The sequence below is a fragment of the Pipistrellus hanaki genome (genome assembly GCF_964339955.1).
Source record: "Pipistrellus hanaki genome assembly, chromosome: 1".
Taxonomy (NCBI): Eukaryota; Metazoa; Chordata; class Mammalia; order Chiroptera; family Vespertilionidae; genus Pipistrellus; species Pipistrellus hanaki.
Window position 1 is genome coordinate 50493535 of NC_140503.1, and position 227212 is coordinate 50720746.

At 42.2% G+C, this 227212-nt stretch overlaps 1 protein-coding gene across 2 annotated transcripts; it reads left to right on the forward strand.

The window, feature by feature from the left end:
• Positions 1-35726: 35726 nt before the first annotated feature.
• Positions 35727-162068, forward strand: NEDD4 (NEDD4 E3 ubiquitin protein ligase). Of its 2 annotated transcripts, XM_084875475.1 has the most exons (29): positions 35727-35843; positions 53786-53859; positions 56528-56606; positions 56710-56748; positions 82992-83045; positions 119034-119084; positions 120440-120501; positions 124110-124212; positions 130781-130947; positions 133435-133552; positions 133644-133811; positions 137896-137961; positions 142348-142467; positions 143671-143874; positions 145075-145155; positions 145379-145433; positions 145575-145633; positions 146696-146761; positions 150093-150322; positions 151237-151358; positions 151487-151557; positions 153659-153754; positions 154080-154153; positions 154443-154503; positions 156772-156831; positions 156908-157015; positions 157857-157953; positions 161009-161081; positions 161518-162068. In XM_084875475.1, the coding sequence occupies exons 1-29, from the start codon at positions 35799-35801 to the stop codon at positions 161618-161620; spliced, it is 2706 nt and encodes a 901-aa protein (XP_084731601.1). In that variant the 5' UTR covers positions 35727-35798; the 3' UTR covers positions 161621-162068. The 2 variants fall into 2 exon arrangements, with proteins under 2 accessions (XP_084731601.1, XP_084731600.1); XM_084875474.1 differs by lacking the exons at positions 35727-35843; positions 53786-53859; positions 56528-56606; positions 56710-56748; positions 82992-83045 and adding an exon at positions 91883-93739.
• The last annotated feature ends 65144 nt before the right edge of the window (positions 162069-227212 follow it).

Below are 227212 nucleotides of genomic sequence, written 5' to 3' on the forward strand. Positions count from 1 at the left end.
TTCGCTATGCTCACAGCCAATCAGAGTGAGTATATAAATTGACAAAGATGGCGGTTAATTTGCATACCTCAAGGGAGGGAGGAGTGAAGACTGAAGACAGCTTAGAAGGAAGAGGGAGGAAAAGTGGAAAGCAAGTGGCTGCCAGAGGGAAAGCGCGGACGGGGTAGGGCAGGTGGCAGTGGCCACTTGCAGGAATCTTCCTGCAACGGGCTCCTAGAGGATATAATAAATCAGTATGAAAGCGGGGTCAGGAAGGGGTTATATAACACTTGAGGCGCTTTTGGTTGCTAGTAATAAAACCTAACAGGCTAAAACCATAAGGACAGTTTATTTTTAGCTTAAGAATTTTGGAAGAAGCAAATGCTGTATTTCTGTTCCATCATCTTCAACTTTGTTTTCCTGTGTCTATAGCCTTGTGTTCAGGATGGCTGCCGCAGCTCCAAATACTACATCTCTATACATTCCAAACAAGCTCTCAAGCTTTTATCAGAAAAAAGATCCTGGAATCTCCTGTCCCACCCTCCAAGCCCCATTTAGTCTTATTGGACAAAACAAGGTCAAAAGCCAATTAGCTTAGATTCTTGATTCTGTATTGCAGAGAGCTCACTTCCTTGAGTTCCAATGGACAACAGTGTGGTGATTATGGGGTAGGGTGTGTGATGGGGGATAAATGGTGATAGAAGGAGACTTGACTTGGGGTGGTGAACACAATCCAGTGCACATATTATGTGCTGTAGAATTGTGCACCTGAACCCTGTATAATTTTATAATTTTATCTTCCATAAGCTAGGAAAATAATGGGGACTTAAAATCTTGTGCCTACCTTTAGTGATGCTCAGTTTTGTAAATAACTAATAACATATTCTTTAAGAAGTGCTGCCTGGCCAGTATGGCTCAGTGGTTGTGCATCGATCTATGAACCTGGAGGTCATGGTTCAATTCGCAGTCAGGGCACATGCTCAGGTTGTAAGGGCTTGATCTCTTATGGGGCCATGCAGGAAACAGCCAATCAATGATTCTCATCGATGTTTCTCCTCTCTGAAATCAATAAAAGTATTTTTTTTAAAAGAAAGAAGTGCCAAGTAGAGGTATATATAATATGTTATGTAGTGTAAAGGGTGAGAATTCACACCAAGGAACCAAGAACAGGACAAAAGAAGATTTTTAGGAAGGACGACATTTAGAAGGAGACTCTTGGTAAAGTGTGAACTGGTATTCGGCCTTCCCTCTCTGGGTTGAAAAATAAACCCAATTGCCTCAGCACCTGTCACCATAATAGACAAACAAAATTTTGATTTTGTTATGTCTGTAAAGTAGAGGTTGATTTTGATGTACATTGCTGTAAGTGTATTTTTAATCATTAGAATTAACAAATTTGTGGATGGGCTTATTTATCAACCTATACATATAAAAGCCTAAGCGACCATTCAACTGGCAGCTATGACATGCACTGACCACCAGGAGGCAGACGCTCAACGCACAGAATTGTGCACCAATGGGGTCCCTCAGCCTGGCCTGCAAGGATCGGGCTGAAACCGGCAGTCCAACATCTCCCGAGGGCCCCCAGATTAAGAGGGTGCAGCCAGGCCTCGAGACCCCACCATGCATGAATCTGTGCACCAGGCCTTTAGTAGTATATAATGTGAAATTTTTAAAATGTATTTGACCAGCTCTGGAACTATAATATGCTTATAAGGGTAGAACTTGGGGGATTGGAGTGGGGACTAAAAACCCTACAAGTTTTCTAAATAGGTTTTATATCTAGTACTTAATTTTAGAGAGAAGGAAAAATAATTTTATACATTAAATATATCATGAGAATGGTATTACTATATATGAATATTTAGACTTGCACTAGACATTAAATGCTTTGCTTATATTCTCAGTACCTCACTGTAACAATTCTGAAAGAATACTGCTTTTCAGATTAAAAAATTTTAGCTCAGAGATGAACTGGAGGGGTAAAAGCTAATAACAGGAAGAGCTGGGGTGAATTTGGTCCCAACGCCTAGTTCTTAACCATGATGCAATACTGAAGATACTTGTTCAGGCTACAAATTTGATTTTGGTGGCTTCTTTGAAATTTCCATTCTGGTTTAAAATTTATGATTAAATTTGATTGTATGGGGACTTTTATTTCTTTGTAACCCCTAATTCCTATATCTTTTGTGCTTCCTTTTAATTTTTGTTGCTTTGGGATTTTACCTATAGTATTTTATAGTTTTTCTCTAAATTATTCACGTTCTCCCCCCTCCACCCCCAAGGAAGTATATGATATAACATTGGAAGTCAAGGGAGAAATAAGATTTAAATACAATATTTTGTTTTATAGCTTATTAAGCACATTTCTTAGATGTATACTTAATCACATTTTATTGAATATGATTAAGTCCACATATAGGTTAATAAATTTATATAGGTTTAAGATATCCAATTCTATAATACATCATCTGTTTTGTGTGTGTTCATCTTCCCAAGTCATGTCTCTTTCCATCGCCTGCCCCATTTCCCCTCTCCTGCCTCCCCCCACCCCCATTTCCCTCTGATAAGGACCATACTGTTCTGTTGTCGATGCAGTGTGGGTTTTTTTGTTTGTTTGTTTTTCTTTGCTTAATCCCTTCACCTTTTTCACCCAGCCCCCTTCCACTCTGACAGCTATAAGTCTGATTCTATTTTATTTGTTAGTTTATTTTGTTCATTAGATTCCACATAGAAGTGAATTCATATTTCTAAACCGCTTTTAAATTTTCATTCAGAGTTAAAAAAAAAAATTGGTTTGTTTGTTGAACAAATAATAATGTGTCTAAAAATGTCAGGCTCTGTGCCAAGTGCTGGAGAAGACACCTGCCATTTTGAAATTTTGCAAGATAACAAGGAAGATGCAATGAGGTCACCGTCGCAGAGAGCATCCACTAGTAGCATTTTCCTAGCCATCTGCAAGGTAGCCTGCCTCCTCCAGCTTCCCTGGAGTTATGTGGAGCCACTTGCCAAGTAGCCCAAAGAAGGCCATCAAAAGGTGTGTTAAACGTGCTTGCCGTCCTTCCTCCCTGCAGGCTGGGATGCCCGTATGAAGCCTTAGAACTCTGATAGGCTGCCATGGACCTTGAGGTAACGCCACATGCTGAGGATGATGGAGTAACCACATAGAAAGAGCCTGGGGCCCTGAGGACTGGGGGAAGCTGCCCTACTAGTCCCAACTGTTTGCCTCGGAGTGTGTTTTACATGAGAGAAATTAATTTCTGGTTTAAGCCATAATTACTCAATGCAAATTCAAAGTCTTTTTTTTTAACATTTAAAATATTTTAATTGTAATGAGAACATTTTCTCACCATCTTTAAATAAGAACAATTCGCACTTTTTAAGCTGAAAGAGCTCTGGCATTAGGACTTCATTGCTTCCTGGTCCCCGGGCCTTGGACACCGCCTCACTGCCAGGGCCCCAGCACTCTGGAGGAAGGGTGAGCCATGTCCTCCTGTGTGGGAAGTCCTTGCAGCAACCTCGGGGGCTTGGTTCTTATCAAATGCTTACCCACTTTTTTAACCAGTTTTTGCATTCACTGAAGGATGTTCTTAGGAACGTGAGGAGTATGAACTTTTTCTAATCCAACCATCTTTATTCCATTTTTCCCCCCAATAGGGTTGTCTTTTTGTATTTTTTATTCTGCTTACAGGATATGAGAGTGCTGTGGGTCCCCACCATATTTTCATGATCTGCAGGGGAAGGCTGAAACGCTTTGTTAACGAAAAAACATTGAAACCTGTAAAGAATTTTTTTGTGAGTTTATTTGAGCCAAAACTGTCGACACATGCCGGGAAGCAGAACCTCAACGGATTGAGATAATGCTCCGGAGAATGGTGGATTACATTTCTATATTTATACACTGAAATCAAAGGAGGGACATAGGTGGGTTACATGAAATTCATTGGCGATAGATTAGGGAGGTGGGACAAAGCAAAGTGGGGAAACCTCTGGGATAGGGTAAAAGGTTAAATGATGGACATGAGCTTCTTTCACAGAGATGGATACAGGATACTCTAACGTAATTAACAGTTGACAATTAACTTGATAACAATAACAATGAGGAATGTCTCGAGGCTATTTGTTGTACCCTGAGGGGTCCGAGGTAAAAAGGAAGGTACAAGTTACCCAGACATCTCACAGATATGTTATCTTAGATGCAGGAAGGCAGAGGGGCTCAGTAAAAGATGAAAGTTGATCATTGTCAGGTGAAATCTCTGGGACATGACTACCTACTATAACCTGTTAGATATTTAATTTTTCAAACCATCTCTTGTGGTTATCTTAGGTCTCTGGGTTTGCAAGACCGCCACGCAGGCCTTCCCTGAGCTTGTCAGGTTAGCTTGTGGCTCTTTTCTTTCACAGCTTCATCTGGAATTCTCGACTTGGTACATGTATGACGAATCCAATCTGTACAAATGGAGACGCCACACCGTTTGTCACAGTGTGTAGTCTGCCTGGCAAGCTCTGAACGATTGAGAGCAAAATGCTGGCCCTGCGGGTGGTGACTGTCCTCTGCAGAGGCAGCGGTTGCTAAATGCTGTTCAGTTTGTACTTACCACTGACAGGAAGCTGAGCCTGGGAGAGACCACCGAGTGCTACACACAACATCTGCCCACAAATTTATATTCTCACCAACCCAGCCTGCAGCAGGTTTTAAACAGTCATGAGGAATGTTAGATTAGCATGAGGATCGTCGAACAACGATGGATTCCCCATCATGGGACATGGCATCTCTTTTTTATTGTGACTGATAAGCAGGAGAGCATTGTAGAATACTCTGAATTAGCACAGCATTTGAATACTGTTCCCTAGTTGTCCCCCAAAAAGATAAAGATAAAATTAGGTGGATTATAAGCTGCTTAAACAGCAAACAAAAAATTAATGAAAGAAATTGAAAGGCAATATAGGCGTGTTAGTTATTGGTGACAGAACTGGGTTTAAGTCTCAACTGCTAGTTATAACCATGACCCTGGGTAGGTGAGAGAAATTAGAGCCACCTGATCCATCTGGAGAGCGTCTTCTAGGGTGAGCCACATGGTTCCGAGCCTTATTTGTGCCAACATCTTGAATGAAGACACACAAAAATTGCTGCAGCAAATATTGTGGGTTGGTTTGCTCAATTTCATCCCAGCCTCTTCCTGGTGTGCAGATCCTGGGAAGCCAAACGACATTTTTTAGACTTGCTCACAGCAGAGTCCTGGATGTGAATATCATTCCTCTCCTTGATGCATTGTTGAAAGATTTGGAGTATGAAAATGAAGCAGAAGCGGTCCTCCTACCTACCCCCTTTTGAGGACTTTTCTTGCAAGCAAGGCCCTAGTGACGGAGCTTTTCAGCAGCAGTGTCCTGGGTCCATTCCTGAGATTCTTAGGTTCTAAGGTTCATGTTCCATTGCCAAGTCACCGGTTCTGTGAATGGCAAGATGCCGTCAAGTGGTGGCAGTGATGGGAGCAGCAACAGTATCAGAAGCTTTCTGGTCTGGCTTCCTGGTCTCCAGTGGTTCCAGGTATGGGGATGCAATCAGTAAAATCCGGAGTCTGGGGAAACTCCATTGATCAAGCAGTCAAGTTTTTTTTTTTAACAAATACATTTAAGGGGTGGGAGCAATGGAAGGGGAACCTGTAGAGTAAAAGGAACTTTTAAAAAGTTTATTAAAGTTCATATTACATTTTAAAAATATAAATAAAGAAACTAAAATATAATGTTTAGGGATGCACTAATAGGTGATAAAATATAAAGAAAAGCAAAGAAATGGTTACCATAAAAAGCACAGTAAGTGGACACACTGAGGGCTTCTTAGATGGCTGCCCAAGTTCTAACTCCTCACAGGTAGACCAGGAAGTTTGCTTACAATAATTTATTAAGGTATTTTTTATGTGGCTCTCTATATCTTATATTTTTCAGTTAAGTGGTATGTTGAAGATTGACAATTATAAGAAAATTTGCTGTCTGGCCGGTGTGGTTCAGAAGTTGAGCCTCGACCTATGAACCAGGAGGTTCAATTCCCGGTCAGGGCACATGCCCGGGTAGTGGGAGTGCAGGAGACAGCTGAGCAATGATTCTCTTTCATCGTTGATGTTTCTATCTCAGCAAACTGTGGCTCTTGAGCCACATGCAGCTCTTTGGTCCCTTGAGTGTGGCTCTTCCACAAAATACCATGGCCTGGGAGAGTCTATTTTGAAGAAGTGGCATTAGAAGAAGTTTAAGTTTAAAAAATTTGGCTCTCAAAAGAAATTTCAATTGTTGTACTGTTGATATTTGGTTCTGTTGATTAATGAGTTTGCCAACCACTGCTCTATCCCTCTCCCTTCCTCTCTGAAAGCAGTAAAACATTTTTTTTAAAAAGAAAGAAAATTTGCCTTTCCTATATCCACTATATTTAGGATAACCAAATATCCATACTTGATACAGGAAATTTTTCTTTAGTAAAAAATTCCAGGTAATCAATGAGGAAAGAGGATAAGATTACTGAATCAATACTTCACAATCCCTATTGATAAATAATCCAGGCAGTGACCATCAATAGATGAAATCGATAGGTGGGAGATGGATAAGACATTGTATAGTGGAAGAATCAGGCCATTGCCACCTTAACCCACTGATCAGTCTTAATGCTACTGCTGATAAACAGGGGACAAGCAGACACTGGGCAACTTCCATTTACAAGAAATGCAGGAGGCAGAGTTAAATAACACCACAGGGACACATCAAGACCAGTCTGGAATCAAGAACATTCTCAAGGCCCAAACCGGTTTGGCTCAGTGGTAGAGCTTCGGTCTGCGGACTGAAGGGTCCCGGGTTTGATTCCGGTCAAGGGCATGTACCTTGGTTGCAGGCACATCCCCAGTAGGGGGTGTGCAGGAGGCAGCTGGTTGATGTTTCTCTCTTATCGACGTTTCTAGCTCTCTATCTCTCTCCCTTTCTCTCTGTAAAAAATCAATAAAATATATATTTTTTAAAAAGTTAATAAAGGGATATTAAAAAAAAAAACATTCTCAAGGACAACTGACATGGTTTTCTCAAGTCAGTGGCATAAAGAAAAAAGAAGTGGGGTGAGGAGGGCTGCCATAGGTTAAAATAGACTTAAGAGCCATAAAAACCACATGCCATGTGTGGGCCTTGTTTAGAACGTGATTCAAACAAATCAGCAGAAAAATATATTTTTGAGGTAATTGGGGAAATTTGAATATGGGCTGGGTATTAGTCAATCGCAAGGAATCATTAAGCATGATAATAGCGTTTCACTTATAAGAAAATCTCAGGACTGTTTAGTGATGCACACTAAAATGTGCAGATGTGAAAATATAGGATGTCTGGGATCTACTTTAAAATAATTTGGTAAAAGACAAAGGAAAGCAATAAAATCTTGGTAATCATTTAGTCTGAGAATGAATTTATACAGATTTAAAAAAAAAAAACACAAAAAACTTCCGTATATGTTTGAACATTTTGTTATTTAAAATGGATTTGTGATTCCCTGTTCTAGTAAATAAGATGTTTAAAATATATTATTTAGCCTGAGCCCGTTTGGCTCAGTGAACACCGACCTGCAGACCAAAGGGTCCCGGGTTTGATTTGAGTCAGGGCACATACCTTGGATGCAGACTCCTCCCCAGGGCTCGTGCAGAAGGCAACCAGTCGACGTGTTTCTCTCACATCAATGTTTCTCTCTGTCTTTCTCCCACTCTCCCCCAAAAATCAATGGAAAAATATCCTCAGTGAGGATTAACAACAACAACAAAGATATATATATATATATATATATATATATATATATATATATACACACACACACACACACACACACACACACACACACATATATATATGTATGTATGTATGTATTAATTAAACCCCAAGCTCCTTTGGATGGTATTCGTGGCATTGCACACGCAGCTTCAAGTGCCATGAGCTGAAAAGAAGGCAGGGATGGTTTCCCTGGAAGAAAATGAGGGGCTGTTTCCAAAAGAAGGGGATCCACGCCAGGCAAAAAGCCCAGGACAGACGTCCGCTATTGCTCCCACACAACTCTGTGAGCTTCGTCTTACAAAATGAATTGAGGCAAATAGAACACACTCCGATGCCACTAGGTCTTGCTCAGGATGGCCTTTTTTTAAATGAATCACACTTCAAGTCTACCTCAACCACTCTCTGAGGGGGAACCCTTTGCCTCAGCCTGTAAGATAAGAAGACTCCTGTGGACGCTACGATAGTATTCTTTGTACTTTGTATGTACAAGCATGTATGTGTCCATATCCCCACGAAATTGGAAGCCCCCCCCCCCTTCCATTGTATGCCTCAAAGCACCAAGTCCAATGGCTTGTCTATGGCAGGGGCACTATCCTAGTTTGCCAAATTGAATTGCCACTAATGCTTTGAAATAGAGTTTCTCAAGAAGGCACAAAATATTAAGCTAAAAAATTGTCATCCTTCATCAGAGCAATAAATAGAACATTTTTATTATCTAATACCTCTTTCCTATTCGAAGACATTGAAGTAAATCTTAGATCCCAATTGTCTATAGCCAAGATGCCTGCTTGGAGATCTGTAGGGGGAGACTGAGATGTGTTTGCATTCTGAAATATGTTCATCTCCTTGCCAAGCACAGCAGATGGCCTCCCTTACTGCTTGTAACAAAATTTTTAACTGATTTGACAATAGCCTTATGGTCTTTCTGGTCGGATGCCAAATATTTGCATTAAACAAACCTTTGATTAAGCTACTATTTTATTGTGTGAGTCTGCAAATGGAAACATTCTCAGATCCAACTGAATTCCAATAAAAATGTAATCTTTTTCTATTTCTATTTTTAATTCGGTGAACGGAGTCAACTGTGGTCTTTGCAAAATTATGCTATATTAACCTATAGTTTTTAAATTAAAAAGTTCTTTGGTAAAGGAAGTCTTGAGTGAGGCGTGTGTTTGCATTTGCAAATCAGAGGTGCTTCTTTTTCGTGTCTGCGTGAGGTGGTCCGAAATAGGAGAAGTGGGCTTCGCCTACAGGAAGGGAGTGAGCGGAAGGCTCACATCCATTGAGCACCGTGTCCAATACCTTCATCTAACTGTTCCAGAAAGCTAAGGCCGATTTGGATCTTTGAATAGAATCACAAAGTGAGGGCGAGTTCCTCCTGCTTCTCAAAGGTCTGCTGCCCACCCCCGGGAAACTCTGGTTCTCTGGAGGCCCTTGCTGTAAACCCCTCCTGTGTCTGCCCCTCTCCAGTGGCCTACATGTTTTTCTCTCATCACTTATTCCCTGATTCCTGGATCTTTAGAGCTGATCTCTTAGAGAGGTTAGATCACCCTCCCTCCTTGTTCAGATGGAAAGACAGGGTTTGGAAGTCGAGACCAGTCCTTACTCCGCTTGGCCGAGGCCCAGTCCTTTTCCCACAACAAATCCAGGGCCTCCCTGAGAAGGCGCAGGGGAGGGGAGCGGAGATGAAGCAACCCACGCGTACAGTGGACTGTGACTTGGAGCTGTGAGCACCCTGAGCGGCGAGGCCTCTCCTCCTGCTGGCTGCTTCCCTCCACACCTGCGCTTCTGGGTGGTGGCCTTCCTCCTGGACAGCATTCCGTGAAGTGTGTGTGTGAAGTTGTGGGTGAGGACAGATCCCAGTGAAGAGACGTCCATCAAAACAAACTCATATTTGGTTCCTTTTCTCTATTCTAGAGGCAGAGATGCTCAAGCAAGATGGCCTTCCTGCACAGGGATGCCTGGTTATTCACCGGGCGTCTTCAGGAGAGGAGCTACAGTCGCCCTCTGCCTGGAAACAAGCCAGCTGGTCTCTGCCCAGGTCCACAACATCACCCGTTCATGGCTCATTGCACCAGGACGTTTTGTCACCGGATGATTTTGGCTCCCTAGTCCTGATTCCTTCAATGAATGCCCAGGATGTGGCATTCAACCTGGAAATGGTTTTCTTTTAGTTCTGGGTGGAAAAAATCAGATAATGCATTAAAACGAGGCTGTTCCTGAGCCCTTTAAGTCTTCAGGCTGCTTGGTACCAGGGACAAAGACATATATTTTTTTTCTATCCCCCAAATGAACACGCATATGAAAGATGTGTAATAATTAAAATTGAATTCTGCCAGGAGATGAGCAACTCCCCAGACTGATATCGGAGCCAGGCAAAGCGGCTGTCAGCTTAAGCTGGCATCTGTTGCAGCAAATGCCTGCTCTCCCTGGCTTCTTGATGTAGGCAGAAAATGCAAAAAGTTGTTGCAATGGATAGCTGCCTTGAGCTCCAGATCAAGACAAAATGCCGGGTCTTCCATGAGCTCCTGAACTCCCCATCTCCCACCTTGAGCTCTCATTAGCAGGCAGGAGGCAGGAGAGCACGCTTCCAAAACTGAATGGAAGTCAATGGGGGAATGATTTGCTTTACGGAAGTCTGTTCTGCATGCAAAGATCATCTAGCCAATGACATGACTATGGTCTTTAAAAACGCTTTTCTTCCATCATGTATACATAGAATTATCTTTCTCAAAGGAGTAGGAAAAATTGGAATATTAATAAATTAGTTCATAGTTGTGAAAATGGTTTGCAATCTTTCTAATGTTCAATCCCTTACTAATTTACATGTAACTTTAAAACTTTTTTTTATCATAGAAGTATCAACAAATATATGTTAAGAGAATAGTACAATGAACAGTCAAGTACCCTTAACCCAGCTTAAATAAGTATCAATTCTCAGTCAATCTCATTGCATCTGTGCTCCAACCCACTTCCCCTTGTCCTCCAAAGTATTTTGAAGCAAATCTCAACAAGCTGTAAACAAAGTTCTCAAAAAAGACTGTTTAGATCACTCCTGATTTTTAGTAGTCAACAGTTGCCCCAAATTTTTATAGTTTTCGTAAAATTAAAGCACATATTTATTATAAATCTCTTTATACTAAGATCTAGGTACTTCATTCGTCCATCCATTTGTTCACTCATTATACATTCAGAAAAACTTATTAACTACTTATTATGCATTCAGCTTATTTGGAGTATGAGATTTATCAGGATGATCACTCTGTAACTACATAATGTCTAATCCCTGGGGTGTACGTTTGAAACTAATATAATATTGTATGTCAACTATAATCGAAAAATAGAAAATGATTTAAAACTGAAAAAAATGCCACAAGAGAGATTTATGTCTTCTTGAGAAGTAGCACCATGCATGCCTTCATATAGATTAAAACTGAAACAATCTGTAGTATCAATGAGGTACATTGGGAGAGGTGATCATATAACTGAGTTCGATTAAAGCAGAAGTTGCATGCAATTTTTCAGTTTTACCACTAGGTGGAGAACTCATCTTCTCACCAATATGAGCCAGACCCATCTCCAGTGCCTGCTCTGTGGGAAGCTTCATGCTAGGGGGCTGCAGAGAGTCAAAATTGAGATGCATTCGATGCCTTAAATGCTCCGGTAGGCCAGTGGGAAAAAGACAAGACCTCAATAACCTACATTCCAAAGCAGAATGTAAATGTCAGATTACAGACAAGAAGTTCTATGGAAAATAAAAGGAAAGAATAACTCCAAAAAATTAGAAGTTTTTTGGATGAAGTAGAACAGTGTTTGAGGTTTTAAAACATATATATATATATATTATTGATTTTTTACAGAGAGGAAGGGAGAGGGAGAGAGAGTTATTGATCAGCTGCTCCCTGCACACCCCCTACTGGGAATATGCCGGCAACCAAGGTACATGCCCTTGACCAAAATCGAATAGGTGTGCGTGTGTGTTTGCGTGTGTGTGAACACTTCAGTCCATAGGCCGACGCTCTATCCACTGAGCCAAACCAGTTAGGGCCAGCGTTGAGTTTTGAAGTTCAAGGAGCATTTCTACAGGCTGGGTTGAAGAGTGCTGCATAAACCCACACAGAGGCAGGAAGGCATGGTGGTGTGTGCGTGGAACACCAAACTCTACAGTTTTCTTAGCAGAGATAAGACAGTATGTAGTTTAGAACTATATTGCTTTAAATGTGGGCAAGAAGAGATTATAATTCAATCAGTGACGTGGGAGTGAAGGGGGTGGGGGCTGGTTTCTTTGAGGCTCCAATCAATGACCCAGGTTCTTCTCCTCCAAATTCCTTCCTCGGGCAGAGTCTGGACTTCCTCTTCCCCTTCAGGGGCACGTACCTCAGTTGCAGGCTCAAACCATCCCTGCCCCCCCACCTCCCCCACCACCATGTGAGAGAAGCAACCAATGGATGTGTCTCTCACTCATCACTGTTCTTCTCTTTCTCCCCTCTCCCTCCCTCCTCTCCACTCTCTCTGTAAAAACAAACAAGACAAAACAAAAAAAAAAACACCAAACAAACAAATGAAAAAATAACCTTAGGTGAGGATTTTTAAAAATGTCTATTGAAGTAAAAATGTAATGAATGCAATATTTTATTTTTATTTTTTGGGGGAGAGAGAGAAACATCAATTGGTTGCCTCCCACATATGCCCTGTGTGCCCTTGACCAGGAATGGAACACACCACCTTTCAGTGTGTGTGATGGCACTCCAATCAACCGAGCCACACTGGCCAGTGGGTCGTGAGATATTTTGAAATATATTAATGTGTTTTTATTCTTGTACTTCTTTGACCACAACGTGCCCTCTCATTGTTAGCCTGTTTGCATTAAGATTAGGATTAGGATTTTAACAGCAGGAATGCACAGAATCGTTATTATTAACCCTGGAAGCCCATTTCAAAAACAAGAGTCTTAAAAACTAGGGGTATATTTAGGGTCTCACCAGGAAAACAGAACTCAAAAACAAGGAAGTATAATGTAGGTACAGTGGTGCCTCACACAACGAACTTAATTCGTTCCAGGAGCAAGTTTGTTATGCGAAAAGTTCGTTATGTGAAACGCGTTTTCCCATAACAATACATGTTAAAAAAAATAATTCGTTCTGTAGCATAAAATATGCTAAGATGACATAAAAAAAGATAATTTTTTTGTTATTATTTTTATTTAGATACATCTAAAAACATAATTTTTTTAAAAAAAAACACACATTTTTTTAATTTTAAGACAGACTAAGTAGAGTCTACCGAATCTTGCACATCTTCATCCATTTTCTGCTTTTTGGCCGATGGTTTCATGAAAAACCTGTCCAAAGTCGTTTGTTTTTCTCTTTTCTCCAACATCTGCCGGAAATAACGGACAAGAGTATCGGAGTAAAGATCGTTGATCCTGTTTGCTTCAGCTGAATCCGGATACAGTGTATTGAATTTAACTTAAAAGGACGTCTGCCGTAATACGTGCGTGATTTAATTCGTAATGAAGAACGATTGCCGCGATACGTGCTTAAGTTAAGCGCAGTGACTAACGACTGCCTGCAGTGCCTGCACGGAAGGATGCAATACATCGGCAGCGATCGTGGAAGCTCGGGCGAAGCAGTCGTGGAAGCTCGGGCGACTTCGTTGTGTGAAACGAAGTTCGTTGTATGAATCATGAAATGAAGTTCGTTGTGTGCAACGTTCGCTGTGCGAGGCGTTCTTTATGTGAGGCACCACTGTAATTGGATTCCCAAGAGATGAGAAAACAGAGTGGATGGTGAGGTCAGCCGGAGATGAACACCAGAAAGACTGGAGAGGCGAAGGGCGGGACTGTTAGTGCCGGAAGCTGGACCCACAGTGGCACACAGCAGCCTGTGCCAGAGACACCACTGAGACAGAGAAATGCTGACTTCTCCCATCACACAGTCACACGCAGCGGCTGAACCCGGCCAGAGCGAGCTGCTCTAGGGGCCTGCAGGCAGCAGCGGACCACAGAGTGGGCAGGGGGCAGGGCAGGAGAGGACTGGGGGCAAAGGAGCCAAATCTGCACACCACTTGCGAAGGCCAGCCTTTTGCGATAGAACAGGGTTTTGTTCTGCGTTGTTTTGTTTTTAACTTCTAAACATTCTCATCAGTGATAAGAAAGAAGCATTGATCGACTGCCTTCTGCATGCCCCCTGTCGGGGATCGAGCCAGCAACCCAGGCATGTGCTCTTGACCGGAATTGAACCTGGGACCCTTCGGTCCCCAAGCCGACTCTATCCATTGAGCCAAACCAGCTAGGGGCCGAGGATATTTTTCCATTGATTTTTAGGGAGAGTGGAAAAGACAGAGAGAAACACTAATGTGAGAGAAACACATCGACTAGTTGCCTCCTGCATGAGACCTGGGGAGGAGCCTGCAACCAAGGTATGTGCCCTTGACTGGAATTGAACCCGGGGCTCTTTGGTCCGCAGGCCAATCCTCTATCACTGAGCCAAACCAGCTAGGGCTAGAGTTTTTAATATAAACCATTGAGTATAAGATATGAGCTCATGGCAATTTCCCATCACATGGAAAGGCAATCAAGCCCTTCCTGGCTGGGAAGGAGAAGCTTGGAGCAAAGGCTGAGGGGGCCAGGATTCTCAGGCTGCATGAATGGGGATGGTGAGGATAGAACCTCAAGCCTCGGATTCCTAGAGAAGGGGGGCTTGGGCATTATTTTTTGTCCAAGAATTTGGGCGGACACTGTCTTAAAGAATGCCCCACACCAACACGGAGTGAGAATACAGTATCAGTGATGGGGTGGGGGCTGAGACACAGAAACAGCCTGTGATTATAGTTTTCCATGGGTTTTCTGGGATTGTGTGATTCCTGGACAAGATCCAGAGCAGACACCTCGAGCCAGAGGCCCAGGCAAGCACCATGTGCATCCAAGCAGGTGACGGCTGGTGGTGCACCCAGCAGAGACTAAGACACCTTAGCTGGCCAAGGTGTCACCTTAGGCCAGCAAGGTGCCGAGGTCAGCACATCTGTGGGTGGGCCAGACACTCCTCTCTACAGCACGATGCTGGCTGCTGGCCACCTGCCACCTGTGCTCAGGGCACAGCCCTGAGGTCAAAGGGTAGGTAGGGCTACAAACAGACTTTGACTTTGAAATAACTACATTGGTTAGTAGGGGAGGAAAAAAAGTTATCCTCCGCCCTTCGAAGTTCTTAGCTGAGGAACCTATAACAAGACAGATTAACAAGGAAAAAATGAACAGAAGTTCGTTAACTGTATCATGCATATGACGCATGAGAGACCCCAGAGGTGAGTATCAAAGGTTTGGATAGAACTTTAGAATATATAATGTCTTAGCAAAGGAACAATAAATTTTAGAGAAATAATAAGACAAGAAAAGGAGCTAAGTCTCCGTGGGTGGTGGGCAGCTAATGGGAGATGAGGGCTGGGGAGTAACCGTTGACGTGTCGATTCTACGGTGCCATCGCTGGGTTGATTAACTTCCGCCCTTCCTGGTCGAGAGGGGCAGCGGGACACCTTGGTAAATGTATGTCTTGCTTTTTGGCCAATAGTGGGAGTGTAGGGAACTTTTCCTTCTTTTTTTAAGGAAACTGTTTCATAGACAAATAGCATTTTAAAATACTTTAATTGAGGTATAATTGACATGATGTATTAGTTTTGGAGGTACAGCATAATGATTTGATATTTGTACACATTGCAAAGTGATCACCACAATGAGTCCAGTCAACATCCATCATCATACATGGTCATGAAATTTTTTCTTGTGGTGAGAACTTCCATGACCCACTCTCCTAGCAACTTCCAAATAAGCAATAGGGTATTATTAACGATCATCACCAGGCTGTACATTGCACCCCCCGTGACTTTTCTTCTCAATAGCCTTTAACTCAAAATAATTCTTCTCTCCAAGTGGCATATTTGGGGCTGACAAATTCTGCCACTCTTCATTTAATTTTTCCAAAAGAGATGAATTTTTAAATTAGAGATATCTGAGTTACCTTCAAGGGTTAGGATGAACTGTAGAATTTGTAGAAATGACAGGTTGTTTCTATTTTTTATTGACAAATAAAAAAACTTACATTTCACCCAGCCAGCATGGCTCAGTGGTTGAGCATTGACCTAAAACCAGGAGATCACAGTTCGATTCCAGGCCAGGGCACATGCCCAGGCCTCAGTGTGGGGTGTGCAGGAGGCAGCTGATCAATGATTCTCTCATCATCATCTCTCTCCCCGCCTCCCTCTCCCTTCCTCTCTGAAATCAATAAAAGTATATTAAAAAAAAAACCCACAAACTTACATTTCTTTCCACCTGAACCTGAACCTATTCCATATGCATGGTATCTGGCAAATGTGTGTCTGCTCTGAATTTAAAAACAAACCACACATACCACACACACACACACACACACACACACACACACACACACATCTTTCTCTCTTTCTCTCTCTTTCTCTCTCTCTCTCTCTCTCACACACACACACACACAAACACACATATTTCTCTCTTTCTCTCTCTCTCTCTCTCTCTCTCTCTCTCTCTCTCTCACACACACACATCTTTCTCTCTTTCTCTCTCTCTCTCTCTCTCTCTCTCTCTCTCTCTCTCTCACACACACACACACACACACACACATCTTTCTCTCTTTCTCTCTCTCTCTCTCTCTCTCTCTCTCTCTCTCTCTCTCACACACACACACACACACACACACACACACACACAAAACACTTCAGCCCTTCAGTGGCCTTTGTTCTAGTTACTAGGCTTTTCCCTGGAGTAATGAATGCCATTCTAATGGGTGGAGAATCATTGGGCAACAAGTGTCATTTTTGGAAAGAAAGTAAATCTTGGTTAAAAATTTCCAAGAATCACCCAAAATTCCAAATTATTTCTTCTCCAAATGAATTATCCCTAGTCCCCACAAAGACATTTCCTCTCCGTTAGATGTCCCCACTTCTAAGAAGCCTTCTGTGCAGAATCTGTTTTTCTCTCTCTCTGCAAGCCCTCTGACTTTACCTCAGGTGGCCTTGGTCTTAGGCAAAATCCTCACAGCCATCCCTGATCAGGCTTCCCTTCACTCCTACTGACCCCCACACTTGTGAAGCTTCAGCCGAGATGCTCAGAGCCTCCCCCGATGGGGGATAAGCTTCGGGTGGCACTCGACGGGCCTGGAGTGGAGGAGTGCAGGCTGTGCACTGCTCAGCCCTAGGGCACCACTTTTAGCCTAGGTGCGTGGTCGGCAAACTGCAGCTCGCGAGCCACATGCAGCTCTTTGGCCCATTGAGTGTGGCTCTTCCATAAAATCCCATGGCCTGGGCGAGTCTATTTTGAAGAAGTGGCGTTAGAAGAAGTTTAAGTTTACGAGACCAGTGCTCTAACCCCTGAGCTACGGAGCCAGAAGAAGTTTAAGTTTAAAAAATTTGGCTCTCAAAAGAAATTCTAATCGTTGTACTATTTTTTGTTTGTTTTGTTTTGTTTTTTATAAAGAAGACTTTAATTATATATTTTTCATGTTTTATACAGGTATTTGTTATTCTTTAAATCTTCTTGTTTATCTGAAATATATATTTTCTATCTCCATCCAGAGTGGTCAATTTCAGTTTCTTTTTTTTTTTTTAAATATATATTTTATTGATTTTTTTTTACAGAAAGGAAGAGAGAGGGATAGAGAGTTAGAAACATCGATGAGAGAGAATCATTGATTAGCTGCCTCTTGCACACCTCCTACTGGGGATGTGCCCACAACCAAGGTACATGCCCTTGACCGGAATCGAACCCGGGACCCTTCAATCCGCAGGCCGATGCTCTATCCACCGAGCCAAACCGGTTTTGGCCCGTTGTACTGTTGATATTTGGCTCTGTTGACGAATGCGTTTGCCGACCACTGACCTAGACATATGCATCACACCGCCACCACCTGTCAGCTCATCCTCAGTGTCCTCTGTTCCTGCCATTAAGTGTAGAGCACATGTGTCAAACACAAGGCCCGCGGGCCAAATCCAGCCCGCCAGGCCTTGCAATGTGGCCCGCACCGCGCTGTCATCACTGCACCCTGCTGTCAGTTTATGACATTGTCAGTTTATGACTGTTCAGTAAACCATTCGGCCCGCGATTTAGGCTGGATTTTAGATTTTGGCCCCTTCTCTGATTGAGTTCGACACCCCTAGTGTAGAGCCTCTCGCCCAATTCGCAGAAACATCTCCTCTGCTGCAAGCGCTGGAGGAATTGAGGTTTGGAGTGTGGGTGGCAATTTGGGAATCTGCCTGGTACTTGACTTTCAAACAATCCACCTGCTTTTGCTCATTACACACACACACACACACACACACACACACACACTCACACACTTGACCCTCTGTCTGCCCAGCTCCTTGGCACTTTTAATTCCTGAGCATTCCCAAGGTCAGATGGCTAATTCCGCTCACTTCCCACTCTTTAAATCCTGAAAAGGTGAGGGGGAAATATGAGGTGGAGGCCCACTCGAGGCAATCTTAAGATACTAAGCAAGCTGAAACAATTGTAGGAAAATGAAATTCTAATATACTTAAAAGAAGGCTCCAGTTTCAAGGTTAAAAATTGGATGAGCAGACAGCACTGAGTTTACTGAGAAGGCAGTGTCCCCTCTGTCGTGGCCTCAGTGGCCGTGGTCTTCCCAGAGGGCAGCTTCCTTGGAGATGGGCACGGTCAGAGGGATGGAAGCAGAGACCCTCGGAGGCAAGTGTGCTCTTAAGAGGAGAGTCTTTCAGGGCTCCCATCCTGACTGAAATAGGACCCACCATCTCCCAGTGTGTGGGGCAGTGCTCCAGCCACCTGAGCCACACCAGCGGCTTGCACATGCGGCTTCTGAAGTAGAAGGTGTACATCCTTTAAGAACGTATATGTTCCATTTCATTATCTCTTCCTCCAGAACATAAATTCATAGAGGATGGTGCTCAGTTAGTTAGTTAGCAAAGCCAGTCCTTTTGAATGGGGTTAGATAACTATATTTTCTCTAAATACATATTCTTTCAAGACTGGGTGGGATGGAAGCTCCTCTTCATATTCAGAAGCCATGCCAGGTGGGTTTTTCATTTCTTTCTCTGTAATTTTAACCTGTCCTGCCTTTTGCTCTTTCAAATGGAGATCATTTGATCAACTAATACTTCACAAATATTAGTGAAGTCTCATCGGGGAAAGGATCATTTCCACAATAAAGGGTTCTGGGAAGACTGGATAACCTCATGCAGAGACATGAAATTAGATACTCACAAAAAGTACCTCAAAATGGGTTAAAGATTTATGTAAGACCCCAAAGTATCAAACTCCTAGAAGGAAAACAGGAAAAGGCTCCTTGACATTGGTTTTCGCAAGTACCTTTTGGATGTGACTCCAAAATTACAAACAAAACAAAAAGTGTTGGCTAGAACAAACTGTACACTTTTTGGGTAACCTTGAGCTTTCTCAGGCAGGGATGTTCAAGGGGACCAAGGTCATCCTAAGAATGAGGCCTTGAGCTGTTAGAAACCATGTTAGCTAAGTAATGTGGGGGAGGGTGGGGGACAAAAAAATCATTTGTGCTGAGAATCTTGGTCTGTGTAGGCCACGGTTGGGAAGAGAGCTCAAAGGGTCCTGGCTGGACTTTGATCAAGAGAATCTTTATCACTGTCTACCTACCAGGATCACATCATCCTTGAATCTTTAACTAACAAAAAAATTTGCATGCTGTTTTCCCACCTTATTCCAACAAAATGATTTCTCCCTTCTGAACTAATAGCATCTATTATAGTACTTCTTATATAGAAAGTTATTGCCGTACCTCTTAGTGAATTTTATCATTTTATTTCATTATGCATCTGCTCATGCATTTGTCTTGGCTACCCAATTAGGTCACAATTTCCTGTAGGAACATCGGGCTAATGTCTCTGACATCTTTTTACAGTTAAAGGTTCTGTGCAGTGCTTGGTTTCACTGGAAGGGACTAATCGTCTTCACTCATTCCAAAACATTTTAATAGGTACTCATTATATGCTTATTTTCCCAAGTTTAGTAAGATCCAGGCTTAACTTTTATTCTTGGCTCTCTCATTTTCTCATCAGATTCCTACAACATACTAGAGAACTCAAATGCATGTTTGCTTTGCAGCTTTTAAAAATCTAACCCCATAGAACCTGGTCTGTAAAACAATATTAGGTATGCGTCAGCTATTACACAATTTAGACGTTCATTATTAAAGAACTAGAGGCCCAGTGCACAAAATTTGTGCAAGGGGATTGGCCCTTGCAGCTGCAGTGGCTTGCCTCGGCCCTCACAGCTCTGGCTTTGTCTGGAAGGTCACCTGGCTGTGTGGTCTAATTAGCATATTATGCTTTTATTATTATAGATTCCTCAAAGTTAAATAATCACAGGCTCACCCTTAGTACATATTCAGGAGTATTAAGTATAGTGAAACACCACTCACACTCATGAGGATAACTATAATCAGAAAGCCAAACAGTAACAAGTGTTGGCAAGGATATGAAAAAGCTGGAACCCTTATACACTGCTAGCAGAAATGTAAAATAGTGAAACCACTTTGGAAAACAGTTGGACAGTTTCTCAAATGTTTAAACATATAGTTACTATATGACCTGGCAATTTCACTCCTAGGCATGTGTTCAACATAAATTTCACTCCTAGGCATGAGTTCCACATAAAAGTTGGGACAATGCAGCATTATTCATAATAGCCAAAAAGTACAAACAACCAAAGTTTCTAACAAATGGTGAATGGATAAACAAAATATGGTATATCCATACAGGGGAATACTTATCCTATTTAATAAAGAGGTTATATGCAAATTGACCATCACTCCAACATACAAGATTGCCACCACCAGATGGCCAGCAGGGGAGGGCAGTTAGGGGAGACCAGGCTGGTAAAGGAGGGAAGTTAGGGGTGACTGGGCCAGCCAGGGAGGGCAGTTAGGGGCAACTGGGCAGGCAGGGGAGCAATTAGGGGCAATCAGGCAGGCAGGCAGGCAGGCAGGCAAGTGGTTGGGAGCCAGCAGTCCTGGATTGTGAGAGGAATCCCAGATTGGAGAAGGTGTAGGCTGGGCTGAGGGACAGATGAATTTTGTGCACTGGGCCTCTAGTCAACAATAAAAAGGAATGAAGTATTTATTTATTTCTAATAAATCTAGAAAATATTATGCTTAATGATAGAAGCCAGACATAAAAGGCTACATATTGTATGATTACATTTATATGCAATGCCCAGAATAGAAAAATTCATAGATAGAAGCTGATGAATGTTTGCTGAGGCTGGGGTTTGGGGGACTTGGGGTGTGTGTGTGTGTGTGATGACTGACGAGTATGAATTTTTTTTTTTTGAAGTCCTGAAAATGTCCTGAAATGATAGTGACAGTTGTACATATATGTAAATATACTAAACACTATTGAATGCTAAAAAAAATAAATAAATAAATAAAAGAAAAGGAAAGAAAGAAAGAAAGAAAGAAAGAAAGAAAAAGAAAAACAGGCAAAAAAAAAAGTGGGACTACAGCAAACTAAAAATCTTCTGCACAATAATACAACAAAAAATAATCAGCAGAATAAAGAGGCAGCCTACAGAATGAGAGAAAATATTTGCAAACCATTTATCTGATAAGAGGTTAATATCCAAAACATATAAGAAACTCATACAGCTCAATGGCAAAAACAAAACACAACAGCAACAAAAATCCAAAACCCAAATTAAAACCAAATGGGCAAAGGTTTTGAACAGACATTTTCCCAAAGAAGACATACAATTGGCCAACAGCTACATGAAAAGATGCTTGACATCACTATAATCATCAGGGAAATGCAAATCAAAATTGTAGTGAGCTATCACCTCACACCTGTTAGGATGGCTGTTATCTAAAAAACAGGAGGTGAGTGTTGGAGAGGCTGTGACAAAAGGAATCCTTGTGCACTATTTTGGGAATGTAAAGCAAAGGTTTGGTTCCTGTTCTCTTTTACTCAAATTAGTTTGAGTTGGAAGAAGAATTTCATGAGGTAACATGGGGTGGCTGGAAGGCTTTACCAAAGGAATGACTTTTAAGTTGAATTCAGACAGATGAGTAATATTTAAATGGGAAAGGGATGGAGAATAAAAGCCTAAGGTAAGGAAATAGCCTAAGCAAAGACCTTAGAATGAGAAGGAACAAAAAGCATGTTGACGATTTCAAAGAAGGCCAATGTGGGTGGATTATAAGAAGCAAGGGTTGCTCTAGCCTAGCTGGTTTGGCTTAGTGGGTAGAGCATCGGCCTGGGGACTGAAGGGTCCCAGGTTCGATTCTGGGCAAGGGCACATGCCTGGGTTGTGGGCTTGATCCCCAGTAGGGGGCATGAAGGAGGCAGCCAATTAATGATTCTCTCTCATCATTGATGTTTCTATCTCTCTCCCTCTCCTTCTCTGACATCAATAAAAATATATTTTTTAAAAATGAAAGAAAAAGAAGCAATGGTTAATAGTAGTGCAAGAATTTGAAGAAGAAGGTAGAAAATATACATAGTGAATATTCTTGGTGCCTACCCATGATCCATTTGCCAAACCTCTTTCCTTATTGACCTCTACTTCTGTTCAGGTACCAGCCCTTCTCTTACACAGACTTTGCATCCCAGAGAAAGATCCTTGGCTCACAAAGTAACGATGGATCAAGGTAAGCTAATCATGGTAATCCTGCCCCTGGCCAGCCAATGGCTTAGGAGTGGGAATGATGTGCCCCAATGTTGCAAATGATATTTGAGTTATTGAAACCGTTTAGGAAAGTTCTTCCTTCTATTGGAGTGGTGGTGAGGGAAAGTCAATCTCTTCATCCATATTGAATGAAGGCAAAGAACCCTGTTGCCTCACTTCATTTTGTTACCTTGAGAGGAGTCAGCCTGAGGATAGAACATTGGAGGAGGATGGCGCTAAGGGAACTGCAAGAAAATAGGGCAAGAGCCTTGATCATATTGTACCTGAAGCCTGAGTATGTCTAGAATTCTAGGTATGTGAGCCGAATTCACTGTTTAAGCCTTGGAGTTGGTTTTTGGTTACACAGAGCAGAAAGCCTCTTACCTGAAACAATAGATGTCCAGGGATAGGCCCCTGAGTGATAAGTCTAATATGGAATCATAAGAAGACAATCTAGTTTGGTGTAGTATGGAGCTGACGTAATAAATGTCCAAACCTGTGGGGAATTTTTACTTGTAGAGTTGATTTGAACCAAACTGATGACATAAGCTGGGGGAACAAGATCTCAGACATTCCAAATATTAACAGCTTTGCAGCTTTTGAAATTAAGGAGGGAATGTACATGGAGGTGGGAGGAAGCAAGGTGGGGATTGGTTACAGGATAGTGACAAGACAATATGCTCTCTTGAGGACTAATACCCCCTTAGAGAGGTATTGCTTCTGGTATTTCCAAGGTGTGTTAACCTAACTGTACAAGAACAACGGACAGGCTGGCTTAAAACCTTTTACCAAAGAAGTTATAGGCCTGGGCATGACTACCCACCATGACCTGCCTACTTAGGAATTTAAGATTAGACTACCCTGTGAGGTTACTTCCTATAGACACCCCTCCTTTTTTGTGCACACTGGCGTTTTTACTCCCCTTTAGTTGTTGCCTGTCTTTAGTAAGGTCTTGTATAAACCATATGGTAGTTGGATTTCCCTTGCCCATAAGACTGTGCTGAGAGTACCCTGAACCCAAGTTCCAGTTCCTCCAGATGCCTTTGGATTCTAGATGTACTCATGTCCCTATGTCCTCTGCTGGCAGTGGTTCCGTTTATAGATCATTTCACTCTCTAGTGTATGTCGAGCTGTATGCTATTTGTTAAACATCACACCAACTCTTATGTGACACACAACTCCTTTATCGAAATACACACACACACATACACACACACACACACACACACACACACACACGACATTTATGTGTGTACTAACCTTGACTGAATCCTTTTAGGGGGCAGATATGGGGCTTGCATTGGAAAAATGCAAACAGCTTTGAAGATTGTTAAACACTCTTAAAGGGTATGTGGCCATGGGATTATCCCCACTACCCATTTTCCTGCTGGTTCTTGTTATTCTTTTCCTTTCTTTCCTCAACCCCCTACATTTACCGAGTATTCCAGTCACTCCATTTTTTTCCTGTCTCTAAAATACAGAACAATTCAACTCTTCAATCCCAAATTTAGCTGGAGGCTCACTTTGCATATCCAGGTATTCAGCAGAACAAAAGGGACTTTCTTATAACATAATCCTCCCTCTGTGAAGAGACTTGTCCTTCTAAATTAGCAATTTTATTATTTATTTATTATTTATTCATTCATAATTTATCTTTATAGTTGAAAGTATTGACTACTTCTAGCCCACCCCTGCCCCCAGCCCCAGACCTTCTCCACACTATTATGTATGCCTCTGGGTTATGCATATATGCAAATAAGTTCTTTGGTAATTTTAAACATTCCTGTTGGAACATTCCAGTCTTCTCATTTGTACTAAAGGATGTTAAGGACTGGCTAATCATGTTTAGGTCCATGTGCTCATGAAGGGTAATTAGCAAGAGATCCCCCCAACTCTAGCTGCTTTTGCTCTTGTGGATGTTACTCTTTCAATTCTGGTGTTAGATCTGGATTTTATTATTGCCATTAAGTTAGATGGCATTCCCTTACAGTGCAGATGCCAGTTATATAAACTTCTTGTAGCCAAACATTCCAAGGCATTCAATGAGGCATCTATCATTCATAAGAAGATTTATTTTGGCCACAATACTTACAAGGTATTTGCCTTTAAAAAGAAATTTACTATTTACCTCAAGAATAAAACTAACATTTTCCCTGGCAACTTAAGTTGGATCTCAGTACGAAATCAAGTGTCTTGGGGGGAAGGGGAAAGGAATTTATTATAATGATCCAGAGAATTAAAAAAACAAAACAAAAAACCACACACACACACACACACACACACACACACACACCTGTTCTTGGGAAGGAGAGAAACTAGAACAGCTCTGGAGCTCCGGGGAACTCCAAGGTCATTGACCATCTTTTAGGCACCAGCCTTGGGATAACTTGGCTCTAACTGCTTTCCATCTGCTAGAGATTCTATTTTATAAACCTTTTAGATGGAAATGTAACACATAAAGTGCACAGGTCTTCAGTGTACAGCTCACCAGTGAACACACTCCTGTAACCAGCATGCAGATCAATGTCCCCATCAATGCCTCCTCCCAGTTGTTACCCTTCAACGGTATTTGTATCCTGATTTTATCACACAGATTTGTTTTGCTTATCCTTAAACTTTATTTAAATGGAACCACTTAATGTCTGGCTTCTTGTGTTCAAGACTGTGCCCGTGAGATGTGTCTTTATGGTTGCAGAGAACAGTAGCTTGCTCTGGTTGCTGTATAGTATTCTATGACTATCATTTTTCTGACAGACATTTGGATTGTTTCCAATTTGGATATTATAAACAAAGCTACAAATGAATGCTCTTGCACGTGTCTTTGGTTCACATATGTTTGTTTTCATTCTTAAGAGTGGAATTCCTGGGTCATAAATAAGCATATACGCAGATTTAGTAAATATTGCCAAACAGCTTTTCAAAGAAGCTGTGCCAATTTACATTCCCCCGAGTAGAGGATTAGAGTTCCAATCAGTCCACATCCTTGCCAATGATTGGCAGTGTCATTTAAAAAATTGTATCCTGACCTAGCTGGTTTGGCTCAGTGGATGAAGCCTCAGCCTGCAGACTCAAGGGTCCCAGGTTCGATTCCGGTCAAGGGCATGTTCCTTGGTTGCGGGCACATCCCCAGTAAGGGGTGTGCAGGAGGCAGCTAATCGATGTTTCTTTTTTTTTTTTCTTTTTTTTTTTTTTAATCAATCTTTATTGTTCATATTATTACAAAGGTTCCTCATTTCTTCCCCCCTCCACCAGGTTCCCACCCCACCCTCTGCCCCCTCCCCATCCCCCATTGTCCTCATCCATAGGTGCACAGTTTATATTCAGTCTCTTCCTCCCTCCCTTTCCCCGATAGTAAATCCCTTTTCAGATAGTAAATCTGTTACTTAGCATTTTCTCATATCAATAATACCTCCACATGCCCAATGATACATTTCACACAAAAGACATTTCCAAATAGGTCAACCAGCCTCATCCAGGCCCCACCCAAGGCACTCACAGATCAACACCCCAGCGCTATACTAACTCAACACATCCAGATCTAAGCCTTCATCACTTGATTCAGCAGACCCTCAAGTTCCCGCAAAAGTTTCCAGCCATGTCTGAGAGGCAGCCGTGGGCAGGGACAGGCGAGGAGCGAGCTGTTTCGGGCCTGGCTGCTCTGGGCCTGGCCTCTGTTGCTCTGGTTCGTTCCACAACCAGCTGCTCCGGGTCTGGTCACTGCCGCTCCCGACCTAGTTGCTCTGGACTTGGCTGTTGCTGCTACAGGCCTGGCCGCACCCAACCCGGCTGCTCTGGGCCCAGTTGCTCCGGTCCCGGCCGCTCCGGGCCTGGCCGCTCCCAGCCTGTCAGCCGCTGCTCCGGGCCTGGCCGCACCAGACCCGGCTGCTCCGGGCCTGGCTGCTCCCAGCCTGGCAGCTGCTGCTCCTGGCCTGGCCGCATCCGACCCGGTTGCTCCGGGCCTGGCCACTCCCAGCCTGGCAGCCGCTTCTCCAGGCCTGGCCACTCCCAGCCTGGCAGCCACTGCTCTGGGCCTGGCTGCACCAGACCCGGCTGCTCCGGGTCTGGCCGCTCCCAGCCTGGCAGCCGCTTCTCCAGGCCTGGCCACTCCCAGCCTGGCAGCCGCTGCTCCGGGCCTGGTCGCACCAGACCCAGCTGCTCCGGGCCTGGCCGCTCCCAGCCTGGCAGCTGCTGCTCCGGGCCTGGCCGCACAAGACCCGGCTGCTCCGGGTCTGGCCGCTCCCAGCCTGGCAGCTGTTGCTCTGGGCCTGGCCGCTCCCAGCCTGACAGCCGCTGCTCCGGGCCTGGCCGCACCAGACCTGGCTGCTCCGGGTCTGGCCGCTCCCAGCCTGGCAGCCGCTGCTCCTGGCCTGGCCGCACCCGACCCGGTTGCTCCGGGCCTGGCCGCTCCCAGCCTGGCAGCCGCTTCTCCAGGCCTGGCTGCTCCCAGCCTGACAGCCGCTGCTCCGGGCCTGGCCGCACCAGACCCGGCTGCTCCAGGTCTGGCCGCTCCCAGCCTGGCAGCCGCTGCTCCTGGCCTGGCCGCACCCGACCCGGTTGCTCCGGGCCTGGCCGCTCCCAGCCTGGCAGCCGCTTCTCCAGGCCTGGCCACTCCCAGCCTGGCAGCTGCTGCTCCGGGCCTGGCAGCACCAGACCCAGCTGCTCCGGGCCTGGCCGCTCCCAGCCTGACAGCCGCTGCTCCGGGCCTGGCCGCACCAGACCCGGCTGCTCCGGGTCTGGCCGCTCCCAGCCTGGCAGCCGCTGCTCCTAGCCTGGCCGCACCCGACCCAGTTGCTCCGGGCCTGGCCGCTCCCAGCCTGGCAGCCGCTTCTCCAGGCCTGGCCACTCCCAGCCTGGCAGCCATTGCTCCGGGCCTGGCCGCACCAGACCCAGCTGCTCCGGGCCTGGCCGCTCCCAGCCTGGCAGCTGCTGCTCCGGGCCTGGCCACACCAGACCCGGCTGCTTCGGGCCTGGCTGCTCCCAGCCTGGCAGCTGCTGCTCTGGGCCTGGCCGCTCCTAGCCTGGCAGCCACTGCTCCAGGCCTGGCCACACCAGACCCAGCTGCTCCGGGCCTGGCCGCTCCCAGCCTGGCAGCCGCTGCTCCGGGCCTGGCCACACCCGACCCGGGTGCTCCGAGCCTGGCCGCTCCCAGCCTGGATGCTCCGTGGTTGGCTACTGCTGTTCTGGGCCTGGCTGCTCCCAACCCAGCTGCTCTGGGCCCGGCTTCTCCGGGCCCAGCCACTCCGTGTCTGGGTGTTCCTGGACTGGCCACCCTGGGCTTGGCCGCCTCTGCCTCAGGCCTGGCTGCCACTGCCCCAGGTCTGGCTGCTCCAGTGCTGGCCGTTGATGCTCTTGTTCTGGCTGCTGCTGCTCTGGGGCCTGGCCACTGCTGCTCCGGGCCCAGCTGCCACTGCCTTGTGCCTGGCCACTCTAGGCCTGGTCGCCGCTGTTCCAACATTCTGTCCCTTTTTTCTCTTTTTTTTTCTTTTTAAAAAAAAAACAAAAAACAACGCATTTATGTTGCAATGTTGGCTGGTGCATTGAGTTCTGACTTAGTCTTTGATTTTCAAGATCTTCTTTGTATTCTTTCTTAAGTAATTTTACTATCATTTGCTCTCACTTGATTTCTTCACATTGAGAACTTCTTTGGTTTCTTCCTCCTTGTCCTGGGAGCTCAGCAGGTTGGCCTGTGGCACCCCTTTGTTCTCCACAGGCTCCTGCGCTGCTTCAGCCTGTTACCAGGGTCGGCGCCGCCCAGGAAGCAGCCCCCGTCCTTGGCTCCGTTGCCAGCGCTCAGCAGTCGAAGGCTCAGGGGCACACCCCCCCCGTGGGGGCCCCGTCGCCCGGCTCCTTGCTGGCGCCCGGCTGGCCGTTGTCCGGCAGGGGCTCCTGCTCCTCGTCGCGTTCCTCCAGTCTGGAGCTTTCTTTCTCCCTCCCATTAGGGGAGTCCAGGATCAGAGTCAACAGACTGTCCTCTGCGCACAGTGTGCGCGACTCCGGGGGCTTGGCCTTTCGCCGCGCTCCCAGGACTCCACCTCACAGTCCCGTCTCCCCCTGCCTGAGCCTGGGTCCCCAGGGACTGGCCCAGACCTGGAGTTCCGGGCGATCTGGACTGAGGCTCAGCGCCACCGCCTGAGGCTTTGTTTCTTCCGGCTAGGGTAATCCAGCATCAGAGTCAACATTCAGTCCTCTGCGCGCCATGTGCGCACAACTCCGGGGGCCCCGCCTTTCGCCATCCCCCGGAATTCCGCCTCACAGCCCCATCTCCCCCTGCTGGAGCCTGGGTCCCCAGGGTCTGGCCCATAACTTGGGGCTCAGCGCTGCCGGTTTGGGGGTTCAGCCCAGGCTGGGGGTTCTATTTCCTTCCTGCTAGGGAACGCCAGGCAGCACCCAGCCCTCTCCTCCTCTCCGGCTGCGACCTCTCCGCGCGCGCGTACGTGCGAGCGCGCAGCATGTCTCCGTACCTTAGGCTTTTTTTCAGCTCCTCTGATTTTCCTTCTGGTTTTCTCCCTCCTTCCTATTGTAGAGTTTTCAGTCAGTCAACTACCTGTAGCTCTGGGCAATGTCCACTCTACATTTTAGTTGTATTCCATTGAAATTGTTGTGAGCTGCTGCGGCTAGGTGTCTACCCAAGCAGCCATCTTGGATCCTCCCCTCGATGTTTCTTTCTCATCGATGTTTCTAACTCTCTATCCTTCTCCCTTCCTCTCTGTAAAAAAATCAATAAAATATATATTTTAAAAATTTGTATCCTTTCTGGTGAGTAGTATTATCTCATTGTGTGCAATTCCTTGTGGACTAATGATATTGAGCACCTTTTCATATGTTCATCGAATAATTAGATCTCCTCTGTGAAATGCCTGTTTAAGTATTTTTAAAAACTTAGTGAAGTATTTAAGTATTTTATTGGGTTGCCTGTATTTTTAAAAAATTTATTTTATTTTATTGAAGTCTTTGTTAGATTCCACACCTAACACTTAAATTCCCAGGAGACTTTGACTGGCCTGGCTTGGACTACATCCTCACTCCTTGGTCAGGGTTGTGGGAGCTTGTGATTGGCATTCTTTCAGAATTATAGGAACTGAGCATGAAGGAAGCTTTCCAAAGGAGGACCCCATGAGCAGTCAAGTGGTTTCCATTTAAATGCTCATTCTTTCCTCTGGCCGGTGTGGCTCAGCTGGTTTCCTGGGCACTGAAAGGTTGCCGATTGGATTCCCAGTCAGGGGCTACTGAGACTCCATCCTGGTAGGGGGCATGCAGGAGGCAGCCGATTGATATTTCTCACGGGAAGGTTTCTCTCTCCCTCTCCTCCTTTCTCTATAAAAATCAATTTTTAAAAATCTTTAAACACACACACACACACACACACACACACACAAAACAACCAACAACAAAAACAAATAAGCAAACAAACAAAAACTCGACCTTTGCTCTTCTTTTTAAGTGACAGTGTCTGGGAGCCATCATGAGCCAGCATTCTGATTCCTCATTTGACCAGAAATGTTAAGCTATCCTAAAAGGTCCTCTGGTTCTTAGTGATTCTAAAATCATTTCCTTGCAATCATCACCTAAGAATCAGGAGTAATTTTAAATACTTTATCTTTTCCTTCTTACACACCAAATCTTATGTAATTTTGTATTTCTTATTAAAACCTTATATTAATGTTAGCATGGTATACTTAACAATATTTTAATTCATTGTCTCACTTATGTTTTCACTAATTCTTTAAAATGTAGATTAAAATTTCTTCTTTAAAAAAATTAATACACATTATAGATAGACAAGGCTGAAGTCCCTTTTGGCCAAGTCCTCACATCCCAGTAAACCCCTCCCTGGAAGTAACCATTGTTGTAAGTTTGATATACAGTTCCACTTGGATAGGAAAACGTATACATTGTTCTGTGACTTGTTTTTATACCTTCAACACATTGTCTTATAATCTACGGTGTTGCATATTCATCTAACTTATATAGTACATTTATATTTATGGAAATATAAGGAATCAATATACCATAATTTATTTAAGCTATTTCCCTATTGATATCAATTTGCTTGTTTAAGATTTCACGTTACTTCCTATGACTTTTTCACATAATAGGGAAAATATTTTCATACATAAGACAGATCCAAAAAGCTCAATATAGAACGGGGGGAGAGGGAGAACACTACTTTTGCCATCGGATTTTTGCATTTATTCAATAAACATGTTTGTCCTTCAGCTTCAGCTAGCACATGCCACGAGGGATGTGCCCTGCTGTCCTAAGAGTCTGTGATTCTGTAAGAATTCCCAATAAGAGATGCCCAGTTGTGTTCTGTACTTTTACTGTTCACTAGACAGAAATAGTGCTTTAACCTCAAAAATACCTCCTTAGAAGTGATTTTATTTTTGGCCTCAAAAGTGAGTCAAGAGAAGAAGGAAGGCATCAAATGGAATGGATTTATTTACCAAATTACTTGCAAATTATCTAACTGCACTTGCGTCTCTTCAACCGAAAGCTGAACAAGTCCAGGCAGGTAGACTAAGACCTTTAGCTTAATTTGTAAGTGGTTACCTGCAAAACCCTGAAGCCATTTCATTACTCACCATCTTTCGATAACTAAACTGGGATGTTAATGTTCACTAGAAAACTTGGAAAACAGTGTACTCAACGGCTTAGACAGTGGAGGCCATTTGTAACTCAGGAATGAGGCCTTTGCCTCAGAAATGTGGCCTGTGGAGCAAGAAGACAAAGTTACACTCACAGGCACATGTACACAAGCCACCTTACCTGCAGGATAATTTTTACTTTAAAAAAAAATATATTTTTTTAATTGATTTTTTACAGAGAGGAAGAGAGAGTTAGAAACATTGATGTGATGTTTGCATACGCCCTACTGGGGATGTGCCCCACAACCAAGGTACATGCCCTTGACTGGAATCGAACCTGGGACCTTTCAGTCCGCAGGCCGATGCTCTATGCACTGAGCCAAACCGGTTTCGGCTAATTTTTACTTTTTAAATAAAATATCGAGCTTCTAATTGTTTACCAATTTGTCTTCTTGGCCTTATCTGAAGGTAACGTTATTTTTATCCACACATTTGAATTGTTTCAAGTAACAGTGTAGAAGTCCTCCTTTGTAAGACCTTTGCCTATTATAATAAAATAGAAGCAATTTCTTAAACATTTAAGTCAAAATCATTTTTACGGATAGATTTTATACTTCAGATTTAAGAATAGTTAAAGAACCCATAAGTACATAATGTCTTGCTCTCTCAGGAAATAATATAAAGTATTTTGCAATTCAAATACTTATTCTATCTTTCTAATGTTTCAAATACTTGAAATCCTAAATGCTACTCATTTGAGGTAGCAGTTCAACAATTCATTGTAGAAAGATTATACAATTGTAGTAATTATTAATATTTTTCTAACCCACTTGATGTTATCATTCAAAAATGGTTAATAATTACAATTGAATGTTCTTTTGAAGTTTATTTTATATTTGAGGTGAAAACAAGCAACAGTATTTTCTCCAAGTTTTGAGCTACAGAGCATTAATGGTATGGATACAGTTTATCTACTGCATAATTGAGTAGTCCTGCGCAATAAGAAAACAATATTAAACCCATAAATATCAAAATTTCATGAGGTAAAAATATGAGTGTTGCATTTCCCTCCATTGCTGGGAAATGCCATCTTTCATTCATTTAACATGTAAGTGTCGACTGGGTTCTATGGTAATTTAATACACACAATTCCTATACTCGAGGAACCCACAGACTAATTCAGGGTGTGCACCACGTCAATTTATAAAACAGTGCGTTCGGTGTAGTTAAAGAGGTGTGAATCCTTTCTTGAAAGACATCCAATTCGTCTGTTTAAAGGTAAGATGGAGGGCTGTGACACAGAATAACTAAGTCTATCTGGGGGAACCGTGAGAAACCTCAGGGAGCAGGTGGCATCTGAGGTGAGAGCGCAGAGCGGTGAGGCCACATGCCGAGGAATGCCAACAGCTGCCAGGGCTGGAAGAAGCGAGAAACAGATCCTCCCCTGGCGCCCCCAGAGGAAGTGCGGCCCTGCCAGAACTGTGAGAAGATGAATTTACGTTCAAGCCGCCCCGTTTGTGGTAAATGGTCGGAGCAGCTCCAGGAAAAGAAAACACCCGGATTACCCACCGCTCTCTGGACTGGCAGGAGCACAAATAGAGTGGCGAGTAAAAAAGGCAGGGCGCTTTGTGATTCAATTTATAGAAATCTCAAAGAAGCAAAAATGAGCAGTGTGCTTATTCAGGAATACATATACATTGGATAAAACAATAAAAAAAACACAAGGAAATGATAAACATAAAATTCAAGGGGGAAGGGTATGGAATAGGAGGGCATGAAGGAAACAAAAAAGTTGTCGGTCATATTCTTTTTCTTTTTCTTTTTTTTTAATATAGTTTATTGATTTTTTACAGAGAGGAAAGGAGAGAGATAGCTAGAAACATCGATGAGAGAGAAACATCGACCAGCTGCCTCTTGCACAACCCCTACCGGGGATGTGCCCGCAACCAACGCACATGCCCCCGACCGGAATCGAACCTGGGACCTTTCAGTCCGCAGACCTACGCTCTACCGCTGAGCCAAACCGGTTTCGGCCATATTCTTTTTCTGACAGTGGGTATTGGATACATAGTGTTCCCTTCATCGTCACAGATGTTTTATGTTGTCTAATATGATCGTCACTAACCACAGTGACTATTTACATTTAAATTAGCTGTAACGTTCCCTATTTGCACTAGCCGCGTTTCAGGTGCTCAACAGCCAGGTGAGCTCCTGGCGGCCGTCCTGACAGGGGGATAGGTGAGATTTCCCTCGTTCTGATCACAGTGACTACCCCAAGAAGAGGATCGGAGTCTCTTAGTGCACTTGAGTTTTCCCTCAGGGTTGGAGCATGGCAGAATCCCCAGAGAGATTGGTGGAATTCACAGGCAGAGGTGACCCGTGTCCTGGGCACAGTCTTACGTGGAGAGCTTTGCAGAAGTACCACTGTCCACCCCACACGGGGAGCAATGGCAGCAGGACTGCAGGGTACTGCGATGGCTGCGCACCCAGAGCCCGCTGGAGACAGGCCCTACGTCTCTGCAACCGGGGAATGAGGCAGAGGGGCCGGGCAGAGAAGAGAGGCCCCAGTATCAGGAGCTGCCTGCTTAATTCGCTATGGTTTTGGGTTCAGGCAGAAGGAATAAGAAATCGTGAGTAAGATCAGTGGCATTTGGAATTATCTTCAGTATTATAGCAGCTGATGCTTTACTTTATAAACGCCTGAGATTTGGGTTATTTTATTATGGGCTTTATATTTCCTATCCACTCATTAAAAATTTTAGTAGCACTAGTGACATGAATATTCTACTTAAAATTAATTATAAAAAGGTGTATCAGAGCCCTGGTCAGGGGGCTCAGTTGGTTGGAGTGTCATCCGGTAAACCAAAAGGCTGTGGGTTCAATTTCAGTCAAGGCGCACACCTAGGGTGTTGGTTCCATCCCGTCATGGTGAATACGGGAGGCAACCTGTCGATGTGTCTCTCTCACATCAATGTCCCTCCCTCCCTCCCTCCCTCCCTCCCTCCCTCCCTCCCTCTCTCTCTCTCTCTCTCTCTCTCTCTCTCTCTCTCTCTCTTTCTCTCTCTCAACCTGTCGATGTGTCTCTCTCACATCAATGTCTCTCTCTCTCTCTCTCTCTCTCTCTCTCTCTCTATCTCTATCTCAAGAATGAAAACAAAGTGTATCGGAGAAAGAGGTTAGCGGAAAGTTTTATTTCTAAGTAAAAGGACATATTGAATATTTTCAGATCATTTTACTACTGATCCACTAAAAAATAGTTATGTTTACAAAATAAAGGAATGCATGTTATGATGGCTTTTTAAAAATATATATTCTTATTTATTTCAGAGAGGAAGGGGGAGAGAAAAAAAAGGGGGGGAAATAGAGAGAGAGAGAGAGAGAGAGAGAGAGAGAGAGAGAGAGAGAGATTACTTATACATTCACTGGCTGATTCTTGTATATGCCCTGATCGGGAATTGAACCCACAACCTTGCAAATAGGATAAGGTGACCAGACGTCCCGCTTTTGGCGGGACAGTCCTGATTTTCTACAATTTGTCTCGCGTCCTGCAGTGTTTTTAAAAAAAGTCCTGATTTTTGGAAAGAATGCACGAGAAGCTAGGGAACGACGGGAGAACAGGAAGGGAATATACGGTTTTCGGCGACCATGTGGCTATTTAGCCGGGATATGAGTTTTATATTGTTTTTGTTAATTTTATAATGTTAAACTTTAATAACAACAAATAATTGTTGAGAACTGATTATCGAGAACTGCTTATCAAAGTTCGCATTGTTGATCAGTTGTTAGAATTTGACCACCATTGTTTGGACTTAATGAACAATGGCATTTTTTGGGATTGGCAACGATGAAAACATTTTGTAACCTTCTCTCAGACGATACACATCGTACGTGCTAGTAAACTAAACAAGTGATGTCATTACAAATCAGCTATTCAGATAATTCAGGTAAGTAATTTATTTATTTATTTCATAAATACATAAATATTCTTGAATTTAGCATACGGTACTCGTATTATTTATATTTTATAGTGGCCGCAAAAAGTTTAGCGCCGGCCTTGAAAGTGACACAACTATACATAATTTTTTTATTATATTTGTAAATTGTACTTATGTTGAAATTTTAAAAAATATATTATAATACTATTTTTGCGTTCTATGACAATTTTTGTTGCTCCATACAGACCAAATTTTTAATCAGCAATCCCCCGCCCCCCAATAGTGTCCCGCTTTACCAATATTAACATCTGGCCACCTTAACGTAGGGACCAGGACGCCCTGACAAACGGAGCTCCCGGCCAGGGCGGGGGGCCTCTGGCTTCCAGCTCGCGGGGAGGCTGAGCGGCTCTCCGACCCCCGGGCCTCGGGAGGCCGAGGACGGGAGCGGATCTCGGACTTGTTGCAGAGGAAAGCCCAGCTGTTTCCAGCGGAGCGCACGGCCTCCAGGCCTCCGACGCCGGCCGGGCGCAAAGCCCCGGGGCTCCCGGCGCCTCCGGGCGGGGACCACCCCCTCCGGCCGGGACGGAAAGGTGCCCCCGCAGCGCGCGCCCCCCGCCCGGGCCCGCCACGCGCGCCGCCGGCAGAGGCGCAGGGCCGTCCCCGCGCTTCCCGCCGCCGGCGCGCACCGGCCAGGGGGGGGCGCTGCGGGCGCCGTGGGAGCGCCGCCTCCTCTTCCTCCGCCCCCGCCCTCCCTCTCCCCTCGCCAGTCCCGCTCCCGGGGCGGGGAGAGCGCGTCCGGTCTGCCGCAACCGCTCCGAAATGGCAACTTGCGCGGTGGAGGTGTTCGGGCTCCAGGAGGACGAGGTGCGGGGCCGCGGGGTTGCGGGGCGGCTTCCCATCAGCCGGACCCCGGGAGGAGGCGGGCGGGGGCGGCTGTCAGCCCCTCCTGCCCTGCGCCAGCCCGGGGGCGCGCGAGGCGCGGGGGGTCCGCGGGAGGGGGGGGGACCCGCGCGCGGGCCGGGGCGGGGGCCGGGGCGTGCCGCGGGAGCCCGTTTCCTCCGGGAACCTGTGGACTCACACGCCGCTCCGCCCCTCGCGGCCCCGCGGCCGCCGTCCTCGTCAGTTTCCTGCGGGAAGGGAGCGGAGGGGGCTCGGCGGCGGCGGCGGGAGTGCGCGCGGGGCGCGGGGGCGCGGGGGGCGGGGGGGGGCGCGGGGGCGCGCCTCGCCCGCCCGCCGCTTCCTGCGCCCCCTTCCCGCGGCCGGGGCGGGAGCGCCGGGAGGGAGGCGGCCACATCCCGGAGCCCAGCATCCCGGCGGAGGGCGAGCGAGCCTGTTCTGGCTGCGGCCGCTGGCCGCTGGACGCCGCTTGATGCCCTTTGACCTGAAGACTTCCACGGGACTGGGACTCGCTGTTTTGTTTTTTTCTTTTTTTATCTGCAATCCTTAACCCTTCCTGGAGCCGAGGGTGGGAAAGTAGGCAAAGAGATGGGTCTTCCTCCTGTTTAGTAACAAGTGTCACGTGTGGCCAGTTCATGCCGTGTTTCACCGGCCTGGATGGCTAACTTAGAAAGTCGAGCTGGAAAAGTATCAATACGTGCAAGAACTTCCTAAAGTTGTTCCCTTTGGAGATTAAATTCTGCTCCTTGGAAAGGCTAAGCTGCCCCTGCCCCGTGGTGCCTCTCGCTTGTATTAAACATAGGCCATTTGGACAGGGTGGCTCTGTTTTAGAGGAGGTCGGTGGGAGGTGACACACTATCTGGTCTACAGTCTCCAGGGGGAAAACATCAAATGTAAGCGTTCTTGTCGGCTACACCCTCCCAAGAATCTGTCTTCAAGATCGGACCCGTTTAGCTGTAAATCCTTCAGCCTCATTGCTTAGACATCTCCGAACGGTGTTGTCCTAGTGCCTCTTCTTAGCAAGGCGGTCTCTTCAGACATCTTTTAGGAAATGTCGTTTACATTTCTCTTGCAAGTTCTTTTGTTTATAAACCATGGGCAGGTTGTTGATGCAGGCGCTGTTATCTCAGAGTGTTTTGAGGATGATTCTGGCCGAGCGATTAGACTTTAATTTATTCTTAGTGACTGTGGCCGGAAGAGTCGCAAAGGGTGGGTGGACCAATAGTGGCAGCTTGGTCGTCCCTTGGAAACAGTGGTCAATACGTTTAGCTAAAAATAATACCCAGCTAATGATCTATAGAAGAGATCAGAAAAAAACAACAACAATGCAGTGTTGACTCCGTCGTGGCCGTCAGGGTTCCTTGCTTGCTACAATCAACTGTCCAGTGCAGATAACGTCAGGCTGGCAACCAGCGCAATCTGGCTGGCCTTGGACTTTCTCTTTCCCCGTTATTGTTGCTGTGTGTGTGGTTCCCTGAAGGGTGTGGGCCCTGCAATTCCGGATTTCTCATCTCTCTCCCCGCAGAGCCCATTGATCCTAGACAGAACATTGCCAAAGGGATCCTTCCCTGTTCTCTCCCCCTTTGAGACAGGGTCTGTGTTTATAGTTATTTGCTTCTCGCACCACCCCTCCGCTGAGATGAAACTGTGTGTGGCTGTTCGTGGGTGGTCCCTAAGCAACTCTGTGTGAAGGCCAGAAGCTCCACCCTTGGAAATGAGGTTTTCCTGAACTCCCCGAAGGATTTGTACCTCCTGGGGCCCCCCCTGACTCTCAGGATGGGGGTCTGGTTGTCCGTCCCATGACTCAGGAGTTTCTTACAGCTCCTTCTGTGAACTGTGTCCACGTTGAGAAAGAGGGAAGAGGATGGGACAGGGAGATAAAAGACATGATGGTGGTGTTGCCTTCCACTTCTTCCATTGTCATTTAGGTTATTCATTCAACATTTATGAACTGTCTGTGCTGCTTCGCACAGTGTGTCAGGCACCGAGGAGGCAGAGAGAAACAGCAGTCCCCGCCCGCTCTCCGAGGAGCTCCCAGTCTGGTGGGAAAGAGACAGACATGGCTTGTGTTCTGGCAGAGGCTGCCGTCCCGTCGCTGTTATTTGCCGTTTATGTTCTGCTCCGTCACAGGCATAAAAGAGGGCGCAGAACAGCCTCCCCCTCCTTATCCTTGAAGAAGAAAAGCATGGCAGCTCTGTCCCTTTGTAAAACTCAGACTCCTCTGGGAATGAACAGCCCTCTGCTGTTTATGAAAAGGTACTTTTTTTTTTTTCCCTCTTAATAATAAAAGATGGTTCTTATTTTAAATTTGAAACTGAAACAGGGAGAAAGATGAATAGGCATGGGGTAGAAGATAGTGAGACATCTGTAATTTAGCCAGGAGACACTGCATAGCCACTTTGTCACTCTGGATGAGTGTATTAGGGTTGAAGTGAGCTTCAGCTCTCCTTCCACTTGTGTCTCTCAGGAGGAGATTGGTCCTGGCTCCACGTGCAGAATTTTGCCATTAAAGCATAACATACGAAGGAAGTAGTGTGATATAATTTCCACCAAATTTGCTCTGACAAGAAGTTAATTCCCACAAATCTTTGGTGAGAAGGAGTGTGGTTGATATGGGGACTGGACATCAGCATCCCTTCCTACCTCCGGCCAGCGGACGTCCCTGTTATGTTAAGCCAGCGGTCGGCAAACCGCGGCTCTCGAGCCACAGGCGGCTCTTTGGCCCCTTGAGTGTGGCTCTTCCACAAAATACCACGTGCGGACGCGCACGTACAAGTGCGATTGAAACTTCGAGGCCCATGCGCAGAAGTCGGTTTTCGGCTCTCAAAAGAAATTTCAATCGTTGTTCTGTTGATATTGGACTCTGTTGACTAATGAGTTTGCCGACCACTGTGTTAAGCTAAACACCCTGCATCCCAGACCTTCTTGCACTTAGCATTCTGGAGAGGGGTTGTGAAACAGGTCTCCTAGTTAGGTGCCCTTACGATTTGGAAGGGGGAAATGAAGTGCAGCATAACTTACTGTTGGTTTGGGTGTTATTTTGCTTTTTCTGCTGATGAGCATGGCCAGGGAGTCTTTTGGTAGCAGTGTTCTTGTACCTGGTGACGCTGGCATGTGGGTATTGATAGGACATGGCCAGCAGAGATTGGTGGTGGTCGGCTTCCTGATGTCTTGATTGGGTCCATTCTTTAAAGTCAGCAGGTCTTGCCAAAACCGGTTTGGCTCAGTGGTAGAGCGTCAGTCTGCGGACTGAAAGGTCCCAGGTTCGATTCCGGTCAAGGGCATGTACATTGGTTCTGGGCACATCCCTGGTAGGGGGTGTGCAAGAGGCAGCTGGTCAATGTTTCTCTCTCATCGACGTTTCTAGCTCTCTATCTCTCTCCCTTCCTCCCTGTAAAAATCAATAAAATATATATATTAAAGTCAGCAGGTCTGTGATGGCTCCTGATTGCCTCCTTCTCTGGCTGGGGCAGGAGTGGCAGCTTCCTGTGTGGGTCCAGCCTGTAGCCTGGGCTAGCACTTCCAATGATTTTTGTAAGCACCTAATTCCCTGTATTAACTATTTTTGTAAGCATCTAATCCCCTGTCTTCCTAAAATGTTGAGTGACTTATATTTTCTGTAACTGAAATCTGATTGAAACAAAGGAAGAGAAGGGGAAAAAATAAAGAGGAAAGAGCTGAGAGTCTTCACTCCCCAATTTTCACATATAGAAGAACAGTGGGTGCCTTGGATGGTGAAGTGACCACAATGTGTAAGCAACAGGATAACGAGGAAGGGTATGTTCTGACTGCTCTAGACCCGCTATTGCCCACACTGGCATTACACTGAGCCCAACCTCTGCTCACAGAAAGGAAAAGCACATTTGAGGCAGCAGCTGTGTGAGTAGTTAGCCCAATCATTCACATATTGTTCATACCATGACTGCTTCTTTGCAACTCTGTAATGCCAGCATCATCCTAAAATATTTCTCATGGGTTTCCATGGGACCAAAGAAGTGCAGAATATAGCTTAGTTGTGGTAATTCGCTCTTTATTTTAAAACAGAAAGTTTGGAGGTACAGTGTGAAGAACTCTTAAGTTTTCCTCATTCAGATTCTCCAACTACTGACATTTCACCACAATTGTTCCATAACCATTTTTGCCATTTTCATTGGGCTTTTTCTGAACCCTTTGAGGACAAGCTGCAAATACAATGCCCCATCACCTCTAAGTACTTTAGGATGTCTTTTCCTGAAAAAAGAATACTTCCCTACATAATAGCCATCCAACCCTCTAAAACTAAGAAATCAACCTTGATACACTACCATCCAATCCACAGATCCTATTCGATCTTTGGCAAGTGTTCTAATCATTTTCTTTTTCCTTTCAAGGTCCCACTTAGGGGCATATGGTGCCTGTACCTGTCATGCACTTGCAGACTCTTATCTGTGTGAGTTCCTTAGTCTTTCTTATCCTTAATAGTTTTAAGGAGTACAGACTGTACAGCCTGTAGGATGTTCCTCAACCTGACCATGTGAAGGTCATGCTTTCTTGGCAGGCATCACAGAAATGATACTGTGTTCTTTCTCAGTGCATCTATCAAGGGGTACGTGATGTTGACGCGTCCCATCACTGTCGATGATAACCTTGATCACTTGGTCATTTTGGTGTCTGCAAGGTTTCTTGTTCATAAAATGCCACCATTTCCCCCTTTATAATCGGTTAGTATTTTGTGGGGACATATTCAGAGATTATGCCAGTACCCTGCCCTTCATTCACCAGATCTCCATCCACCCGTTTTAGCATCCATTGATGACTTCCACCACTGTGTCTTTATTTCCAGTTTTATTAATTGGCATTCTATGTAAGAAGAGCTTTCCTGTCTTCTTACTTATTCATTTGTTTGTTTATATCAGCAGGGACTTGTAGAATCCCAGCTTATTCACTGGGTTGTAATTAATTGCTGTCATTAAACATTTTGTTGCTTAAACTATTCAATGGAAGTCCTGTCAGGAAGGTTTTTAGGGCAACGTGGCACGTCTCCATCTTCCTCTGAGCACTTCTCTTCTTTCCAGCAGAAGATGTCCTAGGTTCCTCTTACATTCTGCCTCGCCCATTCAGTAGAAAATGTTCTTTTTTAAAAAATATATTTTTATTGATTTTTTACAGAGAAGAAGGGAGAGAGTTAGAGAGTTAGAAACATCGATGAGAGTCATCAATCAGCTGCCTCTTGCACACCCCCTACTGGGGATGTGCCCGCAACCGAGGTACATGCCCTTGACTGGAATCGAACCCGGGACCTTTCAGTCCACAGGCCGATGCTCTATCCACTGAGCCAAACCAGTTTTGGCAGAAAATGTTTTTTAGGAGCCAAGATCTGGTGCTCTCAATGTGCTCATTGCTACTGCATGTCATTGCTCTTCAGCCACCTCAGGAAACGGAATTAAAAAGTGTGTGTGTGTGTGTGTGTGTGTGTGTGTGTGTGTGTGGCACGCGTATGTATACATAAATACACACATAAATCTATAGTTATTTCTACATCAGTCTGCATATAGATATTTAAACATCATTAATTCATACCAACTTCTATAATCCAAATATAATATCTCAGGGTTCTTTGTAGCCATAAGCGCCTTCCCTAACAGTAAACATTCTGCCTTTCATTATCTTCATTATATTTACTTATGTGCTCAACCCATTTATTTATGTTTCTGGTGTAACTAACTTTCTAACCATGCTGGCCTCTCCTCTGCCACTTGTGCACCCCACTTTCCCCTCCAGGGGGAGCACTGCTGTTACGGCTCTGTGCAACACCCTCCTCCTCTGTGCCCCATGCCAGTGGGCACCCTACTGAGCATCTCTGTATGGCTCCTTCCTCGTCCCCTCTGTGCCCCATGCTGGCAAGCATGCTGGCCATACACATCCATGAAACCACTCCCTGGCCCCCAAACTCTGCCTGAGGTAGGCCTCCTGACTCCCCTGCAGAAGGAAGAAAAGATGAGGAAAGTTCACACACACACACACACACACACACACACACAGTTAGCTATTAGCAGTTCATAGATTGCATAGGGATATAGTCTTGAAGGCTCCTTACAAATAAATTATTTAGGATAAGCAGAGGTACAGAACATGGAATTTGGCTAGGTTAGAATTCTGGCCTTATCATTTAATGAGCCATTGGCTTAGGTGTTTGACATCCTTCAGAGAAGAATGTTTAAATCAGTCGATTGTACCCATCCGCTAGCTGTATCTGGTATTAGGAATATTCTGCAATGCCTGAAGATGAGTGAGATTGCTGATTTGAACTGCAAACCCCACTGTTTTACTGAATTCTATGGCTTCTCTCTCCTTGAAGCTCTATTTAGTCCAGCTCCCTTGCCAATTCTATCTCAGTTTTAAGAGGATAAAGGAATGGAGAAGGTTGGAGAAATGCAGGGAGGAAGACTGCATAAACGAATGGAAAAAAAGTTCTGATAATTTTCTGAAAGTCTTGAGGAGTATGTATGTCTGTAGTCAGTGTTATAACTTCATGGCCTGACCAAATGTCTGGTTTCCACTGATGTGAGACATGTTAGGGCAATAAAGAAAGTAATGTGAACAAACATTATATCAGTGCATAAAGATGCTTTTAGAAAAAGTGGTTTTTATTGGAGAGAGAGAGACAGAGAGAGAGAGAGAGAGAATATGATCTGTTCCCTGCCTCCTGTAAGCACCCTGGCCCACAACCTGGGCAAGTACTATGACCAGGAATAGAACCGGCAACCTCTTGGAGCATGGGACAAAGCCCAACCAATTGTGCCACACCAGCCAGAGCTAAAGATGCTTTAATGTAAATATTCTTCAGGGTAGAACACAGCCTAAATATAATCTTAGCTGCCTTTAATTTAACACCTGCTACGTGGCTGGTACCAGATTATGTATTCTTATACTTCCAGCTGTAAGTCTTACAAAGATCAATATTGTTACCCCCACCTTACTGACAGGGAATCGGAGATTGTGATTTGCTCAGGGACTCACTTGTGGGAGGGAGCAGATCTGGGATGAAACCTGGTCTCTTTAGTGCCAAAGACCTGGTCTTCCCACTCTGCTGCTTAAATAGTTGCCCAAATAAAAGAATTTAACAGAAGAGACTCTTTCTCAGGAAGATGATGAATGGAACAGGAGCAAAATCAACTTGTGATTGATTTTATGTCTTTACTCCCATATTTTCTGTCTTTTTTTTTTTGGTCATTATAGCTTTTAGATAGACCTCTGAAATAATTGAATTTTGTATTTGCTTAAATATTTGTTGAGCATTTATTATGTACTAGAGGCCCGGTGCATGAAAATTCATGCACAGGAGGGGGAGGTCCCTTAGCCCAGCCTGCCCCCTCTCACAGTCCGGGAGCCCGCAGGGGCAGGAGGTGACCTGGCGATCAGGGGAAAGTGACGCCCCATCACACCTCTGCTGCTGCCACTGCCGGCAGCACAAGCCTCGGCCGGCCCTGGTTACCTGAGCCTCAGATGACCCTGGGCAGCTGCCATCAGAGGCTTGCCTGCACCTCAGGCCTGCCTTGGGCGGCTGGGGGGCTGAGGCAGGGTCTGGTCACACTGTGCACCTGCTGAGCCCACTCCCCCCATGAATAGATTGTGGGACTCTGGCAGGGCTGAGGGGACTGGGCGCTGCCATCTTGTGGCTATGGGCACCTCCAGTTTTGTGATGGTGTGACAATCAATTTCCATATGCCATCTTTATTAGGATAAGGCATTTGGGTTGAGTCATAAGATTATAATGATGAAAGACAGGATTTGCTAAATGTATAACTTAGAAGGAAAGAGAGACATTAAATATCATATATATATATATATATATATATATATATATATATATATATATGGCTAAGCGACCATTGTATCTGAAACAACTGAACAGTGACTGAACAGGCTGTGTGGGGCAACCAGGCCAGCAGGGGGGGGGGGCAGTTGAGGGCAACCAGACTGGCAGGGGGTACAGTAAGGGGTGACCAGGCTGGTGGGGGAGAGGGCAGTTGGGGGTGACTTTGCCTCAGGGGGGGGGGGGCAGTTTGGTGCAATCAGGCAGGCATGTGAGTAGTTAGAAGCCAGTCGTCCTGGATTGTGAGAGGGATGTCTGACTGCTGGTGTAGGCCTGATCTGAAGGACATCTCCCAAGGGGTCCTAGATTGGAGAGGTTGCAGGCTGGGCTGAGGGGACACCCCTCGCCCCCTCCCCCCATGCACAAATTTCATGCACCAGGCCTCTAGTATTAATATAATCAGACATACACGTTTTATAAATATTATGAAGGAAAGGAGAGGGAGATGTAATATGAAAGTATATACCAGAAAAGATGAACTAATCTTGTATGATATAGAATGGAGAATGTAAAAAATGTGATGAATAGGAGCATATAGGAGACTAGAGTGGTAGAGCAAGAGGGACGGTGGTAGATGATTCTGGAGAGGCGAGGAGAGCAGGGTGTAAAGGCCATTTATCAAGGATTTTAAATTGGATCTCAAGTGGAATGGAAACTCACTGGATGTTTCTGTGCTTGTCATCATACGTGCATGACATCATCATCATCAACGTTGTTTTTTAAAATACTGTTTGTATTTAACATTGTCTTTGCTTCTTCATTTCTTCTTGCATCTCTAGCATTCCTTTTCTCTGCCTGAAGTATGTCCTCTAGAATTTTTTTCAGTTGAGTGTTGCTGGTAATGGACTTCCTTAGTTTTGTTTTTGTCTGTTCGAAATGCTTTGCTTCTTTTTTCAGGGAGAGGTGGGGAAAGGAGTAAAATTTACAAACAGATCTTTAATGAACAATAATTTTCAACTAACAACCCAGTTAATACACAGAGTATTGACATCACTGCAAAATACTTCCTTGAGCTCTTCTCGTCAACTCCCTCTTTACTTTTCCTGGGAGCTTTTTAATCACCATGGATTAATTTTGCCTGTTCTGGAACTCACATAAATGGAATCATACAGTGTGTACTCTTTGCATCTAACTTATTTTTTTTTTAAAAATTAATAAATCTTTATTGCTCAGATTATTACAATTGTTTCTCTTTTTCCCCCCCATTGCTCCCTTCCACCCGGTTCCAATCCCACCCTCTGCTCTTACCTCCCTGCCCATTGTCCTCATCCATAGGTGTACGATTTTGATCTAGTCTCTTCCTGCACCCCCCAAATCCTTTTCTCCCTGATAATTATCAATACAGTCCTTTTCTTTGCCCCTGATTCTATTATATTCACCAGTTTATTCTGTTCCTCAGGTTTTTAATTCACTTGACTTTTAGATTCACTTGTTGATAGATATGTATTTGTTGATCATAATTTTTATCTTTTTTTTCTTTTTCCTCTACTTAAAGAATACCTTTCAGCATTTCATATAATACTGGTTTGGTGGTGATGAACTCCTTTAGCTTTTTCTTATCTGTGAAGCTCTTTATCTGCCCTTCAATTCTGAATGATAGCTTTGCTGGGTAGAGTAATCTTGGTTGTAGGTTCTCGCTATTCATCACTTTGAATATTTCTTGCCACTCCAGTCTGGCCTGCATAGTTTCTGTTGAGAAATCAGCTGATAATCGTATGGGTGCTTCCTTATAGGTAACTAACTGTTTTCTCTTGCTGCTTGTATGATTCTCTCTTTGTCTTTTGCTCTTGGCATTTTAATTATGATGTGTCTTGGTGTGTTCCTCTTTGGATTCCTTTTGTTTGGGGTTCTGTGTGCTTCCTGTACTTGTAAGTCTACTTCTTTCACCTGGTTGGGGAAGTTTTTTGACATTATTTCTTCAAATAGGTTTTCAGTATCTTGTACTCTCTCTTCTTCTGGCACCCCCGTAATTCTGATGTTGGTATGCTTGAAGTTGTCCCAGAGGCTCCTTACACTATCATCAACTTTCTGGATTCTCTTCTCTTCTTGCTTCTCCAGAGGCATGTCCTTTGCCTCTTTGTATTACAAATCTTTGACTTGATTCTTTCATTCCTCTAGTCTGCTGTTTGGTCTCTGTATAATATTTTTTTTTATTTTAGTCAGTGTATGCTTAATTTCTAGTTGGTTCTTTTTCATATCCTCAAGGGTCTCATTAAATTTATCGGCCTTTTCTAGGAAATTTTTGAAAAACCTTATAATTGTGGTTTTGAACTCTATATCCAGTCTTTTGTCCTCCATTTCTTTCGTTTGAGATCTATTTCCTTGTCTCCTCATTTTAGCTATTTCCCTGAGTTGGTAGGGTGGCTTTGTGTGTTTGGTGTCCTATATGGCCTGGTGGGTCAGCCTCCCCAGTTACCTGAAGTAGACACTCTTGGTGCTCCCCTTTGTGGACTGCGTGTACAGCCTTGTTGTAGTTAAGTCTTGATTGTTGTTGGTATCACTGGGAGGAATTGACCTCCAGGCCAATTGGATGTGAGTATCAGCTGTATCTACACTGGGATACCTCTGTATTGGAGACAGTCTTATAGGATCAGACTTGCAAAATTGCAAAAGCCTCTGCTCAGCTTGGATGGGGGGAGTCTCAGGGCTGAGCCGACAGTCTTGGCTTCCCGTCAGCCCTGCTCTTGTGCACTCTCCTGAGTTTCTGCCTGACCTCTGCCTTCCGTGGCTCCTAAGTTTCCGCCTGGCAGTCCAGATTCCCCCTGCAAGAGCGTGGATGCCCCAGGGGCTCGTCTGGAATTGGGTTGGGTCTCTGTATAATATTTTTAATCCCAGTGCAGTCAGGAGCTTTCGACTCCTTTCGCTATGGAGAGGCCGCGGCATCCTCCATGGTCAGACCTCTCTGCGCACACTCACTGGCGCGCGACTGTAGCCCCTCCCGCGACTGTGGCTCCCAGCTCCCTCCAGTCTCCCCGTCTCCAATTTCCTTTGTCTACAGTCCACACTCCATCCGCATGAGCCTGGGTGCATGGGGTTTTGGCTGGGGTTGGGGTTCAGTACAGTTAGAAAGGGTTCAGTGCAATCGGGACTTCCTTTCCCCTCCCACCAGCCAGGCATTCAGCTGCCCTTCCTCTCTTTATTGTACTTTGTTGTTGTTGTTAATCCTTATCCAAGGATATTTTTTTTTTCCATTGATTTTTAAAGATAGTGGAAGGGAGGGACAGAGACACACAGAGAGAAACATCAGTGTGAGAGAGACACATCTATTGGTTGCCTCCTGCATGTGCCCTGATCAGGGCAGGGGATCGAGCCTGCAACCAAGGTAGGTGCCCTTTACCAGAATCAAACCTGCGATCCTTCAGTACTTGGGCCAACGCTCTATCCACTGAGCCACAACAGCTAGGGCTATTGTATACCTTTTGCTTTAATTTTTTGTACAACTATCACAAATAAAATTGCAAAGTGATAGGATTTTAAAACCATGAAATGTCAAAAAGTATATATGCATGGATACATTCCTCATGAATGGCATTGATTCCTTTTCCTCATTCTTTCTTTAATATATATATATATATATTTTATTGATTTTTCACAGAGAGGAAGAGAGAGAGCTAGAAACATCGATGAGAGAGAAACGTCGATCAGCTGCCTCCTGCACACCCCCCACTGGGGATGTGCCTGCAATGGATGTACATGCCCTTGACCGGAAATGAACCTGGGACCTTTCAGTCCTTAGGCTGACACTCTACCCACTGAGCAAAACCGGTTTCAGCTTTTCCCTCATTCTTATTGGAAACTTCCTCTTGCTATGTGCCCTCTACCCAAACAGCTCGCACTCTACCCCTATTGTATAGCATCATCTGTGGGTGCCATTTCAGAAACATCGATGAGAGAGAAACATCAATTAGCTGCCTTCTGCATACCCCCACTGGGGATGTGCCTGCAATCATTGTCAGAATTCTCTGGATCTCTTTTCTCTGTTGGATCCACTGTTTCCTTGATCTCTTGTCTTCATCTTTCCTAACCGATTCTCTCAGGTGCTGGCACAGATACTCTATAAAAGTGGGCAGGTTCTATTGACAGGAGTATTTCAGAGTAGGTTTTTCTGACCTAACATTTCATTGTGGGACTCTCACAAATAAGTATTTCTAGTGTCTGTTTTCTTTTCCCCTACCTTGAACCACTCAGCTTGCTCAGAGAGAAGTCTTCCAGTTCTCTGTTCGATGGGTGTAGGTCTGGCAGCCACTGTTCTTGTGCAAACCTGTCCATGTTTTTGATAAGATGCCTTATTCCTACTTCTCGCAACTTCAGAAGTATTTGTGGTTAATCAAGATTTTGTCAGCCTCCACTATGTGCTACAGAACCCAGAAGTATTCTTCTGGGTTCTGTAGAGAAAACAAATTCTTAATCTTCAAAATCTCACGATTTTAAGAAAACACACAGTTAATTGCTTCAGATACAAGACAGTGTGTGATAGATGCTGTATAAATGAGCCTCTAACAAGAAGGGAAGATTCATGTCAAGGCTTTTAGGAAAAGTGGCATTTGGACTTTAAAGAAAGGACAGAACTTTTAAAATAAAAAATAAACGTTACAAAAAGTTTAAGAAGTAAAACAAAACCCTTCATCATCTCAATTTTAATAGCTATTTTCATCGTTGCATATTTCCTTCTGATTTTTATCCATCTGCATTCATGTTTTTACAGAGTTATCACAGAATAGGTAACACTCTGCATCCTGATTTTTCCAATTAACATTATCATTTTCTGTCATTAAATAACATTAATCATTGTATGTTAATGGTTTCAAAGGGATCTGCTCAGGTGATACAGGACTTCAACAATGAAGGGGTAGGAGATAGGGAAGAATATCTCAGGCAGAGGGAACCCAAAGGTAAATCAGCACAAGATACGTGTTTTTTTTAAAGACTAGAGAGAAGGATGGGAGAAGGATGAAAAGAGTAGCACCAAGTCTCCCAAGCCCCATGAGAGATGGGAAGACCTAAGCTCTGCCTTTCCTATTCCTGATTTTACTTTTTGGAGGGGGTTATGGACAGAAGATTAAGGAGCAGGGAGTCGCTGTTTTTATGAATAGTGGAGAAAATCTCAGCCTGGAAAGCTGCTTTTAATCACTGAGTCTGTCTGTACAGATAACACATTGACATTTTATTTCACCACGTCCTTGAGAAAAGCCGCATACATATGTTTGCAAAGTTGTAACTTTTCTCACTTTCATACATCAGTAAAGCTCTCTCATGAGTGGAAGGAGGATTCCAGCTTTCGTGAAGAACAGTGATGGCGATCTGTTTAAAGATAATGTCTCCATATTGATTAAGGAAACGCTGCTTTATTTTCGTTTCTCTTTTGCTCATTTGAGCACTATCCAGATTTCTGTTAATAGTACTTTTAGTATCATGATTCTAACGTTGCAGCCTTTATGCTCCTTTTCTTCATTTTAAAAAATGATGGGAAATGTGATCTCTGTTGGTGGGTGTGCTAGAAGAGATCAGTTTGAACACTTTTCTAGCTAAACTTACAAAATGAAGTTAAATGAATACAAATATAAAAATAAATAGCATTTCTTATTTAACTTTTATGAAAGAATCTTAAAACAGCATAGTTTCACATCAGTTAACCATAGCATCTAATATAATTCGTTCTGATTTTTGCGGTGGGAAATGCAAGCAGAAAGTTGAAAAGTTAAACTGTCTGTTACTGCGAGTAATTTATCATTTCCTGGAGTTGTTTTTAATGAATGCTTGTTATGTTTTTCCTCCGGAGACTTCTGGGAGACAGTTCCAGTAGAGGCTCCACAAATATGGATTCATTTTCAGGTTCATATACAAATTATAAATACTTGTCTACACTTAGAAAAGCTAAGATGATCAAATAGCATGTATTATTTGCTGATTGCACTTTTTGTTGCATTCAACATTATTTTGTATTAGTTTCAGGTGTACAACATGGTGGTGAGACAATCATATACTTTAAAAAGTGTCCCCACCCCCCTATATTTTAAGTACCCACTTGCCACCATCCGTAGTTATTTACAATATTGTTGACTAATCTGATGCCACTTTTGATTATACTTTGACTGGAAAAAGTTTGTACAAGTTCTCACTACAAAACATATTTCTAGTTTTCAGAATTCAGTCTTGAAATTAGTAGCCTGTTTAATAAAGAATAGCCACTTCCCAGCCAAATGGGATAGTGATAAGTTGGCCAATAGAATACGTTCATGGGTTCATATTTTCTCTGACGTTCCAGGGAAAAAAGGTTATCTGAAAAAGTCTTCAGATTCTTGCAAATCAATCCCCGTAGAAAACTGAAATTTCAGTTTACATTTTCCTGTCTGGTTTTCAGTCCTATCTTTATTTCTGATACCTAGCTACTGCCCTTTTAATAAGATCAGCTATATATTTAGTTTTAATCAGGGATAGAGAAAGTTGTATTTTATCTGACATCTCTAGTTAAGGATTTTTGAGCTATCTAAATTTATCATCTGAGTTTGGGAGCTAATAGATTATTTCAATTATTATATTTTTTTCCATGTAAGCTTCAGGAATGAGGGTGGTTTTAAATATTTAGAAATGGAAGAAGATTGAAATAAATGCTATATGTATGTATGTATACAGGATGTCCTCCCAAAAGTGTATATACACTTTAACAGCTGATAGTTCAATTTTGAAAATGAAATGTATTTTAATAAACACTATCTTTATAATTATTAAAAATGTGTGTATACATTTTTTGGGAGACACCTTATATTTTCTCCCACCCAGACCTCTCCCCAGAAGGGAATATGACTATTTAAGGTGGGATAATTTTAGAATAGATTCAGTTAGCAGATATCTGTTGAGCAACATTTATTTTGTATTTTTTTATCTTAGAAATGCTACTGTGAACACTCTTGTGCCAATGCCTTTGAGTACATGAATAAGTGTTTATCTAGCGGATATATGTAAAAGTGGAATTCCTAGGTTATTGATATAGAACTTTAGTAAATATTCCCAAATATCTCTTTAAAATGACTCTTCAATTTATACTTCTCCCTACAGTGTATGACATTCTCTCTGATGAATGACTGGTGAGATTGAGGATCTTTTCATGTGTTTATTGGCCATTCCCTTTGACTTCTCGTATTAGGTTGTTTATATTTCACTTCTTGCTTTTTAGAAATTGTTTATTCCGCATAATCATAATTTGCCAATGGTACATATTTTAGATACTTTCACCCTGTTTGTTCCCTTGACTTTTTATTTTGCTCATGACATCTTTTATCATACAAAAGGGATATAATTTTAATGTAAAATCTAACAGTTTTTCTAAATAGGGTTTGTAGTTTTAAAAATTCTTCCCTACCCAATGTCAGAATATTCTTCAACTTCTTTTTAAAAAAATTTTTTTTATTGATTTCAGAGAAGAAGGGAGAAGAGATAGAAACATCAATGATGAGATTCATTGATTGGCTGCCTCCTGCATGTCCCCACTGGGGATCAAGCCTGCAACCTGGGCATGTACCCTGACCGGGAATTTAACCATGACTTCCTGGTTCATCATTTGATGCTCAACCACTGAGCCAGGCCGACTGGGCCTCTTTGGTTTCTTATAAAAAAAATTTTTTTTCAGTTCAAGCATACATCCTTTTTATTTTTTTAAATTTAATTTTATTATTTTTAAAATTTATTTATTGTCTAAAGTTATACATGTCTCCTTTTCCCCCAATTGACGCCCCCTTCCTTTCACCTCGCCTCCCCTTTGCCCAGCCATTCCCACCCTGGGCAAGCCTCTACAGTCCCGGTGTCTGTGTCCACTTGTTATGCTAATATGCATGCATATATATCCCTTGGTTGCTCTCTAACTCCTCTCCCCTTCTATTTATCTCTGGATCTATTCTTGTTCATCAAGTTATGTTGATCATTAATCCCACATAAGAGTGTGATCATGTGATATTTATCTTTCTCCGACTGGCTTATTTCGCTTAGCATAGTGCTCTCCATTTCCATTCATGCTACTGCAAATGGTAAAAGTTCCTTCTTTGTTGTAGCAGCATAGTTTTCCATAGTGTAGATGTACCACCGTTTTTTAATCCACTCATCTGCTGGTGGGCACTTAGATTGTTTCCAAATCTTAGCTATGGTAAATTGTGCTGCTATGAACATAGGGGTACACATATCCTTTCTGATTGGTGTCTCTGTTTTTTTGGGATATAGATCTAGAAGTGGGATCACTGGGTCAAATGGGAGTTCCATTCTTAATTTTTTTAGGAAACTCCATACTGTTCTTCACAGTGGCTGCACCAGTCTGCATTCCCACCATCAGTGCAGGAGGGTTCCTTTTTCTCCACATCGTTGCCAGCACTTGTCATTTGTTGATTTGTTGTTGATAGCCATTCTGACAGGTGTGATATGGTACCTCATTGTTGTTTTGATTTGCATCCCTCAAATGATTAGTAACTTAGTGCATGTTTTCATATGTATCTTGGCCTTCTGTATGTCCTCTTTCGAAAAGTGTCTATTTAGTTCCTTTGCCTGTTTTTTGATTGGATTGTTTATCTTCCTTTTGTTAAGTTGTGTGCGTTCTTTGTAAATTTTGGAGATTAAATCCTTACCTGAAATATCATTGGCAAATATGTTCTCCCATGCAGTGGGCTTTCTTGTTATTTTGTTGATGGTTTCTTTTGCTGTGCAGAAGCTTTTTATTTTGATGTAGTCCCATTTGTTTATTTTCTCCTTAGTCTCCATTGCCCCAGGAACTGTGTTGGTAAAGATATTGCTACAATAAATGTCTGCTATTTTGCTGCTAACAGATCTGCTATTTTGCTGCTATGGATTTTGGTAGGATTTTTATGGTTTCCTATCTTACATTTAAGTCCTTTAGCCATTTTGAGTTTGTTTTTGTGTATGGTGTAAGTTAGTGATCTAGTTTCTTTATTTATTTATTTATTTATTTTGCATGTATTTGACCAAATTTCTCAGCACCATTTATTGAAAATACTGTCTTGACTTTATTGTATGCTCTTGACTCCTTTGTCAAATATTAATTGAGTATAATGGCCTCAGTCAATTTCTGTGTTCCATGTTCTGTTAGATTGACACAGAACACAGAACACAAAGGACAGAGGATTTTAGCATCTATGTTCATCAAGGATATTGGCCTGTAATTCTCTTTTGTGTGTGTGTGTGTGTGTGTGTGTGTGTGTGTGTGTGTGATATCTTTATCTGGTTTTGGGATTAGGGTAATGCTGGCTTAATAGGAAGAGTTTGGAAGTGCCTTCCTCTTGAATTTTTTGGAATAGTCTGAGGAGGTTAGGTTTTAGTTCTTGTGCCAGTACCACACAGTTTTGAGAACCATGGCTTGCTAATATAACTTGATATCTGGTACTGTGATCGCTCCAACTTTGTTGTTCTTTCTCAAGATTGCTGTGGCCATTCGGGGTCTTTTTTATTCCAGATGGAGTTTTGGAGAGTTTGTTCTAGATCTTTGAAATATGCCATTGATATTTTAATAGAGATTGCATTGACTCTGTAGATTGTTTTGGGTAGTATGGACATTTTAAAGATGTTGATTCTACCAATCCATGAACATGGTATGTTCTTCCATTTGTTTATGTCTTCCTCTATCTCTTTTTTCAATGTCCTGTAGTTTTCCAAGTATGGATCTTTTACCTCCTTAGTAAAGTTTATTCCTAGGTATCTTAATTTTTTTGGTGAAATGGTAAATGGGATTTTTTTTTTTGACCTTTCTCTTTCTGTGAGTTCATTATTGGTGTATTAAAAGGCCATATATTTCTGGGTGTTAATTTTGTATCCTGCTACATGAGAGAATCATTGATCAATAACCTCCTACACATCCCATAATAGAGATTGAAGCCACAATCTGAGCATGAGCTCTGACTGGGAATTTAACCTGAACCTCCTGGTTTATAGATCAACACGCAACCACTGAGCCATGCCGATCAGGCTGGTTACTGTATTTGATGTATATATTTAAAGGTATATGTCTTAGATAAGTTATAAAGTACATGAAAATAAAATACGCACTTTTATATTTTAGGAAAATGTTCGAATTGTGAGGGTGAAAGTTATAGCTGGAATAGGTCTTGCCAAGAAGGATATCTTAGGATCTAGGTGAGTATATTAATATATTAATTTGGGTTGCAATTTTAAAATTTGTACTCAACTAATTTTTTCCCCTAAATGTTGGTTAGATGAAACATTGAATAATATTATTAAATTGTTGTCCAAGATAGAATAATAATATTTTTAATTGGTGGTTTACTAAATTCCTTCATATCCGAATTACTGAATTTGTGAAATTAGACAAACAAAAGTACAACTCATAAGGTACATTCATGATTTCTGCTTCTGGGCATTGATAAAATAGGCTGTGGGCAGTCGATGGTGAATAAAGGGCCCGGATGGATCCGGAGAAGGGGATGAACACACACCCTGCCCTGTGCCCCCTCTTTGGAGGGCAGCAGCCCCGGGATCACAGAGATGGAGATGACTGCCTGGGGCTGACTGCTTTCCTGAGCTGCTGGTTCCGAAGCCAGGAGGGAGGAGCAGGGAGCAGCACCCTGAGCATGGATCCCCTCACACCTATTTTTTAAAAATATGTTTTATTGATTTTTTTTATAGAGAGGTAGCAAGAGGGATAGAGAGCCAGAAACATCAATGAGAGAGAAAAATCGATCAGCTGCCTCCTGCACACCCCCAACTGGGGATGCGCCTGCAACCAAGGTACATGCCCTTGACTGGAATCAAACCCGAGACCCTTCAGTCCTCAAGCCTACGCTCTATCCACTGAGCCAAACCGGTTTTGGCCCCTCATACCTATTTACATCCTTGTTTGTGCGAATGCTGGGCAGCCCTCACTTGTCCCTTTTGGGCACCATGGAGGGGCAAGGGCCAGACCCAGGTTCCAGGGCACAGGCCGTGCAGCCTCTGGCTGTGTGCACAGGGTGCTTTCTTCCCCAGAGAGGTTTATCTGTTATGATGATCACAAACTTAGCAGCTTAAAAGAATACACATTTATTATCTCACTAGAGGCCCGGTGCACAAAATTTGTGCAAGGTAGGCCTTTCTTCCCCTGGCTGCCAGCACCCAGGATCCAGGCTCCGCTCAGGCTGTTGGCACTCAGAACCAGGACTTCCCTCCAGCTGCTGGCATCTGACACTCAGGCTTCCCCCAGCTAATGGCAGCTGGCCCTGCCCCTACTACACCCGCCTTGGCCTGGCGAGTTCCCTGCACCCCACTTCCCTGCCAGTTGGGGGAGGGACCAGGAAGTTGGCCGGCAGTTATATACATTTTGTCATTTTCCTGCAATGTATAGGTTAGAATTCATAGGTCCTTCCCACATTTAAGAGGAGTGTAACACAAGGGCATGAACATTAGGACACGGGGATAATAGAAGCCACCCTAGACTATGACCGCCATAAACAATAACTCAAACAATTGCAAATTTTACATTCTTTTCAAGTGCACGATGCACTCACCAATGTAGACCATGTATAGAGCTAAAAGACAAGTCTCCGTTTTGAAAAGATTGAAAGGATATGCAGGATGTTCTCTGATAACAATGGAATTACGTTAGAAACCAATAACATTAAGATATCTAGAAAAATCCCACTTATTGGAAATAAAACAATATACTTCTAAATAATCTATAGGTCAAAGAAGAAATCACAAAAAAGTTAGAAAACATTTTGAACAGAACGAAAATGAAAATACAGCAATATCAAAATTTGTAGAGTGCGGCTACATATTTAGAGGAAAGTTGAGATTTTAAAAATGTTTAACTTAGAAAAGGAATAGGACCTAAGTGAATGATTTGAGTTCTAATTTTAAGAAATTAGAAAAAGAAGAGCAAGTTAATTTTAGAATAAGTAGAAGGATGAAACTAATAAGGATAAAGTGGAATTAGTTAAATGGACAATTATAGGAAAAATTATTGTAATCTAAAACTTGTTCTTTGAAGTGATCAATAAAGTTTCAAAACTTATATCTGACAAAGGTCTTTAATTCAAATATATAAAGAGCTCTTACAACTCTTTAATGATATGATAAAAAGGCCGATTCAAAAATGAGAAAAATCTTGATTTTCCTCCTCATCTTTTTTCTTTTACTTTTTCTTTTTCTTTTTTTTTTTTTTTTTTTTTGAGGGAGAGAAACTTTGATTGTTTCCTCCCTCCTGACTGGGGGTTGAATCCACAATCTGGGTATGTGCCCTGACCAGGAATCGTACCCACAACTCTTTGGTTCATGAGAGGATGCTCTAACCAATCGAACCACACTGGCCAGGGCGTCCTTCTCCACAGTTCTTTGTAAAAGAGGCTATATGACGTAATTATTTTTAACTGAAAGCGCTTTGCCTTTATTTTGTAAAAGGAGTTTATACCCATGAGATAACTTGGAGTGACCTGAGGTCTTGCAGGGCTAGTTCTTAAAAATTAATGAATTAACCATTTTAACCCAAAGAACATCATAAACAAAACAAAAAATAAACAAAAAAAGAGTTAAATCTAAAAAGCTTCCAAATAATTAAATTGGGACTAAATGATTTTCTTTGTAATTTTTTAATTCTTGGTGTGTTTCCCTAACGTGGTACCTTAGCATTTTAACAAGATGCAAAAATTACGATAATTACTTACCCCTGCCTAAGGAAACCTTACTTTTAATTGTAGGAAATAATTATAGAAATTGTTAAAAAGGAAATTTCTGTGATTTTTTTTAATAGTTTGAATATCTTAAGTTTGGGAATATGCAACAATTAATCTTTTCTTCCTAATTTTAACAGTGATCCTTATGTGAGAGTGACGTTATATGACCCAATGAATGGAATTTTAACAAGTGTGCAGACGAAAACCATTAAAAAGGTCAGATTTAGCAGGACTAAAAAAAAAAAAAATTAAATATACTATTTTAAATTCATATGACAAAATATAAAAAATTAATTATACTATGTTTACTGTCTTTCAGACTTTGAATCCAAAATGGAATGAAGAAATATTATTCAAAGTAAGTATGCATTTTTATTTAATCAAAACAGCACATTTTTTTCTTAATAGGTTACAGTAAGTTCTCACTTATAATATTAGAAAATGTATCTTATAAGAATTCATCTAGATTTTTAAACATTTAAAAGTTCAATCTAGGTATTCCCTAGAGTACATGGTCCCGGGACCATTTATTTTTTTATGAAAACCATATATGCAAGGTAAGGAATGAAGGGGTAAAGGGTTATTGTAAACTTGGAATTACCTTATTCTAGTTTAATTGTGATTTAGAGACTATATGGTAGTCTTATTCTAATTTAGCACATTTTGATGGTTTTTCTTTAAAGATGAATCAATATTTGTGTCTCTCCAGTTATTTATTAAATAGACTGATGCAGGCAAGAGATGATAAGGGCCTGCCAATAAGTGGATACACTTCTTCGTTTTTCACTGTTCATGCACATTCCTGCCTTCCCCCGCACACTAACTCACTAAACCTTAGGAGCAAACTCCAGTCAGCAGTTACTCCAGGCTCCTCAGGAGGCCCCTCAACCCAAGAACGTCTCCTTATGCGTACCTGTCAGAGTCCTTAACCTGATGCTATACACTGAGTGGCCAGATTATTATGATCTCTGAATGCATAATAATCTGGCTACTCTGTGTATGTGTGCGCGTGCATGCGTGTGTGTGTGTGTGTGTGTGTGTGTGTGTGCGTGTGTGTATTTTAGAGGCCCAGTGCATGAATTAGTGCATGGGTGGGGTGCAGCCAGCCTGGCCAGGGGGAGGGGACATAGGCGGTTGGCCGGCCTGCCTGCTGGTCAGTCTCCTGGTCGAGGAGACAATTTGCATATTAGCCTTTTATTATATAGGAGATACAGATTGGCCAGATTATTATGCATTCAGAGATCATAATAATCTGGCCATTCAGTGTACACATCTATAAAACTATTAAGGGATTTTAGCAGGATCCAATGTCAAAGTGTAATATTCAAAATGTCAACAAGATTATTTTATATACAACAAACCATGAAAATATGACCGATTTTCAAAAGAAAAGACAGTCCATAAATGCCAGTCCCAAAATGACCCAGACACTGGAATTATCCATAAAACCCTGCAAAGCAGCTATTACATTATAACTCCATGATGTAAAGGAAAACACTTTTATAATTGGTGGAAAGATGGATATTCCCAGCAAATAAATAGAAACTATAGAAAAGAATGAAATAGAAATATTAAAATTTAACAACAGAATCTGTGAAATTTTAAAAATCACTAGATAAGTTTAATAACAAATAGAGATAACAGTGAAAAGAATCAGTGAATGTGAAAATAATCAATAGGAATGATTAGTTTGAAGGGCAGAAAACAAATATTCAAAAAAATTAGTAGAGCCTGAGGAATCTGTAGATAGTATGTAAAAGAGTCTAATATTTGAGTCTTTGAAGTCTCAAACGAGGAAAAAGACTGGTAGAAAAAAAATTTGAAGAAATAATGGCCAAAAAATTCCAAGTTTGGTGAAGGACATGCATTTATAGATGAAAGAAATTCAATGAAACCCAAACAGAGTACAGGCAAAGAAAACCAGGTTCAGACACATAAAGAAATTGACAAAATAAAAGAAAAAGAAGAAATCTTGAAAGTAGACAGAAAAAATGACATATTATGCATTGGGGAACAATGCATTTCTCATCAGAAATTATGATAATACTGTATAATTAAGGTAGTAAAGGAAAAAAGAACAGTCAACTCAGAATTCTGTATTTTTTTTTAAATATATTTTTTTATTGATTTTATACAGAGAGGAAGGGAGAGAGATAGAGAGCTAGAAACATCGATGAGAGAGAGTCATCGATTAGCTGCCTCTTGCACACCCCCTACTGGGAATGTGCCCGCAACCAAGGTACATGCCCTTGACCGGAATCGAACCCGGGACCTTTCAATCCCCAAGCCGACGCTCTATCCATTGAGCCAAACCGGTCCCGGCAGAATTCTGTATTTTTAAAAAATATCCTTCAGGAATGATAGTATATAATAAAGGTATTTGAAAAATAAGATAACTTATTGCCAGCAGACTTGCTCTAAAGAAAATGCTAAAAGAAATTATTTAGCCTAAGGTAATTAATATCAGAGATAAAGTTAAGACTTCAGAAACAAAGGAAAAGAACCAGAAATAGTAAATATCTGTGGTTATAGTAGGCTACATTTTCTCTTGAGTTCTTTAAAATATGTATGGCTAGTGAAAGCAAGAATTATAGCATTGGTAGGGTTTTTCATTTATATAGTTGTAATACATATTACAACCATAACATAAAAGGGTGTTTTTGATTGTAGGGCTTCTACATTTTACTTCAAGTGGTTCAGTTTTAACTTTAAGTTGACCATGAAAGATTAAGTATGCACATTGTAATTACTAGTGTAATTACTAAAAAACACTAAAGAGATGTAGCCAAAAGGCCAACAACAAATAAAAAACAGAGCAAATTCATCAAGGAGCCGTAACAATTCTGTATGTGTGCCTACATCAGTGCTTCAAAATTGTAAATCAATAAATGATAGAACTGAAAGGAGAAATTGTCAAATACACTATGATACTTGGAGAATCCAATACTGTCTCAGTTTGAGAGACAGTAGAAGTAGACGGAAAGAATTCAGTAAAAATATAGAAATGCTGAACAACATTATCAAATAAGTTTAACCTAATTGAACATTTATAGGCTCTCTAACCCAACAACAATGGCAGACTGTAGTCTTTTCAAAATTTGCCAAGTAAGCTAGGCTAACAACTAAACCTTAACAATTTTAAAAGAATAGAAATCATGCAAAGTATGGTATTTAACTATAACATAATTAAAGAAGGGTTCAATAACACAAAAATATCTGAACAATTCCCAAATATTTGGAAGTTAAACAACATCTAAGTAACTCATGGTAGAGCGAAGAATCTCCTGGGAAATTAAAAAATATTTTAACAGAATGAAATAAAAATACAACATCAAAATTTTTAGAATATAACTAAAGCATTGCTTTGAGGGAAAAATAGCATTAAATACATTAGAAAAGAAGAAAGGTCTTAAACCATTAATCTAAGTTTCCACCTAGAAAATAGCATCATTCTAAAGCCTATAGACATTAAATGGATAGCACAGGATACTATGAACAACTCTGTGCCCATCTATAATTATAAAAAAGTAATATGTTAATTAGACCAGACAGCCAAATGACCTTCTGGACGTCCTTCTGGATGACCTTCCAAACGAAGCCGGAGCTGCAAGGGCCTAGGCAAGCCACCACGGCTGCGAGGGCCGAGCCCCTTGCACGAATTTTGTGCATCAGGCCTCTAGTATTCAATAACTTAGATGAAATGGGCCAATTCCTTTAAAGATGTATAGTACCAAAATTCTAAGAAGAAATAAATTACCTGAAAAATTCTGTCTTTTAAAGAAATTGCATTTAAAGTTAAAAAACCTTCCTTCCAACATAGAAAACTACAGGCCCAGATGGTTTCTCTGTTAAATTCTACCACGCATTTAAGAATTAGTAAATAATTTCAATTCTATATAATATCTTTCTGAAAGTAGAATGGGAGGGAACATGTCCCAATTCATTCATGAAGCCGGCGTTACCTTGATAACAAAATACTTTATTAGAAGGTATAACTGCAGACCATTCATTAACCCTCATGACCATGACCATTTTGTGGTGAGTTTACCAAACTGGACCCCCTCTGTTCTGATAGGGCCAGAAATATGGCCTCAGTTTACTTCCGGGTCTGGGTTTGCCTTCCCTATCTGCAGAACCTCAGCCAGCACAACTGTCTGGGGCTTCCAGAATGTGTGCTCCATAGGGATGGAAATCCACACAACATGCTATGCTTCCAGGGGTCCCAGTTCACAGAGAAGGAGGTGCAGGGATGAGTCCATGGCCATGGGATCTATTGGTCACATCACCCACCACACCACCCAAATCAGGCAGCCTCAGAGAGCTGGAATGGCCTGCTAAGGGCACAACTGAAGCACCAATCACAGAGCAGTACTCTACAAAGATGGGGAGCCAGTTCATTCATTATCCCAGAGACCTCAGGATGAGGCTGTGTCTGTAACAGAAAGTATGCATGGGTCCAGGAACAAAGGAGTAGGAGCAGAGTGGCCCCGTTTACTGCCAAAGACCCAGTGGAAGACTGTGAGCTTCTCTTCCCTGCTCCTCGGCTCTGCTGAGTTAGAGGCCCAAGTCCCACACTTTGTAGGGGACAGTGCAAGGGCCCTATCAAACCAGTCCATGCAGCTGTGAGAGCACTTTGGGCTCCTTGTATCCAGGAACCAGCAAGCAACTAGGGCTATTTTTTTTGGTTGACCTTACAGGTAAAGTCATTCTCCAGGGTCTATCTGGTTTCTGCAGGGGTCAGACTAGAGGATTAAATGAACATACTAAAGGAGCCACACTTGAATCCTGTAGATCTTTTCTGATGGTACCCAACTCCACTAATAACATTCCCACGAGGTTGCAATATTTTTGTTAATTTTAAAACAACTTCATTGAGATATAATTCACAGAACGTACAATTCACTAGCTCAAAGTATACAGTTGTTTTTAGTATATTCACAGAGTTGTGTGACCATCACCAAAATAATTTTTGAACATTTTCATCATCTCAAAAAGGAAACCCTATACCTGCAAGCTGTCCCTCTCCATTTTCCCTGAACACCTGCCCCACTGCCTTTCCCTTTTCCCTCAACACCTGCCCCGCTCCCACCCAACCACTGATCTACTTTCTGCCTCTTAGGCGTGCAGTTTTAGACATTTCCTATAAATGGTATCATACAATACGTGGTCCTTTGTGTCTGACTTCTTTCACTTAGCATAATGCTTTCAGGGTTTAATCATGTTATAGCATGTGTCAGTATTCTTTATTGCCAAATATTGATAATAGCCCATTGTATGGATAACCACACTTTATCCATGCATCGGTTGATGGACATTTGGGTTCTTTCCTCTTTTTAACTATGATGGAAAAAAATTATGAACATAACATTAGTGTACAAGTTTTTGTGTGGACATAGATTTTTATTTGGGGAAGTATATACCTAGATGTGGAGTTACTGGGTCATGTGAAGAGCTGCCAAACAGTTTTCTAACGTGGCTGTGCCATATCACATTCACATTCCCACCCACAGAGAGTTCTGATTTCTCCACATGCTCGACAATACTTGTTTTTATTAGAGCCCTCCCTGTGGGTGTGAAGTGGTGTCTAATTGTGGTTTTGATTTGCACTTTCCTGTGGTTAAGGATGTTGAGCATCTTTTCATGGGCTTATTTTCCAGTTGTATATCTCCTTCGGAGAAATGTCTGTTCATATCCTTTGCCCGCTTTATAATTGGGTTGCTTGTCCTTCTGTTACTAAGTTGCTGTAGTTATTTTTCTATATTAGAAGTTCCTTGTCAGAAACATGTTTTGCAAAAGTTTTCTCCCATTTTGTAGGCTGTCCTTTGATGTTATTGATGGTGTCCTTTGAAGCACAGAAATTGTGTATTTTGATTTAAAATTACATATTTTTTCTGTTCTCTATCGTTCTCTTTTGTTGCCTGTGCTGCTGTTGTCGTTTCTGCCTTAGATTCACTGTCTTGACCAGAGGGAGGAGAGTCCCAGAGGCTTCCACGTGGCCTTCTCACTGAGCTCTTACCCCACACGCCCGGGGTCAGTGTGGTGGTGGTAGGGAGGAGATCCAACTTCAGGAGGTCAATCCCAATCTTACACTTGTACACCAGGGAAGTGATGACTGGGTGGGTCCACAGAACCGGTGGACCCTGGGTAAGCTGAGCATTAGCCAGGACTCCATTTATTATCTCACTCTGAAAGGGAAGCCGTGATGATGCTCTGGGTTTCTAGGTGTCGACACAGACCCACAGGAATCTCTTTCACGGCCTGCATAGAAAGAGTTTCAATTCAGGGTTCAGGTTCTGGAGAAGGGCCGCACACAAATGAAAAGACTTGAAGAAATTCAATTTGGTGATATGAGGTGCCAGGCGGTAGTCCAACTCTAGTGGGAGAACTACCACTGCTCTGGCCCTGCCATCCCCTTTTATTGAGGCTTTGGGGAAAACATCTTAGGCAACATAAACAGAAATTTACGTGTAGCCCTTAGACAGGAAATAACAGAATCTTACACGGGACAAACAAGGTGGAGGCTGCTTTAGCTAACAATATCTCAACTAAAGGTTAGAACAATTAAGGTTGTTGACCAGCCTTCCTGGCTTCCTGTCAACATCTCTTTTTTAGTGAAACTGATTTGTTTTTTGGCACAGACCTTGTTTCCAACAGTCCTCAATCTGAGTATTCACTTCCCCCATGACACCATCACCCAAATAAATGGCCGTGGTCCTTTTCGGGGAGGAAGGCAGGAGTCATACCATACACACTTCCTGCAATGACGCAGGGTCGTCCTCCCAAGGACTAGGGGCCTTCTTCAGTGGGTGGGCTTTGATTCAGAATACTGCCTCAGGCTGGAGGAGAGATTGTGACTTTTTTAAATGGGGAAACTGTCCTTAACCATTCACTCCTGCATTGTTGTCCTCTCTGATTGCACATGTGAGGCAGCACCTTCATGGGTAGGGATGCCACACCCTATACTTAGCAGGTCCAGTCAGGTCTGGCTCACAGCTCCTCTGCCCTGTCGTCATTAGAGTGCTTGTAGCCCCCTGATTCTGGCAGTGAAATGCTACCCGCTGGCCTCGATTACTGGGGAAGGGGAGGGTATCTGTTTGCATGGCTCCTTGCAGAGAGCTCAGCTCTGTGGCCCCCCTCTCCTACCATCAGTCCTCGCATCAGAAGAGAGCCACCACTGCAGTGCTTGCGGATGCTGCTGTCCCCTCACCAGCACACACCTGATGACGGTGGTTAATGGAGTATCCTCTGGGCACAAAAATCTGATAGGGATTTTAGCCTCATGTAATTAATGTATATATTAGAGGCCCAATGCACAAGATTTGTGCCAGAGCAGGCCTGCCTTCCCCCGGCTACCTGCACCAGCTTCCCTTGCAGGCCCAGCTTCATCCAGAAGGTCGTCCAGTATAATTAGCATATTATTCTTTTATTAGTATAGATATATATAAAAATCTAATATGCAAATAGACCAAACAATGGAAGAACTGGTTGCTGTGATGTGCACTGACCACCAGGGGGTGTGCGCGGGACATGGTGGGGGTCAACAGCAGTCAGCAGAGCGCAGAACATGGTGGGCATTAGCTGCAGCAGGATGGTGGAGCAGGTGAGCAGGGGTGCCATACCAAGGTAGGGTGCTGGTCGCTGTCATAGGGGTGAGCCTCCGGTGGTTACCGAAAATTCTTTGCTCGTGTGCGCCATGGTCCTGCCAGGCACTCACACCTGCTGCCAGCACCGGCCCTGATCACTCAGTGCTGTCAGTGGGTGTGAGTGGCAGATGCTGGCCCTGATTGCCCCTGAGAGCTTCTCCATCTCCCCCTGCTCCTGAGGGACAATCAGGATAGCAGCTGGAGCTTGCACCCCCACTGATGGTGCCAGCCCACTTGTACCGGTGCCATCAGTGTGTAGGAACAGTGGCAGTGGGAGTGGGGTGCTGGCAGACAGGGGACCAGGGCCGTGGTGGGAGGAGCTGGGATCTGCCCCTCTGCCCACCACAACCTCGCAGCCCACAGTTCCTTTCAAGGTGCATGAATTTGTGCACTGGGCCCCTAGCTGTGTGTGTGTTTGTGTGTGTGTGTGTGTGTGTGTGTGTGTGTGTATTATTATAATCATTATTATTATTATTTTGCCACTTTCATAGACCGTTTTACTCCTCCTCCTACCCTCTGCTGGGGCAATGCAGACATTTCCATTTGGCTCATTATTTTTTCAGGCTTCTAGGAGCCACCTGAGCAGTAAGTTTGCCTCATCTCATGGGGTCCTTGACAGGATATTAAATCCCACGTCAGTGAAATCTTGCTTATCCAGTCTTCTGTTTCTGCCCCTTTGATCAGGCTTTGTCATCCCAAGGGTATTTCTCTGGCTCCTGCTAGTACATGTCATTTAATTCTTGAAGCTGCTTCCAGATGTAGTAATCTCTTTCATGCTACGTCAGGCCCAGCTGGCTATACTGGGATTTAACACTGGCTGTTAACTTGCCATGCCGGAGAGGAGTTAGAGAAACTCCTGAGGAGAGACCTCTTTTCCTCGTCGGGGAGAAGCCTCGGCAGTGCCTTCCTGCGTGTGGGACCTGCTGGCTCTTCTTACAGAGGGATGGGCTGCTCTGCAAGCTCTGCGGGTTAGGGGCCTCAGAACTAAAATCTCAGAAGTATTCACCCAGATCCTCCTATCGGTGGGATAGGAGCCAGGGTCCCCTTTTTCCCAGCCAGGGCTCTGAGTTGAACAGAGTAGACATGCCGTGGCTGAGCTTTTAAATGTCTGTGAGCTCTGCCATTCTGTCGATTTGAGAATGCTCCCGTTACCTCCCTGTGAGTCATTGATACAGCAGAGTCATAACTAGCCAACGCCATTGTTCTTGTAGGCATTGTTCTCCCCATATCTTTCAAGCGCCTTAAACATCACACCAGGACAGATCCTCAGAACACCACTGGAGATATCTTTAGGAATTGAGCCATCACCTTATGCCTGGGATTTTATGTGTCCTCCATCCAGCCCAGGATGGGGAGCTCCTGGCCTTCCAGGTGATTTGGGGCTGGTCATCAGTGTCATCAGTGCTGGCTTTGGGTCATGTTAGACACAAGAAACAATCTCGCATGGGATTAAACATGCGAGAGGTTTATTAGGGAAGCACCTGTGAAGGTGAAAGATGGATGTTAGGACTGCATCATGATGAGGCCTAAAAATCCTAGGAAAGGATTGGAGAGGATTACTGTAATGCCATTCTGAGAAAGTCTTACTCAGGCTGATGGAGAGTTTCCCAGCAAAGGTTGTCTGTTAGGTCCTGTGTTGAGCAAGAATGGCTGGGTTCTTGAACCCCCACGGTGTCCAGTCTTTGGTAGCAAGCAAGGAGAACACAGTGGGTAGATTCAAACGTGCAGGTTCAACTCGGGGCTGTCAATCTACAATACTACGCAGGTTCTCTTACAAGAGATCTGAAAGGGGTCTAGTGACTCACCTCTGGTTGTTTGTTACGATTGTGATGTTTAAGGATGCATATTATAATCCTTAGAGCAGCTACTAAGAAATTAAAACAAAATTACCTGTAAGAATCGAAGAAATGAAATAAAACAACACCAAGAAATACTTAAAGGGGAAAAAAGGAGGAATAAAGACAAATAGGAAATAAATTGATGATAGTTGTAAAGCCAACCCACCTCAATACTCTTCTTTAAAAAGCAAGATTCAACTATATGCTATTTACAGAAGATATTATTTCAGTATAAAGACACAGAAAGGAAAAGTACAGAAAAAGATTTATCATGGAAACACAAAGCAAAAACAAAAACAAAAAACAAAACAAAAAAATAGAGATAAAGTGGGATTGTTTTTTAATCATAAAAGGGCTTATTTATCAAGAAGACATACAATCCTAAACTTGTATGCACCTAATAAGAGAACTTCAAAATTATGAAGCAAAATTGAAAGAACTAAATAGAGGAATAAATAAATCCAGAATAGTTGAAGATTTTATTATCCCTCTCTCAATAACTAATAAAGCAACTAGACCAAAAAAAAGTCAGTAAGTACACAAAAGCTTTGAAAACCATTATTAATCAACTTAGCCTATTTGGTATGTATAGAGCATTATATATAATTATATCTAAAGATCATATATTTTTATATGCCCATGAACATCTACCAGGATGAGATCATATATTGTGCCATAAAACAAATCTGAATACATTTTAAAAGGTTGAGATTCAACAGAATGTGTTCTCTGACTACAGCAGAGTTAAAATGGAATTCAGCAACACAACTATATCTGGAAATTCCACAAATATTTGGAAATTGAGCAACATTTTAAATAAGCCATAGCTTAAAAAAGAAATCGTAAGAAAAGTTAGAAAACATTTTAACTGATTGATAAAACATACATATCAAAATGTGGGCTGAGCTAACAGTGCTTAGAGAGAAATTTACACCTTTATATGCTTACTAGAGGCCCAGGCATGGTTAAATCATGTGCATGTGTGTAGGGTCCCTTAGACCTAGCCTGCCATCAGGCCATGTCCAGCACCGCCCTGCAAGGCCTCCCACGCTCCTCAGACCTTGCCTGACCCCGCCCTGCCCTCCACGAGAGCTGCTGCTCCTTTTGTCGTGACACTGTAACGGCCTTTTATGATATAGATATACAAAAGGAAAAAAAAGTTAAAAACCAATTATCTAAATTTCTACTAGAGAGAGTGAGGGAGAAAGATAAGAATGGAAATCAATGAAATGGAAAATGGATAAAAAGAGACAAAATAAATGAAACCAAAGTGATTCTTTGATATGGTATGGCTAGTCCCAATAAGAGAGAGAGGGAAAAAACCCTCAAATGACCAATATCAAGAATGAGAGGAATATCCTATAGACAAAAGAAAAAAAGAGGTACTACTATGGATAATTTGATGACTGTAATTTTAAAAGGCGAAAGATTTATGTGATCTGAAGAGAAACCAGAGTATGATGATGACTGTAATTTTAAATTATCTAAAATGGAAAAAGTCCAAAAAAAAGAGAGCAAAACCAGTATGAAAAGAAATAGAGCATATGGGTATCCAGTAGAGGAATTAAAATTATGATTAAAAATTTTTTAAATTTAATATTATAATATAACTAAGAATCTTCCCATTATTTTTTATCCTGATTTCCGATTAGAAAGGATGCTTGAAAGTCATTACTACTTTGATTTAGAGATGCTACCACAAAAATAAGAAAGTAGGTCATTTGTAAATGCTACACCAGGCTCGAGACTCTACGCCTTTTACTCACTGTTTTTTTTACGGTAATTTTTCTGTTACCAAATGTTCCAGCCAGCATTACTTTATTCTGGGATCATAGGTGGCACATTTACTTCGATCAGAATTTTGCAAATTTATTGCAATAATAAATAGATAATATTGTGTGGATCAGTGCTAATTCAGCACAGCTAGATAAAGAACTGAAAATACAGGGTGACTTCCTTTCTGTACAAAGGACATTATGATGTGTGGGCCCCCACTTTCCTCATCTCGTTTATCAATAAATACTTTAATTGAATGCATTCACATAAAAATGTCTATTGAGATAATACACCACAGTGAACACTTGGTTATTGGGCATTCGGCCAAATGGAAATAGTGGTCAGAAGTTGAAGGAAGCCTTTATATCTTTGAGAAAACATGAAGTTCAAAGAAAGTTTTTCTGGAGAACTGCTATGCTTAGAAACAAACAGGGGACACGCCAAATTGAAGTTGGTGCTCAATAGCAAGTTATGGTAAATCTGCAGTCATAGCTGCTCCGATGAGACTGAGGGAGGCAAGTCACAGGAGGGAAAAAGTCCCCTTAGGTGCAGCATACACAGCATGGTCTCTCCACGCCTTCTGTATGAACATGTGAAAAGGCAGCCCCACTCGGTTCCTGCTATTCCCAAGGTGCTTGCTTTGTATCTGCAGTATTCATATTCATCCTATTTTATTTATATAATCTATATATGTTCATATATACTTGCGTTATATTGCAGAAGCAATGCAAGTTGTACATAATAGGTATTTTAATAAAGAGAAATAAAAATCAACCATAATTTAATCTCCATAAAAGCACCACTAATTGTGTGACCTTCTATCAATAGTATTTTTATCCATATATTTATCCTCCTCCACCTACACACACACACACACACACACAGTTAGTGTGATATTTTTTGTGCTGGTTTCCCGGCACTTGCTGATGCAGATAAATGAGGTGGCTACAGTCCCCACCCTCCCTGAAGCTCAGGGTCTGCTGTGGACCCATTTGAACAAGTTTCTCTCATTACCAATGTGTTTGGCATCTATCTATATAAAAGCCAAGCAACCAGAACAATGGAATGGCTGGAATGACCAGTCGCTATGATGTGCACTGAGGTGGCCAACCAGCCCGATGGGGGCCTGGTGAGCTCCCCCCAACCTCCTTCAGCCCCTCCCCCAGCTGGCCTGGCCCTGATCAGCCTCCATTGTGGTGGGCTGGCCAGACTCCACGTGTGCACGAATTTGTGCACTGGGCCTCTAGTTATGAAAATAAAAACCATGTGCTAGGGACTGAATATCAGGGGGATATAAGGGAATCGAGGGGATTCCCTAAATAAATTTAGCAAGTTCAAGAGAGGTCCTCTGAGGAAGTGTGTCATTTGGGTTGCTTTCAGCTTCAAGCAACATCTCTGAAGGAGCATAATGTTGTCCTAAAGAATCTGCACACTCATTATCTCTAATCACAGAAGCACACGTAGAGGAAGGGCGGGGACCGCAGCCGCTGAACAGAGTCACGTCGGACCCAGTCTCTCTGGGATTCTCTTGGCTGGCTGTCCTTGGTCAGGAGATGCTTGCAGCAGTTCCAGACGTCATCGTCTCACCCCTGATGCCCAGAGGCAGAAATAGGAGAGTCTTTCCTCTGGCATTTGTCTGAAAACTTTCCCAAAAATTCCCCCAGGAAACTTTAATTTATATCTCTCGGGCCAGAATTGTGCCATGTGTTTATTTTTTAACCCGGTCCCTGGGGAGGAGAGTGGAGTTACTCTGAGGCTTAGAGGAGTGAGGATTCAGCCCCTGAGGGTGGGGAGCGACACCCATGGTCATCTAGTATTTGAATAAAATCAGAGTCATGTTGGCGAGGAAGTAACCTCATTAATAGCACACTAAGTCAGTGATGGTACATCCGAACAGTGAAGTCCACATCAGCTGTTTGAAAAGACTGCTGTATATGTATCGGCAGAGCATTAATTTCAAAATATGTTAAATGAAGGAACAAAAGTGCTGTACACTGTATGCATGATACACTTTTTTTTAAAATCAAATTTAAAAATGCTTTCTCGAGTGCTGGTATTTGCAGGGGAAAAAATTCTGGAAGGACCAAAGAAACTGTTTACAGTATTTTCTCTGAGGGAGGGACAAGGATAAGAGAGTTTTACAATTCACTATATATCCTTTTCATTGTTTGGGTTTTTCTTTCATGACTATGTATCTATAGTTTATTTTTATATTTATTGATTATAAATAACATTGTATAGAGAAACAAAATAGATATACTACATAAAATAATAAAAATGCCAATACTTTCTATTTATGTAATGCTTTATGCTTATAAAAATATTGACCTAATTCATTTAACTTTTCACACAGTTGTTACTTTATTTTTATTTTTTTTTTTTTAAATTTATTTATTTATTTATTTATTTATTTTTTACATATTTTCTTGATTTTTTTTTTTATTGCCCCCCTCCCTCCCTCCCTCCCACACATCCCCTCCCTCCCCATAGTTTTATGTCCATTGGTTGTACTTATATGCATTTATACAAGTCCTTCGGTTGATCTATTATCTCCCCCTGATATCCCTACCCTCCCCACTGTAATTTGACAGTCTGCCTGTTGCTTTACTTTCTCTATATCTGTCTCTTGGTTCATCAGTTTATAAAGATCTTTATCATCCACCGATGTGTGAGGTCATGTGGTGTTTCTCTTTCGTTGATTGGCTTATTTCACTCAGCATGATGCTCTCCAATTCCATCCAGGTTGCTGCAAATGATGAGAATTCCTTCTTCTTTATGGCAGCATAGTATTCCATTGTGTAGATGTACCATAGTTTTTGGATCCAATCATCTGCTGACGGGCACCTAGGCTGTTTCCAAATTCTGGCTATTGTAGATTGTGCTGCTATGAACATAGGGGTGCATATATCCTTTCTGATTGGTGTTTCTAGTTTCTTGGGATATATTCCTAGAAGTGGGATTACTGGGTCAAATGGGAGTTCCATTTTCAGTTTTTTGAGGAAACTCCACACTGTTCTCCACAGTGGTTGCACCAGTCTGCATTCCCACCAGCAGTGCACGAGAGTTCCTTTTTCTCCGCAACCTCGCCAACACTTGTCGTTTGTTGATTTGTTGATGTTGGCCATTCTGACAGGTGTGAGATGGTACCGCATTGTTGTTTTGATTTGCACCTCTCGGATACTTAGTGACTTTGAGCATGTTTTCATGTGCCTTTTGGCCTTCCTTCTGTCTTCTTTTGAAAATATTCTGTTTAGGTCCATTGCCCATTTTTTAATTGGATCATTCATCTTCCTTTTATTTAGTTGTATAAGCTGTCTGTAAATGTTGGAGATTAAACCTTTATCAGTGGTAATATTTGCAAATATGATCTCCCACACCGTGGGCTTTCTTGTTGTTTTATTGATGGTTTCTTTTGCTGTAAAAAAGCTTTTTATTTTGAAGTAGTCCCATTTGTTTATTTTCTCTTTAGCTTCCATTGCCCTAGGGGCAGTATCAGTGAAGAAGTTATTTTGGCATACGTCTGAGATTTTGCTACCTGTGGATGCTTCTAGTATTTTTATGGTTTCCCGTCTGATGTTTAAGTCCTGTATCCATTTTGAGTTTATCCTTGTGAATGGTGTAAGTTGGTGATCTAGTTTCATTCTTTTGCATGTGTCTTTCCAATTTTCCCAACACCATTTATTGAAGAGACTGTCTTGACTCCATTGTATATTCGTGCCTCCTTTGTCAAATATTAATTGAGCATAGTGATTTGGGTTGATATCTGGGTTCTCAATTCTATTCCATTGATCTATTTGTCTGTTCTTGTGCCAGTACCAGGCTGTTTTGAGAACAGTGGCTTTGTAGTATAGTTTGAAGTCTGGTATTGAGATCCCTCCTACTTTACTCTTCTTTCTCAGAATCGCTGTGGCTATTCGGGGTCTTTTATTGTTCCAAATGAACTTTTGGAGAGTTCTTTCTAGGTCAGTGAAATATGTCGTTGGTATTTTAATGGGGAGTGCATTGAACCTATAGATTGCTTTAGGAAGTATGGACATTTTGATGATGTTGATCCTACCAATCCATGAACATGGTATGTTCTTCCATCTCCTTACATCTTCCTCTATCTCTTTTTTCAGTGTCGTGTAGTTTTCCGCAAATAGGTCCTTTATTTCTTTAGTTAAATTTATTCCTAGGTATCTTAATTTTTTTGGTGCGATGGTGAATGGAATTGCTTTTTTAGCCTCCGTTTCTGTAGTTTCACTATTGGTGTATAGAAATGCCATGGATTTCTTGGCATTAATTTTATATCCTGCTACGTTGCCAAATTCATTTATTAAGTCAATTAGTTTTTTAATGGAGTCTTTTGGGTTTTTTATGTACAATATCATGTCATCTGCAAATAAGGATAACTTTACTTCTTCTTTTCCAATTTGGATGCCTTTTATTTCCTCCTCTTGTCTAATTGCAATGGCTAGTACTTCCAGAACTATGTCAAACAGGAGTGGCGAGAGTGGGCATCCCTGTCTTGTTCCTGTTCTTAGAGGGAATGGTTTTAGTTTTTGCCCATTGAGTATAATGTTGGCTGTGGGTTTATCATATATAGCTTTTATTATGTTGAGGTATGATCCTTGTACTCCCACTTTTTTAAGAGTTTTTAACAGGAAAGGGTGTTGGATTTTGTCAAATGCTTTTTCTGCGTCAATTGATATGACTATATGATTTTTATCTTTCAATTTGTTCATGTGATGTATCACGTTTATTGATTTGTGGATATTGTACCATCCTTGCATTCCTGGAATAAATCCTACTTGGTCATGGTGTATGATCTTTGTGATGTTCTTCTGGAGTCGATTTGCTAGAATTTTGTTGAGGATTTTGGCATCTATGTTCATGAGGGATATTGGCCTGTAATTTTCTTTCATTGAGTTGTCTTTATCTGGTTTTGGTATTAGGGTGATGTTGGCTTCATAGAAGGAGTTCGGAAGTGTTCCTTCCTCTTGGATTTTTTGGAATAGTCTGAGGAGGATAGGTTTTAGTTCTTCCTTGAATGTTTGGTAAAACTCTCCTGTGAAGCCATCTGGCCCTGGGCTTTTGTTTGCTGGAAGCTTTTTGATGACGGTTTCAATTTCTTCCCACGTCACTGGTCTATTGAGATTTTTAGATTCTTCCTGATTGAGTTTTGGCAGTTTGTATTTTTCTAGGAATATGTCCATTTCCTCCAGGTTGTTTAGTTTGTTGGAATAGAGTTGTTCGTAGTATTTTGTAACAATCTGTTGTATTTCGGTGGGGTCTGTTGTTATTTCACCTCTTTCATTTCTGATTTTGTTTATTTGGGTCCTCTCTCTTTGTTTCTTGGTTAGCCTGGCTAGAGGTCCATCAATCTTGTTTATCCTTTCGAAGAACCAGCTCTTGGTTTTGTTGATCTTATGTATTGTTTCTTTGGTCTCTATGTCATTTATCTGTGCTCTGATTTTTGTTATTTCCTTCCTTCTGCTTACACTGGGCTTTTCTTGTTGCTCTTTTTCTAACTCTTTGAGTTGTAGAGTTAGTTCATCTGTTACCATTTTTTCTAGTTTTTTGCAATAGGCTTGTAAGGATATGAACTTCCCTCTCAAAACTGCTTTTGCTGTGTCCCATAGATTTTGGATTGTTGTGTTTTCATTGTCATTTGTTGCCAGGATGTTTTTAATTTCTTCCTTGATTTCTCTGGTAACCCAGTCCTTGTTTAATAGCATGTTGTTTAGTCTCCATGTATTTGATTTCTTTGGATTATTTTTATTGTAATTAATTTCCAGTTTTATGCCACTATGGTCTGAGAAGATGCTTGATATGATTTCTATCTTCTTGAATTTGAATAGACTCTGCCTATGTCCCAAAATGTGGTCTATCTTTGAGAATGTCCCATGTGCACTTGAGAAGAATGTATATTCTGTGGCTTTGGGGTGGAATGTTCTAAAGATGTCAATTAATTCCATCTGGTCTAGTGAGTCGTTTAGGATTGATATTTCTTTGCTGCTTTTTTGTTTAGATGATTTGTCGAAGGGTGACAGTGGGGTATTAAAATCTCCTACTATGATTGTATTGCTATTAATCTCTCCCTTAATGTCCTCCAGCAGTTTTTTTATGTATTTGGGTGCTCCTGTATTGGGTGCATATATATTTACCAGGGTTATTTCTTCTTGTTGGATTGTACCCTTTAGTATTATGAAGTGACCTTCATTATCTCTTGTTATGTCCTTCACTCTGAGATCTAATTTGTCAGATATAAGTATTGCTACCCCAGCTTTTCTTTCCTTTCCATTTGCCTGGAAAACTTTTTTCCATCCCTTCACCCTCAGTCTGTGTGCATCTTTTTTTCTGAGGTGGGTTTCTTGTAGGCAACAGATGTAAGGGTCTTGTTTTCTTATCCAATCTGACACCCTATGTCTTTTGATTGGAGCATTTAATCCATTTACATTTAAGGTTATTATTGATAGGTACTCATTTGATGGCATTTTTATTCTATACCCATGTTCCTTCTTCAATTCCTATTTCTTTATTTTTACAGTAGACCCTTTAGCATTTCTTGCATTGCTGGTTTGGTGGAGATAAATTCCTTCAGTCTTTTTTTGTCTGTGAAGCTCCTGATTTCCCCTTCAATTTTGATTGATAGTCTTGCTGGGTACAGTATTCTTGGATTCAAACCCTTCCTTTGCATGACTTTGTATATTTCATCCCATTCCCTTCTGGCCTGATATGTTTCTGTTGAGAAATCAGTTGCTAGTCTGATGGGGGTTCCTTTGTAAGTAACTTTCTGTCTCTCTCTGGCTGCTTTTAAGATTCTTACTTTGTCGTTGTTGTTTGCCACTTTAATTATAATGTGCCTTGGCGTCTGTCTTCTGGGATTCATTTTGCTTGGGACTCTGCGAGCATCTTGGATTTGTGTGGGTTTTTTCTTCTCTATCTCAGGAAAGTTTTCTGTCATTATTTCTTGAAATACTTTTTCCACGTCTACCTCAGTTTCCTTTCCTTCTGGAACCCCTATTATTCGAATATTATTTTGTTTTGTAATGTCCCAAAGCTCCCGTAGGCTCTCCTCCTGCTTTTTAATCTTTTTTTCTAGAAGCTGCTCTAATTGGGTATTTTTTTCCATCTTGTCTTCTAGCTCACTGATGCGGTCTTCCGCTTCATCTAGTCTACTCTTGATGCTTTCTATTGAGTTCTTCATGGTAGCGATGTCATTTTTCATTTCTTCTTGGTTCTTCCTCAATTCCTGATGGTTCTTCCTCATTTCTTCTTGGTTATTGTCAAATTTCTCTTCCATTCTTTTTAGCCAACCAATAATCATTATTCTGAACTCTTGCTCTGGTAGGCTGCTTGCCTCTGGCTCGTTTACTTCCTTTTCTGGTGATGCCTGCTTTTCTTTCATTTGTGGGGTGTTTCTTTGTCTTCCCATGGTATCTCTTTTCAGGATGTCTGGTTATGTGGTGTTCTTTCTCTTGCGTTAATTTATAGGTGCAAAATACAACACTACCATGTACAACACGAGAGGCACTTAACAGGAATGTATTTACAATATTAATAACCTCTAATAAAGGTAACCCCTAGCGATAGGCAAATTAGGGTATAGGAGAGAAGGAAGGAAGGAAGGTAAAAATAAAATAAAGAAAAATTTAAAAAAAAAAAAGTCAAAGAAGAAATAAAGTAATGACAAAATGAAGTTAGAAAACAGGGAGAAAAAGAAGAGAGAGAGAGAAGAGAGAGAGAGAGAGAGAGAGAGAGAGAGAGAGAGAGAGAGAGAGAGAGAGAGAGAAGAAGCAAACTAAAAAAATGGGAAACAAACTATATATATGTGGAGAAAATTGCCATAGATCAACCACTGAGCCCAGCCAATGCCGGTAACAATACTTGGAGATTAATACAAACTACAATACAATATCCACTATTATTAAGTAAGGTTATGATATACAGAAGTCAAAGAAACAAACAAAAACAGAGGATTTAAAAAAAATTACAAAGCAACAATAACAACACTGGAATAAGCATAACAATTTCACTGAAAAGCACCAATATTCACAATAATCAACCTTCACTCAAACAATGAGAAAAGGATAGAAAGTAGAACCGTTTTTTTTTTTGTGTTTTTTTTAACTAGTTAATATAGTGCAGAGAGTGATATTTATACACTTGTATCAGGGGTTGGAACTTAGATCTATGAGTATAGTGAGAGCTTTAGCAGGGGGTATACAGAAAGAATAGAGGAAAAACTAAAGCCGGAAAGGGATAGGATAAACTGGAGACTAAAAGGTTAAAGTTTAGTAAGAGAGTGATGGGGTAAAGGTCGAATTGAGATAGGGTTGAATGATGCTATAGTAGAGATTAAAATAGAATGAAGGTTACTCCCAATGTAAAATAAAGACGAAGTAAAATGGTACTGGGGAGGAAAAGAAAAAGAAAAAAAAATTGCAAAATAGCAGTAGTAATAGTGAAGATAGAGATTGAAAAATGTAATAATTGAAAAGGTAAAATCAAGTAAGGAAAAAAGAAAAAAAATCGTTTCTGAAGTAAAAGATGTAAAAAATGAAAATTAAATAAAAAATGTAAAAAATGAAAATAAAATAAAGAATAGTATAATTAGCATAAAATTGTCCAGTAGAGTTCAATCACTTCCTCTGTTATTGTATTTGGTATGCCTGGTTCTTGGATCAGAGAGTCTTGCAGTTCCCAGCTTTCCACTGCACCTCAGTTTTGTAAGGTAGTCCTTAATTTTAGGCAGGCTATATCTTAGTTATTTGTGTCCATTTATTTATTTTTGATTAATTAAAAGAAAAAGAAAAAGAAAAAAGAAAAAAAAAAAAAAAAAAAAAAAAAAAGGCAGTTTGTAGTTCAGCCCTTAGGTGTCAGTGTTACTGGTTTGACCTCCCAGACTTTGGTTGCTCTGGCCCTCTTTCTCTCTGGGGGCGGGCCCTCGCAGCTCTCCCGGGCTACAATATAGGCGGGGCCACGGCCGCTCTGGGGGCGGGGCCTCGCGGCGCTCCGGGCCGCGGTGCTCTGGGCCGCACTGGGGCCGGGCCTCGCGGCGCTCCTGGTGGCGCGCTCAGGGCCGCTCTGGGGGCGGGGCCTCGCTGGAGCAATGGCGCTATCGCAGCCTGAACTCTCAGCCTAGCCACGCAAACTCTGACCTTTCTGTGGGTGGTTGAAGAGCTTCCTTGAATCCACCCGCTTGCTCCGATCGGGGCGCCACAGGTGCTCGATGGACTCCTCGGCTGTGGGTTTTCCAGGCCTCAGAGAAGCTGCTCCCTTCCTGGTAGGGTGGCGCCGCCTTTGCGCTGAGCCCGGAGCTCCGGGAGAAGTCGGGAGTGCTGGCCGCTTGGTCAGGAAAAATTGTCCAGCGGACACTTCCTTACCTTCCTAGAGTGATCCGCTGCCCCTTAGCTGCTAATCAACATTCCCTGAGCGACTCAGATGTTGCTTCTATCTGTTTTGGGACCGGGGTCAGAACAAGTCCGTCTGTTCGGTCGCCATCTTCAAGCTCCGCCCACACAGTTGTTACTTTAAAGTGTCCTTACAATATATGTCTACACAAAAACTTGTACATGAATGTTCAGAGCATCATTATTCATTATAGTAGAAAAGTAGGGAAAAAACACACCCAGATGAGTGGATAAACAAAGGGGTTATTTACAAAGAATGGAATATTATTCAGCTATAAAAAGGAATGAAGCCCTAACCAGTTTGGCTCAGTGGATAGAGCGTCAGCCTGCAGACTGAAGGGTCCCAGGTTGGATTCCTGTCAAGGGCATGTACCTTGGTTGCGGGACATCCCCAGTAGGGGGTGTGCAGGAGGTAGCTGATCGATAGTTCTCTCTCATTGATATTTCTTTCTTTTTTTAAAAAAAATATTTTATTGATTTTCCACAGAGAGGAAGGGAGAGAGAGAGAGAGCTAGAAACGTCAATGAGAGAGAAACATCGGCCAGCTGCCTCTTGCACACCCCCTACCGGGGATGTGCCTGCATCCAACGTACATGCCCCTGACCGGAATCGAACCTGGGACCTTTCAGTCCGCAGACCTACGCTCTACCACGGAGCCAAACCGGTTTCAGCTCTCATTGATATTTCTAACTCTCTATCCCTCTCCTTTCCTCTCTGTAAAAAAAATCAGTAAAATATATATTTTTTAAAAAAAGAGGAATGCAGTAATGCTACAACATGGGCGAACCTTGGAAACATTATGCTAGGTGAAAAAAGCCAGTTACAAACTACCACATATTGCATGATTCCACTTATATTAAATTTCTAAAATAGTCAAACTTCTGGAGAAAGAGAGTAGAGGTTACCTGAGAATTGGGCAGGTTGGGAGGAAATTGGGGGTTTCTGCCAACGGGCATTGCCTTTCTTTAGGGGATAATGCAAATGTGCTAAAATTGTGATGGTGGTTACACAGTCCGTGACTATACTAAAAACTCATTGAATTGTACACTTTCAGTGGGCCATTTGTCTGATATTTGAATTAAATCTCAATAAAGCTATTTTTTAAAATATGCCTACGTTGTTTTCCCCAGAACCCACCAGCTAAATTTCCAGGCACTTCAGTTTTTTTTTTTATGAACAGCATGGAATAACTTGACACTTACCAATACTTTTGTTCTTCTTTGAAAATTTGGTAACTCCTCTAGCATGGTTTATTTTCTACTCTTTTATGAATTTACAGATTTAATTGCTTATCCTTTATTCAGGAGACCTATGGTCAATATTTTTATTTCTTCTGCTCTCATCTTTCCTATAAATATGACTCTCTGAACTATTTTTGTGACCATAGGTTTAATCCTATTTTTAATACATCTATAAAAAAAACAAAACACCTCATCAAAGAATTCACACATCGCTTAAAAATGAGCTTCTGTAAAGAGGCTTATAGTGAAAAGCACAGGCTTTGGGGCCCCCTCCTCCCTGCTTCTCTTAAGGGACCACTTTTTAACTGATTCTGTTGGTTTTCTGGTCATTATTCCCGTCTTGCTCAATAGCTCATATATTCATGTCCCAAACTGACTCCCAGCCATAATAGATGAGTCAATAGCCAGCTTATGTTTGGCCAGTAGTTTGGCCCCTCACATACTCTAGGTTGAAAATAATCTTTCCAGAGAAACTTGAAGGCATTGCCTTTACCTCATTGGGCATTGTGTTATAGTTGAAACGTCTGATTTGATAATTGTCTTTATCCCAGGGTTTTAAAATTTCATAGTGACAGGCTGTGTGTGTACAGTTTTAAAAATTCATTGTGTCGGGCCTTTGGTAGACGTTTCAGTTTAAAGACAACTGTTTCTCTTCAGCTCTGAAATTTTATGTGTGAATAATTTCTGTAATAGTGTTCTTTCCTCTGTACACAATGTTGTTTGGGGATTCCAGCTAGTTGGATACAGGGCTGCCCAAACTGAATTCTATCTTTCTCAGCCAGTATCCTCATGTGACCCACAGGACACAGAAAGTGGTTCGAGAGACTTTCTCACATCTTCCAAGGATGGCTTTATTCAGTACCATTGTAGACACATAGGAGAGAAATTAATAGATAACATACAGTGAATGTCTTAGGACAGGGGTCAGCAAGTGTTTTCTGAAAGGGCCAGTTAGTAAATATTTTAGGTGTTTCCAGCCAGGAGGCAATAATTGAGGCTATTTTGTGGGAACTTATGTATCCATTTAAAAATATAAAAAAACATTATTATCTGATGGGCTACAGGAAAAAAAAAAAAAAAAAGCAGGTGGGTGAGTTTGGCCCATATGGCACATAGTTTGCATAACCTAATTCTTCCAAACACCTGTTCAGCAGGCAGTGAGTATAGTCTGTTTCAGTGAATTTGGCTGGGCAGGGGACAGTGGTAGGAGACAGGCCTGGAAAGACAAATTGGACTCAGACCAGAAGCACCATTCCATGCTCAGGTTTGGATTGTATCCTTTAGGCCGTTAGGAATAAGTTTTGAGTTGGCCCAAACTGCCAATCTATCTTTCCTCCAGATTTGGTAGGAAAGATAGATTGAAAGAGAGGATAGTTGTGGGGAAAGTCCGGCTAGGAAGCTATTAGTTATGGCCTGAACCAGGACAACAGAGGCCTCATTAGATCAGACACTATTCCTATTTTCTAAGAACATTCATTGTTTTTTGTTTGTTTGTTTGTTTATTATGTTTTTATTGATTTCAGAGACAGGAAAGGAGAGGGAGAGAGAGAGAGAAACATCGATGATGAGAGAGAATCATTGGTTGGCTGCCTCTTGAACGCTCCCTACTGGGGATCAAGCCCGCAACCCAGGCATGTACCCTACCTGGGTCAATGCTCAACCACTGAGCCACATGGGCCGGGCTAGAATTCATTTTTATATTTAATGTCTACAGTGTCTGCCAGGTACTTTGAGAGACACTGAGACTTCTGATTTCCTCCTCAAAATGTTTTTCGTGGCATTGTCTCCCTCCGTATTCTCCCAGGGACAGTCCTAGGCAGAGCTCTCATTCCCTCAGGGGTTCCGGATTGGAGAGGGTGCAGGCTGGGCTGAGGGCACTCCAACCCCCGTGCATGAATTTCGCGCACCGGGCCTCTAGTTTAAGAATAAAGTATACATTATGCTTCACTGAATATATGTTATACTTCAAGTAAAAACAGTTAGCCCCAGAGTTCCGCAGTGTGGTGTCTTTGGGCACATCACTGCAGGTAAAATCAGGATTATGTTCTCAGAAGGAAGTGAGGGTGGACATTGGGTTAGATATCTAAGTAGCTCTGTCACACAGATTTTTATAAGGGCTATCAATACTTTTGATAGGTAAAGTATTAAGATATCACTTTTTTTTTTTAATGCAATATATTTTACCATAGGGAAAAATCATCCCAAATGTGAGAATTTTGTATACATCGTCTTGTATTAGCATGAGTAGGGAAATATATTTATCATAGGGAAAATAATTCTAGTGTTTCACTTCCTGTGTTTTTCCTTTTTACTCACACACAGTATTTTGCTTCTGATACGTCTGGTCACCAAACCTGTGGAGGTTCTTTTCCCCACACCAGGCAATTCTATGCGACACCCGACCGAGTGGCCTACATTTTAACACAATCCTGACACTACCTTCCGGGAAACAGTGGCAGATCCCACAGGTTCAGGGCTCAGCCCCACAAGCCTGACCCCATTTCAGATACCAGTCCCAAGTGGTAGGTCCCCAGGTTACCCTCAACCTCTGCCTGACTTGGCTAGAAATCATGTTCCCATGACCCCCTCCTCAAGTTCCGTTAATCTGCCACAACAGCTCGCAGCACTCAGAGAAACACCTATGTCTGCCAGTTTATTAAAGGAAATAGTAGAGAATACAGACAAACAGCCAGGTGAGGGGACACACAGGGTAAGGTCTGGGAGGGTACCTGTGGAGTTGGTGTGTACCACCCTTATGGTACATGGATGTGTAAACCTGAGGCTCTTCAAACTCTTTTGGGATTTTTTTCTGGAGGCTTCACCATGTAGGCATGATAGATCATTAATTCCATTTTCAAACCTCCTCTCTTCTCAGGAAAATGAGGGCTGGGATTGAGAATTCCAAGCTCCCAGTCATGGCTTGTTCTTTCTGGTGACCAGCCCTCATCCTGGAGCCACCCAGAGTCACCTCGTTAGGATAAACGACACCCCTATCACCCAGGAAATTACAAGCGTTTCAGAAGCCCTGTGTCAGAAACCAGGCAGATCTCTATCTCTGTCTCTATATATCTTTAGCTATATATATAGATACATTTCTATTATCTTACACATTTTAACCTGTATAAAATGTGTGAGATAATCTATTGATATATGTATAAAAGCCTAAGTGACCATTACATCCAAACGACTAGAATGACTGGAGTGACTGGTTGACTGGTCGCTATGACACACACTGACCACCAACTGCCCATGGTCCCTCCTCCCAGCTGGCCAGCCCCCCAACTGGCCAGCCAACTTCCCATAGTCACTCCTCACTGCCCACTGGCCCTCCCATAGGCCCCAGTTGGGAGGCAGGCTGGCCAACCTCCTGGGGTACCTCCCCCCGGCTGGTCGGCCCTCCATAGGCCTTGATTGCTAGCCAGGCCAAGGGACACCATCCATGCCTGAATTTGTGCACTGGGCCTCTAGTATATGTATAAATATTATTAGAATTTTTTTTATATCAAACACTTTAAAAATATAATTTAAACATTGTTTCAATATTCTCTTAATTTCAGTTGTACAACATAGTAATTACAACATAGTAATTAGACATCAAATAACTTACTAGGTGACCATCCCAATAAGTCTAGTACCCATCTAACCCCATGCATAGTAATTACGATAGTATTGACTACATTCCCTATTCTGTACTTTACATCCCAATGACTGTTTTGAACTGGAAATTTGTACTTCTTAATCTCTTCACCTTTTTCACCCAGTCCCCCAACTCCCTCCTATTGATGGCAACCATCAATTTGTTCTCTGTATCTATGAGTTTGTTGATTTTGTTTATTTTTTTTTAATTCTACATAAAAAGTGAAAGCATATGGTATTTGTCTTTGATTTATTTCAAATATCAAGTAGATTTTGTTGAAATACTTCAGCAAAAATGGAAGCATCAGCTTTGAAAAATAAAATACTGCATGTTAATTTTTAGTCATGTGTAAAATATAAACAGTAAGCGAAAACTCAGTTTATACTTTTTGACTGCTTCTATACTTTAAAAAAAATATATTTTATTGATTTCATAGATGAAGGGAGAGAGAGAGATAGAAGCATCAATGATGAAAGAAAATCATTGATTGACTGTCTCCTGCATGCCCCACACTGAGGATTGAGCCCGCAACCTGGGCATGTGCCCTAACTGGATATCAAATGGTGACCTCCTGGTTCATGGGTGGATGCTCAACCACTGTGCCATGCCAGTGGGCTGTACTCTTTATAGTAGAAACAATAAATTCCTTTATCAAGTCAGTACTAAAAGGATTCAGACACTAGTTGCAATAAAAGCAACACCTAGTCTGGGTAGTTTTAATCTGATCAATATGAAGTGAGTAAATAAAGTTGATAATAAGAGTTTTAAATCTAGTCCATATTTTTAAGTGCAGGCAAACACTTAAATAAATTTTTAAAATGTTTTTTTACTTCCATTTATCCAATTTTGGATAAATATGCAACTAAATCCACTTTTCTGTTATGGTAAAACCATTAGAAGGCGGGGGACATGTGACTGGCCTGCTTTTGTATTAAGTATCCCCTGAAATTGAAAATCCCAGTATCTTGGAAAGAATAGGAATTAGGAAATGGCAACCATTTCAGGCATTTATTCAGTCTCTGTGGGGATGTCCGCTTGTCATTAAAGGACGATTGTGTTTCTCTTCCTTAGGTCCATCCTCAGCAGCACCGGCTTCTTTTTGAAGTATTTGATGAGAATCGGCTGGTAAGTTTTATTGTATGGGTGAGAGATATGAAGCAAAGGTGTATTTCAGCCAAGCAGCAAGGAAATGTGGTTTGGGAATCTGTGACAATATGGAGATGATGTGGGATGGTTATGGAGAATCTGGGAAATACGGTGAGGTAGCTACAATTGTTTTTCTCTTTCCATTCTCCTCCCAGGTCCCTCTCCTGATTGTCAATTATCAGTAGGTTCAAGGTCTTCCTCAAAGCCTGTTGTGACAGGAGATGACAGGAAAGCCAGCCTCTTTGTCTTGCCTTCTCCGTCTCTCATCCTTGTACCCTGGTCAGTGGTCCAGGGAGTCTTGGGTTATGTCTCCTCACTCCAGTGGATTTTGGGGGGTTACCTGTATCCGGTTACAACATCCTATCCACTCTCTTATCCCCACTCAGCTATGGAGGAAAGCTATCTTCTTTACATCAGTAAAATTAAGTCCTCTAAAAGATCATCAGCTCTTACAGAAGCAAAAGGCAAAGTTAAACCTGACTTTATTTTTTTTTAATGATAGTTATAATTTCTGATTTCCTAAAGACTATCTTGCCGCTCTTTCCTCTTCCTAATTTTCTCTCTTTGGGATCCTATTTCAAACCTTCTTACTCATGTTAATCCTGTAAAACTTGAATATGAAGGTATCAGAACGGGGTTATGTGTTCAAAGCTTATCTGTGATTAAACAGAAGCATCAAAAAAAATTAAAGTTTTATTCATTTTAACAAAGACACTGGGTTTTGTTTTATTTTTTTATTTTATTTTTTTAAAAAATATATATTTTATTGATTTTGTACAGAGAGGAAGGGAGAGAGATAGTTAGAAACATCAATGAGAGAGAGTCATCGATCAGCTGCCTCTTGCACACCCCCTACTGGGGATATGCCCGCAACCAAGGTACATGCCCTTCACCGGAATCGAACCCGGGACCCTTTGGTTCCCAAGCCGACGCTCTATCCATTGAGCCAAACCGGTCTCGGCTTCTTTTTTTTTTTTTTTTTTTTTTTTAAATATATTTTATTGATTTTGTACAGAGAGGAAGGGAGAGAGATAGAGGGTTAGAAACATCGATGAGAGAGAGTCATCGAGGGTTTTGTTTTTTTAAAGAATCTGTTTAGTATTAGACTACATAATGTGTTTTTTTCTTATATAAATTGTAACTATACTAGTAACTGAAAATATTTCAAATTAATTCTATTAACTAGGCCTATACTATGCAGTTGTCCTTTTTTTTTCCCTACCAAAGTGGATTTCATTACTGACTGGCAATCTGATATTTTAAGGCTGAGTGGCAGATGTAGATGATTTGGTTATCAATATGGTCAGTTGCAGAGGTGTTTGTTTTTTTTAAAAAAAATATTTACCCAAGGATATTTTTTTCAATTGATTCTCAGAGAGAGAGAGAAGAGAAGGAAGAGGGGGGGGGGGGGGGGGAGAGAGAGAGAGAGAGAGAGAGAGAGAGAGAGAGAGAGAGAGAGAGAGAGAGAGAGAGAGAGACATTAGTGTGAGAGAGACACATTTGTGCCGCACCAGCACAGCCAAGGGTTCAGGGAACCTGAGGGAGGGCTGGTGAAGGATGAAGAAAAGACAAAGAGAATAAGCTGGGTCTAGGTGGCTCTTCTGTGGGTGACTGAGACCACAGAACAGATCCACACTGCAAGCTGATGCTTTATTTTATAGTCAGAGGTAAACAAGGTAATTTACAATGTTCTTGTAAGTTTTGCTTGTTTTGGCAGCACTTGCTGCACCTCCCACAGCCCCTTACCTACCCAGGAAAGATCTAGGGAACCGTCACAAGATCAAGCTTAATTATGCTAAGAGGGCTGTACCCTCTCAGCTGGGACTTGTTTGTGGCTTTGCCTAGGTCAGTCCGAGGCTTAACCCTATAATTGCTCCCTATACACATTGACTGGTTGTCTCCCAGATGTGCCCCTACCAGAGCCAGAGGTCAAACCCGTAGCTGAGGTAGATGCCCTTGGCCAGGAATTGAACCTGAGACCCTTTGGTCCCAGGGCTGACATTCTATGCATTAAGCCAGTGGTCGGCAAACTCATTAGTCAACAGAGCCAAATATCAACGATGGAAATTTCTTTTGAGAGGCAAATTTTTTAAACGTAAACCTCTTCTAATGCTACTTTCTCAAAATAGACTCGCCCAGGCCATGGTATTCCGTGGAAGAGCCACACTCAAGGGGCCAAAGAGCCACATGTGGCTCATGAGCCACAGTTTGCCAACCACTGCATTAAGCCAAACCATCCAGGGCAATTGCAGAGCTTTTTTCCTGTTTATATTTTTGTTTTTTCCATAGAATAGCCAATGTTTTTTCCCCTCTGTCTCCACAAAGCTGTTGTCCTTCTAGATAGGACCAGATGAAATTTAGTACTGACATTTTAAAATTGTGAATATACATACAAAAAGTATAACATAATTTTTAGTTTAAATAATAAGACAGATATCTGTGCATTGTATTACTCAACTTAACTAGAACATTACCAAAATCTTCAACCCCCCCCCTGCATCCCTTCCCAATATCATCTCCTTTTCTTCCCCCACAGGTAGAATATCACCTTAAATATTGTGTTTATAATTTTTTTGCTTTAAATATTTTTATCATGCATATATGTATTCCTAAAAAAAAACATAGTTTCCTGCCAAAACCGGTTTGGCTCAGTGGATAGAGCGTCGGCCTGCGGACTGAAGGGTCCCAGGTTCGATTCTGGTCAAGGTCATGTACTTTGGTTGCGGGCACATCCCCAGTAGGGGGTGTGCAAGAGGCAGCTGATTGATGATTCTCTCTCATCAATGTTTCTAACTCTCTATCTCTCTCCCTTCCTTTCTGTAAAAAATCAATAAAATATATATTAAAACACACACACACACAAAATCAGTTTTATTTTGCATATTTTTAAATTTATTAAAACAGTATCACTCTGTATATTCCTCTGTGGCATCGATTTTGGTTAATGTTATATTTGTCAGATTGATCCATAGTACATTTTCACTGATGCATAGTTTTTCTTAATCTGATAATCCCATAATATCTGAATTTATGCATTTATCCATCTTAATAATGTTAGTGTTGTTCTAGGTTGTTTTTTTTTTAATTTTAATTTTTTAATTTATTTGTGGTTTTTTTTTGTTTTTTTTTGCTATTACCAATTGATAAAAATTCTTGCTATGTTTCCTGAGCATATCTCTAAGATTCATATTTAGGGTTGAATTGCTGGGTTGCAGTATTACTGTGTTACTTTTCTGTTGTTATTGACACTGAGGTGAATTTCTCCCTGATTTTTGGGTGCATTCTCTGTGTGTTGTGTGCATTGTCCACAAGGAGGAATAGCTCGTATTTGTGCTTTTCACACTAGTTGTCTAGGCTTTCTTTGCCAGTAACTTCAGTATGGCAGGACTCTTTCTTTGTAGCCAAAATTGACATTCTCATGTTCTGATCCGTGCATTCAACTCCGTGAGTGTTTAATATGGATAGAGTATTTCACAGGGAATCAGGATGTGTCCAAAGGAAAAAAAGAGCATTGTCTCTGATATTAATGAGGTATATTTCTGGAGTTGTAAGCATGATATATAAAAAACTTAAAAAACCTTTAAAGCTGAAAACAAAAACAAAAGAATGCATTGATTGGGATAGTATAGATTTCCAAACCAAGTCCTACCTGCTTGTAGCCCTGGACAAATCATTCAATCCTTCTGAAAATATTTTCTCTTGTTTAAAAAAATGGTGATAACAACATTTGCCCTACCTATCTGATGAGTATATTGTGATGATAAAATTAGACATTGGCTATCAAAGCACTCAGAAAATTTTCCATCATGATTCAAAAATAAATTGTTATTTGACATTCATGGCTCTCTGATACCATATATTTCATATTAACCAAGGTATACCATTAAAATGTCTGCTATGCTACATACTCCGCTGTGCCTTAGAAACACAGCTTTTCTCAAGCTCACTTTACTAGAAAAAGGGAGCAAGAAATAATTAGAACAGGGTGGTATGTGTCATTATAATCCTCTGATTTGTTGCTAGTTCTAGCAAGAAGCCGAAATGTACACATTACCTAAGATGTCATACAAACTATAGCCATTTGTAGAGTAACAGGCTTGATTATATAGCAATAAATGTTCTATTCCACTGTAAATGTCATTTTACCTTTATTGTCCTGTAGCATTCAGAACTAAATTAAGAATGTATTCATTTCCTAGAAAATTCTCTTTGGAAATGTACATTGAAGAGAACAAACATGATTTTTTAAAGAATATTTTTATGGATTTAAGAGAGGAAGGGAGAGGGAGAGAGAGAGATAGAAACATTAATGATTGGCTGCCTCCTGCATGACCCCTACTAGGCATGTGCCTTGATCTCTCCTTACATGGGACAACATTCAACCAACTGAGTCACATTGACCAGGGCCACTGCAAAATTTTCAAGCATCATTTTTTGTCCAGCTGTAGTGCTTTTTGTATTTCTTTAGAGTAGTAGCTGGATCAACTTAAAAAGTCCTATATACCTCCTTATTTAAGTTTATTCCTAGCTATCTTAATTTTTTTTGGTACGATGGTAAATGGGATTTTTCAAAATATATATATATTATTGATTTTTACAGAGAGGAAGGGAGAGAGATAGAGAGCCAGAAACGTTGATGAGAGAGAAACACCGACCAGCCACCTCCTGCACACCCACCACTGGGGATGTGCCCGCAACCAATGCACATGCCCTTGACCAGAATCGAACCTGGAACCCTTCGGTCCACAGACCGACACTCCACCACTGAGCCAAACCGGTTTCGGTGGGATTGCTTTTTTAATTTCTCTTTCTGTAAGTTCACTTTTGGTGTATAAAAATGCCATATATTTCTTGGTGTTAGTTTTGTATCTTGCTACATTGTCGAATTCATTTATTAAGTCTAATAATTTTTTGATGGAGTCTGTAGGGTTTTTTTATGTACAGTATCATGTCACCTGCAAATAATGACAGTTTTACTTCTTCTTTTCCAATTTGGATACCTTTTATTTCTTCTTCTTGTCTAATTGCTATGGCTAGCACTTTCAGTACTATGTTGAATAGGAGTGATAAAAGTGGGCATCCCTATCTCATTCCTGTTCTTAGGGGAAATGGTTTTGGGTTTTGCTCATTGAGTATGATGTTGGCTGTAGGTCTGTCATATATGGGTTTTGTTATGTTTAGGTATGTCCGCCCTATTCCCATTTTGCTGAGGGTTTTTTGTTTTGTTTGTTTGTTTTTTATCAAGAAAGGATGTTGGATTTTGTCAAATGCTTTTTCTGCATCAATTGATATGAGTATGCGATTTTTATCTCTCAATTTGTTTATGTGATGTATCACGTTTATTGATTTGTGGACATTGTACCATCCTTGCATTCCCTGAATAAATCCTACTTGGTCTGAGGAGGATAGGTTTTAGTTCTTCTTTGATGTTTGTTAAAACTCCCCTGTGAAGCCGTCTGGCCCTGGGCTTTTGTTTGCTGGAAGCTTTTTGATGACTGCTTCAATTTCTTCCAGTTATCTGCCTATGGAGATTTTTAGATTCTTCCTGATTGAGTTTTGGAAGGTTGTATTTTTTTAGGAATATGTCCATTTCCTCTAGGTTGCCTAGTTTGTTGGAATAGAGTTGTTCATAGTATTTTTTAAACAATCCTTTGTATTTCTGTGGTGTCTGTTGTTATTTCACCTCTTTCGTTTCTGATTTTGTTTATTTGAGTCCTCTCTGCTTCTGGGTGAGCCTGGCTAGAGGTTCATCATTCTTGTTTATCTTTTCAGAGAACCAGCTCTTGGCTTCATTGATCTTTTGTATTATTTTTTTGGTCTCCATGTTATTTATTTCTGCTCTTTATTATCTCCTTCCTTCTACTCACGCTGGGCTTTTCTTGTTGCTCTGTTTCTAATTATTTAAATTGTAGAGTTAGATGATTTATTACCTTTTTTTGGGGGGGGGGGGAGGAGGTAGGCCTGTAGAGCTATAAACTTCCCACTCAGGACGGCTTTCACTGTGTCCCAAAGATGATTTTGGATTGTTGTGTGGAGAGCATTGTGCTAAGCAAAATAAGCCAATTAGAGAAAGGTAAGTATCACATGATCTCATTCATTTGTGGAATATAATCAACAACATAAACTGATGAACAAAAACAGATCCAGAAACAGAGAAGCATTGGTCAGACTGTCAAATCTCAGAGAGAAGGTAGGGGAGGGTGGGGATAAAGGGGAGAGATCAATTAAAGGACTTGCATGCATGCATATAAGCCTAACCAATGGACATAGAAACCAGGGGTGTGAGGGCATGAGTGGGGGGGCGGGGAAAGGGGTGCAATGCGGGGATAAGGACATATATGTAATACTTTAATCAATAAATTTTAAAAATCCTATATAATGAAAGGCTGATTTGCAAATTGTCCCCTCGGGAGTTCGACCGATCAGGAGTTTGACCGCTTGCTATACTGTATGGAGAATGAAGGCCCCAGCTGGTGGCTGGCAGCCAGGGGAAAGATGGCCCCAGTTGGCCCTGATCACCGGCCAGGCCTAGGGACCCTACCCATGCATGACTTTTGTGCACCGGGCCTCTAGTGTGTGTGTGTGTGTGTGTGTGTGTGTATGGAAAGAAAGCATTCGGCAGCTAGAGTTACTGCGGTGACCATTCATCCATCTGTCCAGCCACCTCTCTGGTGTTAGTTACTTCATGCTTACTTTGTGCTCAGCATGAGCTCAGAAGAAATGTTTAGTTATGGTCCTCACACTTCTGGAGGCTTAAAATCTAGTTAGGGGACATGAAACTGGTGTTTATAGTGAAGCTTACCAAAGAGAAAACATTTATCTGGCCAAATACTTGAGGTTCATTATTTTATATGAACAACCAGGGGAGCTTTTCTTGCTTATGAACTGGAAGTTTTAAGTCACAGGCATGAGCAGTTAGATCTCACTGATTAGATCTCTGTTAGAAGTGATCCATCCTTTAAATTATTAGATCCCTAACTTAATTTAAGAAGGAAAGCTGAAGTCATTTGAAAGCAAAGTGAAAAGATTATGACTTTCCTTCTATAAAGAAAAAGTAAGGGAATATTTACTGAACCTGTAAAACTATAAAGGCAATAGATTATGTAGAACCAAAAATGTAATAATTTTATTATTAAATTTATAATTTATTGTGTACATTCTGAAACATGGCACTGTTTTGTTTTATTCTAGTCGGAAATATAATTTAAATTAATTTCTTGTTTTTATTTTTCCCTGTCTTAATTGGTTTAAAAAACTGTTTAGAAAATTTTGACTGAGAACAGATCTGTCTTATGGAGTTTTCTTTTTTAAACAAAGTGCAAGTATATATTTTACATATTTGCTTTTACTTAGAGAGAGAAAAAAAACCTTACTTAGAAAAATACAACCTGGGTGTAGTACCCTGTGGTGTAAACAACTGAACTATTTTACTTTCCTATGAATGAGCCAGTATATATTTATTACTGCAGTTCCAGCTATAAAATTCAGGTAAGGGGTTTAAATATACCCTAGAGTATTATTTAAAAATAAATTTGTTTCAAATAGGGTACCAGCCTTGGTCTATGACATTTGGGACAGAAATTAAAATATTAAACTTTTATTACCTAGTAAACTGAAAATAAAGTAAAGGTTAAATAAATACAAAGCAGAAAAAAAATATATGTACAAAATCACAACCCCTGAGAGGACAAACAGTCTACTGTTCTCCACTATGAGAGCTTTATCAGCAGTAGTAATTCCACCGCGGGGGCAGTGCTAGTACTAAAAAATGTAAACAAGTATGAACTTTGTTTATATAAAGAAATAGGCAGCATGGTGTGTGTGTGTTTCGTTGTAGATATCAAACAGCTAAATGGATTATTTCAGTGCACCAGTAGGGGCCAGCAAAGAGTTCTTAAGAGTTTTTCAGAACAGAATTGGCATTGAGATATGTTTATTTGATGTGTTAAATTCTTTTTCGACTTCTTTACTTACCAAAACACTCCCTTAAGTGAATAAATCGCAGAGACAGTGGAATAAAATACCTTGTGTGCTCAAACTATATTGGGGAATAGTTTTTCTGTCTAATCTGCATATATTTTTAATGGAATGTTTGCTTATGCTATTTCTTGGCAGAGTTTTAATAGTCAAAATATAAATGGCATCGTTTAAAGACTGTACTACTTGGCTGGAATAGGCCCCAAAATTATAGGAGAAAATGCTTGGTGACAGCTTCTCTTAAACTTTTTTTTTTCCCCCCCTCTCAGCCGTATGCTCAATTTTTGTAATAGTATTACTAGGCAGATTTTGTGTTTCTATCCTTCAGCTTTCACTTTGAATAAGAAGTTTTTTTTTGGAAGCTAAAATATTTATCTGTTTGATCTCATGCTACATTTTAAATGCACACCACAGTTTTGGTATTTCCAAATTGCATAACTGTTGGAACTTATCTTTAAAAAAAAATGTAACAGTCTCTATTCCTTTCTACATTAACTAACTTGACTAGATTCCTAGTATGGCTACTATTTGGAAATTCAATCCTCGATTTGATACTCAATTACATGGGGTTTCATTCCTACCAACTTCCTGTAATTCTATCCCTATGGGTAAAAATATTAGTGGTCAAACTGCGCTGGGAAAAAAGTATAGGCGCTGCGATTCGCGTGGTTAAATGTTCATTTAATAGAGCTGGGGTGAAGAAGAAAATACCGTTTCGACTGGAAATGCTAGAAGATTGTTGTTCTTGTGTTACTCATTCATGCAAATTGGAGAAGGTATAATTGAAACAAGGTTGGCAGTGTGTGAGGCAGTGTGCTCGCTGCAGCTGAGCTCAGCTGAAAGGTCGCTGGAAATCAAGTGCTTTGTGACTGAAGGCATTCTGACTGCGAGCAATTCAAGTCATTCTGGAAGCGTCCGTCTCGGCAATGGGCCGTGTCTTTCCTCCGGTGATAGCTGGTATCTCATGTTTTACTTGGGGATAAAGACGACCGTTTAACAGCCCTATGCAGGCACCGCAAATGATTTTTTCTCTCGACGCAGCGCAGCTGCTGCGAGCCTGTCTCCCGACAGCGATCTTTGTTATGACTTTCAGCCCTTAACATGTTTGGAAATGAGAACAAATGGCACAGAGCTTACGATTGCACTTTGCAGCCCGGAGAAGCAGTACTTACCCTCTGTCAGAACCCTCCGGAGATGACTCGGATAGCGACGGCCCCATGGGCTTCCGGAGACCCGCACGGATCTCAGCGTCCAGCGTCGTTCAGATGAAGCTGACTCCCAGGCAGACGGCACTGGCTGCTCCGTTATTAAAGGAAAACGTGACGTCTCAGGAGAGACCCTCTGCTCCTTCACCTGAAATTGTCCATAAAAAGAGCAGCTGCCTACAGATCTCCCTGCAGCCAGCAAGGTACGGTAGCTGTCTCCAGCCTAGCAGTGCCTTCGCGGATGGTGAGGATGCTTCGCTTGCCTGTGTCCTGAAGGATGATGGCACGGAGGACGGCGGGGCCGTGGTGGACAGTGAGCTGAGTGCCGTGAATGAGGACCACTTTCTGAGCAGCCCTGCCCTTGGCAGCGGCAGCCTGAGCAGCTTTTCCACCAGTGAACACGGGTCTTACACCAGCACCGGCAGCGATTATGGGTCGTGCACCAGCATCACAAGTGGAGGTTCGTACGCCAACAGCATCGTCAGCGACAGCAGCGGTTACTATACCTTCCCGCCGCCGACGGAGGAGACGTTTTTTGGTGGGAATGTGTCTTCGGACAGCACCTCCAGTAGAAGTGTGCCACACAGGAATATCACTCCGTGTGACATTTTCCCAAGAAGCACCAGCACAATTCCTTTTGTCGAGGATGACTTGGAGCATGGCCTCGAGATTATGGCCCTGTCGGCCAGCAGAGACTCCAAAGTCCCTCTCAAACGCTGCTCCTCCTTAGTCATTTTCCCCAGGAGTCTTTCCAACACCCCGCCCATCTCTCCCACAGGTACAGGTACGCTCCCGAGCAAAGGATCCTATCAGACCTCGCACCAGCTGGTGATTTCTCCCGGTGAAGGCGCCCACAGCGAGGATGGTGCTGGCACCAAGGGATTCCTCTCCACAGCTGTCAACGGGCTCCGGCTCTCCAGGGCGGTCGGTACCCGCGGGGAAGCCAGAGACATCCGGCCACTTCACGGGAAGGGCCCCTCACAGAGGAAAATGGCTATCGCAGATAATAGTCCACGCCAGACGGTCTCTGAAAAACCACCGGGAGGATATTCCTGTGTCTCCGTGCATGTCACCCAACAGAAAGCGGCCACGTTAGATTGCGAAGCTGCGAATGGTGATTGTAAACCAGAGATGCCTGAAACTAAGCTTCACTCTGATTCAGAGTCTAGGGAGCTTACAGACAGGACATCTGCATGTCTACCCTCCTTCCTGAAGGCAGATTACCAAAGAAATAGCCATGGACCGTTGGAAAGACCAAATTTACAAATCAACAAAAACCATTCTATTCTACAAAGAAGTATTTCGTTGGGAGGAACTTACCCAAATGTTTCCTGTTTATCCAGCCTTAAGCACAGTTGTTCTAAAGGGGGACCATCTCAATTACTCATAAAGTTTGCATCTGGAAATGAAGGTCAAGTCGAAAATTTACCAGGTGACAGCAACAGAAGTTTGACAAACCAACTATCTAAATCTTCGAAGCATTCTTGTAAGGTAAGTTTCCTTTGGTCTCGGTAAATGTTAATTTATATTAGAATAACTATGAAATAGTTGGTTAAAATTTATTATAACTAAACAGTTTTATATACTTTTCTGGCCCTTTGCTAGCAAATATTTTTGTAGTAATGAGCTTTATATTTGTAAATCTAAAGAACCGCCTATAATTTGTCACTCTATTTTAGCAATGTAGAAAATACTCATTAAAAAAAAAAAAACTTTCCAAAATGATGTAGGCCATAAAACATTTCTGTAGCATAAAAATAAGCTTTAAATAATAACACTTTACCTTGGTTTATTTATTTTTCCCTTCCCTCAAGTGGCATCATATTTTAATGTGTAACTTCATTTTTTATTCCATATTTCAAAATGCTCATTTAGTACTCTTCCCTTCTTAATCATTGTGAAATAAAGCAAAATGTAGAATGCATATTTAAAATATTTTTAAATAACTTATGTGAAAATCTTATTATAAATGAACATGGAGAAAACTATGTGTGTGTGTTTTAACATGATTTTATTAGATCATTGTTAAAAACTATTGTGTTCATCTTTGAAGCAGAGGAAAAATAAATGGCATTTTCATTTGTATATACCCTTAACCACAGGAATTTTGTTTCCACCCTATTTTTCTTTAGTTACCAGTTAAGACTGCCTTCTAGAATATAGCTTACTCCTTCAACAATATTAAACTTTAAATTTTATATATTTTAATTTGGTTTCAATTGCTAGGTATTTCTCATAATTTTCTAAGGTACCTATTAATTTGTTCTTATGTTAATTTTGCTTTATTTTATTATTAATTTAACTCTAATGAATCTTAACCAAAATATTTCTTTATGTAATGTGGCCTTTCCAAAGTATCTTAAGTGTTTGGACCTTAAATTTAAAAAATTTTTGTATTTGGAAGGTCTTGCCAGGATATTAAAGCATTTTTAATACCGGAAAATTTAAAAAAATTTTCTGACTAAAGCAATTTTAGATGACAGTACAAAACAAATTTTTTTTTTTTGCGGGGGGAGGGGAGTGGAAACTTATCAGTTTATCTGTGTTTATATAACACTCAATATCTATATTAAAGATTAAAAATACTTCTGAATAGGTAGCTTAAAGTATATAAAATATTCAGCAATTGTTAGTTTGTTTTCTCTCTTTTGAAATCTGGTAAATATAATCATTGTTACCCAATACCCAGATGTTAATATAAGCAGCTATTTTACTGAAGATGAAAAAGGTCAGATTTCATATGCTGATCTATTTTTTAGAATTGGTAATTCTCTTTACAAAACTGTTTAAAAATTAGCTTTTAGGAGAAGACAGTCTATTTAACTATTTTGACCCCTAAAAGAAAGCAATGAAGTGGTACTTTAAAGAATCATATATTAATAGTTTGCTATTTGAATTTACATGTACCTTGTAAATTTATTTTACTTTTCATGAAGTCATTAATCTGCAAGGAATAATTAACCTAGAAATACTTATAGAAATATCCTTAAAATAGATTATTTTGTGGCAGTGGTATAGTTTGTTGTTGTTTATGCTTTTGAAAATAGTATTTTTAATGTTTTTAATAAAGTGTGACTAAGTACTTTGCATGGCTAAAAATATGCAGTTTTATTGGTTTTATTTAACTTAGTAAGCTTACAAATATTTTTTTGTGTGACAGCCAAATGCCTACCTTTGTGCAGATTCTATTTTTTGGGTAGATTATTGGATTATAAAATGGTTCAAAAGTGTGTAATTTTCCAGAGAGCTTGAAATTGTTTATTAAACAGCTCTTTATAAAGGCGTTAAATTCAACATATACCAGATCGAAATTGATCTAAATGATTAATGATAAGTGAAGGGCTTGTTTTAAGAGGAAAATACTGTTTTCTAAATACAGCAGTGGCAACAATAATGGTATTTTAGAAATAATCCCGTGTTTATCAATAATTATATATTAATCTAATTATAGTGGTATATTGTAACTCATTTATAAATAAACAGCTCCCAAAATATTTCCCATGACTCCAGTGAGTCTGGGTTAGCGTTCTGATTTGCTGAGTCTGGATTCCCATTTAACAAGTTGATATTAGAGTAGCATTTGGTAATGTCAGCTATCTGACCGAGCAGCCGTGAAATCAAATCACTGCTTTGGTCAGGGACCCTTGATTCTGAAGCCCTGAGAGCACTACATCTTCTTTCCTCATGTGTTCCTCTCTAGCGGCATAGGATCCATTTGCTAGCTCTCTCTAATCAACAGCCCATTAATGGCTACTTTTTTAAATTGAGTGACAACTCTTACCTGTATCTGTGACAGGGCTCTATTCTGTGTTTACTATTTAGAATGGTAAGATGAGCCTTGTAGTCTGCATGATGGTGTTTATTTTACTTATTTGCTATCAAAGACTCTACCAGTAACTGACATATGTTTACTACATATACTTTTGAAAAAATAATATTACTTTTGTAAAGACTGTTTCATGGCTGTTGATCTGAAAGTAGGTATTTGATGTTTAACATGGTATGTAATATTTTGTCAGGTCTATCAAGAAGTAAATCAAGGAACCAAAGTAGTTTTTATCCAGTTATAGAAATTACTATTCCTATTTCTAAAATCTGTGTAATAGTTAGTTTACTCGTTATCATTTTATTTTTCTCTATCTGTTGTTTTCTAAATTTCATATATTATGTTCAGAGTTTTCATTACCTTATTATTTAAAATACATTTTTAGCATTTTTCCCAAAGTTTTATATTTTTTCCATTCTTCACAATATGCATGTTTTTATCAGAAAGTCTGGCTTTACATTTTTTCTTTTTGTTATGAAACTTTTTTGTCCATTTTCTATTACTTAATCCTGGGTAGGTAAATTGCTTAGTGTAGTACGACTTTAAAAGACTATGTCTCAGTGATTTCAAAAGCCTTTAACACTAATCTCAAGATTATACGTTTCAATAACAGTTGTTCTTCCTAAAATAATTGTCTTAAATATATACTTTAGTGTTCCATTATTTTCTTGGTTTTCATTTTATTAACTTCAACAGCATATTTAGAGACATTTGGTTAAATTTATTTTGAACAACACTTAATCTTTCCTGTAAAAACCAATGTAGTTTTACTCTGGCCGGTATAGGTCAGTTGGTTGGGTATCATACCGTGCACCAAAGAGTTGCTGGTTCGATTCCTGGTCAGGGCACATGTCTGGGTTGTGGGCTCGGTCCCTGGTGGGGAACATGCAGGAGGCAGCCAATCTGATGTATCAGTTTCTCCCTTTCTCCCTCTCCCCTCTCCCTTATACTCAATCCCCTCTCCTTTCCTTTCTCTCTAAAAAATTAATTAAAAAACTCTAATATAGTTTATAAATATTGACTCTCAAACTATGATGCAACATTGTTAAATGACCAGTTTTGGAAACTTAGTGAGAAACGTATGCTTGTGTATGCATATTTCTTAGAACTGAGGAACAATAATATTAATTTCAGAGTGGGTCAAGGAATTGAACTGTTTGCTTCAAAAACACTTTTACTTTCTCTGTAGATGTGTCTTCTTTAATTATTCCATGTAGCACACATGTGAGTCCCTGCTATTTACCGGGCACTGACCCAGCTCGGGGAATAAAAGATAATAACGTGCAGTCTCTATTTTAGGAGCTCCCGTTCTAGTAAGAGAGACACACTGGTAAACAAAGAGAAACTTCAGGGTAATGTGTGATGTGCTGAAATAGAGGTGTGTGTGAGGAAGTGAGGAAGATGCAGCAGTCTGTCTGGAGGAGAAGACCTGGTCGGTAGAGGAAGGCTTCACAGAGGAGGTGGCATTTGATCTGAGTCTTGGTAGGTGAGTTGGCGCTCCCCAGGCAGAGAAATCAAGGAGGATGCCGCAGGGCAGTGATCCTCAGTCTCAGCACTATGGATATGGAGGGCTGGTTACTTTTTGTTGTGTGGGGTTAGGTCTGTGCCTTTTGGGATGCGTTGCAGCATCTCTGGCCTCTACCCACTGGAGGCCAGAAGCACCCCAGTTCCCCAGTTGGGACAATCAAAAAACGTCTCCGGTCATTGCCACGTCTCATGGGGACCAGATTGACACCTGCTGAGCAACCTTGCTCTAGGCCAGCAATTTTCAACCTTTTACATCGCATGGCACACATAAAGTAATTACTAATACTCTGGGTCACACCAAAAAATACTATATATTTTTTGCTAATCTGACAAAAAGTAGGTATAATTTTGATTCATTCACACTAGATGGATTCTTTTGTGTTGCCTGTTATCATTTTTATTTTTTTATTTGACAATCTAAGGGAAGAGAGGCCAGTGCCCTTGACTAAATAGTCGGGTGTTGCATATTTTAAAAATACTTGTGGCACACCAGTTGAAAGTCCCTGCTCTCGGCAGAAGCAGTCAGTCGCACATGCAAGGCCAGTTGTGTGAAAGACTCGCCCTACAGAGGGTTGAGTGTGACTCAAGCATAGAAAGTCCAGCGATATGGGAGGAGATGATGAACTAAAAGTGGGTTGGAGTCCCTTTGGGTGTGTCCATGCTGAAGAGAAAGCAGTGTTAGCCTCCTGCTGACAGAAAATAGATAGGCAACAGAAGTCTTTACTTCCAAGTGTAATGTGCTCATTTCTGTGTTTTTAAGTGATATTTTTATGACACTGTGGATTACAAATGAATCTTTTTTTTTAAACTTAGATTTTTGGGTGAATGGTGATAGCATGAACTGAGACAGGGTATTCAGGAGAAGGGACCAGATTGGAGACTGACAAGGAAGTCGAGCATGATTACGTTGATGTGCTGGGAGGCTGCCCTATCAAGTTGGGCAGGTGGAGGTACAGGACAATGCTCAGGGGAGATATCAGAGCTGGAAATGGAGGTTGGGAGTTTTGAGTATAGTCAAAGCCTTATGTAAGGATGAACTGAAAAGCATGAAAGTGAGACAGGGATGGGGAGTGAGTGGGGATAATCAGAACTTTGGGACCATGAAGCCTGGGTAGACAGTGGAAGAAGAGATAAAGAGAAGACTAAGAAAGAGTCTCTAGAGTAGGGGTGTCGAACTCAATCAGAGAAGGGGCCAAAATCTAAAATCCAGCCTAAATCTCGGGCCGAATGGTTTACTGAACAGTCATAAACTGACAATGTCATAAACTGACAGCCGAGTGCAGTGATGACAGCGCGGTGCGGGCCACATTGCAAGGCCTGGCGGGCTGGATTTGGCCCGCGGGCCTTGTGTTTGACACATGTGCTCTAGAGGGCAGAGTCCTGGAAAGCATGGAGTTGTGGAAGGCCAGGGAAGGAAAAATTCAAGGTGGGCAGCATACAGTGCCACAGAATTTACCTATCCTTGGAATGGGGCAGTAAGTAGGTCCTTGGGGACATTAGCAAGAGTATTCTCAGGAAAACAGTGGGGGAAAAGCCTGGTTGAAATACGAATGAAACAGGTAAGGAAGTAAAATAGCAAGTGAAGATTGCTTGCTAAATGTCACTAAATAGGTGTGAAATACTGTAGGCAAGGTATATATTGTAGTTAGTGGCTACTATATAGTAGACAGTAACTATTAGGTGGATATAAGATGCGTAACACAGATTCTCTGTCTACAAGAACATTGTAGTCTATATTCTGGGGGGTGAGGGGTAGCTGTACTTCCCTGTTGTTTCATCTTAGAACTATAGGATAAGCGAGTGTACACCGTAAACACCAAAATGGAGATTCGGCAATATGAAGGGAAGGAAATTAGAAGTGAAAACTTGAGGCCACCTGTGAATAGTCACCACTCCATTTGAACAGCACTACTCTTTCTCAGTCTCCTCCCTACCACCAAAAATAAAACAAAGCTAAAACAGAGCTTCCGCATAGGAAACAAGTCAGGGCTTAAGGCCGATTCCTGGAAACCATTTGAAGAGCAGGCACCTTTGCTTTTGTGCCACTGGCTTCCTCCCGGGTATGGAGCCTACCAGGTGCTAGCTATTGTGGGTCCTCACCCTTGCAAACCCGCTCTCCCCTTACACTGTGCATGAGAGTGGAACAAGGTGGAGCAGGAGACGCCAGGACCAGGAGCCAATTTAGGCAGAAGGGGCTTGGCAGAGCCGCTGGGTGTGGCCGGCCAGCGTGTTGAGGTCAGGAGGGTGGTTAGCCGTAGGAGCAAGTGAGTGCTGAGAAAGCGGACCAATGATGTTGTCAACAGAGCCAGGAAATACCTGAAGTATTGCTCAAGTGTGTGATTCAGTACTCTTTGTTTGTCCGTGTGTGAGATCGGAAGGCTATGGTCAGAAGAAGACAGACACTTAAGAGATTTATAAAAGAAAGCCTCTCAAAACAAGAGGGGAACAGATCTTATCTTGATTCAGTGACATCTTTTGAGGAAGGCCCTCAACATGGGAGCAATTATTGGAAAGCAGTCTTACCTTCAATGAGATTTAACTAAACGGCTTAGATGTAACCAGAGCAGGTCTGAGAACTTGGAAGGGCAAGCAGTAGCATGTCCCTGTGTCTTGTAGCTCCGTTCATGGCAAGTCACAACAAAGAAACCTTGACGGAGAGGATGTCTCTATTTAGGCTTGAGAGGGTATCTGTGTGTGTGGGTGTAGTGAGGTGGGGAGGGGGAGATCAGGCCTTCTCTTGACTTATATGTATTACAAAACCATAACACTCTGCAATGTTTGGGGCTTACTGTAACCGAAAAAAATACTACGAAGCAGCAACAAATTTACATCAAGGATATTGGTAGCACAACAATTTCTTTAAATTCAGTTGTTCATTAAGAAAAGAAATATTTTTAACAGAATTTTTATCTTTAGTTTCCCTTACAGAAGTTGAGCGTGTAACATTTTATGATATAGCTAAAATAACATTACCCAGGACTACTTAATTTTTATTTTTTTTTCCCCTCTCAAATTGTTGGTGGTCAGTATTGTCTTCTAATGCTTTAGGGATTGCAGCTGGAGAATGGCGGGTTAAGTTGTCAGTTGTTTAATGCAGATTCTGGTTCAGTAGGTCTGTGGCGGGGCCTGAGAGTTCCGTATTTCCAACAAGCTCTCAAGTCACACCAGTGTTCCTGTTCCCCCGAACACACTTTGAGAAGCAAGGTTTAGGACCATTCATTTATGAGAACAGTGATACCGTTCCTAGTTGAAGTATTCAATGGTCCCTGTCCTGCTTTTACATAAAGAAGAGCCATAGGTACACTGTGGCTAAGGCCGAATTATTTGCAAAGAGATTCAAATCCCCTGAGGCATTTAGAGTAGTTATTGACTGAGACCATGTAATACAGGAGAGATTGTTCAGACCAAGAGAAATACATGAGTAAGGTTGCCTACCTGCCTCACAAAAGAACCTTAATAATACATTCTCCCAGAATTCTATTAAATTTCCCCCGTTTACCTTTTAGTTTCTCCTAAGGACTTAAACATATTGGTCTATAAGGCATGCAGTTCTACTTAAAGAAATCTATTTAATTCATCATGGCTGTTACCCTAGTTTATTTGAAATGTTATATCTTTCGCCAAAGCCGGTTTGGCTCAGTGGTAGAGCGTAGGTCTGCGGACTGAAAGGTCCCAGGTTCGATTCCGGTCAAGGGCATGTACCTCGGTTGCGGGCACATCCCTGGTAGGGGGTGTGCAAGAGGCAGCTGGTCGATGTTTCTCTCTCATCGACGTTTCTAGCTCTCTATCTCTCTCCCTTTCTCTCTGTTAAAAATCAATAAAATATTAAAAAAGAAAAGAAATGTTATATCTTTCTTCATTATCCTGGTTTATTCAAGCAACATCTTCTATCTTCCTCTTTGTGAACATTTTTAGTCTTTTCAATATTCTTTCCTCTAGCAGTGCCAGATAGGGTACTACTAAGAATGTTTAAATATTACACATGGTTTATATAATGAATTGAAACATCATATATAATACATGCTGAGTTTTGAACTATCCTTTTTTTACTTTGGAAATATATTTATTTATTGCTATTATTGTCATTGTTCTATTTATTTATTTTCTTCTTTTTTTACATTTTAATTCCTTTATCAGTAAGGAATTACATATTTGTCCTCATCCCCCCATTACCTTCCCACCCACCTCCACTTCTGCCCTCCCCCCCCCCCCCCTGTTGTCTGTGCACACCGGTTAGGCTTATATGCATGCATACAAGTCCTTTGGTTGATCTCTCTCCCTTACCCCCACCCACCCCTACCTTCCCTCTGAGGTTTGATAGTCGTAGCTCTATAAGGAAAAAGTGTAAAAATTCTTTATGTATAACTTTAGCGCTTCTTAAAATTATATATTACTTCTCTTGTATAAATCAGTATATGAAAATCTTAGGAACGGTTCTTCCATTCGAGCAACTTAAAGAAATCTTACTGATGCCTGGTTTTTGTAGTCTTTATGGCTACCAAATGGCTTAGCCTAATTTCAGGGAGCCTCATAAGATGGGGGGCAAAATGAAAAAAGGAAACATAGCAAGAAAAAAGTTAAAGATGGAGAGATGGAAATACATATCCAAGCAAGCAGGCAGGCAAATGTAAATTTTCTAGAATTGATCAGAGGAGAATTCTAGACAAGGGATTAAGCGAATGGGCAATCTTTTCTGGGCTCTGATTTACTAGAATGGGATTCCCCAAATCAGGGACTTTTTGTCTTGCTCACTGTTACAGCACCAGGACCTAGAACAGGGCCTCGCTCAAAAGAGACACTCAACAAACATTTAGTAAGTAAAGTAATGAATGAAGCCAGGAGACCCTTTGGGATGGGGCAGAGGCGACGGGGGGGACCCTGAGAGATGAGGGTAGCCGGACAGCCTTGCACAAACAGATAACCAAACCAGGATATTTACGTGATGACTGTAATGATGAGTGGGAGCTACTTGATGCTTCATGCTTTGTGTGAAAGAGTGGCACTCTTAAATGAATACCTTGTCCCCGGGGTAGGTGCCAGTGGAATATTATGATCGTGACTCAAGGATTAGTTTCCACAGTGGAGTCTGATTCATGGCCTACATATTCCACTCACTGGTACCGTAGAACTATGTGTCTGGCTAGAGGTTCAGACCAAGTTTTCTAAAGAGAAGACTGAATGGGCCAAAACGTTTAAGGGTATTTAAACAAAGGCAATTTGACTGACTTTACGTTTGTCATTGTTGAGTAAAACGACTTCATTCCAGACTTGATATAAGAGCTGGATTCTCAGAGTTGTTCCTGGAGTCTCAAATAACTGTTTTAGCTGAGAATGACCTTTACCTTTTGTACCAGGCCTGAAAGACTGAACCCTCTCAAGAGTCACAGAGCTTAATGGAAACTCAAGTCATCTTCAAAGCAAATGAGTTTAGCAAGTATTTATCAGAAATAGAATATGTGCCTGCTAAGTGGCAAATATTATTCCTGGCATTGATGAGTTTACAATTTAGATGAGAAGACGGCATAAACAACATTGAAATAAACAACCAAAGTACAATAATGTGTAATATTTAATAATATCCATATACTTACTTCAGGCAGGTGAGCATCTAAGGCCTGAGATATGTATTACTGGTATAATTTTAAACCAGCTTTAATTTTTATCAAGATCATACATGTGCCTATTTTTAAAATCAGGTGTTATTTCTTTGACGATTTCTCTGTTCTCTCTGCCTCTTGGATTGATCTGATAATCTCCTGTTCTCTCCTGTTTTCTGTTCTCTCCTGTCTCCTTATCCTATTTTTCTGGAATATTTCTTTCAAGTTTCTCTTCTTTAATTTTAAAATTTTGGTTATTTTAATTCCTAAAATTTTATCTTGTTTTGTGATGATTCTGTGTTTTTATTCTTATTTTACAAATTACATATATATATATATATATATATATATATATATATATATATATTTTTTTTTTTTTTTTTCATTCTGCTGGTATCTTCATTGAAACATTAAAATGTAATGCTATCTATTGGGGGAATATGTTGGAACATTCATGACATAGTTAATAGGAGTTTCATTTAGTGGGTCTGGTCTGTATTGAAAACAGTTTGCCCAAATCCACGTGGTACATATTAAATCTAAGAGTGTTCACACAATTCACTACCAGTATTATAGAATGAACAACTGATTGAAACACTAACACAAGACTGTTCTAGACAGAATTTGCTAGTAGATTTTAACAAATGTATTGGATAAATACAGTTGTTGATTTTAGAATATTTTATTTCAGGTGTGTTTTGTTTTGAAATGGGTTCTACATTGTCTCTGGCTCCTGTGGGTCACTTTGAGGTTATTGTTGCTTGTTGCTTCTTGTTGTTGGACATTTCCCTCCAGGAGTCCGGTGGGCCTCGCTGTCTGTCCACATTTGAGGAGGAGTCACTGGAGTGAAGTGGTGGCTCTGCAGTTGTGCTGTGTGGGACTTCGCAACTAGCGGGCTTCCTGGGAGGGAGACCTGTAACCCAGCATCCTGAGGTCTTTTCTCCTCAGAGATCAGTTTGTTTCTCCAGAAAAGACACTCCCCGTGATCAGCCCGTGGTGTTTGCCAGCTGTGGAAGTGAAGGTGACTTCTTTCTATAGGTTCTGAAACTGAGCTAATTCAGGGTAAAACATGCCTTAAAAGTAATAGTTACCAAATTCTTAAGGCCTGATGATAATTTAAATAATTTACAGTAAGTGAGGGGCCTGGTTTCATACCTGTTGTCTGAAATATATTGAATACATTCTATAAGTGAAGATACTCCTAGAAAGACTAAATTGAATGTTATTTGTAATAGAATAAACGGTTTCCTTAACGTATTTCCCAACCTTTTACATTTCTTGGCAATAAACTTAAATGGAAGTGCGCATGCCTGTCACTCTGAGGACGAGAGTAGGCCTATTCAAAACGGGTTTGGAAGGAGAAAGAGACCATAAGGACCCTCTGCTAGAATGTATGATTGCATGCTCACTGCCACCAGAACTTAAAACTTCAACTATGCTATTTTTTAATTTGGAGAAAATTCTGCTATATGCTTGTAAACTCTTAACCCTCTATGTGTACCTGTGAAACTTTAAACCAAGTAGCATATATTATATACATTTCAAACAGCTCTCTGATCTAGTGGTTATCTCCATAGATGAAATAAGGAACAAGCTCAGAAAAGTTAAAGAGACTTATTCAAGATCATAAATCTAGTCAATGCCATATATAGGCCAATATTCAGGTCTGTTGTATGTTCTAAGGACTTTCCCACAGCATCACAAGCCAAGAGGACTTTCATTCTACCCTGCAGCAGGAGGAATCCACAAAGTCAAACGGCTTAGGGCAGGTTATTCTAGTAAAAGCAGCATCAGAAAGGGGGGAAAAAGTGAGAATTGTCTAAAGGAAGATTTCCACCTGGAATCACTACCATCTGAAAATGAACTTCCACACTCTGTAGTAAAAGTAATAGTCCAATCAAGTCCTTCCTTATTGCCATTGATGAATGAAAGCTACATTCAAGGATTATCGTGTGAGCGCATTTTTACTAGAGAACCAGTTTATCTTTTAAATATTTTTTTCTATTCTTCTGACTTAGGACTCAATATTTAACATTGTGCTGCTCTTTCTGATTGTTTTTATTGACCAAATAACACATACTATGTGTTTCTACCTCCTAAAACACTGTTAATAAATTTCATTTGTACTTTTTCTTCAGTAACTATTATAAATTACCTAAATCATCATAAACTGCCTATATTTTTGGTTTAAAGTATTGGAAACTGTCACACACACACACACACACACACACACGCACGCGCGTGCGCAAAGGCAGGAAGATCAATGCACTGAGCCCCCTGTGTGTCTCCAGTGAACCCCCAGTTTCAAAGTTATCAACATTTCGACAATCATGTCATTCATCTCCTCTCCTCCGCTATTGTTTTTTTTTTCTTTTTCTTTTTTCCCTTTTGGGTGACTTCTTTCTCAGGAGCACCCTTGAAAAACTTAACTCAACCTTTCCTTAGGTACGATAAACCGACCTATTTTTAAAAAAGGGGGTGGGGGAAATAATGATTCTGAACACGGGAGCGTGAATAAATCAGTCAGCTCAGGGGAGCTTTCGGAGTCCCGGGGCAAGAACCAAACACAGAATCTTAAAGCCAGAAAGTACTGTTTCCCTGAAAAAAATTTTCTAGAATGCCATCTGTGAAGGACAGTGGCCAGTAACCACATATGGCTGTGGAGGTTTTAATTAATTTAAATTAAATCACATTTAAAATTCTGAACCTCATTTGCACTACCCACACTGTAAGTGCTCACATGTGATCAGTAGCTACTGCCCTGCACAGCACGGTACAGAAGAGCCATCAGTGCAGGAAGTTCTCTCACTCAGTTTGGAAGCAGAGCGCCGATGCCCCTGTGACTCAGTGTCCAGTGCCCCGAGGAGGCACCCGAAGCCTCAGGGCATGGCAGCCGCGGGGCCGGCGGAGCGGAGCCACATCCGGTGGCCTGCTTTCCTCCACTGGCACCTGTCGAGCTGTTTAAGCAAGAAAAATTTGGCTCTAAAGGGATCTTTTGAGTTCTTATTTTCTTAAACAACAGTAACCCACCCCCACCCCTCCTTTTCCTGTTTTCACTGATATATTATATTCTTGAATAAAAATTACGAGTCTCCAACCGTGGGAGAAATTTTAAAAACTGCTTCTCGGTGAGGGAAACTTATATTTGACCAGATGATCAGGTCATTAAATTGTAAGAATAATCAGTTTCTATTTCTGAAATGTTTTGTTTTTTTTTTTTAAACTGGTGAAAGATTATTCATTTCAAAAGGTAAAAAGTGTTAAACATTTCATTTTATGACTGCATTAATAGTCTTGTACCGAGGACTGACTAACAGCAACAACAAAACAAAACAACACAGAGCTAAGAAAGAAAGAAGAGAAAAGAAAAACTACTTTGGGAATCATTTGAGAATTATTTTGTTGTTTAGAGGTATTCTTTGGCCAGTCCTTTTGGGCCTTCTCCCAATAAGCTCATTTTACCGACGATAAACCTTTGAATGTGCTTGCCAGTCACTGTGCACCATGTGTGCTTAATACTGTTTGTTGATGACTAGGGGAAATTCTAATGAAATTCCAATGAGCAGATTTTGCTTTTAAAATGTCTTTTGCTGCCGAAACCGGTTTGGCTCAGTGGATAGAGCATTGGCCTGCGGACTGAAGGGTCCCGGTTTGATTCCGGTCAAGGGCATGTACCTTGGTTGCGGGCACATCCCCAGTGGGGGTGTGCAGGAGGCAGCTGATCAATGATTCTCTCTCATCGATGTTTCTGACTCTCTATCCCTCTCTCTTCCTCTCTGTAAAAAAACAATAAAATATATCTTTAAAATAAAATAAAATGTCTTTTGCTATGAAATGCAAAAGAGTTGGCGACATCGTCCCAACTTTTGATGGGGCAGTCTAAGCCAGGAAGGCAAAGAACCTGCGTAATATAATTTGAAATTAATTTAGATATTGATTCAAGTAGAAGGATTGGAGAGTTGAAATGATTGTAGTTTCAAGACAGCTTGCTCATGAACCAAAGAGTTTGCAGGAGGATCGTCTCATTAGAGTGGTCTTTAGCCTGAAGACTCAGATTTGTCAGCAGAGTTCTCCAGACCTACGGCTGCTGGCTGCTGTTTCATACACTGGAGAAACATAGTCAGTATGCAGTTCAGAGATTTACAAACTTCAGCTTCAGTTACCTTCAAAGATGATTAAACTGGAATTTGGAGGAGTTAATCTAGCAAGTAGCCTAACAATGAGCTAAATGGTGACTTCCTTCTGTGTACGAGGCGTTGCAAAGTCCTGCATGATATGGCAAAACCTTCTCTTTAACCTTCCTTTTTCACATTGTTTAAACATCCTTAGGTTATATTTAAATGAATAAATGAGGCAGTTTTATCTGAATCTAAGTCTATGTGAGTTGTGGATTTCACCTCTCATGGGTGTATTTTTTTTTTTAATTTGTGGGTAGTATCAGTAGGAGATTAGGGCTGTAATCCCATGAGAACTGAATATTAGAGTTTCACACAAAATATTGTCAACCTACCAACTCTGTGCAGATTCCACGTGGTGCCCAGGATGGGAGAGTGGCTCATGGTCACTAGAGGGCAGAACACGTCAGGAGGAGACGGGGCCGCCTGGGGAGAGGTGTCAGGGAAGCTTGCTCTGCTCCTTCATAAGGAACACAACCTCTTACAACGGAGGGAAATACAGCCCAGCCCCAGAGGCAGGAGAGCCAGCGAATGATCCAGGAGCCTGGGCCATAGTCAGAGCAGTGAGAAATGCCAGGGGATCGAGGAGCCAGTCTGCGCCCACACATTACCAGGCCATCACACTCCTGACAGAGGACTAAGTTCAAGTGCAGGCTGAAGAAGGCAGGCAGATTTTAGGGAGTGGAGCAGGTCAGTTAACCCTTTTGGTTATTGCTCTAATGCAGTTCAATACTGACCCTCTTGGGATGGGCAAGTGGCACTTTAAGTCACAGGGAAATCTGATAACCGTCTTTTGATATCGGAGCATTTCCCGTCATACTGCTTAGTTGGTTTCATAACGTTAGAACTATCCCTTTTCTTCCCGGTAAGTTCTCTTCACATTGTAGAATACGTCCTCAGATCTAAATAGCTAGTTTTTTCAAAGGAGAGATTAATTGATATAAAGATGATATAATTTTCTAATAAGTCAGGCCATTGCCATTTTTAGAAATTAATAATTTAGAATTTACCTCTAGGTATTAAATACCCATAAAGGCAGGGTGGATAGGGATAAAACAAAGAATAAAAGTTTTCCCTAACTCTTCTCCTCTCTACATCCATAGCCTTCTATATTTTTACTTCAGTTTTTGCACACATTCTAATTACAGGTGCATGCCTGTCAAGCAGGCAGGAGTGTCCGCTCTGTGACGTCAGGAACGTTCTCCCGCATTTAGCATAGAGCCTGCCTGTGGAAGCCCATCACTAACATTTGTTGACCTCACAGAACTTATAATGCTCTTGGAGTGGAAGTGACCTGTAACACAGATGTTAAAAGATACAAGATGAAGTAGGATTTCAGAGGAGAAAATTAACACTTTAGTCTCACCAAGAAAATTCTGATTAAAATGGCATTTAGCTGGGCCTCATATGTGGCTAGGATTTACACAGGCAGAGAGAGGGGGGCGGGGGACAGGCTTTCCAGAGAGCAGAAGTGAGAGCAAAGTCATCATATTTTACTGGGGATGCTTATATTAATAGGTAAGACTGCACGATAGATTGGAAAAACACGTATGGATGGCCTAGAATCCCATGCTAAGGAATTTATAGTTTTCCCTCTGGGCCAATGCTTTTGAAAAGTGTCCCTATCCAGTCTGTAAGAACCTCACATAAAACCCATCCCATTGACAAATAAGCTTGCCCAGTGCCACATGCTATATTTCTTGGAATGTCACAATGCATACCAATAAAGTTAAGTTCCTAAAGTCCTACAGGAAATAAACTTTTGAACTTCCTTTAACCAAGTATTTCCCAAATATGTGACCACCTTTGAACTCTTTTAGCATCCAGCAAACCTAATACTCCTCAGAGCACACTTGGGAAATGATGTTTATGCAATAGCCAGTCTTCAAAGGTTTTGAAAACCGTTAATTAGAAAATATGTTTATATTTTTACACCTTGAGCTAAGAAAGAAATGCAAATGCATAGATACCTGATTCATTTTGCTTCCTATAGAGGGGTTCATCTTTGTCTTAATTTACATTGTGTGTTATCTTAAAACGACGAAGTTCATTTGGAAGTGCACAGGATATACTGATAAATTTAGATGCCCTGCTTATTCATGTTCAGCTGTTACTAATCATTGCTTGCTCTTCCTGGTTTTCTCCAAGGATTAAACGGAGATGTGGTTCTCAAGGTGTGACAACTGGATCGGATGCAGGAGTATTACCTGAGAAGGTGTAAGAACGGAAGGTCCTCAGGCCCATCCCAGACCTACTGAGTCAGACATTCTGGGGGTGAGGCCGGCGCTCTGTCCTTACAGGGCCTTCCAGATGACTCTGACACACAGGGAAGCAGGGGAACCACTTGCGATGGCTAACCCAAACCTCAGGTCAGGGTGAGAGCAGGAGCTTCCGGACACTTCTTCAGCTGCCACAGCCGCCGTGTAACTGTTGTAAAGTAATCACAGTATTTTAAGTTCACCTTCGCCCGCTTACTTGTGTACAAAATTAAATATCTGAGATTTTTTGCGCAGCTTTTTGGTTTCTTAGAATTAAAGTCACAGTATCTTTCTCATCGTGACAGCCATCTGCTAAATTTGTTTCTCGTTTAGATTACAGACACAATTCCTCAGAGGATATTAGCTTCCAGAGCTCCCGAGCTTACCTTTTCTTTCCCTGGGAGCTTGGCAGACATTCCTCAAAGGAAAAAAAACGAAAGTAGCATCCTAAGCAAGTGGCACAGTAGGCGCTCTGTGTCTGTTGATTTTCAGTCAAGAATGAATATTTTTCTCTCTGAGGGGAAGAGCCTTAAATCCCTTTTATCAATTATGTAACTGTGGGTATTTCCTGGTTCAATAATAACTTTATACTTGAGTCTTTTTTCATTTTCCTTTGTTTAGAAATATAAATTTGAAATAATGGGACACCTTGATGAGCCTCTCCCCTTGTTTGAGGAGGGGAGAAAAGCTGTAATAAATGCAAAACTTCCTTCTCGCCTGTATTGTCCTCCAGTTAAGGGGCATTCAATACAATTGCTTCTAAAAGTATGCTGGAGATGATAGACTTCACTTCGGAAAGTAATTACGAAACCTAGTTCATGTTTGATAAGGCACCACCTGATTCCTATTGCTTCAGATCCCTCTCTTTTGTAGCATATCAAGTATGTGATTGTATTTGAAAGTTCTCACAGTAAATTATAAAGCACGTAGCAATAAAGGAACTTGTTAAGGTAAATCGTCAGTTTTCTCAAGTTTGTGATGATTATAAAGTGGAGACCTCCAAAATGTACTGAAATTCAGAGGAGAACTCGAACTGAAGCTGACTTAGACAGAGGTTTCTCCTGGCTCCCTCCCTGCGCCTGTTTAGTAGGGGGGGAAAATTCCTTTAAAAATGTGAAGGTTGCTAGGACTGTAGAACGCATGTACCAAATTTTCAAGCAGTATGAAGCTATTGTCAGAGAACAAGTACAGTTTGTGTCTTACAGTTAAATCTACCAGGGAGGCTGGCCAGCTGAGCAAATCACACGGTTGAGACGCTGAATGTTTGCTTTAGGAAAAGACATCCGGTTTCCATAGCACGATGATTTTATAGCAGAGATCAGATTATACTGTTTATTTGGCTAACACCATTTTCCCCTCAACCTACTGAAAAGATTGAATCAATAAATCTTGAACTCTTAAAAAAATGTTTAAAATAAGCATGTCACAGCGTAGAGTGAGTCTGTATGTGAGAAGGAAGGTAGAAGCTATGCCAGTGAAATTTTACTTAATAAGATGTGTATACATTAGAAAAAAAGATAAATTTAGAATCGTTTTTCACAATCCTTTTTTCTATTTATAATGTCTAGGATGTAGTATGAAACCATGTAGTGTGGATTTTGAGAGGATGTTCATGAAAATAATAGTTTTTACAAAATTTTGGAAGCAGAAACTATGTGATTCCTTCTTTTTAAAAAATACTATAAATGGGTCCATTCATATAAGTTCTGTTTATTTATCCTTTGTCAAAATATTGACTTTCCAAATGTTCAAATCAAGAAAATGTTCAACCTCTTAACTCACAAATAGTTTAAACTCTAATTTACACAAATACGTTTCCAGATAATTTTACTTTTAGTATCCCAGCTTTGAGCTTTTAACTCTACTTAGTCTTTTATGATCTTTGAAATATCTCTTGACTTAATTAAAATAGTAAGATTAACAATGGCTTGAACACATTTATAGCTGTACATTTATTTTGTTTCTTTTTTACTGCTTGCCCCAGTTTATTTTCTTAGACTAGTGATCTATGACATTTGCACTGAGCTCTATGAGAGAATTTGAATACAGTTGTATGAAGACAGTAGTTATTGATACTGAGTAAGATATTAATTCAAATACAGACTTCTTGATCTTGAATCTTTGATCTTGATTTTATCTTTGAAAACTTGCTTTTGGGCTTTCTCAGGACACTATTTCCTTCTGTAACACCCAGTCAGTCAGTCATTGAGATCTGTTCCCATTGCAGATGAGTTCATTGTAGACTTTATTATTATACAAAATAACAGTTACCTTGGGTATAAATGCAAAATGGTAAATATCAGTTCATTCATTGAGGCATTGTTTGTAATAGCAAAAGGTTAGAAGCAGCCTAAATGTCTATCCATAGGGAGGGAACTAGTTAAATAAATGCTGGCATTCCTTACAGTGGCATGCTATTCAGCCACCGGGGAGGGAAAGCATCTTTATGGACTGATATAGGACAAGGTCCTAGAGATACTGTTAAAAGGGGGAAATGTAAGATGCATAACAGTTTGTCAAAGAAATATCTGAAGGGATGTCCAAACTAAAAAATGGGCTGCTATTGCCTTTTGGAAGAACAGCTGGTGAATTAGATAGAAAAAAATGGCTAGAAACCCTTTTTTTTTTCCTTTTCAATTTTCTATCCAGTATAACCTATGTTTTAAAATTACTTTTAAAAACCATCCTGATTAGAAAATGCTGATAGGTACGTCTGAAAATGTAAGCTATACAATATTTAGCACTCATGAATAAAATGCATTTTTTACTGATTAAAATGAGAAGTGGGATATTACAGCAGAAAACTTGGGCAAGGTTGTTTGGCTCTGGTTATGAGGAAGTGACTCTTCCTTTAATATTTTACTTTTTACTGTAGATTTATCCTGGTAAATTATTTGCAACTCAGATTTAATGGAAACTCTTTTGAAAGCCAAGTATTCTTCAAAGCTATGACACTTGAACTTATCTGTTTTGAAATTTTGATTTTTTTTGTAATAAAGCACAGTCCTTCAGTCATTATTCAGTCTTATCAAAATTAGTAACAGTTTGTCCTCCTAAACTCAGAGTCATCTGTAGTTTTAATTGAAGTTTTGCAAAACAAGTTGGTTGGCTTTTTCTCTTTTTATATTCTAAAAATTGTTTTAAGAAACTGCAGTTCTTATCTTTAAAATATTTTTTAAAATGCATTTACTGACTAAACTGCCCACTACAGTTTAAAAACGCCTGCAGTTCTGAATTATTTCGTGAATTTTTAAGCATTCTTAAATTAGTTATATTTTACTAAATGCAAATTTGCTTTATGAAATAAGTGGCATGCAGTTCAAATATAAGAAATAACTCTTGCAAAGAAATGCTTGATATTCAGAATTTGGAACAATTGGTTGGCTAAGGAAAAATTAATGAGCATCACAGACTGACTTGCTTTCACAGGAATGAATTTAAAACTTTTGCTTTTTTTTTTTTTTGTACATGGAAAAAGAACTTTTAATTATTGTCCATATTTATAGCAACCATATGTCCCAGACTTTGCAATATAGTTCCTCGTTTCATATTCTCCATCTCCTCGGAATAAGCATATTGATTTCTAGCTTGGAAAGTGTGTTCATTCTTCTAATAGAAAGATAGTTTTTTGGAATCATTTCACTTTAAGTAGAAGTTAAGAAACTCCCTTCAGATCACTTGTTTCAAAGAAGGAAGATGTAAAGAAGATGTGTTTTAAGACATTTTGAAAATACATCTTTATATACCAGACTGACTTGAGACATGGAAATTTTCATTATGTGGAATTCTTGTTCTGTGCTTTTGTTCACAGAATGCAATCAATGAACAAGGAGTATGGAGCAACAATATATGGGATGAAATGTTTTATTTCTGTCATGCAGTGCCCAGGCACTGCCTCTGCACTGAAGACTGAATACTGAGGGAAAATGTATAAGTTAAGAGTTTTTAAGAAATAAGAACACAATAAACACATGAAATGATATTCAATATAATTGGCCATCATGGAAATGCAAACAATATACAATGAGATACCACTTCACATCCACTAGAAGGGCTATTGTATTATACAAAATACAGGCGGTAATTAATGTTGGCAAAGATATGGAGAAATCGAAACACTCCTACAGTGCTGGTGGGGATATAAAATGGCGCAGCCATTTGAGAGAGTCTGGCAGTTCCGTGAAAAGTTAAACAGCAATTCCACTCCTAAGTATATACTCAAGAGAAAAGAAAATATATGTTAACCCAAAAACTTGTACTCCAATGTTCATAACAGCATATCTGTAAAAGGCTAAGCAACCATTTGACTGGCCGGTAGCTATGACACGCAATGACCACCAGGAGGCAGACGCTGCAGCTGCCTAGCTGTGGTCACTTGGCAGCAGAGGTTCTCCGGTGACCCACCCAGAACCAGAGAGGAGGGGGCCTAATTCTGGGGTCTATCACCCAAGAACTGTCCTCTCATCACCCGGGACCCCTCAGGGATGTTGGAGAGCTGGTTCGGCCTGATCCCTTCGGGCCAGGCCAAGGGAGCCCACATACTGGAGAGACCCTGCTCACTCTGCTGACGTCCTCTGAGCTGCGGTGCCACCCCAGGTGTGGCTGGTTGAGGAGGGACTACGGGAGGTTGGCTCCAAGGTGTGTCCAGCCCTTCTCACCCAGTCCTGCCCTGCCAGCCACCTTCTAATTAATTTCCTTTCAGTGTGCACAAACTTGTGCACTGGGGCACTAGTTATTTATAATAGCCAAAACATGGATCCCTCAACTGATAAATGGATAAATAAATGTGATACATCCATATAATAGCAATAAAAAAAAAAAAAGGAATAGAGTACTGATACTTGCTACAACATGAATGAACCTTGAAAGCATTATGCTACATGAAAGAAGTCAGGCATAAAGGATTACTATACATTTTAGGACTCATTTATTTATTTATTCATTCATATTATTTTTTAAAAGCTTTTTTTTTTAATTGATTTCAGAGAGAAAGGGAGAGGAAGAGAGAGAGAGAGAAACATCAATGATGAGAGAGAATCACATTGATTGTCTGCCTCCTGCATGCCTCCTATGGGGATTGAGCCCACAACCCGGGCATGTGCACTGGACCGTAATCAAACCCAGGACCCTTCAGTCTGCAGGCCACTGCTTTATCCACTGAGCCAAACCAGTGAGGGCTATGACTTTATTTATGTAAAATGTCCAGAATAGGCAAACCCATAGAGATGGAAAGTAAATTGGTAGTTGCGTAGGCCAGGAAAGAGGGAGGAAATGGGTATGGGTTTTCTTTTTGGGGTGATAAAAATGTTCTCAAATTATACATTTTGAGGAGGTGAATTGTATAAGATGTGAATTATATCTCAACATTTCAAAAAGGTGGAGAAGGAGTCTCTTGTTACTGGTTGAGACAGTTTGTTTCATATCTTCTTTATCAGTGGTTCACAAAGACAGTTTTGTCACCCCAAAAGAAATGCCAATAGACATTTTTGGTTGTCACAACTGGAGGAGGAGTGGTACTAGCATCTAGTGGGTAGAGTTCAGGGATGTTGTTAAATATCCTTCAATACATAGGACAGTCCTCACACATACCAAAATTATCTGGCTAAAATTGTCAGTAGTGGCCAAGTTGAGACATCTTGTTCTATAACTGCACTACTCACGTGACAACTTACCACAGCCATGCCTTTTAAGCAGTGCAAGGTTATGGATCATCAGAGAGGCATTCATTCTATTCACTTTACTCAGGGTAAGGCTATGAGTGAATCCAAAAGAAAGGGTTTTATTTTTTTTATCTGTTTATGCCTAAACCTAAGTTAGATAATTCAGTTAACCAAAATATTTTATTCCTCCAGTCATCCTGGTTGAGATTTTGCTGTATTTTGTTATACTAGTATTTTACTTTCATATTTAAAGATTATTAAAGGTCAACTCTATGGAGTATAACATCTACTTGTGATAAGTACAGGAATAAAAAAAAAACCATGCCATACAACAGCCTTAAAGATATATAAAATAAAAGTTAACTTTTCCATTTTAAAATTATTGTCATTGCTTGTTCTGGAATAGGAGTATGGCCCTACGCTAAGCTGGTATGTTCGGCTCCAATGTCCAGCTCCTTTTATTATATGTACCTGTTTGAAATTCCCATAGACTGGTCCCGAGGAAAGTGAGCGGGGAGTTTATTATAGAACCCTTCCTTTCAAATGTAACAGCTAACACTTACTGAATGCTTACTGTATGATGGGTTTTATGTAGGGCATTTTGTTTTATTTTAAAATATATTTTTATTGATTTCAGAAAGGAAGGGAGAAATAGAAACATCAATGATGAGAGAGAATCATTGATCAGCTGCCTCCTGCATGCCCCCTATTGGAGATCGAGCCCACAATCCCAGCATGTGCTCTGACCAGGAATTGAACTGTCACCTCCTGGTTCATAGGTCAACGCTCAGACACTGAGCCACACTGGCTGGGCATATGCAGAGTACTTTACATATATCATCTCATTTAATTCTAACAAAACTCTTTTAGGTAGATATGATTATTCCTATTCTTCTAGAAGCATCTCTCTTACTGTTGTTCTGTGGTCTTATATACTACTGTTATTCTGAGGGTTCTCTTCTCCCTCATTCTCTTTGCTTCTCTTCTGTTTTGAATCTCCTATACCTTCCCTTACTATGATGAACTCCCTCATTTTTGTGAAGCATATCCTCCATTACATTCCTAAGAAAACCAGTGTCTGAATTGTACCTTTATCATTGAGAAAGATAGTTTGTCTGGGTATAGAATTCTATGTAGGAAATATTTTTCTCTCATGATTTTGAAGGTATTATGTCTCTTGTCTTTCAGTTTTGGGTATGATCTGTTTTGTGACTCCCAAAACACTTAGAATTGCTTTATCCCTGTTGCTCTGAAATGTCACAATGATGTATCTCGCTGTGGTTCTTCCTCCTCCTCCTCCTCCTCCTCCTCCTCCTCCTCCTCCTCCTCCTCCTCCTCCTCCTCCTTCTCTTCCTCTTTCTCCTCCTCCTCATGCAATTTGCCTAATACTCAATGGGGCTTTCACTCTCAAAATTCAATTCCTTGAGTCAAGGGAAGTTTTTAAAAATGGTTACTTGATAATTTCCTTTTTTCTTATTCTATTATTTAGATGCTGCCTTTGAAAATGTATCATGTAGTTTTCTTATGGGAATTTCTCCTTTTAGAAATTTTGTGTTTAGCTTTCTGAGAAATATTTTAATTTTGTCTTCCAATTCTATCTTAAACTTTTAATTTAAGTTATATTTTTAATTTCTAAGAGCTCTTGTTTTCTGTTTCTTTTTTATAGCCTCCTACTCTGGTTGGCAGATTTTTCATCTCTTATCTCTGAGAATATTAATATAGTTTTCTGAAGCATTTCTCCTACAGCCTGATTTAATTCTTATTCATCTTACTTCCTTCTTTCTGTTTGCCTTTTGGATTAGGTCTCTGTATTCAAGTTATAGACTTTCCTTAAATATTTATCCTTAACTGTTCACAATGTGTAAGATTTCAGTTTGTTTCCTTCTGACATGATATTCTAAGAAAAGCCCAAATACCACTTATATAGTAGTCTTGCTCCCCAAATGTATAACCTGAATTCAACCATGAAGAAACATTAGACAAACCCAAATTGAGGGACATTCTGTAATTAGCCAGTACTCTTAAAAAATGTTAAGATTGTGAAAGACAAAGACTGAGGTACTTTTCACATTAAAAGAAACTAAGGAGACATGACAATTAAATGCAATGTGTAATCCTGAATTGGACTCTGGATCAAAATTAGTGGGACATTTTGCAAAATTACAGTGAGGTCTGTAGGTTAACTAATAGTATTCCTGGTTTGGTCATTGTGCTATCTACACTAATAAAAGAGAAAGATGCAAATTGGCCATACCTCCGTGATGCCCACCAGCCAATCAGGAGTGAGTATGCAAAATAACCCAAAAATGGTGGGTAAAGTTGCATATGCAGGCATGGAGCAATAACTGAAGTCTCCACCCTAGTGAAGACTAAAGACTGAAGGCTGAAGACTCGAACCACTGGCCAGAGCCAAGCCTGAAGGCTGAAGGCTTGGCTCCACCTCGGTCCAGGTCCCAGGTGCAGGAGGAAAACTGGTGCCAGCAGCCAGGGGAAGGAAGGCCTATTGCACAAATCTTTGTGCAGTGGGCCTCTAATGGTTATATAGGATGTTAACATTTGAGGAAGATGACTGCTTTTTTTCAAGTGTTTTTCTGTCCTATTTTCCCTCTTTCTAGACTGCTTGAAATTTTTTGCAAGTGCTTTTTATTTTCATATTAGATAAATTCTATGGATATGTGATTCAAGTTAACATAAGTTTTCTCCGGTCATTTTCAATCATATGTAAAGCCCACCCACTGATCCTTAATTCAGATACATCTTTTATTTCTGAAATATACATTTGATTCATTTTTAGAATTTCACTGCTGAGATTCCACATCCGTTCATTAATAATGATATTTTCCTTTTAAGTCCTTAAACATTTCTATAATAGCTGCTTTAATTTCCCTGTCTGCTAATTCCTAGATCTGGCTCATCTTGTGGTTGGTTTCTATTAATTATATTTTCTTTAATACTGGGTTATATTTCTTTGTATATTTAGTAATTTGTATTGTATACTGCACAGTGTGGGGTACAGGATGGAGACCATGAACTTTGTTATCTTTCCCTGAAGGGTATTGATTTTGTTCTAGCAAGTTGCTAACAGGACTCCAAATGCTATCTCTCATCAGGTGAACATCAACTGAAATCTATGCTCAATCCTCTGAGCCTTCCAGCTGTTGCCTTTCACATTTGCAGTTCAAGAATCAGCTAGGAATTGGGTAGAGTTTATATATAGATAGGGAGGACTCTTGTGGCTTCTTTCTTTCAGGGATTGTCCCCCTCACTTCCCAGTTATGCAATTAACCTCAAACTAGGTACTCAAACAAGTAAGATTTTGGATTTCTGCTTAAGTTCTAATCACTTCACCATATGAACTATGGAGTACTACCAGGTGGAAAGCCATTTAAATACGAATCCAACCCAGTATAGTTCTTTCAAGACTGACTCTGCTCCAGTTTCTGCCTGCTTTTGTCAATCTACGGTGCTTTCAAATAGTTACTCTCAGACTACATAATTGTCATCTGCAAAGGGATCAATCTAATATACTCTAGTCTGCCATTACCAGAAATTATATCATATTGCTTTTTATTTTTCTATTGATATTATATAGATTTTATATTATATGATATTATATAATTATATTATATAGAATTGAAAAAAAACCTTTTACATTTTTTTGGTTAATCATGGCAGTAGCTCATCAAATTTTTTAAAAGGATTAAGCATATTACTAATCTTATTTTTTCTTTTTTTCTTGTAGACAAGAGATGATTTTCTAGGTCAAGTGGATGTTCCTCTTTATCCATTACCGGTTAGTATAAGTGTTAAGATTTTACTTTTTATGTTTATTGTTTTTACTTTAATAAACACATAAAAATACACAATGTAATTAATATAAATATTTGATTTCTAAAATATATACTGATATAATTTCTTGAGTATATTATTTTCTGAAAACATATCTCAGTTTTCTGTTTTAATTTTATCTTACTTGAACCCCAGTAAGAAACAGAGCCATTGAAGTTTGTTGACATGAAAACATTGTTTGAGGAAGATCAATTTGAAAATATTCTATTTAAATAACTTAGAATGGGGAGATAGGTTATAACAATATAGACATGAAGTCTGGACTAAGCATATAACAATGGAGGAAAACAGATTCAGGAAATATTTTATAATAAAACTATATTGAACCAAGTTTCAGACAGGAGGGTAAAAATGAATTTAAAATACAGGTAATACAGGTTGAACTTGGGTGATAAGGTTGGTATCTCAAATAGAAAAGTTGGGAGGAAAAGCCCTTTTGTTTTGAAATATGATAGATATATTTGTTTTTTACCATAGTTAATTTCAATAGAAAACAAGAAAAATGAAAATTTAAAAGTGGGCAGCTGACAGAGATGTGAAAATAAATTGTGTAGGGAAAAGGGACTAGAAGAATTGAGAGAAATCAGTGTCGAGGTAACAGCAGAATCTCTGAGAGTGATTGGCTGTCCAAATAAGAGAGATGGAAGCACTTAGATTGAACCTTAGATAGCATGGGTCTGTCAGAGGAGAAGGGGAAATCAGACAAGGAGAGACAGCAAAGAACCAAATAAAATAATGTCGTGAGAATTCAAGAGTTCCATGACTGAGTGCTTGGTTAACAGTGCAAAATGCAACAGGGAATAAAGGATAATAAAAAAGGCTGTTGAACTTGATAAGAAAAATAAATAATGCTTCTTTACTGTGCCAGTCTTTTGAGATATTTTTGGCTTTCTCCCGCCTTCAGAGGTGACAAGCTTTTAATAATACAATGAATTCGGTCTTGTTTTCCACACTGTTTACTTTCTCATTCTCCTAGAACTGTCCCTCTGCTCTAACCAGGCCAACTTTCTGACACGGCATATTCCACCAACCACCCTGCTGTTTTTTCACTTCCCACCCTATTTTTGGCTCCACAACACACCTGTTCAGCTAGTTTTAGACTGAGTTGTGATGCCGGTTGCAATTCCTATGGTGCAGAAAAGTGAAAGCACTATTGATTGTAACCATTTCATCTAAAGCTGCTTTTTTCCCCTCAGTTCTAACTTAAGTTATGCCTTAAGTCGTAGTTCATAAATTGTCTTGAAAAGTACATACTTTGGTGTTCTAGATACGTCTTGAAAACCCACTGTTTTATTCTAGACAGAAAATCCAAGAATGGAGAGACCCTATACATTTAAGGATTTTGTTCTTCACCCAAGAAGGTCAGTAACTATAAAATAATAACATGTTAAGTTTTTAAAGAATTTCTTCATTATACCTTCTAACCACTTTGAAAATTCAAAGTTTAAACCTTTCTGAATAAGCTACTTCTAAATATTTTATTATTTTTTGAAAGTTTTATTGTTATATCTGATTACAGAGTAATATATGCATAATGTAGAAGTTATATATATTATATAATATATATTATATAATATATACATAATATAGAAAAGTGATCACGCCCCTTTGGAAAAGATTTGCCCCCCTAATACTTATCAGACTAAAAGGCTAATATTTGTCATTTTATATCATAAAGTGTACGTAATTTTGTCACACTATGCTTTAAAAAATTACAAACATCAGTTTATCTAAAACTAATATCTGACTTGACATGCACAAAACCAATTTCAGAAAAACCTAACTACATTTTACATACATTACTAGTAATAAAAAAGGGCATTTCATAAAACTTAAATATTTAGATAAAATAACATATGTAAAGACTGGAATCTAAAACCCATAATTGCAGTTTCCTAAACTAAATGACTTGATTTTTATCAAAATGCTAAAGTTTAAGCTCCTTTTGATCCTCTGTACCACATAGTCAAGTCTGGTGAGGACACGAGTGAGGACTGAACTGTCACAAAGGTCAAAGTAAAGCAGAGAGAGGACATCTGTGAAAACAGTGTGTGCCTTGTTTTTAAAACTAGGAAATACTTTTGAAAAGCATATAATGGGAACTTAGCAAATTCTTTTCACTTAAAAATTATTTTTAAAAATTACTCTTTGCAATATAAATATTAAAGAAAAAGGGACAGTGCTCTCTGGCTATTAATATTTACTTTCTCTAAGAGAAGTCACATATTTAAATTCTATAAAAGTCTTGGAATACAAATCTCTCTTCTTCCTTTAATTTTAGACTGATTATGACATCTGCACACCAAGAATAACTAAATAAATATTTATTCTCGTATTTGATTGTCCTAATAGCCTGCTTTTCAATTTGTCAAATGCTTTATAGTATCCTTATCTTTGAAAACTATTAACAGTTTACATCTTCTGTCTGCACTGGATACTATTGCAAGTGCAGAAAGAACTTTATTCAGATAGAAAATGAACTATATTCCCAGATTTTGTTTAAGCCCCATTAAGTCCAAACCCACAGACTTATTATCTAGATGGAAAGATATGAAACCTGTCATTGCAGAGAAACTCTTCTATTAAACATTGTCAGGGCAAGATTTCTGTATCTTTCTTTTATATCAATAAGCCAGTGTTCACAGCCCCTTGAATATGGTGACAGGCCACCGTAGTGGCCTTGGAAATAAGCATCAGGGATTTTATTGACCACTCAGGAAAGGTCCACTTATCAAGTCCATGAGAACTAGACACAGAGGAACAACTAAAAAGATTAAGAGGTCACCGGAGAGGCATATTTCTTGAAGACAGAATAAAAAGAATTAGGACTTTTGTCTAGGAAGACAAAGGCTAATTGGTTATATAACTGATATCTATAAAAATCACCCGAAAAATCTATATGGAAAGGTGGGACAAGCAAAGATTTTTTTTTTAAGTAAATGGGATGTTAAAATTGATGAGGGCAATAAGTCTTAAGTTAGACGCTTAAGGAAGACAGGTTTTTGAAAACAATTAAATATTAATACAGTGGGTAGCAACCTTTAGCTTAGACAACTCATTATTAAAGAGGTGATAACAATATGAAAACAGATTAGGTAAATTAGTATATGGCAGATTCAAATAGCTGTTAAAGAAAGACCTATTGTAAGTTACAGATAGTCATCAGGCTTTGCTCTTCCCTCTCCCGTCATCTTATACGATGTGGTAGATGAGCATCTCAAAAGCAAGGGATGCCTTACCCCATCTCCAGAATTCTGTTGCTTCACAGAAGAAGAAGCAAAATACAACCTCAAGTTTGCTTGTTTCACCTGGACCTCATCATCGAGGCCATCGCCACCTCCTTTATGTACGCTGTCATCCAGCAAAACTCAACTACAGTCATTTCCTTAATTGCACCCTAGGTTTCCCATCTATTTCCTTGTTTTTGCTCTTTTATTCATTCAGATGTCTTTCCCTTCACTGCCACAGATCAAAATCTTCCCTAATCTTTGAGCCCAACTCAAATGCCAACTTGTCTTTCAGACTCTCTCTGTTCTTTAGCTTAAACTTCCTGAGTATCTTATTTATCTCATGACAATTATTTATATATTAGAGGCCCCGTGCACAAAATTCACGCAAGGGCACAAAATTAATGCAAGGGAGAGGGGGTTGTCCCTCAGCCCAGCCTGCACTCTCTCCAATCTGGGACCTCCTGAAGGGATGTCCAACTGCCCATTTAGGTCGAATCCCAATGGGCAGTTGGACATCCCTCTCACAATCCAGGACTGCTGGTTCCCAACTGCTCGCCTACCTGCCTTCCTGATTGCCCCTGACCACTTCTGCTTGTCAGCCGGGTCACCCCCTAACCACTCCCCTGCCAGCCTGATTGATGTCTAACTGCTCCCCTGCCAGCCTGTTTACCCCTAACTGCTCTCCCCTGCAGGTCTAGTCACTTCTAACTGCCCTTCCCTGCAGGCCTGCTCTCCCCTAACTGCCCTCCCCTGCAGGCTTGATCACCCCAACTGCCTTCCCTTGCAGACCTGGTCCCTCCCACTGCCCTCCCCTGCTGGCCATCTTGTGGTGGCCATCTTGTGTCCACATAGGGGCAAGATCTTTTACCACATGGGGGAAGCCATCTTATGTGTTGGAGTGATAGTCAATCTGCATATTACTCTTGTATTTGATAGGATAGAGGCCTGGTGCATGGGTGGGAGCCAGCTGGTTTGCCCTGAAGGGTGTTCCAGATCAGGGTGGGGGTTCCCTTGTGGCATGGGGCAGCCTGGGCGAGGAGAGGGGGGCCTGTGGTGGTTTGCAGGCCAGCCATGACCCCCAGTGATCTAAGCAGAGGCCCTGGTATCTGGGATTTATTTATCTTCTACAATTGAAACTTTGTAGCCAAGAGTGGAGCCAAGCCTTCTGCTCCCTCGGTGGTGACAGCCATTTTTATTGGGATTTATTTATCTTCTATCATTGAAATTTTGTAACATTAAGTAGAGGCATAGGCTGGTAAGGGCAGGCAGAAAGCTTGGCTTCCTCTGTTGCCGGAGAAACCCAAGCCTTTCTCCTGCTCTCCGTGGCCACAGCCATCTTGGTTGGGTTTATTTGCATATTTGCTTCTGATTGGCTTGTGGGCATGGCTTGTGGGTGTAGCAGAGGTATGGTCAATTTGTGTATTACTCTTTTATTAGATAGGATGTATGTTCCTTTTGTTCCACCATGTATTCCTTTTCCTAGATACCTTCTGCACCAGAACTTGTCTTTGAGTCTCCTCTACCTTGTTTCCCGAAAATAAGACCTAGTGCATGGAAAGATAAGACATCCCCTGAAAATAAGACCTAGCGCAACTTTGGGAGAAAAAAATTAATATAAGACACTGTCTTATTTTCAGGGAAACAGGGTAGTAGCTAGTGGGTGTTCAATAAACTCTTAGTAAATGAATGCTTTTCTCCTACTGTTAAAGTTTTGTGAATAATTACTTTCTTTTCTACAGTCATAAATCAAGAGTTAAAGGTTACCTGAGATTAAAAATGACTTATTTACCTAAAACCAATGGCTCAGAAGAAGATAACGAAGAACAGGCTGAGGAATTAGAGGTGAGATTTTATAAACATTTGGTTAAACTAAAAATGAAATACCTAATTCCTTATTTTAGTATTCTGTGAAGAAAAATAACTTTATTACAATGTGTGATATAAATTATTTACCTGGATATTTATTTATTTTACCCCACCATGTATTTCTTTCTTTTAGAGGATTTATATAAATGGAATTTTAAAGGTTAAAGAATAGAGAATACAGTGTTTATAAATGAAAGCATTTATCATAATTAAATTAACTGTTTCTAATTTTTTTATTTTCTAAACCATGTCATTTTCCACTTCATTTAAAAAAACAAACAACCCTATAAGTTAAATACATGGAAATTTGAGGAAACTATTAATTAGGAACTTTTTTTAAAATATATTTTATTGATTTTTTACAGAGAGGAGGAGAGAGGGATAGAGAGCTAGAAACATCGATGAGAGAGAAACATCGACCAGCTGCATCTTGCACACTCCCTACTGGGGATGTGCCCACAACCAATGTACATGCCCTTGACGGGAATCGAACCTGGGACCTTTCAGTCCCCAGGCAGATGCTCTACCACTGAGCCAAACTGGTTTTGACTAATTAGGAATTTTTTAATGAAATATTTTTTTCCCTATAATGGTTGGGGGGGGGGGGGGGACTCAGAGGAAAGGAGGGAAATGAGAAAGAGAGGAGAGAATTCAAGTGATCTACTAGGCCACATTTATTAGGGACAAATAGAATTTAACAATTTTCATGGATGACAATAAGAGGAAGTCCAACTCAAGTATTTGGGCAGAACTACATACACCTGAGGTGCGTGAAGAAGAAGCTGGCCCAGCCGATGTGACTCAGGAGGTCACTATTTGATTCTCGGTCAGGGCACATGCCTGGGTTACGGGCTTGATCCCCACTTGCAGGAGGCAGCTGATTAATGATTCTTTCTCATCATTGATTTTTCTGTTTCTCTCTCCTTCCTTCCTCTCTTTGAAGTCAATTAAAACCTTTTTTTTTTTTTTTTTTTTTTTTTTTTTTTTTTTTTTTTTTAAGAGGCTGAGAGTATGTATTTAGAATAGAATTGGTCTGGGAATTGGAGAGTGAAATTCTAGTTGCAAGGTCTGCTATGAGCCAATCCAGTGACTGAGTCTCTGAACTTCTCTGGACCTCAGGCTCTTTATTTTGCAGAGTGATGGGATAGGATCAGATGAGCTCTAGGGGAGCACACTGACCACCAGGGGGCAGCTCCTGCATTGAGCATCTTCCCCCTGATGGTCAGTGTGCATCATAGCTACCAGTCATTCGTCATTTGGTCAATTTGCATATTAGGGCTTTATTATATAGGATGACTCAAAGACAAAAATTCTTTCCATTATTTCAGGTTCCTCATTTGTATATATTAAAGATTCCTGCCGAAGCCGGTTTGGCTCAGTGGTAGAGCGTCGGTCTGCGGACTGCAGGGTCCCAGGTTCGATTCCGGTCAAGGGCATGTATATTGGTTGCAGGCACATCCCCGGTGTGGGGTGTGCAGGAGGCAGTTGGTCGATGTTTCTCTCTCATCGACGTTTCTAGCTCTCTATCTATCTCCCTTCCTATCTGTAAAAAATCAATAAAAAATATTTTTTTAAAAATAAAATAATTAAAAAATAAAAAATTCCCTGAAAGTTCTGTAGCAAAAGCGCTGCTTATTCTCAAGCTTTCTTTCTCTTCTCAAGGAATGTGCATTTGTGAGGGAGAACCCAGTCCTTGGGGAGGTTCCTCAGCTTTATAGTTCTTCTGAAGATCAGGCAAAGAGGCATGGCTGTTGAGTGAGACACACACACACACACACACCCTATACATACACCCTCACACACAAACCCTCCCAAGCACGTTAGTGTCAATATACTATGTGCTATCTTTTGATGATAATGCTCCTGCAATGGGAACCTCAAGGGGCAGGTGTTTTTTGTCCTTTTTTCAAATCATAATTTTTTTGCTGGAAGAACCCCTAGAGCTCATCTGACCCCACCCTGTCACTCTGCAGATAAAGAGCCTGAGGTCCAGATAAGTTCAGAGACTCACAGCCACTGGGCTGGCTCATACCAGACCTTGCAACTAGGATTTCATTGGACTGCAGCCCTGGACTGTGAGAGGGATGTCTGACTGTCGGCTTAGCCCCAATTCCTGGGGGGATTGGGCCTAAGCCGGCAGGCAGACATCCCCCGAGGGTTCCCAGACTGTGAGAGGGTGCAGGCCAGGCTGACGGACCCCCACTGCATGATTTTCATGCACCAAGCCTCCAGTAGAATATAATAAGACCTTTGTTTGACCGTCAAAGAACTTGGTGTCCTTTCTTATGTCTATAACCACTTATTTGATTACCTTTTTTTATCTTTTTAGTTTTTCTCTGATTTGTCAGATAATAATCACTTAAAAGTTTTAAGGTCTTTATTGCATCAAAGTTTCTGACATTTTGGTGCACAGGGCATTTTACATAATGAAATTCTGTCTGAAATGAAGGCTGTCTGCTGTAAAGAAAGAAAATTCTTTATTTAGTAACCTAAAAAAAAAAAATTAACAGCATTTTATTATTTAGTAACCTGCTCCAAGTTCTGCCCACACGTACATATCACAGGTACCTTATTCACAGTTGAGTTTCTGTGGGCAGGGCTGCTTCACTTCATTTGTGGTCTCCTGTCTCAATGTTTGAATTCCCTCAGAATGCACCTTATAATTTCAGTAGATGTAAGCGTGCAGGAGTTTATTTATGAAAGGCCCTAGGAATTCAAACACACGGATCTGTGCTTATTTATGTTCTGTGTAGCTAATGACCAGGGAAGTCTTGCCTTTGACATCTAGTTTGTGGCTGAATATACACAATTCCACTATTTAAAGAAAACAATGGTAATCTTCATAAGAGGCTCACTCTAAGGCACTTAGTATTCCTTAGTAAGGTGAAATCTGGCTATAAAGATATTAAGTAACGTTTTATTTTTTTGTACCCCTTGCAACTGTTGATTTGGATGTGCTAGTATGCATTTCACAAGATTAACGTACAGTGTGGGCTGCAGCTCTGAATGCTTTGTTTCTGGCCTTTGACTCCATGAAATTGTGGGCAGTTGCATCTTAGCTTTGAGGTTAGTAATTAAATAGCATTCATTGATACTTAGAAAATTATTCTGTGAGGAACATCAGCTGATACATGTTTAATAGGAAGGCATTATATTAAAAAAATTAAAACTCAGTCTCTCTAAACAATGTTAAAATGTACAACTGTACTTTTTTCAAACTTGAAGCAGGCTTTTTTAAAAGTTAGTTTTTCCTTCTCCTTGGGTTTGTTTGGATAGCATAAATTCAATAAGCGACCTTTAAGAAAGAAATCTTTAAGAAGATTTTAACTCTTTTCTGACGCCATCTTCCTAGCTCTGACTATTTTTACAGTTCTTAAAGCGGTAATAAGGACCATTATATTAATAGTTGTCATTCATCTGCAGAAAAGTAATCAGTGACCATATTAAACAAAACACTTGTTAGTCTTTTTTTTTTTTTTTTTTTTGAGAGTAAAATATAAAAATTCAACTCACATGCTTTTGAAATTGAAACTGGAGAAATAAATTTTAATTTAATAGACGCAAGGCTAAATTTTAGGTTTGTTGATCCTATATTATGATTATTTAAATGAAAGGAGAGAGATAAAAGGAAGGCAAACATAAATGGAGAGAAAAAGTCAGAGGGTAGAGGGGAGCCACAGAACAGTGTGGGCATTAAATATAATAAAGCGATGCCAGTTCTCATAGAAGAGGTAAAAAGGAAAAGAGAACGAAGAGGAAGAAAGAAAGGGAGTCCTTGTTACCCGCCATCCACATCCCTTTTCCCAGGATGATTCTCTCGGTCTTCCTCTCCCTCTGCCTCGGGCTCTCACCGTCCCCTCCACGTTAACAGGAAGAGCCCAGCCTTGCTGTAGAAACCTGTTGCCAGAAAAGACTCCTTTCCTCCCAGCACTTCTCCCTGGTCCCTCAGTGTTAGATCCATTTTTCAATATAGAAGAATTCTCTTCCACCTTCTCAGCCATCGATTGGTTGACAAACAACAGTCCTTTAGTGTGGGATCCCTGGTGCCTAGGGAAAAATAGTCTGTATATATTAAGGAAATTATTTTTTGTCTGTTATTATAGTACCAAACGTTGGCCAGTTTGTTGTTGTTTTTTTTATTTCTTTACTAGAGGCTTGGTGCATGAAAATTCATGCACTGGAGGGGGCGGTCCTTAGTCTGGCCTGCCCCCTCTCACAGTTCTGGAGCCCTCAGGGGCAGGAGGCGACCCAGTGATCAGGGGAAGGCAACACCCCATCACACCTCTGCTGCTGCCACTGCCGGCAGCGCAAGCCTTGGCCGGCCCTGGTTACCTGAGCCTCAGGTGGCCCTGGGCGTCTGGGCAGCCGCCATCCAAGGCTTGCCTACACTTTGGGCCGGCCCTGGGCGGCTGGGGGGCTGAGGGGACTGGGGGACTCCTGAAGCAGTTGCCCGGCAAGCTGCGCCTGCCATCCCGATGGGGCTGAGGGGACTGAGCGCTGCCATCTTGTGGCTATGAATGCTCCTATCTTTGAGGGCAGGGTAGTCAGTTAGCATATTCCCACCTTATTGGCTGTGGGTGCCGCCATCTTTGAAGGCAGGGCAGTCAATTAGCATATTCCCTCCTTATTGGCTGTGGGCACCAGCATCTTTGAGGGTGGGGCAGTCAATTAGCATGTTTCCTCTTTATTAGATAGGATTTAAAAAATTTTTATGATGTCATCTCTGGAAATTTTTCAATTAAATTTACTGGTGTTGTTTTTAAAACTTTGATTTAGTAGTTTTTCCATGTACAAATTTGGGGATTTGTAATCAAATTTATCAGTCTTCTTTTATGCTCTGGATTTGGTATTAGATACATAACAGCTTTTCCACTCTTAGGATGTAAGAGTCTTTATAAGTCTCTCTAGGTTTGTTCTAATACCTTTTGGGTTGACTTTTTAACATTTAAATATTGCTCAATCTGTAACATCCTGTTATAAGGTCTGAGGTAGCAATCTAAATTAAATTTTTTTCTATTTTCTAGGTGATTTGCCTATTTCCTCAAAAATATGAAATGCCTTTATCATACACTAAATTCCTACAATTTAGAGTCTCTTTCTGGGCTTTCTAATCCATTCTGCTGAGCTGCCTTGTGTAAGCCTGCTCCAATGCCACAGAGATTAAATTCCAGTGGTTTTTAATATATTTTATCTGGTAGGGTTAATCTCCACATGGTGCTCTTCTTTTATAGAATTTTGCTGATTTTTCTTGCATGTTTGTATTTGCATTGGAACTTGAGGATCTCTGTGCCTTGTTAATTTTTCAAAAAAAATCCATCATGTAGTTTAATTGGAATCCGGGGAACTTTATAAACTAACGTGGGTAGAACTGACACCATTGTAAGATTGAGTCTTCCTAGCCAAGATCATATTAAGTCTTTTTATTCATTCCAGAGAATTAAGTTTTCTTCACTCATTTATTTATGCTTTCCTAACCATTCCAGTATTTAGTATAACTCCTACAAATTGCCTTTTTCTGTTTTAAGTTTCTGTTATCAAAGAATGTTATTAACTCTTGCTATCCTTTCCTACTACTTCCTTACTCTCACTCCCTAGCTTAAGGCTTTATGATATTTACCCTCTCCGTAGTCTCGAAAAATTTCCAGTGCCTTCCTGGCATTCAAAGCAAAATAAAACTTTATTTCTTTGGCTGCCTCCTTTCTTTAAAAAAAAATTGATTGATTGATTGATTGATTGATTGATTGATTTTAAAGAGAGGGAGAAAGTAAGGGAGAGAGAGGGAAAAAAAGGAGAGAGAGAGGGAAACACTGATTTGTTGTTGCAATGATTTATATGTTCATGGGTTGATTCTTGGATGTGCCCTGACCAAGGATCAAACCCGTAACCTTGTGTATGGGGATGACACTTGAACCAACTGAGTTACTTGGCCAGAGCTTTGGGCTACTTCCTGACTTGACCAAAATGCTTTTCCTTGGTCCAGAGGAGAAAGAGAAAAGTCAAATGACTTTTTAATCACTAGGGAGTTCATTGTCATGATTATTTCTAAGTCATTTGCATTTCCTTGTCATGCCTCTATATATTTCACCCTCACTTAACATTTTTTTTCAAGTCTCAGAGAGATATTGATTTCCACCCTATGCAAGGTGCTTTCTCTGTGGGAGGGCAGTGCCCAGTACAACAGGAAACCTGCCCTTTATTTGTTTGCTGATAACTTAGAGAATAGCCTCAGGTTGCCCTAGCTGAAACTACGCTCCTCAATTCCTCAGTGCTTTCTGTTACTGTTCGTGTGTTTTTCTATTACATAGTTTACTATCCTGTAGTTTTAAAATGCTTTCAAAACATATTTAAAGTTTCAAGCCAAATTTAAATGTTATTTTTTTAAAAAACGTCTTCATTATCATAAAATTCATACGATGATCTTAAAAGTTGACCGTGTGCTTATTCCTTGTTTAATTTCTGGACTTGGATATGCTAAATTACGTTTTAAATGTCCTCGGGCATAACTTATAAAGCATAAGCTTAATGTTTGACCCTCTGCTTTCAGCCTGGCTGGGTTGTTTTGGACCAACCGGATGCTGCCTGCCATCTGCAGCAGCAGCAGGAACCTTCTCCTCTACCTCCAGGCTGGGAAGAGAGACAGGACGTTCTCGGGAGGACCTACTACGTAAACCACGAGTCCAGAAGGACGCAGTGGAAAAGACCAACCCCTCAGTATGTGCTGATGGCGCTCGTGTTTGCAATCTGAACACACTGTGACCACTCATTTTCTTTGTGAAGTCATGTTTCCAATGGATTGGTAATAGAATAGGGACACTTAAACTGCACTAAGATATTTATGGTCCAGGACTTTAAAAATGCTATCTTTACTGTATGTTTTTAAAAAATAATTTGGTAACATTCAAAATTATTTGATTCACAAATACCACCCTTCTAATTGCTTCTTATAGTATATTTTAATGAATTGTTAACTGTGCTTGTTTTTATTTTTTATTTGTTTTTTTAAATATATTTTATTGATTTTTTTAAAATATATTTTATTGATTTTTTTTTCAGAGAGGAAGGGAGATGGATAGAGAGTTAGAAACATTGATGAGAGAGAAACATCAATCAGCTGCCTCCTGCACACCCCCCACAGGGGATGTGCCCGCAACCAAGGTACATGCCCTTGACCGGAATCGAACCTGGGACCTTTCAGTCCGCAGGCTGATGCTCTATCCACTGAGCCAAACCAGTCTCAGCAACTGTGCTTGTTTTTAATATTATGTCGTCACAAAGGACACATTTTTCTCTTTAGAATTATTTAGAAAATCTTAGAGATTTTTTTTGTCATTTGTTACTAAGATATTATAAAATCTTAAATTCTATAGCACACTTTAAAATATACAAGTTATTTGTAAAATATAAAGGATTCAATTACAAGGATCTTTTGTTAAGCACCCATTTGCCAATATGGTCAATGTGTGCATAATTTCCACCATACACAAGACCAAGGACAGAATGACCTTCAAGAATGATCTTCATTCTAATCCTAGGGGCCTGATGCACGAAATTCGTGCAAGGGGCTTGGCCCTCGCAGCCCTGGCTTCATCCGGAAGGTCGTTTGGAATGTCGTCCCGAAGGTCTAATTTGCATATTACACTTCTATTGTTATATTACATACATCTCCTCAGTGACATTTTTCTCATATTATCATCAGACTATACATTTGTAAATAAATTCTCCACTTATTCATATTTATTATCAACTATCGTATTTCTCATAGCCTTCTGAAGTCTTTCTTCAGTTTTCTGCTTTTTGGCACACTTAATTTTTATTTTATTTTCCGTGAACCTTCTAACTTTTTGCCTGTTACAGCCCAAGTACTTTCACAGGTATTTTATGTTCTCAGATCCTCCCAAAGCAAATGAGTGATCATGGTACAGAGGCATTGATCTCTGTGAAATGACATACAGATGACAAAACTGAAGACACTATAAAATTCTGCAAAATTGTCGTATTGCCTACTCAGTATTACGGCCAGCCCAACTTGAGCAGAATCACATTTCTTTCTCTATGGTTGATGTCGTTTTCAGCTAGCCAAAATTAAGTATTTGGGAGGGGAGGGGAAGCTGTCAAAATTGTGTGTTCTCCAGCAACGGTACAGTAAGAACGGTGTCCTGACTATCCTGGACTTATATAGTATTAACTAAATTAACAATGCTTTTGTTATTAAATATTTGTAAATCAAATCTTGACCTGATGGTTTAGATATAATAAATGTAAATAATAGAATAATATGACAAACAAATGACTGGGGCAGTTTAGGAAAGGTACAGTAGAAAAGACCTGTCCCTCAGGATGGTACCCCCATGCTTTTCCTAAACCCAGACATACCCTTATTATTAGACCAGGACCATGACTATATATATGTATAATCAAAAATAGATAACCATTTCATTGCAGTATATTACATTTTTATTGTAGTGTCCTGTCTTTTTATTCTTCTCTCTATATTCATGCATGGGGAACTCTACTCTTGGCTTAAATTCTAGGAAATGTTGCCATATGATTCATAAAGATATAGATGCAACTATTTAAGCTTCTCTTTTATGAACTTTCAAGAACTACTTTAGATTATACTTCTGTGATAACATGGCAAAATAATATAATGAAATTATTTGTGAAATTCTCAGATAGTCATTCATTCAACAAATATGTACCGTTCCCCTACATGTCAGCCACTATCCTAGGTACAGTGATGAACTAGAATATCAAAGTCAGATATGTTACATACACACTTTCACCAACTTTCACTTCATAAGGTACCAATGTGCCCACAACTTAATGTATGCATGTTGAAAAGAACACATTCTGGCTGAAACTGGTTTGGCTCAATGGATAGAGCGTCGGCTTGGGGACTGAAGGGACCCGGGTTCGATTCCGGTCAAGGGCATGTACCTTGGTTGCGGGCATATCCCCAGTGGGGGGTGTGCAAGAGGCAGCTGATTGATGACTCTCTCTCATCGATGTTTCTAGCTCTCTATCCCTCTCCCTTCCTCTCTGTACAAAAACAATAAAATATATTTTATAAAAAAAAAGAAAAAAAAAAGAATACATTCTGATCTAACATAGGTGTTTTTTTTAAATGATCACAGGATATTTGTCTATCATTTTAACTCTCTTCAGACATGGGTGATAGCTTTTCTATTTCTAATATAGGGACAGCCTATCAGATGCTGAGAATGGTAACATTCAACTGCAAGCACAACAGGCATTTACCACCAGGCGGCAGATATCTGAGGAAACAGAAAGTGTTGACAACCGAGATTCTTCCGAGGTAGATATAATGTTCTTTTTCTCGTAAATAGACACATGTTATGGCAACAGATTAAAGTATGTGTGGCTTAAGCTTATTCTGTTCATTTTAGAATTGGGAAATTATAAGAGAAGATGAAGCCATCTTGTATAGTGATCGGGCCTTCTCATCACCTCCACCATCAAACAACTCGGATGTTCAGACTCACCTTGCAGAAGAATTGAATGCCTTACTTACTATGGGTGGAAATTCAGCCACTGGCCAGCCAGTATCCAGCTCAGTAAGATGATCTTAGATTTTGTTGTAGTGTCAGGATTTTATATTATACACCAGAGGCCCGGCACATGAAATTTGTGCATGGAGAGGGGGGTGTCCCTCAACCCAGCCTGCACCTTCTCCAATCTAGGACCGCTTTCACAATCCAGGATTGCTGGCTCACAAACACTCGCCTGCCTGCCTTTCTGATTGCCCCTAACCACTTCTGCCTGCTAGTCTGATCTCCTCCTAACAACTCCCCTGCCTGCCTGATCGATGCTTAACTGCGCTCCCCTCCTGGCCTTGTCATCCCTAACTGTCCTTCCCTACAGGCCTGGTTGCCCCTAACTGCCCTCCCTTGCCAGCCTGGTCACCCCTAACTGCCCTCTTCTAAAAGCCTGGTTGTCCCTAACTGCCCTCCTCTGCAGCCCTGGTCACCCCCAACTGCCTTCCCCTGCTGTCCCAGTTCTTTCCAACTGTCCTCTGCCAGCCCAGTCCCCCCAACTGCCCTTCCCTGCTGGCCATCTTGTGGCAGCCATCTTTGACCACATGGGGGTGGCCATCTTGTGTGTTGGAGTGATGGTCAATTTGCATATTACTTCTTTATTGTATAGGGTATTTGTTCATTCAGTATCTAATTTTTACATAACATTTTGTCTTTTCCCAGTTTATTAAGATATAATTGACATATAACATGTTAGTTCAACAGGTACAGCATAATAATTTGATATACATACATATATGTATGTCTATATATATATATATATATATATATATATATATATATATATATATTTCAAAATGATCAACACAGTAATTTAGTTAACATCCATCACCTCACATATTTACAAACATTTTTTTTTTCTTGTGAATACAACTTGGTCTAAATGGCATGCAATAATGTGTTAGGCACTTTGGGACTTTACAGTGTGATCATTTTCCAAATAGTACCACTAATGGTATGGAACAGAGTCTTGGATAACCTAAATGGTCACTGGAGTCCAAATGTTCATTATGTCAGTGCCCTTCAGCCAGACACTGCCATGAACACGCTTGTAATTGAACAAATTGGGTTTATTACTCATTTCAGAAAGGGAGAGCACACACCATGAGTGTCTCGGTAAGATATGTTAGAAAAGACTTAATGGATTTGGGCTCATGTTAGGCAATTTGGGGGAGGGTGTAGGAAAGCAGGATTTTGCTTGTGCCTTGGATGCTGTCAGGAAGCAGGGGTAACTCTATCATTGGGTCTCTCAAATTTTATCGATAGCCAGGCAAAAGCTATAATTAGTCAAGAGGCAGCAGTCATTCACATTTGCCAGGATAGGGAGATATTTGGTATTTTGGGCTTAAAAAATGTTCACATTTTGTCTGTGTCCAGGCATAATTACAGATGCGTCTTGATTTTGGTCTCGATCCTACCAGTGAGTGTCAGGCTAGATCCTGCTTTCTCCTCCTCAGTTATAGCACAGATGTTTCCAAGGCACAGGTGTGAATAAGTGCTGATGTGCTCTGACTAAACAAGGAGACAGATGGCACTCTCACTTCAGTTACTGCTATAGGAATTGCCGTGTGTAGGTTTCAGAAGCAAGTATTCCAACATGCACTGCCGTAATGCTATCTTTATGGCTAGCTCATCTGTATCATCAAGGGAGTTCTTTCAGTGAAAGACAGAGATCATTCTCTGAGGATGCTATGGTCATTTCTAGTTGGAGTTCTCTGCTTTTCATTCAATTAGTAATATTTATTGATGGCCAACAATTTGCAAGGCACAATATCTTCAAGTGTTATTGAAATATAGCTATCTCCATGTGTGTAAGTGATGCCTATGGTTGCTTTTACACTACACTGATAGAGTTGAGTAGTTATAAGAGAGACAAAGAGGAAACAGAAGTTTGCTGATTTCTGTTTCAGCACTTTCTTCAACAAACTTCACTGTAGACAGTTCTCTGTGAATACTCGTATGGATATCCCAGAGCTCATCTGCCTGCCTGCTCTCTTTCCCTCCTTCCCTCCACCTGTCTAGTCTCTCTTCCATTTTCTTTTTCTTTTTGTCAGGGGCGTGGGAAAGGTCAATAAAAGACGTAAAGAATAAGCTATTTTGATTTAATGGTGATAAATCACATAAGATTCTATTCCCTTTTCTCCTGTTATTTTTTTTTATTATTTAAAAAGTAATATATATGGTATCCATACAATGAAGTAGTATGCAGACATTGAAAAGAAAGACATGGCTTTGAATGTATGTTTTGTGTAGAACAATCTCTAAGATATTAGTTGGTGAAAACCAGCAAGGTACAAAACAGTGTGTCAGTGTACTATTCTTTTTTTTTTTTTTTTTTTTTTTTAATGTTCACTATGGGACTATTTTTTTTAAAGATATATTTTATTGACTTTTTACAGAGAGAAAGGGGAGAGGGATAAAAGGTTAGAAACATCAATGAGAGAGAAACATCGATCAGCTGCCTCCTGCACACCCCCCACTGGGGATGTGCCTGCAACCAAGGTATATGCCCTTGACAGGATTCGAATCTGGGACCCTTCAGTCTGCAGGCCGACACTCTATCCACTGAGCCAAACTGGTTACAGGAATGTCCTATTGTTTATGTAAATTATTTAAATGACATAGACAAACATGTGTATGAGGTTTATTGAAGACTCTGAAGGAAGCTGGAAACATTGCTCAGCTCTGAATGGAGGAACAAGTGAGCAGGACATGTGTCTTTGGTAACTTTTGAATTTTATAGCATACGTACGCATGTGTTGCTTATTCAGAAAAACAATTTATTCCTTTAAAAGTGTTGCATGGTCATGGTTAACAATTAAAACAGTAGTGAGGTATATAAAATAAAAGTTAAATCTTCCATATTACTTCTAACACATGCTTCCTCAATTGCTACTAATGGTTTGGCATATACCATTATTGTCCTAAACATTTTCTCTATATTTATAAACGTGTGAGCACACATATATTTATTTCTATATAATTTTTTAACCTGAGACCATCTCATACACACTTTTTGGTAACTTGCTTTTTTCACTTGCTATATCATAGACCATTGGACCATTTCAGTAAATATAAACTTACTCCTTTTAAAAACAACAACAACAAAAATTATCAAACTCTGCCATATTTAATGTGCAAATAAACCTTAAGGGACCATACCGTCTCCTGGTCTCCTGTTGATAGATGTAGGATTGTTTATAGTTCTTTGTTATTATAAACAATGGTACAATGGCTATTCTGAGTTCATTTATATATGCATTATAAATTTCGATGTCATTAAATAACAAAACGAAGGTATCTTAGATAGTGACAACAACGTGAGTCTGGAAACACAAGGAAAGAGAGTACATAGGATTTCTGGGAAACAAGCAATCTTGTTTGTGAGGTGGGAGGTGCTGGAAGAGAAGAGCCTGGTCTGGAAGCTCACGCAGCTCTGTGCTCTGGGCTGTGGGTTACCCCGGTGTGGGTGTGCAGTCACTGAGGGCTCCGAGCTAGAGAAGCCGGTAGCTTACTGGCGCTGTACAATGGTCTCTGGCTGCAGCACACCCTGTGGGATGTAGATTCACGGAAATCAGACGTGATGTCAGGAAATCTATTAGGATGTTGCTGCAGTCACAACCAAGGTGACAAATGAGGAACACTTGGCATTTTAAAAACAACAAACTTGAACTAAAGTGGAGAGGGAGTGTATTTGTGAGCCAGTCAAGAAACAGAAATGAATAGGATCTGGAGACTGACCTTGCTGTGAGGGACAGGAGTGGAGGAGTTTGGGGTCTGACATCTGACTTGGGCAGCTGCTGGCCTCACGCGCTGCCCACTGAAGTGAGGAGAGGGTTTGAGTGGCTGTGAACAGGGAAAGACCGAATGCAGTCTGGGTCACAGTGAGGGGTGTGTGTTTGACATTAAAGGGCAAGTGTCCAGGAGGCAGGCAGTCTAGGGTGGGGGAGAGGTGTCTAGAAGCTGAAGGCCTTAGCACGTGGGTGGTCTAGCCAGTGTTCGTTCTTCTACTCCCTTGTACCCACCCCCACGATGTTATCAACCTCTCAAAGACAAATCCAATATATAAAATTATTATCATTCCTTTTTTTTTTTTTTTAATAAGAATCATTCCAGCAGAAGAGGCAGCTTACAAGCCTACACTTTTGAGGAACAGCCTACGCTTCCTGTGGTGAGTTTCAGGCCCCCTACCCCCCATCATCGATGAAAATGTAAAACTCAGAAACCTTTTCTTTTTCTTCTTCTTCTTCTTTTTTTTTTTTTTTTTTTTTTTTTTTTACCACTGAGTCTAACTTTTGACTGCCTAGTGGAGTACTGATCCAGCCCAGGATCTAGGGATAGGAGGTGCAGGGGAGGAAAACTGAGTAGGTAGTTTCTTTAAGAACTTTCCCGCATAGTGAGAAAGCCCATCTCTGACTGTGGGTGACATCCGGCTTGTCTGAAGGGCTGTCCTGGCTGGAGGGGGTCTGCCGCAGGGAGCTCATGGTTCAGGATGATGGTGTCCAGCTGCCGTGGCTCTGTACACGCCCCGTGGCATAGGGCAGCTATTCCGCCCCACACATGAAGTGTCATGTCAGGATTCAGTCACGTATATTCCGCTGCTGTGGGGTAAATGCTATGAAGCTATCCATTTAACTCACCTGGTTTACTGTGTCATGTAAAGCTGTCCCCTGTTGATTTTCTGTCTGGAAGGTCTGTCCATGGATGCCAGTGGGGTGTTAAAGTCTCCTCTTACTGTTGATTTTTTTTCTTTACGTCCATCAGTATTTGCTTTATATATTTAGGTGATACTCTGTTGGGTACATAAATGTTTACCAGGGTTATATTCTCTTGTGGAATTGATTCCTTTCTTGTTATGCAATGTCCTTCTTGGTCTGTTATTATAGCTTTATTTTAAAGTCCATATACTTTAAAATATTTGTTTGATATAAATATTGCTACCCCAGCTCTCTTTTTGTTTCCATTTGCATGAAATATCTTTTTTTAATCCCTTTATTTTCAATCTCTGTGTATCTTTGTAACTGAAGTGAGTCTCTTTTTTTAAATATATATTTTTATCTATTTCAGAGAGAAAGGGAGAAGGAGAAAGAGAAAGAGCCATGATGAGAGAGAATCACCAATTGGCTACCTCCTGCATGCCCTCTACTGGAGACTGAGCCCTCAGCCAGGGCACGTGCCCTTGACCATAATCAAATCTGAACCTTTCAGTCCTCAGGCCGACGCTCTGTATCTGCTGAGTCAAATCAGCTAGAGCTGGTCTTCTTTTCTTAATCATTCAGCTACCCTATATCTTTTGATTGGAGCATTTATGCCATTTACATTTACATTTAAAGTGATTATTGAAAGGGACTTTCATAAAAGTTGATGACATTTTATAATTCATATTTATGGGAGAGGGTGTCCTTCTTCTTATAAAGTCCCTTTAACATTTCTTGTAATAATAGTTTGGTGGTGATGAACTATTTTAGTTTTTTTTGTGTGTGTGTGTTTTTTTAGTTGTTTTTTTTTTTTTACCGTAAATCTTGGAAGCTCTTTATTTCTCCTTGAATTTTAAATGATAGCCTTTCTGGGTAGAGTAGTCTTGGTTGTAGGTCCTTGAATATAACCATTTTGAGTATTTCATGCCAGTCCTTCTGGCCTGCAAAGTTTCTGTGGGAAAATAAGCTGACAGTCTATGGGAGCACGCTTGTAGGTAACTAACTGCTTTTCTCTTGTTGCTCTTAACATTCTCTCTTTGTTTTTAACCTTTTGCATTTTAATTATGATGTGTCTTGGTGTAGGCCTCTTTGGGTTCATCTTGTTTGGGATTCTGTGCTTCGTGGACTTGTGTATCGTTTTCCTTTGCCGGGATTGGGAAGTTTTCTGTTATTATTTTTTCTAATAGCTTCCAGATCCCTTACTCTCTCTTCTTTTTCTGGGACCCCTATGATGTGGATGTTGTTATGCTTCATGTTGTCCCAAAGGTCCCTTAAACTATCCTCATTTTTAAAAATTACTTTTTATTTTTGTTGCTCTGGTTAAGTGTTTTTTCCTACCTTGCCTTCCAAATCACTGATTCAGTTTTCTACTTCATTTAATCTTCTGTTGATTCCTTCAAGTGTATTCTTCATTTTAGATATTGTGTTTTTCATTTCTGATTGGTTTCTATGTCTTTTTTTATACTTGCTCTCTCTTTGGTGAAGTTCTCACTAAGTTCCTTGATTACTCTTATAGCCATTTTATTGAACTCTATCTGATAGACTGCTTGCCCTCACGTCATTTAGCATTTTTTCTGAAGATTTCTCCTGTTTGTTTTTTGTTTGTTTAGGGCATTTTCTGTGTTTTGGGTAGATCTGCCATGTCTCCCAGTCTTGGTAGAGTGGCCTTTATGTAGTATAAGTGTCCTGAGTGACTCCGTGGCATAGACTCCCTGATCGCCTGGTGCTCCACGAGCATACCTTGAGTAGGTTATGTATGCCTTCCTTTTGTAGATGAGCATTGATTGCTATTGGCATATCTATCAGTGGGATTGACCCTCCACTGGCTGGTTATGAGGATTGGTCACAATCAATGTCTGAGCTGCTGCATAGGGTCTGACCCCATGAAACAGAACTTGCCCTCACAGGGTCTGGTGCTTTCTGGGACCTCCCTTTGGGTGTATCACTTTTGGAGCTAATTGGGTCATGCTCTGTTGTGGTTTGAAGACCGCCACCCTGTATGTTGGTTCTGGGGCCTATTGGAAGAGACTCTGGTGCAGGTCAATGTCATACGCTGCCTGCGACCAGCTCTGGAGCTACAAAGCAATCCACAGCTGGGAGCTCCCTTGCTGGGCCTTGGTGAAGGCAGGAGGGGCCAAGCTTTGTACCAAAGCCAGTTGCCACAAGTACAAGGCCTGGGGCCGATCAGCAAAAGGCCCAAGCCACCCTGAGACCTGCCACTGCCTGAAGGCTGCCCATTCTGCTCAGCCGCTGAAAGAGCCTTTGGCAGTACGCTAGTTGCATGTGTAGGGTTCCCAGGGAATCACCAGGTAAAGGCAAGTGATGTTCACCAAGTCTAATACAGATTCAACTTGGCGCTAGTTCTGGATTTAAAGCCGTTCAGCCAAAATCTCAGGGTACACCAAAGACCAGCTGCCACCTGCCTAGGGCCTGGGTACCTTTGCAGTGGGATGGGGTCTCGGGGAGTCATCAGGGTGGAGCCAGTAGAGTTCATCAGGTTAAAGCAGATTAAGAGGGAGGGCTCCACACAGGACGGGGGCACCTGCCGAGCATGCAGGAACATGGCCCTTTCTATGAAGCCACACAACTCCGTTTCTCTCTGTGTGTCTCTGACACCCAGAATTCCTCACGTGTTTTTTAAGAAAGACTGCAATGTGGGCCCCAGCTGGTTGCCGCTGGCAGAACCCACAATTCTGACCAAGTTGAGTAGCATAAGGCCTCTGGGAGCCGTGAGGGTGGGACTAGTATAGCTCAGTAGGCTGATGCTCTGAGGGGGAAGTGCGTGGCCCAGGAAAGATGGCATCTGTGTGCCGTGTGGGAGAGGCACTCACAGCAGGGTCCTTGGGGCCTGTCCCTCCAGCCCTCTCCCCAAAGCCACACGAGTCAGTTTCTCCCTGGATGACTCAGATACCTTCTTTTTTTTTTTTTTTATAAAAAATATATTTTATTGATTTCTTACAGAGAGGAGGAGAGAGGAATAGAGAGCTAGAAACGTCAATGAGAGTCATCGATCAGCTGCCTCTTGCACACCCCCTACTGGGGATGTGCCCGCAACCAATGTACATGCCCTTGACCAGAATCGAACCCGGGACCTTTCAGTCCGCAGACCGACGCTCTACCACTGAGCCAAACTGATTTCGGCTCAAATACCTTCTAAGCTGCTATCCCTTGGCTGGAGCTCCGGCTGAGTGCCTGGGAACAAGAGTTTGTGTGCAAGCCCTTTAGGAGTTCACCTCGGCGTCCAGCAGCCATCCATCTCTCTGGGTAGAAATCCCCATAGATTTTTCACATCCAGATGTTACGTGGGCTCTTCTTCCCAGCACTTTAGTTCTGGGCTGGGGAGCTCAATGTGGAATTGCGACCCTTGGGTCCCCGGAGGGACCTCTGCAGATGAGAGCCCTTCAGATTCTCAACCACTGCCTGTGGGTGCAGGGCCAGCCTGTTTTCATGTCTCCACCCCTCCTACCAGTCTCATGTGGCTTCTTCTGTAAATCCTTAATTATAAGACATCTGTCCAGCTAGTCTTCAGATGGCTATTCTGGTTATTCAGGTTGATTGTTCAGTAATTTGGTTGTAATTTTGATGTGGTCATGGGAAGAAGTGAAGGCAGTTTCCATCCATTCTGCCATATTGGACCAGAATTCCCACTGTCATGTTTTCTTCGTGTTAATACCCTCATCTTTATTGTCTACTGTTTTTGTTTAAATGAACTTATTATATAATTTATTGTGTACACTTCAAAATATTATTTAAAACATGTTTCATTTTAAAGAGGGCCAGCAGTGACAAAGGGTTGTGGTCTTTTTAAACGCATTTTTTCCCTTAGTCATATTCAGTTCTCTCATTATTCTTCATCTTAGCTTTTGCCTACTTCATCTGGATTACCACCAGGTTGGGAAGAAAAACAAGATGAAAGAGGAAGATCTTACTATGTAGATCACAATTCCAGAACCACTACGTGGACAAGGCCCACTGTACAGGTACCCTCAAGCCTGTCCCTTATCTTGTTTTCTTACCTAAATGAAGCCATCATATTTCTATGGAAGCTGTTGCATCCTTTTGTGGTATATGTTGGGTGCTGCTAGCAGGTGCTAGTTGTTTTCTGACGTTGGTGCTAAGTGTCTACTATTTCCTGTGGATCTCTGGTATGCATGAATTACCGCTTGTCATTATATCAAACAAGTATAAGAGGACAAAGTCAATGATCTAGTCCGTTGGGCAATTTTGTAATTTGAATGGTTAAGACCATTATTTAGCTAAAAGATAATCTTAGTAATTTGTATCTATTAAAAAAATTTGTGTTGATGACATTTTGTCTTGACAACAGCGAGTGCTTTTGTAAGTGTTTAGGGAAATATTTATTTTATCTTATCACCATTTCTCTTATTGAGAATAACATAACAGATACCCTTTTTCTTGACACCCGGAATTTGCCACCATTAGCAAATTACTATATTCATTTCTAGGCATTTTATTTTTTAAAATAAAATTTTACAGATAAAAGAAATTCGTTTTTAGCCAAACACTTGGCCATACTCCCCAGAGAGAACCACCTTTTTGAATTTGTGTATTCTACCCTATTTCATATACTAACAAACAGAGCTAAACAATGCAAAATATCGTTTATGTCCATGTGTTTCGAACTTTGCAAAGATGTTGTGTTGTATAATTCTGAATCTGTTCTTGCTCACCATTGTTTTAAAACTCCATCCTTTTTTAAAATATAGAGATCCAGTGTATTTCTTTTAACTACTGTCTAATATTTCATCAGATGACTGTATTTCAACTAGCCATTTCTATAATGGATAGTTGTCATGTATTTTTGTCTATCCAGCATTTGAACCCGCTTCTCTATATGTAGAATTCCCCACCTGTGAGTCTTTGGGTGAGCAAAGACAGCCTCCTGCAGTTGTACTATGGCTTCTCTTGTAGCTAGGGCTTAGCATCAGCAACAACTTCTCTAACCAGCATCTTACTGCTCAAGAATTAGCTGAGAAATAAAATTTATTTTTAAAAAATAACAACAACAAAGTTTAACAGAGCACTTTATTTTAAAAAACGAGCCTCCAATGTTTAGGCTTATTTACAAGTGTATATTCTGCCTGCAGGTTGTTACCTTTTTAACCACAGCTATTTGTGTATCCTCTATAAAACATTACAACATGATTTAATTAATGTGCTAGGCCACGGTGGAGACCAGTCAGCTGCCAGCAAGCCAGAGTTTTTCTGCAAGCCCTCAACCACAGGTCCCCACAAGTGATTCGGCTCAGCAGGTGACTCCGCCGTCTGAAATGGAGCAAGGGTTCCTTCCTAAAGGCTGGGAAGTCCGGCATGCACCAAACGGGAGGCCTTTCTTTATTGACCACAACACCAAAACCACCACCTGGGTAACTTTAATACTCTCCAGTTTAAGTTTATAACAACAATAGTAATCTCTTACATACAGTTCTTTGTAACCTTCTTAAGTGTACTAGTGCACTAATATAACCTTCATTGTCCAGTATTCATTTAAAGATATGCTGAAGTCATAATAGTATTGTCTTTTCAAGATATGTTTATCACTATTTGTAGTATTTGGGGGTCTTGTCCTATAGATACATTTACTTCCTATATCCAAGTTTAAATTCACTAGTCATAAATGCTTGGGAAGATACTTAGTAATCTATCTTTGTAGTTCCAAAGTAGTTTTGAATCCGTACTTCATTTCATATTTAAAAAACAACAACTTGTAAGGCTAAGGAGAATAAGTATTTTTATCTTAAGACAAAGGGCTTAAAGTTATTTAGCCTTTGGTTCACCACTAATAGAAAAATTACTGAAAATTAGCAGCAAAATAACTAGATTTGATTAATTAATTTATTTTAAAGACCAGTGTACCTAAAAAAAATTAAAATAATTTAGTAAATTATTCAATAAAATATTAAAATAATAATTAAAGTAAATTGAAGATCTCTTTTTCAATAATTTAGTTGACTTTTATAACCTATTTGAGTTTGCCATCCTATCTTTCAAAAATATTAATAAATCAACACGTTAACAGGTGCCAAAAAGCATGTTCAGGGCTTCAGAAAACACAAGTAGTCCAGTTTACGTCCCACTCTTTCCCCCAATTTTATTTAGAGAAGAGTCCTGTGTAGCCCTAAGGAATGAGACAAAATACTCTGAATGTTTTCTGAGAGAGATGGTGAGTTAACACAGATCCGACTCTGAAATCTGAGAACTAAATACTGTAGTCTGAAAATGATACAAGATCTTACATGGAGAAACTATTATTTCTCAGATTAAGCAAATGAAATAAAAGAATAGTTTAAGCCTGGCTGGTGTGGTTTAGTGGCTGAGCATCAGTTTATCAGGAGGTCACGGTTTCAGTTTCCTGTCGGGCACCTGCCTGGGCGGAGGCAGCTGATCAATGGTTCTCTCATCACTGAAGTTTCTCTCTCTCCCTTTCCCTTCCTCTCTGAAATCAACAAAAATATATTTTTGAAAGATAATAATTTAAGTATTCATTGGTATTAGAAAGCATAGTATCAGACTGACTTTCATGATTTTAAAATTATACTGTTTTCTTCATTTATTCTACAAAAAAGGAAGATCCAAGACTGAAAATTCCAGCTCATCTGAGAGGAAAGACATCACTGGAGTCTTCCAATGACCTTGGACCTTTACCTGTAAGTTTATAGAGCTGCTGCCAATCTAACTTGGCCGCATTAAACATTTTGTATTTGGAATACAGTAGTTTTTTAACAGCTAAACATAATATTATTAAAGTGTTGATGCCTTCTATTAAAATGAAATATGCAAATTAAATTAATCATATAACCAATGGTATTTTTCTACCTATACATTTAAAACCCTTTTTGTAAAATAATTGAAAAACATTCTTCATTATAGCCAGGATGGGAAGAAAGAACTCACACAGATGGAAGAATCTTCTACATAAATCACAGTACGTGCAACGTAATTTTTCATTACATTATTTCATAATATTGACTTTTGTGCATAAAAATGAATATCTTTTCTCTCTCTCTCTCTCTCTCTCTCTCTCTCTCTCTCTCTCTCTCTCTTCTCTCTCTCTCTCTCTCTTCAGATATAAAAAGAACGCAGTGGGAAGATCCTCGGTTGCAGAATGTAGCAATAACTGGACCAGTAAGTTTCTTCGTATCAGTATGTTCTGATGGGCTTGTCCTATCACCTGTCTCTTTAAGGATGAATGGTCAAGTGCGTAACCCTACAGGCATTGAGAGGAAAGCATATTTGCCTTTCTCTCCTCTGTTACCACCCCAACTCCAGTTCTCAGATATTTCAAAAAGCATATAAGGGCATATCCTTCTCCTGCCCAGTAGCTTTGGGAGACTAGTAAGCCAGACAGTCAAAATGCTAAGGCAGCGGGCTGCTGTGCTCAGGCTCATACTTGCCATTGTCTGAAAAAGAATGTCAGGCCACAGAAGATCAGAGAGGACTCTAGAGTGTACAGGTGAGGAAATAGATAGTGCCCTGTCTACTCTGGGGCTGCATCTTGAGCTTTTTGGTCAAAATTATTGTAGATATAAGAGATATAGATAAAGAGATAGAGATATACGATACACTTATATTTAAATATTGCCATGTATGATGTTTATACCACTGTTGAGTCAGGTTAATAATAGGAAAATTATTATCCTCTTTTATATAGTAAAATTTCCATTTTTTAATTATTCAGATTTTAATTGTTTTTAATTCACAAAAATAAGTAAAATTAAAGATACAGTTCTTTTAGTTCATTCTTTAGTCTCCATGTTTGATTGTTTAAAATAATGGATAAAAAAGGCAACTCCTCAGCGTTCAAGGAAATAGTACATTTTTCAAATTGTTCCCTTAATGGAGAAATCACTTTGAAAGTCTCTTTAGAAATGGAAATTTTCATTTCTAATATTTCTCTTCTTGGAAGAAATTTCCTGTTTCTGGCATGTTGCATTTCAAGAATATTGAATGATGAAAATTACAGCCATCGCAGTTGCTGAATACAATTTTATCTTAAACAGAGAAATTTAAAATGTTTTAAGTTTTGTAAAAACTTATTTGTTTTTCTTTAAACTAAACTTGTCTTTCCAAATATTCTCTTTTAATGCCTTTAACTTATGTTCGTAAAATACCGAGAGGAACTTTTAAAATTGTTCCAAAATAAAACAACCTAAACCTTCTTTATTTTTCCAAAAATTTCAACTCAAGGCCGTGCCCTACTCCAGGGATTACAAAAGGAAGTATGAGTTCTTCCGAAGAAAGTTGAAGAAGCAGGTTAGTGATACTTACAATGGGTTTTTAAGAATGAATGTTATGTACACTGAGGTGATGGGAAATACTTTTTTAAATGGATGAAGGAGATACAAGAAAAGAAAGAAAAGAATATAGTAAGAGAATTTGTTCTGTGTTTGTAACAACTTGAACTAGTTTCCTATGCTTATTTTTTTTTATATACCTTTAGAGACCACAGTTATTTTATGTCTATATTTTTCAAGGTAATCTAGAAAAGTAATAGTAATCTAATCTAGAAAAGTAATATTAAAAGTTTGCTTTTAAAGAACTCTACCGTTGTTTCCTGGAGGGGTTTGTGGGGATTGGGCTTTGTAGAATCTGAGCAAGAGTAGCTCTGGAGATGATCTCCTCCTGGTCTTTGACTGTGTAGGACTCTCTGGACTCCTTTTCTGCTTTTACTGTTGTTTATAATATATTGTATAATTTGAAAGTACAAATGTGGTAGGAATAGTGCTCTCGTTGCTTGTATCCTTGTACTTATCACATCTGTTCACTACACTTCTTCCATCACCAAAAATTTAATATGTTTGGAATTAAACTCATTATCTACCCATCTATTTCATTTCTGTTGGTAATGACCATATTTTTAATACCTTTCCAATTTGCTCACCGTTTTCCCTTTCCCTGCAGTTATGGATTACTACCAGTAGGTGGCTATATTGGGTTACATTTTCTTGCTTTCTAAGCCAGAAGCCTGCTTTTGCACATTGAAGATCCAAAATTTAATAAAAATTAAATATAATAGTTGTTTAGTGCAACTATTGTATGTATAAATAAAATCCTAAAATATCAGCAACTTTTAAAACTCATCTTCAATAAAAACTGTTAAAATTGCTTTAGAAATTTGTTTACTTCTTAAAATTTTTGGGGATTTTAAGTTTTTGTTGGTTTATTTGCCAGATAAATATTTTCAGTCTTAATGAAAAATGCTGGTGAAATAGGAGGACTAACTTCTCCTTTTGTCACCCTGAACACTTACAAACATGATTTGATATCTAATTGTTTATGTTCCAGGCAGCAGGAGATATGGAACAAGGCCTTTATAAACAGGCCACAGAACACAGAACTTACAATGAAAGCAGTAATACTTACTGAGCTCTCACTATATACTGGGCAGTCTTCTTAGCAAGTTAAATGTATTATTCATGTTATCTCTACAAAAATCTATAAGGAAGGGACTTTTTTGAAATGAATAAAAGTACTTTTAATAATACATGAGATAATTAAGTCATAATGGGGTTTGAAAATCCATGCAACTAAATAACAATGGGTATAGAATTAAATGAAAACACATTCATGAATATTTACAGCCTTCTACTCTGCCTAAGAAAAGGTAACAGTAATGGGTTCAACATCAAATTTATAAATTAGAATAAATAAAGCCAGAATATACTTAAATCATTTAAAGTTTCAAAAAAGCAACAATAAATGAAAGAAGTGATTTTTAAATTTGTGAAATTAAATCTGCTTTAAATTATTTTGTGAGGAATAATAGACATCTCCTAAAGAAAAAACACACAAAGCACAAACAACTCTTATAAATGAAAGAGAACTAAAATGACATTTATATCAGCAATTAACATATGAGAGAAAATTAAAACTACTATAAACTTTCAGATTTGAAGACTTATTTGAAATAATTAATTTAGACCAATTCCTAGAAAAACATCACTTTCTAAAATTGACCCAGGATATCAGTTAAACTTGAATGTTTCTGGGAAAAGTTTTTTTTAATATAATTTTTTATTTTTCAATTACAACTGCCATACAATATTATATTTGTTTTAGATGTATATCCCAGTGATTAGACATTATATAACTTACTAAGTGATCATCCTAATAAATCTTGTACCCATTTGACACCATACATAGTTATTAGAATATTATTGACTGTATTTTCTATGCTGTACTTTATATCCTCATGACTATTCTGTAACTACCAATTTATACTTCTTAATCCCTTCACTTTTCCCCTCATCCCCCCAATGACCCTCCCATCTGGTCCCTCCTATTCTCTGTTCTGAGTCTGTTTCTGTTCTGCTTGTTCATCTATTTTGTTCTTAGATTCAGTTGTTGATAGTTGTTGATATATATTTATTGCCATTTTATTGTTCATATTTTCTCCTCCTCTTCCTCATTCTCCTCCTCCTTCTCCTTCAAAAAGACCCTTTAACATTTCATGTAGGACTGGTTTGGTGGTGATAAACTCCTTTAAATGTTTCTTATCTGGGAAGCTCCCTCTATGCCAGAGAGGGACTGTTATCACATTTCACAGGTGAGGAAATTGAGGCCCTGAGAGATTAGATAATGTGATCAAGTGTCATGGTTGTTAGTGGCAAGCTCCAGAGTCCATGCTCTTAACCATCATGACATATATTGGTGATTAAGAGAGAAAATTTGTGAGGAAATTATCATTGCAACAAAGGTATATAAAGAGATAAAAACACGAGTGAATGGTAAGAGTCAAGGTGTCATACCCAAAGCATGGCACAGGAGGCTAAGGATCTGAACCTCCCCACTCACACCCCCTCGCCACCCCCCCCCCTTAACAAAAAACCGCAGGCATGATTTAAACAGTGAAATCCTTATCTGCACACATCACTCCAGAAGAGCAGAACACCAAGACAGAGATAAAAATATTAAAAACCAATGCTACAAAGCCTTAAGCTATCTTTAAGCTTGACCTTTGCTTTATCCTTTGCAATGTAGCATATACTTTAAGAGCTGAGACCCAAGAGCTAAGCCTTTTCTAACTTCTGTCTTCAGTTTCTTCATCCATAAAATGGAGATCATAGTAGCTTCTTCAGAGTGCTGTTATGGAGAGTACTTGCATTAACCCATTAAAATGTGGGGAGCAGTGCCTCTCACAGTCTGTAAATACTGGTACCTATTAAAGTGCGAATGAGACTGACTCCAAGGAGGAATGGTGGGAGCAGGGGAAAACCCTGCACTGACTGGCAGGTAGCAAGTAGCAGGCAGCAGCTACCTTGTAGGTCACAAGTGGGTCTTCACTGGAACTTAGTTTGCAAAGGACTATTCCTGAAACACCTTCACCGGAGCACCGAGCGTTACTGCCACCATCGGTAGCTGCTTCTTCAGATGTAAAAATCAGAAGTCTGTGTTATTACGTGATTAGAGAAAACTCATGAATTCTATCATGCCATAGAGGAAATATTTCTAGTCATGCTTTCCCTGAAAAAGGGTCTTGTCACAAGGCAGAGTACAATGAATTGTGTAAGTTTCCCGAGAGAGAACGTTGCCGCTGTGTGGAATTGATTTAAACCAGAAGTCTCTCCTCTCTCTGGCCTTTCAGAACGACATTCCAAACAAGTTAGAGATGAAACTTCGCCGAGCAACTGTTCTCGAGGACTCGTACCGGAGGATCATGGGTGTCAAGAGAGCGGACTTCCTCAAGGCTCGGCTGTGGATCGAGTTTGATGGTGAAAAAGGATTAGATTACGGAGGAGTCGCCAGAGAGTGGTTCTTCCTGATCTCGAAGGAAATGTTCAACCCTTACTACGGGCTGTTTGAATATTCTGCTACGTAAGCACTTCACAGTGACGTATACAGTCAGGGACATCCCTGTCCTAAAAGTGACAGAGTTGTATGGTGCGAGGAAAGTATGTGGTTCACTGTGCCAGAGGGAAAAGGTCCACTAATGTTGTTTCAAAAATAACTTTTAAAATTGTGGTAAAATACACATAACATAAAGTTTACCATTTGAACCATTTTAAAGTGAGGGTACAGTTCATGGCGTTAAGTACTCTCACACCGTTATGCAAGTATCAGCACCATCCACCTCTAGAACTTTGCCGTCATCCCAAACTGCAACTCCGTACCCATTTACCCCTAACCCTCCCAGGCCCTGGCAGCCTCTGTTTTACATTCTGTGTGTGAATGCGTCAGCTTTAGGCACCTCATATATGTGGCATCATACAGCATTGTCTTCTTGTTTCTGACTTAATTCATTAGCATAACGTCCTCAAAGTTCACCTATATTGTAGAATGTGTCAGAATGCCCTTCGCTTTGAAGGCTAAATAATATCCCATTGTGTTATATAGAGGCCCAGTGAACGAAATTTGTGCATAGGTAGGGTCACTAGCAGCTGCTGGCTGCCAGCCAGGGCCTTCCTTCATTCCGCACCACCCCCTGGTGGTCAGCACCCATCATAGCAAGCGATCAAGCTCCAGAGAGACCACTTTGAATATTAGGCTGTTATATATATATCAATAGATCCCACATTTTGTTTCTCCATTTATCTTTCAATGAACATTTGGGTTATTTTTCCCTTTTGACAGAATTTACTGTTTTGAAAACCATTAAAGCCAGAGATTTAATATGGTTCTAAAAGAGGTTAACAACTCTAAAAAGAGAGTGATGATTTGTAATTATTGGTCATGTTAAAATTTTTGTGTGAAATAGAGAGAGAAGCATTTAAATGTGGTTGTCTTTGCAGGGATAATTATACCCTACAGATAAATCCAAATTCCGGGTTGTGCAATGAAGATCACCTCTCCTACTTCAAGTTTATTGGCCGGGTAGCTGGAATGGCAGTTTATCATGGCAAACTGTTGGATGGTTAGTATTCAGCTTAAAACTTTGTTATATGTAATTATAATTATTAGTATATTATAATGTAATTGTAATATGATGGTTTGATTTCTTTCATTTGGTAACCATTTTTAAAATATTTGCTTTCTTGCAAGGTTTTTTCATCCGCCCATTTTACAAGATGATGCTACACAAACCAATAACACTTCATGATATGGAATCAGTGGTATGTCATTTTCATTTACAATATGAATAATTTAACGGGCAACTGGATATTTTAAAGAATTAGCTTTTAAAGATGAAGAAATTAATAGATTATAATGTTCTGAAATATAACATTTCCCCCAACATTTTATTATGAAAAACTTCTAACATATAATAAGATAAAAAGATTTTATAGTGAACATGTGTGTAGTCACTATCCAGATTCCACTACTGGCTTTTTATCTATACTTACTTATCACCTACCTATTCACCCCTCTATCCATCAACCCATTTTATTTTTCTGATACATTTCAAAGAAAATTGCAGATATCAGTAAACTTCTCCCAAAATACTTCAATATGCTGAACAACATTTTAATGTATTTCTCACATCAATATTTGAATTGTCATCATGTATCATGCATGGCATATGTTTTCAAAATATCAGTTCAAAGGCAAGACCTTGAGATTAGGCCACTACAAAGAAACAGAAACATAAGGATTAAATCCTTCACCATAGCCCATGCTGAATAGCCTCAAACACTGTGTACCCATGGGTTCCAAGACCCCTTCCTTAGTACCAAGTTCACTTTGTATTCCCTTCCTGTGACACAATATCAGCGTGAACAGTATAATTCTTTACAGATCATAAGGTTGTACAGTTATTTGAGTTGGTTAATTGAGATTCTGTACTTGAGGTTATTCTTTAACGTGGACCAGGTATAAATAACAACCTCCCCACTGCTGCTTAAACAGTACACACACGTCTCACAGGCCACATGGGAAAGGTGCTGTGTGCTCCTGGGTAGCCATGGAAGTTAGGATTCATCGAAAAGCTGCTGTATTGACCTTTAACTGAGTAATAAAATTTTTACCTCCACTACTTCCACACAGAGATTAAGTTCTAAACTTTTAAGCAGGCCCCACTCTATTGATGTATACATTTTTACTCTCACACGTACTAGTCATTCATCTCTATCTATATAAACAAAAGGCTAATATACTAAGTGTCCATCTGGGTAATGACATCATGTAGCAACACCCAGCTTCCTCTCTCTATCAACTAGACTGTTTGCAGTGTCTTCAGCCCAGGAATACGACTTGCTTTATAGCCAGGTGGAAACATTTTACACTTTAACCAATGTCTGTGAATCATTTCCCCATTCCTCATCTCATTTGATCCTCACAGAAGTCCTGGAGTAGGTAGATAGGAGACTCAGTGGAATCCTTTTTTTTTTTTTTTTTTTTTTCATTAGCCAGGAAACAGAGATTTAGAAAGTTTAGAAATTTGACCCAACTGAAAAGAAGTATGAAATGGTGGACCTTGAAAATGGCTTCACCAATGGATAGAGCGTCGGCTTGGGGACTGAAAGGTCCCGGGTTCGATTCCGGTCAAGGGCATGTACGTTGGTTGCGGGCACATCCCTGGTAGGGGGTGTGCAAGAGGCAGCTGGTCGATGTTTCTCTCTCATCGACGTTTCTAGCTCTCTATCTCTCTCCCTTTCTCTCTGTACAAAATCAATAAAATATATTAAAAAAAAAAAAAAGAAAAAAAGAAAATGGCTTCAGGTTTTCTCACTGAACAGAATATAGTCAAACACTGCTGAGGTTAAATATTTTACCCTTTGTCCTCCCTGCGTGATCTATAATAATAATCTGCTTCATGTTGATATTTACTGCTGTGCTTCTGACAATTACCTAAAAGAGAAGTTGGGATACTTCACTGGGCTGGAAAAAGTTTAGCTAAATCAGAAAGCAGGTCTAATTAAGCAAGTTTAATCTATATCTATAAAAGGCTAAGTTGACTCACGCATGTACGATACACATAAAACTCCTGCTGGAGCCAATCGCACTCATGTATTTCAATATGTCTTTGTTGATTGTGAATTTGGTTGACACTAATAGCAATATTAAAATATTTCTTCTAATTAGTTCCCTTTCAATGTGCACGAATTCGTGCATCAGGCCGCTAGTTTATAATACGTGTGAATGTATGGAAAAGGTGTCCAATGACCTTTTCACCTTTGGTCCCATTATTCCTTCAGACTCTCAGTATACTTCCTTTGCAGGTGTCTTTTTTTTTTATATATATACAAATGTTAAATATGTAATTTCCCCATCCAGGATAGTGAATATTACAATTCACTAAGGTGGATTCTTGAAAATGATCCAACAGAACTGGACCTCAGGTTTGTCATAGATGAAGAACTTTTTGGACAGGTTTGTAAACTTTGATGAATTAAAATGGTACATGAATTATGACACAAATGTTATAACAAGTTTAGACATTAAATAATGTGTGTACTCAAAACATTTCTGTGCTCTATTTTTAAATTTATCTTCTAGTAACAAAAGCTATCTCTCAGCAAGAATTTCTGCTTTCTTTGACATTTGACTCATTCCTTATTTATTTTAGTAAAACTAATATTTTAAATTTTTCTTAGTTTTGAATGGACTTAATTTAAAACACCAGCTTTCTGATATAACTATAATATGTATATATTTTTTGCACTAATCTAACATATGAAGGTATATTTTATTTTAGACACATCAGCATGAGTTGAAAGTTGGTGGATCAGAAATAGTTGTCACCAATAAGAACAAAAAGGAATATATTTAGTAAGTATTTCGTTAGTAAGTGTTTTGCTATACTTAGTAAATACTTTGCTGGAAATAACTTTGTACTTCTTTCCAGGAAGACTCTATCATTATCTCTCTTTCCCAGTAGCTAGAGTCATGATGTCGCTTTTTCTTTATTTAACAATGCTGTATCGCCCCCTCAGTTTAAGGGTTTACCTCGGGCTTAGCTAGTCTTTATTTTGTTTGTTTCTACAAAGGATAAATATGTCTTGAGGTTTTTTTTCTTCTTGATTTGTGTGAAAAAGACAGATTTTTTTGCTTCTTTTAGCCTTGTAATACAGTGGCGATTTGTGAATCGAATCCAGAAGCAAATGGCTGCTTTTAAAGAGGTACTCATCTTCTTTTGTTTGCTTTTCTGTAATTTCAAAGTATAATCCATTAATTGTGAATATTGGGGCTTCTCATATCTGAGAAAAATTAGCATATGACTTCCCAATTTAATTATATTTCTATATTAACGAAATAATCATTCAAGAGACCCATGCAATAAACCTTGACAGTCTCCCCTCCCACTGCCCTTACCTCTCCCAGTCTCATGCCTTTCCCCTTAATGACCTTCGTGAACAAAGGAACCAGAGTGCTGTAAGAACAGTGGGATATACCATTTATTTCTTTCCCTTTATGGGATCTCACAATACATATTGGTTTGTGACTTGTTTTCTTATCACGTATTTATTGGAGATCTTACCATGTCAAAAGATATAGCTGTCACTATTTATGGTTGCATTTTATTAATAATATTAATTCTTAAGTTATTTAAGTGTCCCCCAACTGGACGACATTTGGGCTATTATCCAGGCATTCATTTCTTAAAGCTAATTTAAAATTTCCTGTTAAATATTTGTTACATACTTTTTCATTTATTCAGTATTGAGCACTGTCTGGTGCTACATCAGGCAAAAAGACATAAGCCGTACTATTAGGGAGCAGAGAATCTAAAACTTGAAATGGACAGATGCAAGCCTGAAGTGCTAGGGAGGCCCAGAAGAGAGGGAGAGACCAGAGTGGGGAGAGTGGAGGTGGGGCAGGGAAGGACTGGAGGGATTGGCCAGACACAGAAAGGAGGGAAATGCAGTGCTGAGAGAGCAGCAGTTGAGACCGACTCTACACACATTAGATAGCAGACAGGCATTTCCAATGGAAAAGAGGACACAAAAGGTAAAGCTAAACCTGGAGAGCTGGCCTGTTCGTTAGTTTTCCCTGAAGTCCAGTGAGAGGAAGGGAAATGGTGTTAAGATGCAATGTACACTTTAGTCAGACCACTCTGGAAATGATGTGCAGTAAATTAGAAGGAGAGGTCTAGTTGGGAAAGAATCCAGGCGAAGAATGGATTAGGAACCAAGAAAGTGGTGCTGTGGGTGCATCTGGATGGTCTTCAGGAGAGGAGACCTACAGAATAGGGCGACTAAAGGAAGGATAAATCCACAGGATAATTTGGGTGGCGGTATGAATTTGGGAATCGTCTGTGAATGTGTGGTGGAGCTGTGGACCAGATCAGATGGAAAATTCCAAAGAACAGGAAGGCGAAAGAGGATGGCCACCTGTGGAAACCTGGGAACACCAACATTTACAGGGTGGACAGTGAGAAAAGGAGACTTCAAAGGAATTAGCAAAAGCAGACAGAGACAAAAGAGCAAAACCATCAACAGCAAAGTTTCAAGAACAAAGATGATTTCAACAATAGGCTGCAGAGAAGTCAAATAAGACATGGAATTAGAAAGCACTCAGTGATGTAGCCGCAAAGTTGCTTTGATTTTTTCCCAGGACAGCCTCAAGGTAGCAGTGGCATAGAGGTCAGATTGCAATGGGTTGAGGGATAGATAGGAGGTGAGCAAGTAGATGTGATAACACATAACACTGTCAAGAACTTGACTGAAGAGAGGAAGGGGTGTTTGCTCCTTTAAGGTTTTTAACGTAGCTATGGCTGGAGCGCGTTTAAATGCATACAGAGTAAGCTGAGAAAGAGAAGGAGGTTTAGTGTGGTGACCTTGAGGAAGCAGGTGGAGTGCAGAGAGGGATGGTACCTCTCTCCACTGCATTGGGAAGGAGGCCATGGTGAATGGTGGTGCTGGTTGAACAGGGGGAGGCAGAAGGTTGAGTGAATTCCATCCTGCATCATTGCCTCTATGTCTCTCTCAAATAGAAATTGTCTCCTGTAAAGAAGGGGTGACATGAAGGGGGAGGGGGGGCTTGAGGCATACAGGGAAGCGTTGAAATGGCCACTTTGAGGAATCTCTGAGAGAACAGACGAAGGACACATAGCCTCTTGCCAATATTGAAATCTCAGTTGAGTGGAGAGTTGGGTTATTGTCAAGGCACTCGTTTCTTAAGCTAACTTAAAATCTTCTGTAAAATATGTATCACATAATGTTTCGTTTATTCAGTATGGAGCACTGACTATGTGTCTGGTGCTGTATCAGGCAAAAAGGCATAGCTCTGAGGAAGCAGAGAGTCTAAAGTGTGAAATAGACACAAGCATGCGTGTGTAATGGCGGGCTCTGTGTGGGTGTGGGGTTCCTCCAGAAGCTCCCAGGAGCTGCAGTAGAAGATTGCCCATGGACCCTGCTAACCAGGTTTTTAAATCCACTTTCTTCTAGGGATTTTTTGAACTAATACCACAGGATCTCATCAAAATTTTTGATGAAAATGAGCTAGAGGTAAGAAACATTTTTACTTTAAAATGGAGCTTTGGTGCTCGTTATTTTTCTCAGTTTGACATTTCTGATTATGTAGCTTCTTATGTGCGGGCTGGGAGATGTCGACGTGAATGACTGGAGAGAACACACCAAGTACAAAAATGGCTACAGCGTCAATCATCAGGTCATCCAGTGGTTTTGGAAGGTAATCAATAGCTTCTGTTTTCATAAATTACTTTTGGTAGATTCTATTGTATTTAACTATACTAGCTACTTTCTCATACATAAGACAGAATATAGACCAGCAAAAGATATTTTTGATTTCGTACTATATACATCTACCTTCTGGGTATGGTCCCAACCTCCATCCATATTTATAGATACTAGTAAGTAAGTCAAATGTTCCGAATCTAGCGAATGGCAGAGACAGCCAAAATGGGCACTTCGTTTCTTATTGAAGAAGGGACTCTTCAAGAGAACTGTAATAAACTGCCGTGTATTGTCCGGGACAGTGGTCAGCAAACTCATTAGTCAACAGCGCCAAATATCAATAGAACAACAATTGAAATTTCTTTTGAGAGCCAATTTTTTTTTAAACTTAAACTTCTTCTAACGCCACTTCTTCAAAATAGACTCGCCCAGGCCGTGGTATTTTGTGGAAGAGCCACACTCAAGGGGCCAAAGAGCCGCATGTGGCTCACGAGCCGCGGTTTGCCAACCACGGGTCTAGGAATCCTACATGGCTCCTTTAAATGTGATTTTCAGTCGTATGGAGAAATGTGTATAATATCCATAAGTATAATTTAAAAACCATGACTCCCTGAGAAGAAATTTTGGTCACTTTCTTAGGCTTACTCTCTTATCAGCCTTGGAAAGTTTTCAAGAACGTCGTGAACGACCCATAAACACAAGGTTAACTGAAAGAAACATGCAGATTTACTAAGTGGTCATAAATGCTCTAATGAAATTCGGACAGCATACTCTTTGGATGATTTTGGTACCTTTTCCCCAGTGAAAGTCCTAAATGCTGTTTTTGTATTACTCAGGCTGTTTTAATGATGGATTCAGAAAAAAGAATAAGATTACTTCAATTCGTCACTGGCACATCTCGAGTGCCTATGAATGGATTTGCCGAACTATATGGTAAGGGTTTTCCATACAGCACTTAAAAACAGAGCAAAGCCAGTTGTCTTTGTCCTGGCTGGTTAGTCTTCAAGCCTCTATCGTTCATACAGACATTTAGCTTAATTAATAAAAAAGATTTTTAAATGATTTAATTAGATACACTCAAGTAGGCCAAAATATATGTACACCTTCTATTGAGATAGCAAAGGAGGAAACTGGAATATGAAATGACTTGAGTTACTTTCCCTCCTTGAATTTTAAAGTTCTCCTTCCACTACGGAAAAAGCGTTGCCTGTGGTGTGAGTTTAGGGCAGCGTGTCAAGTTCCACAGAATGTTAGTAAGTGTACAACAAACAGCAGAGAGTGTCATAGTAGAATACATTCGGGAAAATACTGGGCTAAATAAAGTTAAACTGGTTTATTTGGGCCTTCTTCAGAGCCTTTACTGTGAAGGGAAAAAAAGCAAATTTTCCAAAGTTATTTGTCATAGAATCCTTGGGGGAATGGGTGTTTTGGGGGGTGGAGAGTCTCAGTAGGCTACTATTTCTCAGCCTTGTGGGAAATGGCGGGCTGGGGATAAGAATGCTAAGAATGAACCTATCTCTTGCTATTCAGAATAACTATTAAGTTTTCTATAAAGTGAAATTCTGTGCTTTTTTTTTAATCCTCACCCGAGGATATTTTTCCATTGATTTTTAGAGAGAGTGGAATGGGGCTGGGGAGAAGGAAGAGAGAAAAACATTGATTTCTCATATTGATGGGTTGCCTCCCACGAGCACCCTGACCAGGCCAGAGTATAGACCTACAACCAAGGTAAATGCCCTTGACTGGAATCACACCCAGGAGCGTTTAGTCCACAGGCCAGTGGTCCATCCACTGAGCAAAATTGGCCAGGGCTAAATTGAAATTATATATAGCCTATCAAACTATTTTTTGGTCTATTAACCTCATAGCTCTAGAGGTGTGTTTTGTTAAAAAGAAGAAGAAGAAGGAGAGGAGGAGGAGGAGGAGGAGGAGGAGGAGGAGGAGGAGGAAGAAGGGGGAAAAACATACTATTAATGATATAGAGCACAGCAATTTGTCTCATATCTTAACATATTGTTTATTGGAATTACATATATTTGCTTTTAAAGATACCAAGCCTGGCCAGGTAGCTCAGTTGATTAGAATGTTGTCCCAATACACACAAAGGTTGTGGGTTCCATCCCTGAGCAGAGCACATGCAAGAGTCAACCAATGAGTGCCTGGATAGGTGGAACAACAAATCAATGTTTCTCTCGCTCGCTTTCTCTAAATAAATAAAGACACCAAGAAGAACAAATTATTCAGAGAAAGTATTGCCAAGAGTGGAGCCCCACTCAGAGCAACAGAGAGTAGAATTGTTCCAGGAAGGGGTCCGAGGATACTGACTGCTGCCGAGGTGGTTGCCAGGCTGACTTTTCCGGGCAAACAGAAAGCTGCTGCAGCCTGATGGGATTGCTAGCCTCTGTCTCCTCCCTGGGAGACCTGATCTCCTGGTTAAGCTTCATTAATATTTGATGGCAGAATCTGTCAAGCTGCTGCCACTTTTTTAGAACAAGGATGTCAAACTCACGACCTGTGGGCCGCATGCCCTGTTTATTTGGCCCATGTTGGCCTTTGAGTTTGACATGCTTAATCTAAAAGAACCATCCACAGTGAGAGGAATGAGAGGGAGCTTGCCACTAGTCAGGGTGCTCATTCCCTGCCTAATTGGATTTCTTGGTGTTTGTCTTGCTGGTGTTTACACCTGGCTCCCTTTCCTGCCTCTTCTGCTATGCTGTCGCCATTCCGTAGAGAAAACCAATGCAAACACCCTTTTCATCTTTACCTCCACTCCCCTCTTCTCTGCATCCAGGCCTACAGCCATCCACTGATTTCACAAACTTTGGAATTTGGGGAAAATATCCCACACACAGAGCCAGAGATGTTAGTATTAGAACATAAATTCAAGTTCTTTAGTATTTACAAAGGACGGTGTGGCTACAAAGTTTTAATATCAGTGAGAACTGTGTTGAGTGTATATAGATTGGCTTAGAGGGAACCTTCCCACGGGATTGTTCAGGTGAGAGAACCAAGAGGCTGGGAAATGGATAAGACTTCATATTCCGGAAAACAAACAATGACAAAAGTGCTGAAGCGTTAGTAACTGTGAATGTGATTGTGATGTGTGAAAAGCAATGCTTTTTAAAGACAGGATGGAGAAAAGTAAGGAAGGTTCCATGGTGGGTTGTCAGCATTGATGACCTGGGAGGTTGGGGAATGTTGAGAATTAGAGGAGGAAGAGCTAAGTGAAAACACCAAAGGAAAAAAAGTTTATAGAAATATCCACAACAGAAGGAAAGTGTTGCAAGCATAACGTGATCACATTTATAGGCACATGCACAAAAGATTCATGATGGGATACTTACTCAGATTATATAGTGGAATCTGAGGTAATTTTAACATCATTATATTTTTCTTGATTACTTTTGCAGTCAATTTTATAATAAAAAAAATTAAAGCTGTTTCAAGTGGGACACCTTTAAAAAAAAAAAAAAGAAAGTGCTCGTGAAGGAGGCGGTCCACAGAAAGGCAGGGAGCCCTGGCCGGTGCGGCTCAGTGGTGTCCTGTGCACTGAAAGGTTGCCGCTTTGATTCCCGGTCAGGGCACCTGTCTGGCTGTAGGCTCCATCCCTGGTGGGGGGTGTGCAGGGGGCAGCCTGGTGTTCTACTCTCACATCAGTGTTTCTCCTCCTCCCTTCCTCTCTCTCTCAAAATCAATTTAAAAATATTTTTTAAGAAGGAGAAAAAAAAGAATGCAAGACTAGGAAACGGCAAAGGTACCTTGAGACATCCCCCCCAGGGGCAGAGTGATTCAGTGGAAAAGGAATCCTCGATTCATGGCTGGGCAGTAAAACCTTCAAGCACAGGACAGCCTTCATTCCTTCTGAATTGAAGAAAACTAGATGCGTGCTCTGTGTGTTTAAGTTTTACAACAGAAAACATGAGTTGTGAAATGCCTCGGGTCTCCTGCAAAGAGTAAATGAAACCAAAGCAATTCTTCTTTCTGACAGGCTCAAACGGACCACAGTCTTTCACGGTGGAACAGTGGGGTACCCCGGAAAAGCTGCCGAGAGCCCATACATGGTAAGCAGATTCTTACACCCTGAGAGGACAAGCTCTCTTGGTACCGAAGGCCCCTCTGTGCTATGGCGGAGGAGGGGGAGGGAAGGAAGCAGGAGAGGGGGAGAGGAGGAGGAGGAAGGAGAGGAGGCAGCAACACCACCCCAAGGTAGCTGCACATTGGAGATGCAACGTCAACGGTTTACCCCGTGTTGCCTCCATCGCATGAGTGATGGGTCATGCCAAGAGGGGAGAACATTGCCTTCCGGAGGTCAAAGTGACAGAGGAACCCAGACGCTGGGAGGTGGGGGCAGAGGACTTGACCAAGGAGTCCTGAGGGCAGTCCACGCCCAGAGCGCAGTCCTGTGTCTCCCCCCCCCCCCCCCCCCCCCCCCGGGATGACCTGTCTTTGACACTCGCTTTGTCTGTGTCCGCCATAACCAGCCTTTCTGTTTTTCAGCTTCAATCGACTGGACCTGCCGCCCTATGAGTCATTTGAAGAATTATGGGATAAACTTCAGGTGGCAATTGAGAACACTCAGGGTTTTGATGGAGTTGATTAGATTACAAATAACCATCTAGGGTGTTTTACTGCCACGTTTTTGTTCTTTTTATAAGAAACGTCTTGACTTAAAATTTTCCGGGGAACTACTAACGCTTAGCCATCGGTCTTTCCCAGGTATTGGGGGAAATCACATAAATGCATCGGAAGAAACAGTGTGATGACTTTACCAGGATGTCATCCTCTTTAAAAGAATGTGTTGCTTTTACCGTTGTCTCATTCTGTCTTTAGAGTTCACACTCCAGGACCCAAGTCCTCTGTGTCTGAAATAGTGAATGTGTCCTTCACATGTACCTCTCTCCCAGAACGCGCCAGGCAGTCCTTTCTTAAACTACTGAAATGATAACTGTGAAATATGTGTGACAGGTGTCCTGTGAGAAGCGTTTGATGCCTTTTGAGGAGGAAAACCCAACTTTGGGGAAGGAGACTAAAATACTGAGTAAACTACACGATACTGAGTGCTGCCTACAGTTATTTATTACTCTGTAGTCCTGTCTCATGCACCTTCCTGCCCAGGTTTTTGGAGAGTGTGTTATTATATTTTTAGTCAACTGACTCGCTGGCAATAACAGGAAAAAAAAAAAAAGGTTAATTCGACTTCGTTTTTAAAGTATTTGGTTTTTGTTAATACGTGGTTTTGCTCAGCGAAGTGGCGTGTAAGATGTGAAGCAGACTCAGATTTGCAGAGGGCGGAAAGCAGTAACGCCGTCCTGTCCTCTTGCCTTCATGTCCTCGTGGTTCATCGGAGTCGTTGTCACCCTCACGTTGTAGTTTAGTTCAAGGAATTCCTTTTCCCACCTTAAACCAAAGCTCCACAAAGCAGTGTTTCTAAGCGCATCTCGAAGAACTAAGTTACACGGATAGTACTTGCCTTCACTAGACATTCTTTACACCTTGCACAATTATGTAGGAACTCTCTGTTTACAGGGTTTATTATGTTTACACACGGAGCTAATTCCTGTAGTTGCCTTTTTATATTTTTTAGTATGTCACTTTAGTCATAAAACCAAATAATTTGTTTAAAAATAACAACCAAAGAGTAGCTATAATGCATAATTTGTATTGAATTTATTACCACATTTCTTATGCTTTTTAAAAACTATACTGTTTACTTTGAAAGTGATGGTGTTTCACTATAACTCCCAAACTCTTTAGCAAAATGTTACAGGCAGAATCCTACTTGAATCAAATTCAAGTCCCTGAAGACCACCTCCATCCGACAAACGTGTGTTGAATGTCTGCTGTGCACACAGCACTGTGCGAGGCCCCGGGTGAGAGCCGTCAGCTCCCGAGAAATCTCGCTCAGCCCTCACCCACAAGGAACTTGTCAGCGTGCAAATGCGTTTTTCCACCATCCACGTAGGGGTGAGCAGAACAAGGCGAGAGGGACGTGTCTCCGTGCGCCTGCCAGATCGTCCGCCCGGACTGTGTTTCTGTTGGGATGATTGTACAGAAAATGCTCTTGGGAAAAGCTAAACCTGCTTCTCAGTATGGTATCTTGGGGATTTAGGAATAATTGTAAATACAAGTGTTATGAGTCCTCTTAAATGCATACACGTACATACACTCTAAGAGTTGTAAGAAGCGCTCTGGCTATGGGTGTACGGTGGTGGGTGTGATGCGATGGTGTCCTGCTGGCGCCGGGTACAGATGGCGCATGTGACGGCAGCAAAACCACTTTCCAAGCAGCTCGGCTTCGAGGAAGGAGCTCGCAGATGGCTCCCCGCCTCGTCCCCTGTCCGATGGTAACCCTCATGCCCACCCTCTTTCCCGTCAGACCGTTGTTTCAGAGAGGTGTTTTGTAAAGTATTCTCCAATCAGAAGATGCTTTGTTTTGTCAAGTCAGACGCACTCCCAAAGAAGACTCTCTTTATTTAAAAATAAATTGACTGCTAATAGACAAGGAAGTAGGAACATCTCTGATACGGAATTCATACACATACATGCATACATGTGTTTAACGATGCATGGGTCTTACCATCAGGATCCATTTTCTCCACATTAGATTTGTTGTGGAGCAATTAACATGGGCCAGTAAACTTTGGAACGTTCTCATTATGTAGAACTGAATGTGAAAACTATTTTTGTTAAAACAGAATTTTACCACCTGAGGGCTTAAATGTCCCTTCTGTAAAATATCATAGCCGCTATCAGAGCTTGAGAAAATATGAAGCTCGCTTTTCATCCGATGTTCATTTGGATGATCCTGTAACTCAGATAAGGCAGAGTGTTAATAAGACCAGACCCACCCCCACCAGCCCCCAGCCGCAGACCATCATCCCTCTGTCTTCCCGCGTAGGGCGGGCAGCCTGGGAGACACCTGTATCCGGCAGCACAGCCCCTCATCCTAGACACAACAGCATCTCTAATGCATCTGATGGCTGGGGAGGAAGCAGGGTCATTTTCTTAAAGCAAGGAGATCATATTTTTCTAGAAATGATAAGCACATAATTTTAGCCTATATTTTCTCTGTAATCAAAGAAACTTTAACATAGACATAAAATTGTATTACAAATGCATTTCATCACTGAAAATTAAATGCTGTTGGTTTTCATTATTTATAATACTAAAGCTATTCCATATAATTATTAAGTTGAACAGAATTCATTCTGATTCTAAGCCATTTGACCTTGTTTTTAAAAATCTGATATGGTAAATATCAAGATTAGTGTATCAAAATTTATTGAGTACTTTTAAAGTATAAGTCATTTTTTAAAGATCTTGATGCCTCAAATAAAGTTCTATTCTCATTTAAAAATACTGTGATTCATTTTATTATTTTTAAAAAATACGTTTTATTGATTTTATAGAGGAAGGGAGAGGAAGAGAGATAGAAACACCAATGATGAGAGAGAATCATTGATTGGCTGCCTCCTGCATGCCCCCGACTGGGGATCGAGCCCACAACCCAGGTATGTGCCCTGATTGGGAATCGAACCTGGGACCCTTCAGTCCGCAGGCTGATGCTTTATCTATTGAGCCAAACCAGATAGGGCCTGTGATTCATTTTAAATAGAAATGCCACCACTCCAGTGTTCTGGGTGACATCTCCTGGTCTGCTCCTTTGCAGCAGTAATACAGATGGGATTCTCAAGACAACTCTGCATTTATATCTGATGAGCTAACATCATTATATATTATACACTATTAACCATAGGTAGTCTCCACAAGCAGGCCATGTTCCAAAAGTCCGATTGTTAGTGAAATATCTAGAAGACAAAATAATAAAGTTACCAATGGACTTTAGGCACGGCCTGCTGGTCATTAAAAAGGCCAGCCTTCAACCTAACCGTTGTTGAACAACATTGTTTCTATGAGAAAAGGAGTTCTGAGAGTTAATCAGACCTGAGGATCTTTGCCTCCTTGGGCACCTGGAAGTTCCCCTCCCCTCCCTGCACCAGCCTTTTGTTTCTGCTGAAATCCAGAGATTCTTTGGGACTCAGACCACCGCCTTCTCTGCCTCCACTCCTCTGGCGCTAACCAGCCCCATCACTGGCTAGCCCACACCATTCATCACCTAAAAACAAAGGGCTTCCGAAGATTTTTGTTTTTGGAAGTTAGAGATTCTACTACGCTAGCACCCTGTGTAGGTGCTGCTAGTCTCTTCCCCTGCACTCTGTTCCATGCAGTGCCTCCAGCCCACGCCAGTGTTTCCTTTCTGGTCAACAAATCTGATCAGATTATTCTATAGTCAAAACGCCTCCGGGAGCTCCTCGGATCCAGAAACATGGAGCAGCCCAAACCTGTTGTGAAATGCAGTCTGTCCTCAGTTGAATATATGAGTTCCCCCTCCCATCATGCTCACTTAGGCACCCCGTGCTCCACCCTCTCCAGCCCCTCACCGTCTCAGAGTGTCTGGTGCCTCCTCTGCATGACATGCTTTCATCCCTCACTTGAGAAATCGCTCCTTTTGGGCCAATGAAAAGAGGCTGTTTGATATACTTGTATACGTGCATGAATGGCATTTCTATGGTATTGCTATTCTTTTTTTACATTATTGACTCATTATTGACTCCTACACACTTTGGGGTAGCTTGAGAACAAAGACTACTTTGTATACATCTTTTTAATATGTTCATTTACCAACACATTTGATGAATTGATCTGATGAGTACTGTTTATGTATATAATCCATTCAGTGCACATGTTCTGAGCACCAATGTCCCCAGCACTGTACATGCAGGAAGTTCCATATTTAGGGGGATATTGGGGTCTAAATAAATACACACAGAGGGAGCTTGATTGAGATCCTACTGAGAGCCTGGGTCTGCAGTAAACATTTAAGTATATCCCATTTAATCATGAAAACTCCGTGAGGCAGATTTCATAGGCTCAAGAAGGACAAGTTATTCACCGGAGGCCACACAGCTTGCAAACTCAGTGGATTATGAACTACAACAACAACAAAAGCTATGGAATCCAACAAACTATTGAGGTGTACTAGTATTTGTTTTTATTGCTGCGTAACAAATTCCGTACTATGAATTTAGCAGCTGCAATCAACACCCACTTTTATTATTATTATTATTATTATTATTATTATTATTATTATTATTAATTTCAGAGAGGAAAGAAGACGGGGAGAGAGAGAGAAACATCAATAACAATCACTGATCTGCTGCCACCCGCATGCTCCCTTCTGAGGATTGAGCCTGCAATCCTGGTATGTGCCCTGATCAGGAAATGAACTGTGATCTCCTGGTTCAGAGGTTGATGCTCAGCCACTGAGCCACGCTGGCAGAACACAACACCCATGTCTTATCTCACAGGTCAGTAGCTTAGAGTCTACGCGGGCTCAGCTGGGTTCTTTGCTGTTATCTCACAAGGCCAAAATCAAGTTGTCAACCATTTGGGCTCTTATCTGCTTCCATGATACCTTCGGGTTGTTGACAGAACCCAAATCCTTGTGGTTTAGGTCTCCATTTTTGGGCCAGCTGTCAGCTGGAGCCATTCTAAACTTCTAGATGCCACATACATTCTTCATCACTTGGCTCCCTCTATCATTCAATCCTTATGCTCAGGGTCTCCCCCATGTTCCCTTCTATGTACTCTTCTGCCACCAGGTAGAGAGGGTTCTCTCATTTTCAAGACTCGAATAGATTAGGCCCACCCAGATAATCTCCCCTTTTGAAGGCCCACTGTGCATAGGCATGACAAGCAGGGAAGTGAGGAAGTGAGGTTTTGCACATTCACAGGATGCATGGATTGGGGGCTAGAGCCCTTGGGGATAATTCCTAGAAATGTTGCTTCCCACACAATGTAAGCATAGCAACAGATTATGAAGATTCCATTTGAAAAACACTTACATAGATCTAATTTTCGAGTGCGCAGTTCAGTTTTTCATTCTCAGCCAGTGAAAGGCAAGATAAACTAATGCTAATATCAGGCAGTAGGGTTCAGCCACAGCTGCTGTAGAGCCACAAGTCACTGTCCTCAGGTGAGCCGCTGGTGTGTTTTTACCGGCGGCATCAAGGTTGAATTGGCCTGAAATTAGATTCAACTCCTTCTTAGGAGATTCCTTATTATTTAAACAGAAATGAAAGGTCACAGCTGCTCTTTTTATTTACTTAAAGGGTTGGTATTCTTTCCAAAGAAATCATGTTCTGGATAATGGCACAGGTGCAAATCAAAATAGAACCAAGAAGGGAAGAAAGCCGTTTAGAGCCCACCATGGCCGGTCATTTGCCATCCTTCCATGGCCAGGAAGGAAGGTGAGCAAATGCCATGGTCCCTAGAAGGCCTGGGGCAATCAGGCAAGCCTGGAGCAGAGTTTTCTCTTTGGAAAGCTAATCAGAGATTAAAGCCATCACTAGGTTCATGAACACACTCGGTTCATCATTTAGATTCTCATTTAATTTCTCTTATGAAAAATAGTCCATTATTAGCAAGGCAAACACATGCCTTCCTGAGAGTTTTCTGTAACACATATATTTTACAAATGATAAACTCAAGCATATTCTCTCAATAAGAAGTAATGAGCACAGCGATCTAAGGGTAACTTCAGTTCAAACAAACCCCACTTTCAGTGATGCTGGAGTTGAAAACTAGGATCCAAATGAATGACTTCATTAAACTCGGTCGTTGGGCATTAGCCCAAGTGCAGCATAAAGTTTTTTTTTGTTTTTTTGTTTTCTTTTTCTTTTTTTCTTTTTTTTTTAAAAAAAATATATTTTTAAATAAGTTTTTATTGTTCATATTATTACAAATTTTCCTTTCCCCCCCCCCCCCCACCATTGCTCTCCTCCACCAGGTTCCCACCCCACCCTCTGCCCTTTCCCCACTTCCCATTGTCCTCATCCATAGGTGCACAGTTTATGTTCAGTCTCTTCCCACATCCCCCTCTCTCCTTTTCCTCAAGAATCATCAGTTCACTCCCCTTCCATACCTCTGATTCTATTATATTCAACAGTTACTATTGTTCATCAGATTTTTTTTTTTTAATTTCCTTGGTTTTTAGATTCACTTGTTGATAGTTACGTATTTGTTGTTCATAATTTTTATCTTTGTTTACTTTCTCTTCTGAAAGAACCCCCTTCAGCAATTCATATAATTCTGGTTTGGTGGTGATGAACTCCTTTAGCTTTTTTTTATTAGTGAAGCTCTTTATCTGACCTTCGATTCTGAGTGATAGCTTTGCTGGGTAGATTATCTTTGTCTGTAGGTTCTTACTATTCATCACCTTGAATATTTCTTGTCATTCCCTTCTGGCCTGCATGGTTTCTGTTGAGAAGTCAGCTGACAATCGTATAGGTGCTCCTTTATAGGTAACTACCTTCTTTGCTCTTGTTTCTTTTAATATTCTCTCTTTGTCTTTTGCTCTTGGAATTTTAATTATGATTTGTCTTGGTGTGGTCCTCTTTGGATTCCTTTTGTTTGGAGTTCTGTGTGCTTCCTGGACTTGTAAGTCTAATTCTTTCACCAGGTGGGGGAAGTTTTCTGTCACTATTTCTTTCAGTATGTTTTCGATATCTTGCTCTCTCTCATCTTCTGGGACCCCCATAATTCTGATGTTGGTTCGCTTGAAGTTGTCCCAGAGGTTTCTTACATTATTTTCAATTTTCTGGATTCTCTTGCCTTCTAGCTTCTGTGGAGGAGTGTCTTCTGGCTCTTTATGTTCCAAATCTTTGACTTGATTCTTGCGATCTTCCCTTCTGTTTTTAGGACTCTGTAAAATATGATTTATTTCAGACAATGTATTCTTTATTTCTTGTTGATCCCTTATCATTTCTTGATGACTCCTTATTAATTCTAGTTGGTCTCTTTTCATATCCTCATAGGTCTTATCCATCTTTTCTAGGAAATTCTTGAAAAACCTTATACGCGTAGATTTGAACTCTATATCCAGACGCTTTTTGTCCTCCGTTTCTTTCATTTGTGATCTATTTTGTTGTCGCATTTCGCAGTTACAGATGGGACAGGGTTTCAGGGTGGAGCCTGCAGCTTTGGCTTCCGTCAGCCCCGCCCTATGCGGGTCCTTCAGTACTCGTTGCAAAGCGCCTCTGGGAGATAGGTGCCCTCGATTTTCGCCTGCTGCCAAACAGTCTAGGCTCTCCCCCAATGAGCCCGGTATTGGGGTTCAGTTCAGTGGGAAGTGGAGTTGGAGGTGGCGTTCAGAGCAGTCTGGAGCCCCAGTCTCCTTCCAGCCAGGGCAATCCCGCGGCACAGCCGACCGTCCCTTCTCTGCGCGCAGTGTGCGCGCCTCCGGGACCTCCTTTGGCCGCTTACCCGGGGTTCCGCCTTACAGCCGGGGTCCCGCCTTACAGCCCGGCTTCCTATGGCTGAGCCTGAGTCCCCGGGGTCTGGGCTAGAACTGGGGTTCAGAGCAGTCGAGGGCCTAGCACAATTGGAGTTTTATCTCCTTTCCGCTAGGGAACGCCCACCAGGCACTCCGCCTCCCCCTCCTCGCTGGCTGCGTCTCTGTACCTTGGGCTTTTCCAGCTCCTCCGCGCCTCCTTCTGGTTTTCTCCTTGCTTCTTGTTGTAGAATTTCCAGTCAGTCAACCTTCCTGTAGTTCTGGGCAATGTCCGTTTTATATTTTAGTTGTATTTTATTGAAATTGTTGTGTGCGGCTGCAGCTAGGTGTTCACCTGGGCGCAGCTATCTTGGATCTCCAGCATAAAGTTTTTTTGCAGACTTCCCCAGCTGGTATGGCTCAGCAGTTGAGCTTCGACCCAGGAACCAAGAGGTTGGTGGTTTGATTCCTGGTAAGGCATGCAAGAGGCAGCAGATAGAATCAATGATGTTCCTCTCTCATCGATGTTTCTATCTATTCCTCTCCCTTCCTCTCTTTCTAAAAATCAATTTTATATATACAATTATATATATAATTTTTTAAAAGATTCTTCCAGACTTGATGACGGTGAAATATCTCATGGTCACCCAATGATCCAACAGGGTGACCAGGTTCTCAGTGATAAAAGAGGAGTTGCCAGCTGGATGTCCTTTTTCAGTACTGCTGCTTGTTGGAATGGTGTATAGCTTATGCGTATATATATTTATGGTGGGCTTTAAGCTATAAGAAATTCTGCCATGTTTTATCCTTGTCTTAATTTTTTTATTTTTTTTAAATATATTTTATTGATTTTACACAGAGAGGAAGAGAGAGGGATAGAGATAACTCTCTAGAAACATCGATGAGAGAGAATCATCGATCAGCTACCTCTTGCACACCCCCTACTGGGAATGTGCCCGTAGCCAAGGTACATGCCCTTGACCAGAATCGAACCCGGGACCTTTTAGTCCACAGGCTGATGCTCTATCCACTGAGCCAAACCGGTCCCGGCTTATCCTTGTCTTTAAAAGAAATGTGAGAAGGGGAAAAAGAAAGCTCTATGAACTCAGTCACTGCCAGGATTCAATATCTGTGGTTGCCCCAGAGACTCAATTTACATACTTGTCCCATTGGCACCGGGGACAGTGTAGATAGGAACTTGGGGTTATTGTCAAGATCGCTGATAACTAATTTAAGCATTGCCGTGGCAGGAAGGAGGAAACAGGCAGCACCTCCTGCAAGCCTTTGGAAGGTGTATGAAGACATATTTAAAGCTTCATTCTGAGCCTCAGCCTATCCAATAGAAACGTCATGTAGGTGACATCTGTAACTTTAGGTTTGCTAGAAATACATTTTTAAAAGGAAGAGATAAGTAAATTTACTGGTTAAGAATACATTTTATTTAACCCAACATATTTAAAAGGTTACCATTTCAGCACGCAATCCATATAAAGTTGTTCATGAGGTGTGTGTGTGTTTTTTTTTTTTTTTTTTTTTTTGTACCAAGTCTCTAAATGCATTATATGCATTTGTATGTCCTGCATACAGCATATCTCAACTCAGAACTGGCCACATTTCAAATAGGCACATACGGCTGGTGCCACCATATTGGACGGCATGGGAACCGTGGCTGCGGGTCCTGCTTCCACATGGCAAAGGGGAGCTGAGCAGCAGCTGGTGATGCGCCGCCGTTCGCCAGCTTCCTCCAGGCAACTCCAGAGACTCGGAAGGTGTACCTCCCGGAGCGCGGACCATGGAAAGCTGAACCACGCCCGAGACGGTGGTTCAGTGGCCATTCCAAGCTTTACACTTTGGAGCTCAGGGATGGTGGTCTGGTAGAAGGGGAGCTGTGTTTCCACGGAGAGCACACTGTTTCCACTTGGATTGTATGCTGCCTAGGGACGGCTTGGGAGAGATCTGATGCAGATGGCGGGGAGGGGAGCTGACTCCCCAGGGCACCCCGGAGGCCTGCTCCCCAGCGCTGAGGTGGTCTCCAGCGGTGATGCTGAGGGAGTCCCATCCTGAAGGTCAAGGGAGCCGCGGCAGAAGCCAGCACATGGGCATCGTTGGCAGGAGCGCCCGATGAAGCACAGATCTGGGACGCTGGTAGATCACCCCCAGCACAGGCCAGGGGGCGGGGATGGGCCGGCTTGTCAGAAAGAAACAGCCAGAAGCGGGAGGGCGGCGAGGAGGCCGGACAGCCCAGCCCGAGGGTGAGGCCGCTGCAGAGGAAGGAACTCCGTGGGGCCGCAGGGGGCCACCTGGGAGAGAACCTCTCTGACACGGGGGCGGGCAGACTGTGGGAGAGACATCTGTTTGTTTTCTCTGGCGCAGAGAGAATAACAAAATGCGACCGGGAGGCTAATGGAGTGCAGATGGAGAGCCTCTGCCGAGCACTCAGCCCGGCTCGGCTTAGGGCTTTGAACTGGAACCAGCCTCCCCTTTCCGGCGGTGCGTGTGGCCCACGGGAAAGAAAGGGTGAACTCCAACAGGAGACTCCTCGGGATCCTTGTGAGTCACCCCCAGCGGGTGACAACGCAGTGGTTACAGGGGTGGAGATTCTGGAAGGGTTTCATCACAAAAGGCCTTACATTCGAGGCGAAGGAATCCGGCCAGTGGGAGCATTCCAGAAGTCACCAACCAAAGCAATGTGTGATTGGTGTGGCCGTGGGAGAGCTCCGTGTGCCCCGGGAGGGTGGCAAGATGGGGGGCAGGTGCTGGTTGCAGCGCATTCCAGTGACACAGGTGAGACGGTCGCATCTGAACCCTGGGTAGAGATGCGGGTGTGAAAGAGGCGGGAGGTTGAACTGGCCCCAGGTGTGGGTGGAGAGGGCGAGAAGGGAGAAGACAGGAGTCTAGGCCGCGCCTTCTGTGATGTCCAGATGGGGAGCCCCTGGCCGGGTGCTGGCGCGGCCGCTGGCCCTGAAACAGGAGGGCTACGGACTTTGCAGGTGTGACCTCAAAGGGGAGGCATCTGTGGCCGTTAAAATCTAAAGGGGGAGAGAGCTGGAGGTTATCGGCAAAGAGTTGTGAGCCTGGGAGGCCACATTACTTGGGCAGCAAACCGAGAGGAGCAGCTTTGAATCATCTAACATCATTTCTGATGAGTTAATTTTATGATACTTTGTATTTGTTTATTTTTTAAATATATTTTATTGATTTTTTTTTTTTTTACAGAGAGGAAGGGAGAGGGATAGAGAGTTAGAAACATCAATGAGAGAGAAACATCGACCAGCTGCCTCTTGCACACTCCTTACGGGGGATGTGCCGGCAACTAGGGTACATACCCTTGATGGGAATCGAACCCGGGACCCTTCGGTCCGAAGGCCGACGCTCAATCCACTGAGCCAATCCAGTTAGGGCAATACTTTGTATTTAATTGAATACATGGTTTGGGGGAAGATTATAAGCTGTATACTTGTGTGTGTGTTTTTCTAGCTAAAACTAAGCTTTTAGGTTTTTCCCCTTTTTTTGTTAGGTATTCCAGGACCTGTAATTATTATTTTTCAACAGATACACTTTTTTTCTTAATTTTTATTTGCTAACCTTCACCCGAGGATATGTTTTTCATTGACTCTAGAGAGAGGAAGCGAGAGGGAGAAAGAGAGAGAAACATCGGTCAGTTGCATCCTATACTTTCCCTGACGGGTGATTGAAGCCTCAACCTGGGGGGGGGGGGGGGGGAAGAGGGGGTGCTGCCGGGAATCAAACCCCCGACCCTGCGGTGCACAGGACGACACGCTAACCACCTGAGCCGCACCAGCCGGGCGGGACCTGTGATTATTGCCAACAATTTTCTCCATGGGGTGCTCCCTGCTCCTCCATAGGTGAGCACACACCTGAGCCAGATGCCCGTGGGTGACCTGGCTCCCACCCCCATTTCCCCTGGGCCAGGCCTCATTTCCCTTCGCTCCATCCCATCCCGACCCCACCTGTGCCCCCATTGAGAACTGGGCCCCTCCTCTGCCCTGTAGCATCCAGGCGCCAGCAGGCTGGGAGCCCGGGCACTGCAGCCCCACCTGCGGCCCCTTCCCGGGTAGAAACAGCTGCTGCTGCCCGTGGGGCGGGTGGGCGGGGACACGGAGACAGGACAGAAGGCCGAGGAGGGCGAGGCGCCAGGAGCCGGGGCCCTGGACCGTGGGGAGTCCTGGGAAGAGGAGGCAGAGGCTGGGGGTGAGTAGGGAGCCGTTGGCTGCGCCGCAGGGATGGGGCCAAGGCCTGTGCCACAAGCAGCCCCAGGAGGGGAGCAGGTAAGGGGCCACGCCCAGGGGGATGAAGAACCCCTCCTCTCTGCCTGTACCCAGTGACCCCGGTGACCCCCGTGCCCCAAAGGGCTGAACTTAGGTCCCTCTGGGGCTGGCCTCCCCGCAGAGTGTGAGATCCAAGGGCACCTGGGCAGGTACCTCTTCCCCCCCCCCCCCCCCCCCCCCCCCCCCCGCACACACACATCTTAAAAGCAAATAGGACCTTTCCTGTCCGTCGGTAAAAGGCTGAAGCTATAGTACAAAGGGGGAGGGTTTCCTGGCCCCGAGTGTGTTCACAGTGAAGCCGGTGAGGAAGTGGGACTGTCCGGCCCTGAGAGAGGCGGGAGGACAGGGCCGGGACCGGGAGGCGGGGCCTGGGAGACGGGATGCCAGCCCCGCCCTTGTCTCCTGGGCCCGGGTCACCGGGGCCATCTCAGTGAGGAGGCCTGGCCCAGCAGGGCTCCCTGGGTGGGCAGGGCGGCCCCGGCAGGTCACTGCGTGAGCTGTCTCCTCTGTAAGGCCACCAGACTGTGCAGAAACGATTCACAGATCTCCGCGCCCCAAATGCTTCCAAGAGCTGAGCTCCAGAAGGAGCTGCTGTGCGTGGGCGTGGGCCAGGGCACAGACCCGCGGCAGGGAAAGGGACAGAGGGACCCGGGAGGCTCCTTCCCTGGCGCTGATTCCCTCCTTATCATACAGACGCCCTCCCTGAGTCCGCAGCGTCTTCTCCGGAGTGACAGGAGCTCCCCTGTGGCTCAGCTCTCCCTCCGTCTCCTCAGCCTCCCCTGCCGCACGGTGGGGGCGGCTTCCTCCCCAAGCCTGCCCGCCAGGGCATGGGGGCTTGCAAGTCCTTTCAGCTGGTGGAACCCCGATTTCTCAGCCTTTTCAAATGGCCTCACCTGCATACACCTGCGGCTACAATGTTGGCTCAGCCCCTGAGTGAGCAGATAGCTGTTAACCCATAACAAACGTGTTTGCAAGCTCTCTACCGGCCCCTCTTCCCAATCGGGACTCTGGAAAGTACTGGGACCTGGAGTTCACCAAACCACCCAGAACACCCCTCACTTAGACTTAAGTTCTCTCTAAAGTGTCTTCACGGTTATTGTCTATTTCACTCAAGGCCGGTGAAGGAGGCAGGCCCTGCCCTTCCTCTCACCTGCCCGCTCAGAGAGGAGAAGCAGCCCAGAAGGGTCTGCTGGGGCCTCAGGGGAAGCCCGGAGCAGACCAGGGTCTGGAAGGGAGGCCCTGTGGGTGGCCCTGACCCAGGCTCAGAGCCTCAGGGCTGCCCATCAGGCCGCCTGAACTCACCTGACCCTCCCTCCCCGACCTGCAGGTGAGGCCGAGGCCGCCCTCCATGGGGAGGGTCAGCCCTCCAGCCAGGCCTCCTCCTCCAGGCAGGAAGGGTGCGGGCGAACTGAGCCAGGCCGGCCACCCCCAGCCAGGGACTAAGGCGCAGAAGGAGCCGAGGAGATTGGCATCTTTCATAGAAACTTAGGTTCTTAAACTGGGACTTGTGGTGAACAACATTCTCAAAATAACAAGTGTCCCAGTGGCTAAGATGTTCTCAATAGTTACACTTTACAGCTGACTGGAAATCTCACTGATCCAGGTGCTCTGGGGAGGACACCACACTCTCGCACGGAGGGGCTTGCTCTGACTTCTCTGCCCGGGTGGCCGAGTGGGGGTCTGTGTTCGCAGACCTGTGTGTCTTCATCTAATCCTTGGCCATTCTCTGTTCTCTTGGGTGTGTGAGTGTAGGAAGGGTGAGTGTGTAAATCTGTGCGGCACACCAGGCCTGAGTGTTCCACTCCATGGGCGTTGCTGTCCTGGCTGCAGTCCTTACGCACGTTCTCTTTTCCTCGCTCTGTCCTGAAGATTGTTGTCCAGTTCATTGGCTCCATTGGTTATGTCCGCCTCCCTCTCCCCATCTTCAAGAAGGGAGAAGCTGTTTATCTTTCTTGAGAAATTTTGTGGTTTAGGTGGGAACGATCTGCTCCCTGCAGGGCCCTGAGAGGAAGATCCAGGAAAGAAAATAAACCTGCGTTTGTGGCATTTCCTGGCTGCCCGAGCATTTCTCTGCAACTGACAGTGATAGCATTTCATCAGGCTACAGTTTTTTAAAGCATCATTTACTGTGGGAGTCACATTAGCATTGAAAATGTTGCTCTTTCACTCTGCACAGAACATGACATATATGATCTCCATGTTATCACATTCCTGAAAACTCAACTCAGCCCCTGAAATCCTTGAAAAGCAATCTTAAAATCTGGTTTGACACTCTTGACAGACACAAAAGCATTCTTGAACAAATGAAAAGATACCTCCCACTCTTATATAGTATGATTCAACATTATAAAGATGTTGTTTTCCCTAAGTTAATTTAAAAATCTAATGGATTACCAACAAGCTTTTTTAGAAATTTGATTTAAAAAAAAATAGCCAGGAAAACACTTGAAAAAGAATAACCACAAAAGATGTCTAGTCCTGCCAGACATTAAAATATACCAGCAATCCTCTGTAATTCAACGTGTGGTGGTGCCACATGAATAAACAAATAGGTAAAATAGAAGAGAAAGCCCAAATAGAGACACAAGTACATGTGGAAATCCAGCAGACATTAAAGGTGGCATCTAAAATGGGACAAAGATGGGCATTTTAATAAATGCTATTAAGCCAAAAATCCAAATGCTCATCCCCTAATGCAGCAATTTCCAACCTTTTTCATCTCATGGCACACATAAACTAATTATGTACTAAAATTCTGGGGCACACCACAAATATACTTTTTACTGATTTGACAAAAAACAGGTATAATTTCATTCAGTCACACCAGACCACTATTGTGTGTTGGTAGTTGTCATTTTTTTTTTTAATTTGACAATCTAAGGGGAAGAGGTGTTGCCTGTTTTAAAAATTCTTGTGGCACACCGGTTGAAAATCACTGACCTAATGAATGGATAGCAAAATGCAATATATTCATACAGTGGAATATTATTCAATGAAAAGAATGAAGTATCGATGCATTCTACAACATGGATGAAACTTGAAAACATTATGCTAAGTGAAAAAAGCCAGTCACAACCGACCACTATTTTATGATTCTATTTATATTAAATGTCTAAAATGGGTAAATCCATGTAGGAATAGAAAGTTGACTAGAGGATGCCTAGGGCTGGGGAGTGGGAAAGAATAGGGGTGAATACAAGGTTTCTTTTCAGGGTGAGAAAAATGTTCTAAACTTAGACTGTGTCGATGGTTACCAAATCCTATGGATATACTAAAACCATTGAGTTGTGTACTTGAAAGGGGTGAATTTATAGTGTATGAATTATATCTTTAAAATGTTTTTTAAAAAAATAATTAAAACACAAATGACTCAAAATCCAATAGAAAAAAAATGGGAAGATATGCTTCCAATCTATGAAAAAAAATATATTTAAATTCACTTGTAATTAAAGAAATGCAAATTAATCAGCACTGAGATACCATTTCTTACCCATGACACTGGCCAAAATAAAACAGCGTGACAATGCATTTTATTGGGAAATGGGCTTTCTCATACATTGTTGATGGGAATGCAAACTGCCAGGAGAAATAGGCCATTCTGAACAGAACTACCGATGCAGTTTGACCCAGCAATACCGCTTCTAGGAAATCTATCCTGCAGATACCATTCCAACAATGAGACAATATACATGCACAGGTTATTCATTGAAACAATCCAAATGCTTGTTCATAGAAGACTGAATAAAACTATGGCTCACCTATAAAATGGAACACAAGCAGCCCTATAGAAAAGAATGAGGAAGAGCTCTGTAAGATGGATGTGCAGTGATTTTCAGCATGTGTTGTTAAGTAAAAATAATAACATGCAGAAGAGCAGCTATAGTAGCAGCTACATGTAAGACAGAAGGGATAGGAGATATACACATGTGAAATATATGTACAAAAGAAATACAGAAAGGATAATCCAGAAACTAAAAAGAGAGCATACTGTTACAGGTTGAATTTTGGTTCTCCCTACAACTCCCCCCAAAAGTCCTCACCTCCAGCACCTCAGAATGTGACCTTACTTGGAAACAGGGCGATTGCGGAAGTCATTGAGATGAGGGCGTACTGGGCTCCTGATCTAATGTGATTGGTGTCTTTATAAGAAGATGGCCATGTGGAGGGAGGCACAGGGAAAACACCAGGGGAAGATGAAGGCAGCCATGAGAGTGGTTATTATCTACAGGCCAAGGAACTCAACCGATTGCCGACAAACCACCAGAAGCCAGAAGTAGCAGAAAAGGATTCAGAGAGACCACAGCCCTGCCAACACCTTGACTTTGGACTTCTAGCCTCCAGGACTGTGAGACAGTAGCTTTCTGTCATTTTAAAACACTCAGTTTGTGGCACTCTGTATGGCAGCCTTAGGAAATACAGTTCCCAACAGGGGGAGGGTGGGCAAGAGGTTGAAAGAAGGGAGGAATTAGAATGGGCTAGTAGGGATGAGGCAGGAGCCGCCACTCTCCCATTAAAACTTTCGTGATGCTCTGACTCAGAACCATAGTAATGTTCCACATGCCACTCAAAAATAAACATTTAAAATAGTGTTGTCCTATTTCTCTAAAAATCAAAGGACATCTAAAGGACACAGGATATGGAAGAATCCAATGTGGCACACAAACAGTAAAAAATGAACCTTATTGATTGAAAATACTCTAAAGGGGGTGAGAAAAAAAGACCCTAAATAATGCAAAACTATTTTTACTGAATATTAAACACAAACTTTATATAAATACTGTGCTCCAGTTCCTAAACTTGTTTCTCAATGTGGTATAGATTAGTAATTCTGAAAATACTCTAGGTATAACTAGGATTAAACAGATAAGTACATATATTGTAGATATTGAAGGCCACATTTCTCAAGGTCTGAGAAGAAAGTTACAAAAAGGAAAAGTAAGAAGCTAGAAGGAACTCTGCAATGTTGATTAAATTTGGATGAATCATGATGAGCTATGGTTTGTAATACATAAAAGTAGATAGATCTGTCATCCTATCTAATAAAGAGGAAATATGCAAATTGACCATCATACCATAACAGACAAGATGTCTGTGCCCACAGCGGAGGCCGAATTCCCATAACGAGCCTTAACCAGCAATCAGCAGTGACCTCCTGGGGAACCTTGTCTGAGTGCCGGCAGCATCACAGGGCCCAGACTTCCTCCCGCTGCCAGTCCCGCCCGGACCTCACCTCCAATGGCAGCAAAGCGAGCTGGTAGAGGCAGATGCTGAGAGGTGTTCTCGGTGGTGCGGCCGCAGCCTGTGGAGCAGGGCGAGCTCCATAAAGAGCTGCGGCGATTACAGAGTAACACTCCTTTTATAGCTTCCCATTCACAGCAGTCCTGGCCCCGTGTTTAGTCTCTCTGGGGGGGCAGCTGTAAAAGCCACCTTGTTTCACAGCTCAGGAGAGGTTACAAGGCAGTTAAAATATTTGTGTCTCTTCTTTCTTTTGATGACTACTCCCACGCGGTGGCAGCCCCTGAGCAGGTCCTGCCTCCATTATCTACAAGGGAGCGGGGGACACGGTGGCGGCCAGAGGCCCCGGTGCTGGGCTGGAATGAGAGCTTCAGCCTTAGCGCGTCCCCTGGGCTTCAGCGATTTAAGAGTAAAAGTCAGAAACAGTGTTGGGTTGGATAGCCATTGCCGGGCAGCTGTCACTCACTTTATTTTTTTTATTTATTTTTTAATTTTTATTTTTTAAATATATTTTATTGATTTTACACAGAGAGGAATTGAGAGGAACAGAGAGTTAGAAACGTCGATGAAAGAGAAACATCGACCAGCTGCCTCTTGCACACCCCCTACTGGGGATGTGCCCGCAACCAAGGTACATGCCCTTGACCGGAATCGAACCTGGGACCTTTCAGTCCACAGGCCGACGCTCTATCCACTGAGCCAAACCGGTCCCAGCTGTCACTCACTTTAAAGCGGTGCTTTGCCCCTTCAGGAATAGAGTAAGTGCTTCTTGTGCCAGAAAATGAGATGCTCTGCCCTGTGTGTTCTCTGGCCAGATCAATGCAGTGACTGTAGAAATAAGTGTGTGTTCTAACTACATGGAGATAATGTGGGAAAGGACAAAGTTCCACGCCTACTAGCTCTGAATTGTAACAAATGACGATAATAAACCTGGTCCTAAAGAATGATCACCAACCCGGCCAGTGTGGCTCAGTGGTTGAGCATCGACCCACACACCTAGAGGTCACCATTCTTGGTCAGGGCACACGCCCGGGTTGCGGGTTTGATCCCCAGTAGGGCGTGTGCAGGAGGAAGCGAATTGATGTTTGTCTCTCAATGATGTTTCTGCTTCTCCCTCTCTCTAAAATCAATAACATTTTTTTTTTTAAAAATGACCATCATATGGAAAAAGTAGCTCTCAGAACCTTAAAACTGACCCTGACATGAACAGCATCTCCACAGCGCTTAACGCTCCTCCGCTCCTCAGAGCAGCCTCCCAGGGCGGGCGAGGCAGGCAGCCCTCCCCAGCCCTCAGCATACAGATGGACCCGCACAGGCCCAGAGACGTCCGGGCACTGGTTAGCAGCCGGTGTTGCATCCGGCTCATCGAATGTCCACATGCTCTGTGTGGTCCTTCTCCCTGGAGCCCGGCGGCCAGAGGGCAGCAGCCCACACCGCAGTCCTCACCCCAGTTCCCAATTCTCTTTCTCAGAACTAAGCGATGGAAGCGGGTGTCTGGGTGCTTGTCTCTGAACTGGCCTGAGGCGTGGGTGACAAGGGGGAGGAGGAAAGAGATGATCTAGCCCAGTGGTGGGCAAACTCATCAGTCAACAGAGCCAAATATCAACAGTACAACGATTGAAATTTCTTTGGAGAGCCACATTTTTTAAACTTAAACTTCTTCTAACGCCACTTCTTCAAAATAGACTCGCCCAGGCCGTGGTATTTCAACTCAGCAGGAACAGATTCTGCAGTTATGAGAAATAGTCCCAGGAAGGAAAACATCAAAATGCAAGTTAAATAGATTTGTGAGTGCAAACCATTGGAGAAAAAGGCCAGCACTGTTTTAGAAGTCCGTTGGGACTAATGGCGCCGATGCCTGTAGAGCTGACCTCAGACCCAGAGAGGACCGCAGAGATAACTGGACACAGGTGCCTCGCTGCACAGACGAGAACACCGAGGTGGGAAGGGTTAGTAATTTCCCCGTGATGGGAGGGGGCGGTAGGACAGAAGCCAGCACAGTGGCAGGTACGGAGCAGGGGCGTACATCGGTTAGGAGAGTTCAGGTTTTTTTTCTCACACATCAAGTCCAGAGGTGCGCACCCCTGGGCCAGGGGGTTCCTGGGCTTAAACAAGAGAAGTCAGCCCTGCTCCTCAGCAGCCCATCTGCCCAGCCAAGTTCCGGGGACACGATGTGGCCCGGGAAGGGAGCCCTGTGCACACACGATGGAAGAAACCAGGGATCTCTACCAGAAAAGGAGGGAGCCGGGGGAACCTGACCACTGTCCCTGAGGAGACAAAGGCGATTGAGAGAGGTCAGACTCAGGACCGGGAAGTGCAATTGTTGGAAGACAGACTAACACAACAGTAGGAATGGTTTTCATGATGAGCACTGACTGAAAAGTGGCCACCTAGGAAAGTAGCAGGGTTTCCTGAAGATACTCAAGCTGGATAAGAACCTGGAGAGCAGTTTGTATGAGGGGCGGGATAGGGGGAAGGGAGGGAAGAGGGAGAGAAGGGAAGCACAGTGCTGCGTGGGGAGATGGCCTCTGAATTGCCTTTTGCAACAACTCACTTAACAAGTCCCTGCTGAGTTTCTACTGCGGTTCACACAGGAACCGTATTTTCCACATGAGATGCCGGCCTGGCATTTTATGCAAAAGCTCCTGGAGAGAACAAGGTGTGGGTGAGTTTTACTGCCTTCTCTGGAGCCACGCCCAGGGTTCCCCACGGGGGCACCCCCTCGCCCCACTTCGCAGAGGGGCCTCTGTCCATCGGAGCCTCGGTACCAGGGAGCAGAGCACTATGGGTGGTCCGTCCAGGGGCAGCATTTTTAACTGACCCGCTGGAGCCTGGCTGAGTGTTTACCCCAATGTCTGAAAGGTGGCCGGCAAGGGCTGCGCCAGGAAGGCAGCGAGGAGCTCATCACTGAGGAGCGGTCCCTGGAGCCCCTGGGGCCCTCACTGTCTTCCCTGGACCGGGGAGCTCTGTGAGGATGCCGGGCGTTTGCACCGGGCTCAGCCCACATGGTTGCTTTCGTTCCTGAGTGTCAGCTCCGCTCCTGGCTTTGCTTTGTCGCTGCTTTTCCAGACCTCGACTTCACTTCCTCTCCTGTGAAGCCAGGGCGGGCTGGACTGGAACCAGCCCTGGGATGTCCTCCAGCCCGAACCTCCTAGTGCCCAGGCAGCTCCCCAGCCGTGCCAGGGCCACCTCTGCCAGGAGGTGGCACCACTGATTCATGGTTCCAGCAGAGAGGAGGGCTGACTGTCCATCTCCCTCCCCTCAGTTTCGACAAGGAGCCTGAAAACTCCACCTGCTTAGCAGCTGCCTCTGAGCCAACTCATAAGATCATGATGCTGATGTTCCCAACTTGATTCTCCCCTTTTTCTTGCTCCCAAATACTGTACCAAAATCGGCTTCCTCGGGACAGTTCTCGGCCTTTAGGAAGGGGCGCAGAGCAGCCTGCCAGGGCCACCCTCCCCTCGGGGGTCTTCCTTTTGCTCAGAAGCACAACTGCAGACACCCAGGAGCATGTGCTGTCGAGTTGCACCCACAATCAGCCATCTGCATGCTGCTCAGAGGGTCGCCTCATTGCCAAGGAGGAGATCCAGATACTGTTTTGCAGCCTCAGGTCTCTGGCAGCAGCTAGGCTTGGGGGCCCCAGAAAACGGGATTTCCTAGTCTTCAGGGGCTGCTGTGAGCAGGATCAGTCTGAGCAGGCCAGGGAACGAGCTTAAGGCTGATAGGGCCCAAGCCCTCATGTTATCCAAGGCCAGCCCTGGACAGCAAAGTGAATGCAAGATGAAAATTCTCTAGCTCTTCCATCCTTGGACTTTTCCCAAGAGTTAAACAGAAGAGGAAGGAAGGAGAAGGAATGGAAGGGAACAGGGAGAAAAGGAGAGGGAGGGATGCATAGCTTTTCTGAAATAGTTCCTCTTTCCCTCTTAGAAAGAAATAATTTTTAGGGTTTAGAAAGTGGAAGATATTATTAGGTCTTTGCTTCTAGCTCACCTCATCTCCTTTGCACCCGTGTTTGGTTGGCGGGCTGGAAAATTAATGGGCCAAATTGAATCATCCTGCAGACTGACTCTGATCTCCGAGTGATAGATTGCCAAGACTGTTCTTCTCCGGCACCAGCCTTAGCATAGCACTTAGGATGTGCTCATTTCAAAGAGGAAAGAGTTACCATTAGACCCTAGGTGAGGTTATATTTGTCATCCAAGATAGAGACGAGGATTCCTTGTTTATGGAGGAGGAAGGGGAGAAGGCAGGACAGTCTCCGCTCTGGTCTCGTCGATGAGAGCTAAGCGGGTGGTTTTAGATGGCTGGAGAAAGCACATCACACCCCGCCAAGTCTCATGGATGGTGGCATAGATCTTATTACAAAAAAGTCATGTTTCTTCATTGCTAACTAACCAAATGCGTTGTATGTGGCATTGTCTTTCCCGGGTGAAAATGTGGGGTGGGACCGGCAGGCTGTCAGAAGGTGGCTCTGAAGTGTCCTGTGGGACTTCACTGGAGATTGGGCTTCCCGTGGGCTGGGAAGACGGGGTTGCTACATCACAGAGCGTTTCCTCCTGCTCTTGCCCCCGGGTTTCTGCAGAGTGGGAGCAGGCGGCCTGTGGTTCTGCAGAGTGGGAGCAGGCGGCTGTGGGTGAGAGCATTATCTCGGCTTCATCTGTGGTTGCTCATGGAAGACCTTCCCTGTTGCGGCTTTGGCTTTCTCCTGGTCTCATACCTGAGTCCTACCCTCAGGTCAGCCAGGCAGCTCATGACGTCACCAGCAAGTGAGCACTGTCAGAGGATTCCGGAGGCTTTGAAAGGTCACCCATCCCGCGCCCAGTGTTTGCAAACGGCAGTTCTTTCCTCTTGATTCCTTTAAAGCACACTTCCGGTGTGCAAGCGCCTTTTGGGTCAGTGCGTTGAAGGTAGAGGTTTTTCTGTTTTGAGAAGCAAACCCAGTCAGGTTTCTGACCATCGAAAATGCTGTTGGTCCTGTTCCCTCCTTTGAGACTTTCCCCCAGTGCTGAATAAGGATTGGGAACCAATCCTACAGGCTCTTGTGGGGGTTAGTGCTTTATTACAATGTATTCGAAGTGGGAAAAAACCAACATTTATTAGAAACAGAGTACTGAAGAAGATGGTTAGCACATGCTAAGAATTGTCTCATGTAATCCTCAGGACAGTGTAGGAAGGCTTCGTTATCCCACTTTTTAAATGAGCAAACAAGTTCAGAGAAAAGGAGTAACTTGTTCTGAGTCACACTGCTTCTAGGTACCCGAAAGGGAGTTTAAATCTAGGTATGTCTGACCCACCCTGTATTTTTTTTTTTTTTTTTTTATATTCCACGTGGATTGATTACTTTAGGAATGCCAAATGATATTTGCCGATCGCTTCTCCAGCACCGTTTTTAAGTTAAGAGAGCCTAAACTGGGGTGAGTGGAGAGAAAGTGACTTCCTGAGCCCAGGAGAATGGGCTGGGGAAATAACACTGGGCATGGGCCAAAGGAAGCGCCAATCAACGCACCCAGGATGGTTCAGTGTCGGCCGAGGCGAGGAAGGAGCGGTCAGCCTTCAGAGCAGCCGCTCAGGTCTGACCAGGACATTAGAGCAGATGGGCTTGGAGCAGCCGAGGTGGGGGAAGACGACCCCACCCCCATGCTGCACTGCTTAGCCCTGAGCAATGGTCAGGCGCACATGGGCCCATTCACTGGGAAGCGTTGCAAGGTGAGCCTGGCTTTTGCAGCTGGACTGGCTTTACACCTCTGCCTCTGTCTACCTGCGCTGGGACCTGCACCGGAGTTTCCTCATCTCTAATAATAACCGCCTTCCAGGGTTACTGTAAGGATCCAATGAGATAGTTTATGAGATGTGCTTAGCACAGTGCTGGGATCATTTATGCATTCTACACCTCCTCTAGGATTTCGAATTCTTAATTATCTGCTCCCTCCCAGCCCCCCCTCCCATGGCACGCCCCCCCCCCCCCCCCCCCCCAGCATTTCCAAACTCTCCATTTCGGTCTCCCCTCAGCTGGGACCACATCCTGGTCCCACTCATCTTAATGCCAAAACGACAAGACAAAGCCAACCTTTCCTCCATTGCTGTGCAGTGCTACCCTCCTAGTTCTGTTCACGACACCTCTCACCTTCTTTTCCTTTCTTTTCTTTCCTTTTAATTATTGAGGTATAGTTGACACATAACATTTCCTCAGTCTTCTGAGATTTTTCAAAATATTTTTTTATTGATTTCAGAGAGAGAGAGAGAGAGAGAGAGAGAGAGAGAGAGAGAGAGAGAAAGATCAGTGACAAGAGACACATCTATTGGCTGCCTCCTGCACGGCCCCTACTGGGGATGGAGCCTGCAACCCGGGCATGTGCCCTGGCCGTAGCTGAGCCAGTGACCTCTAGGTGCGGGGGTCGATGCTCAGCCACCAAGCCACTCCGGTCAGGCTCCCAGTCTTCCTGACATGACTCAGAGGCTGCTAGTCCCAAAGAGCAGGAACATGTCTGTTCTGCACCTTTCTGTCTCGGCATTGCACAGCTGTGTGCTGAGTATATAGTTGGCACTCAAATGTTTGCTGAGTAAATGGCTAGATGCCTCCATTTCCTCGTTATATATTCCCAACCTTTATCCTTGCAGTCTGGCTTCTGCTCTCACACTCTTCCAAAACGTCTCTTTCCACAATTCCCTCTGACTTGATTGCCGAAGCCAGGGGCTGTCTGCCTCTCTGCCCTCTGCCTTCTGAGCTCTCTGCAGTCAGCACGAGCCTTTAAAACAGGATTCCGCTTTGCAGTGAGTGCAAAAGTGCTGCGAGGGCCACCGCCACAGCGAGGCTCTCCCCGCTGTTATCTCCTTGGCTGGCGGTGCCCTTTGAAGTCTTTGGAGGTCACCTCTCTTTGATGGGGGTGAGTGGCATCAGACAGTGAACACCCAGAAGCCAGCGTCCCGATCGCCACAGCTGGAAACAATCTCTCCCTCCTGTGACATGCTGTTCGGAGCTTTATCTGCATCCCTCTATGGAACCATGTCGTTCTGCTCCGAGATGCAGTTATCAATGAGCGTGTCTGTGTCACCTGTTCTGTTACAGCCCTGAGGGCAGGAGCCAGGCTTTTTCTCATCCTCCCATCCTGCTCAGCCTCTTTCATGGGGCCACTCACATGGAGCGACTGAGAGAACTAATCGTGGGAAGAGGAGGAGGAGGCCTGGGTGACGCTGAGCCCCTGCACGTGGAGCGCTTCCGAAGGAGCGTTCTCTCATGCTGGGCTCAGGGAAGTGGTGCCGTGTGCTCCGCCCTGGCCTGGCTACCGCGGGGAGGATAAGCCGGAGAATAACCCTGAGAGCAGACACCTCACTGACGATCTAATTGGTACAACCAGACATACACTGAGTGGCCAGATTATTATGTGTTCGGAGATCAAAATACACTGCCACTTGGTGTATATTCTATATAATAAAAGGCTAATATGCAAATTTTCCCTTCAACCAGGAGTTCCACCAGCAGGCAAACCGGTCAACTGCCCATATGCCCTCCCCCTGACCAGGCTGGCCAGACCCTTCCCATGCACAAATTCATGCACCAGGCCTCTAATATATATATATACGTGTGTGTGTGTGTGTGTGTGTGTGTGTGTGTGTATGTATATATGTACACAGAGATCATAATAATCTGGCCACTCAGTGTACATGCACACAAAGTTAAAGAGCATTTCAAAAATGCAAGGAAAAAGCACAGTGAACGTGTAAGGAAAGGACACACAGTCAAATGGTATTCCTAAGTAGCTCTAGGACGGACTGAGGCTGGGAGGCTCGCCCCTGCGGTTGCAGTGATGGGGGTGGTGTGTGGAACGGGGTGGTGTGTGGAAGGGGGTGGGGATGATGCTGACCTATTTCCCTGACTCCATTTAGTTACCCATAGTCCAGACTGGGTAGGTTCCAGCATTGATTCCTGACGTCATGCTGCAGGTCCTGCGCCCTCTCTAAAGCACAGGCTGATCAGTGCAGGAAAGGTTAGGAGTGGGAGCTCTGGGTCCGAAAGGCCTGGGCTTGAGTCCTGACTCCATCCCGGTGGCTTTGGCAGGCCACTTTCTCTCTCAACCGAAATTCTTCGTGGTGACAGATAATAATGCCTACCCCTCTGGTGTTAGTCAAATTAATTTTTTTTCTTAGAGAGGGGGAAAGAGGGGGAGAGGAAGAGAAACATCCATTTGTTGTTCTATCTACTTATGCATTTATTGGTTGCTTCTTTTTTAAAAATATATTTTTATTGACATCAGAAGAGGAAGGTGGGGAGAGAGATAGAAACATCAATGAGAGAGAATCACTGCCTCCCCCACACCCTCTACTGTGGATCCAGCCTACAACCCTGGCAGGTGTCCTGACAGGGGAATTCAACCTCTGGTTGATTGGTTGAAGCTCAAGCCCTGAGCCGTGCCGGTAGGGCCATTGGTTGATTCTTGAATGTGCCCTGACCGGGAATCAAACCCACAACCTTGGTGCATCAGGATAATGCTCTAACCCAGTGGTCGGCAAACTCATTAGTCAACAGAGCCAAATATCAACAGTACAACGATTGAAATTTCTTCTGAGAGCCAAATTTTTTAAACGTAAATTTCTTCTGATGCCCCTTCTTCAAACAGACTCGCCCAGGCCATGGTCTTTTGTGGAAGAGCCACACTCAAGGGGCCAAAGAGCCGCATGTGGCTCGCGAGCCACAGTTTGCCGACCATGGCTCTAACCAACTAAGCTACCCGGCCAGGGCTTAGGCAGATATCTACTGAACAAGAAACTCTTCTGGATGTCAGGGATACAGCGGTGAGCAACACAGCGGCGTCACTCGCCCTCCTCGAACATGAAGAGTGAGATGGATGCAAACTGCTCAGCAGAGAGCCTTGCACACAGCAGACCCTCTGTAATTAATCAAGGCTATTCCAGCCTCTGATGCTGCTGAGTTCTCTCCCGGCCCCATCTGATATCCACCGGCTTTCTGAAGCCTTCCCTGCCCTCACTGCACCCTGCTGTACAGTCAGGGGGCTTCTCTCTATGCCTGCCAATGGCACCCAGTCCCAGGCTGTCTTTGATTTAATTGCCTCTCAGCCTAATTGGGCCGGGAGCGAGCCCAGGGCAGAGGAGCCTTTATGAAGGGGGAGGGGCAGGATGGTCTAGCTCAGCATCGCTTGGGAAAGACAGGCCAGAAAGCGGGGCAGATCCCAGCTGACCTCACACTGAATGGAATGCTGGGACTCTCTTACATGAACCCAAACCCCAGGCCTGATACGGCCTGAGCCCACACCCAGCAGCCACCCACCGGAGCCATCCGACCCCACACCAGGCTTTGGGAGGGAGGCGAGGGACACCGGCGGCGTGTCTGTTTGTCTGGTGGCCCATGGACACGTGGTCTCTTTGAGCTGGCAACTGTGGTCCTGGAGTGAGATGAATTCCGTTCACTCTCTAGTATGTTTTTTAAATGTCCAAATGTAACGGTGCTGCTTTGCCGTAGAAAACATTTCCAAAATGTAATCGGGGACACATGCTAAATGTAATTAAGTTGAAGCCTCTGCTAGCGGCGCGGACACAGCTGGGCTCAGGAGGAAGCAAGGGCGCCTCCACCGGCCACTCTCGGGGCTGCTCGGGGCTGATCCGAAGCTCTCATTGCCCATCAAGGGTGGGCTTCCACTGCTGGCTCCCTCCACTCCTGCCCACAGCCTGGACTCCCTCTGCCCCTGCAGTGAGGCTGGGTCATCAGAAAAAACAAACCAGGGTTGCTATACTCAGGTGCAACCTAATTTGTTGTGAGCCTTGTCTGAGGCAAAGTTCTCACGTGTTCCGACAACTAGGTGACCTGACCTTTCACCCCACCATTTTCAAGTGAAGGGGACTTTATGCTCTCTACCATCATTTGGCCATTTCAGCTCAAATCTTGGTCTGATTTTTCACAATAGGCTATGTTTGGTGGTAGGCAAATAAAGCCTCCTCCGGTATATATTTTTCTTAAATTTACATTGTTTAAAATTTGGCCTATCCCTGTGATTCATAGTATCCAGGATGTCAGTGCAAGCCTGCTGAGAGAAGTCTAGTATCAAGAATTTCACCGCATGTCATGAGACCTTAAACTTTGTCATATCCCCTCTCAAGATCTGTGTTTTCTTCTTTGTAAAATGAGGAGTTTGGCATCCTTCCTATTATTTTAGTTACTACTTATTCCTCCTCTAAAACAGATCTTTAAGTAGCCGCTGCCACTCCCATCACACAGCTCCCATTCCAATCTTAACATCATTACATTATGCCTTCATGCTATTATAAGATTCTCTTCTCTGGCCTCCCAGACCCCAACCTTCGCCCCCCTAACCCCAAACTCACCCCATAAGTGACAATCAGGCTCTTCTATAAGAACGTAAGCTCCAGCTGAAACCAGTTTGGCTCAGTGGTAGAGCGTCAGTCTGTGGACTGAAAGGTCCCAGGTTCAATTCTGGTCAAGGGCATGTACATTGGTTGCGGGCACATCCCCGGTAGGGGGTGTGCAAGAGGCAGCTGGTCAATGTTTCTCTCTCATCGACGTTTCTAGCTCTCTATCTCTCTCCCTTCCTCCTCTCTGTAAAATATCAATAAAATATATTTTAAAAAATGAGCTCGGTTGCTCATTCAAACAGCAGTCTAGATGTTGCTGTGAAGTTCTTTTTTAAAAAAAATGAGATTAACATTAAATCAGTAGAATTTTAGTGAAGCAGATTACCCTCCATAAAATGGGCGGGCCTCCTCCAATCGTGTGAAGGCCTTAAGAGAAAAGACTATGGTCCCAGAAGAGGAAGAAATGTTGCCTCCAGGCAGTCTTCAGACTCAATGCTCCATTCTGGCATTTCTAGCCTGCTGGTGAGCTCTGCAAACTTCAGATGTGGCAGCTACCACAATTCTGTAAGCTGGTTTCTTAAATGAAGTCTCTCTCTCCCCTCCCTCCCTCTTGATAAATAAATAGACAGACAGACATGCACACACATAGGTATATGTGTACACTCCATTCATTCTGTTTCTCTGGAGAACCCTTACATCTCTCAAAGACGCATTGAATCTTACAGAAGTGCTTTTATCGGATACAAGAAAACACCCTGCTTCTTGCTGAAAACAAACAAAAAACTCTCTGAAAATTCAGGAAGTGAAAAAGACCTTTGTCTAACCCAAGAATTCCTTAAGTATATTAGACCACAGACCGCAGGACCCCTTCACACTGGAATGTGTGCTACCGTGCCAAGGGCTCTGGGGTTCCTTTGAGAAACAGTGGGAGAAAGGCTGGGGTTGGCCTCAAACCCTGCGGTAGACAGGCAAGGCCCTTCACCATCAGACCCCAACAGCTTTTCTGACCTCTTTTTCTTTCTATTTTTTTTTATAACACCATCGTCTCTTTTTCTCTACCTCTCTCCCCAAAATGCGCCATACCGTAAGACTGGCATTCCTGAAGGGTACATTGCAGTTTCCCACACCTGGGCTTTGACTGATGCTGCTGCTTCTAGCTGGAACACCCTCCACACTATAATCAAATCTCTACTAGTGAACACCTCGTCATCACTGACGACCCAGCTCAGCCATCTCTCCAGGAAACCTTCCTGGAGGCCTCAGCCCCCGCTCCTGCCCCAGGGAGGGCCCTTCCTCCTGTGTTTGGGCAGCGATTTGGACACTGCTCTGCCAGCACCCTTGTCCAGCTGGGTTGTGGTTGTTTGCTTATACACCTGTCTTCTCCAACCGTCCAAGAGATTCCTCAAGGCAGGAACTGGCTTATTCATCATGACAGCACCTGTGGCTACCATTTTGTTAAATTACGAATAAACGAATGGACATTCCTTAGTTCAAAAACATTCACAGGCATCCTAAGACTCAATAGAGCATTCAAACTTCTCTGAATTTTAAGATCCTGCATAAAATAGCCCCCTGCCCATCCAGCCTTCCTCCTCGCTGCCCTCTACCATGCAGTCTTTACTCCCACCAGCATCCCAAGAACAGTGCATGATCGCTCCTAGAGCCATCCACTTATTAGCACAGTTTTCCAGAAGAACACACTTTTTCCAATCATAGGCTTGCTCACGGGAATCCCACAGAACAAGAAAGGTGAATGCTTTGCAGGAATTATACGATTCCAGGCCCTGTTAGAGAATCCCACAGGAAAGGGGGATCTGTGGACTGGGTCTCCTTTGCAACAAGATGGCCTGAGGGTCCTGGGAGAACAGCCCTTGCCAGCCACCCCTGCCTATAACTGAGGCCAGTCTCCAGGCAGCTGTCCCACAGCCCCAGGCAGCTGCCTCTCATCCCAACAAGAGATCCCACAACCAGCTCAACTCCTTAGATGCTCTTGGGTGTCCACAAGCTCCTTTCTTTGCACCTTAATGTTCATCATCATTGTCTTTCTCTCAATAGTCAAGCCTGGGGGAGGGGATTCCTGGAGGAGACTACCGAAGCTGTTTGCCTTTCTGACTTAGGACAGCCTTCTAAAAAGCGGTGGGAGCCAGCCCGGTCAAGTAATAGGGGATATTTATTTTTACCAAAAACTCCCTTGCTGGTTCAGTAGTACCTCTGGTGGAGCCTCTGAACTCAGCCTACAGGGAGAAGGCCCCCATTTGCTGCTGTGGAAGGAGGAGACTACACAGTCAGGGTCTCCCATATTCCTAACCCCGCCTCTGCCGACGACAAGCTGCGTGACCTCAGACACGTCACATAAACTGAGCTTCACTAACTGTGAAAGGGAGATTTATAAGAATTACGCTTGCATCAAGGAGTTGTGAGGTCTAGATAAGTAAGCGAGGAGTTGTAGTGGAGTGTCTGACAGAGGGTGAGTGTTAGATGTATGAGCATCTAGTCTCTTGGTCCTAGAAGACCCTTGATGAATGTTAAGAGTAAGAAGATGCTTTGGGAGGGAGAGATCCTGGGTGTGAGCCATGTATTCATTCCCCATTAATTCAGCTCTCTCAGCAAGATGCTGCTGTGTCCCGAGCAGGCCAGCCAGGCAGAAGCGATCTGACCTCAGTGCCCTAAGGAGATGAGTATACAGCTGACAAATCAGGCGGAGTGTAAGGAGGAACCAGGAGATTAAAGGAAGACGGGGAGAGAGAAGGGAGTAACTTCATGGAGGTGCCTAGAAAGGAGGTGACTTCAAGGTGAGACCTGGGGGGTGAGAACAGCCCGGGTGGTGGGTGTGGAAGATCTGGTGGGAAGGAAAGGAGACACAAAAACAGGTGCCGACGCTGAGCTTGCACCCTTCCAATGTTTGCCTGGGTGTGGGGCCTGGCCTCTCCCACCGGAGAGCAGATGGAAAGCTGGTCCTTTCTTGGAGGACCAAAAAGAGGTTCCCAAGTCCCCAAAGCTCACGCTCCAGCCTGCCCTGGGTTGCCCTAGCGGAAAGCAGAAGACAGAGTCAAATACAGCCCTTCCTCAGCCCTCCTCCTCCCTCCCCGCAGAGCACTTTCCTGGGGCTCCTGCAGAGGGAAGCCCTTCTTCTCTCTGTTCCCTCCCACCCCTCACCTGCCAGGGGAGCTGGCGCCAGGAGGGAACCCCCAGAGCCTGCAGAGATTTTTCTAGGACAAAAGCCCGAAGACACCAGGGAATGTACTTCTGACCATTAGGGGCCTCTGGCAGGGAGCGCTGTCTGCAACTCATCAAGCGGCCTTTTGTTACCTGCTGCTGGGGGATTATTGACCCAATTGGCTGTTCTGAGAAGGTTATCGGTTTAAAATTCCTACCTGGCCCGGGGCTGTGCTTTTCTGTGCTTTTCTGTGGTTCAGCCCCACCACCAGACGTGAGATTTGCATGTGTGGATCCATTAGGGAACAGTGTTTATTCCTTCGATTTATGTGGGGCCTTTGCTTTGAAAAGATAAATACAGGGCTTGCAAAGCAGGCCAGCAAGTAACTGTCATTGTCCCGACAACAAAGCCGATGGCTTTTGCCATGAAAAGGAAGATGAATTTTGAGAGCTGGCCCATGGCTTCTTGCAACCAAACTGCTCCCTGCCCACTCTGACCGCTCACATTGTGCACGGATGGACATACTCACATGTCCCATGTTCACTGGGCTATGAAGCACACAGTTGCATGACTATTTGAGCTATTTCCAGAAGCAATCGCTCTGCACCCTCACCTGCTAATGAATCACAGCAAACAAAGAAGATGCACTGGGGCTCCCACGATGCCCCTCTTCCTCCGAGGAGGAGGTGGCCACCCTGAGAACCTGGCGCCCCCCCACCCCCCACCCCTCCGTCAGCTGCAAGGGGACAGGCACAGGGTTCCCAGCGAGATCTTGGCAAGACCCATGGAAGTTCCAGAAAGAAACTCAAACAACGGTTCTCAGGCAACGATCACATCAGAGACCACCGTGTGTTCATGCCCCGTCTTCTCTGTTTTCCTGCTGGCTCGCTATTTTTGAACCAGTTTGTCTTAGCCCTGCCTCCATCGAGTGGTGCTAACCGCCCCTCCCCCCAGGGGTCCTGAGATGACAATAATGTGCGATGCGGGGAAGGTCTGGGTGGGTGCGCAGCAGTCATATTCGGGGGTTGTTTTTGAAGCAGGGGGATGACCCTCCGGAGCAGGGGTGGGTGGGTGGTGCTGGGAACAAGCTCTGCAGACAGAGAAATCTGTTTATCTTCACACTCCGGAGAGGCGATCACTCTTCCCCTGACAGCGCGGAGTACTGTAGCAGCACATTCCAGAAGCAGGGCCGCGCGGGCTGCCGGCCAAGTGGCCTTCTCCTAATCAGCAGAGGGTCTCCACCAGATAAAATGGGGCGAGAGCAGCAGGAAGCCTGTTCCATCTTTCCCCCCAGGTCTTCAGAAGACACCGTGATCAAAGGGAAAGTGGCATTTGTGAAGAGCCGAGGAAACTTGAAAGAAAATCGCAGTGGGCATGGATATTTGTTTATATTTGTCTGGGTTTCCGGGCAGTCTGGCCTGCAGCGATTCAGCAGCTCTTCCCCCCCCCCCCCCCCGCCCCCCAATCCCTCACCCCATCGGTTTTCCAAAAAGGAGGGCTTTCTAAACATTAAAAAAAAAAAAAAAGTATATGTAATTCTGTAATTTTTCCAAGCACCTACTCCATTCATGATTTTACAGGCTACCAAGGGAACTGTGATAGTTCATTTGAATTATAATATGTGTGATATCTACAAAAGGAGAAATCCTCAGCAATGTTCTTATCTTTGTCCCTGAGGCCTCAGAAAGGAAGGCTTGTGGACATAGACTAGCTAGAGAGAAACCAAGTGTGTGTGTGTGGGGGGGGGGTATTTTTTTAGATCAAAGAGTTTCATTTGGTGTCCTTCCCTCTCTCCCCCCTCCTCTCCCTCCTCCTTCATCCGAGATCTGTTTGAAAAGAACTCAGATCTCTTTTCCCACACACAGACTGACCTGATAGTGGAGGAATGAGTGGGGGAGGGGTCTGTGCTGCCTCAGAGGGTCGCCAATTCAGTACCCTTAGTCCCTGCTCTAAAGAAGATCCTGCTAAAAGGAGACGGTGAGAGTGAGATCGCTGTACAGTGCAGAGGTGCAGAAAGCAAAAACAAGTTCCCCACTTTGATTTTTAGGACAAGGCAGCAGTGGTATTGCTTGTACTGCTTCACCTAAGACTACTAGTACTTGCCATGGATTGAGTGTTTATGTTCCAGGCATGGTGTTAAGCACTGTGTGTGGATTAGCTCATTTAATTCTACTGACAATACTCAGAGATAGATATGATCCCCGGTTTCCAAGAAGCAGAGAAACTGAGGCTAGGGGACAGTGACTGGCCCTGGGCTGCAGATCCAATGTTCACATCCAGGTCTGACTCAGAAACCAAGTTCTTGGTCGCTATGCAGTAAATGTTGCCGAATGGAAATGTAGGCCTAAATCCAGTGTAGACCGCGTTAGGCAATATACTGTCCAAACAAAATGAATAACATATGTTAGTAAACACAAAAGTCTTTGTGAGAGCAGGAGGACTACACAACTTGGCTGACAGATGGAGACGTTATTGTATTCATCATTGACTGTTGCACATCTGGAAACAGAGGATCGCCTTGAAATCAGATGTATTCCAGACCTGCCCAGATTCCCCTGCCCGCCCCCCCCCCCCTTGGAAAAACCTTTGCTGGGTCCTGCTGTGCCCTCCAGCTACGATCCTGTTCTCTCTTCCCTTTCCCTGCCAAACTTTCTGAATGAAAAATGGAGCCACTCATCATCCCATTTCCTCAACCCCACCCCCTGCACGCCAGCTTCCGCTGCCACTGCTCTCCCGAAACCTTTCAGAGGTCACCTGTGAGCTGCTCGTTTCCAAATCCAGTGATAGGTTCTCCACCTTCATTCTCCTGACCTTCCCTCAGCATCTGAGGCTGTGTGTCCACCACCGTCTCTTTCCCCCTCGATTCTGTGATTCCGCCCCGCGTGAATCCACTTGTCCCTTGGGGTGTCTCTACCTTGGCTTTAAGACACGGTCTTTGAGTCTAGGGCTTGGTCCCTCTTCTCTTTTTTTCTCCTGCGTGGTCGTGGGACAAATAGTTAAAAATCGGGACTGTCCCGCCAAAAGCAGGACGTCTAGTCATCTTAATTTAAGGACACTCAGTGGAAAGAGAACAGGACAGAGCCCTGGCTGTTCTTCTCACACCAGGGGGCCCCTGGGTAAGCCACGTACGGACATGAACTGCATAAGGACATTGTAGTCAATGGTGGGTGGCAGAGAAGACAGTGGTACGCCATGTGGCCTAGGTGTGTGGTAGGCTATACCATCTGGGTTTATGTAAATGCTCTCTAGGATGTTCACACAACACATCATCTCACATGCGGTTCTCAGGATGCATCCCATCAGCAAGCAGCACACATCTGAAATTACTTTTCTGGGCCTCACTCTCCTCGTCAGTAAATTAAGGATGGCCAGAGATACTGCACTGGGTAAGCATCCTAGATAAGCATAAAGTTCTGTGGAAGTATTGGTTACTGCTATTGTCACTGTCTTTTTCTCACCTTCTGCTCTGAAAATAGCACTCAGTAGCTTTCCCCCAAAATTTGGAGAAGGACTTCTCAAATCCCAATACTGCCATTCCCATCGCACGGTGCATAAATATTATGAGTTATCAAAATACATCCGTTGACATCTGATTACACAGACCTGCCAGGAGAATTTTATTCCCTCCAGCTTAGTTGAGCCCTGGCCACTTGCCAATAGCCCTCTTATTACTTCTCTAACTCAACACCCACATTGGTTGCTGTTAACCTTTTCCTTCTTGAACTTTCCATTTTCTCCTAACCAACCCTCAGTTCCCGGAGAAGAGAAGAGCATCTCAGCCTGGAAACTAGAGAGACATGTGTTCAAATCCTGATTCTGATCCTTGCTAGTTGGATAATCGTGGACAATGCATGTAGCCTCTCTGAGCCTCAGTCTGCTGATCTGTAAAATGGGAACTTATTGGTTTAATTTTGTCCCCACCCCCCCAAAAAAAATAAACCCACACACACAAATATGTTGACTCAGAATGTACCCACTAATTCAGAATGTGGCCTCATATGGAAAGAGGGTAGTTGAAGATGTAATTCATTGAGATGATGCCTTATTAGAGCTGGCTAGAGCTCTAATTCAATTTTATTAGTGTTCTAAGACAGTGGTCAGCAAACTCATCAGTCAACAGAGCCAAATATCAACAGTACAACGATTGAAATTTCTTTTGAGAGCCACATTTTTTAAACTTCTTTTAATGCCACTTCTTCAAAATAGACTCACCCAGGCCGTGGTATTTTGTGGAAGAGCCACACTCAAGGGGCCAAAGAGCCGCATGTGGCTCACCTTGGTTTGCCGACCATGGTTTGCCGACCATGGTTCTAAGAAAATGCTCATGCGAGGGCACAGTGAAAATGCCTCATGAAGCTGAAGGCAGAGGTTGGACTGACGCGCATCTATAAGCCAGGAATACCTAAGATGGTGAGCAGACAAACAACCGGAAGTTGGAGAGAGAGGGCTGGAGTAGATTCTCCCTTGCAGTCAGTCCTGCCAGCACCTTGATCTCAGACTGCTAACCTCCCAGAACTGGGAGGCAATCCATTTTTGTTGTGGAAGCCACCCGGTTTGCTATACTTGGTTACAGCAGCCCTAGGAAACTAACACAGGAACAGTATCCATCTTGAGAGTAATAAGACGCTCTAGATGAAAGTGTCAGGCTGCTGGTACGTGATCAGTCCCACATCACCCTCTGGGCTCCATAGCGCCTGTCTTCGCAGCTGAACTCTTTATCTTCCCTGTGTTCTCAGAGGGAGGCTGATGAATTTCCTCAGCTTCCGCACATAATAGCCTCACCCAAGCCCAGGCCCTGGTCCATTCTTTACCCCTTGAAGTCCTACGAGCAGTGGATCTGCTTTCAGAAGCTGCCATGCCTGCCGGGGCCATGCCCTAGCCCCCGAGGATCCCCCTACCTCCCTGCACCCCGGGCCCCACTCCTCCTTACCTGACCCCCTCTTCCCATCCTCAACTTCAACCACATCCGCACATTTTCGCCAACATCAAAAGAGAGCAATTCCTGGAATCTACAGCCTCCTTCCCTATTTTCTCTTCCCATCAATAGTTGTCTCTTTGAATATATGATTCAAATCAGCAGTGGGTTTAAGTTCGATTTCTTTGTATGCTTTGCCCCCTCCCGCTTCTAGCCCTCCAGTCTACAAAACATTGTGGACTAAGCTACTAGAATAACAGTAACATTTCTTAAAGTATCTTTTTTATTGATTTCAGAGAGGAAAGGAGAGGGAGAGAGAGATAGAAACATCAATGATAAGGGAGAAAGAGAATCAGTGATTGGCTGCCTCCCACAGGCCCCACACTGGGGATCCAGCCCGCAACCCAGGCATGTGCCCTGACCGGGAATTAAACTGTGACCTCCTGGTTCATAGGTGGATGCTCAGATGCTGAGCCACTCGGGCTGGGCTCATTTTCTATTTTTAAAACAAACATTGATTTACATCCTCCAACTTTTGGGGTTGGACAGTAAAAGATCTTCTCTTACCCAATGTTCCTTCCTCTTGAGGAGGAGGTGAGCTTGTTCTTTCTCCTACCTCGTGCCCTCTTCTGCCGAACTTTTCAAACAGGGACCCGTGCTGTGAGGCTCCTGCTTCTTGTGACTCTGCACAGCCCCAGAGGACACTTCCTCCTCGGAGGAGTGGCCCTCGCCCGCAGGGGTGGGTCCCAGAGGCCACATCCGTACTGAGTGGCCCAGTGGCCTTGCTGAAGCTGACGGATCCAGAGAGGCTGATCCCTCCTCGGGTCCCTCCCTAGACTGTGAGGTCTGGGGGGCAAGACGGGGAGCCTGGACATTGTTGATGCTAAACCATCTCAGCGGAGGGGCTCCAGAGAGAAGGTCAACTTCCACAGCTGCCCAAGTACCCACAGCTGCCCGAGGCCCGTTCCTCCCCAAATGTGAGACACCTGGTTTGTTCTCATTTCCAAATAGACCCCACAGAGACTTCTGGTTTCCCGTCCGCAGGTAAGAAGCTTAAAGGTTGTCACTCCCGTCCACACAAAAAGAAAAACGCTGAGCACATGGAACATCAATAATACAACTTAGCAGAAACCGGTTTGGCTCAGTGGGTAGAGCGTCGGTCTGTGGACTGAAGGGTCCCAGGTTCGATTCCGGTCAGGGGCATGTGCATTGGTTGCAGGCACATCCCATCAATGTTTTTCTCTCATCGATGTTTCTATAATAGCTCTCTGTCCCTCTCCCTTCCTCTCTGTAAAAAATCATTAAAATATATTGGAAGCCCAGGAGCAGAAAGCTCTGGGGAGACCACTACCAGCTTCCTTTTACCCTGTACATCACATCCCGTTCTCAACCAAACTGACCTCCCCATCCCCTTCCTCAGCTCAGGGCAGGCAGAGTATGTAACTCGTGAGTGTTGGCTCATGTTGCTCAACCCCCGTCCACACGGCCGAGGCGTTTCTGCATTCTTCCACGTGATCTGTGGCTACTAAGTGTCCACGAAACGAAAGGCTGTGTACGTGGCCTCTGTGAGAAACAGGAAAACGTGGGATTCTTACTTTGCTGGGGCTCACAACCTATCGGGGGCAGACTTACAGAAACTACTGGGAGTACAAATTTGGCTGCGATCTTCTGCTCTAATGGCACCAGACTGTGGGAAGCCAAGCTAGGCAGCGGGGATTTGGGACAGCTTCATAAAAGCCATGGCATTGGAACGGGGTCTGAGAGGGTTTCAACAGACAGACAGGGCAGGACGGTCTCCCAGTACAAATAGGAAATGAGAACACAAAGAGTTCGGGACCAAGAAGGATAAAGAATGGGAAGGCGCTGGAAGTCAGGGTCCTTGGCGTTGTGGGACGGGACTGTGATTTAAATAAATGGACAGCTTGGTGTTAGATGGCATGGGGGGAGGAGGAGAGACTGTGAAGGAGGTCACTGCAGCAAAGCAAGGAAATACTTCAAACCCACCCCGACAGAGGTGGTGGGAAAGAGGGAACGAGGTCGGGTTCTGTGAGGGGTGGAATGGATGGGCTTCGATAACTGGATGAGTGGGCACCAAGGGGACAAAGGAGACCGAGGTGGAGGGGGTACCTTCACAGATCTGCTACTTCACCCCACAGCCCGCTTAGCCCTGGTGACCTGCTGCCTTTGCCATGTTAGAGGGGCCCCAGCACTTCCCTGAGCCCTGTGACTGGCGAGCCTGGCCTGGATCCAGGCAGGTGGGGGGCCTGCGACCATCTTAAGGGGTGTGTCCTCCCAACACTGTTCCCCAGGGAAAGGCGGTGAGCATGAAGCCTTACAGCCTGAGGAGAGGAAAAGGTTCTGAAGGAACCTTGTCGGGGAGGAGAGGGCAGCCCATGGGAAAGGATAGGAGCCTCATTGAAGCCTTTCTCCAGCATCTGCTTTCCCAATACACCTTTCTCCCCCTGCCAGCCCTGCCCTCAGCAGGGCTCCACCATTTGCATACATCTTAGTCATACCCCCGACTATTAAGTCACAGATTTTCCAAAATGAACGTGATCTTGTAGACCAGTGGTCGGCAAACTGAGTCTCAAGTACCACATGCGGCTCTTTGGCCCCTTGTGTTTTTAGCAAAGGCCAGCTTAGGAGGACCCTAATTAAATGAATAACAATGTACCTTCCTATATAGTTTAAGTTTAAAAAATTTGTCTCTCAAAAGAAATTTCAATCGTTGTACTGTTGATATTTGGCTCTGTTGACTAATGAGTTTGCAGACCGCTGGTGTAGACCACAGAACCCAGTGTCCTCCCTTCAGTGGGCGGAGACTGGAGTCTAGAGGACTTGAGAAGCCTGCCCAAGGCTAAGCTACTGCTCTAAAGGTTGGGCAACGTAACCTATTTCTCAGCGTCCTCGGCTGTAAATGGAGATAAAAATCATGCTTATCTCATAGGATTGCCTCTTGGACTAAATAAGACTATGAAAGAAAGTGCTGAGAATGGTATCTGGAACATGCAACAGATGTTTACTCTTATTGTTGTTGACTGCTTAGACATCATTAGTGTTCTGTCACCGGTAGCTTTTAATTCCCACGTTCAGTCAACAAATATTTACTGAGAATCGACCAGGCGCCCAGCACTAGGCTAGGCGCTGCTGGGGACAGATGCAATCCCTGCCCTCAGATATCCCATAGTCAGTGGCTGCCGGTGTAATGCCAGCTGGGAGAGAGCTACAGGGAATTACCATTGCAGGCCTCAGAGAAGCTTCCCAGAGAAGACATTTGAGCTTCTTTCAGGATGCGTTGCAGGCTGGGGAGGAGAAGAGAGACGGCCTCACAGGCATTCCAGCCCCAGGGAACAGCCTGGCACAGGCCAGTGAGAAGAGGGTGGGCCAGGGTGGGCCGGGAAGGCAGTGGTGAGAAGACAGGCTGCAGCGGGAGCCTGGGGCCACACTGAGAAAGGCTCTTAGAAGTAAATTGCGAGCTTCCTGCCTGTCCCTGAGGGGTCGTGAGCAGAGTGCTTAATTAAAAGAACGGCTTGATTGATTTCCCCCTTTAGACAGACATGGAGAAAATGGGTTCACTCTCAGCGTCGGTCATCACCACGATGCTGATTCCCAAACCTCCATTTCCAGTTCTCTCTCCCTCCCAGGAGCCCACCTCTCCAGACGCCTGCATAGCTGAGCTGTCAGAGTCCCTCAACCTTCAGTCACCCTTCCAGTCACCCTTCCACACTTCCCTTAATCAGGCAGCTAGGCCAGAGGACAGTCAGCACCTTAATTAGTAGAGGGAAAACTTTTGACACTCAAAAGTCCAGGCCTGCCAAAACCGGTTTGGCTCAGTGGATAGAGCATTGGCCTGCAGACTGAAAGGTCCCAGGTTCGATTCCGGTCAAGGGCATGTACCTTGGTTGCAGGCACATCCCCGGTAGGGGGTGTGCAGGAGGCAGCTGATCCATGTTTCTCTCTCATCGATGTTTCTAACTCTCTATCCCTCTCTCTTCCTCTCTGTAAAAAAATCAATAAAATATATTTTTTTTAAAAAAGAAAAAAAGTCCAGGCCTTGTAGGGCCCCTCAGGATACTGGAAGGAAGAAAATAAAGGTCATAAGCAGGTAGCTCTCTGAGAAAAGAGGCCTGCTCCCTGCCTGCCTCCTCGACCGTGGCCGGGAGGGTGGCGGTGGGAAATGACCACAGAAACCACCGATGGGTTTGGGAAGCCGAGCACAGAGCACCCTTGTGCCCAGTCCCCTGGCAGATCGCAGAGGCAGCCCAGCGCAGAGCGCCAGAGTGGGCGCGGCTGTGAGCGTCGGAGCACCTGGCCCACGCAGCACCGGAACCAGGTGTGGATGAATTTCCTTGAGCCCGAGAAGCACTGAGAAGAATCGAGGAACGAGGGATTACCCAGCCGTGTGCTGTGTGGCTGGAAGACTGAGAACAAGATGGCTCTGTACGAGCCCTCCAGAACTTACATCCAGTCTTCAGGAAAAGCGGGAGACTCCCTAATGGACTGCTGCTACGTTTCTGTCACTCAAGGGAAGTGAACAGGACTTAGAGGAAAGTAAATTTGCTTTTTTATACATCGGAGATTTGGGGGCTATCCCCAACACCTGCATGAAAAATGTGTAGTTAGCTTTAAACTCACTATGAGCCACATTTTATTGTAGTAGATGCTTCTTGGGTACGCACTAAGTGCAGGAGACCCAGAAGAGTTCAGTGGGGTGACAGATTCATGAATATGTAAATACTCAATGAACTTGCAGTATGTTGTACTATGAGTACCCAGAGGAAACACTCCACATTCTTTTCTTTTTTTTAATTCTCACCCAAGGATATGTTTTTTATTGATTTTGCAGAGAAAGAAAGAGAAAAACAATGTAAGAGAAACATCTATGTGTCGCCTCCCTTACGTGCCCTAACCCGGGATTGAACATGCAGCCTTTGGGAGCGCAGGGTGACACTCCGACCCACTGAACCACCTGGCCGGGGAACATTCTCCATTCTGATTGGAGGCGGGAAAAGCCTTGAGGAAGGGGCTGGCATTGCTGAGGCTTAGAGAGATGGGTGGGAAACTGATAGAGAAGCAGAAGTGGTTTTCAACTGTTGAAGAAATGGGTCATGTTTAGAGCATAAGGCTGAAGAGAAGGCCCACAGGGGACAAAAGGTTCACTGTACACACTGGCACTTCCATCTCCACGTCGTTCCCGTCATGTTCTGATGTTTTCCTCCCCTCTCTTCTCAAGGCCAAGTGCTTGTCAAACCTTGTTTCTTTGAATTTAGTTAAATTTTATATAACTACTAGTGGCCTAGTGCATGAAATTCGTGCAGTGGGAAAAGGGGTGTCCCTCAGCCTGGCCTGTACCCTCTCCAATCTGGGACCCCCTCAGGGATCGGGCCTAAAGGGGCAGTTGGACATCTTTCTTGCAATCCATGACCACTGGCTCCTAACCACTCACCTGCCTGCCTTCCTGGTTGCTCCTAACCACTCTGCCTGCCAGCCTGCTTACCCCCAACTGCCCTTCCCTTGCCAGCCTGATCACCCCAACTGCCCTCCTCTCCTGGCCTGGTTGCCCCTAACTGCCTCTGCCTCAGCCCCACCAACATGGCTTTATCTGAAAGGATATCTGGAAGACGTCCAGTCTAATTAGCATATTACCCTTTTATTAGTATAGGTATATATTAGTATAGATAACAAGAGCAATAAACATAAAACATTTTAAAATAATAATGGCAACTATTTTGGGGGGACTTGGCCTAGTATTATGCTTTTTACCTAAATTCTGTTCTTTATCCTTACAATAATCCTAAATATAAAATTATTATCCCATATGAGAGAATTACCTTCTCTTTTCAACTTCTACCCTAATCCTAATAGTATTTAAAAACTAAGGTTTTCCAATATGTTCTGTTTCATCCAAAGTGGTGTTTGCCATGCATCTGTATTATTGTATTCTTAAAAGTAATATTAAACTAAAGCGTCCAAAGTGATCTTGTCTTTTAAATTTTCTTCTGTTCTCCATCCAGTTATTAATTACTAGAGGCCCAGTGCATTAAAATTATGCCTTCAGGGGAATCCCTCAGTCCGGCCTGTCTCCTCTTGCAGTCTGGGAGCATTCGGGGGATGTCCGACTGCCTCGGAGGCAGGAGAGACTCCCACCACCGCCACTGTGCTTGTCAGCTGTGAGCCTGACTTCTGACTGAGCAATGCTCCCCTTTAGGAGTGCACTAACCACCACGGGGCAGCTCCTGTCTTGAGCATCTGTCCCCTGGTGGTCAGTGCACATCATAGCAACTGGTCATTCTGCCATCGGGCCAAAACTGGCTTTCCAACATCCTCCCAGGGGCCCCAAATTGGGAGAGAGTGCAGGCCAGGCCGAAGGACCCCACCAGTGCACAGTCAGGGTGGGGAGGGATGAAGGAGGGCTCCAGGGCGTGTCTGGCCCATCTCGCTTAGTCTTAATTAGCCGGACCCCAGCAGCAAGCTAACCTACCAGTCAGAGCATCTGCCCCCTGGTGGTCAGTGCACATCATAGAGAGCAGTTGAGCAGCCTTTGCATATCATTAGCAAGTTACACTTTAATTGGTTGAATGGCCGACTGGCCAACTGGACACTTAGCATATTAGGCTTTTATTATACAGGATAATTTTACATTTTTCTCCCTCAATGTAATTTTTACAACTAAAAATTAATTGTTCAACACCTACTCACTGCCTGGCTATTGTGGCTCAGTTGGTTTGATCATCATCCCGTGCTCCAAGAGGTCACTGGTTTGATGCCTGGTGAGGGAGCACGCCCAGGTTTTGGGCTCAATCCCTGTTGAGAGTTTGGGGCATGCAAGAGACAGCCTATTGATATTTCTCTCACATTGATGTTTCTATCTCTCCCTCTCTCTAAAAAAATAAATTTAAAAAATATTTTTAAAAAGATCTATGTTCTCATTTTAAAACAAAAACCAAGATACCTACTTACTAATTCCTGTCTGCCTCTTGTCATTTGCTGCCTCCCTTTTGGATTTTCTTCCAGCTGTTTTCCCTGTTCAGAATATCCCCTCTGATCTCTGCACTCCCCACCTGCGTCCCAGATAAATCTGTACATGAAATTATGCCCCATGCTAAAATGCTGCCTTGTACACCTAAAACCATGCTAAAATGCTGCCTTGTACACCTAGCCTTCTTGAAGTCTTCCCATCAGAATGACTTCCTTCTCTCTCTTCTCATGAGCATTGCTTCTGCGTCTTCATGTGGCTGTACCTGAGTTCTGTATGCATTGTTCTTCCTCCTCCACTAGACTGTGGGCCCACATCTTACATTTCCTGTGTATCTTATGCATCCCCATGTTCACAGCACAGAAGGTTACTCGTATAAGCATTTGTTGAATTGTGTTAAAATAAAAAACAAAAAAGTAAAACAAGAAAATGGGGCCAAATGGAGTCACTTGTGCTAAGCCCCATGTCACCAAACTTAATTAATTACAAGTTTGGCTCTCCCGGAGATAGAACCTTAAACCAGTCAGTTAGGAATCACCTGATCAGCACTTGTTAGGTAATCTGCCTGGTAGGCCCCTGCAGTGACTTGCCACAACCAATCTGCTTTTTTCTAGTGTAACTCCCTTATTCCCGCTCCTTTGGCCGATAAAAGTTTTTCATTTTGTATAGCTCCTCAGAGGTCCTTCCTATCTGCTAGATGAGATGCTGCCCCATTCATGAGTCTTTGAATAAAGCCAATGAGATCTTTAAAATGTTCTCAATTTAGTTTTGTTTGTTTTTTTAAAATAATTGAATCAAATGGAAAGAAATCTGTATTTCTCAACCAGGTTCTCAGGGCTGTCCCTTCCCATATTCTGTTCCTCTAGCATATATTCTAGATTTTTGTGGGGTCATGATCATTAACACAGTTGTTTCCTCTTCTTCCTTTGGTTACTTCCCCCCTAAAACAGAGGCAGAAGAAACTAGATGAGCACTTGGCATCTAGAACTCAAGTTCCCAACAGGCAAACACCATTGGGTGTGAGGCAGTAGGGGTGGAAGGTAGGGGAGGTGGGGAATGAGATTAGGGGTGTGCTTCTGAACTTCCAACCATTGGAGCAGCCTCCTCTGGGCACACCCTGACGCTGTAGACAACTGTGGTTTCAGGGACCTGAGATCATTGAAGCTGGAAAATACTCAAAAGTCAGGCCCAGATTCCAGCAGGTTTTCCAAAGAAAGGAAAAAGAGGAAGTGTGGAAGTGGAGGGGAGTTCATGGTGAGGTCTTGATTTCCTTTCAAACTGATGGAGAGAAGTTAATGAGGAGGAAATGCCCCTGAATCAACTAAGGTATGCATGTGCGAGCAAAACACGGAATGTGCCTTAAAACATCCATCAGGGGAAATTCAAAGTCCTTTCAAAAAGAAATGTTCTCCAAAGTTACTGTTGCAAAATATAGACACTTACATAAGAAATATACAAGTTAGATGTGGGAGAAACCAAATACTGAGCATACCCCTTGGGCAAAGTCTTAGAGGTTTGTATGAAAGTCCTTAAGTCGTTTTCTGATTAAGGTAATGGTCTGGTAGGTGCCCACATGACTTCCTACAGCTTCTAGATGATAAACCATTATTCATAGAGAGGTTGGTGAGAACAAAAGTAATCCAGTGTCTTCATTCCTAGAAAGAGAGTATAGAAAACAGAATGTGACCTGTCTTTAATTCTTTACCCATCAGGAAACCAAAAAAAACAAAAACAAACCATAGGCATGTTAACTACCCAGACGAACAAAACGAGAAGTAAGATACCAATTTTAACCTCATATACTCAGAGGAACCAAAGGGAATAATAATGCCAACAACTGGAGGCTATTCCGTATTTAAACAATCCTTACCGAGAGCATGAGGGCGAGGAGGTTCATGAGCCAGGGTTAAAGGCTTTGGCCATTCTGCCAAACCGGAAGAGGTTTGCACTCCAGGGTTTGGTTATCTGTGTGACCCTAGACTGGGAGGTCAGCCAGTGAGTCTGTTGTAAAATCACGGTGGCGTTTAGGAAACAGGCTTGCAGAGAGAGAGACCAGGAGGAAGAGAGGGAGGGAAAGAACGTTGCAGCCTTTTAAAAGCTCCCCACAAAAGGCGAAGTGTTCTCCTCAACCAATCCTGACTCCTACTGACCTCGTGACCTTGTTACCTAAGGTCAGCTTAACACTTTAGAAATGGTCCTGGCGGGCTCTGTAACCTCTGTCATTCACAACTAACAAATATGTCTTCACAGAGGTCACCTTTTGGCCAGAAACTGACAGATTCTTTTCTTTCGATTCGCGTATTACCCAAAAGTCTCTCTGGTTTCTATTAAGAAATTCAAGCTGTCTAATTTGAAACCATTCTCACTAACACAGGATGCTGCAATAATTGTCACTAGCACACAATTCCCCAGAGAGTCCAGATGAAGACAGAGTTTGGAAAACCCACAGAGCAAACATCGTGTATGCTTTGCTTCAAGAAGGAGAGAGACCAGGTTAAGTGGAAACTTACATTGTAGGGCTCCCAGTAAATCCTGTCTTTAGAGGGATTGTCAGTGGTCTCTCTGGCATAATGGAGATGCTTGAAGGGAAAGAATGGGACCTAAATAGGCAGGTAATCATCCTCAGTTATTAGTTCTCAGCACACCGTCACAGGCGGACAGGTCATGAACAGCTGGTTTAGAGGGAGAACTCTCCCTATGCGAGTAGAGAATCAGCATGACCGACCGCAGGTATTTGGCAAAAAGGCAGCGAAAGGAATTATTATACCCACTGCCCAGCCTTTAGGTTCCTTACAGTTACTGTAAAGATATCTTATTACTCAAGATTTTATCAATGCCCTCTCTAGTTAGTCTTCCAATGCCAATAGGCACCATCCGAATTCAGCAAGGCTCCCTCCTAAGAGTGGCGTTTGCTTCCGAGTTCTGGTCCGCAGGTTTTCCTTTCCCAACTAAATTTAATTCAACAACACTGTGCTGGATGTTAGGAAATCAGAACCAAGTAACCTCAATCAGCTCAAAAAGAGGGGAAGGAAAACTCACCGGTAAACAAAGGAGAGAAATGAAGGGTAGTGTGAGTCAGGCTTGTGCAGAAGAAGCACACAGGAGCTGGTAGTGGTGGGAGGGAGGGGGCAGAAAATGGTGAGAAAGGATTTCATACAAAGGGTGTGGGCGTGTGGTAGCCTGCCTCCAACATGGCCCCAGCTAGCCCCTCCTGGTAACCTGGTATTCACTCCCTGTAAGTGCTTCTGTCACTCCCAACCTTGTATCCAGAGTTGGTCTGTGACCTATGGAATATGGTGGAAGTGTTGGTGTGTGACTAGGGAAGCTAGATCATAAAAAAAACTGCTGCTTCTGCTTTGTTCTCTTGGGTTACTCGCTCTGAAGAACATCAATAGACACATCTTGAGGATTTGCAAGCAGCAGAATAGGGCCCCACATGGGGGGGGGGGGGGGCTGTGGCTTGTCCCTAAGAACCAGCATCCACTGGGTGAGTCACCTGGGAAGTCATCTTACAAGCCCAGCTGACATCTTTGTAAATATATATATATATATATATATATATATATATATATATATATATATATATATATATATATATATGTATTCCAAGGCATGCATGCATATATATATTTCAGAGAGGAAGGGAGAGGGAGAGATAGAAACATTAGTGATGAGAGAGAATCATTGATTGGCTGCCTCCTGCATGCCCCCTACTGGGGATTGAACCCAGGTATGTGCCCTTGACCTGAATTGAATCCGTAACGCTTCAATCCATAAGCTGACACTATCCACTGAGCCAAACTGGCTAGGGCCCAGCTGACATATTGGTTGCAACCTCATGAGAGATCCTGAGTTAAGATGCTCCTGAAATTTCTAACCCACTGTCATAGGCCACATAGTCACTCCCCCTCCAAGATGTCCATGTCATAATCCCCAGCAACTGTGGCTATGTTACATTACAGAGCGAAGGGGAATTAAAGCATCCGATGGAATTACAGGTGTTAATCAGCTGTCCTTAAAATTAGGAGATTATCCAGGACGATCCATGTGATCACAAGTCTCCTCAAACGTGGAAAAGGAAGGCGGCGTAGGCCAGAGTGAAGCAGCGAGAGAACTCTGCTGGCTTCAAAGATGGAGAGAGAGGCCCCAGAAAAGGAATGTGGGGACCTCCCGAGGCAGGGAAGTACAAGAAAGCAGATTCTCCCTGAGCCCAGAAACCCCACGGATACCCCGATGTTAGCCCAGAGAGGCCTCTTCAGACTCCTGAACTACGGAACGAGAGGATATAAATAGTGTTGTTTTAAGCCACTGTGTTTGTGGAAATGTGTTCCAGCAGCCATAGAAACTAATGCATTGGAAGAAACTGTAAATGGATAAAAAAATGTTTACCGTTATTTTAGGACACCTAATTGGGGGCGGTAATTTGTTATGCCTCAGGAGACAACGAATACGGATTTCGATGCCTAACATTGAACTGCTGCCAAAATAAAGCTTAGCATAGGAGCGGAACCTGGAACCAAACAATGGGGAGAAACCAGAAGGACCCTGGGAAGAGCCGAATTAGTAAAAGGCTTTCATGGGAAGCCAGGAACGCCTGGTAGCCTGTGCGGAAGCTAAGTGTGAGTTCTCAAAGGGAAGTTAGGGACATTTTACTGGACGCCGGGGGAAAGGTGATCCTTGTTCTGCAAAGGCCAAGATTTTAGCAACACTGCGGTCTGCGGTAACAGGAAAGCAGTAAATGGATTTAATATACAAAACAAGCTAGCTTAACAGATTTCCGGATAGAGTGTTGAAGGTGCCACCCAGCTTCCCTTGGCTACTTCAGCTAACATGTGAGAGGAAATATAAGCCAAAGAAAGAACTGTTAAAAAGAATCACTCAGGAATCCCTGAGTTTGAAAATTCCCAGCCTCTCCTGATGACGGATAATGCCAAAATTAAGAAATGGCTTCTGGCCCTCGCCAGTTTGGCTCAGTGGATAGACCATCTGCCTGTGGACTGAAGGGCCCCAGGTTTGATTCCAGTCAAGGGCACATGCCCAGGTTGTGGCATTGAGTCCCAGTGGGGGGCATGCAGGAGGCAGCCAATCAATGATTCTCTCTCATCAATGATGTTTCTATCTCTCTCCCCCTCTTCCTTCCTCTCTGAAATTAATTAAAAATATATATATTTAGATAAAAAATAACAGAAAGCCAAAAGAAGTGGCTTCTGAATTAAAAGAAATTCCAAGGCATTCGCAAAAAAACATGGTATATGAACCATGTCCAGCACGGCCGGGGGTGAACCTGAGGAGGAGCGATGACGGATTAAAGAAGACAGACAAGAGAATACAGTTGGGGCCAGGTAGGTTTGCTTGTGCCTGGATGAGGACACAGTGACACAGCCTGCAAGCTGAAGCTGTATTTTATAGACAGAGCACACAGAGCAAAACAAGTGGTCAACATATTTACAATGTTCTTGTTTGTTTCACTTCGTTTTAGCAGCACTTGCTGCACCTCTCACAGCCCATTAGCTACCTAGGAAGGAACAAAGGAGGACTATAAGGTCAAGCTTAATTAAGCTAAGAGGGATCTGCCCTCCAAGCTGGGACTTGGTTTGTGGCCCTGCCACTGGTCAGTCCAAGGCTTGACCCTAGAGCTGCTCCTCATAAAGGATTCTACCATGAGCCTCATCTTTATAGATACTGTACTCATAAAGGCTAGAGGAAATGCCTCAGAGAAGTTTTTAGTTTCACAACAGGACTTCTAAGAAGCTTAAGGGTGCTGGCCCTCACCAATGGGATGAGACGTGGGGACCATGGGAGGGAGCAAATCCGTTTGGCACGTGAAAGAGATATGAAACATTGGGGGCCAGGAGACAGACTGTGGATATTCAGCTTCCAAGATGATCCCCCTGAGATCCTTGTGTAATTGTAGTCACATCTCTTAGTATTACAGGGTTGGCCTATATAACAAATAGAATATGGCAGAAGTGATGATGCATGAATTCTTTAGGTACGTCATTAAAACATGGTCACTTCTGCTTTGTTCTCTTGAATCATTCCGCTGTTAAATTAAAAAGTAAATAGAAGTAAAAAGCATGAGGCAGTTGTTATTTGGCTAAGCAGGAGGGGGAAAGGTTGGGTGGCAATAGGAACTGGCTACAAAGTGAGCAAATAAAAGAAAACAAAACTACATTTTCACTGCATAGCATTTTTCCCCTAGGATTTGAACATATCCTAATAATAGTAATAATCATAATGATAGCTAATGTTTGTTAAATGTTAGTTATATTCTAGGAATTTTACACACATTCTCTTACTAATTCTTGCATCCTAAAAGAGAAATATAGTTACTATCCCTATTTTATTTACCCAGACATCTCAGATTCAGAAAGATTAAGGAATTTAGCATATCACCCAGCAGGTAAGCATACTGCCCCCCTGAAAACCAGTTTTCCTGTGTTGCTTTAATTGCAGACACCCCGGACAACAATGCCTTGTTGACCTCACGCTCTCTGACAGCTTCCCCAAGTATTTGTTGGCTTACTTCCTGAATGAGGCTGTAGCCGAGATTCCATGTTCACTAAAACCCATTTCCTTTATTCCTGGAACCCCTATACCTGGTAGACTACATTTCCCAGCTCCCAAGTAGTAAGATTTGGCTATGTGGTTGAGTTTGGGCCAATGGGAAAATGGGCTGAAATGATGTACTCCACTTCCAAAACTGCCCATCAGTGCCACTTGCACAGTCTCCACTCTTTCCCAGTCTGCTGGCCAGATGTGCTGTCCTTAGCAGGGGGGTTGGAAGCCCTATGGAACAGGGGAGCCGCAGAATGAAAGGATTCTGGGTCCAAAATGACCAAGTGGATCACCAACTGTGAACATGTACACCAGATGTAGCATCAGATAGAATAAATGCTTAGTGTGTTCAACCGTGGAATTTTATACCAGCTATTTTATTTGCCACAAGTAATACATGGACCTACCACAACAGCATGCAGAAACAGAACTTGGTAAATTCATAAATTGCCCAGCACTCTCCTTACAGGAAACACTTTCCTATCTGGTAAGAGTTACTTCAAATATCTAACAAATTAGAGATAAACTGGCTCAATTCTTATAATCTAAAGAAACTAACTGTAATATGCAACATTGATAGCTGGAAAAGTGTATAAAGACTCTACAAATATGTATGCAAACTTACCGGGTAGGGCAGGTGGCTTTAAAGCTTCTTGGCCATTATAGACATAAAATTGAATCCCTGTGCATTGATTCCAATCGTTCCCGTGGAGGAAAGGTTGCATCAGATATTTTTCTGGCTTTTTATAAGCTGAGAAAAACAAAACAAAATCCAAGCTCTTTTTATAATATTGAATACTTAACTGAATACAGAGCTCAGTTGCACATTACATATGTGAATGTAGATGGTTTACAATGATTGAACATTTATTCATTATGTGCCAGGCACTAACAACTCTCTGATGTAGGTACTAATTATTATGTACAATACATACTAGAGGCCCAGCGCACAAAATCCATGCACAGGTACGGTCCCTATGCCTGGCCTGTGATCAGGGCCATCTTCTCTGGCTGCCCACAGCCAGCCCTGCCCCCCACCGCCACCCATCCCTGGTTCCTCATTCACCATCAGGTAATTGGAGCCTGATGGCCTAGAGGTCAGTTGTTCCTGCCTGCTTGCTGGCCCCACCCCCACTGTGGGTCACCCTCTGTGTGTGGAGCGACTGGCAGGGCGGGGGCCTTGGCCTGGCACCACCAGCATCCCCCGCCACCCACCCCCAGTTGTCCGTTCACCATCAGACGATGGGAGCCTGCCAGCCTGGGAAAGGGACCAAGAGGTGGTCAGTGTATCTCCTAGTGACTGATCAAGCAGTCGTTCTGGTCATTCTGCCATTAGGGTCAATTTGCATATCACCCCTTTATTACATAGGATTACTGGTAGGGAAACTGAAATTCAGGCGATTAAGCAACTTGTCCCAAATCATGAAACTACTAAGTAAATGATGAAAATAATATTTGAAACCAAGTGGTCACATTCAAGATTTGGAGATTCCACTCCTAATAGCTACAATGTCTATACAAATAAAAATGGAAATTTGGAAAGAGAACTTCGTGTACATAGCTCCAACACACGTGTGGTTTACCGGTGAAAGTGAGAACTTTTTTCCATTGTAGTCTTAGATTTGGATTTCTGTTGGACTACAATACACCCATTAGGCAAAATTAATTTAGTGAAAGAGATATGGGTTTAATAAAATTTTGAATTTTTGTCTTACTCTTGTGGGCATTCACATAATATATTAGACCATGGAACCTAGTCTTAAACCTAAGACCCAGATAAGAGATATTTTTCTATTCTTAGACTGGACAGGAACCAAAAAGATATTTATTTGGTGGTGAAGTTGGAGACTGATGAAAAACTCTCCCACAGAAACACTCCCCATCTTCACCCATTTTAGTGGAGGACCTTCCTTAGTCCTCTCTCAGCAAGCTGGCCCTTACCGACCCATTAAGTTTGACCTGTTTTTACCTCAGTATGCACAGTAGAATATTTTGTTTTAATTCTATGTCTTCTAAAACATTAGCCTAGTTCCTCTCACAGATTACTAGTTCTTTGTGGTTTTTATCTTTATTCTCGGTTTGGATTTTTCATCTCCCCTTCCAAATTACCTATCTCGTTTTTTATGTTCTTCACCAGACAATCTTTATCCTTTTTCTTCTTCTTTTTGGGGGAGGGGGTTTAATCCTTACCTGAGGATATTTTGCCATTGATTTTTAGAGAGTGGAGGAGGGATAGAGAGAGAGAGGTAAGAGAGACACATCCATTAGTTGCCTTCCATACACACCACAGGGCTAGGGAATGAACCCACAACCCTTGACTGGAAATTAAACCCAGGACCCTTTGGTGGGTGGGCAGATGGTCTACTACTGAGCCACACTAACCAGGGCCAGACAACCTTTTTTTTCAATGACCTGTTCTTTCAATTTATCTAAAGCAAAAAAAATGCTAAACTAATCCCTGATAGAAAAAAATCACACATCTATCATTTCTTCAAGAACTAGAAACAGGAAAATGTCAATTTTAATTCACTATTTTTGGGCTGTATCTCTTTAAAAATATCTCAAAATAGGTGATAAAATATAGTATGAGACAAGTTTGTAAAAAAAAAAAAGTAAACTATAAAACATATAAATGAAAGGCATTGATATATGGTATTTGTTTTACTTCTTAGAAAAGAAAACTGACTTTGTTTTGTTTTTATGTTTTTTAAAAAATATTTTTATTCATTTCAGAGAGGAAGGGAGAGGGAGAGAGATAGAAACATCAAGGAGAGAGAATCATTGATCAACTGCCTCCTGCACGCCCCCCCCCCCCCCCAATTGGGGACAAACCTGCAACCCTGCCATGTGCCTAGATGGGGAATTGAACCATAATCTCTTGGTTCCTAGGTCGATGCTCAGCCACTATGCTACACTGGCCATACAGGACACTACTTTTGAACTATTTCTCACATTACAAAAATTTTTAAGTTGGGATAAGTCAGGCAAACTGAAAATGACTATTCAAAATACAATTTTCTCTTTGATTTTTCTGAAGTCATGATCAGACAACCTTGCAAGCTGATTGAAATCAGTAAAATTGTCATTCTCAGGTAGTTTACAACTCAGAAATTCTGAGCCCACTGGTTGTTGGAACAATGAATGAAAAACAACCCACACTGACAAAACCGGTTTGGCTCAGTGGATAGCGGACTGAAAGGTCCCTGGTTCGATTCTGGTTAAGGGCATGTACCTTGGTTGCAGGCACATCCCCAGTAGGGGGTGTGCAAGAGGCAGCTGATCGATGTTTCTCTCACCAAAGTTTCTAGTTTTCTATCCCTCTCTCTTCCTCTCTGTTAAAAAAAAAAAGAAGAAAAAAAAATCAATAAAATATATTTAAAAAAAAAAAAAACCCACACCAAAGCACATGATGATAAAATTCTAGAACACCTTGAATAACGAGTTAATTCCAAAAACTTCCAGAGAGAAAAAAAAAACAACAACAAATCACATTCAAAGAACGTGTTTGGGACTCCCCAAGGCAAAATGATGCCCAAAGACAGTGAAAGGCAATGATCTTTAATCAAGAATTTCTATCTTAACACACTTTATCCATCAAGCATGAGAGTGGAGCAAAGGCATTTCCAGATAGTCAAGGACTCAAGTAATACCTTCCAAATAGCCTTTCTTGGAGATCTACTACACAGGACATGCTTTACCCAAGTAAAGGAATTAGCAAGATAAAAGAAGACCAGGGATTCAGGAAACGTGCCTCCAGTCAGTCCTGGCTCGCAGCAAGGGAATTCCCAGGACCAGCCCTGCAGAAGCCGATGGAGTGGCCCGGCCAGCCTGGAGGGGGTGGGGAGAAGGGAGGATCTGGTCAGGGGAGGGGTGGGCTGTGCACAGAAATGCTCATTTCCATCATCACTTTTTACTCTATATAAAGTAAATGTTATTTTAATGACATTTAAAGTAATATTTTAGATTTTATCCTGTCTTGAATTGTCCTCTCCACCACTTAAACACATTCCTACCCAGCCTAGTTCCCCAACACTGTGTACATACCACCCTCACAGCACAGATCACAGAGCCTTATCAGCGTTTGTTTAGATGTCTGTCTCCACAGTTATGCTGGGAGGTTTATGGGGGTCGGGGCTGTGTCATCTCATCTTGATTTTGTCAGCATCCAGCAGAGTGCCTGGGTGGACAGTGTGTGTTTGACTGATGAAGCCAAATACTGGTTAAGATAGCCACCTGAAAGAAATTCCTCAACAAGAGTGTTTTATATTGACATGTTAGAATTCAAATCAGAGGAGTAGGCTATTTCAAATAATTAACATTTTGGGAATGTTCTCTTGAAATTATTATTATTAAACTACCAACAGAGGAAAGGATGGTGCCTACAAAACGCATGAATTCATTCATTAAATAGATATGGAGTGTCCATTTTATGCCAGAAAGTCTTCAGCGTGCTCTAAACCAGGTAAAGTTTCCTAGTGGGTGAGAGAGGAAATAGATGACAAGTAAATGCATGCAATTGTGCTGTGCTGGGTGAGGGGGCAGAGGATGACCATGGGAGAGAATTAGATGCTCTCTTAGCCTGGGGAGGCCGGAGAAGACCTCACTCACCTCCCTTTGTCCCTGTTCTCCCTCTGCTTCCCTCCACCCTATCAGAAAACAGGCCAGCCTTAGAAAACGCAGTGAGGTTTTAGTCAGCACCCCACGGGGCTAAGATTTCTGATGTGGATGTGGAAGAAGAGGAAGGAGAAGAGAAAGCAACCCTAGGTGGTTTGGCTCAGTGGATAGAGCATTGGCCTGTGGACTAATGGGTCGCAGGTTCGATTCCAGTCAAGGGCACACGCCTGGGTTGTCCAATCCTTCCCCAGCAGGAAGCAGCCGATCAATGAGGCTCTCTCATTATTGATGTTTCTGTCTGTCTCTCTTTTTTCTCTTCCTCTCTGAAATCAATAAAAATATATATGAAAAAAAAAAAAGAGAGAGAGAGAGAGAAGAAGACGACGAGAAGGCAGCTCCTCCCTCCTTCTCTGCCTTAAGATGATAATGCAGAACAACCTCTGTGGAATCATACAGGATTCCTTGCCCCATCAAAGGCTGTGGAGGGGGTTCTGGGAAGTCTTTGAAGATATAAATGCATCTTCCCTAGTGCAAGAGCTTTGAACTGAAAGCAAGTACCCAGGGTATCATTCCTCATTAGCTGCCGCCATTCAGTGATAAATGGGATTCGCCTGGGATAAATGGTACTGTGCTTAGTGGACATCAAACCTACCAGAAACTTTAGGATCAAGCTTTAAAGTTAAAACCTCTTCTAAATCTTAAAACATACATGGGGTGGGGGACAAAAGTAGGTTTACAGCTGTGAATATGGAAAATGCTGCAATGATTAATAAATAATAATACAAGAATAAACTCGGGTGCTGATCAGTGTGGCTAAGATGGTTGGAGCATCACTCCATACATGGAAAGGTTGTGGGTTTGATTCCTGGTCAGGGCACACACCTAGGTTATGGGTTCAATCTCCTGTTGGGGCACATACAGGAGGCAACTAATTGAGGTTTCTTGCTCACGTCAATGCTTCTCTCTCTCTCTCCCTCCCTTTCCCTCCAAAAAAATCAATAAAAATATCCTCAGGTGAGGATTAAAAAAAAATAAATAAATAAACTTGGTGTGTCACATAGAACTGTAGACCTTCTTTTGCCCCACCTTGTAATTAAGGATTAATTTTTGTCATAACTATCACTTCCAAAATATATAGCCATATATTTTTATCTTGTAAAATGAAAGCATATCAAACTACTCAGTGTTTGTTCACAGTTCTTAAATTAGCAGTAAAAATGTTGCATAAGAAAGTTACTCTATATTATAAAAAAGAGTTTATCTTCTGGCCCATGTGGCTCAGTGGTTGAGTGTCAACCCAGAAACCAGGAGGTTGCTGGTTCGGGTCTGATTCCTGCGGGTGCATGCAGGAGGCAGCTGACCGATGATGTTCCTTTCTCATCAATGTTTCTATTTCTCTATCCCTCTCCCTTCCTCTCTCTCTAAAAATCAATAAAAAAAAATACTTTTTAAAAAAAAAAGAGTATTTCTTGGATGACAGTATTTTAAAATAAATATTGGGCAACTACCATTCTAACCTGTTAAGTCATGAGTCTTATTTTAATAAAAAAATTTGAATTACCAGAATAAATTTTCTGAAAAGTACTCGCCAGAGCAAAGGAATTATAATCTATTTGTATGGCTATATATGTCCCAAAATTTGTTTACCTTTTTCCCCCTCTAACTCTTGTAGCCAAGAAATCTAGAAAACACCTAGTAGTGATCAAAAATATCTTTGAAAATGTTATACAAACTTGAAAAAAAATTCTATGTCCATAATTACAATTATTAAAACTACCTATTAGCCCTAATCATCTTCACATGTATCTATCCCTTGCCAATGATAGCCATACAATCTACAAACTAGAGAAATACATGTGCCTCAGTATTAAGAATCTACAGCTTTATAAACTCTTAGATAGAAATGGTGAACCATGTGGATATACAGCCACCCAGCAGAGAGGAAACAGCAATTACTAACTACCACTAGTGCTATTATTTGCTATAGATAGAAATAGGAGAAATAGCGAACCAATCTATAATGACCAACTTGAAATTTCCCGCTGTTGTAAAGTGAATTTTCAATGAGACATTAAAAACTTACCAATTTAGAGAGGTTTTTGATGAACTTATCAAGAAAATGATTGGGCCCTAACTGGTTTGGCTCAGTGGATAGAACATCAGCCTGCAGACTGAAGGGTACCAGGTTTGATTCCAGTGGGCACATTCCCAGCTGATCGATGTTTCCATCTCTCTATCCCTCTCCCTTCCTCTTTGTAAAAAATCAATAAAATATATTTTTTAAAAAAGAAAGAAAATGATTGGTTCATAAAACCTAACTCGTAAATTATGGGCTAGAAGTTGCTATTATCTCTATGTGTGCCGCCAATATTTCCCATGGTAGGGAGTGAAGAGCTTGGTGTCCCCTGAAGCGTGAGGCTTGAAACGCTGGCCAGGTGAGTTGGGAGTGGGATGGATACAATTCAGAGGTCTCTAATTATGACCTCCCTTCCTGTCCCTACTTCCACGTCAGCCACACCACATACACATACCCACCATGGACTTACAGACAGTCAGCACCACTTCACTCATCAGAAGACAAAGTGAAAAGCAGTTTCTTCCTCCCTTCGAAAATTTGGGGACCCCCTGGCCCACTGTGTGCAGAGCACTTTGCTAGGTGTGATGCAAAGGTGCTGAGGCCTGGTGCACTCTTTGAGGACAGTCATAAAAGGTTTATGAATGCACTAAATGAGGGCTTAGCATGGGTGTGTCTAGATGCGGAGTGCTGAGGTCCCTGTAAACCCCTGCAGTGTCTCTAATGAAGCATGAAAGTGTTGGGGACAATATCTCAGTACATGGTGTTCCCTCCCCCGCCCCCCCCCCCCCCCCCCGCCACTTCTCTCTGTTCTCACCCACCTAACAGAGCGTGGGTGCCTCTTCAGTGGCCAGGAGGTCTGCAGCAGGACAGGTTGAAAGATGGGAATTTCTAAATCCCGTAGTAATGTTGTGAATTTATTCTACAAATTCTATTTATTTGGTCTAACCTTTTTTTTTTTTTTTCACCTCTTCTTATTGATCTTACTATACAGATTTTCCTTATCCTTCTCTTCCACATCCCCAAATTTTCCAATATATATTATATATATATATATATCCTTAAATTATATCAAGCAGAACAAGAAATAGAAGACTTATGTGAAAATATTTCCATTGCTAAAGTGGAGGGAATCATTAACCTTCAGATGGGAGAATATATATTTATGCTTCCCATTGCCATGTTTTTAGGAATGTGTGTATTTTGCTTGTTATTTCTTGGTTGCATTGCAGTAGAATCCCTGCAATAAAAGTTCAGTTGATATTAAATCCCTGTCTATATAAACTTTGAACACAACCAAAGGCAGATATGAATTCAATGATAAAGCCACTCTTACTGTGGTTAAAGAAACAAATACACATGAAGCAATAAAGCAGACAAGCCCAAATTTGAATTTTGCGTTATCATTTACTGACCCTGAGAAAGTTTCTTAACCTTGCCAAGCCTGTGTCCTCTTTGTACAATGGATTAGCTATTGCTGTTGCTGATATTATTATTCTGTCTTCCAAACATTTTACTCTCTTGGTTATTCTCTGCATGCATTCTAGACCTGCATAAATTTTACACCTGCATGTATTCTAGACCTTGCCTCCTAAAATGTGGAATTCAGAGATGAATATAATATGCTAGACCTGGTATAAGACAAAAGAGGCATATAGTGAGATTGAACCTTCCTTGTTCTGGACAATACACATCTATGAACACAGGATAGGTCTGCATTAGCATGATTGCAACCACATACATTGTTGGCTCATTGATTAACATCTATAGGTCTTTTTCTCAAAAACCGCAGTTAATTCAGGATTGCTTTAACATATATTTCAGAGAGAAAGGAAAAGAGGAAGGGAGATAGAAACATCAATGATGAGAGAGAATCATTTATTGGCTGCCTCCTGCAGGCCCCTAATGGGGATGGAGCCCACAACCTGGGCATGTGCCCTGACTAGGAATCAAACCCGGGACTCTTCAGTCTGCAGACCAATGTCTATCCACTGAGCCAAACCACCTAGGGCAAAAATTCCACATCCCCAACCCTAACTCCTGTCCATCACATGCAATTCAATTAACAAAAGAAACACAACCAAACCAATAACAACCCACAGGAGCTTGAGTTTATCTCAGTTAAATTCCATCGCATTTGAAAAATGAGGGAGCTGTGTCTCACCCATCACCCAGCCCCGCTGTACCAGTTGTCTGTGGTTTGCATAGTAGAAAGAAAAAAAGAAGGTGGCAGCTTCAGGTAGACAATGATAGGAGAATGGAAAGTGTGCCAGCAAGACCCAGTGACTAGTGGCATTTCAGGACTTAAGAAATATAAAAACAACTGTTGGCTAGTAAAATTATCTTGTTAGAATCTCTCAGTAGTTCTATTTTTTCACTTCCAGATAACACTCCTCTCTCTCTTCTACTTTTCATGGGACACTGGGAGTTCTAAGAACAAAATCTCTGATTAAGTAGACTTGGGTGAGAATCATGCTTTTTAAAATATATTTTATTGATTTTTTTTTTTTTTTTTTTTTTTTTTTTTTTTTTTTTTTTTTTTTTTTTTTTTTTTACAGAGAGGAAGGGAGAGGGAGAGAGAGTTAGAAACATCAATGAGAGAGAAACACCGATCAGCTGCCTCCTGCACACTCCCTTCTGGGTATGTGCCCGCAACCAAGGTACATGCCCTTGACCGGAATTGAACCTGGGACCTTTCAGTCCACAGACCGATGCTCTATCCACTGAGCCAAACCAGTCAGGGTGAGAATCATGCTTTTGTCATACTTCTGCTGTGTGAACCAGACTAAGCTCCTTAGCCTCTCTGAGCCTCAATCCCCCTGTAAAACAAGGATAGCAATACCTAACTTATCTAGTTGTGAGAATGGAATGAGTTTAAAATGCTGACTAATTTCAGCGGGCAGGCAGGAGTGGGGGATTAAGGGGGGGGATGATTAACTGGGAACTTATAGTCATATATGCATAGCCCATGGGCACAGACAATAGAGTGGTGAAGGCCTGGGAGGGGCAGGTGCGGGATGGAGGGGGTCAGGGGTAAAAAACAAACAAACAAATGGGACACTTGTAATACTTTCAGCAAACATCTTCCCTTTCCTGCCCTAACTTAAAAAATAATAAATTGCTAAAATATCTGGCATAGGGCTCATAGCAAAGAGTGTGCCACATGCAACCCATCTAAAGGGCAGCCTTTGGGAAATCATTCTCCCCCTCCCCCAGGAAAAGTTCAAGCTCCTAGGCATGGCTCGAGGCCTCTTCTGACATGGCTTTGTCCCTCTTTTCCCTCCCCTCTTCAATGTAGCCTGTACTGTAGCTATATTGACCCACCTGTAGTTTCCTGAGTATACCCATAGTCATACCATTCTCTCCGGAAAGCTAACCCAAATCCAGTCCAACTAGGCAGCTTCCACTCACCCCCAAGTTCACCACAGATAACAGCTCCGCTGTGAAGCACGTGTTGGGAGACAGTTCTTTATGGTTCTCTCGCATTTCTGTACACCTTGCAAGAGAGGAACCAGCTGCACTTTGCCCTGGACTATCTCTGCAAGGATGTTTGTACAGTGAATAGCCACGGAATACAGAGATAGTGTTTCCCTCTGGAGCAGAAGTCAGGCATACTTGCTACCCATTATAAAAGATTTAGGTTCCTTAAGCCTTGGGTCCCTTCCCCTTAACACAACCCACAGTATGTGCAGTTGACATTTGGCCCTCACGGTGTTGCCCTGTAGAATTTGAGACATAGGAAACTGATGAAAAACTGCTGCTACTCTGCTTATTGCATTGCCACGAGTAATAAACTGCCCTTCATCGCTGGCACAGGAGTTTTGTGTTGTCACCTAGTAACTTGTTAGTTTGCAAGCAGGAGCATAATCCCTTCCTTTCCATTTCATCCCACTGTAGGAGTGTAAATTGCTCCTGAAACTCGGTTCTCAAATTATATGTGGCAGACTTTACCACAATGTTTAGTGATTGCCTAATTTTCTTATAACTGTATCTGCAGTAGTGCCTGGGACACACTGAATGCTCAGTACTTTGTTGAATGAGTGAACATGTCATTCCTCAGCAGTTCCTCTAAGACTCTTCCCATTGCTGGCGTATAGCCAAATGGATGCCCAGTGCTCTTGGCCTTTGTTCTAAATGTCCTATGCTCACTTCTCCTACACATCCTTGATCATCTCCCCTTTCCTGCTCCAGAATGACCCCTTCAGTTCTGGTACTGGATGAGTTACTTCTGGCTCCTGTTTCTTTCTTTCTTTCTTTCTTTCTTTCTTTCTTTCTTTCTTTCTTTCTTTCTTTCTTTCTTTCTTTCTTTCTTTCTTTCTTTCTTTCTTTCTTTCTTTCTTTCTTTCTTTCTTTCTTTCTTTCTAAATATATCTTATTGATTTTTTACAGAGAGGAAGGGAGAGGGATAGAGAGTTAGAAACATCAATGAGAGAGAATCATTGATTAGCTGCCTCTTGCACACCCCCTACTGGGGATGTGCCCGCAACCAAGGTACATGCCCTTGACCGGAATCGAACCTGGGACCTTTCAGTCCGCAGGCCGACACTCTATCCACTGAGCCAAATCGGTTTCGGCATGGCTCCTGTTTCTTGATGCTCTTATTTTCTCTTGGAAATTGTGTACTAGTAACAATCTTCACTTGAAGAGTCCCCAGGACCTCTCTTCTTAGTACACATCTTCATAAACAACTACTCAGAGTGGAAAAAATTCACATTCTATCATACAACATATTAGTTACACACTGTGTTACATGAAAATCCAGATAAATGTCTTCTGTAATTTTAACTTAAGCCAGTGATAATAAATGTAGAATAGACAAGATTAACTCCAAGTATAGGATTTTGCACTATTTTACCAGAGTACTTGCTCTCAGTTGTTTTCCATCTATCTAATCAGTATTTCAGTATAGTACTTCATTATTTCTTCAGCCAACAAATATCTATTCAGTTCCTCTTCATTGCAAGGCAATGTCTTTACTGTGAGGCACACAAAGATGAATCAGATGTGATTCATGTCCTCAAAATGCTCGTGATAAAATATGCATAAGTTGCCCTAGCTGGTTTGGCTCAGTGGATAGTGTTGACCTGTGAACTGAAGAGTCCCAAGTTCGATTCCGATCAAGGGCACATGCCTGGGTTGCAGGCCAGATCCCCAGTGGGGGTGTGCAGGAGGCAGCCAATCAATGATCTCTCTCATCATTGATGTTTCTATTTCTCCCTCTCCCTTCCTCTCTGAAATCAATAAAGATATATTTTTAAAATATGCATAAGTTATGTACCACAAAAATATTGTAAGGTTTCACCAAAGGACTTGTATGCATGCATATAAGCCTAACCAATGATCACAGACAACAGGGGTGGGGGCATGAATTGGAGAGATGGGGAGGAAGGGGTAACAGGGTGATATGGACACATATGTAACACCTTAATCAATAAAAAAATAAAATAACTAATATTTATTGAAAAATATTCTAAGGATTCAGACAAAAATAACATCTCTATTGCCCCTGAAAATATAGATATTAGGAAGGCTCTCAATTACAGTGTGAGGGTGAAGGGCAAGGAATGTAGTCTAGGATTAGAGAAAATCTGCAAAAGGCTCAGAGTTACAGAAATTCAAGTGCTGCTCAGCTATCACCATGGATGGTTTACTTTGGGCTGAGTGTTGAATATATATAGAAAAAGATTAACTATACATCTGTAATTGTAGAGTGGGGTCAGATTAGGGAGCCATTAGAATTATGGAGTGTAGTTGTTTAATTAATACTCTGGCATTTTACAGGTAAATGAAGGGGCAGAGAAAGTTTTTGATCAAAAGAAAAACTTAATCACAGACAAATTACCCTTGTAGTAACAATAAAAATGAATCTGAGATGGAGATAGAAAGATTGCAAGATTTGGGGGAAGTGTGTTGAGAGCCTATTCTAATGCAATGGCTCAGGTGAGAGGTACTGAGAACAGGAACATGGGCAGTAACAGGAGAAATTTACTGGAGAACAGATTTCAAAAGATTTCAGAGAGAAACTTGACAGCATAGGAGTAAGGGTGAGAAGATGCTTTAATCAAATGATATCTTGCATAATCCCTTTAACATCCAATCAATATTTCTTCATAAGAATATCATGAGATGTGAGTGGTAAATTTTTGTTGTTAATCATCACTGGAGGATATTTTTTCCCAGTGATGTTAGAGAGAGTGTAAGGGAGGGGGGAAGAGGAGAGAGAACAGAGAGAGGAACATTGAGATGAGAGAGCTACATCAATTGGTTGCCTCTCACACATGCCCCAACTAGGGCATGGAACCTGCAACCCAGGTACGTGTCCTTGACTAGAATTGAACCCAAGATGCTTCAGTTCGTTTTGTAAAAAAAAAATAAAAAAAAAAAAAATATTGATTTCAGAGAGAAAGGGAGAGAGATGAGAGAGAATCATCGATCGGCTGCCTTCTGCACACCCCACACCAGGGGTTAAGCCTGCAACCCAGGCAAAAATATGAAGCACTTCACAAATATGCGTGTCATCCTTGAGGAAGGGCCATGCTAATCTCTGTATCATTCCAATTTCAGTATATGTGCTACCAAAGCAAGCACTGACCTACGTATTCTTAGCAAACATGGGTTTCTGCCTTGTTATTGCCATTACTGCTTTTCCTATAGATTTACAATCCACTTTTTAAAAACTGTGGTAAAACAACACATAAGTTTATTCGTAACAATCTTAAGTATATATTACAGTATTGTTAACCATATCCAAATTATTGCACAACATATCTGTAAAACTTATTTCTTTTTAAAAATATTGTTGACAGTATTACAGATGTCTCTCAATTTCCTCCCTTCCCTTTGCCCCCTTCCTCCCAGCTCCTGCCTTCACCTCTCTGTTATCTGTGTCCATTGGCTATGCATATCTATACATATCTATACATATAAAAGCATAAGCGACCGTCACAACCAAAACAACAAAATGGTTGCCCAAACAGGCTGTATGGGGCAACCAGGTTGGCAGGGGGGTTAATGAGGGACAACCAAACAACTGAACAGAGAGCTGTGTGGGGTGACCAGGTCGGCAAGGGGGGCAGTGAGGGGTGTTTAAAAGACCAAGTAGCAGGCTGTGTGGGGCGACCAGGCTGGTGGTGGTGGTGGTGGGGGTGACAGTTGGAGGTGACCAGGCCAGCAGGGGGGCAGTTAAGGGCAATCAGGCAGTCAGGCAGGTGAGCAGTTAGGAGCCAGTGGTCCTAAATAGTGAGAGGGATGTCTGACTGCCGGTTTAGCCCTAGGATCGGGCCTAAACTGGCAGTTGGACATCCCCCAATAGGTCCCCGATTGGAGATGGTGCAGGCTGGGCTGAGGGGACCACCCACCCTCTACCCCCCGTGCATGAATTTCATGCACCAGGCCTCTAGTCTATAATAATAAAAGCATAATATGCTAATTAGACCAGATGTCCTTCCAGACGTCCTTTCTTCTGGACAAAGCTGCAGTGGACAGGGGCCACAGCAGAGGCAACAGAGGCCCCTGGCCGTGGCGGGCAGAGGCTGGGGCCAAGGCCCTTGCACAAATTTCATGCATTGGGCCTCTAGTATGTATACAAGTCCTTTTGGTTAATCTCTTCCCATCTCTACCTCCGTTCTGAGATATGTCAGTCTGTTCCATGTGGAACTCTTTCCATCTTGCATAACTGAGACGCCATACCCTTGAACCGACTTCTTTCACAACATAGAGTCCCCAGATATCATTCATGTTGCAGCCAGCATACAACAGGACTTCATTATCTTTTAGGGCTAAATAATATTTCCTTTTCTTACCCATTCACCTGTTGATGAACATTTAGGTTGTTCCCACGATTTCGAATAAGGTTGCAATCAACATAGGTGTGCAAGTACCTCTTCCAGATACTCCTTTTACATCATTTTGAATATTTTCCCAGAAGCGAGATGTAGTTCCATTTTTAACTTTTTGAGGAATCTCCATACTGTTTTCCATAGCAGCTGCATCCTTTTACAACCCATGAAGAATCACCACCCCTTTTTAAATGAAACCTTTTCAGAATGTTTTTCTGATGGAAACATTTTGAGAGCTCATCGGTGAGTGCTTTCTGGAATTACGTGACGATCATACATGTGATCCTTATCCAGGGCCTGGCCTTCTAAGCCAGGACCTCAATGAATATTTGTTAAATGAAAAGTTAAAGGACTCCAGACTTAGGCTGTGTTTTCTCAAGCCATGGAACCAGATCATGTTCAGAGGTCATAAAGCTTCATAATTTGATGGGTAAAATTATGTGACTTTCCTCCCCAAAGTTGTGCCAAGGAGATGTGAATTTATTTAACAGAACCCAATTCCTCCCCCCCGCCCCCCCCCCCAACCTTCCCTCAGATTTCAGTTCTTTTAAAAAGCTATATAGGGCCAAAACCAGTTTGGCTCAGTGGATAGAGCATCGGTCTGCGGACTGAAAGGTCCTGGGTTTGATTCCAGTCAAGGGCATGTACCTTGGTTGCAGGCACATCCCCAGTAGGGGGTGTGAAAAAGGCAGCTGATCAATGTCTCTCTCTCATCAACGTTTCTATCTCTCAATCCCTCTCTCTTCCTCTCTGTAAAAAAAATCAATAAAAATGCAAAAGCTACATAGGTTCTCCTCTTTTCAGCCTGAAAATAATTGTCCTTATCTAGAATATAAAAGCAAAGTCGAGCTTATGTAGTTATTTATCTCAATGAGATTTATCCTTGAGGGGGCAAGTGTGGGAGTTTAAACACCTAGGCCTTCTACCCCTGTCAGGACTAGTTTAGGGACGATTCAAAGAAGTCATCAGCGTAGTCACCAATCAGAACTGACTTAAAAACTTGAATATTTAAAAATTAAGCCAACTCTGAAAGGATAAAGACTTGTCACAATTTACTTAAGTAATGATGGCAACTACAGAGCTTGCACCAGGTACTTTCCAAGTATTATATCACAGCAGCTATTGGCATTATACTTATCCCCACCAAATAGATAACTTTTGAGAACATAATAACTTGTCTATGTCACACTGAAATTTGAACTGTAGTCTGACAGACACCAAAACCCATGCTCTTAACCACCGCAGTGTGGTTATCTCACTATGCGCGGGAACAGTGCTGGAATCGGTGGGGCCTTGGAGAACTGGGGAACAAGCCCCGAAGTGGCCTGTGCAGCTCGTACATCAGATAAGACAAGTATTGTACATGAAAGAAAATGTGATTGTCCGAGAAGACACCTACTGTGTTATTTAAAGAAGTATGCCATAAATTCTGAAGCCAACAGGAATAGGCGTTTAGAAAAAAAAGGAAAGAAGGAAAGAAAAAAAAAGAGAGAAGTTTACATGAAATTATTTAAAGAACAGAAAGGTCACAGTAAAAAAAAAAAAAAAAAAAAAAGCAAAAAACAAATCAGAAGATGTGAGATTCTATTTCCGTTACCATTTACTAAAGAGTGATCTTGGGTATACTACAAATTGTATAATTACATCATCAGAGTAAGGTTCTTGCTGCCCAACATGGGACAGTAAATATATCAGAAGAGTTCGTTAAATCACATTACATGTTATCTATGTTACATATATTATTTTATTTCGTGTTAGATGCAATGCTATATTCTTCCCCAGTGCAACTCAAGGTCCAAAGCCATTGCATTAGAATCAAAGTCTCCTATGACTAATTGAAATGTTAAAGAAAAGACAAAGTGGCAGGTTAAAAAAAAGTTCT

What these genes read in the sequence shown, in the direction of transcription:
- NEDD4 (XM_084875474.1), top strand. Translation starts at nt 92,165, where the DNA reads ATGGCACAGAGCTTACGATTGCACTTTGCAGCCCGGAGAAGCAGTACT. An exon ending in CTTCGAAGCATTCTTGTAAG is followed by an intron (nt 93,740 to 119,033) that starts GTAAGTTTCCTT and finishes TTTTTCTTGTAG; the next exon opens with ACAAGAGATGATTTTCTAGG. An exon ending in ACACCAAAACCACCACCTGG is followed by an intron (nt 143,875 to 145,074) that starts GTAACTTTAATA and finishes TCTACAAAAAAG; the next exon opens with GAAGATCCAAGACTGAAAAT.